Source organism: Schistocerca serialis, chromosome 11 (genome assembly GCF_023864345.2).
Source record: "Schistocerca serialis cubense isolate TAMUIC-IGC-003099 chromosome 11, iqSchSeri2.2, whole genome shotgun sequence".
NCBI classification, from domain to species: domain Eukaryota; kingdom Metazoa; phylum Arthropoda; class Insecta; order Orthoptera; family Acrididae; genus Schistocerca; species Schistocerca serialis.
In genome coordinates this window covers 168536200-168771555 of record NC_064648.1, presented here as the reverse complement: position 1 = coordinate 168771555, position 235356 = coordinate 168536200, and the positions used below count along the sequence as shown (strand labels likewise).

At 41.7% G+C, this 235356-nt stretch overlaps 1 protein-coding gene and 1 long non-coding RNA gene across 3 annotated transcripts; one reads left to right on the top strand and one right to left on the bottom strand.

Moving 5' to 3' along the window:
* Nucleotides 1-13698: 13698 nt before the first annotated feature.
* Nucleotides 13699-152923, top strand: LOC126427261 (uncharacterized). Its single transcript, XR_007576614.1, has 4 exons — nucleotides 13699-13844; nucleotides 13960-14092; nucleotides 148950-149099; nucleotides 150395-152923. It is a non-coding gene; the product is annotated as an uncharacterized LOC126427261 (long non-coding RNA).
* A 12563-nt stretch (nucleotides 152924-165486) lies between these two features.
* LOC126427259 (uncharacterized) lies at nucleotides 165487-181762 on the bottom strand. Of its 2 annotated transcripts, XR_007576612.1 has the most exons (6): nucleotides 181324-181762; nucleotides 181074-181184; nucleotides 180884-180965; nucleotides 167689-169858; nucleotides 167450-167613; nucleotides 165487-166183 (listed from the first exon to the last, which is right to left on the bottom strand). XR_007576612.1 is itself a non-coding variant. In XM_050089515.1 (3 exons), exons 1-3 carry the CDS (start codon nucleotides 167867-167869, stop codon nucleotides 166130-166132), a joined length of 399 nt encoding a protein of 132 aa, XP_049945472.1. In that variant the 5' UTR covers nucleotides 167870-168121; the 3' UTR covers nucleotides 165493-166129. The 2 variants fall into 2 exon arrangements, 1 of the variants encoding a protein (XP_049945472.1); XM_050089515.1 differs by lacking the exons at nucleotides 180884-180965; nucleotides 181074-181184; nucleotides 181324-181762 and having other exon boundaries at nucleotides 165493-166183; nucleotides 167689-168121.
* Between the last annotated feature and the right edge of the window lie 53594 nt (nucleotides 181763-235356).

Genomic DNA, 235356 nt, shown 5'->3' with positions numbered 1-235356 from the left:
CTGCAAATGTGGCGTGTTCACACGACACAAACCCCAATCTACTACTCGCCCGCCATCTGTCGGTGTAGAAAAGAAATATCAGTGGCGAGCGACTACGCTCCCCATAAACGTCAACAATTTAATTCAGTTATTTTGAAATACAGAAATGGAGGAAGTTCTTTTGTGGTCTGTGTTCGCAACTTGTGTAGCAAAAAACATTCAGACCAACCGCAGGAAACAGAGAAAGCGGTAAAAATGGTGTAGACAGTGGCTGCTAAAGCGAAAGCAGTTTTCTCACGTAAATTTACTGCGAGAGCTGCAGGGCGAACCTAACGACTGGCAAAATTATTTGCGGATGGATGTCGAAACTTATAATTATCTCTTAAAGCTTGTAATGCCTCATATTATGAGAAAAAATACTTGTATGAGAAGGGCAATTTCTCCTCATGAACGGCTGGCGGTAACATTAAGATTCCTAGCAACAGGAAGGAGCTACAAGGATTTGGAATTTTCAACTGCAATATCGAAACAAGCGTTGAGTGAAATAATACCCAACACATGTGAAGCTACTTACGCTGTCCTGAAGGATGAGTTCATGAAGGCAAGTCAAGTAAATTAAGTCTGCCAAGTTACAGATAATATTTTTGGTGTTGTAGACGTGTTTGAAACACAGTAGGCCTATATTATTAGAGATTATATACCTATATGGCCAATGAACTATGGTTTACTTTGTTTCTGAGTAGGCATTTTCAGTTCGCTACTGTGTAGAAGCAACCTGTTACAAACTTTTGTTACAGGATACAAAACTCCACTCTGAATTCTAAGCAGAGTTCGCAACGAATTTTTTTTTAATTATTATTGTTACTGTTTCTCTGTTTGCCGAGGCGTCAACTGCCCGCAATTTTTCAATTAGAGCATTGTATGCTGCTGTCTTTTTGTGTCGGTCACTATATTCTTTACTTTTAATCTCACACAAACATGGGTGGTTTCTATATATTTCAATGAATTCGCTTACAAACTCTCGAGAACACTGACGAGTATCAGCCATTTTAATGCCCTGTGCGTACAAATACTGAGCAAACAGCTGTTTCGCGCCAGATTTGCGGCGATCTCCTGTCCACACGTTCCAACTTGTCTGCGCAGATGTGGTTTGAACCCACAGATTTGAGAGGTTTCGCTCCAACCTCCAACTCCAACTTCCAGGTTTGCACACACCTAAGGTTGGTGCAAATCTTCTGTACACACGCAACGATCTGTCTGCGCAGATGTGATGTGCGCAGACATTTGCGCAGACAGATCGTTGCGTGTGGACGGGCCTTATTGGATGCATCATACAAATTTAAGGGCAGACACACTCAGACAGCTGTAATACATGTCTCCTGACAGTATTTTACATGTCTCCTGACAGTATTTACCCTGCAATATTAAATCAAGACTTTATAATATATATATATATCAGGGGAAATGTACAATCATAGAAAACAGAACAACACTTAACAGGCACATAACAGGTTATTAAATACTTACAATATAGCCTCGAAGATTTAGTTCCATTTTAGCTACTTCCACATGTTATAGACATTTCACATTTTTTTCATAACTGATTTCAGTTGCTTATTAAAGAGTATTTTGACTGCTTCACCAGGTACACTCATCGTTGGTTTCACATTCATCTGTCTAGTGCAATAATTTCTTTATTAGGAGCCATAGGACTGAGATATCCAATTTATAAATGGAAACGTATTTTTCTTGCTGCAATCTTTATTTGCCTATACTCCACTACAGTTTCGTCTTTTAAGGAATCTTCAGTGGATTTATTCTGGAACTACACAGTTTTGCTTTTATACACGATACTGGTTGACCAGAAAATAGTATGCAACACAATTTTTACATTTATGAATTACTGCTTACAGTTGTACGCATTTCCAGCCGAAATCTACGTCTCCTGTCATCTGATCACACTGGGTGAAGTGATTGTTCCCCTAACGTATAACGAGGGCAGAGAAAATGCAGATTTTGGCTGGAAAACAAATTTGTTGGTGTGTCTATAATCCACAACAAATATATACTTATTTGTCTTAGAAGTTAGAAAGTCTTTTTCTTGTGGTATCTACGTATATTTATGTATAGACGCGTTTTACATGAATACATATTTTTGTGTCATATTTGCCACTGTAGAGTCTTGTACCATGGGAAGCAAGGAGAGGATGTTGCTTGGTAGCTGGTGTCCTCTTTCTATAACACAACTGCACACATATTTTAACAAGGTTCTTTATTCATAAGAAGAAGGAGCTACTTATCTTTAACCAAGTTGTTGTGGTACAAGCTCTTCTGTAATAATGCACATTAGCCTCACTGCTGGTGAAGTAGAAGTCCCACTATAAATGGTAATGTAAAATGGCAGACGCGAACCAAGATAGTGACTGAGCTAGTAACTGAGCTGACTGTGACTGACTGACTTGGTTGACCGTCTGTGACTGACTGGGCGCGGCGGCGATCTAAATACTGACGGTCGAGAGGAGGCGTTGCTGGCGAGTCTGTTTTTCCCCTCTCTTCTGATAAGTGCACTTGATTCATCGCCTATTATCGATCTTCTTGCAAACTCTTTGCCGATCGGTGTGCTGGCGACAGCTTATGCCAGCAACACATAGTGTGTACGTTGTCAAAATACGGTGCTGGAACAAGACTGCGGCACCCTCAGTGACAAGGTCTTTTTAATGATAAGTGAGATGATAGATAATTCATCACTGTAGCACGATATGACAACTACTTCTGACCAAATAAAACACAAATATCACAGTAAAATGTGCCCAAACAGTCGCATCAATACATACACTATGTGATCAAAAGTATCCGGACACCTGGCGCCCTCCATCGGCAATGCTGGAATTCAGTATGGTGTTGGCCCACTCTTAGCCTTGATGAGAGCTTCTACTCTCGCAGTCATACGTTCAGTCAGGTGCTGGAAGGCTTCTTGGGGAATGGCAGCCCATTCTTCATGGACTGCTCCACTGAGGAGAGGTATCGATGTTGGTGGATGAGGTCTGGCACAAAGCCGGCTTTCCAACACATCCCAAAAGTGTCTATAGGATTCACGTCAGGAGTCTATGCAGGCCAGTCCATTACAGGGCTGTTATCATCATGTAAGCACTCTGTCACAGGTCGTGCTTACGAACAGTTACTTTATTGTGTTGAAAGATGCAATTGCCATCCCAGAATTGATCTTCAACAGTGGGAAGCAAGAAGGTGCTTAAAACATCAGTATAGGCCAGTGCTGTGATAGTGCCACGCAATATAACAAGGAGTGCAAGCCCCCTCATTGAAAAACATGACCACACCACTTCACCACCGCCTCCAAAATTTGCTGTTGGCGCTACACACGCTGGCAGATGATGTTCACTGGGCATTCGCCATACCCACACCATGCCATCAGATCGCCCCATTGTGTACCGTGATTTGTCACTCCACTCAACATTTTTTCACTGTTCAGTCGTCCAATGTTTATGCTCCTTACACCAAGCAAGGCGTCATTTGGCATTTGCCCGTTTAATGTGTGGCTTATGAGCAGCCGCTAGGCCGTGAAATCCAAGTTTTCTCACCTCCTACTTAACTGTCATAGTACTTGCAGTGGCTCCTGATGCAGTTTGGGATTCCTGTGTGATGGTATGTATAGGTGTCTGCCTATTACACATCACGACCCCCTTCAACTGTCGGCGGTCTCTGTCAGTCAACAGACGAGGTCTGCCTGTACGCTTTTGTTCTGTGCGTGTCCCTTCACGTTTCCATTTCACTATCACATTGGAAACAGAGGACCTAGGGATGCTTCGGAGTGTGGAAATCTCGCGTACAGACATATGACACTGGTGACACCCAATCGCCTGACCACGTTCGAAGTCCATGAGTTCTACAGAGAGCCCCATTCTGCTCTCTCATGATGTCTAATGACTACTGAGGTCGCTGATATGGAGTACCTGGCAGTAGTTGGCAGCACAATGCACATAATATAAAAATCGTATGTTTTTGGGGGTGCCCAGATACTTTTGATGAAATGGTGTACTGTCCCCCTACCTGGTGGATGCACAGACGTGTACTCTTGAGTCCAAACTATCATAAAGGTGCCAAGCGATGTCCTGTGATAAACTGTGCTGAGCATCTTTTGCCTTTTGTTGTAATCTGGCAATGGTTCTTCCAGGCTCTGGGGAATGAGTAAGTTATTGCAATTGACTAGAGATGAGGGCAGTTGATGCACATGATGAAGAGCACATTGCACCAAAGTACCCATACATTATCCTGCTAAAAAAGCACATCACCTTCCTGTCGAAGAAATCGTCTGTGCCTGTGCAATGTATTGGGCACTGGTTACTTTATCTTGCAGAAACACCAGATATGACCACTAACTTAAGTGATTGCCTCTCTCCCACCACTACCATCAACTCTGGAATGAGACGTATGTGTCATAGGTGAATGCACTCTAGAATAGGCAGTTCATCAGGTGTACAGCAGAAGTATGTCCATCGCTTGCATGTAGACAGTACCTACTCTCTAATCACTGAAGACAACAGCTCCATTCCACTCTACAGTCAACACTTTAACGACACCAGAGTGCTGGTAGCCATGATTAGTGGTGTCATGGAGGCTGTGGTATCCTGGCCAAAGATGCATGTGACCTTAATCCTGCTGCAAGCTGATGGTTCCCAATTATCCCTGACGACACAGCAAATGCAACATGAGCCCAGATTTCGATCCTTCATGATGTTCGGCTGGTCACCACTCTTCACTCAATGGGTCGACATTGACATTCATCTGTACTAAGTCAAAGTCCAGAACATGGTCTACAGACGTGGAAATGTTCCACAGCCCACTGATGAAAGCAGCGACGCATTACCAATACATTGTGTCCAACATGTGTAGCAATCTGTCCATCCATCTTCCTGCTGGCTGTAGCTTGAACAGCTACAGCCAGCAGGAAGATGGATGGACAAGAGTATGCCCTCTTTGGTGAGGTATGAATGTTTCAAACACTTGTCACCTCTAAACTCGACACAGTTATTGCATGCTTAATCAGAACCCAGGGTCCTCAAATAGCCCTACTGAGCATCAAGAATCTCTAACACTACAGCCCCTCAGCATGCACATCTTATACGCTGTGTGTCTGAACACACTCCTTGAGAGTGTCGGATTTTGTTTTCTGGCAGTGTATTATGCTGCACAAAGCCTTCTGTACATGACCATCTGTGCCATATTCTTTACAATTGCCTCACTGCTCTTTTATGAACTACAAATATTCTGTTTTAATTAGGCAACATGTAGACTGCACTGTATATTAACTGAAGAGAATAGTTTGGGAAACATGTCCACAGAACATTTTTCAGATAGCTTTGTCATCAACACACAGGCACGCTTGTCTAACAAGGTTTTCAAAATATTGATTTAGTTCAATTATCAAATCACTGACTAGTGTAGTGACATCGACGTAACACTGTTCCTAATTGAAAAAAAAGTAGATCATCCACTTTCAAACTGTTAGACGTATCAGTGGACGTATTAACACTGGCCATGGATGCTTCTGTTACAGGTATTATTCTTGTAGTTGATGCAATGATAGCATACTCGTTCTGAAGTACTTGTGCAGCGTTCTCTGCCTCTTGAAATCTCCTGAAACAAGTTTTGAAGCCTACGGTCTAATAACGTCACCAGCATATTAACAGTCAATGTGTTAAATGATTTCACTCTTTCACTGACTAATCAAGGAATCCAGAACACTTTTTCCTTCATTACTTGTCAAGTTGCTTTACAAGTCCGAAAATTTTGCAGCGACACCTCATATAAGAGGTAAAATTAAAGAAGCAGTGATGTATGACTCCCCCGAGATTGTTGTTGCTGCTATTTCAAAAGGTTCAAAAAGATCTATTATCTTTTGTATAGCTAGGTAATTTTCTGCTGTGAGGGCAGTGCTTTTGAACTTTCATTGCTCACAATGCCAAGCTCACTTCGTACTTCCAAAATTCTTTTGAGCATGTGGCATGAGCTGTTCCATCAAATCAGCACCTCTTGCATCAGTCTCGCTTCTTTTTTGTTTGCTCTTTTTTGAACGTTGCACAGTTTGTCACTGGCTAGTTTAGAGCTATGGAGGAAAGTCACAATAGCCTTTATTTTCAATAAAGTTTTGGAAAATGTTTCTGCTTAGAAAAAATCTTGACTGTTACATCTACATCTACATCTACCTCCATACTCCGCAAGCCACCTGACGGAGGGTACCTTGAGTACCTCTATCGGTTCTCCCTTCTATTCCAGTCTCCTATTGTTCGTGGAAAGAAGGAATGTCGGTAAGCCTCTGTGTGGGCTCTAATCTCTCTGATTTTATCCTCATCATCTCTTCGCGAGATACACATAGGAGGGAGCAATATACTGCTTGACTCCTCGGTGAAGGTATGTTCTCGAAACTTCAGAAAAAGTCCGTACCGAGCTACTGAGCGTCTCTCTTGCAGAGTCTTCCAATGGAGTTTATCTATCATCTCCGTAACGCTTTCGCGATTACTGAATGATCCTGTAAAGAAGTGTGCTGCTCTCTGTCGGATCTTCTCTCTCTCTTCTATCAAGCCTATCTGGTACGGATCCCACACTGCTGAGCAGTATTCGAGCAGTGGGTGAACAATCGTACTGTAACCTACTTCCTTTGTTTTCGGACTGCAATTCCTTAGGATTCTTCCAAGGAATCTCAGTCTGGCATCTGCTTTACCGACGATTAATTCTATATGGTCATTCTATTTTAAATCACTCCTAATGCCTACTTCCAGATAATTTATGGAATTAACTGCTTCCAGTTGCTGATCTGTTATATTGTAGCTAAATGATGAAGGATCTTTCTTCCTATGTACTCACAGCACATTACACTTGCCTACATTGAGGTTCAATTGCTATTCCCTGTACGATGCCTCAATTCGTTACAGATCCTCCTGCATTTCAGTACAATTTTCCATTGTTACAACCTCTCGATATACTACAGCATCATCCGCAAAAAGCCTCAGTGAACTCCCGATGTTATCCACAAGGCCACTTACATATACTGTGAACAGCAACGGTCCTAAGACACTCCCCTGCGGCACAATGGAAATCACTCTTACTTCGGAAGACTTCTCTTCATTGAGAATGATATGCTGCGTTCTGTCATCTAGGAACTCTTCAATCCAATCACACAATTGGTCTGATAGTCCATGTGCTCTTACTTTGTTCATTTAACGTCTGTGGGGAACTATATCAAACTCCTTGCGGAAATCAAGAAACGCAGCATTTACCTGGGAACCCGTGTCTATGGATCTCTGAGTCTCGTGGACGAATAGCGCGAGCTCGGTTTGACATGATAGTTTTTTTCGAAACCCATGCTACAGCGTAGATTTCTAGTCTCCATAAAAGTCATTATACTCGAACATAATACGTGTCCCAAAATTCTACAACTGATCGACGTTAGAGATACAGGTCTATAGTTCTGCACATCTGTTCGACGTCCCTTCTTGGAAACGGGGATGACCTGTGGCTTTTTCCAATCTTTTGGAACGCTACGCTCTTCTAGTGACCTACGGTACACCGCTGCAAGAAGGGGGGCATGTTCCTTGGTGTACTCTGTGTAAAATCGAACTGGTATCCCGTCAGGTCCAGCGGCCTTTCCTCTTTTGAGCGACTTTAATTGTTTCTCTATCCCTCTGTCATCTATTTCGATATCTACCATTTGTCATCTGTGGGACAATCTAGAGAAGGAACTATGATGCGGTCTTTCTCTGAGAAACAGCTTTGGAAAAAGACATTTAGTACTTTGGCCTTTAGTCTGTCATCCTCTGTTTCAGTACCATTTTGGTCACAGAGTGTCTGGACATTTTGTCTTGATCTTCTTACCTCTTTGAAGTAAGGATTTTCTGTCAAGTCAGTACATAGAACTCTACATTTAAGTTGATGCAGTGGGAAAAACAGGGTGAATGTCGAATCCTTAAAATTTAGAAAGATTTTTCGTAATTGCAGTGTTGTCTGTAACCACTACTACTGTCTTATCACGGGTATTGTGTTCTAGTAAGATTTGATCTGAAAATATGTAATGTTAATGTAACCTGCAAGTATGTCCGAAATTTTGCATAATATTGTCAAAAAATTTCTTTGTTTAGCGTCTTGTTATCTGAAAAATTACTTTCATACGTAAAAAATAATTCACATAAAAATTTGGCCAATATATTATTTGTCGATGTTACATCGAGCTTCAGAGTCTTAGAAGCATGGGGAAAACAGGAAGAGCAAGAGGAAGAAGAAGGTGGTCGTAAGGAATAGGGAAGTGACAGGGGAAACGTTCACCGTTCAGCTACGCAATGTTGCTACCTTAGGTGTGCATGCTTGCTGATGAACTGCAGCAGTTATGGTATAAACTGGACATTGGAATAACAAGGCTGAAACTGGGTTGAAGAGATCAAGGGTGGCTCCTTCACTCATGTTTTTTCTCGGTTGAGTTGACACTCAGTACGAAACAAAAGGGCCATCACTCTACTGCAGTGCTACAGCTGCTATATCGCAGAGATCGGCAGCACTTGTGATCTTAGTGCAGTTGACATAAAGCATGTAGCTTGTAGAAGTTTTGTTGAGTGCTTTGCCTTTCGTCAGGGGGAAACACACGGAGCGGTATAAAGAGCACGGTATTAATGAAGGATAAGGTAAAGTGCAGTCAGAGACTGATGTATTCCTATAATATACCCACGTTGCTCGAATTATGCCCTTGACAGAACCTGAGAGATAGCGTTTCGTCAGCTTCACTGTAGTGGCGATACGACAGCTTCCATTACTCAATAGCTGAGAGTTTTCCATTACCACTGGAAAGTTTCGATTCGTTAGTAAGGCATATATTTACAACTTGCTATAGTTAGTCTTTTTTGGCAAATATATGCGTTAATATTTGATGCCATTTTATAAGCACCGAAAGTTTTAATTCTTTCCAATTCACTGACATAAGGGAAACACTTCCACATAAATCGCCACAAAAGCAAGTTGTTTATATACTCAGAAGACAGCAACACAGTAATTGTAATGCCACTGCAGCTGATTTTTCTATGCTATATTAACTTTGATTCAGATAAAATATGTTGGTTATTTGTAGTAATGAATAAGAAAATATACTAAGCCTGTTGTAACACAATTATTCAGTGATCTGTTAGAGCTGGCAGTGCCTAAACAGAACACAAATACACGATGGCTTCAGATTTCTATCGACAAGATTGGTGAGTGTAGTGGTGGCGGGAAGGGGAGGGGTGAAACTGCCAAGAAATGCCTTACAAGTTACGCCGACTTGACTTATACCGACATATACCGATCACAAGAGTGAAACGAAACTCAGCATGGCATTCTCAAGTTAAAGGAGGAAATAATGTTAAAAAATGTTAGGTGTATGTGCATAGATTATGCATTGTGTGGCCTGCAGTTTTTGTCACTTTTAATATGGGTGAAACTAATTTTTCGTTTATTATAGAGTGGCAAGTCAATGGCAGTATGAGTTATTTGTGTTGCTTTTCCACATGTCTGTTATAACACTAAAAAATTACATTTGGTAAGGGCTTTCTCCGATTTATTTTTTATCGCTTCTTATAGTTTTGAGATCGGTAAACATTTAAGTGTGGTTTTATCTGGCAACTTCTATCTGCTGTCTAAGGCACAAACAAATTTTTTCAAACATTGATGGTCGGAAGTTGTGTATGGCAGCATGTAGATAGCAGTCATTTGTGCATAAAGAGAACCAAGTTCTTTTTGTACTTTTGAACTGACAGTGTACAACCGCCTTATGTTAAAATAACTGGGTGTAGAGGTTCTCGATTTGTTTTTGGTTGCACCTCTTGCAACTTGGTCCCTCCCCTTTCGCTCCTATTGCTAATTCATGGTTCCTAGTTTTCACCATGATTTGTTTTTAGTGGTCTCTTAAATTAGTCCTATTCGCTGATCATGTTTATTATCTCAAATGCAGTTGGTACACTTTACAAACTGACTATTATCCCCCGCTTTCTTGAAAAAATTCCACATGGATTATTGATTTTTTCGGTTCATTTTCAGAACAATAAGACGGAGCTCTTACATAAACAAAAGCGCGGAATTTACTCAGCCAACAGAGACTATTGGTGGCATGCAAAAAGTACTGATCGCTTCATGTCGGCACCGTTCAGAACACTTCTTCGCTACTGTGCTCTTTGTCTCACTGTTGCCAATGACAGAGGTTGAACAGTTGTGGCACTATAGTTGCATGATCAATAATAATCTTGTTGTTGCGTGGCGTTTAAATAACGAAGTGAGTGACGAAGAAGCGATTGTTGGCGTATTGTGGTCGCCTCCTATGGTACCTCGTAGAGCGAGAAGCTTTAGTGATAGAATTCTTTCTCGTGACGTTCGAAAAATTATTCACCAGGTTGCAGAAAGATGTAAACACGAAAAATGAAAAAAATGGTGAGCTTATTCACTTGCTGCACAAATTTCAAACAAGGGGTTTCAGCATTAACGAGCAAGAGCTTAAGAAATATATACAGGATTTAGAGCTTTGCAAAAACAGCCGTGGACATTCACAGTCAACTCTTGGCAAGAAGTGATTAGTTTTGTTTCACATCCACTAAAACATACACATTTCGCCCGAATTACTTATGAATATGCCCTGCAATGGTGAAAGCATATAGCATGTAAATACAGCTGTATATTTTAATGTTTATGTCCAGCCACCATACAAATTGAAAAACTTGACACTCGACCAGTTGTGCTTTACCTATATTAATTTTTTCGGGAGCTGGTGTATCCTTGAAGGAATAAGCTTTGCTAATCGATCACAACATGGGCAACCAACATATGAATGATATTTGTGCTTCAGCAAAAGCAGAAGTGACGCAGAGGCATTAGGATTGCGTCAGTGTTTTGTGTTTTCGAATCACTTTACGTATTAACATGTACAACTGAAAACACTTGTAAGTGCAATGAGGACTCAGAAACAGAAGAGGGAGTAGCAGGTGTGTTTACTTGATAACGACAATAATTGTATTTATTTTAAAATGCATTACACGGTACAATCAGAAACACTTAAAAAACCTTTAAAATTTCATATTTTCCTCTACTAGCTGCGTTGTATTACAACAACATTATTTACATTTGTATTCCATTTTACAAGTAAGTAAACCCACACATTTGAAGATAAAAATCAGTATAACGCACATTCACGAATACGTGTTATTTAGCTGTGTAGTTTCCACCTTAAGCATCTGATCGGTACGAGACACACGACCATGAGTTGTCATCACTGGAAGACAAACAAGAAAATTAAAATTCCCTTTTTCACAAACCCCTCTCCCACAGAGAACAATCCATTAACATTCGCAGGAGAGCTGCTGTAAAGTTTGGAAGGTAGGAGACGAGGTACTGGCAGAAGTAAAGCTGTGAGTACCGGGCGTGAGTCGTGCTTCGGTAGCTCAGATGGTAGAGCACTTGCTCCCGTGTTCGAGTCTCGGTTGGGCGCACAGTTTTAATCTGCCAGGAAGTTTCATATCAGCGCACACTCCGCTGCAGAGTGAAAATCTCATTCTGAATCCATTAACAACATAGCTTATAAACAACTTAGACTGGCTAAGGCGCCACCGTATTTGTTGTTGATTAAATACCACCATACAGTCTACTTATCCTCTGCACTCCAAACGCCATGGAGGTAATAGGAACCAACAATTTTTCAGGCGCCAATTAAAAAAGAATTACATTATAAAAGATAGGACTAACGATAGTTAAACCAGACTACCGATAGCGCATATACTGTAGATTAATCAATAGTCTGAAGATGTAAGTAACATTGTCGAATGTTTAGATCATTCCCACCAGGATATTATGAAGGTATTCATTACTCGTTAGCTTGCTGTCGAAACGAACGGATAGGATTGTCGCAGACATAGGTAATTCATCTTTGGTCGCAAGTCCCTGTGGGATGGAAAGAAACGAATTAAATGTTATCAAGGCAACAGAAGAGTGGAAATTTGATTATTCTTTTTCTTGTGCCGCGGTATCTTTGTACACGTATGTTTGCGACAGGACCAAATGTGCATTTAAATGCATGCTTGTAGAATGTATTTAATGCAGAACTCTTAAAACTTGCCCACAAAAGTCCAGTTCTAGTTTAGCAGGGGATACAACCCGTCTGCTTTGACAAATAGCGTCGGAATTGGCCAGAAATCATGTATTATAAAGATGAAAGAGTCGAGAAGAATGTTCAGAAACAAAGGAATGCAAGACAGAAAAATTGTACTTCACATATACAAGGGCCAGTAGTATTTTCACGTTAATGATATCGCGCGTTTGTATCTTAGTATTTCTCCGCAAAATACAATGGAAAGAAATGAATGAAAAATATTACTAGCAAAGAATACAACACGTTACATGTATGTCGGTTGTATCTCGAAACTCTTTCGAACTGTATTGCTTAAGTGCAGTACGGGATACAAGTTCAGCATATGTCGATTTCTTAGTTTCAACTAGCATTGCTGTCCTGTTGTTCACTTGAACTATGTATCCCCTGCTTCACTAACCATAAATGAAACACCCGATACAAATTAAAAGCTCATCCGAAGTGTGTTGCATAAGTACAGTACGGAATACGAGTTTGTCGTAAGTCGATTTCTTCGTTTTCACCAGCATTACTGTCCTGTTCTTCACTTGAACGATGTATCCTCCGCTTCAGTAAACCCCCAAGTGGAATACAGGATACAAATTGTAGATGTGTTGTTTATTTAGTCTCCGCTATTACTAACAGTCTTTTATTATGTGCATATCAGTATCACTGATGACAGAAGGACCTACGTATGTAATATTTGTACACCAGACTTCCGTTGACCTCTATATATGTACACTGGTAACGAAAAGGTGGAAATAGACGTACGCTACATTCGCAACTGTACCTCAGTTGTACTACACGGAGACAAGAAGACGACACAGGTACAATTTGTATCCCGTACTTCACTATGGGGTACAGTTTCCTTGTTGCCTTGGAAGCTAATGGTATCCCATTCGTTACTTGAGCTATATAGCTATACGCAACATTTGTATCTTGCTCGCCAATTGACATATATGGTGTCAGTTAAAGGCGAAGTGAAGGATGGGATACAAATTTTCGTTGTGTCGTCAGTGTAAAGGCGAATTGAAGGACGTGATAGAAATTTTAGTTGTGCCGGGTGTTTCGCCTGTAATATAGCAAGTACACACTCGAAAATGTCATACTGATACTAGTGCTGGAAAACGAAAGAAGATCGACAGCTGAGAAATTTCTTTTACGTACTTTACAACACGAAAATACATATATTGGTGGAATAAAACAGTGAAATATGTCAAAATAGTGAAATACAGGGAAAGAAGCAAATGAAAAAGTGAACTTACCACACGGAAATATCGAGGAATAACCGAAGCTCGCCTAGACGGACAGTAACGAAAGTCCCATACCCACAAACAAACAAATCCATTCCTATAAACGAAAATAAGACACTAAAAATTGTTCTACAATAACAAACTAATACTCCAAATTACCTCAATATCATTACGAATAATTATTTTAATGTACAATGATAGCGCTTATCTGGAACACAGAACTGTTTTATTATCTATGCCTCGAAGTGAAGACATTACTATCTCTGACTAATGTATGACGTTATTGGTCAAGATCAGAAGTCCTACTCTTTTATTGTATGTACCTTGGTGCTACTGTTGTGACCGGCTTGACGATAAATTTAGTCTTGCAAACGTGTGTGGTCGGTTGTGCTCGATAAAATTCAAAACAAAATTGTGATATTTACATGTCTACTGGCTATTTATAGTTACGGCAGTTACATGAATTGGTGAGAATCGTGAATGATTTGTCATAACACACTAATTTGTGTTAAAATGTTCAGTTTACTTGCTGTATGTGGCAATGAAGATTCTAGTCACTAGTGCCTCTTCTTATGTCAACAGGCCCTGTGAACACGACTCGATTCCAGGAAGTGAACATTGGTCAACGTTAATTATTTGCCCATTTGTCGCTTCCTCGTGTCCTCGTGTTGCCGGGAAGGAAGACCCACTGGTTGATTTCGCACCTGTTTATAAGGTGAGAACGCGGCCCTTTTCATTCATTATTTTTTTCATCGTGTTACCTAGGTCCCATCGAAAATGACTTCCATCAGGGATGCAGAATGGACGAGATATATGGAACAAAAGCATGAGAAACATAGAAATTGTCTGTATACAGTATTAACAGTAAGCTGACGTAATATTTGAATGCTATTCACACATATGACATCAAAACTTAGTAGAGTAAATTAGAAAGTGACTAGTGCCTATATACCGGTACTATGAGCAAATCTGAAAGTTCCTTAAAATTAGATGAGAAATTAACAAGGATGTTTCTTATTTATGCAAAGTTCATACACATTTTCCTGTTTCCAGTCACTTTCTGTTGCTAGAGAAAAGTGACAACTGTCATGAAAACCTCTCAGGTTTCTGGTCATTTGGAAATATTTCAATACCATGGCTAATTGTCGTTGCTAGAAGACATTCTTTGAAACGGTGTATTGTCTCAGCATTGACACTTGCCGGTAAGGTGGAGCTCTTTCTGTCACTAGTATACACAGGTGCGTGGCAGAGGGTACCTCCTACCTTATCAGTTATCAGGCCTTCTTCCTATTCCAGTTGTGATTGTGGGAAGAATGCCTATTTTAACACCTCTGTATGCACTGTAATTGATGGGCTTCTCTCTTTGCTGTCCCTAAAAAAGCTGATGCAGTTTGTGCTCTAGTACATTTCTCATTCTGATAACTGGTTGTTAACTAAGCTTGCGTGTGCCTAATTCTTTCTTATTTCCTCTACAAATCCACCTGCCTCGAGTGTAATGTGAAATGGTCCACTGTGGAAAAGGTAGCCAAAAATAATTAACATAACCCAACATTATGGTGAACATTCTTTGTTTTATTTATTGGTGTATTATTGTTGCAAGGGTGTTGTACAAGTACAGCAGCACAATTTAAGAACAACACCATATAGATTAGAGGGGCAGTTACATTCTTACTGGTCTAGTTTCACAAGGATGTGGCAGGTGACTGGCCTTAGCCTCATAGTAGGAAACATCCTGAAATTGACTTGGAGGTAATTTAGGGAAATGACACAAACCTAAATCTGGATGGTCAGATGGGGATGGGAACCTCCACCCACTCAAATACAGGGTCAGTCCACTTAAAACAGCAAGACCACATTTGGTTCACCACTAGCGTGCAGGGGTTTGTTTGCAAAGAAGTAAAAGGCTCGTGCTTCACTGTTGAGTCATATCTCACTACCAGTCCACGTTCACATTACACACAAGACTTCATAATGTAGTCATACTACACATTATCAACTGACATCTCAACTGTAGCGACACTTGGTTTCCATTTTGTGAACTGCAGCTTTCCATTTGCTATCCTGAAGAAGAAGAAGAAGAAGAAGAAGAAGAAGAAGAAGAAGAAGAAGGGGGGGGGGGGAAGGTGGCTCACCATCAGTCTTTAATGAGGGATATGTTGGGCTTAGAGATGGTAAAGTGTTAAGGTAGAAGAAACAGCCATTTACATTCCTCAGTTTTGGTTAGTAGTACAGAAAGTAGGACCATTCTCTGTGGCATGGATGTGAAAATCTAATGCCTTACTATGTGGCAAAATTGTAGGTTAGCAGGTCCTCAACACAGCTTTGTTCTAGTGGAAGAGTAAGCTATGAAGTGATTGTTTGTGTTCTGAGAACAGTTTTCAATATTTTTGCAAAGCCAAATGTTATGTCAACTGAAGAATGGTGCAAAACTTATTAGCTTTGACCAGTGATGTCATATTTAACTCATAGATGATATTTTATTTTTGAGTCATAGAGAAGAGCATACATATCTGCAAATGTCACAGCTCAATGGCTGTTGGAAAGTGAACTTCTTATAAATCTAAAGACTATGTATGCAGTGTTTAAAAACAAGCAGGCTGTAGACGTGGATTTAGAGGTTGATGGAACAAGGCTGGAAGAACTAGAATCTATTACATTCTTAGGTATTCTTGTGGATAATGAACTGAAATGGGAAAAAAAACATATTAATTATGTCTGTAAGAAACTGAGCTCTGTCATATTCTTAATGATGCAGCCATCACAGTATTAAGACAAGATTCTTCTGTACAGTGTATCATGGACTTTTCAAACCATACTTACTGTATGGAGTGACTGTGTGGGAAAACTAACAAGAGACAAAACAAGTGTTCACATTACAAAAACAAAAAAGCAATTAGGACCATTTTAAGAAGAAAGACCTCTGAAACGTGCAGGAACTGTTTCAAGAATTTAGGTATCTCAACTTTTTCATTGTTGTATATATACAAAACAATAATGCACATCACAAAAGGTAGTGAGGACTGGATTACAAAAACTAGTGTACACACCCACAATACAAGAATGAAGTACGGAGCATACCCCACCGACTGGCAATGCTAGAAAATGGACCCCAGTACTCTGGTATCAGACTACTAAGAAGTCTGCCTGAAAACGTGCAACGTAGTGTACTTGACAACTTTCCGAAGAAACGTAGACTCTCTCATTGCAAAACAGTTTGTTATTCATTATCAATTATGTAAAAAAAGCTAAAGGGGTAGAAAAATAAGTGATAATGAATGTTACTACTTTGACATGTCCTGTATTACATGTACATTTACTGTACACAATGTAATTTTACAGGATCAGATAAAATTCAGTTCAATTCAATAGTAAATAGGGTAGCTTGGGAAACGAAGTGTCAAGTTCTGAATTTGAATGAATGTACCCTTTAAAGAAAGGAAGAAAGAATGTGTGTGTTTCGTTTGTTGTTTTAAGGAATTTGTGTACCATTTACTTTACCACAGTGTCGTAATGAATAAGACACTTGTATCAGGTTTGTCATTCTTTTTGCTGGGGGTAACACTAATATCATATTTTTCAGTTGACCTGTATAGGATACCAGCGTTAGGTGTCATTTTCTGCCCATCAGTTAATATACATGTGACCTGAAATGAGATACTGTGTTTGTGGTTTCCTCCACAATAGGTAATGTCAGCTGACCTACAGGATACCAATGGAAGAGTTACAGTTTTCTACACCATACTTAATTTGTAGATGAACTGAAGTACACGATACCAGTGTTGGGTATGTTCTTCTTTTGGCTGTTGGTAATACCAGTGTTTGGTTGCTTGCTTGCTTTTTCCTTCATGGCTAACACTGGTATTTTCTTCCTCAGTTGAACAGCAGGATATCAGTGTTCAGCTTGGATTAGATTAGATTGGTACTTGTTCCATAGATCATGAATACGACACTTTGTAATGGTGTGGAACGTATCAGGTTAATAAAAGGTGTCTATACAAGATATTACATTTCACAAAATATTACATGACACTTAATCTTTTTATTTATTTATTTTTTGTGGCTGTTGGGGAAATAACCCACTTACTATATCCAAAATTCATCTAATTAGTAGGAGTTACCATTAAGAAATTCTTATTTCCTTTTACATGCTATATGGCTATCTGTCAGACTTCTGATGCTATTAGGTAAGTGACCAGACTTTTGTAGCAGCATAATTTACCCCCTTCTGAGCCAAAGTTAGATTTAACCTTGAGCAGTGACCGAGCGAGGTGGCGCAGTGGCTAGCACCCTGGACTCGCATTCGGGAGGACGACGGTTCAATCCCGCGTCCGGCCATCCTGATTTAGGTTTTCCGTGATTTCCCTAAATCACTCCAGGCAAATGCCGGGATGGTTCCTTTGAAAGGGCACGGCCGACTTCCTTCTCCGTCCTTCCCTAATCCGATGAGACCGATGACCTCGCTGTTTGGTCTCTTCCCCCAAACCAACCAACCAACCAACCTTGAGCAGTGAAGATCATGCTTTCTCCTAGTGTTGTAGCCATGTACACTGCTATTACTTTTGAATTCGTTCGGATTGTTAATAACAAATTTCATAAGTGAATATATATATTGTGAGGCTACAGTGAAGATCCCTAGCTTTTTAAATAAGTGTCTGCAGGATGATCTTGGATGAGCTCCAGCAATTATTCTGATTACACGCTTTTGTGCAATGAACATTCTTTTACTCAATGATGAGTTACCCCAGAATATGACGCCATACGAAAGCAGAGAATGAAAATAGGTGTGGTAAGCTAATTTACTAAGATGTATATCGCCAAAATTTTCAATGACCCTAATAGCATAAGTAGTTGAATTCAAACGTTTCAGCAGATCTCCCGTGTGTTTTTTCCAGTTCAACCCCTCATCAATGCATACACCTAGAAATTTTGTATATTCTGCCTTAGCTACCGATTTCTGATCGAAGTCTGTAGTTATTAATGGTGTCATTCCATTTACTGTGTGGAACTGTATGTATTGTGTTTTCTCAAAGTTTAACGAGAGCCCATTTGCAGAGAACCACTTAATGATTTTCTGAGAAACATCATTTACAATTTCACCAGTTAATTCTTGTCTGTAGGGTATGATAACTATAGTTTATCATCGGCAAAAAGTTCCAGCTTTGCATCTTCGTGAATATAGAGTGGCAAGTCATTAATGTATATTAAGAACAGAAGAGTACCCAAGACTGAACCTTGCAGCACCTCATTCTTGATTGTTCCCCAGTTTGAGAAATCACCAGTTTTTTTGCATATTATGTGAACTGCTTATTTCAACTTTCTGCACTCTTAGTTAGGTATGATTTAAACCATTTGAGTGCTGTCCCATTCATACCCACAGTACTTCAGCTTATCTAGAAGTATTCCACGATGTCATATTTTTCATGTGGCATAGTATGTTTCCTGATAATTTAGTTTCTATTTTCTTTTGTGGTTCTGCTTTTAGGTTGTGCCCACCCGGAACCCTCTAATTCTCATGTCCTGTTAATTTCATCTATTCTATAGATTTTGATGAGTCATGCTTTCTAATTTTGTTTCTTTACACAAGATTTTTTCACATTTATGGGTCCACATGATGTGCATGTATGATGTGTTCTGTGCTACATTACTTTTTTCTGAACATTCATTCATGCTTTCAAATGTTTGTCACCTATCATCTGGTGCTGACCTATGTCATTGGTCGAAGCTGACAAGGTGTATCCTGTACTTCAGTAATCCCCGAATGTTAAGCTAAGGCTGCCCTTGAATTGACAATGTGTAACATAAGCTAAATTTGTTACACAATAGTGCTATACTGGACTGATCCTGATATTTTTGGAAGTAAAGAAACTCTTTAAAAATATCATCATTCCCATCTGTTAATTTTAAGGTAAGGTATAGAAGACTGGTAATTGTCATGGTCCAGTCTTTCATACCACCTAACAGTGACTGGCTCCAGGGTCTTATTTATGGTTTGAGTTCAAAACATAGGTGACCAAAATTAATTACATTAAGAATTCCTATTGGAATTTTATGCTTGTGGATTTGGGTTCCAGTGTCTGGTGTGGTCAGTAACCGGAGCACCTTTTTCCGGGAATGAGAACCAATAGACATTACAGGCCCAAATAAAGGGCAAAAGCTATAGAACCTGTCCAGGCAGGCAACTTTATGGCTGCCACAGCCAAACAACTTTGTGTGCCAAGGGTTGGTTAACGGAAATGGCAGATTCCACCCATCTGCTTTCACCAATGACGTCACCAATATGGCAGAAACGACCATTCACGACAACTCCCATATCGCGACCATGACGTCATAACATAAACATGACAACAAACACAAAAATAGATCAAAAAACCATCAAATACATATTCCTCCAAAAATATAATGAAACTAACAGGACAAGTGAGGGAACTTCGGGGTTTTTGGGTGGGGGCAAACTAAAAATAAACACACGCCGCTAAACCGGACGACAAAAAACAATAAAATAAAACAACCACAACCTTCCAAAATCAACTAAAAACACTGGAATCAAACACTTCCCTTGACCAATATAGGTCAACAGCAACTACTGATACCACATAAGTCTCAAAACTTTCACCACCACCACACTTAATCCTAAAAGACTAGAAAATCAAAATTAGAATCGACCAATTCTCTTGTCCTGTTATCCTTAAGACGTCTCCACATACAGCTGTCCCTTATCCGAGACAACAGAACTTTAGTAAGCCTGATCTCTTCACGAGACACCGAACACTTCACGACTTCAGCCAACAGGCCGAATAGCTGAAGAAGTTTTATTAGAGACAACTCACTGTCCCCCATCATCGACGACAACCGAAAACTGTTCACCTTGTCAGTCATTTCCACACCTACCAAAGACATAAACAAAGTGTTTTACAAAAATTCACACATGACGAACAGAACAAAACTACAATAACGTCGACATAACAAAACCAAAATCGTTAACTCACTGAAAAATATTCTGCTGAAAGCACAGTCACAACCGATACCACACGTATGCAATGCTACCATGCAAATGAACCCCGTGGCAAAAGTAGCAAATCACGAAGCATCAGTCCTTATGTTCTACTGACTGGGGATCAAGAGAATATTGGTGTCAAGTGGCTTCTGTAAACAGCAATAGTGTGCTTCCTGGTAAGAAAATAATGTTCTTTGGGCAGTTTCAGCAAATAAGTAAAGGGAACACACACAATCTGTCATCACTGTTTGAGGTGGTTTATTTAAATCGGGACCAGTTTTGTACGTATGCTGATCTTCAAATGACTGTACATTCAGTTTCATGTTTTGACGTTCGATTAGAGTTGACTGTTCACTGTTAGATGGAATATCTGTATCACAATTGAGCATTTCTCACCAAAGTATTCACTTGCACCGCCATATTCGGATTTCCACACATTAATGCCACTTAAAATGTTGTTACCTGCAGACGAGACATGAACTCGCACATTCAAAATGTGTACTACATTTGAAAACAGAATTTATAACATATAAGGTATGATTACTTAAAGATAGGCGTAAGACTGAAAATGGCTGTGATCTAAATAACCCACCTTTGATTGTGGCTGGCAGCAGATTTGATTCAACATGAGCTGTGCCCAGCATGCGTTGCGATGGCTCTTTTTCTTTTGAAGTATGTACGCACATGTGAAGCACACACACATTTGCGTGTGCAAAATAATGAAAGACGAGGATTCTTTGTGCAGTAATTAAATTTGAAGTTTATTGGTATACTTTTGAACACTGAGCATTTTTGTCTTTGTCTTTCGCAATAACAATTTTTTTGACAGACACTTTTGAGCGTGCGACATGTAATTCACTGTTCGAAAAGCCTACACGTACCTAAAACGACTGACTTGGGATTCGATGGTCATTACGACTGCAAGATGAATAGGGAGCTCCAGTCTTTTGAAATCAAATGGCTTTGATGACGTTTGGGATTGGTATTTTAACAATAAGCCTGGTTCCACTACACAACTGTCATTTCTTCTTTCTCCAATACCCTCGGTGAAGGTTTGCTAGGGGTATTGTGTTACTGCCACAATTTTTCCAGGCAGCAAGCGATAAAATTACCAATCTTGATAGATGGTCCTTTAGGTGCTATAGATACATCAGTGGTAGGCAACAAGAACCTCATAATTCTGTTTCTTTAAATTTTACAGATGATGTGAATATTAAGTGAAATCAAACAATGGAGGAAACTCCAGGTAGGAATATAAACAGTCTCGGAAGAGATAGATTGCTCCTTACCATAAAGATAACACACTAAGTTGCAGACAGGCACATTTAAGGGGAGGTATAATGGAAAAAAAAAGATTGTTCCCCCATTTTCAGATTTTTATCTCTTTATAAAATTTGCAATTTTCTGAATAAAATGATTTATGTATCACTTATAAATTCACGTGGGAAGTATTTTATTTTCTAAATATAATGTACACTAGTTAAAATGTTTACGTGTATTACTTCAAGATGTAACAAAATCGGTAATTTTTTTTATATGGAAGGCTATGGATTGCTGTTATAAAGGTCATGTCCAGAAGAGGATGGGCACCAAGTTGAGAAAGTTGAAACAAAGTTTGCGAGACAAGAAATTTTCAGATGGTAAAACCATAACAGGCAGGCTGACAGACAAAATGATTGATGAACTACAGCAGTATTGTGGGATGACCATTACAATTAATACTGAGCATTTGTTGAAAATGAAGCCGGCAGTATGCCACTTTTGCCCTCCTGGACCCCATTCATGGTGCAATTTCCACAATGCCCAGTACACAAATTCATACAACCATAAATATTCCATCCCAGCAGCAGTCATGGATATCATAAAACCTTTTTACAGAGACCTGGTAAATCCTGAATTACTGGTCAGACTCAAAATCCCAACGAGTCGTTCAATAATCTTATATGGGCTTGCCAACCAAAAAATGTTTTTGTTGAAATGAAGAAAGTGGGGGGTCAGTGACGCTGTTGTTGCTTTTAATGATGGCAGCATTTGTGGGGTGAAAGTGCTACAGCATATGAGAATTAATCCTGGAGCAGACTGCATCAGAGAACTTGAATGGATGGACAAGGTTCACATTGATACAGCAGAGATGCAGCACAGTTGGCCACTAATGAGTCCAGAAGGAAGAAAAGAAGGAAAAAAACTTGGAAAAAGATCAAAAGGATGATTTTCAGTACGGTGCAGGGTGCTTCGGAGTGATTAAAAATAAAAAGTTTAGCATATATTGAGTTAAGCCTTTTGAAACTTTGTAGACCATTCCTGAAACTTTACGTTTTCTGTCGCATTTTTCCATAAATCTCAGAAAGCACGTCGAGTAGAGGATCCAAATTTTCAGGGAGTAGTAACATATGCATCCTGAATCTACTGAACTAAAAGGACATAATGTTACGTATAATTAAAATTATTTGGGATAACATACAAAAACAGTACACAAATTTTTAACTGCGTAATTAAAAAATTGTATTTCTGAAAGCACTGGCTGAAATGCAATTGTTGTAGTTCGGTAGAGCCAGAGCACACATTTTAATGTCCAGTAAAAGTTTCATGCCAATGGCTACAGTGGCTCCTGAAATACAGGGAAGCCAAGTCACTAAATTTAACACTGTCGGGATAGGGTGTTCAGACTCCCCTTAAGAAACTCGAACTCGAGCTTTCGGCCGTGGCCTCCATCGGAAGAGATAAACGGAGATACGCACAGTTAATTCTTAAAAGCAAGCACACCTTACCCACACGTGGCCACCGACTCTGGCAGCTCGGGCCACAGTGTGACTATAAAGTGGTATGGTAGCAGCAACCTGGAGGAGGTGGGAAAGGGGGAGGGGGATAGCAGTGTACAGGTGGGGGAGAGAGAGAGAGAAACGCTGTCTGGTGGAGTACGCAGGGACCACAGTGTCAGTGGGGACAGCGTCCGGAGGCCGTGAGGCGAGGTGGTGAGGAAAACAGAGCGGAAAAGGAGGAGAGAGGGGAAAGCTAGGTGGGTTCATTGGCAGTGGGCAGCAAACGAGAATGGGGAGGAGATGATAGGACAGAGGGGGTGGGGACAGTACGTTACCGTAGGTTGAGGCCGGGATACTTACAGGAGCAGAGAATGTGTTGTGAGGGTAACTCCTGCATGCTCAATATGAGAGAGGTGACCCAGAAATCATTGAAAATTATAGACCAATCTTGTTACTGTCGTCCTTTTCAAACGTCATAGACCATAATGAAAAACAGGCTGATGGGGTTCAATCTCCTGAGTAAAGAGCAATTTGGTTTCCGGGCTGGTGAAAGCACAAATTCAGCTGTAGCTCATTTCTCAAATGTTGTCCTCAAAGCACTAGACAAAGGAGTCCTCTAAACAGTGATCTTCCTTGATTTGACCAAAGCATTTGACACAGTAGACCACACAATTTTCCTAAACAAACTAAATGCACTGGGAGTAAGAGGAGTAACTAACTTGTGGTTTCGTTCATACCTGCGAAACAGGGTCCAACAAGTGGAGATCACTCAAACTCCAATCATACCTTTCAAACCCAAAATACAATAATGAGTCCCCCAGGGAAGTGTACTGGGCCCAATCCTCTTTCTAATATACAATAACGATTTTCTACAAAGTGTCAAATGTGGTAAATCGGTACTGCTTCCTGATGACAATAGCATCTTAATCGAAGCTGCGTTGCCAAGTGTACTCAGTGGAAAAGCTGAGGAAACACTTAACCATCTATTCCAGTGGATAGCGGCTAATAAATTAACCCTAAATGTGAAAACAACAGTATTAGTTTCCACCTAAACAGAAAACCAAACAGTACCGAGCTAAAAGTTAATGAGGAGCACTTAGAATGTGTACCGTCAACAAAATTTTTTGGCACGCATGTCAACTCTCGACTAAATTGGACCCAGCACACTGCGGAACTTGGAAAGTGAATAGCTTCAGCATGCTCTGCACTTAGGATAATAAACTCGGTTTGTAGTAACTCGTGTACTATAACTGCATATTTTGCATATGTCAACTCAGTAATTAGTTATGGCATATTCTTCTGGGGATCAACAGAGCAGAAAGACAAACAATATTTAAGTTGCAAGAAAGGTCTGTACGAATCATAACGAAAAGTAGCAGTAGATCCCATTGCCCAGAGTTATTCAGTCCGCAGCTCGTGGTCTTGCAGTAGCGTTCTCGCTTCCCGCTCACGGGGTCCCGGGTTCGATTCCCGGTGGGGCCAGGGATTTTCTCTGCCTCGTGATGACTGGATGTCGTGTGTCTTTCGTAATCATTTCATCCCCATCGACACGCAAGTCGCCGAAGTGGCATCAACTCGAAAGACTCACACCAGGCGAACGGTCTACCCGATGGGAGGCCCTAGCCACACGGCATTTCCACAGAGTTATTCAAATCTTTGGGTATATTGAAAATTCTGTGTGAATACATTTTGAAATCAGTAATATACATAAACACCTTGACCAGTTCCCAATAAACAGTTCCATACGTGCACATGAAACCAGACACAGACAACAGTTACACCTCTACAGGAAAAACAAATCAAAAACTCAAAATAGCATGTTATATAATGGAATTAAATTGTACAACAAACTTCCACAAGGGATCAAAGCACTCCGTCTGTAGGCCACAAGTGGCCCACCGGGACCGTCCGACCGCCGTGTCGTCCTCAGCTGAGGATGCAGGTAGGAGGGGCGTGTGGTCAGCACACCGCTCTCCCAGCTGTTATGATACTTTTCTTTGACCGGAGCCACTACTATTCGGTCGAGTAGCTCCTCGAGCGGCATCACGAGGCTGAGTGCACCCCGAAAAATGGCAACAGCGCATGGCGGCCCGGGTGGTCACCCGTCAGACTGCCGGCCACGCCCAACAGCGCTTAACTTCGGTGATCTGGCGGGTGTATCCGCTGTGGCAAGGCTGTTGCCTACAAGGGATCAAAGACATAAGCAAAATAGGGATTCGCTAAAAAATATTTCTTGTAAAAGTGTTTGTATACTTTCAAGGATTACTTGGAATGATGTAAATATATAGTTATTTGTCAAGATTATCAACTGTGTTAAGTGGTTTAACGATGTATCTTTATGTTACAATGTTCATGAATTCAGATTGTGATAATTATAAATTTGCCTAGCTATTGAATATACTTATGTTGACAACATCGATACGATCATAATTGTTTAGGGCTGGAGAAATGGATAAATAAGCAGTTCAGAAAAGCTCGTGATGGGGGGGGAGGGGCCAGATGGCTCGGGTAGTGAAGCAGCCAATGAAATAAAGTGTGTTAAGTTCAGCTGCATGGTGTGCCACAGGGAGGTCTACTCTGCTCTCGGCCACAGTTTGGCGGTGGCCGTTCGTCCCGGTGGACAGCTTGTCGGTAGTCATAGCAATATAAAACACTGTGCAGTGGTTGCAGCAGAGCTGGTAAATGGCACAGCTCCTTTCACAGGTGGCCCGGTCCCTGATGGGGCAGGATAAATGTGTGGCAGGACACGAATAGGGAGTCAGGGTCGGTCGATTGGGCAGCTCTCACACCTGGGTCTTGCAGGTGGATATTTATTTATTTGAGGAGCAAACCTCCAAGGTCTTGGAACATATCAGTACATGAAATTACAACATAAAAGTAATAACAGATAAAAATAAAATGTTTCTGAAACCGAAAAAAGTCAATCCATAAGGTTAAGTAAATGCTATCAGCAATACAATAGGAATCAGCTTAATTTTTCAAGAAACTCCTCGACAGGATAGGAGTGACGCATGAGGAAACTCTTCAGTTTCGATTTGAAAGTGCGTGGATTACTGCTAAGATTCTTTAATTCGAGTGTCAGCTTATTGAAAATGGATGCAGCAGTATACTGCACACCTTTTTGCACAAGAGTTAAGGAAGTCCGATCCAAATGGAGGTTTGATTTCTGCCGAGTATTAACCGAGTGGAAGCTGCTTTTTCTTGGGAATAAAGTAATATTGGTAACAAGAAGCAACAATAAGGAATATACATATTGAGAGGCCAGTGTCAAAATACCCATACTCGTGAACAGAGGTCAACAAGAGGTTCGTGATATCGGACCACTTATTGCCCGAATTGCCCGTTTCTGAGCCAAAAATATCCTTGTAGAATGGAAAGAGTTACCCCAAAATACAATACCATACGACATAGGTGAATGAAAATAAGCGAAGTAGACTAATTTACGTGTCGAAGTATCACTCACTTCTTATATCGTTCGAATAGTAAAAATGGCAGTATTAAGTCTTTGAACAAGATCCTGAATGTGGGCTTTCCACGACAGCTTAGAAATATGAACTGTTCAGTTTCACTAGTCATATGCCTTTCCGTGAATTTAAAATGTCAGGTTTTGTTGAATTGTGTGTGTTAGAAACTGTAAAAACTGAGTCTTACTGTGATTTAACGTTAATTTATTTTCTACAAGCCATGAACTGAGGTCATGTACTGCACTACTTGAAACAGTCAATGTTGCACACAACATCCTTTACGCCCAAGCTAGTGTCATCAGCAAACAGAAATATTTTAGAGTTACCCATAATACTAGAGGGCATATCATTTATATAAATAAGGAACAGGAGCAGCCCCTGCACAGAACCCTGGGGCACCTCCCCCCCCCCCCCCCCCCCCCCCCCATCACTCCACTTGTCAGTACCCCACTCAGATCCCACATCACAGCCGTTATCAACATTGTGAATAATGATGCTGATGATGATCAACATTGTGAATACGATACTTCTGGCAAGGGGTTGGGATTGGGAGTGGCATAGGGACGGAATAGGATGTTCGGATGGGCGACAGATCACCACTATACGAAGGCTAGGAAGGATCTCGGGTCAGATGTCACTCGTTTCAGGGCACGACTGTAGGTAATGAAAGTCCCGGCAGAGGATGCGGTCTGGTTGTTCCAGTCTGGGTTGTTATTGGGTGAGGAGGAGGACACTCCTTTGTGGCTGGTTCTCAGGGGTGGTGGGAGGATTAGGGGTGTGAGGGAGCATGGGCGATGTGTTTGCAGACTAGGTCTGGGAGATAGTGCCCATCTGTGAAGGCATCGGTGAGACCTCAGCGTACTGGGAAAAGGCAATTCGTGTCACTGCATATATGCCGTCCCCGGGTAGACGGACTGTACGGGAGGGATTTTGTGGCGTGAAAGGGAATACAGCTGTCGAAATGCAGGTGATGTTGGTGGTTGGTGGGTCTAATGTGCAGTGCAGGAGGAGCCATCAGAGGAGGTGGTCAATGTCAAAGATGGTGGCGTGCTGCATTGAGGAGGACCAGGTGAAGCATATGGGAGAGGAGTTGATGTGAAGAAATAAAGCTAGGGTGTCTCAGCCCTGAGTCCAGACGATGACATACTGTTACCTTCCCCTGTGATAGCTGCGTAGTGCCCAGAGCTACTGGAGTTGCTATTCATGTATGCATGAGGTATCCTTGTTTGTGAGAATGCCTCTGCATCTATGCTCAACAGTGCAAACCGTCATGAGGTGCATGGCAGAGGGTACGTACCATTGTATTAGTTATTAGGTTTTCTTCCTGTTCCGTTCCCATATCGAGTGTGGGAAGAATGATTGTTCGAATGCCTCTGTGCGTGCAGTGTTGTTCTAATCTTATCCTCAGTATCCCTGTGTGAGCAATTGTTGCACATTGTAGTACATCCTTAGATTAATCATTTAATCCTTACCTACATAAACAGTTTGGGAGGCAATCTGAGCAGCCGTCTTTGGTTGTTTGCAGATGACGCTGTCATTTATTGACTAATTAAATCCTCAGAATATCAAAACAAATTGCAAAAAGATTTAGAATAGAGATGTGAATGGTGCGAAAATTGGCAGTTAACAGTAAATAACGAAAAATGTGAGGTTATCCACAAGGAATTTAAGCTTTGGTTACACAATTAATCAGTGTAATCTAAAGGCCATAAATTCAACTAAATACCTAGGAATGACAATTGCGAACAACTTAATTTGGAAGGAACGTACAGGAAATTTTGTGGGGAAGGCTAACCAGAGACTGCGTTTTATTGGCAGGACGCCTACAGATCTACTAAGGAGACTGCCTACACGACGCTTCTCCATCCTCTTAGAATACTGCTGCGCGCCGTGGGATTCTTACCAGATAGGACTGACGGAGTACATCAAAAAAGTTCAAACAAGGGCGCCACATTTTGTATTATTGCGAAATATGGGAGTGTGTGTCACGGAAATGATACAGGATTTGGGCTGGACATCATTAAAAGAAAGGCGTTTTTCGTTGTGACGGAATCTTCTCATGAAATTCCAGTTACCAACTTTCTCCTCCGAATGTGCAAAATTCTGTTGACCCCGACTTACATAGGGAGAAAAGATCACCACGATAAAATAAGGGAAAACAGAGCTCATATGGAAATACATAGCTATTTGTTCTTTCTGCACACTATACGAGATTGGAATCGTAGAGAGTTGTGAAGGTGGTTCGATGAGCCCTCTGCCAGGCACTTAAATGTGATTCGCAGAGTACACAGGTAGATGCAGCTGTAATGCCGGTTCTTGAAACTTCTTTAAGAGGCTTTCTTGGGATAGTTTTTCTTCAATAGTCTGCCATTTCAGTTCCTTCAGTATCTCTGTGACTCACTCTCACAGATTAAATAAACCTGTGACCATTTGTGCTGTCCTTCCCCTTATCTGTTCAGTATCCCCTGTTAGCCAGAATGAGATTTTCACTCTGCAGCGGAGTGTGCGCTGATATGAAACTTACTGGCAGATTAAAACTGTGTGACAGACCGAGACTCGAACTCGGGACCTTTGCCTTTCGCGGGCAAGTGCTCTACCAACTGAGCTACCCAAGCACGTCTCACGCCCCGTCCTCACAGCTTTACTTCTGCCAGTACCTCGTCTCCTGCCTTCCAAACTTAACAGAAGCTCTCCTGCGAACCTTGCAGAACTAGCACTCCTGAAAGGAAGGATATTTTGGAGGCAGGGCTTTGACACAGCTTGTGGGATGTTTCCAGAATGAAAATTTTTGTAGAGCACTTGCCTGCGAAAGGCAAAGGTCCCGAGTTAGAGTGTTGGTCCGGTACACAGTTTTAATCTGCCATGAAATTTCATCCCCTGTTAGTCCTATCTGGTATGGGGTCCCACACACTTAAGCACTATTCTAGGATGGGCTGCAAGAGTGGTCTGTAAGCAATCTCTTTTTGTTGACTGATTGCATTTCCCCAGTATTCAACCAATAAACTGAAGTCTACCACCTGCTTTACCCACAACTGGACCTATGTGTTCTTCCATTTCATGTCCCTACAGAGTGGTACACCCAGGTATTTGTATGAGTTAGCCAATTCCAACAATGACTCATTGGTATTATAGTCAAATTTTTTTCTTGTTCTGAAGTGCAAAATTTTAAGTTTCTCAACATTTAGAGCAAGTTGCTAATCTCTGCACCAAGTTGAAATGACGCGTGTCTGTTTCTTTTTTTCCCACTAAGGTCATGCTCAAAAGCACATGTGTAAGTGTCTTTTAATTGTGCCTGTCTACAATTTAGTGTGATAACATTATAGTAGGTAGCAATATATCTTTTCCTACATTGATAGTATAAAGTGATACAGATAAAGTTGATACATGTTTAACTACGTAGCAGAAGCTTAGTTATTGAGCAGTTAGAGAAATCCGTGTAGTTTCAAATTTCTCTTTGATTATGGATTGCTGGTTACTGGAATCAAGGTTTCTGTAGACAGATGGAGTTAAAAGGTTTTCATTGCGTATTGCCATTGCCATATGCTGATACATCGCTGTCTTTGGATCCCTGCCTCCTCCCACTCCCATGAAGCCAACTCTGAGTGAAACATCTTGACTGACACCAATAAGTCCCATGACTATGAAAGTTATGTATTTGATATGGATGCAATCCCAAAGAAAGCAGGTGTTGACACATGTGAAAATTACTGAACAATCAGTTTAATAAGTCACAGTTGCAAAATACTAAAGCGAATTCTTTACAGATGAAGGAAAAAACGGGTAGAAGCCGACCTCGGGGAAGATCAGTTTGGATTCCGTAGAAATGTTGGAACACGTGAGGCAATACTGACCCTACGACTTATCTTAGAAGAAAGAAGGAAAGGCAAACCTACATTTCTAGCATTTGTAGACTTAGAGAAAGCTTTTGACAATGTTGACTGGAATACTCTCTTTCAAATTCTGAAGGTGGCAGGGGTAAAACACAGGGAGCGAAAGGCTATTTACAATTTGTACAGAAACCAGATGGCAGTTACTTGTCGAGGGACATGAAAGGGAAGCAGTGGTTGAGAAGGGAATGAGACAGGGTTGTAGGCTATCGCCGATGTTATTCAATCTGTATATTGAGCAAGCAGTAAAGGAAACAAAAGAAAAATTCGGGGTAGGTATTAAAATCCATGGAGAAGAAATAAAATCTTTGAGGGTCGCCGATGACATTGTAATTCTGTCAGAGACAACAAAGGACCTGGAAGAGCAGTTGAATTGAATAGGCAGGGTCTTGAAAGGAGGGTATAAGATGAACATCAACAAAAGCAAAACGAGGATAATGGAATGTAGTCGAACTAAGTCGGGTGATGCTGAGGGAATTAGATTAGGAAATGAGACACTTAAAGTAGTAAAGGAGTTTCGCTATTTGGGGAGCAAAATAACTGATGATGGTCGAAGTAGAGAGGATATAAAATGTAGACTGGCAATGGCAAGGAAAGTGTTTCTGAAGAAGAGAAATTTGTTAATATCGAGTATAGGTTTGTCAGGAAGTCGTTTCTGAAAGTATTTGTATGGAGAGTAGCCATGTATGGAAGTGAAACATGGACGATAACCAGTTTGGACAAGAAGAGAATAGAAGCTTTCGAAATGTGGTGCTACAGAAGAATGCTGAAGATTAGATGGGTAGATCATATAACTAATGATGAAGTATTGAATAGAATAGAAAAGGGTCGGCATAACACATTTGAGCTAGAGTATGATAGTGGAACCCACATCCTCCAAAAATTTGGTTAGTGGGACAGGTTTAACTGTAGCAGTCAGTCTACATTAGTTTAAAAAGTGATGATTTTGTTGTCAGTTGCCGAACTCGGTGAATACAAAATAGATTGCGGTAACACTGACGTGTAGCATAGCCTAATATTTACATTTGTGCCATAATTAAATGCACTTTGCCATATTCAATGCAGTTTTCTTGTTTTGATGCCTTTATACACATATGTATATTATCAAAAGAATAGTTGCTACTCACCATATTGAAGAGATGCTGATTTGCGGATAGGCACAGCAAAAAGACTGTCAAACAAGTAAGCTTTCTGCAAACTGACCCATAGAAGTACACACTCTCTCTCTCTCTCTCTCTCTCTCTCTCTCTCTCTCTCTCTCTCTCTCTCTCTCTCTCTCTCTCTCTCTCTGTGATCAAAAATATCCGGACACCCAAAAAGTGGAAGAACGTTTTGTGGAGCGACGAATCAGGGAAGGCAATCTGATGGCAGGGTGCGGGTACAGCAAATGCCCATTGAACATCATCTGGCAGCATGTGTAGTGCCAACAGTAAAATTTGGAGGTGGTGTGGTATGGTATGGTGTGGTTGTTTTTTTTTTTTCATGGAGGGGTCTTGCACTCCTTGTTGTTTGTCATGGCAATATCACAGCACAAACCTACATTGATGCTTTAAGGGGAGATGGAAGGCAGTTTTTATCCCTATTCTGCCAATGCTATTTTACCCTTTGAATAGGTAGAGTTTTCAAAAGAACGATAAGTGATAAAACAATGAAATTTTTACTGTGTGTGTGTTTATATATTTCAATTTACAAGTAAAATGAACATAATACCTCGTATGGTTTTGAAGGAAAAAAAATTATTCCTTTACTAGTAAAATTTAACTTTTTTGTACATTAATTATTATAAAATAGTTTCTGATTGTTTGGTGGTTCTCAATTTACTTGTAATAACTTATTACCATCTGCAGTGCAAATTGACCGAATTTCATGTTTCTAACCCCATTAGTTTATCAAATAATGGTACCTGAAAGTAAAAAATGTAGTTTTGGGAAAAATCCATTTAAAGTTTAATATTGCAATACTAGTATAGTTATTGATGAGAATTACTTACCACTAATAAATATTTTCTTGCACCAAACTGAGCATCATCTGTATCATACTGGTCTTCTTTTCTTCTCTTGATCCCTGTTCTTTTCAGTCTGGCTTCTTTTGTGCATTTTACGGTAGCCATATGTTTTGCGGATTCTCTTTATCTATTTGCACCATGGATTTTGCAGTATTTCCACTAGATTTTATGACCAATAATTCCAAAACATTCAGTTTCTAGTTAAACCATCATAAACACCAATTTTATTAATTTAATTTCATTTAATTAAATGCTGTGCATTATCTCTGCATGACACAAAAAGAAAGGTGTGGCATTTCAGTGCCGGATTGCACAGAGCGTCAGGAAAACAGTCACGTCTCACGAAAAATTGTTGTATTTATATGAAATAAAAACTGTGGGCGAACAAGCGTACTGTAACCTACTTCCTTTGTTTTCGGATTGCATTTCCTTAGGATTCTTCCAATAAATCTTAGTCTGGCATCTGCTTTACCGACGATTAATTTTATATGGTCATTCCATTTTAAATCACTCCTAACGCGTACTCCCAGATAATTTATGGAATTAACTGCTTGCAGTTGCTGACCTGCTATATTATAGGTAAATGATAAGGGATCTTTCTATGTATTCGCAGCACATTACACTTGTCTACATTGAGATTAAATTGCCATTCCCTGCACCATGGGTCAATTTGCTGCAGATCCTCCTGCATTTCAGTTCAATTTTCCAATGTTACAACCTCTCGATATACCACATCGTCATCTGCAAAAAGCCTCAGTGAACTTCTGATGTCATCCACAAGGTCATTTATGTATATTGTGAATAGCAGCGGTCCTGAGACACTCCCCTGCGGCACACCTGAAATCTCTCTTACTTCGGAAGACTTGTCTCCATCGAGAATGACGTGCTGCGTTGTGTTATCTAGAAACTCTTCAGTCCAATCATACAATTGGTCTGATAGTGCATATGCTCTTACTTTGTTCATTAAAACAACTGTGGGAACTGTATCGAACGCCTTGCGGAAGTCGAGAAACACGGCATCTACCTGTGAACTCGTGTCTGTGGCCCTCTGAGTCTCGTGGATGAATAGCGAGAGCTGGGTTTCACACAATCGTCTTTTTCGAAACCCGTTCTGATCCCTACACAGTAGATTTCTAGTCTCCACAAAAGTCATTATACTCGAACATAATACGTGTTCCAAAATTCCGCAACTGATCGAAGTTAGAGATAAAGGTCTATAGTTCTGCACATCTGTTCGGCGTCCCTTCTTGAAAACAGGGATGACCTGTGCCCTTTTCCAATCCTTTGGAACGCTACGCTCTTCTAGAGACCTACGGTACACCGCTGCAAGATGGGGGCAAGTTCCTTCGCGTACGCTGTGTAAAATCGAACTGGTATCCCATCAGGTCCAGCGGCCTTTCCTCTTTTGAACGATTCTAATTGTTTCTCTATCCCTCTGTCATCTATTTCGATATCTACCATTTTGTCATCTGTGCGAGAATCTAGAGAAGGAACATGACGATAACATCCCTGTAATAGACTGGCCTGCACAGAGTTCCGACCTGAATGCTGTAGGAAACCCTCGGGACGGTTTGGAACGCTAAATTCGTGCCAGACCTCACCGACCGACATAGGTACCTCTCCTCAGTGCAGCACTCTGAAGAACGGGCTGCCATTCCCCAAGAAACTTGCCCACACCTGATTGAATTTATACCTGTGACAGTGGAAAGTGTCGTCAAGGCTGAGAGTGGGTTAACACCGTATGGAATTCCAGCTTTACCGATTGAGGGCGCTACGAACTTGTAAGTCATTTTCAGCCGTGTGCCCAGACGCTTTTGCTCACACAGTGTACGTGACCACGGTCTCCGGCCGGCAGGGCCAGTACACGGTGGGAGAAGCCCCACAGGACGTTCTTCACTTCGGTGACAGCTTCACAGGCTGTGCTGTGTGGACCCTCCCCACTGACACAAGTTTTTCTGTATTGCAAAAGTGGGGAATCTCCCTGTAATATATCCTATGTTCCCGTAACCCTCCTCATCTTGACCTCGGTCATCATTCTTTTTCCCATCTGTCCCCTTCCTGGTGTCCATTCCGGCACTACACAGCACTCTATTGCATCAAAACACACAGTGCTTTCACTTCTCTCCTTTTGCTTTACCTCCCTCTCTTCCATCGTCTGTCTAACCTCCCGACGGCACCTAGCTGCCCCACTCTCCCCCCACCTCGTCCCTCCCACAATGTGGCTTTGGCAGCCATACAGTGGTGTGTGTGTGTGTGTGTGTGTGTGTGTGTGTGTTCCTATGATTGCCATTTTGGCCGAAAGCTTTCTTTGTTTGACAGCATTTTTGCTGGGCCTATCTGTGATTCAACTCCATTACGAGGTTTGGCCGGAAAATACGTATAATGTCTTTGTTACAAGTTGCATTCACCACCAGGTGGGACTACCGCTGTAATCAATCCCATCGACGCTCAGTCCGAGTCGGAGCACTCTGCGTGTGCGGCAGCTTGTTGACAGTCACCCTTTTTCACCTGCCGTCGGCATCGAGCTCTCCGAGAAACAGCGCGTCGACATCAAGTTTCTTGCAAAGAAGCTAGGCAAGAATGGCTGAGGTTTTTGAGTGTCTGAAAAAAGTTTACGGAGACAATTCTCTGAAGGAACCAACCGTGAACAAGTGGTTAAAAAGGTACCGAGATGGCCGAGAAGTAGTGATCGGTGGCCCTCGCCCGGGACGCCCGTCGACATAGAGTTCTGATGCAAATGTCGAACGAATTCGGGCTCGTGTTCTTAAAGACCGTAGATTGACAGTCAGAATGATTGCTGACGAGCTGTCAAGCCCCAAAACAATCGTTCACGAAATCCTGACACAAAAACTTGAAATGAAGAAATTGTGTGCGAAAATCGTACCGAAGCTCTCGATGCCAGAACAGAAAGCGAAGAGGGTCGAGTGCTGTGAGGATCAGTTGCAAGCAGAGGAACGAGGGGACTTTCTCGACCGAGTCATCACTGGAGACGAGTCCTGGTTTACGAAATCGATGTGGAGCTCAAATCTCAAAGCGAGGAATGGAAACTAGCTGGAGAACCGAGAACAAAAAAGTCGCAAAAATCGAGGTCCAATGTGAAAACAATGTTGATTGTTTCCTTTGAGTCTAGGGGCATTGTTCACAAGGAATGTGTTCCTCCCGGCCAGAGAGTGAACAGAAATTTTAACGTCGACGTTCTGACACGTCTCAGAGCTCGTGCGGCCCGAGTTTGACCGGAGTTGGCAAAAGGGGGCAGGTGGATCCTTCATCACGACAATGCACCCGCTCACACGTCGCTCGTTGTGCACAAGTTTATACGTATTTTTCAGACAAACCTCGTACATGGCGAGTAGCAACTATCCTTTCCATAATGCCAATTTTCCGTCCTGGATTCTCCATTGTTCATACATATCATACATAAACTGCAACAAAATTGCAAGGACCATACCACCATCTCATTTTTCTGCAGTGCTACGGTGCAGTGAACGAAAAGGCAAATTTGTAGTCAAGTGCTACAAATGTCAGAGTGTAGTTACATTAGTAAGCAGCACTTTAGATGTTGGAAAAATTGACACACATTGTAATGATAGCATAAATTGTGTTCTGTGCTGTAAATCACTCTGCCATTCTGTTAATAATTCAGAGCTGCTTCATTGGCTTCGATCAGTTACCCAACACTCTAGTCTGTGACTACGTTAAGGATTAACCTGTTTCCAGGGTTGAGATTGTTCATGTTCGAGCCTGATTTCTACATTAAATTCTCGTAACCGAAGCTCTCTCCTGCAATCTGTATTGTCTCGACAGCTGTGGGCAGGACTGTATTTGAAGGCCTTGGTCAACAGGTGAGTGACCTCATTTGTGTCCACAGATCTCTTTGTGGGCCGAGTCACCGGGCAGTTCTGTGACACTTTTGGCTACTCTGATGACATAATGAACCAGTTCTCTGACATCCCAGAGAGACAAGACTGTATCGGTGGCAGTCCATACCGACCTCTGCTGGCAGCTTTCACCACCTTGTGTTACTTTTCCGTGCCGCGTAGATCTGGTCAGATGCAGAATCCCGGCCGCCTCCTACAGTGTTCTGACCGCCCGGCCCCCCATTGTGAAATGTGAGGAAGATTCACAGCAAACTTACTTGGCAGTTTGTGACTGCTTCCCATCTTCTACCTGGCTCGCTTATAGAAGTTTCGTATATTCTCCCTGAAGGTTCTGGAGCAATAAGGGTACATGAATGCTACCTGCACTGTCCAATAATGTATCCTGTACGGCATCTGACACCACGGCCTGCAAGACGGGAAGCCACAGAGAACGCCAGTTAACATGAGACACGAAACAGAATGTCGAGGTTTGGAGTCTTCCTCAAACTATTGAGTAAAACCGATTGATTCTCTCTCGTCTAATAGCCTCGTTCGACAGGTTCGTAATGAAGTAACGTCTATCATTTTGTTAAAAACCAGATTTATTGTGATGTTTTCATATTAAGTAAACTATTGCAAAAAATTTAATAGTTGGGATGGAAAAACAAGGATTGCTATGAATTTGCATTTTGTTTGTGTTGCATCATACTTTCTGCATAGAAAATGCAGCTAATGTATTGAACTAGTCTTTAAACTTGGGAGGAGATCTCGACAAAATGGATTGTATGAAATGGACTTGGTTCAGATCGTGCCAGAACATCTCATCTGTATCTTACGAATGGTTTGGTATATAGAAACAAAATTTTGGCAAAGGATAGCATGTAAAGAGAAGAGTATTTTTCCATATAGTTAAAATGCAAAACTTCCTTATCTTCATAATATTTAAATAACTACAGATTATTCAATAAAATAATATAAATTTTTAAGGGACATTGGTATGTGGGGACAAGTGGATTGTTGTGGGGTTTTGCAACAACGTAAATAAAGAAATTAAGTGTTTCTTTTTCTACAGAAAATGGCCTTTTAATAAAATGTTGACTTTTCTTGCTCTCAGCACTATTTCAGTACTGTCACAATTGCAACTACATTTGAATGGTTCTATGATGGACTGTTGTAAGCTCTGCTGTGTTTTGGTAAAAGGAGTAAAAGAAGTTAGGTACTGTCAAAACCAGCTGTCATATTTTCCCTGCCATGACAGTACAAACAACAAGATGTGTTGACACCATCTTAGAAGACGAGTCATTGAGGATCGTGCCTTATCTGGTACATCACATCAGTGGCAGACAAGGGGAGGGGGCTGCAAGTGGAGGGGGCCGGGTAGTCTCTGTTTGTGGATGGAGGGGAGGGGGTGTCCAGATATTTTTAATAAAGTCCCAAACAAGTCCAAATATGTTGAGTATATGAGAGACAGCGTTGAGTTAGTCCGTGACAATTCTCAGCAGGTCTGTTAACATTTTTTAGAATATTTAGGAAACACGGCTCGGAACCTAAAAGCTGCAGCACGAGAAGTGATTATACTGCTGCCAACATATTTCTGCGTAAGAACGATGAAGATAAGGGAAATTAGGGCTTGTGTGGTGGCCTGTATAGTTGATTTTCCCTCCCTCTGTTTACGAGGAGGGGAGGGGTTCAATAAGTAATGCAACACTTTTTTCTGAAAGCAGGTTGATTTTATTCAGAATTCTAGTACACCATATTATTCCCCACTTGCTCGGCTGCAAAACACTATTATTCAACACGATCTCCATTCAGTGTGACAACCTCATGTCACCTTACTGGAAGGGCCTATAAGCCCGCACGGTACAACTCTACTTGTCGACGTCGGAGCCATTGCCTCGCTACATACGTGTACCGCTTCCCGTGAAGTGCGTCCCCAATCGGACCAAACAGACGGAAGTCGGAAGGTGCGAGATACGGACTGTAGGGCGGGTGAGGAAGAACAGTCGAACGAAGTTTCAAGGGTTTCTCTCAGGTGTGTGGGCTTGTGTGAGGCCTCGTGTTATCGTGGAGAAGGAAAAGTTGATTTGCATTATTGTGGCAGTGAACATGCTAAATTAATTTCTTTAAAGTGTGCAGCCAGGTCAGCACACAGTAGGTCGGACAGGTTTGTGCGACCTCATTGCTATGAGGACAGATACCTAGCTCAGTGGCTCACGTGGTTTTGTTCACTGCCAGGTCTCTGCAGACATTCTGCAATCACCGATGAGTGTGTGTGCAGTGCTCTTGTTTTGCACCAAAAGAAACTCGATGACAGCTCTCTGCTCGGAATGCACATCCGCTACAGATGCCATTTTGAAGGCTACATGTAGTGCTGCCAGCTATTGGAACTCCGTGAAAATATAGGGACTGAAATTCTGTAATGTCCTTCAACAAATTCTGAATTCTTTCCAACTGATATTGACTGAGCAAGTGTTGCATTACTTATTGAACACCCCTTGTATGAGTGGAACAGAAAAGGAAATGATTAGTAGTGGTACAAGGTAAGCTCTGTCATACGCCATACCGTGTCTTGTGGCGTATGTATGTCAATGTAGATAATGAGCTGGATGCAGCTATTCTGCAGGAAACATTTTGATGACTGTACCATCTACACAGGTTTACTGTAATTACAGTTAAGTCAGTATAGAAGACACGATTGTGGAAGTTGTGGAACCCATCTTAGCTTTTTATCTATGTTGGGAAAAACTGCAGAGGATATATGAAAATATATTCAACAGCACCTGGGAAAAGATGGGCTGGATATTGCAGTGAACGGATGAAGGTTAACATGATGCCATGTCTGTCTGATGTACATGGAGAAGTAAAACAAACAATTCAGAAAAGTCAATCCACAAGCTGTGTTCAGTCTCTGTGTCAATCGTTTCTTAAATATCTGTGGAGTTTCTGCACTCATGTCTATTCCTGTTTTGGAACTGTAGAGAATTTGTCATTCTTTTTGTCATCTAATTATAGATTGTAATTACTTGTAGGAAAAAAAAACGGACAGTTTGAAATAATTGCCTGGTATTTGCTGGAGTGCTCAATACTATTCCCAGTCATAATAGGGAAAGGGGAAAATAATTGTAAGCCGTTTGGAAGGTATGAAAGATCCATCTATGGCAAACCTTAATAGACGTGCAACAAGCTTGCTCTTTCCAGCTGCATGTGATTTTTATCTTTATGACCTACATCAACTTTAGCTGTACAGCACTGGAGGAAGTAAATTTAGTCCGACAATATGTGCAGTAGCCAAAAATGACTTTGGATTAAAGACTTGGCAAATTTAAAACCCCAGTTGAGTTTTTAGTGATGGAAGGAACTGTTACACACAATGCTGTTAACTTTCAAAAAATTACTTGAGAATGTGCTTATAATGTTAATGTAATGAAAGTTAGGTGATGTTATTTCTACTGAAGAAGACACCTGTAGTGACACTGAAACCCAGTCATTGCTTATTACAATAAACTTTATGTAACCAATTTGCTGTAAACATCATTTGTTGCAAGTTTATACACACTTGGTGCTGTCAGCCGTGTTTAAAATTGTGACAGTTCTGTCACTTTTTGCTTCAAAAAATACAATGATATGGGCATTAACATTGACAAACAAGGAAGGGGGAGGGTAAATAAAACAATACCATGTGAACTAGCATCATGATGCTACACGCAGGTCGACGATATAAAGTCAGTTCGTAGTGAAAATATGTCTGTTACTGATAAATCGGATATATGCACAGTATGTGACAACCATTTTCTGAGCACTGCTGGTGATTTAAATAAAAATATATTTTTTGCAGGGAGTCATATAATACTCTTGGCAAATGCCTTTCTGAGATTGTTGTCTGAAATACTCACTGATACAGACAAGGGGGAAATTGAGTCAATAATTAAATCACTGAAGACTAAGGACTCATGGTTATCATGGAGTGCCTAGCAGAATATTAAAGTACTGTGCTGCACATGTTAGCCCTGTACTTAGCCATATTTGTAATTTTTCCTTTAGGAATCATCAGTTTCCTGAACGATTAAGGTACTCATAGTAAAGCCGCTTTATGAAAAGGAGAAAGGAATAATGTAGAAAATTTTGGACCCATTTCTATGCCATCAGTGTTTGCTAAAGTTATTGAAAAGGCTGTGTATGTAAGGATAATAGATCATTTTTATCACACAGTTTGCCATCAAATGTATGGTTCGGCTTCAGAACTCCTTTAACAACTGAAAATGCTATATCCTCTTTTCTCTGAGGTGCTGGATGGGGTAAACAAAAGGTTTCAGACGCTAGGCATATTTTTGATTTAGCTAAGGCATTTGATTGTGTTGATCACAAAATATTACTCCAGAAGTTGGACCATTACGGAATACGGGGAGTAGCTCACAATTGGTTCACTTTTTACTTTAAGAACAGGCAGCAAAAGGTCATTATTGACAATGTTGGGAATGCCTGTGATGCGGGGTCTTTGGTGGGTATGGTCAAATGTGGGGTGCCCCAGGGGTCAGTGTTGGGGCCACTCCTGTTACTTATTTATATAAATCATGTGCCCTTTAGTATTAAGGGTAACTCTAAAATAGTTGTTTGCTGAGGACACTAGCTTGGTAGTAAGGGATGTTGTGTGCAACACTCTGTTTCAAATAGTGCAGTTCATGACATAAGTTCATGGCTTGTAGAAAATAAACTAATGCTAAATCACAGTAAGACTCAGTTTGTACAGTTTCTAACACAAAATTCAACAAATTCTGACGTTTTAATTTCACAGTATGGACATACGATTAGTGAAACTGAACAGTTCAAATTTCTGAGTGTTCAGATAGATAGTAAACTTTTGTGGAAAGCCCACGTTCAGGATCTTGTTCAAAGACTTAATGCTTCCATTTTTACTATTGAAATGGTATCCAAAGTAAGAGAGCATTCAACACTAAAATTAGTCTACTTTGCATATTTTCATTCGCTTATGTCGTATGGTATTATATTTTGGAGTAACTCTTCCCATTCTTCTTGTTAACAATATTACCTTATTCCCAACAATAAGCAGCTTTCACTGTGTTAATACTCGGCAAAAATAAAACCTGCATTTGGATTGGACTTCCTTAACTCTTGTGCAGAAATGTGTGCAGTATACTGCTGCACCCATTTTCAATAAGCTACCACAAGAATTAAAAAATCTTAGCAGTAATCCACGTGTGTTAAAGTCGAAACGTGAAGTTTCCTCATGCGTCACTCCTTCTATTCTGTTGAGGTTTTCCTTGAAATCTTAAGCTGATTCTTGTTGTATTGTTGATTGCATTTACATAAACTTATGGATTGACTTTTTTCGGTTTCAGAAACATTTTATTTTTATGTATTATTAGTTTTATGTTGTAATTTCATGTGCCGATATGTTCCATGACCTTGGAGATTTGCTCCTCAATTTGGTCCTATGGAACGTGACGTGTAAATAAAATAAATAAATGCTGGATTATCAATTCAGGAAGAAGTTCGTCAATCATCGATTAAATGCATTGACAGAACTATAAAGAAAATGTTGCAATGCTATTTAACCATGAAAAAAATGGCCAACCTGTTCCAAATGGTTGAAACTTAATTTATGCTTGAAGCTGCTGATGTTCTGGCTGTAGCACTGGAGTATTTGGTAGAAATGTAAGAGCTTGATAAGGAGCATGTGCTGAAAGAAATAGATATTTTAGGCCTCTCCGTACAAATCGATAAGTGTGTGGACATTGCTCTTAGATTGATGGCCTAGGAAACCTTCAAATTTATAATTAGATGGGACTTCCACGAATCATTACTCTGTGTGTCACTTACAGTGCAATACTTCTGGACCATTTATCTCTGTTGCATCATCCAAGAGCAGTTTCTCTGAAACTAATGATAAATCTAGAATGACTAGCCAGTCGAGCCATTTTATCAATTGAAAGGAGATCAGTTTAAATGACATAATTGAGAACGTTGTTAAAATGAAGGCAAAAACATACATACAATAGCAATATTTATAAAAACTAGTGTCCTGTACTGTGGTTACCAAACTGATATTGTAATTTTGCAGGCTTTGTTTTCAGGCATCAAAATAAAAGATAATTTTCTTATTTTGTTGCTCTCTAGCTGATAATTGCTGTGCTAAATGCTGATATACACTGCGAGTTTCGACCGATATCTTTGAGTGTGAATATTACTGTTCAGGCCAGTTCAGTTCAATTACGGTAACATAAATATGTGGATGCTGGATACCACATTTGTATGGAAATGACATTTGTTGGACTCAAATGGTTTTCAGCTTGCAGGGATAGCTTGTATATTAGAGAAGGAAGAGAGAAGTGTGAAACAGTGCAGTGGGTCCAAAAAATGTTATTACGTGGTACAGAGGGGGATTTCTCACTCTACAAAGAGCCCGAGGAAGAGGAATTTGCATTTTATAAATATTTTAGAAACCTGAAACACAATTTTTTGTTAAAACAGGCTGCACCCATAATTGCTAAAAGAAAGTGTTATGACCTGCCATCACACCCTGTGAGAGACAATTTGTTCAAGGTTAAGTGTAGTTACTGGTTCAGTGCAAATTTTTGTGCAATAGTCATATTGTCCTCAATACCTTTCCCTTCAAGATTTAAAAGTTTTCTTTGCATTGTGTCTTTCGCTTTTAATAGTTAAACTGCATTGCAGTGAACTAGTGAAACCACGTAAATGTTGACCACTGATGCTTCCAAAACTGTTTCACACACAGTCCAGAGAGCTATTTTACAGTGAATAAGCCTGCCACAAATATGTATGTAAACAAAAGACTCTGATACTTCACGTATGTTGTTGTTATTGTCTTCAGTCCTGAGACTGGTTTGATGCAGCTCTCCATGCTACTCTATCCTGTGCAAGCTTCTTCATCTCCCAGTACCTACTGCAACCTACATCCTTCTGAATCTGCTTAGTGTATTCATCTCTTGGTCTCCCTCTACGATTTTTACCCTCCACACTGCCCTCCGGTACTATATTGGTGATCCCTTGATGCCTCAGAACATGTCCTACCAACCGGTCCCTTCTTCTAGTCAAGTTGTGCCACAAACTCCTCCTCCCCAATTCTATTCAATACTTCATCATTAGTTACGTGATCTACCCATCTAATCCTCAGCATTCTTCTGTAGCACCACATTTCGAAAGCTTCTATTCTCTTCTTGTCCAAACTAGTTATCGTCCATGTTTCACTTCCATACATGGCTACAATCCATACAAATGCTCTCAGAAACAACTTCCTGACATTTAAATCTATACTCGATGTTAACAAATTTCTCTTCTTCAGAATCTCTTTCCTTGCCATTGCCAGTCTACATGTTATATCCTCTTTACTTCGACCATCATCAGTTATTTTGCTGCCCAAACAGCAAAACTCATTTATTACTTTAAGTGTCTCATTTCCTAATCTAATTGCCTCAGCATCACCTGACTTAATTTGACTACATTCCATTATCCTCGTTTTGCTTTTGTTGATGTTCATCTTGTATCCTCCTTTCAAGACACTGCCCATTCCGTTCAGCTGCTCTTCCAGGTCCTTTGCTGTCTCTGACAGAATTACAAAGTCATCGGCGAACCACAAAGTTTTTATTTCTTCTCCATGGATTTTAATACCTACTCCGAATTTTTCTTTTGTTTCCTTTACTGCTTGCTCAATATACAGATTGAATAACATCGGGGAGAGGCTACAACCCTGTCTCACTCCTTTCCCAACCACTGCTTACCTTTCATGTCCCTCGACTCTTGTAACTGCCATCTGGTTTCTGTACAAATTGTAAATAGCCTTTCGCTCCCTGTATTTTACCCTTGCCACCTCCAAAAGTTGAAAGAGAGTATTCCAGTCAACACTGTCAAAAGCTTTCTCTAAGTCTACAAATGATAGAGAGGTAGGTTTGCCTTTTCTTAATCTTTCTTCTAAGATAAGTTGTAAGGTCAGTATTGCCTCACGTGTTCCAACATTTCTACGGAATCCAAACTGATCTTCCCTGAGGTCGGCTTCTACCCGTTTTTTCCTTCATCTGTAAAGAATTCGCTTTAGTATTTTGCAGCTGTGACTTATTAAACTGATAGTTCGGTAATTTGCACATCTGTCGACACCTGCTGTCTTTGGGATTGGAATTATTATATTCTTCTTGAAGTCTGAGGTATATTACACACACAATACTTCGCCATTGTTGCAGCCAAAATGCTGCCTCACTGTGAATGTTGTTCTCCAACATGGAATTAATTGGCCGACATTCATACGCAGGTGGAAATGGTCCCAAGTATTGTCAAAAGATAGGCAGTTGCTGCGAATCGGTGTGTCGGGAGAGCTGCCAAGAGCTGTGTACTTCCTGTACTGGTACCGGAGGTACCTTGAGTACCGTCCTCTCCTCTGCAGAAAATACAGGAGCTGCCATTACTTGTCCACTCAAATGTGAGTGGTACGTCAGTGGTAGATCCAGGCCTGCTGTACAGCGTGGAAGGGGACCGGGGAGGACTCCGGGTGTCGTACCGATCCCTGTAACCAACGAGTTGGAGTTGAAGTTTTTCACTGAAACTGGAACTGACCCAGTGGGATTCACTTCACCTGTTTGAGGGGAAACCTGTTTTATCCGAGTCGGGAGGAGGCAAACGCAAAAGTGTAGGGGTCTACGAATTGTAGGCAGTTCAAACATACGGCGAATGATGGTACCACTTAGAGAAATGGCTGCAAGAATCGGGAAAGGACACCGGGAGCCCTCAGTGTGTCTGCCCGAGGGTGTTATTCAATATGCTGAAGAGCCTATTCCAGCAGCCATTGAAGGGACAGCATCCAACCGACTGCACGTTATCCCACACTTTAGAACAAATGCCTGTCTGGGCTCTGAGGTCATTCTTGGGTCATTCCAGTGACTGGAATAGACAGCTGAGAAGACCTTTACTTGTGCTTAGTTTGTAATGGAGCTCACCAATAGAGCCCATTTTTTTGTGAGACATTATACGATAATTAAAGTAGTTTTCGAAAACTGATCACTTAGTATGATCATAAGGTAGGTGTTGCGATCAATTCAAATTTGGAAGTATATTTAAATTAAAACTTTTATTATTTCTAAAAGTTTGACTTGCATTATTTATATGTACAATTTTCTCACTCGTATTATTATTGTCACTGAATTATACTTTATGCTATTTGATATTTCACGCAACTTAAAAATGTAGTATCAATAATCGATACAGAAATTGTAAGTTCTTTGTCGATATAACTCTGAGGTCATTGGTCAGCAACGTGATTTCGGCCACTCGCGTTTTGGCTGCGGTCGAGAGTTGTTGTTTTTGTGTGTTTCTCGATAAATATGTGGTATCCACAGCGTACGTGGTACTTTATTTTTGTGATCAGAGATTTTCTAAACAAAAATCGTGGACTCCTGCTTCGTGATTTTGGTCGGTCTGGTAATATGGTAATAGTCAAAACCCACACCTTTTTCATCCGGAGCAGCAAAGGAATCGATCGTCGCCTAGACGACGAAGCCACGTGCACGGTGGCTATTCGGCAGCATCGAGATAAGTGACATCGTGACCGTCTCTACAGATTACTTTACGTCTGTCAGCCACACCGTGACGGTGTCTTTACGGGAATAACTTTGCATCGTAGTAGTGAGGGTCCGTGATAAGTTTTAACGAAGCTCCCAATTTGCGGCACTGTTCGCAGAACTGATCGTGGCCGCTCGTTTCAGAGTCGAGTGGAGGACTGAACTAGAGACTGAAGATTGTGTGACAAGGCAGGCTGTGACTTCCTGGACCTGTGCTATAGGGCTGAGAACTGCAGGGTCCCCTTAAAGGAGTGAGGTGTGCCCTACACGGCAGAGGGCGGTAGTCAGGTAGCAGACCGTGTGTGGGGTGCGATTTTTAGATTAGACGGCTGTCCGTCCAGTCCAGACAGTGATACTTGTACGATACGGGGAAGTATCAGTGTAAGATAGAAAGAAATGTCCCACGCAGCTGAGAGTATTAAAATCTTAACGGTTAACTCTCGAAGCATTTGCAACAGAGTGCCACAGTTTGAAGTGCTCGTGAAAAGCGGTGAAGGTTGCATAACACTAGGTACAGAAAGCTGGTTGAAAACTGAAATTGATGGCGGTTAGATTTTCAGGAAAAATTTGAGTATATTGACAGGATAGGCAGTTGGGGAATGGAGGTGGTGTATATGTTGCAGTAGAAAAGAGTCGTATCCACTGAGATAGAAATTGAAACTTCACATTGTTGGAGCGAGGCGCAGTATCGATGGCGGGTGTAAAATACTTTTATCCGTCTGTCACGCACCAGACTTGTCTCCTGATGTAACCGAAACCTTCAGAGAAAGCTTCGGTTCACTTGCACGTACGAGTTCCCCGATCGTACTGTAATCGTCGGTGGAGACTTTAATCGTCCGACAGTTAATTGGGAAAATTAGTTCTGTTTCTGGTGGGCACGATAAGACGTGCTGTGAAAATTTACTAAATGCCTTAACTGAAAACTACTAGAACAAATAGTTAGAGGCACCGCTCGTGATGGAAATGTGTTGGATCTAATGGCAACAAACAGATCTGACTTCTTTGAGGATGTCCGCATTGAAACTCGTATCAGTGACAGTGATGCAGTTGTGGTGACAGTGATTACCAAAGAAAAAAGGACAACTAAAACAAGCAGAAACTAGTTAAAAAAATCGGTAGTGTCATCTCAATGAAGAACTTGAAACTTCCAGCACAGTGCAGGAGTGTGTACAGGAACTACGGGTAAAGTTTAAAAGAACAGATGACCATGTGCTGGATAGATACGTACCCAGTAGAACAGCTAATAATGAGAGAGAACCTCCACAGTAGACAGCTACTGTGAAGAAACTTCTAAAGAAACGGAGTTTACTATGTAATAGGCATAAAACAAAGCGTCGGGCTACAGATGGAGAGATGCCGAATGAAATGTCAGCTGTTAAGAGCAATGTGTGATGCCTTCAGTGACTACGACAGCAGAATGTTGTCAGGTGATATTTCACAAAACCCAAAGAAATTCTGGTCATATGTAAAGGCTGACACCAAAGTTGTCCAGCCCCTAGCAAATGAGCCAGGGACTGTAATTGAGGGTAGCAAAGCACAAACTGAAATGCTTAACTTCATTTTCAAATGTTCTTTTACAAAGGGAAATCCAGGAGAATTACCCCAATTTAATACTTATAACACAGAGAAGATGAATGAAGCAAGTATTAATGGTGTTGAGAAAAAGCTGAAGTCCTTAAAATTGAACAGAGCTCTAGCGCCCTATGGAATCCCTCTGATTGTATACTGAATTTGCCGCTGAGTTAGCCCTCTTCTTACTATAATCTATTGTAGATCCCTTGAACAAAAGAACTGTGCCCAGTTCTAGGAAAAAAGCACAGGCCACACCCATGTACAAGAAGGATAGAAGTGATCCACAAAACAACCGTCCAATACCCTTGACGTAGGTTCGTTGTGGAATCTTAGAATGTTTTATGAGTTCAAACATTATGAGGTATTGTGAACAGTGTGACCACCTCAATGCCAGGCAGCACGGACCCTGAAAATGTCAGTCACGAGTAACCCAACTCGCACTTCTCTTGCAGACGTACTGAAAACTTTTGATCGAGGTGATCGGGTAGTTGCAGTATTTCTCCATTTCTGAAAAGCATTTGACTCAGTACCACAGCTAAAGGGGTGTCAAGTGAAATTTGTGACCGAATTGGGGACCTTTTCGTGTGGAGGACACAGTGTGTTATCTTGGGTGGGGAGTTGTCTTCTGATGTAGATGTAACTTCAGGTGTGCACCAGGGAAATGTGTTGGGGCCACTGCTGTTCATGTTGTGTATTAATAACCGTACAGACAATGTTAATAGTAAAATCAGACTTTCTGCAGCTGATGCAGTTATCTACAATTAAGTATTATCCAAGAGAAGCTGCATATTTATTTATTTATTTGTTCAGTCAGATCCTGAGAAGATTTCAAAGTGGTGCAAAAATTGTAAACTTGCTATAAATGCTCAGAAATGTAAAATTTTGCAGTTTACATAACGAAAAAAATGTAGTACCCTATGACTATAATATCAGAGTCTCACTGCTGGAATCGGCCTACTCATACAAATACATAGGTTTAACACTTTGTATGGATATGAAATGGAAAGATCACATAGGATCAGTTCTAGGCAAAGCAGGTGGTGGACTTTAGTTCATTGGTAGAGTACTGGGGAAGTGCAGTCGGTCTACAGGTGAGACTGCTTACAAACCACTCGTCCGACTGGTTCTAAAATATTGCTCAGGAGTGTGGGACCCATACCAAATAGGACTAGCAGGGTATGTTGAACGTGTACAGGCCAGCACGAATGGTTTCAAGTTTGTCTGATTCGTGGTAGTGTGTCGCAGAGACTGAAGGAACCGAACTGGGAGACTATGGAAGACGGATGTGAAGTATGTCGAGAAAGTCTACGACCAAAGTTTCGAGAGCTCGCTTTAAATGTTAACTCTAGGAATATATGACAACCCCCCCACCCCCCACCCCTACGTATCGCTCAAATAGGGATCGTGAGGATAAGATTAAAATAATTACTGTAGGTACAGAGGCATTCAAAAAATCTCGCACTCTGTACACGAATGAAATGGGAAGAAACCCTAGTACTGGTACAGTGGGACGTACACTCTGTCGTGCACCTCAGAGTAGTTTGCAGATGCAATGCCTGAAGGTTTCAGTCCATTTCTTTATCGAACATTATAAATGCCTGACCACTTCCAGATACATTCCACTTAATACCGGTAATCTGGTTCTAACCGTAGTATCTCTTCCACTACAAGTTGCAGACATACTGGCATACATTTCATTGTGAAATATTAAATAACATAGCGGTATGTATAGAAGTCCACTTTGGAAATGTAGTATAGAGCAAGTAATTAAGTACACTCACGTTAGACAATTCATAAGGTGCTCACTGTTGCAATTAATCTCTTGTCATTCATTATAGAATTAAACATTTTAACAAAATAAATAACAAAATGGAACAAAATATAGCAAATAACAAAAATAACTAATAGCAATAACACAAAAAGTGTGACAAAACAAAGTTAGGATATCCACATGTCACTGTATATCGGAGGGAAATGCGTTTCGGGATCATGTGATCAATGGATGATGTCAGCCATCAAAGCTTTCTTCCTGAGAAACCTCGACGGTAATGTGATGGCCAGTGTGGACGCCGCCATTTGAAATGCATTGTGGAATGATTAGACACGACATGATGTGAGGTGAAGTGATGGGCAGTGAAAACTGACCTTCATCAGAGCATAGACTATACATGTTATCAATACTCCACTTTTTTCTGAAGCATCTGACTTATTTTGTACAGAGTGGACACAAGTCCGACTGGGGACCTCGTTTAGTTTTGCTGCCCTAGGCCTGCAGTAGTTCAACTTGCCACTGCATCTCAATATATAAAAACCTTGAACTAATGGCAGTTTTCATACCAAGTGGTGATGGAAAAGCACATCAGCCTCACATTGTCAAAATTAACAGATCCAGTGATCTTTCTAGCTATTATTGAACATTTCTTGTCACTTCAGATTTTGGTGATGCCTGCTTTGGTCCAGACTGCCCCAAGCAGATAATAGTGGAATGTAGTGTGGCACTGTAAATTATTGACTTTTGCTTATCCCTTGTGTAGCTGCCTCATTATCATATGTATGCAATTGGGGACTGTATTTCGATTTAAATACTACGTTACTAAAATGTATTCAGTGTTGTAGAACTGCCGTTAGTGCGACACAGTGGATGTAGATGCGTAGAAAATGCTGTGCGTGTACTTTGCTTGACAATATTTTATATCTTAGAAGCATGTCCGGTTGTTTGTGCTAAATAAAAACAGAAAACAAAAAATTGTGATAATTACATGTTTACTGACAATTCATAGTTAAGACAGCTATGTAAATTAGTGTGAATCTGTGTGTGAATCATAATTAATGTGAAATGAATCTGTGTTACAATGTTCAGTTTGCTGTTAAGGTGTTAATGATCCAAATATCTGTTTATGAACAGTTCGCTGCAGCACAAACCAAATCGGAGAAGTTGACGCCTATTTGTTGCCGCAATGGAAGAATTGCTGGACCCTTCGTTGCCGGTTGACACGATAAGAATGGATCCCCTTTTATTTCATTCTTTATTTCATTAATTTGTCCATTGTGATCCGTAGATTTCCTCGAGGCCAAATTCCAGGTCACTGTATACAGCAACAAATTGAATTGGTACCCTGATGCATTTTTCGTAATTTATGTGCAACATACATGAGTAATAAAAGGTGTAAAACTTTGCTTCTGCCATTTTTTCCCCAGCATTTGAGGCTTTAATGAAACAAATTGGTTACACACGTATCATTCAAAGTATTTTCCATCGCTGGCCACTACTTTCTCCCATCTTTCGGGCAGTGTACAAATCCCACGTCGGAGAAATGGTTCATCTTTTGAAGTGATCCACGAATTGATCCAATTTGTGACTTCTTCGTGAGATCGGAAGTGTTGGTCAGCCAGGCCGTGCGCCACTGATCTAAACAGGTGACAGAGGGAGCAATGTCAGGAGAATACGGCGGGTGGGGCAGGACTTCCCATTTGAACGTTTCAAAGTACGTTTTGACCCTTTAGCAATGTGGGGTCAAGTGTTGTCACTGCAAAATCACTTTATTGTACCCCTCACTGTATTGTGGCCGTTTGTCTTTGAACACTCTGCTCGAACGTATTGTGTTCGATAACGAGCACCTGTGATTGTTCAACTTGGTTTTAGAACCTCATAGTACGTGACACCGAGCTGGTCCCACCAAATGCAGAGCACGATCTTGGAGCTGTGAATATTCGGTTTGTCCCCAGTCCCAATGCGATGCAGAAATCCCTTTCGTTTTTTGCCTCTGAAGCAACTGTTCACAAACGCCATTCAGTGTCTTTCGGTTTCACCTCCCACGGGACCCCAAGTTCCTTCTTTCTGAATTGTGCCCATAGCCTTGAGATGTTTTGAAATGGCTCGCTTTGTCACTCTCACTAATTGTGCGAATTCTTCCCGAGTTTGATGGGAGTGTTCACTCGGCAATGTCTCCAATTCTGCATCTTCGAAACCATTCTCTCTTCCACCGCTATGCCAGTCTACGAAGTTAAAATCACTCACGACACATTCTTTCACTAATAGTGTACGTAACTGAGAGCATTCGATGAGACTAAGCTGCAGTTTTCTTCGTATTGAAACTAAACAGTAACACCTCCCGCAAATGACTAGAATTAGGCTTGTAAACTGACATTTTCAATCGAGAACAACTTGATGGTGCAGACACAAATGGGCTAATGTTTGAACGAGGTTATGTTGACAGAGGTCCGAGCCAACTGTCTGACACCTGCGATCTGTTTCTTTCGAACGCTACTTCCCATTGTCGCCACCTATCGGTAAACGGCAGAAGCAAAAGTTGTACACCTAGTACGTATTGGAAAACGTGTCGCAGACGTCTGTTACGGTAAAGCTTTCCTGAATTTACTTTGCAGTTTCAGTTTTTATGATGAAAAGTGCATTTAATGTGTGTGTGTGTGTGTGTGTGTGTGTGTGTGTGTGTGTGTGTGTGTGTGTAAAAGTTAGGTTATGCCACAGATCACACCTGTTACCACATACTATATCCCGCATTCACGTTCATTGGCTTCGTTGACTTCACAGTCAGATTATCACTCTACTACCTAACCTAGACCTCGTGCTATGCAACAGATCAGTCTGTGCACACCACCGAAAAACACCTAAAGGTTCAACTGTTAATGACTGATATTCGAGAGGTGTGAACACGAACTTCTGTTCGGAAAGCCCAAGAGATTTTTGAACAAAGTCAAAGGCAGTAGTTGAGGAAGTCTCACGTGTGGAAGGAAGACAGTATGAGGAGGAGAAAGGGTGGGTGTGGAAGGGGGGGAAGAGGAGTGGATACATATTTCAGTAATTTGGTGGCACTTGATGTGTAGCATACCAGTCTTCTATTTGTTTTACTTACAGCATCGTATCACAGGCCTGCTTTACATGGCACGAATCCCCCTCAGAGTGTCGATTACTACCTTCCTGTTGTAGGCTATGGCTAGCTCGAGAGGTCTTCAGCAGCAGCAGCAGCTGCTGGAGCAGTCACCGGCGGCCGCGGACTCGACCACACCCACTCGCAGCGTGACTCCCACCGCGGCCGCTTCACCACGCGCCGCAGTGGTCTGCAGAAATGCCTGCCTCTCGCTGTCCCTCACATCTCTGGGGACCGGCAGGAGCTTCGCGGCACCCTGTCTGCATTATCCTGCCGCTATGTGGAGGCCGCCCTGCTGCCACTTGTTCTGTATGTTGATGTCGGCCCCCGACTGCGGCAGAATTCCGCTGTACAGTGCGGTGGAGTGTAGCCGCGTTCGCGCCGGTTGTTCGAGTCTGTTCCCCTGGCAGAGACCTCGACGAGTTTGGCCGCGTCTCCGTTCTCTGTGCATTTTGAATCTGCTTCTCGACGCCTTGCTCCTTTGCGGTATTATTTTCCACGGAAATGTGTTGCCGCAGTGGAAAATCTGAAAGTCTTTATAACCGTGCCAATTACGTGCTAAAAAGCCAGTTGCGTGAGCAGCGTGTAAGACTTGACAACTTGGTCCAGTATGGGGAAGGAGATTTTGAGGCTATACAGAATTAATTGACAACATTTTTAGGACTGAAAGTGTAATGCCAGAGGGTGGTGTTCCACATTACATCTGACTTGGGAATCACCCTGCAAAATCCCCTGTTCAGGGTTACCTTTGCTAACCCAGAAAACTAATTTTTGGCAGGCCACGTATTTGAGGCATATCCTGTAATTTTAATGTGCGGAATTTAAAATTGAACTCTGGCCTCGGGCGTAGATCCTTAAGCGGGGATTTGAATACGATTTAATGTGATTGAAGATATCTGGGTAAAACAAATTTTCGTTTCAACACATAAATGTATTCACTAAAACCATCTATTAACTTCACATACAAAAATTGACTGTCAAAACTGTTAAAAAGTCTGTTGGTGTTGAAATTCTGTTTAATGACTGAGTGTATAGCAGTGTTACTGGTTCACCTGTGAATTTACACACTGATAAACCACAGTGAAAACTGAAACTTTGAGGTGGGATCAAAAAATACCTGGAATGCTGCAGTTGGATGTGCACGCTTTGTTGTTACGTGTTGTGGTACTAGGTGGTGTTGCTTAGGGGTATTCCACGTGGCTCCGGAAGCTGGCATCAGTTGGAGTTCAGTGGTTTGTTTGTTGTGCTCTGTTGTTAGTGTTTCTGTTCGCTTCCCTTGGCATTTAATGACACGGTTGACAACGAGCAGAGAGTCTGCATGAAATTTTGTTTCCTGTCGGGGAAAACTGCAGCAGAGACTATTGGGATGCTTCGGCAAGCCTTTAGTGACGATGCTTTGGAGAAATCGCAGGGCTAAGAGTGGTTCTCTTATTTCAGCTCTCGCAAAACATCAACTGAAAACGTGCCACACCGTGGTTGTACTTAGACATCAAGAAATGATGAAAACGATTGCCACAATCAATCAAACGAGCAATTCTCAGAGGGCCATTGACCAAATTTCTCAGGAAAGAAAAGTGTCACGGAGCACAGTCCAGTAAATCTTAACTGAAGATTTGCACACGAGACGGAGTCTGCAAAATTTGTTCCTCGCTCACTCGCAGGTGACCGAAGAGAAAACCACGTTAATGTTTGCCACGACTTGAAGAGTGAAATGCAAAACTGTCCAACTGCCGGATGAGAGTCGGTACTACGGGTACAATCTGGAGTCGAGGAGTAAAAGCGAGTGCGGAGCCAGTGAAAAACTCGAACACTGCCACGGCCCGAGAAAGCACGTCGAGTGCCGTCCGACATGAAAACAGTGTTTATCTGTGTTTTTGATATGAATGGAATTGTTTACAAGGAGTGTGTTGTTCCAGACAGTTTGTGAGCCGATATTTTTATGAGGATGTGTTGGGAAGATACGAAGGTGTGTGCAGTGAATATGGCCAGAACTGGGGAAAAATGGGAACTGGTTGCTCCAGCGAGACAATGCTCCAGCCGTCACAGCTCCGACAGGCCGACAGTCTGTGGCAAAACGTGACACGGTGCTTGTCCCTCGTCCACCCTCTCACCCAATCTCGCTCTGTCTGACTTTTTTTTTTATTTTCACGGACGAAGCGAAGTCCAAAAGGAAACTGAATTGGTGATGTAGACGACGTCAAAGAAAACGCACTGGCGGCTTCAAACAGTATCCAGCCACGAGAGTTCCAGAACTGTTTCCGGCAGTGGCGAAAGCATCGGGCTAAGTGTACCGTTGCACACGGATGATACTTTGAAGGGGACTAAAATACTGTAAATGTAGGGTTCAATAAAATGCAAAATAAAAATTCCAGTTACTGTGCCCCCTAGTAAACTCGCAATTACTGACAAAGTAGTGACCGAAAGCTCGGTGTGTAACATCAGAAATTTGCATTCGATCTCGAGACGGGCAGTAGCGTGTAATTCCACAGTGCCGCTTAAAATGCTCGCCACATTTGCAACTGTGGTGTTCCGTGCTGTCCTCTGCTGAGGTGCGGTCCCTCTGAGGACGGCACTCGGTCAAAACTCTGAGGTGCCGCAGTCTACGTCCCGACTCGAACTGACAGGTCCCACGTGGAATCGACCGTGACCCAATTCGGAGGCAGTGCGTGCTCTGCCACGACTCGGTGCAGAGTCCCCGACGTGGCCACCACCGGTACGGAATGGCTAGTCTTCGAAATTTTGGTAGTGTGTTATACCCTGCAAGAAGTACAGGATGCTCCCCTTCTCCTTAAAGGCGAGACGAGCGGACGATTTCCTGCCCGTTTCCCGGACGTAGGGATTGGAGGAAACGAACTCACCACTGCGGCTGCCGAGGAGGCTCGCTCCCTTCAGACTCTCGCTCCCTGTAGATCCCCTCCCCGTGTACGCTGTCCCCCCCATTTCTGACTGGGAAGGCCACATGTCGGTAGGACTTTCAGTTGTTGAAAGTGAGGAGTAATGAACTACGTTCTGTAAAACGTTCAGTGTGTCCGTGGGTTACTTCCTTCCACCTGGGAGGGTCTGAAGGAGCAACCGTTATACAGCTCGTAGTGGATCATTCTACATTGACACGTGGCTTCTTTTCAAGATGCAAGGCTGCCCCCAGCTTGTCACAGATGTGGGACACAGACATCAGCATGAGGTATTTTGAGTGTGTGTTACATGTCGATACGAGTATCTATCTGGCTCTCCCGTAGGACTTGCCCTCTATTGTAACTGATAATGAGGCGAGTAGTGTTCGTGTTTCAAGATTTTGTCTGATTTCCGGAAATTTTTCCCAAATATAGAATGTGAGATTATAACGTGTCACAGAGTGGCTCGGTCACTGATTATTTATAAGTAGTCACCTAGCCACACACATCTGACTCCTTGTTAATGATGTCTTTACTGGTATTTCATCGACTATTTCGTCTAGTTGTCATGCAGCATCTCGTCGGGATTTTACTACGGGCTTTCCTGCAGCTCACATTACTGTGGCTGCTTTACAGTTCTCGAAGGGGAATGCAACTCGGTTTTACATTTTATTGCCGTTTTTGAAATAAGATTGTTCTCCGTGCTCGTCGGTACATCATTAACACGAGAGCACTGACGGCCGGGCTGTTCGGTGCCTTTAGTCGTAAATAGTCATCTCATTCCCACCTGACAGTGCAGTTACCAAATTAAAGAACACTGCAGCCCAACAGCAACTGCCCCCCCCTCCCCCTCCGCCGCCCCCAACTGGAGAATCTCGTCAAAAATACCACATCTCGTCTGATGTCAGTCGCAAAATAACTCGCCCCTACTGCTAAAAACACTCTCTTCAGCTTTGTGTCTGACGTTCACACTCTGATACGCCAATCACGCGTTTTCTGGTCTATGTTGCTGGCCTAGCACCAGGGTTTTATCTGCAGCATCGTATGACAGATCTGTGTTACACGGGACACGTCACCACCACTGTACCGGGTTCCACTGTCTGGTTGCAGACCAGGGAATGCTGTTCATTGTACTGGCCACAATCGCAAAGGTGGATAACACTTTGGTGCACCCCCCCGGGAGGGGGGTGGAAATAACGTCATTTCCATGAATAAATTCATATAACTAGTAATTTATTAACGAAAGTGAATGTTTTCAGTATGCCATTATTCAGTATGTCTTTACAATCAAAATGTCCAAAAGTCTCTCTTTACTTTTTAAAGATGACATCGGAAAGATGTGCTCCCATTCGGTGTTCACACTCTAACAGCCTGTTACGAAAACTCTGGAATGCGCGGTGTAGCAAATCTCGGGGAGTGGCAGTGATTTAGTTTTCAATGTTCTCCTTCAGTTCGTGGACTGTTGCAGGACATGTACGGTACACCTCGCCTTTAAGATATCCCCACAGGAAGAAGGGATCTCGCAGGCCGTGCAATGTCACAGTTACGTGAAATAATGCGTCTTCCAAACAACTGACGAACTGCTGCCATCGATTGTCGAGCAGTGGGTGACGTGGCTCCGTCCTGCTGAAACCACATGTTTTCGACGTTAAGATTAAGCTCGTACGTTCAAAAACATAAGGGCCGATAACACCGTGACATGATACAGCACACCGTATTGTGACCTTGGCGCTACGTAGTGGTCGCTGGTGAAACTCACCAGGATTGTCCTGTGCCCAATAACGAAAATTCTGTTTGTTCACGAATCCGTTCAGGTGGAAATGGGCTTCGTCTGATATCCATAAGTTACCAAGGAAATTCGCATCCTCGTCGATTTTAGCCAATATCTGGCTACTAAACTCCGTATGTGACGCTGGGTCTCGTTCATGTAAGTGTTGCACAATCTGCAACTTATAGGGACGGAAGTCTGATTCGTGCAGTACTCTCCGTAAGCTTCATCACTTAATCCCTAGCGAAGATGCGTGCCGTCGAACGGAGCGGCGAGGACTTCTCTCGATTACAGCTCTAGCAGCTGCAATGTTCTCTGGGGTACGTACCGTCGGAATGCCACCTGGAGGTTTCTTTTCAAGGCAGATCCTGTTTCTTCAAAATTACACACCCACGTTGTAATCGCATGCGCAGATGGGACGTGTCCGTGACGTCCGAGCTGGTAATGCTGTCGGAATGTTCTCTGTGCGGCAGTCGCACTATCACCATTTTTGTAAAACGCCCTCACAGCTACTGCACGTTCCGCACCAGTCCAGTTCTCCACGATTACTAAATGGCAATGCGTTCACATCAATTGTGCAAAGTTTCGAACATCTGCCGGCGCTACAGTGCTGCCAACTGTAACGTTCAAAATTTCCCGTTCCCCTGCGCCACCCTGTACAAACATAAAAACAGTGCATGCGCGAGATATACCTAGTGGCGACGTTAGTCAGTTTAGAAATATGTGTCTCTAGAAGGAAGCACAATGCTTCACGTTCGGATTTTGTCGGTGTAACTGATAGTCTCTCTCTACATGTCTATCCATTTTCGGCATTAAGTCATCACCACAATGGATTGTAAATCACGAGACTGACTTCAAAAATACTGCACGAGGATATGAAAATTTCAAAATACCTTCAAAGAAGAAATCCTTTACGGAGTGTGTCTGTCGAGAAAATACACGTGTATTGACGGTGCCGATTGTGGACCGTGTGAGATTTATCATTACTGCGTTACGGATGGAAGGAAACTTGAGGGTCGTCTCAAACCGTTACTTCGAAAGTGTGAATTTTATGCAAACTCGATTCCTTTTCTTCGACCGACTGCGAAACTTGTGCCGTCGGCTGTGGGCAGCTGGCCGCCCCGTCTCGTCAGTCTTCCGTTCTCCAGACGTCCGGGGAGCCCCCGGGAGATCGGCTCGACGGCGGTGTGCGGCAGGCGAGAGTACGCGTGCCGTAAGGCCGGCACTGCACGGTCTGCCACGTCCTCCGGTGTCGAACCCCGGACCAATTAGTCTTGACGAGCCTCCTTGAGGGGAAGGAGCTCACAATTGTCTGCAGCTGGCAGTAGTTTCGCCCACTCCCCTTCCCCTTCCCCTTCCCCTGCGGCAGCTCGCCCGTGTACATTTCACGGAGGAGATGGTGCCTGACGACAACCTCAGTGTCCAGTATGTGGTCACAGTTTCTGGCAAATTGTGATGCACTGGTCTGCAGCCGCACGAGTGCGAAGACGGGGCTGTTAATGACAAGCGGTGCTCTTATCTTGCCGTATCTGGTAATCATTTTATGGAACGTAACATAAAACTGCTGAATATCAGGTGGAATTTTATTAAATTAAATCAGGTACAGAGTAAGGAAATAAACATTTGAATTTATTACATTCTTACACATTCGAATAAATGTTGGAGGTTGGCTTCGTGTGAAACCACTGTGGCAAATCTTAGAGATATACACAGTGAATAGAAAAACATACATCACAGCCTGGATAGAAACAAAATAACTAATTATGGAAAAGAATGAAACCGGTCTTGTCAGGTGACAAGCATAAATATACATCGCGTTTTAAGTGGTTTTTCATACCACAGTTTGCACGACATTTTAGAGGCCCCTGCTGCAGAGTGTGTGTGTGTGTGTGTGTGTGTCGCTTCTGACTTTTTCTTTTCTGTCGGCACCTGTCGTTTGAATCTGTCGGGGTGTGATGTATTACGTGGTAAACCTGTCACATTTCTAGTACGTATTTAACCAGTTAAAACATTAACTCTAAATTCCTAGTCGTAATCTCCTACCGGTATATATCGCAACTGATAAATGGTCAAAATACAGAAACAAATCTTAATCGCGGTTTTCACGATTTTCTGTCAGTTGTATAGAACGGTGTCAGCTTTCAGTGCATCCTGTATTTGCACGATATGTGTTAGCTGTGTCAGGATAAGAAATTTGCTTCATGCTGCTGTCAGTCTCGTTTCTGTTCACGACAGAAACGTCATCTGGAGAATTGATCGTAGTTAAAAAATTGTCCTTCCGTTGTTGTACAGGATATTCCATCATTCCTTGCTGGCCAATTAGATTCCGTTCTACTGAGTTCTTCATGCTTCATTTGTGCCAAACCTTTGTGGTCACACATGAAGGTACCACAACTGTGTATCCCATGTTGTTTTAGCTTTCTGCTAGTGGCAAACTTGTAAGGCAGTTGTCAGAAATCGTGTGGTAACCTTCTGTTTCCAGACCCTGGCACAAGTCAGGTGCAGGTCTTTGCCCTAAATTATCCTCAGCTGTATCTATTTTTGCAGTGTACACTTAAAAATCACTAAAACTATTCATCGGCCTGAAGCCTTACTGTAAATGCGCTTCTGGTGGGTTTTTTGGGCACGTATTATTTATAAATAATACTACCTTTGAATGTCGCCTTGCATTCGTCAACTGCTTGATGTAATCAAACGTAGCTCTTACTTTATAAACGTATACCATAATTTGGAGACTCTTTGTGGCGTCATGTTGTTGTTGTTGAAATGGATGTGTGTTAGTAGCCCTCCAAAACTTTTAGGGGCATGAGTGAACTTGTACAGTTGTCCCTCAACTCTTTACAGCAAGACCAAGTGTCACAGTAACTAAGGAGCCATTTTATTCCCACGACAATATTATTTGCTAGAAAAACACTTTGTTTTTGGTTACACGTGTGGCTTTTTAGGTGGCATGCAAGTTAGTTTGAAGTGTTAAATGTTCAATCAAATCATAACCGAAAAACAGAAATCAAATTATGCTGTGCCATGTTGCTACCTTCATCTTCCAATTTGCCCGTTACACCAACATAAACATTGAAGTTGGGACACTTTGTACTACCACAATAAATTTTACTCCATGTATTAGTGGCAAGAGAAGACAAACGGAAGCCATAATCACTGCTAACACTATGATGATGATCGTAATCACTTCACTCTCAGAAATGATGTCTCCCATTTTTTTATATTTTTTCTGATCAGTTTTACAATGATTTTAGTTGTGTTATGTTGCAAATTTATACAGAAAGAAACAAATTTCTTGCAAATTTGTCATTTGTTACATGAAATAATTATGTAGTAACGTTAACTGATAATATTTTTGTTTAGTGATATATGATAGCCTGTGTTCATTTACACAGCAGTCTAGCACACATAGGGAAAGTCCACAATCTAATTGTTGTTGTTTTCTGACATACTGATAATAATAATAATAATTATTACTCGTGTTGGCATTTAGTCCCGCCACGTTAGACTAGTAACCGCCGAGGACATTTAAATTTGGGTCCTCTAGCGGTAGAGGACCCAAATTTAAATGTCCTCGGCGGTTACTAGTCTAACGTGGCGGGACTAAATGCCAACACGAGTAATAATAATTATTATTATTATCAGTATGTCAGAAAACAACAACAATTAGATTGTGCCTGAGTCGCCCATTGCTCTGGAAAAAGGCGATAACCAGGGATGAGGTAGAAAACAGGCAGTTTTATGGGTAAATGCTGTGCGGTCTGCCAAGGGGCTCATCGTATCTCCCGCAGGAGAACTTGGATACTAGTTCACATGTTAACCGACACCTCTGACGACTACCCCAGCAGCTACCCCATGGCTCCCTTTAAAGGGGTACTCGTTTTAACAAGATTTCTCTTGCCACATTGACGAGTTTCTGTCCGAGGTCACTTGCGCAATCCTCTACCACACATCTGCTACAAACCAGAAAGCGCCCGTTGCCCGTGGGTTCTACCTTTGAGGCGCGGGATTGGGTAGCTTCCGGCAGTTTTGTGTATAAACGCCGTGTGGTCTGCCAAGGGACATCGCCGATACCACACAGGGTTCGGATACTAGTTCACGCCACCACGTAAACCGACACCTCAGACGGCTATCCCAGCGTTTACCGCTTGTTCGCATGGTCTTTTACCACCACGCTACTCGTGTTAGCAAGACTCCTCTTGCAGCGCGTGAAGAGTTTCCGCCGAGGTCGCCGACGTGATCCTGTACTGCATTGACGATCTGCCAGTCTCGCCCTTTACGACCTAACTCAAATGAGCTAGGGATCGGGTAGAAACGTGACAGTTCTAAGGGTAGTTGCCATGCAGTTAACAGGGTAACATCGTGGCCAAATGGCTCTCGGTTACTACATATTCGGTAGCAACCCTCCACTACAGAGGGCCCCATAACAGTCACTTATTAAACATATTCGTGACGGTCTCCCACTACAGGAGACCGGACCTGGTACCAACTCTTGTTTGCCCCCCGACGGCAGAAAGGGGGACTTACTACAATGTCGGCCTGTAGATCCTGTATGGCACTTGTAACAATCCGGTTTATTTTACTTACGCCCAAACAGATAATAACTAATGTGACCGTGTACCTAATGGGGCTGGCAATCGGATTGGACTGCTACGGAGATGTTACATTCCATTTTGTCCTTCCCGAATGCTGTAATAATGAATGTCTGGTGCCAAGAAGAACAACAACACAGCTTCATTAATCAACGAACTATATTCATCACAAAAACACCAAAAGGAAGGAGACAGCCACTGCCTTCGTCGTACAGAATTAATAACGGCTAATCTCAGCACAGGCCTCTTCGTTGTTCATTATCGTCACACGCAAATTTTAATCACTGTAAACCAACACTGCAATCCAACACTGCAATCCAAATAATGCCGGCGCGGTAGACGCGAAAATACAAATATCGGCACTGAAATATCACTGAATCGCTCTATTAATTATACTTTTCACTTTCCCGAATATTCCTAACACAAAGGGGTTAAACCACGGCGATGGCCACTCCCTTTGTCGGTACGGTCTTGCATTCCAGCAACAGAACTCCACCCGGCTCGGCCCGCAGCGCGTACCACACTCTACTCAACACTCGCTCTTGCAACCCGACACACACTATCGATTGTTTGTCCTGTAGACCTGTGCTGTCGCAAAACTTATAGTAAGGGCCTACGGACCCCTTACACACTGCCTGTTCAGTATATTCAGCAGCAACCCTCCACTACAGAGGGCCCCCAGAGAAGCCCACGGGGCCTTGGTCCGGAGCTACCCATTGACATATATTCGGCAGCTACCTCCTATTACGGGAGGCGTTCCCCTATCCGCCACCCGGGGACCCGACTTCGTAGCGTGGCCAGCGCTCGGACCTGGTTCCGACACATAGGTTGCCCTTTGATGGGTCTTACAGCCACAAGGTCAGTCCTCAGGGCCCTAATAATAATATGTGTAGAAGAACTGAAGACTGTTTTAGTTCATCTATGTTAAACACACTGCATAGAAAAATTAGGACATTTATACATTATTGCAATTCTGAGTCTTAGTCTGCATGTTTTCTTCTGTATTTTCAGCACTACGCTTAGTTTTGTTTTTCCTTCTTTCAGGAAAATTAGACATTCCAACTAGTCTTGTGCATAACAGTTTGTGACTTGGAATGTTCAGTTTAGTTCACGGTTCTGTTGCGAACTAGGTCGCTCTTTTAGTTCGTTAGCTCCCATCTCGATTTCTGGAAAGACAGTTCGCTCGCTTTGCTAGCGCTACTGCACACGCTCTTTTATTTGTTATGCTAGTCTTTTAAATAATGACCAGTGTTGCCAATGCCTGTATTATTACAGTTTTATGTCGAGTAATTAAGACTTCGAAAGGGCAAATAAACCAGTTACTTATACAAATGGGTAAAATGGGGTAGTAAACTACTTTACTTTATGTACAGTGCACTTGTAGTATTTTAATTTTAAAAAATATTTATTTATTTATTTATTAGTTCAGTGTAGGAATATTACGTACAGAATATGCTAAATGCTTTTTTTAATCTTCTTCTTCTTCTTCTTCTCGGATGGATCACTTAGGACCACGCGTAATCAACATTTGTTGGCCTTCCTTTTCGCCCAGTATTCCTTCATAAACAACGAATGGGCTAGCTTTCGTTGCGTAGACCATGTATGTCGGTTAGGTTTTTCTCTCTTCTTCCTCAAAGCCCCGTGTGTTTGTGATTTCATTTCTATCATGTAGATTTGAAGACCCTAAATATCTCAGGTCTTTTTCCGTCTGTTTGTACCAGTTCGGTCTTGTAGTTTTGTTCTTTAAAAATGTATGGATTTTGTCCATTAACCTGTTTGAGTCCATTCTTTCTAAGTGCCCCATGAATTGGATTCTTCTCATGTGCATTGTGTCTGTTATTTTGGAGATATTTTTATGTTTCTGCATTGGGTTTTGGATAATGTACCCCATCTTTAGTTCTTGGTCCTAGGATTTTCCTCATTATCTTACGTTCTTTCGCTTCTAATTCCTCTTTTAGTGTTCTGTGTTGAAAGTTTAGTGTCTCAAATGCGTAGAGAGCTTCGGGTCTAATTACTGTTGTATAGTGTCGTATTTTGCAGTTCCAAGAGAGACACTTTTTGTTGTAGATGTTTTTTGTTAACTGAAACGCCGTCTCCATTTTCTGGACTCTTGATCTGACAATTTCTTTTCATTACAATTTTCTGCAATCCATTCACCTAAATATTTATTTCTTTTACTCAAGAGATGTAGTTATTACCAATTTTGAGATCAGAAGGTGCATCTTTGATGTCAGTCAGAAATTTTGTTTTTTCAAATGAAATTTGTAATCCTATTTTAGCTGCCTGTTCTTGTAATAAGTCTAGCTGTTTCTGTGCATCGGTAATGTCTTGTGCGATCAGTGCCATGTCATCAGCAAATGCTAAACAGTCTAGTTCTTTGTCGTACTCCTGTGTCTATTTCAAATTCTGTGCTTTTTTAAATAAAAATACACTTTCATAAATAATCGACTTTTTTAAAGTTTTGGAAATACCAACAAAAAATATTTCTGCTTTAGGTACAGGTTAAGTACTATATGGCACAAGCAATAATACTTTTATCATTAACAGAAGAAACACTAACACTTATAATTTGTTACCGAACAATTAGACACAGAAAAAATAACTATGACCACTGAGTGAGATCGTATTCTAAAGCATACATTTTGTGCTTTGCATTATCATTCTTTAAATAATCAGTCTTCTAATTTTCAAGTGAAATATTACAAAAATTTACATATTATTATGTAAAAACATTAATTTGGAAACTTTGTTCATTGATAATGTTGTTTGTTCATTAAGGATTTGTCCCGTCGCCGAAAAATGCGTTCGTAGGGCACTGATGTTGCTATTATGCAAAATCTCTTCGACACACAAGCATATACATGAGGCTGTAAGTGAAGACGCTCGTGCCACCACTCGAGCAAATCTTTTTTTCGATCTAAATACTCTTCGTTGAGGTATTTATAGAGTTTGCGAATACCAGCAGCAAGTTGGTTATCTGGTCTAGTGATTTTTCTTATTTCTTGGTCATACTCGTCCCATATAGTCCTTTTGTTTTCATTACTGCTGCTACTAGAACAAGACGCCAAAGGGTCACTAGCAGTAGGATCAGCCACTAAAATATCTCGATTCTCCCTCTGAAGTAACTGCCCTCTGCCAACTTTATTCTTGATTTCTAAGCACGTGATTTTTTTAAAGCCAACTGCGGGCTCTCTCTCTGTCTCGCTGTTGTCCGTCGGTCTTCGGAAAAGAGCAAACGAACTAAGGAGCTAGGTTATCCGTGAACTATTTCGTGTAGTTTGCCTGTAGGAGTGCTCTCCCGAACTAGTTCATTTGCGAACTACACGAGACTAATTCCAAATAACATTTGTCCTGTTGATTTGTCAGCAAGTACTGTTTCACCTTATACCAGCATCCAGAGATGAGGTGTCCCTTGAGTTTTCTTTTGAACATGCTTAGTTGTTTGATGCTCTTGATACTAGGTGGTAGTCTCTCTGTTTAGAGGTGCTGTACACTTTACCATTAGGAGAAGTATTCTCTCATATATGTACAGACTTGGTACAGTTAATATTTTAAATTCCTCAAATTTGTTTTTGCAGGATTCTCGAGGCATTAGTTTAGCTGTGCATGTAATGGCTTTCTTTTGAAGCTTTAGGATTTTGTAATTCATGGACATCTGCTGCACCACCCCATGTTGGGTACAGTAAAATACATGTGGGAAGGAAAGCTCATAGTACATATTAAGCAAGGTTTCTGTGTCCACTGTATAGCACTTCTTTTTTTTCATTACAAATATATTTGCACTTACTTTGGAACAGATCCTGTCAGTGTGGTTTCCACATGAGACATTTGTCCACATCTATACCCAGAAAACTGTTACAGTCCACTGATTCTAAGTGTACACCCCAATATGCACTGTAAATTCCTCTGATCTGTTGCTTTTGTTTGTTTCAAAATTTGTAAACATAGTTGTCTTCCTGTTGACCAATAAGTCAGTATCTGTAAAATACCTTCCTGCCATTTGTAAGTTTTTACTGGCTCTTTTTTCCAACTCTGTCACTGAGTGACTGCGTACTAGTGACGTTGTCATTGGCGTGCATGATCACTTTATTTACAGCAGTGGGCATATCATTGATACAAAGATAAAGAGCAGAGATTGTAGTGCTGAATCCTGACTTACTGCACAATTTACCTGCAGAAAATCAGAGTAAACAATTCTATCTGTATTTCCAGATTTTTATTTTATTTCAGTACACTGTTGTCTGTTTTCAGCAGCTTTCTCTCTTGTTCCATAGCAGTTCAATTTCTGTAAAAGTTTTATGGCAGACACAATCAAAGGCTTTTGAAAGGTCTAAATAGACACTAGATAGTCTCTTTTGATGATCCATTGCCTCACTGATGTGTGTTACAAAGTTTATCTATGATCACTGCTTTTACCATTTAGACAAAACAGGTGTGACGGTTATGGGCCCATAGTTTCCGCGGTCTCTTATATCCCCTCCTTTGAACACTGGCACAACTTTACTTCAAACATTTTGGGAATACTCATTGCTTCATTACTAAATGTATCAGGAATGCTATAGGTTTAGCAAGATATCTAGCACAGTGTTTGTTTTTTTCTGAAATGCCATCTACAAGTCCTGTATTTTTATTTTTTATTGCTCCTATTTTTTCAAGGTTCATATGTAGGAAGGACATATCAACTCTGAGCCACGTTTTTAGGCCTTCCCAATCTTTTTGGTGCTGATATGTTTTGTTTTAGAAGTTTCTCCAGTATAGCTATATAGTGCTGGTTGAAAGTATTGCACACTATTTGTGAATCGGTCACTTCTTTCCCTTCTCTTGTCAACTATATTTGTATTTTTCAAGGCATGCGATTCATTTCTGTTTTCATTTATATACTTGCAGACTGTTTTAGAGATGTTAGATTGTGTTTTAGATTTTTTTGTGGCTTGCCTTTGCTTCTCTTATCATCCCAGTGTATGCTTCCTTCTTATACTTGTAAGCCTCAAGACTGACCTGACCTTTTTCTTTCTGATATGTTTCAAAGAGTTAAATCAGTTCATCTCTTGCTTTTTAATTTTTGTAGTGAACAATTTTTTGTGTGGTCTACCCATACTAGTTCTGTATATTTTAGGACAACCTGTCCCTATGTGGTGTCTTAATTCCAGATTCCTAGCTCTTTTTTACACTGTGTTCTATGTACATATCGTACCACGCTATTCTTCTAGCAAAAATTGTAGCCTGCTCAGATTTCTAAGGTTAGTTTGTCTAAATTCAGCCACTTCCTTTTTCCTCTGTTCTTACGTGATATCGCAGTTAAATTGTTTGTCCAAAATGGTCTGCAACAACAGTAGTAATAACCTGTCTGTAGGTATATTTGACAGATCATGGTCTATTAATGTGCCAGATGTGTCTGTAAGCCTTGATGGATTTGTCACATTAAACTGGAGGGTGTCTGTCCTTACGATGCCTTGAAAACTCCTTGTGTAGCCACTGACTTTAAGGATATCTACAGGGTGAGTCACTAACTGTAGCCACAAGAATAACTCAAAGCATGATAGGAGCTGAACAGTTTGTGGAACAAAAGTTGCCTGGGGCAATGGGGGCCATAATATGACGTTGGTTTTTTGTTGCTTGGTGGAGGTGTCATAGATATGAAGGTCAACTTTGCCATTTTAAATGGAATGCTATAGTTTGGTACTTATTTTCTGATAGTGGCTTTAGAGACAAATCCAATGGTGTGGAACAGTAAGGTCTTTGGAGATCAATGAAGGTCACAAAGTTTGTACGAACGTCCATTTACAGAAGGTGTTCACAGTGATGACCGTCCGTATCAACGCAGTGCTACAATCTTCATATCGTGGACTGAGCGGTATTCCATATCACACAGTCACAGGGGTTCGAGCACTCAGAACACGTGGAAAGTTCGTACTCGACGTAAAACATTCGAATTCAAAGTTTTGTGCGCGAAAAACGTTGTGTTGTTACGGAACACTGGCACACGACTGCCGAATCACATAAGATAACGGTAAGTTATTGTTCGTACCTGATGCCAGCATTTGTGGCTGTGGGAATGCAGGAGCACTCTTCTGTCGAGTACTGCTGGTAGGTGTGTTCAGGAACTGTGTCGAACTATTGCGAACACAATGTGGATAGTTGGAAAACTGTGCCGACGCATCTGTTGGTCAACTTAGTTGGCATGTGTGTGGTGTGATGGGTGGCAAGCGATCCACTGTGTACTGCTCGACGGTACAAAAGTTTGTTGTCGTAGCACTCGCGGACAAAATTCGGGGTCACCAGTATGGGTTTTAGCGTTGTAAGACTGCCGAATCCAATGGTGCACACTATACCACACGTAATAAACACTATTTTTATTACCCAGAAGCACACATATACAGTAGATACGTTCGTGATTCTCTGTCCACGTGTGTAAACTTTCACGTCTGGCAACAGACTGCCGCAAAGAGCTTGGCGAAACAAAGATATTACACGCGGCTCAGTAGATAGTCGCCACACGTCTCTCTCCGTAAGTCAGAGATAATGAACTAGCGACAGGGTAACCAACTTATGGGAACACAAATGTAACCACTGGCCATTACAGGACCCCATGTTCTTCAATATATTCAGCATAAGGTTAATGGCCACGTTTGTGCAAATATCCCTGAAGAGGTGAAAAAAAAAGTGTACCTTCATATCTCTGACGTGATCCCACCTAGCAACAAGAAACAGATATCATATAATTGCCCCCATTGACCAGTGCAACATTTGTCACACAAACTTTTCGGCTACTATCATCTTTCAGGAGTTATCCTAGGTGGCAGTACTTGGTGACTCACCCTGTGTATTTGTCACCAGCTAGTATTACATAGGTGTATTGATTCGTGACTTTAAGCAGTAGCATATCAATTTCCAGTAAAAATCTTTCAGTGCATGTAGTGGGTGGTGGATATATTCCTACTACAAGGCATCTTTCCCCGAGATCTTTACTCGAAGCAAAATTCTGTGCAGTTTATCCTCCAGGGAGTGCAATTCCTCTACTTTGCTGTCTACATATATTGCTACTCCCACACTTCTATGTGCAGTTCTGCAGTAATATGCTACATTTTTATATCTCGTTAGACTGAAGACCTTTAGTTCATTCTCCTTCAAACCGTGCGCAGTCATTATGAAAATGTTGGGCACTTCAGCAGGTAATAACACTTCCAATTTTCTGATTTGTTGGATGCACATTAAACATTTTGATGCAGTATTTTTAAATTGAATTTCTTTGAATCTATTGTTCTATTTGTTACACTGGTTTTTCCCTACCTTTGGGAATAAAAAGTTTTGGGCCTTTTGTGAGGGCTTCCTGTTCTCTGTGGTTCTTAACATGGATCCATGTGCTACTGCTGCTGTCAGAAGATTTGCAGCTGATGTTTGCACTGCTTTTGCTGTTGGTGTTGGAAATACTACTTCCCTGGACACTGGTGTGATGGCCGTGTAGTATATAATGTGTGTAAATGCAAAGAGGTTGGGCAGAGATGTCAGTCTGCTTGTGGCTGTGTATGTGCGGATGGATATATGTTTGTGTGTGTGTGTGTGTGTGTGTGTGTGTGTGTGCACGCGAGTGTATACCTGTTCTTTTTTCCCCCTAAGGTAAGTCTTTCCGCTCCCGGGATTGGAATGACTCCTTACCCTCTCCCTTAAAACCCACATCCTTTCGTCTTTCCCTCTCCTTCCCTCTTTCCTGATGAAGCAACCGTGGGTTGAGAAACCTTGAATTTTGTGTGTGTGTTTGTTATTGTTTCTATCAACGTACCAACGCTTTTGTTTGGTATACAGGGCCATCACCCCAGTATCCAGGGAAGTAGTATTTCCAACATCAGCAGCAAAAGTAGTGCAAACATCAGCTGCAGATCTTCTGACAAATCTTGCTTGTAATCTACGGCGACAGCATCCTTTTCTTTGCTACGTTTGTAGAACAGTTCACTTAACTGCGAAAGTAGCTTAACCTTCCTTTTCTGTTTAGGTGCAGGCCACAGCTTGTGTAATTACCACGGTTCATTTCCCTAAAGTCTACCGATTGTACGTAGTTAAATTTGTCGCACAATTTTTTAGCTCAGGATTGTACAATTTCACTTACTTTACACACGACCATATTGGCAGATCATGTCGCACTGAAACAGTTGTGATGACGACATTTGTATTAAACAATTTTGGCAATATGTCACGGAAACATTGCAGGGCAGTCATGCTTTCGTTTGTATATACATCGTTTCCGCCACCAATAATTAAGAAGTGATAACGTTTTTTGTTGGCTTGCATCTGTTCCAATAGTTTTGACCATTACATTTAACTTGGCACAAGGCTTTACTGTCACTGAATGTTTTGAATGTGTCACTCACGCATAAGCATGTGGAGAGGTCTTTTGTGCGACTATTAGTGTACATTAAGAGACCTTTTGCGCATTTTTGCATCGAGAAGCTCATTTTTTAATTTTTTTCGGAGCTTTTTGGCTTTTTTTCCTGATTTTCTACACTGGTTTTATCATCGTAGTCACCGTCAAGTGCTGAAAATTTGTTTTTCAGTGCTATCACTGGAACTGTACTTACGTGCTGAAATTCTTTTCACATTTTGCTGAGCGCATGCCACTTTTTCTGTGTAGAATAATCGGAAACAGTAACATTTTCTTGTGACAAGTTGTGTTTCTGAGAGTGTGCGTAATATTTCATGTCCCACTCGTGATACTTCGTCTGAAGTGTGATTGTGTCCAGATCTAGTGTTAACACACTTTCAATTTTTTCTTTTGAGAGTAGTGTGTCCATTACTTCATTTTTTACGGGACTTACTAGGCATTGGCAGAATGTGCACTCGTGTTCGTCTTGTATATATTTCAGGTCCAGGTACACATATGTCCTGATACGAGCCCTTGCAGTCAACACACAGTGTACCTCTTTTCACTTTCTCGACACAGGTTTTACACACATTACTATCGCATTTTGAAGTTACTGAGATATCACTACATGAATGACTTTCACTTGGCCATCTTGCTCATACACTCAGTGCTGCTTTACCAATGTCTTTCTTCAGCAGTAATATCCAGAACAGGATTAGGACTGGCATTGAGGCTACTTTCATCACTTCTTATTCGGGTTCAGATGTACTGTCATCCAAAAGACTAAAATTACTTCCACAGATAGTGATTTCCTAGTCATTTTGTTTTGGGGAGAAAAAGACCCAGCAACGCAACACTAAAACCAATGACACCAAGCTTTGTCAGCCATTTTTGCCTGGGACATTTTCAATAACCTTACATTCATTTCCTGTACGTTGAATCAGAAGGCACTCCTTAGCTCACCAAAAAGCATTAGTCAAAGTATGGATGCCTGTAACTTGTTCACTGGTGTAACCACTGAAATAAGTACTCATGGTGATCACTAATACAATACCAGAAGAAATTTTTACATGCAGCGTTGTCAAATGGGTTGAAATTCATTGTCAGCAACTGGTTCTGAACCTTAGATTGTTAAAATATGGTTTCCATTAGACCACCTGTAAATCAAACAGCTGTGCAGGTACATTTTTTGATCAGTTTGGAACTTGACAAAAGGAGATTCTAAGTTGAAATCTAGTTACAGTAATATAGGAGTGTTTAGTTTCACAGCAATATGTAGCAATGAGAGTTCCTCGGGCTTCCAACCGCATCAAGTGGTTTAAAATCCACGAGCTTTTGGCCGAGTACTCCCCGGCCGTTGTCGAGTGGTGACTGTCTTTCGGTTGTTTTATTTTTTTTTTTTTTTCTTTATTGTGATTTTAACACCTTATACAAAGGCGGGCTGGCAGTAGCACAATACGCCGCTCTTCAGCCTTGAGTGTTACAACAAGTAGTACATAAAGGTGGCACAGAGTAGACAGTAAAAACGGTGGGCAAAAAGTGTAGACACTAAAAATCGAAAAAACATGGAGCTGTTCACGCTGGACGAGAAACATCACTAACACTGGGCGACACGATGCACAGAACATGGATGATGGCGACGGCACGTGAACGGTGGGGGCGTGACGGCGAACAACACTACACACAAACGAAGGCACACACACGAAACACTGACGGCGATGATCCCCGGCGCGCGAATGTTCACTGAGCGTGTACGAGTCCGGGGACCTGCCAAGAGAGGAGGAGGAGGTGGAGGAGGAGGAATGGGAAGGGGAATGGGAGAGGGGGGAGCAGAGATGCCATGGGCAAAGGAGAGAGGGGGAGGGAGGAGGGGGGAGGGGAAGCCCGGTGAAGAGGGGAGGAGGGAGGGGGGAAAGGACAGAGGAGGGAAGGGAAGGAAGGGAGGGAGGGTGCCTAAAGGAGAGGACACAGGAGGTGGGGGGGAGGATCAAAGTTGATAAGAGGGGTAGATGGAGGGGACGAGGACATCATCAGGGAGAGGGAGCTGGCTGAAGCCACCTTGGGAGAGGGTAATGAGGGTGGAGAGATGGAGACCGGGTGGGACGTGGGAATACAGGCGCGGCAGCGGGCGGGGGTGGGAGAGGATCGGGGAGACGAGCGGGTGAGGAGGATCAAGTTTACAGGAGGTGTACAGGATCCGTATCCTTTCAAGGAAAAGGAGGAGGTGGGGGAAGGGGATGAGATCATACAGGATCCGCGTGGGGGAGGGGAGACGGATGTGATAGGCAAGGCGGAGAGCATGGCGTTCAAGGATTTGGAGGGATTTATAGAAGGTAGGGGGGGCGGAGATCCAGGCTGGATGGGCGTAACAAAGGATAGGGCGGATGAGGGATTTATAGGTGTGGAGGATTGTGGAGGGGTCCAGACCCCACGTGCGGCCGGAAAGGAGCTTGAGGAGACGGAGTCGGGAACGTGCCTTGGCTTGGATCGTCTGGAGATGGGGAGTCCAGGAGAGGCGACGGTCGAGGGTGACGCCAAGGTACTTAAGGGTGGGAGTGAGGGCGATAGGACGGCCATAGACGGTGAGATAGAAATCAAGGAGGCGGAAGGAAGGGGTGGTTTTGCCTACAATGATCGCCTGGGTTTTGGAGGGATTGACCTTGAGCAACCACTGGTTGCACCAAGCGGTGAACCGGTCGAGATGGGATTGGAGAAGGCGTTGGGAGCGTTGCAGGGTGGGGGCAAGGGCGAGGAATGCGGTGTCATCGGCAAACTGGAGAAGGTGGACGGGGACTGACGGCGGCGGCATGTCCGCCGTGTACAAAAGGTACAGAAGGGGGGAGAGGACGGAGCCTTGGGGCACACCGGCGGAGGGGAAAAAGGTGTAGGAATCGGTGTTATGGATGGTGACATAGGAAGGACGGCGGGAGAGAAAGGAACCGATCAGACGGACGTAGTTAATGGGAAGGGCAAAGGTTTGGAGCTTGAAGAGGAGACCGGAATGCCAGACGCGGTCATAAGCGCGTTCGAGGTCAAGGGAGAGGAAGATTGCGGAGCGATGGGAATTATGCTGTTCGGAAAGGAGATGAGTGAGGTGAAGGAGAAGATCGTCGGAAGAGAAGGATGGCCGAAAGCCACACTGGGTGACGGGAAGGAGGCGGTGCTGGCGGAGATGCTGGTGGATGCGGCGGGTGAGGATAGATTCCAGGACCTTGCTGAAGACCGAGGTAAGGCTGATGGGACGGTAGGAGGAGACGGCGGACGGCGGTTTGCCAGGTTTAAGGAACATGAGGATACGGGAGGTTTTCCACAGATCGGGGTAGTAACCGGTGGACAGGACTACATTGTAGAGCCTGGCCAGGGTGGAGAGGAAAGAGACAGGAGCGTCACGAAGGTGACGGTAGGTGGCACGATCGTGACCAGGAGCGGTGTTGCGTTTGGTGCGGAGTGTATCAATGAGATCCTGGGTAGTGATAGGGGCATTGGGTTCCGTGTGTGTAATGTTGTCCAAGTACTGGAAACCAGGAGCGAGGGGAGGGACAGAGGTGTCAGTTCGATCGCGGATACCCGGGAAGAGTTGATTGGTAGGGTTGCATTTAAACGGGTGCATGTCTGTCGCCAGTCCCGGCGTTTCTTAGCCGCGAGCAAATTACGAACGTGTCGCTGGAGTTGCCGGTGGCGTCGTAGTGTGTCCGGGTCACGTGTGCGGAGGAAGGCACGGTAGAGACGACGGGATTCATGGAGGAGGAGAACGGCCTGTGGGGGTAAGGTAGGACGGTGGGGGTGGATGGCGACAGTAGGAACGTGGGCCTCCACGGCCTCAGACAATGTCTGCTGGAGAAAGGAGGCGGCATGGGTGACATCGTCAGGATGGTGGTAGGTGAGAGGGTGGCTATCGACCTGGGTGGAAAGGGTATCCCGGTAGGCATTCCAGTCGGCTCGGGAATAGTCGTGGACATACTTAGGGGGAGGATCAGTATGAGGATCGGGGCGAGGGCGACGACCGTCTGAAATGGTGAGGAGGACAGGGAGATGGTCGCTACCAATAGGTTCCATGACATCCACCGTTATGCGGCCAAGGAGGTTGGGGGAGGAGAGGATAACATCAGGAGTGGAGTTGGATTCGGGACGGGTATGCTGGGGGATGGGGACGAGGTCGCCTTGAAGGGTGGAGAGGAACCGATGCCACCGCCGTAACTGGGCAGCGGAACGACTATGGATGTTGAGGTCGGCGGCGATCACGTAGGAGGAAAAGGTACGATCGACGTGGGAGAGGAAGTCGAAGGGAATAGGAGCGTTGGGGCGGACATAGATGGTGGCGCAAGTAACGGGAAGGCCGGGGAAGAAGAGACTAAGGATCAGGTGTTCGGTGGGGTCGGGAAGGAGAGGTTGGAGCCGAACGGGGATCTGACGGTGGTGACCAATGGCAACTCCGCCACGCGCAATTGGGAGATGATTATCGGAGCGGTGGAGGAGGTAGGGCTAAGTGTGAACGGTATGGTGGGGTTGGAGGAAGGTTTCATTAAGGAGGAAGGCATCCACGCGGTGGGTGGCAAGGGTGTGCAGGAAGAGGTTCCTGTTGGCAGGTAGGGAGCGGATGTTGCTGAAAAGGATACGTTGCTGGCGCGCCATGATAGGGATTTAGACGAGGGTGTCAAGGCGGGAGAAGGTGAAATGGGCCTGGTTGTTGGAGTAGGTGGCGTACATCTTGAGTTGGAATATGGAACGGGCAGCAAGGGAGATCTGCTGGAGGGTGTGAGGGCGCTGAAAGGGATGAACATTCTGGAGGACGATGGTAAGGAACCTGATGACGTCCTCAGCGGTGGGGGGGGGGGGGACGAAGGGAATTGCCAGGAGGGGTGGGAGCGTCCAGGGGACGGACAGGGACGGTGAGTTCAGGAGTGGTTGGAGGGGGTCGGGCTTTACACTTTTGGGAGTAGGTGGGATGGGGGAGATTGCAGGTATTGCAGGAAGGAGGGGATTGGAGGTTAGGGCACTGCCTGAGGAAGTGCGCTTGCCGACAATGCGGGCAGGTGGGGGCCTTGGGGCACTCAGCTGTGGGGTGCGCGTTATAGCGCAGACACCTCTGGCAGTGCAGGGATTGAGGAGGGGAACGGGAGGGGTCGACCTTGTACCGCTGGTTAAAAAGGAGGGCACCCTCCTTCAGGAGACGGTCAATGGAGGGGGCATGCTCAGAAAAAACCCGCATAAGGCGGGTGGGGCCGGCAGCGTTATGTATGCAGCGAACCGCACGCACCTCCAAATGGGGATGCGCCTTGAGCTCCGCCAACACCTCCTCCTCCGTGATCACTGGACTAAGCCGAGTGATCACGGCGGTGAGAGTTGGCGGGCGACGCGGAGGTTGGGGTTGGCGGGAGGGAGGTGGTGAAGGAGCAGGGGTGAGAGAGGCATGAGGGCCAAAGCGGGTGACAGGGATGCGGGAAGGGAGGTATGTGTGGAGGGTGGGGCTGGGGGAGGAGATGAGGACCGAATCACGGCGAGGAGTGAGGAGGGAGATGGGGGCACCAGGACAATGCTGGCGAAGGAAGAGGGTGAGGTTCCGGGCTTCAAGGAGAGAGGGATCAGGACGGGAGAGGAGGTAGCGGTAGGAGGAAGGGGGAGACGAGGAGGAGGAGGGGGCAGGGACAGGCGGGGAGACTTCCATGGCATCATGGGTGGGGGAAGGAGGACGAGGCGCAGCCTTTTTGGAAGCAGAGGAAACAGGGGTGCCACTGGGGCGCTTGACGGCGGTGGAGGAGGTGTGGGGGATGGGAACAACGGGAATGTGGCGGGGAGAGGCAGGTCCCGGGGCCGGAGTCGGCGCCGGAGATGGTGACGGTGACGGTGAAGGCGACGGCGACGATGACGATGACGGTGGCAGTGGCGGCAGTGATGGCGAAGGTGACGGGGAGAGCTGGGCGTGGGCAGTGGCCCGACGGGCCACCACCCGAGCCGGAGCTGCAGTGACAGGCTGCGGGAGTGGGGGGAAGGGATCAGAACGAGAGGAGCGGGAGGAAGAAGCGGGAGAGGGGGCGACAAAGATAGAGGGTGAAGGGAGAGTGAGGAGAGGTGGAATGGAAGGAGGGGCCTGGGACTGGGCACACCAAGTTATAGTGGTGGAGGCGGCGGAAGGGGAGGTATAGACAATGGCGGTGGTGGTAGTAGTGACAGTGGTGGTGGGGGCGGACATGACGACAGGAAGAAAAAACGCACAGCATGAAAAGGAAAGGACACAAACTGGGAAACGGCGAAGACGCAGACCAGGGTCGGACGACCAGGCGGACGGCGGCGGCGAGCACCGGCTGGCGGCGGCGGCGGCGGCGGTGGCGAACAGACGGACGGACGGACAGCAGGCGGCGGCGGCGATCAGACGGACGGACGGACAGCGGGCAGGCAGGCAGGCGGGCGGGCGGACGGACGGACGGACAGACGGACGGACGAACAGCTACAACAGTAAGCGGCGGGCAGACAGACAGACAGACAGACAGACACAATCTTCGAACGCGAAGATTCCAACCAGGGAGTAGCCCGGGCCTTGGAAACTGGCGCCTTCGAATGAGGGAATCCAACCCTCTGATCCGTCTTTCGGTTGCTGCTGCCGTCCTTAAATAGCCGCACTGCCTTCTGTGACGTCACTGCTACCCACTCCGGCACCGTATACGGTATGCGCTTAGCTGCAGGCCGCCGTCTTTATTCGGCGTGTTTCTAATTTGATCGCTTCTTTCACTGTGCTATCCCAAAAACTTCTAGTCCGTGTGATAATTGATGCCTTGTCGAATGCAATAAGATGACCGTTTTATAGTGCGCGCTCTGCTACCGCCGATTTGTCTGGGTACCGTCGACGTAAACAACTTTAGTGTTGTATGCAGTGCTGTTCAGTGGTACGCACAGTCTGTCCGTTACACAACTGTCCACACTCACGTGGTATTTTATATGCTCCTGGCATTCTTAGGCCTACGTCATCTTTCACGGGCCTCAAGATTTGTCGGATTTTTTCTGCAGCCCTGAAGACAGAATCGATTTTATGCCTCTTTAGGAGTTGGCTGGTCTTTCCTGTTATCGAGTCACAGAACGGCAAGAACGCGACCTTCTTAGAGTCCTCCTTGGAGTCTTTCTGCTTACATATTTTCAGAAATATAGCTTGCGAAATCTGGCAGTTGTTGCAGCTGTTTTCCTTCAATACTTCTCGCGAGTGGCTCGGTTCCTTCAGCAAGATTTTCAGAATCTGAGACATCCACCACTTGACAATGGCAGAGGAGTATTCTGCCGAAAGCTCGTGGCTTTGACGCAGCTGGAAGCCCGAGAAACTTTTATTACTATTTCCAGTAATCACCCTTCACATCATACACTATATGTGTGGCAACAGTTGTTTTTCTCTTCGTGAGAAATCTAAAATCAATAATTTTTCGAATTGTTTTGTTCCGTGGTGCACAATCTGAAAATTTATTTAAGATTGCTAACCTACTTAGAAAGCTCAAAAGGAAGCTCTCGCGTTCACCAAGAACATCTGTCACTGCTTTCTTTGCAAGACCCAGACTTGTTAGTACCTTCTCACAGATTTACCAAACAAGATTTCTTCTTACAAGAAATCAGTTAATGTTGCATAAGTTGCCTCCCACTCTGGTGTACGCTGATGGGCAACAGTAACAAGACACCTAAGATTAGGGATGTCTGTGCCGATATGAAAATGCACACACCAATTTCAAAGTGCTGGGCAGTCCTGGGAAGAGAATGTGGTGTAGGAGTCCTGAAAATGGCTTTAAAGTCTACCACACTGGAAGTTTATTGAAAATGATCGTGTCTATTGGGAACGTAGTTAAGTTTGAACGTTAACGATTGCTACTCCGGAGCAGTTTCGACAGAGCTCGGCACTCCTGTGCCACTCAAACATTTGATCTACTACCGGCAGACTAAGTGTAAGAAACTACCATTTTGACAGCTCGAGGCAGTTGACGGTAGTAGTTTAGAAAGTCTCACCTGTGGGAGGAAGATCAGTATGAGGAGAAGAAAGTAGGGGGGAGGGAGATTTGAATAATTCGACGACACGTATTTCAGTGTCTCGGAGTTTTACTTGCTTCGTCTCCAAACGGTAGGACAGGTCCGTGTTACACCGGACGAATCTCGCTCGGTATATCTAAGACTGCCCCCCCGTTGTACGCCGGGGCCAGCTCAAGAGGCTTCCTACCGTATCGGGTAAAGACCGCTCCGCCACCGACCGCAACGGCAGGTTCGCGACGGCCGTTTCGCCACGTGAGTCGACGCGGCAGAGTTGTCTGCCCGCTGCCGTCCCATGCGTCCTTGTCTGCACCGTAGAACAGTGGGACAGTCGAGGTGCCGCATCTGCTGTATCCTGCCGCTGTCAGGAGGGCCGTCTGTTACCGGTTGTTCCGCACACGGACTTCGTCACCAGACTCCGGCAGGCAGTTTACGACGACGTCGTCGCCGTCCTGTGAAATGCGGTGTAGCTGTTTTCACACTGGCTGTTAGCGTCCGTTCCCTGTGCCAGGATGTCGACCAGTTCGGCCACGTTTCCGTATTCTGCAACTTCGTGCATCCACTTCTCGGTGGTTTGCTCCTTTGCGGCACTGTGGCAAGAGTGGAGATTTATTACTTCCCACAGAAAGCTGTTTCCACAGTGAAAAGTGGCAAAAAATCATTAACTACACTAATTGAGTACTATAAACCCAGTTGATTAGTGAGCAGTGTGTAAGGCTTGACAATTTGTTCTAGTGTGAGCGAGGAGACTGAGGTTACACAGAATTACTTGACAGTGTCTTTAGAACTGAAAGTAATGTCAGAGAATGGTGTCACACATTAGATCTGAGTTGGGAAGCACACGCCCTTCAAAATCTCGTTCGGGGTTATTTCCCTCTTAGCCATAAAACTAATTTTTGGCAAGCAAAGTCTTTAGAACTCCTTCTTTAACTTTAATGTGCAGAATTTCAAGTTGAACTATGGCCTCTGGCATAGACCCTTAAGTGGGATTTGCATATGACTTAATGTGATTGAAGGTATGTGAGTAAAACAAAGTTTCGTTTAAATACTTAAATTTATTCACTAAAACCATCTATTAAATCGGAATATGAATATTGGTTGCCAAAACCATTAACAATCCTGTTGGTGGTGAAATTCTATTTAATGAGTAAATGTATATTCAGTATTAGAGGCTCACTTATAAATTGACACACTGTGAAAGCACCGTGACAACTGAAACTTTATTTACAAGAGGAGACCCAAAAATGACCAGAATCAAACCGTTGTGTGTGCACGCTTTGTAGTTACACATTGTGCCACCAGGTGGTGTCGGGTCGGGATCTCCCGCGTGGCTCAGTTATCTGTCGGCAGTTGTAGTTGAGAGGTTTGTTTCTGGTGCTCTGTTTGCGTTCCTGTTCCCACCCTTTTGTGTTTAATGATGTGGTTGACAAGGTACAGAGTGAAACTTCCTGGCAGATTAAAACTGTGTGCCCGACCGAGACTCGAACTCGGGACCCTTGCCTTTCGCGGGCAAGTGCTCTACCAACTGAGCTACCGAAACACGACTCACGCCCGGTACTCACAGCTTTACTTCTGCCAGTACCTCATCTCCTACCTTCCAAACTTTACAGAAGCTCTCCTGCGAACCTTGCAGAACTAGCACTCCTGAAAGAAAGGATATTGCGGAGACATGGCTTAGCCACAGCCTGGGGGATGTTTCCAGAATGAGATAAATTCTGGTGCAGAATGTGCAGAGTGTCTGTGTGAAATTCTGTTTCCTCTCAGGCAAAACCACAGCCAAAACTATTGCGATGCTTCGTCAAGCCTTTAATGGTGCCGCTTTGTGGAAGTAGCAGGTTTGAGGGTGTTTTGCTAGTTTCAAATCTGACAGCGACTGAAGATATTCCGTACCGTGGTCATTATTTTGACAGGAAGAAATGACAAAACCATTGGCACAATCAAATGTGCAATTGATGAAGACTGTGGAAGGACGAGACATGAGTGTCGTTCCCGAGACGGGCGATCGCACGTGATTCTAAAAGTTTGGAACGGTCGACCTAATTCGCCGGTGCTTCAGAGAATGCTCACTGTATTTAGAGCAGTGGTGCGCCGTGCTGTTGCAGTGTTACGTGGCTTTATGCTTAATTACAGACTTACTGTTTCATCCGTTGATATGGTTTCACCACGTAGCACCGCAGTTTACGTCCTGCTTCATTGCTGAGCCATGTATCACTTTTCGTTCTGATGCTGCAGCTCTTTCTTTCCTATATCTCTACTACTTTTTATCTATATAAATGATGAACTATTCGTTTTGCCATTTAACAACTTTTTAATAACTGTGGAAGTATTACAGGCATCAGATCCCACCTAATGTGTCACCTGCCTATATGTTTTAAACAAACCTTTCCGAGACCCGATCGATCTCTTTACAAAGAGAAAGCAGAATATCTCTTCCTCTGACGCCGTTAGACGACGACCTAGGAAGCTCGACACCCTCGCGACCCGAGCTCTTCCGCGGCTCGTGGTAGTTCGCGGCATTCGTTTTATTCCTCGCCCACGTGCCGCTACGTCGAACTTTCGTGGTGATCGGCGGGCAACGTCTTCCACATTATCTATCTGCAACGTAAAGAAACTTTATTCCCACAGTATTTCTGAAAACCCAACAACAAACTTAAAGAACATAATAATAATAACTGTTCTTACAATTATTCATATAAGTCCCGGTCGATTTAATGAGGGGTGGGATGGGCCTAAGCCTTGTGACACCACGCTGTCCTCTGCTCTCTCGGAGCTTACGCTGATGGCACTCCATCACAACTCGGAGGTGTCGCAGTCTACACTCGGACTCGAACCGGAGGCCCCGACGCGGACCCCACCGCGACGCAGTGCCGAGACGGTACGCGTTCTGCCGCGACTCGACGTAGAGTCCCCGGTGCGGTCTCCACTGAGATGGAATGGCTAATCTCCAAAAGTTTGGTTGTCACTTACATCCTGCGAGAAGTCCGGGACCCCCCCCCCCCCCCCCCCCCCCCCTCCTTCTCCTGTAAATGTGAGACGAGGTAGTCGTTTTCTGCCCGTTGTAGTGGTTAATAAAAAAGAAAAAAAGAGAAGAAAAGAACAGGTTGAATATGTGCCAAGAAATGGTGAATAAAAAGGGGTTTTAAAATCGTCAATGACCGTGAAAAAGGGAAAGAATGAAATGCAAATCGGACTTCGTATTACAGAAAAGCTATCGGACTTTGTGATTCGGAAAATGTCGATGTGGTCGTTGTGGCGTTTCTGAGCAAAAGTCAAACCAATTTTCACTACAAAAATTATTTGAAAGAGAACAGAGAATAACAAATGTGATTAACAGGGGGAAATGGCGTAGATAAGAGTTCATCCTTTACCGTGTTAACACGTCTTCTCTCGTGCGGCGTCCAGGTCTTGTTCTCCCAAAAATCTCCTGCTTCATTTCTGCGTGAAAAGTCGTAGCTGCTCCGAAATCTTGCAGTCGTGCAGGAATTACTAATGTATACAAATCAAATCCGTCTTGGGATTGAATGCAATGTATTTTATGTTGCTGCTTCCATCCTTCAAATTTTATACAAACTTCCACAATATGTCTGCACATCAATAAGTTTTTTCATCTCAATCCGACCGACACTAGCTAATTAGTGAGTTGAGCTTCTGCTCTCGAGAGACAAAAGTGGGTAGAAAATAGAGTTAAAATTTCAGTACCTTCATTTTCTTATATATTTTCTCTGCCGTCGAGCGCTCGTACAGCTGCGACGGTATAATTTCTATCTGAGGGAACGAGTGGAGTGCAGCGAAATTCAAAGTCCCACTACATCGCCCCCTCGACTGTCATGCTAAAATATTTAGTGTGGCAGGCTAACAAACAATGTAATAGATATACCTAAATGTCAATATATGCATATTTTCATAGGAAAGGCCACGTGCATTCATAGGGGATAAACTTTGTCAATACTTACTTTCTAAACCTATACACTAAATAAAATTGTCACAGTTTTGATCCTTCTTACAAAATTAATATACATATATTTACATAGTTCCTTTGAGCAAGCTGCCGCCTCCTGCTCGCTGTAGAGTCCCCCCTCCCCCCCACCTGCAGGCTGTCCCCTCATTTGTGACGAGTAAAGCCACGTGTCGGGGAATGACTCGGTTGCCGGAAGTGAGGAATAGTGAACTACATCCTGTGACATCTTCAGTGTCACCGTGGTTCACCTCCTTCCACCTGCGACGCGGCTGGTAGTGGGACATTGTCCACTGACACGTGGCTTCCTCTTACGATGTGAGGGAGCCCTCAGTATACCACAGATGGGGGTCACAGCTATCAGTAAGACACATTTTAGTTTTGTTTTACACGATGACCTGAGGGTTAATCAGGGTCCCCCACGGGACTTGCCCTCTATTAAAACTGGTGATGAGGTGAGAGTTGTTTGTGTCTTAAGGTTTTCGCCTGGTGTCCATAATTCATCCCCAGATATTGGACATTTTTATGTGTCACATAGGGGCTTGTCACTCACTATTTATAAGTAGTCACCCAGCCACAACCATCTGCCTCCTTTTTAACAGATGTCTTTACTGATATCTTATCCCCCGTGTCAACTAGTTGCCTGCTGTCACTTGTCGCGGTTTTATTAAAAGCTTTTCCGAATCTCACCGCATTGTCATTGCCTATCGATACTCGTAGTGGAATGCAACTTGCCATTTCTTACATAGATTTTCACCGTGCTCATCAGTGAATCATTACAACGAGGGTGCTGATGACCTTGCTGTTCGGCGTCGTCAGTCGTAATGTGACATCCCCTTCTTGCCAAACAGTGGTTGTCCCCAGCTGCCAAATTAGAAAACACAGCGTCCCAATAGTGAGGGTCCATGCACCGTTATTGTTTCTGTGACTCCGTAAATCTCTCTAGTTGGCATCTTCGTCCAAATTCCTTCACAAAACACTGGTCCGTATATTTTCCTCGGAATTTTTCTTTCCTGCTTTTCAATCTCTCCGTTCTTCGTAGGACCACGAATCACTGTAGTTTCTGCAGCGTAAAGTGCTTCTGGTAGGAATTCTCTGGTGTAATGCCTTAGTTTCGCATTGACAGGAATATAGTTCTTACTATAGTGATTCCGAGTGAGCTTACACGCTTTTTGAAGTCTGGAGGTTCTATATTTATTGGCTATTGAGTTCAGTCCTGACGGTTGGATTCTCTCTCCCAGATATCTGAAGTGGGCAACTTGTGCCACTTTCCCGTGTTGGGTAGTAACGGGGAGATTATCTACAGGTTTGTTTTCCATATACTGTGATTTCTCGTAGGAGATTTGTAGCCCAGTTTTCTGAGGGATTTCTTGTTGTTTTTCAATGCGAGTTTGGCTTCCTGTCTATTCATTACAATGGCAAGATGGTCTGCAAAAGCCAGACATTTCGCCCTGATTCTCTGCTCTTTTGTAATCCCGAGCTGACTTCCTTTTATTTCCTTTTTCCCGGGTCCTCAAAATTTTTTCCAGAACAGTATTCAATAGAAGAGGGGACATCCCATCTCCTTGGTGAACACCAGTATGGATATGAAATGCTTCTGATGTTTCTCCCATGAATTTAACTTCGGAGGTTGTATCTGTTAATGCCTGTTGAATTATTGACCTTCTTTTCCTGTCAATCCTGAACTCCTCTTAAGTGTAGAATGATGTTTGCCTGTCTATTGAATCGTAAGCCTTTTTAAAATCACTTCTCAGTACCTTCTCACAGATTTACCGAATAAGATTTCTCCTTACAAGAAATCAGTGAACATTGCACAAGTTGCCTCCCACTCTGGTGTATGCTGATCGGCAACAGTAACAAGACACCTAAGATTAGGGACGTCTGTGCCAATATGAAAATGCACACACCAATTTCAAAGTGCTGGGCAGTCCTGGGAAGAGAATGTGGTGTAGGAGTCTTGAAATTGGCTTTAAAGTCTACCACACTGGAAGTTTATTGAAAATGATCGTGTCTATTTGGAATGTAGTGAAGGTTGAATGTTAACGATTGCTACTCCGGAGCAGTTTCGACAGAGCTCGGCACTCCTGTGCCACTCAAACATTTGATCTACTACCGGCAGACCAAGTGTATGAAACTACCGTTTCGAAAGCTCGAGGCAGTTGACGGTAGTAGTTCAGAAAGTCTCACCTGTGGAAGGAAGATCAGTATGAGGAGAAGAAAGCAGGGTGGATAAAGATTTGAAAACATCGACGACACGTATTTCACAGTGTCTCGGAGTTTTACTTGCTTCGTCTCCAAACGGTAGGACAGGTCCGTGTTACACGGGACGAATCTCGCTCGGTATATCTACGACTGCCCCCCCGTTGTACGCATCACCTTCTTGCCAAACAGTGGTGGTCACCAGCTGCCAAATTAGAAAACACAGCGTCCCATTAGGGAGGGTCCACGCACCGATATTGTTTCTGTGACTCCGTAACTCTCTCTACTTGGCGCCTTCGTCCAAATTCCTTCACGAAACACTGGTCCGTATGTTTTCCTCGGAATTTTTCTTTCCTGCTTTTCAATCTCTCCGTTCTTCGTAGGACCACGAATCACTGTAGTTTCTGCAGCGTAAAGTGCTTCTGGTAGGAATTCTCTGGTGTAATGCCTTAGTTTCGCATTGACAGGAATATAGTTCTTATTATAGTGATTCCGAGTGAGCTTACACACTTTTTGAAGTCTGGAGGTTCTATATTTATTGGCTATTGAGTTCAGTCCTGACGGTTGGATTCTCTCTCCCAGATATCTGAAGTGGGCAACTTGTGCCACTTTCCCGTGTTGGGTAGTAACGGGGAGATTATCTACAGGTTTGTTTTCCATATACTGTGATTTCTCGTAGGAGATTTGTAGCACAGTTTTCTGAGAGATTTCTTGTAGTTTTTCAATGCGAGTTTGGCTTCCTGTCTATTCATTACAATGGCAAGATGGTCTGCAAAAGCCAGACATTTCGCCCTGATTCTCTGCTCTTTTGTAATCCCGAGCTGACTTCCTTTTATTTCCTTTTTCCCGCGTCCTTACAATTTTTTTCCAGAACTGTATTCAATAGAAGAGGGGACATCCCATCTCCTTGGTGAACACCAGTATGGATATGAAATGCTTCTGATGTTTCTCCCATGAATTTAACTTCGGAGGTTGTATCTGTTAATGCCTGTTGAATTATTGACCTTGTTTTCCTGTCAATCCTGAACTCCTCTTAAGTGTAGAAAATGTTTGCCCGTCTATTGAATCGTAAGCCTTTTTAAAATCGACAAAAGTAACCACAGTATCTCTACGTCTTCTCATTTGCAAAATTGTTTGTAAGTTCCATATCTGTTGGATGTGAGATTGACCTTTGCGAAACTCTGCCTGATACTCCCCTATTAACTGGTCCGCTTGTTCTTCCAGTCTGACAGGGCCTTTGAAAGAATTTTGTACATTACAGGGAGCAGTGAAATTCCCCTATAATTATTTGGATTGGTTTTTGCACTTTTTTTGTGGAGACGGTGAATTAATGCACATTTCCACTCTGCAGGTATGTGTTCAGTTTCCCAAATATTTGATGTAATTCTGTGGGTTGCTTGTGTGAGATTATCATTTAATTTCCATACTTCTGCTACGATTCCATCTTCCCCTGGAGATTTGTCGTTCTTAAAAGAATTGATTATTTCCTTTACCTCTTCAAGTGATTCTGTCGGATGCTCGCAATTGAGAAGTGAGTGAAAATATTTAGCTAAAATTTGACAGTTATTTTTAGGGATGGTTTCCAGTGATCCATTGGGCCGGCAAAAGCAGATTGGGTGGTTGATACCCTGTTAGGTTTCCTTTCAAAATTTTGTAAAAATTTCTGCTGGTCTTCACGATAAATTCGTGTTAAATTTCTTTAAGCTGGCTTATATCGTATCTACATTTTTCTCTTCGTATTGCCTCGGATGAACTCTTCTGCATTCTCAAATTCCTGTCATTATTCTGTAGTTTTGTTGCTACTGAAAGTTTTCCAAGCTTGTATTCTTTCTTCTATTGCTTGATCCCATGCACTGTTCCACCATGCATGTTTTCTATTTCTTGGGGGTGTGCCAAATTTCATAGTGTTTAGGGCAGTCTTGTGATTTACAATCCACTGTGGTGGTCATTTAATGCAGATTGTTTGCCCATATCAACAAGCGGTGTTCGGCGAATCGTAGCCGACTATGGGGCACATACGTTGGTACGTGCACAATAATCACAACGTTGATATTGACCGAGATAATGAGGCAAGTACATGTTTTTTAAATGGGAGACTATACATATTTTTTTTTCTTTTCAGTCATTCGAACGCTCTGGAAAAGACGCTTAGTGATGTAACACACGTTGCTATTGTGATTCAAACATCGCTTACAAGACGCTGGGAAATATTGTACGATCGAAGATCGAGGTGGTCAGAAACGGCTGCAGACTGTAAACACGCATCACGCGACCCGCGGGCTGGGTTGTCGTGCTCTATGCAGCATGCACGGCCTACGCTACGTAGGTAAAGCCTCATCCGCCCTCTTCACGATACACCGCAGGTACAAGGGTGGCAAGTCGCGTTTTGTATTTGACTGTGGCACGTGCTAGCTAATTGCATATCAAAAGGGGATTATGAGAACTATGCCAAATGCATGGACATTCCCAGGCTGAAATGAATAGTTACTGTGTGAACATAGCAACCGCTTTGTCACGGAGTTCCTCATCCAAGCTTTGCCCCCTTCCTGCTTACATGTCACACCTGACACAAAGTATGCCGCTGATCGTGTTATTGGTGGATGCGTCACGGGAAACTCTTCACCGGGTGACGCCACAGTGTGGGGTAACAAAGCGTCTGCTGTGAAACTACTGTTTCCACAGATAGTATTGGACATTATAATTAGAGAGAATGCACATTTGATAAGATAATCATTTTATTCACATTCATATGCGGACCACCTCCCACCAAACAATACGACAGAAGGACTACCTATGTGGTACACACATTGTCCACACGTTACATTTATACTTCAAGGATGTTACTAGTCATTGACGTGTATTGCTCAGTAATACATTGGTACGTACTGATAATCTTAACAATTCATAGTGTTCTTAACAAAACACGGCGTTGTACTTTACTTAAGGGGACACAGTCGTGAGGGAACTCCTGTAAGGAATCAATGCTAAAACGAGCAAACGTCAGGTACACTTTCTGAAGTAACTAATGGAGATAAATACCTGAAACTTTTACAGTGTACAGCTGAAACATCATTCTCAAATCACATAAAAAGTGGTTAATGTATTTTATATATTTCATGAGTAATCATCTTTTTGTTCTATAAGACAAAAAATTAAAACTTTTCTAAACACCTTGGAGCTTGTAACTCTGTTCTTTTTATCACTACTGGTCTATTTTGTATCTAATTAATCATCAGTGTATTAATAAGAGATACTGTAAGTCTGATGTCTGTAGCAGTCATAGTTTTTGAGACAAGTGTACCAGAAGGTCAAAAAATGTAGTTTTGAGAAAAATGGTATTAAAGTTTTACATGCAAGAAAGTAATGTACAATGTCATACAGACATACAGTGTAGTGTTTAAAACATTCCAGGTCTATACTGTGGCTCAGCGTCTTGATCTTTATCTTCTTTTCTTTGATCTTCCGGCTATCCTGGCCTCCTTGGTAGCATTTCCTGCAGAAATATCAGCATAACGGATACGGTCCATGTCAATCTTTTTTAGTCCCCTTTCAGTATTGGTACCGTCCTTTGTTCCCAAAAGTCTTAATACATCAGTCTTCTTTGACATAACAGCATTGAAGCACATCACTGCATCATGAACACCAAATTGTAGTGTTTCTTTTCTAGCGAAAACAGTTTTTGGTAGCCTTGTCCAAATGACAGAATTCAGACTTTCATTTGGCTTTTGAGTTTTTCCATGGAGACTCCTTTTCAAGAGCTCTTGTTGGCTAAGGTCTCTGAAAATGGGTTTCACAGCTAGCAGGATTTTTTCTGGAATTGAATGTTTGTGCTCATAGCTGGAAGATGTAGCTGGGTTGTCGAATTTGCACCAGCTGTCAGGTCCCCGTGGGCAAAGGTTATGTTGTGGTTCCTCAGCTGTTGAAATTTTATGAAAGAATATAGCCCAGATGGCTCTCCTCATTGCTTCTACATTGTTGCAGTTATTTCTAATGGCCATACCATAAGAAGTCTGGATCCTGCCTATTTCAGCCTTTGTCAGGCCCCCTTTACCATCTAACTTTATTCCTTACATATCTTTAGAAGTTGTGATCCCATTCTTTTCTGTACATGTCCTATACATTCCAGTTTATTAATTTTGACTCTAGCACCATAAGGTTCATCTTCTACCAGTTTCTGATAAGCCTTACTGTCCACGTCCCCAAGATAGTCTGTATAAAGGATACCTCTTGACTGCACAGACCTTTTGAAAATGTTAGCAACACCAGCCACTTCCACGCCTCCACTAGAACCATCATATACCTTTTTCCACACATGTTGTATAGTGGGATTTTTGCTTCAGATGTCACAGAACTTAGTAATAGTTTCAATTTCCAGAAACTTGCCAGTATCAAAAGAAGTTGCTGACACAATGCCATTTAGGGATGTATGCCCACGTTTCTGGCAACTGCCATCAAAACCAACAGAAATTTGCCTCGGGTCAGATTTCGTATCATTCAACTGAACTGCTTCTTTGGCTGCTTTCAACATTGTGGATTCACTTACCTCAGCTACAACTGCACCAACAGTCTTGTTGTAAACATCAAACTTTCTTGGAGGTGGAGCAATGTTCATCACTGCACAAAGGACAGCACCTGCACTTCGCCCTTTTCCAATAGATCTGAGTGCATACACTAATCTTATACTGTTTTCATACAATCTGCTTCTTGTTACGTGGGACGACACTGTACAGCTACATTCCAAACATGTCAAAACTAAATTACAAACAATTCCCTTGGTTTTCACCACATCTTCGTGCAAAGTAACGTTTCCACCACAGTTTTTACAATTTGTGTGTTTTTCGATAAGTTCATGTAATAACCACATGGAGATCAGAATGTTTGTGTCAGTAACAACAGAAACACTGTTCACACCACATATTGCATTGTCACGCATTTGAGAGGCACTTCGTGGCGGGGAGAGGGGGGGGGGGGGGGGAGATCGGTTCGATGGCGGCGACCGGCAGGTGCGAGGAGCAGTGCCGTGACCCCAGCACCGCAAACTCTGCCGTGTCCTCCGGGGTCAAACCCGAGACCGACTTTTCTTCACGAGCCTCCTTAAAGAGAGGGAGCTCGTACTTGTCTGCAGCTGCCAGTAGTTTTGCCCATTTCCTGTGCCCTCCGGGACCTCGGCCGTGTACATGTGATGGAGGAGGTGGTGCCTGACAGCAACCTCTGTGTCCAGTATGTGGTCGCAGTCACTGGCAGATTCTGCTGTGTTGTGCTGCAGCAGCAGGAGTCCGAAGACGGGGCTCCCGGCTGCCGGTATTACACAGAGTGCCCTCAACTTGCCATCTCCGGCAACTGTTTGAGGCTCAGAGCACAAAACCACTGAATTTCAGGTCAAAATTGCATAAATTAAATCAAACATGCAGTAAGGAAACGAAAATTACCATGTATTACTTTTTTCATACGTTTGCATACTACTTCGGGGATGGCTTCAAACAAAGAAAATACACAATGCATAAAAAAGACAATATATCCTGGATGGACTAGACATAATTAATTACGGAAAGGAATGAAAAAAGTCTTACCTGTAACAGAAAACTCCATCGGGATCTAAGAAGGGCTTTTCGATACCACAATGTTGTTGTTGTTGTTGTTGTTGTTGTTGCCTTCAGCCCAGAGACTGGTTTGCTGCAGCTCTCCATGCTACTCTATCCTGTGCAAGCTTCTTCATCTCCCAGTACCTACTGCAGCCTACATCCTTCTGAATCTCCTTAGTGTATTCGTCTCTTGGTCTCCCTTTACGATTTTTATCCTCCACGCTGCCTTCCAGCACTAAATTCGTGATCCGTTGATGCCTCAGAACACGTCCTACCAACCGATCCCTTCTTCTCGTCAAGTTGTGCCACAAATTCCTCTTCTCCTCAATTCTATTCAGTACCTCCTAATTAGTTATGTGATCTACCCATCTAATCTTCAGCATTCTTCTGTAGCACCACATTTAGAAAGCTTCTATTCTCTTCTTGTCTAAGCTATTTATCGTCCACGTTTCGCTTCCATACATGGCCACACTCCATACAAATACTTTCAGAAACGTCTTCCTTATACTTAAATCGGTACTCTGTTAATAAATTTCTCTTCTTCAGAAACGCTTTCCTTGTCATTTCCAGTCTGCATTTATATCATCTCTACTTCCACCATCATCAGTTATTTTGCTCCCCAAATAGCAAAACTCCTTTACTACTTCAAGTGTCTCATTTCCTAATCTAATTCCCTCAGCATGACCTGACTCAATTCTACTACATTCCATTATCCTCGTTTTGCTTTTGTTGATGTTCATCTTATTCACTCCTTTCAAGACACTGTCCATTCCGTTCAACTGCTCTTCAAAGTCCTTTGCTGTCTCTGACAGAATTACAATGCCATCGGCGAACCTCAAAGTTTTTATCTCTTCTCCATGGATTTTAATGCCTACTCCGAACTTCTCTTTTGTTTCCTTTACTGCTTGCTCAATCCACTGCTTCCCTTTCATGTCCCTCGACTCTTGTAACTGCCATCTGCTTTCTGTACAAATTGTAAATAGCCTTTTGCTCCCTTTATTTTACCCCTGCCACCGAACACTATTGCTTCAACATGGTGGCAAGCATTGGACCCGATAATAAACTGCCAAACGTAGATGTGTTGGGTGAATTTGCCTTTTGGCACAAGGCATACACTACCAACAGATAGTCTCAAAATTACATCCTGCAACGAGAGAGCAACCTGTTGGCTCTGGCGTTCCTTAACGCTTCAAATCTTTGTTTTGATTTACCCATAAAAAATAAGTGCCGCTTACTTTTCCAGATATTTAGTAAACACTGTTGTGTATATTGCGTCACACCTTAATGAGGTTAACACTAAGGATCAAATTAGCTAGTCTTTATTTCACTTTAAACAGAAGAAATAATAAAAATCATTGCAAATTACAGTTATTAAATAAGTAAGATAGCACCTTCAATTACAGGTTTATTATGAAACTGCAAAAAGCACTTCGTCATTTTGGTGAAAGAAACATGCTTCATATTTTCTGCATTGAATTATCGAATGAAGGGTAAATGGTCAGTGGAATAAAACTGTATTTCTTCAGCTAGGTATGGTTCTTCTGTTTTTCTACGTATGTCTCTAAAGTCTAAAGCAGATCCTTCATCAGAAGGGCAACCCCCCCCCCCCCTTGCCTCTTCCACAGCCCCATCCTTCCAGAAACGTTTTTCCTGGCACAGTGTCAGTCCATCTGCTACCCTGTTACGAAAGAGTAGTAGTCGATTCCTTTTTCTAAGGGATGAGCAAGTTTTCTGCATCTTGTACATTCCAAACAAATTTGTACAATGGTGAAAAGTTAACAGCATGAAAAATCATCTTCAAAGGCCATTTTCAGGATGTGATAAGGCTCTATAATAAATTATCTTTTGAAAAACCTGATCTACACCAGCCCCTACATGATTATATATTTCCACTCTTTCTGGTCTTGTGACCATCTCTTATTTATGGCCCGGCCTTTATCCCATTGCTCAACTTCAGTTACTCTGCCTGTGGGATCTCGCCCACTCGTTGCTAATAGGATGCCTACGGGCTGCGACATTCCTCGGAATGCTGTATGACGATTTCTAACAAGTAACATTAGTAGTTTTATTTCCAGAAAGCAAACTGACAATACTTAATTTTCTTTACAGCAAATGTCGCTAGCGAGAGGCGGCGTGAAAACAGTACAGTTCTAGGTATACAAAGAGTCCGAGGAAACACTCGATACTGACGGCGTAGCACTAATCACGTTGCAGATTTGGGCCGATCGTATGTGGCAGAGGCTAACGGGAGCTGCGTTTGTATGCATCTGCTTTAGGGGGTGCGCCTGACACGGCGTGGTCCGATTCTGTGTGCCGTCAGCTGCTGTTTCTTCGCTGCCTTCTCTGGTCTTTCATTTCGCGTCTTCGTTCCGGCGTTTGCGGTTATGCCAGACTGCCTTTACCAACAAAGTTTGAACACAATACAACTGGCATATTGTCTACCCACTTACATATAGTAATGGCATCGGCACTAGTGATTTCTTCATAGAAACCTCTGGTTTGTTTCGTTATTTCGTTTCATTATTTCTTTATCATCTGAAAATGCCAGTTTCTTTCGAGGCCTGTTGTGCTAGGTGCCTAGATACCTTGAGATTGATATCTTGAGATTCAGAACTTGAAACAGATGATTAGAAGAAAAGGAATTGTCAAAGTATAATTTATGGCCTTTACCTTTTAAAAGTGGAGCAGAAAGTCCTAAAACAGCATGAGCTAATCCAAATTCTCTATAGCATGTAGTATTTAATACAGTTCTATCACTTTGATACAAAAGAAAATTGTGCACTATTCCACTGTTTCTGTACAGCGTGAAGACTTTTGATTCCCTATGGGTTCAGTTGGCCCTTGACACTGCTTTGCAGAAAACTTCCCAGTGAAAGGAATAATTCCTTCATCCACAGAAAGTTTTTCTTCTGTATAAAGTTCATTGCAGTGTTTTGGATTGGCCGTACAGATTGGCCTGACTTTATAAAATTTGTCTGTATTTTCAGGTGGCTTCTCCAGTCTGTTCGAATGAGGATTTGCCTTTTTGTAATGCATAAGTATTGGTATACACTGTCATGCTACTGAACAGATCACCGGGTACACATCTTTTGAAGTACTGTATTGGTGAACACACATCAGATTCTTCAAAATTTGGAGCTTTGTAAGTTTCTGAAATAATACTTAGAGGCTTGTGTTTCCATTTTGTATAGTCTTTAGCCGTCACCATTACGTTGTCTCTCAGATTATCTAACTCTGGGTTGTTTCCATTGCATAAAATGTTCATGTCAGTACTCACCACATGTTTGTCATCTTAAGATGTGGCGTGTATATATATATATATATATATATATATATATATATATATATATATATATATATAATATAAAAATCTACTTTGTCTACTCCAAAACATTTTACTTTTACTTGTTTTATAAATAAAACTGCCTTTTCTTGCTGCAAATTATTTTTTCCAGACATGGTTCGCCATTTTCTTGCTCTAAGGCATCTTCAGGGAGATCTATAACCATAGTTTCATTATTTTTAGATTATCAAACTATTATATTGCCTTTTTTATGTAAACAAGTAATTACTTAATGATATGGTTATAATAGAGGGAAACATTCCACGTAGGAAATATATATCTAAAAACAAAGATGATGTGACTTACCAAATGAAAGTGCTGGCAGGTCGACAGACACACAAACAAACACAAACATACACACAAAATTCTAGCTTTCGCAACCAACGGTTGCCTCGTCAGGAAAGAGGGAAGGAGAGGGAAAGATGAAAGGATTTGGGTTTTAAGGGAGAGGGTAAGGAGTCATTCCAATCCCGGGAGCGGAAAGACTTACCTTAGGGGGAAAAAAGGACGGGTATACACTCGCGCACACACACACATATCCATCCACACATATACAGACACAAGCAGACATATTTAAATATGTCTGCTTGTGTCTGTATATGTGTGGATGGATATGTGTGTGTGTGCGAGTGTATACCCGTCCTTTTTTCCCCCTAAGGTAAGTCTTTCCGCTCCCGGGATTGGAATGACTCCTTACCCTCTCCCTTAAAACCCAAATCCTTTCATCTTTCCCTCTCCTTCCCTCTTTCCTGACGAGGCAACCGTTGGTTGCGAAAGCTAGAATTTTGTGTGTATGTTTGTGTTTGTTTGTGTGTCTGTCGACCTGCCAGCACTTTCATTTGGTAAGTCACATCATCTTTGTTTTTAGATAAGTAATTACTTAGTTTGCTGTGATTTGTTTTTCCTCTCATCTGGTCTGGAGGTCCCACTAACCCTTTATTTCTGAAACAAAAGCACAATTTTGTATTCTGAACTTTTTCACGCTGTTCACTATTTTGCTTTTTGTGGGACATTGCTTTTAATAACTGATACATCATCATCCCTCAAACTGTCAGAAACTTTGCCATTTTCAGTTATGTCTAGAAACTCTTAATATCTAACTAACTAATAGACTTCAGGTTAATTTGAACACTTTTCTGGAATCAGTAAAATTTAGGCTTTCTTTCGGATGCAGTCTTATAGCTCAATTTGATCTATTAGCTCACTCGAATTTTACTTAATGTCTATTGCACAGTATACGTCATTGTTCATAACTTTTAATAGGATGCATTTCCAATAAAACTAATTAGCTCATTACTTTCAGAATAGTCATTAGAATGTACTGAAATAAAATTTTACTAGGGGAATTTTATTTAAACTATTTCTGAATTCTGTGCCTAAAGGCTGAAGGCCACAGAATCTGTAGTCAGAATGAAAAAAATAAGTAAATAAATAAAAGTTGATTGCTTAACTAAGTTACTGAAAGAGTGTAAAACCAAAACAGGACAGCAGTGGGCAACCCTGCTTCGTTGCACGTGGAGGGCATCCCTGGGCCAGAAAGACAGAAGTCAGAAGATGAGAGATCCTGGCAGTAGGGTGAATGGAGGAAGCCCACTGAAGCTTCACGAGTTGCTCTCGGGTGTGCAGGATCCTCGCATCGTCACTCAGAAAGAGAGGTTCGTTCGCATTTTTTGTGGCGATAGACACGCTGAGGTTGTTGTTCCTTCAATTTCCTGAGGGTAGTGCAATGTATTACGTAGTTGTAGTGCCACGAGGGAGGATATCAAACAGAATATAACGCCTTCAGTTTCCTAGAAGGCCGTCACCATAACTTTACTGGCTGTGGGTGTTGCTCTGAACTTTTTCTCTGGAAGACAGGTCGTGTGGCACCACTGAATGAATTGCCGTTTTGTGTCCAGTCGAAAGTGGTGAACTCGTGTTTCATTGCCTGTGATGATGGTAGACAAAAAAAGTCACAGTCGGCCTTGTAACGTACGAGCAGTTCTGTACAGGAGGTCCTCTCAAGTTCCGTACAAAGGGTCCTTCTTTGCTCTTTACAGTCTTCTGTTAGACGGCTAGTAACCCACTGGGCACACTCCTCAGAGTACCCCGACTGGTGGATGAGTATGTCGGCACTACCAGTGAAGACGTGCAGTTGTGCACCGAGGTGTTTGATAGTGATCTGTCGATCTCCTCAAATGAACGTCCGCACGTTCAGACACTGCAGGAGTCACTGATGTGTGTGGCTGGCCGGCACACGGGAGCCGGGATGTTTCCGTGGCCTCGTCGCGATGACGACAGACGCCTCGCCCGACGACTCGCCGTGTGCCTCTGTTCGTTGCCGGGTCTGCGTAGATGTTCCCCGAGTGCCTGCGAATATCTGCGATCCTCTGGTTTTCACCGAAAGTGACTCGGTGACAGATCTCTGCTCGGAGCACGCCTCCATTACGGACGCCATTTTGAAGGCTGTGTTTGGTGCCACCACCTATCGGATTTTCGTGCAACTACGGGGACTGAAGTGGGAATATTCCACAGTTTCCCATAACAGAGTCGGCACTTTTTCAACTGAAATTGGCCGAGAAAAAAATGTGTTGCATTACTTACTAAATGCCCCTTGGATAAAATACAGGTGTGCCTAATGGATTAATAAAAGGTACTAAAGTAGTTAGGAAAATGCAATGCTTTTCCACAGTCTCAGTAATATATTAAAACATTTTCAGGCCGTAAAAATTAGTTATCGTAAAGATTCTACTTTACAAATATTTTTCCAAATATAATTTTTCATGAAATAATCAGAATAATATTGTTATGTTTCAAAAATGTGTTTAGCTTTTTCATAAAGATATATATATTTTGTAAAAACTAAGTACACACTGTCATTAAATGATGTATTTATTTTCTAACAACTAAGTACACACTGTCATTTACTCATGGCATATTTCGAAATTATTAAATTTTCCTAACTATGTAAGCATCTTTTGTTTATATTATGTTTCAAAAGTTTGTAATCATAAAAATGTAAGTTCATTTAGATTTATCTGTACTCCTAAAAGCAGAAACTGCTTTATTTATGTTTTATGACTAAAAGTTTGTTGACACTTCTGGACTGAACATGGTTTAACTTTTATTTGAGTTTTGTGTCAAAAAGAACACTTTAGTACACTCTACTTGTGAGCTTTTCTCATACTGCTAATAAACTCCGTAGTTAGTGTTAGTTTCCCCATAGAAAACACTCTTCAATTCTAGAAGATGAACAATTTAAATTTTTATTGTTGTAATAAATCAGCATGTGCAATACACCTTGTGCAATGGTAGTGTGAAGAAGGATTTTCACATTGTTATTTAAGAGCCAGAGCAAATGCGATAAGCCTGAATTGTGGACAGCACGTATACAATGTTTTGTTACATTGTTATTCGAACTTTTGGTTAACGTTGGCACTGTCCAAGCAGGACAAATATGTACTGAAATAGCCATGACAAATGCTAAGAGTACAATATTAAAATACCAAACTCCAAGAACGATTTTTACATAATACTGGAAAGACCGACATTACAAGTATGATCAAACAGTGCCAGTTCAGTGTCCAATGGACATGTCACAAAGTAATCTGGGATCTCTTTACTTCTTTTCTTGTTTTGCCATCTGCCTCCTTAAATTCATTTTTGACTAATTACTATTGATATGTATCAGAATAAGCTGCATTTTCAGAAAAGAGAAAGGTTGGCCCTCGGTCTTAAGAAATATAGCACCAGATCTAATTTTGTGCTTAGTTTTGCATATGTTGTCAATTCCCTAATTTATTTCGACCATTCCTAGTTAATATCTTTTGTTCTAGGGTGAAATCAGTAATTGTTTCTTGACGTAGACTATGTTGTTGACTTATAAACAAATATAAATTCTATGCTAATTATAAACATTTTGAAGACAAACCACTGGCATTCCTAAAGTATTTATTTGGCTCCATTTGAAACAGTGCTATCAAAGCCAGCCCTTATTTGTTTCCAAAATAATTATCAGGTTTGTCAAAAGTATTGTTTGTATAACTATATCTGTTAATTTCATCATTTAAACAAAAAAAGAATTTAGATATATTCAGTTAATTGAATGAGTTATGTTTTAATTGTAATTTCTGTAACCTAAACATCGAACAATGTGTAGTTTCAGCTCCTATTATTGTGAGGATATATTAAGGCCCAATTTTTGGTCCAGAGACAGTAGGTCCACAGCCTCTTAGAATATTGGACAAAATGACAGTATTTTTAGGTGCTAATGTTAGAAATGGCATTTTTGTTTGTCTACCTAGGGGTATTGTGCTGCTGCCTCCATTATACAGAATGTCACTCACGTGCAAATTATCATTTTCACTGTTTTAGTGAACAAAACAATCTACAGAGATACTATGGTTCCACAGAGGTGTTAGTGTTTTTTGATCACATTACATAGCCTATACAGAGTTGTCAGTTAAAAAACTTATTTTAGCTCTAATAACTACAGAATTATCCATTAAATTTTGTATGTATGTGGAAATACATATTTATAAAAAATAGTTATCCTATGAACAAGAAAGAGTGACCCTTCAGTTTGTCATTGAGAATTTTCCTCATTGCTTTCTGTGGTGTACAAAAATTTTAAGCTGCTCATTAAATCCATTGTGTTTTTTTGAAAGTTGTGTAATATCATCAGATCTATGTTTTCAAATGGGTGTCCTGTGTTTTGTTGCTGATTCGTTATGTCTGTTAACAGTTGTGTTCAACGTATCTAATTCAAAAATTCCTGCCAGTTGTAGGTTTTACATGTGCTTTTTTATATTCCTGAGTCCAGAATTTATCACTTTTATTGTTTAAGATGCAAACTAATGTCTGTTAGTGGAGAAAGCTACTTTAATTTTCTCTATAACGTTCATATTTGGCAGTGGAACCACTGGAACAAATCATAAAGGCAAACATTATTTTTAGAAAAATTAAAGGTGAATGGCAGAGCTGACAGAACAATACGTAGCAAGCACAAACAGCAGCTGAAGTACACCACTATTTGGATTTAAGACATACGACGAACCACCCCCTTTTTCCCGCCGTAACTGCTAATGAGATGTGCAGGCTAATCTGACAGGGTTGCTTATCTTTCGTTAATTCATATATCCTCATTGACGAGACCTGCAGGACGTAATGAACGAATAAGTTAGTCTTCTTGTGTTCTCTAAATCACACCAAAACTTTTAGGAAAACCGGATGTGTGGATAACAGCTTTCAGTGCTGCCCTACATGTCAGTGATGTGTGAACTTGCATTTCTGTGCAAAAAAAAATCACTTTTTTGGTTGGTTGTCTGATTAAAGGTTGCAGTGTATTCTTAACATATCTCATGTTGGATTTCATGGGAATAAGTGATTCCATGCACTGTAACACTTGTAAGAATTCTCGAATTTATGTGCCTATAAACAAAATGGTATTTTATTGTAATTTTTTTCTGAATTCACTGTATTTCTATCTAAATTTTTAACCCCATGTTTTATGATGGGTAATAAAATAGCTGTTGGCTGTCCAGTGTGACAGACAGGTTAGCTGTATGGGTGTACCAACAGCAGCAGTGGCAGTTGGACTGATGCTCGTACATTTGACAGTTATATTGGAATGTGTGATTTAACTACATTGACTCTACATGAATACCTGTAACAGTATGTAATCATGCAATTGGAATTAAGTAAATTGTGAGATGGCTTTAGTTCAGTGTACTGTTTGATTCTTGTATCATTAGTGTATATAAAGCATTGATATTGTACAACTATTTCGGCTAGTTCTAACAACTTTCGCTTTATTTCCATTCCCATTTTTCCAACATCACCAACCATTTTTTAGCAGCTTCCCACAGGTTTTAACGTTGTTAACGTTATTGTTTCTTCGTCAGACAATTGTTAGCCTCATTTTCATAATCTGCCACCACATAACTACTCCTTTTAATACATTTACATGCAGTTTTTTTTCGAAATTTTCCCGAATTTCTCCACCCTGTAACGTGTTTTGGAGGCAACACAACCACCTAACTTCCGTGCACATCATTGTTTACCAACCTAAGTTCACCACAGGGTCAGCTTTAACCAACACTTTTTAGACTTTTTTCACACCAGAACGCCCAGTTGCTTTCTAGTTCACCTTCATCTCTCCCCATATATTTTTATTTTCATTTTCATTTCAGCCTCATGTTACACTTTCCACCTTCTAAATACCATGTCACCTTCACAACATCCCCACAGCATAGGTAAGTCTTTCTGCTCCCGGGATTGGAATGGCTCCTTACCCTCTCCTTTAAAACCCACATCCTTTCGTCTTTCCCTCTCCTTCCCTCTTTCCTGATGAAGCAACCGTTGGTTGCGAAAGCTTGAATTTTGTGTGTATGTTTGTGTTTGTGTGTCTATCAACATGCCAGCGCTTTTGTTTGGTAAGTTACATCATCTTTGTTTTTAGTTATAATTTTCCCACTTGGAATGTTTCTCTCTCTCTCTCTCTCTCTCTCTCTCTCTCTCTCTCTCTCTCTAGGGAAATACATTAAAATCTAGAGCTGCAGTAAAAACTATTATGAATGATGCTGACCACCTTTCTGTCCTGTGTCATATATGTCAGAAGTAAGTTTGGTGGAGAATGTTTGGAACAATATTTCCTGTCACACTAATGGCATGTCACATTCGCGTTCCCACATCTCGTAGAGTCTCTCAGTGGAGCTGACTAGAATATTGAGAACTCCAGTCGACTGTTCCGAGTGTTCACATAAGCTAATAAATGCAGATGTGCCTCGATGTAGAAAAGGAACGAGCGTGTGTGGACCAAAGTTCCAGCATTAAAAAGCTGCAGTAGCCAGTCACATAACTGACAACTGAGCAACAGTATGTGAATGGCCGGTCGCTCTGTTATGCTCTATAAGGTTTGAGTGTGAGCTAGTACTGCCGACCCAAAGCCCGGAACAAATGACTGTGTGACTTCTCTTTGAAGTCACTCCCTACTCACCTAGTTTGTCGGTTAGAACTGGTACACATTCCACGGCATACAACCAGTAAGATTGTAATTGGTCTTCAAAAAATAAAATGTTGGAGCAAATTAATCATTTTAAACATAAGGCGCTACATCACATAGGAATACATCCGCAATGTTAATGAAATATTAAATTAATTTCCATATGTAGAACAACTGCAAAAAAATTTCAGAAGAAAGCTGGGAAACAGATGCAGCTGCAGATTTACAGAAAGAAACCACTGAATATAGTAAAGTATAGAAAAGGTCAGTAGATCGTCCTTCCTGTTCTAAACCTCAACTGTGGAGCCCCCTTCCCACGTACAAGTGATCTTTGTGTGAGATTTGAATGACATCCAAGGTGGACACCAGTTCACTTGTAAATAGTTCTCTCCCTAACTCCTGTTAAATAAACTTTCATTTCCATTCCTGTTGAACACGTTATTATGCTGGAGTAATTACCTGTATGATTCTGCTTGACTGGTTCCTGTAATCTTACACATTCACATCAGTGTAGGCATTTGTATCAGTACGTATAAATCCAAAATTCCCATCATAGTGATCTGTGTTCTGGCAGTGAGACACACAGCAATGCTGTTACATTTTGTCCGTCACTTCTTGTCCCACTTGAAAACCGTGTTGATCTCAATGATTTCTACTCGTAACTGACACTTCTGTTTTATCCCTGTTGTTGGTTAAACTCTGCTCATAGTATTCATTTAAACCTAATTGGTCAATGAAATTTATGAGTGTGTAATATCACCTAGCCTGTATTAGCAACAGTCCTATAAAGTAATTTTTATTTGCAGTATCAAAATTAAGTTACAAAACATAGTATAATGGTTACATAAAATGCTGTTAATACAGTTTACTATTGCAAAAATGGTTAGACTTGTTCACAACCAAAAAGAGATAAATGACAAAACCCTCAGCTGCCGACAGGTGTTGTTGATATACCTCGATGTGGACAGCTGAAAATGTGTGCCCCGACCGGGGACGCAATTCCGGGATCTCCTGCTTACGTGGCAGACGCTCTATCTATCTGGACCACCGAGGACACAGATGAATAGCGCGACTGCAGAAGAAAGCTGGGAGACAGGTGCAGCTGCAGATTTACAGAAAGAAAGCAGGAGATCCCGGGTTCGAGTCCTGGTCGGGGCACACATGTTCAGCTGTCCACATCGAGGTATATCAACAACACCTGTCGGCAGCTGAGGGTTTCAGTCAGTCATCATTCACTCCAGGGAAAAAGCTGCACGGTCATCTACAGTATCTGTTCTTTCGAGAACAGTTACTGTCTTTGTATATATATATAGTTTTGTGAACAGTCGGAATGACACAAAATTGGAAACTGCCAAAACACTGTAATTCATAACTAATTGAAACTTCACCAGTGTTGAGCAATATTTTTTCATTATTTAACAGAGGTGCTCATCAGATCCAACTACACCATTATCATTACGCTGACCACAGATCCTGCTGCCCCGAGAAAATCATTTGGGATAAAATTGTCCTGGTTTTTAACCGAGAAACAAAATAAGTGCAATAAATTATTTCTCACTTAAGCATTCGTGAAAACGAGTTTCCTAGTAGTAGAACACTATAGAAATGTATATTTTCACAATATATAGGCCTACCACATTCAACTAGTCTCATGCCTGAAGATAGAGCAAGAGATGCTCAAAACAAAAAAAGTGGGTTCTACCTACCCTGACCTCTAACTTACTGATTGTCCACTTTATGACCTTCAAAACAAGTAAAAGCAAAACCAAAGGAGATCACGTAAACCATTTCTTCTAATTGAACTGCAGCCATACGGAAGTTAATATTGAGTGATGCAGTGTGTGTTAGCAGTGCTTTTTGAATATCATTTAGCACGTCCGCACGCTCACCTCGACCGTCCGCAGTCAAACGATACGTTAAATTTTTGTAAGAAGTACATAAGGTAAACATAATCGTAGTGATGAAGTTACGTATAAACCTAAGTGTCCCGGATTTCTCTTAGAAAACTGATTATCCTAAATATTACTGGAGATGGAAAATGCACTAACAGCACTGCAGCGGTACCGAGCCTCGGCTACAGAAGCGAGGCACGAGTGGTGACGACACAGGCGAGACGTCCCGGGCAGTGCCGGTCCACCCGTATGGCTGTCTAGGAATAAATAGCCTAAATGAACAAATGAAGGAACATGTACACCGTGTGGGTAGACAGAGGCCCCAGCAAACGCTCAAAATTATAAATGCCCTGGGAGAAGTGTTGGGGAGTCATACCACCCTGAGTGCAGTAGAAGACAATTTGCCTAATACATGAAACAAACTAGAGCAATCACCACGACCGATACGTCACCTGCCACTGCCGCCTGAGCATCACGCAGCGGCCACAGCCGCCCTGCGGCATCGGTGGCTCCCCGCAATCCAAACGTCAGCACTTGTCGTACAGGAAAATACCCCGTACGTAAGTCTAGTACATATGGCTGCTCTGATCTCTACTTGATGTGAGACAATAGACTAATCTGCATTGTGGGGTAGGTGTGATATTTTTTATATTCCAATTTTAACTTACATGTTGGTTTTGGCACGTGTGCAGAGCAGCAAATAGTGACACCTTTCCATTAACTATAATTTACTTTTCAATTCCTAAAAATTTTGTCAGAGCGTTTAAAGAAATTGTGAGACAAGTCTCGTCCAGTATCCATCCTTCCACAATTTCGAATTTAAGCCAATAATAACTTGCAAGGAGTTTTATGATACCTTTAAAACCATTACAATTACACATGCAGTTCTTGACACAAAGAATAACTGTACATTATTGAAATATTCGTAAATATAATAAAATGTCTGATGCAGCTTTCCACAATCTTTGGATTTTAAAGCTTTTATTGCATTTCTGTCTCCAGTAATATTCATATACTTGAGCCCCAATAGAACCTATGTTAAATAATGAGAAATACAGAGAAAGTTCTATTCGACAATGGTCAGGTTGCAGTTTAAGGTATGAATTGCAGCACATTTCTGTAGTTATCAACTTTGTTACTTTGCTGTTCACACCTCAGTTGTTGGTAATTTCTCTCTTTTTGGCAATTGTGAACAAATCTAATCCTTTTTGCAGCAGTATATATTGTTTTAACAACATTTTATGTACCAGTTATACTATCTTTTGTAAGTTAAATTTTTCATAATAGAACTGTTGTGGAATAACTTCTATTTGTGACCAATGTTGGCCAAGTGCCGAAACGACATACTCGTTCATTTTGTTGATCGACTACCTTTAGATGAATATTATGAGCAAAGTATCATTAACAGGTAAGAAACTGAAAATGTCTATTAGCCATGAATGGAAATCACTGAGACAGGATTGTCATTTCATGTCTCACATGAAAACTGACACACAGTAATGGTGTTGCAGTTGTAAGTCACTGCCATCATACAAATGACTAGGATGGGAATTTAGTATTATTTTTTTTTGTACTGATGTAAGTGTGCAAACTTGTTACTCTGATTATTAATGACTTTAGATGTTAAATTTTCAGAAATAGTTTATGATTATTCCACAAGTCTATACAGAAGGTCCAGGTGAGAGATGAGGTAGGAGCTCTTGTGAACAAAGATTAGTCGACGAACGGAGAGACTCTGCAGTCTACAAGGTGGGCCTTAACACTGTAGATGGAAGCTCTTCCAGGAGAGCTGAGTAATGGTGCTGACTGTGTAGCGAGCCCATCTGCAGCATTCAGCATTCCTTCTAAGCCCATAATGTTTAACCTTTATTCATTAATTAAATAAGTAGTTGATACAATTTGTCTCTCACCAGCCACTTCAGGATTTACTAGACCCCCTCCTCTTAACAATTCATTTCCATTCAATTAACACAACAGAAACACTATTGCCCAGTTAATAACTCTTCGTGACCTATCTCTATTGAGATGATAGAAAACACGAAAACTCCCAGTTCCATACACGGATGTCTCCCAATACGTAATATCAAAGAATAACCAGCACACACTGTCTATTAGAGTTATGAGTCAATTGTTGGCAACCAGTTGCACACTGCCAATATATTTTATTAACCCAGTTAATAGTCCAGGTGAGAAAATGTGTACAATACACTGATGTAGATGTTTAAGATTTTTCTGCAATCTGATAGAATCCTGCAGGTAACTACTCAGGGCATAGTAATGGTGTGGGACAGGGAAATGGAAATAAAAGTTCAGTGGAGAGTGGTTACGGAGAGAACTATTTACAAGTTACAGTAGTATACCTTCTAATTCAAAGCATACCCTCTCATTTGTGGGAATGACATTCCATAGAAATAATCTGAAAGCAGCCAAGACTAAAAAGGACCATCCTCTGACTATTTCTATGCTGGAATGTAACTGGTTTCCTTTTCTGCATTGGGTACTAAAAGTACTGATACTGTTAATGGGGTACATTGAGACAGTTCACAGAAGAACAGCACGTTTTGTATTATCACAAAATGGGGGATTGTGTCACAGACATTACACAGGATTTGGGATGGACACTGTAAAAACGGCATTTTTTGTTGCAGCAGTATCTTCTCACAAAGTTTCAATCACTAGCTTTCTTCTTGCTCAAAAGCGAAAATATTTTGTCGCCAACCTACACAGGAAGAAACTGTCACAATAAAATAAGTGAACTCGGAACTCGCATAGAAAGATAGGCGTTAATTTTTTCTGAGCACTGTTGGAGAGTGGAGTAATAGAGAACTGCCAGGTAGTTAAGTGTCATTTTCAGAGCATCCACGTAGGTACAGATTTATAAGATAGAAGCACTGCATTATTTATGTAGTTTAAATACTCATATTTAACATCCAAATAAATGTTTCTTTTCCAAAACTGAAGATTTGAAAAAACTTCACTAATTGCTCCAATCGAACAATAGTAAAGAGATTTGGCGCAGTGCTTCTCGTGCTTAATCTGAAGGCCACTCCCATTTGTAAGACGAATTGTTATGCATGTGCGGCATATGTTCCACATTCACATCTTTCTGAATTCCTGCCAAATTACTAAATTTAGAAATTTATGGCTGTAGAGGTATCAAATGATTACATTCTTTTGCCATATCTAAATGAGTGGTGACTATTCTTAGCTTGACATTTTTTATTTCCACTGTTTCGTTTCATGTGTGTTACTGCTCTGTGATAAATCCACAAGGTTTAAACATCAACAGTTTGTTGTCGGTCTTGTGTTGATGTGGCTTATAGAAGTAGAATTGTCAATACTGTCCGGCTGTTTAAACCGTTCATTCCCATGAAGTCTTAAGTGACAACAGTCTCGAAGCAATAGACATAATGACCCGAGTCAGACAACTCACCGTTTCAATAATATTCATGTTGTGTGCAGTTAGCAAGCAAGTGGAGCTTCCACAAATGTATCTGTCCCAATAAATACTCAAGTCGTTGTTGTTGTTGTTGTTGTTGTTGTTGTTGTTGTTGTGGTCTTCAGTCCTCAGATACAGCTGTCCATGCTACTCTATCCTATGCAAGCTTCTTCATCTCCCAGTACTTACTGCAACCTACATCCTTCTGAATCTGCTTAGTATATTCATCTCTTGGTCTCCCTCTACAATTTTTACCCTCCACGCTGCCTCCAGTACTAAATTGGTGAGCCCTTGATGCCTCAAAACATGTCCTACCAACCGCTCCCTTCTCCTTGCCAAGTTGTGCCACAAACTCCTCTTCTCCCCAGTTCTATTCAATACCTCCTCATTAGTTATGTGATCTACCCATCTAATCTTCAGCATTCTTCTGTAGCACCAGATTTCAAAAGCTTCTATTCTCTTCTTGTCCAAATTATTTATCGTCCATGTTTCACTTCCATACATGTCCACACTTCATACAAATACTTTCAGAAACGACTTCCTGACACTTACATCAATACTCGATGTTAACAAATTTCTCTTCTTCGGAAACGTTTTCTTTATGATAGCCAGTCTACATTTTGTATCGTCTTTACTTTGACCATCATCAGTTATTTTGCTCCCCAAATACCAAAACTCAATTACTACCTTAAGTGACTAATTTCTTAATCTTAATTCCCTCAGCATCACCAGATTTAATTCCACTAAATTCCATTATCCTCGTTTTGCTTTTGATGATGATCATCTTATACCCTCCTTTCAAGACACTGTCCATTCCGTTCAACTGCTCTTCCGAGTCCTTTGCTGTCTCTGACAGAATTACAATGTCATCGGAGAACCTCAAAGTTTTCATTTCTTCTCCGTGGATTTCAATACATACTCCGAATTTTTCTTTTGTTTCCTTTACTGCTTGCTCAATATACAGATTGAACATCATCAGGGAGAGGCTACAACCCTGTCTCACTCCCTTCACCAACCACTGCTTCCCTTTCATACCCCTCGACTCTTATGACTGCTATCTGCTTTCTGTACAAATTGTAAATAGCTTTTCGCTCCCTGTATTTTACCCCTGCCACCTTTAGAATTTGAAAGAGAGAGTTCCAATCAACATTATCAAAAGCTTTCTCCAAGTTTACAAATGCTAGAAACGTAGGTTTGCCTTTCCTTAATCTTTCTTCTAAGATAAGTCGTAAGGTCAGTATTGCCTCACGTGTTACAACATTTCTACGGAATCCAAACTGATCTTCCCCGAGGTTGGCTTCCACCAGCTTCTGCATTCGTCTGTAAAGTCCTTGAGGGAAACAATTGTTTCCCCCCAAAAGACTCAATTGCACAGATTCTCCCATTAGGAAATGGACACACCTGCCCTGCCAGTCTGGCAAGTGAAGAAACTGCTACCCGGTGCCACTGTATTTCACATCTCGACGGCACGTCGTGCCCGCTGTATCTCTGCTTTGACAACTGCCAGCACTGGCTGCAAATATGACACTGCAGTTCCTTTTCTAACCTGTACACCGCGCTCCCAGGACCAGCCTCCTCCTCTTACACACGAAGCTGGCTTGACCCTCAAACCGATACATCGGTCTCTCGTACCCGTCACTCGTTGCGAACATCGACTGTCTTTGCACTGCGAGGAGCGAAAATCTTTCAGTGTCTTCATTTTAATGTGTGCTGTATGTAAAGTAACATTCAACAATTAGCTCGACTTTGTAATTTTAGTGATAAAGTATATTGCTCGGAAGGCAGTGTGAAATATTGTGCCTATTAACATTTCGCTTTCAGTTGTTTTCTTTTGGATTTTCTTATTTTATAGCATTGTGTTATGTGCAAGAAACTTATTTTTGGCTACAGCATGGAGTGGCTTTCTAAGACAAATAAGACTTCTTCAGTTCATCCAAATTTTGAAGCTCAGGTGCAAATCAGTTACGATATAGGTGAAATGGAACACTGGAAAGATGACATTTTTGACAATTCCGATTTTGTGGCGGCTGATGGTCACCATGAAACACAGGGATACTAGCAGAGAAAATGGTTTATTGGTAAAAGGGGCTGCTGTGACCTGAAACTTCCTGGCAGATTAACGCAGGGTGTAGGTCCAGTGCTAACTCGGGAGCACTGTCAATATCAGAAACAAAACCACCATCATCAGCTGATTCAGCTCAGCCGTCACCAGTGGCAGAAAAACCAGCATCGACTGAAGCAAGACAGTCCTCATCAACAGCAACACTAGGCATAGTCACAACATTAGCTGACAATCCACCATCAGTCATGGCAGAACCACTGCCACCACCACCACCACCACCACCACCAGCAGATGAATCAGCATCATCACTAATCCCAGTAACGAGACCAAATACTAACAGAGTGAGTAAACGGAAAACAGTGCTTCCCTCCCATCTAAATGATTTTTTAGTGGTAGGCCGAAGGGGGAGGAAGATCTCGAGGTAAACAGACTCTGGCACAGATCAGACAATTTTAATGTCCTTCACTGGAATGTACAGTGTTTATCTAACAAGTTGGAAGTAGTGGAAGATGTCATAGAGACTTATCACTTAGATGTAGTCTGCCTCGTAGAACACTGGTTAAAGCGGGATGAAATAGATCTATACTGCCCTGAGGGCTACACCCTAGCTGACAAATATTGTAGAGCTAATAAAAATCATGGTGGGTGTGTTATATTTCTAAAAAAAGGGGATTAAATATGAACCAATAGCAAAAGTTAAAGCATTCTCTCTAGAAATATTATGTGAAATTGCAGCTGTTAGGTTAACAGATTTAAATCTAATAGTTGTAGCTTTGAACTCAACTAAGACTGGAGGCAATTCAACAGATGATTTTGTTAACAAGTTAGTGTCTTTATTTGAGACAGTCTGTAAGTATAAGTGTGGGATACTAATCTGTGGAGATTTCAATTTGAATTTTCAGTTGTCCACTATCTATAACTCATATGTAAATAATTTATTAAATTCTTTTGGTCTTTATATTACAACCACTGAATTAACAAGGCCACATTCTAAAGGTACCAGTACCTGTATTGACAATATAGTTGTTTCAAATGAGTTAATGCATTTCAAGTCAGAGGTAATTAAGGTTGATTGATTGATTGATTGAAATCAATCAATCAATCAATCGACCTTTGCCTTCTGTGGTAAAGGGCTGTACTGACTGAGCTAACTGACAACTCATGACCTGTGCTCCTCACAGATTTACTTCCGCCAGCATCTCGTCTCCTACCTTCCCAACTTCCGGCAGAGCCAGTTTGTCAGTTGGCTGGATTCAGGAGTACTACTCTTGCATTTGTCTCGAGAGAGCTTCTGTGAAGTTTGGAAGGCAGGAGACGAGGTACTGGCAGACGTAAAGGCAAAGGTCTCTATTTCGAGTCTCGGTCTGGCACACACTTAATCTGACACGAAGTTTCTCCACTGCAGAGAGTGATAATTTCATTCTGATAGGACCAGTCTGCTTGTGTCTGTATGTGTGGATGGATATGTGCGTGTGTGCGAGTGTATACCTGTCCTTTTTTCCCCCTAAGGTAAGTCTTTCCGCTCCCGGGGTTGGAATGACTCCTTACCCTCTCCTTTAAAACCCACTTCCTTTCGTCTTCCCCTCTCCTTCCCTCTTTCCTGATGAGGCAACAGTTTGTTGCGAAAGCTTGAATTTTGTGTGTATGTTTGTGTTTGTTTGTGTGTCTATCGGCCTGCCAGCGCTTTTGTTCGGTAAGTCACCTCATCTTTGTTTTTATATATAATTTTTCCCACGTGGAATGTTTCCTTCCATTATAATTATTATCAGTAGTTGTATATTAAGCTACAAATTATCATTTTAAACCTGTGTGGTCTCCCGGTGTGCCTAGTCGACCACCAGTCCCTGTCATACAGTTCACTCCAACAGAGTACATACAGGGTTGAAGACGTGGAGAAAGATAGGTATCATCACAATTTGAATTTAGAGTAATATAACTTTGTTACCTTTATTGGTCGCTGTTGCACGCTTGTCGCCCAGTGACGAGTCTCGCCATCCGCTGTTTGTCAAATCAATTTGAGGTCCAGGGTGTGTATTCTGCTACGTAAGAACACACACAGTTAGACTTCCAACTTTTATTTTCTAAATGCTGATCACAACGATATTCAATAATTTTCAATGTTACAGCTTTCCCAATACATCATTTCGTTCACTCTGTCATTGACCATCTCAAAGCACGCGTATTACAACATGTCTCCGCACCAACTGCCCATTGTCTCTACACCCGCCAACCACCGGCTCCTGTTCACAGAGCTTACAAACTGTGCAGTACTGCCAACCTCGGTTGTATATCGATATTTTACTCGTAGCATGTATACATATATGAAAAACACAGTATGCGAAATGAAAAGTGTTTTAACAGTTTTGTAACAAAATAATAATATTTCACTTTATGTTTACGCAGTTAAAGTTCACTTGCTCCTTCAAGTCGATTGACGGCACCGCACAACTCGCCAGCCGGTGGTATTGGTAGTTTCAGTAGTCCGTTACATTACAACAGTAAACCAAGATTTTACTTGCTTCAGTCTCCAAATGGTAGGACAGGCCCGTGTTACTCGGGACTAATCCTACTCAGTATGTCTAAGACTGCCCTCCTATTATATGCCAGGGCAAGTTCGAGAGACGTCCTACCGTAGACAGCAGCACACCGTTCCACCCCCAGCCGCAACAGCAGGTTCACGACAGCCGCTTCACCACACGTGGCAGCAATCTGCAGGGCCGTCTGCCCGCTGCCGTACCACGCGTCCTTGTCCACACCGTAAAACAGCAGGACTCCTGTCTGCCGCTACGTTGCCAGTTGTTCCGCGCACTGACGTCGCCACACGACTCCAGGAGGAAGTTACGGTCCAGACGTCGCCACCCTTTGCCGTCCAGTGAAGTGCGGTGTTGCCGTTTTCACACTGGCTGTTGACGTCCATTCCCTGCACCAGGATCTCAACCAGTTCCGCCACATTTCCGTACTTGGCAGCTTCGTGCATCTGCTTCCTCGTGGCACGCTCCTTTGCAGCACTGGCAAACATGTTGTTGTTGTTGTTGTTGTTGTTGTTGTTGTTGTTGTTTTTGCAGTCTTCAGTGCTGACACTGGTTTGATGCAGCTCTCCATGCTACTCTATCCTGTAAAAGTTTCTTCATCTCCCAGTACTTACTGCAACCTACATCCTTCTGAATCTGCTTAGTGTATTCATCTCTTGGTCTCCCTCTATGATTTTTACCCTCCACGCTGCCCTCCAGTACTAAATTGGTGATCCCTTGATGCCTCAGAACATGTCCTACCAACCGATCCCTTCTTCTAGTCAGGTTGTGCCACAAACTCCTCTTCTCCCCAATTCTATCCAATACCTCCTCATTAGTTATGTGATCTACCCATCTAATCTTCAGCATCCTTCTGTAGCACCACATTTCGAAAGCTTCTATTCTCTTCTTGTCTAAGCTATTTATCGTCCACGTTTCACTTCCATACATGGCTACACTCCATACAAATACTTTCAGAAACAACTTCCTGACACTTAAACCTATACTCGATATTAACAAATTTCTCTTCTTCGGAAACGCTTTCCTTGCCATTGCCAGTCTACATTTTATATCTTCTCTACTTCGACCATCATCAGTTATTTTGCTCCCCATATACCAAAACTCCTTTACTACTTTAAGTGTCTCATTTCCTAATCTAATTCCCTCAGCATCACCCGACTTAATTCGACTACATGCCATTATCCTGGTTTTGCTTTTGTTAATGTTCATCTTATATCCTCCTTTCAAGACACTGTCCATTCCGTTCAACTGCTCTTCCAAGTCCTTTGCTGCCTCTGACAGAATTACAATGTCATCGGTGAACCTCAAAGTTTTTATTTCTTTTCCATGGATTTTAATACCTACTCCGAACTTTTCTTTTGTTTCCTTTACTGCTTGCTCAATATACAGATTGAATAGCACCAGAGATAGGCTACAACCCTGTCTCACTCCCTTCCCAACCGCTGCTTCCCTTTCGTGCCCCTCGACTCTTATAACTGCCATCTGGTTTCTGTACAAATTGTAAATAGCCTTTCGCTCCCTGTGTTTTACCCCTGCCACCTTCAGAATTTGAAAGAGAGTATTCCAGTCAACATTGTCAAAAGCTTTCTCTATGCTAGAAATGTCATAGAGATTAGTCATTTTCCACATAAATGTATCATCACAGTAGACAATTGCAAAATCGTCAGCTACACCAATTGAATGCTATAAACCCACACGATCAGTGAGAAATGTGTATTAAGGTTTGAGAGTTTGCTCCCGGGCGGGGAAGGAGATTGTGAGGTTACACAGAATTACTTGACACTTTTAGAACTCTAAGAAACGTCAGAGGGTGGTGTACCACATTAGACGTGCCACAGGAAGGATAAACCGCACATATATACAGATTTGGCAACCAGTCCTGTGGTACAAAGTGCTCTCTAAATTTTACCAGACTGTCGGGATAGCGTACAAGAAAGCACACCATCTAAAAGTCATAGTAACACTACCAATTACGGCAGTGTGTCATCGTACTCCTTATCAGTCTTGTCCTTCGTGCAACCCTCCCCCCGAAAACTCGTTGCTATGACAGATGATGATTAATCTTAAATAATAACGAAAATACACCTGTGGGGAGGTAGTGTCAAGTTCTACTGAGGAGATGTGACAAAGTTATCATTTTTCTCTCGAGACACCTGAGCAAATCATGCTCAAGTTATACCTCAATACATGATTTATAGATAAATATTCATTCCATTGTGATCTATTAGGTGAACTGTACATGTCTCCAAATATACCACAACTAGCTGACTCAGCGAACTCTGTTCCGCCTTAAAGCCAATAAATAATCAGATTTTGGATGTTAAGTTCAATTTTTTATTAGGAAATACATATAAAAAATTAAGTATTTTAATGATTCTTTGTTTTTTGGTGCATAGCTTCCACTCTTCAATTAAGTACCTTGTGACACACCACATTTTTTGTTTTATTATCTGGCGCAAGAACATACAACACAGATAGTCTTCCGACCCGTGAACATGCCACATATAACTGACTGTGTGAAAAACATGGATATTCCAGATTTAAACCACAACGTCCATCGGCCCAATGCAAATGCAAGGATACAAGCAGTAATCAGTGCTGCAATCGTACCTAAATGCTGCTCGATTCAAATGGTCACGTGATAGATTTCTTCTTGTGCATCGAAAATTATCTGCATGTTCATCTCTGTTGTTCGTTCGACAATTTTGCGCATTGCCAACCGAGCCGTTTCACGGGCTGCCTCACTTTGCTCTCGTGATTGAGAAGCACCAAGTCGAGCCGTACTAACGCGACACTCTTCACGGGCAATTTGTTGTTCTTCTCCAGTCCTTTCATTCGCAATGTTTAGTATCCTTCCTGCATTACGGCTTTGTCGAGAAATATTCGATCGTCTCTTTAAATTTTTAATTAATGATATATACTGATACTTAACCATAGACGTTTAGCTGTCACTTGCATTTTGTTATTCCATGGCAGGTCCGTTTTTGTTATACCACATTTTATAGCAGTCGAACGGGATAGAAAGTATCCTATGTCCGTCTTCTGGTTTGCCTCAACGATGCAGATAGCCGTACCGTAGGTGCAACCACAATGGAGGGGTATCTGTTGAGAGGCCAGACAAACGTGTGGTTCCTTTTCAGTAGTTACAGGGGCAACAGTCTGGATGATTGACTGATCTGGCCTTGTAACACTAACCATAACGGCCTTGGTGTTCTGGTACTGTGAAAGCAAGGGGAAACTACAGCCGTAATTTTTCCCGAGGGCATGCAGCTTTACTGTATGATCAAATGATGATGGCATCCTCTTGGGTAAAATATTCCCGAGGTAAATTAGTCCCCCGTTCGGATCTCCGGGCGGGGACTACTTGGGAGGACGTCGCTATCAGGAGAAAGAAAACTGGCATTCTACGGATTGGAGCATGGAATGTCAGATCCCTTAATCGGGCAGGTAGGTTAGAAAATTTAAAAAGGAAAATGGATAGGTTAAAGTTAGACAGTGGGAATTAGTGAAGTTCGGTGGCAGGAGGAACAAGACTTCTGGTCAGGTGAATACAGGGTTATAAATACAAAATCAAATAGGGGTTATGCAGGAGTAGATTTAATAATGAATAAAAAAAATAAGACTGTGGGTAAGCTACTCTGGACTCTGACCACAATCTATTGGTTATGAACTATAGATTAAAACTGAAGAAACTTCAAAAAGGTGGGAATTTAAGGACATGGGACCTGGATAAACTGAAAGAACCAGAGGTTGTACAGAGTTTCAGGGAGAGCATAAGAGAACAATTGATAAGAATGGGGGAAAGAAATACAGTAGAAGAAGAATGAGCAGCTTTGAGGGATGAAATAGTGAAGGCAGCAGAGGATCAAGTAGGTAAAAAGGCAAGGGCTAGTAGAAATCTTTGGGTAACAGAAGAAATATTGAATTTAATTGATGAAAGGAGAAAATATAAAAACGCACTAAATGAAGCAGGCAAAAAGGAATACAAACGTCTCAAATATGAGATCGACAGGAAGTGCAAAATGGCTAAGGAGGGATGGCTAGAGGACAAATATAAGTATGTAGAGGCTTATCTCACTAGGGATAAGATAGATACTGCCTACAGGAAAATTAGAGAGACCTTTGGAGAGAAGAGAACCACTTGTATGAATATCAAAAGCTCAGATGGAAACCCAGTTCTAAGCAAAGAAGGGAAAGCAGAACGGTGGAAGGAGTATATAGAGAGTCTATACAGGGGTGATGTTCTTGAGGACAGTATTATGGAAATGGAAGAGGATGTAGATGAAGATGAAATGGGAGATACGATATTGTGTGAAGAGTTTGACAGAGCACTGAAAGAACTGAGTCGAAACAAGGCCCCGGGATTAGACAATATTCCATTAGAACTACTGACAGCCTTGGGAGAGCCATTCCTGACAAAACTCTACCATCTGGTGACCAAGATGTATGAGACAGGAGAAATACCCTCAGACTTCAAGAAGTATATAATAATTCCAATCCCAAAGAAAGCAGGTGTTGACAGATGTGAAAATTACCGAACTATCAGTTTAATAAGTCACACCTGCAAAATACTAACGCGAATTCTTTACAGACGAATGGAAAAACTGGTAGAAGCGGACCTCGGGGAAGATCAGTTTGGATTCCGTAGAAATGTTGGAACACGGGAGGCAATACTGATCCTTCGACTTATCTTAGAAGAAAGATTAAGGAAAGGCAAACCTACGTTTCTAGCATTTTTAGACTTAGAGAAAGCTTTTGACAATGTTGACTGGAATACTCTTTCTCAAATTCTAATGGTGGCAGGGGTAAAATACAGGGAGCGAAAGGCAATTTACAATTTGTTCATAAACCAGATGGCAGTTATAAGAGTCGAGGGGCACGAGAGGGACGCAGCGGTTGGGAAGGGAGTGAGACAGGGTTGTAGCCTCTCCCCGATGCTATTCAATGTGTATATCGAGCAAGCACTAAAGGAAACAAAAGAAAAGTTCGGAGTAGGTATTAATATCCATGGAGAAGAAATAAAAACTTTGTGGTTCACCGATGACATTGTAATTCTGTCAGAGACAGCAAAGGACTTGGAAGAGCAGTTGAACGGAATGGACAGTGTCTTGAAAGGAGAATATAAGATGAACATTAACAAAGCAAAACGAGGATAATGGAATGTAGTCGAATTAAGTCAGGTGATGCTGAGGGAATTAGATTAGGAAATGTGACGCTTAAAGTAGTAAAGGAGTTTTGCTATTTGGGGAGCAAAATAACTGATGATGGTCGAAGTAAAGAGGATATAAAATGTAGACTGGCAATGGCAAGGAAAGCGTTTCTGAAGAAGAGAAGTTCGTTAACATCGAGTATTGGCTCTGAGCACTATGGGACTTAACTTCTAAGGTCATCAGTCCGCTAGAACTTAGAACTACTTAAACCTAACTAACCTAAGGACATCACACACATCCATGCCCGAGGCAGGACTCGAACCTGCGACCGTAGCGGCCGCGCGGTTCCAGACTGTAGCGCCTTTAACCGCTTGGCCACCACATCAAGTATTGATTTAAGTGCCAGGAAGTCGTTTCTGAAAGTATTTGTATGGAGTGTAGCCATGTATGGAAGTGAAACGTGGACGATAAATCATTTGGACAAGAAGAGAATAGAAGCTTTCGAAATGTGGTGCTACAGAAGAATGCTGAAGATTAGATGGGTAGATCACATAACTAATGACGAGGTATTGAATAGAATTGGGGAGAAGAGGAGTTTGTGGCACAGCTTGACAAGAAGAAGGGACTGGTTGGTAGGACATGTTCTGAGGCATCAAGCGATCACAAATTTAGCATTGGAGGGCAGCATTGGGGGTAAAAATTATAGAGGGAGACCACGAGATGAATACACTAAGCAGATTCAGAAGGACGTAGGTTGCGGTAGGTACTGGGAGAGGGAGAAGCTTGCTCAGGATAGGGTAGCATGGATAGCTGCATCAAACCAGTTTCAGAACTGAAGACCACAACAACAACTTTTCTGCCACGTCCATCTGCTGCACCAGCGTGTTGTTCAGAGGCGACGTATGGAGTCACTGTATTTAGGGCAGCTGTTTCATCACATGCAGTACGGTTCAGGAATACTAAATAAGGAAGCGGTTCTGGGTATAATATTCAATTCAAATCTAAACTCTACATCTACATTTATGTAGATACTCCGAAAGCCACTGTGCGGTGTGTAGCAGAGGGTACCCTGTACCACTGCTAGCCATGTCCTTTCCCGTTCCACTCGCAAATGGAACAAAGGAAAAGCGGCTGTCTATGTGCCTCTGTACGAGCCTCTCTAATCTTATCCTCGTGCTCCCTATGTGAAATGTATGTGGGCAGAACTAGAATCTTTCGTCAGCCACACTCTAGTGCAGGTACTTAAGTTTTCTTAACAGTGCTCTCAAAAAGAACATCGGCTTCCTTCCAATGGTTCCTATTTGGTTTCCTGAAGCATCTGCATAACGTTTGCGCGTCGTTGTAACCCACCGGTAACAAATCTAACAGCCCGCCTCTGAGTGCTTGGAAGTCTTCCTTTTTATTTTTTTTTTTTTTAAATAATTTCGCCAGGTTAGCGCGAACGCAATCCCAGCTTCCAAAAATTATGCGCCTGAAGGACACTTCATTTTGTTTACATTTATTTATTTATTAACTTTACATCATTACAACAATACATGAGAGAAATGTAATTGTGAGTAGCAGGTGAATATTATACAGAATCGAAATCCTTTAAAGAAAACAGAATGGAAACAAAAACAAATGAAATGTGTGACAACTTATTCACAGAGTTCTTTTGGCAACAATCCTAAAAGAAATGTGTATTAGTTGTGAATTTTAAACAATTTAAATAAGTGTATCATGTAATAAAGCAAAAGAAAATGGAAAAATCTAATGAAAAAGGGAAAGAAATGGGCATTTCTAACAAGGATATCACTGTAACTAGAACATCCTCTGATAAACATACAATAACGCGACAGATAAACTGTTTGGAAAACGTTCGCTGTACTTTGGTGAATGGTTCAGTCGTTGATGACCTTCCCACAGGTAGGCCATACAGGGTGAAAAGTATTCAAACCGACGAACTCTGGGAGGTTGTAGGAGACATCAAAACAATATTTTTCCCTAAAGTCATTTTTTCATAGAGGAGTATTTAAGCCAGTAGAGGAAGATTTCTCTGGCGGCAAATTAATTACACCAACAAACGCTTTTCCATTTTTTTATGACCAAGAGACAACAACTAGGTAGCAGATATGGCCCAATTAAACAGTCCTCAACAACACCGACCCGCACATTAACGAAGAACCGCACATGATGAGCGCTAGTAACTGTGGCATGCGTGTTATCCTCACTCCAAACATGTGAATTGTGAATGTTGAAGACTACATCACCCCCGAACGTTGCTTCATCGGTAAACAACACAGAGGATGGAAATGTAGGACGCATTTCACACTGTTCCGGGTACCACTGCGAAAACTGTGCTCCGGGTGGATAATCAACTGGTTCCAGGTTGTGGACATGCTGTAAGTGAAATGGACGTAACAATTGCTCTCGAAGGACTGTTATTACACTCGACTGATTCGTCCCCATGTTACGTGCAATTGCACGAGTGCTGATTGAAGGATCCCACTCCACATGCTGCAAGACAGCTTCCTCAACTTGCAGCGTTCTTACCGTGCGACGGCGTCCCTGTCCAGGTAATCTGCTAAATGGCCCGGTGTCATGCAGACGTTGGTACACAGCAGCAAAGGTCGTACGATGCGGGATACGGCGATTGGGATCTTGTTGTTGATAAACCCGCTGTGCAGCTCGTCCGTTGTGGTGCGCTACGTAGTACGCACCAACCATATCAGTGTACTCACTCCAGGTGTATTGCTCCATTAGTAAACAGAGACAATGCACTACTACACTGGTGGACAGCAGTTGCCTACAATTGAGGAGTGTAATACGCCCTCTAACAACTGAAGAGCATAATACGGCCTCCACAGGTTTAAATAATCCTCATAGGAAAAAATGACATTAGGGAAAAATATTTGTTTCGATGTCCCCTACAACCTCCCAGAGTTTGTCGGTTTAAATACTTTTCACCCTATTGTAACTCAAAAATAGCGTAGGCAGTGTGTCCCAGTAGCCAGGCCACTTCGCTCTTGGGTACAGTTTAAAATTTTAATCTTATGAACGCTCGAGCAGTACTCGAGAACTAGTCGCACCAGTGTCCTATATGCGGTCTCCTTTGTAGATGAACCACACTCTCCTAAAGTTCTCCCAATCGACCAAAGTCGGCCAGTCGCCTTGCCTACCACATCTAGCATGCTCGTTCCATTCCATATCGTTTCACGCCCAGATATTTAAACGACTCGACTGTGTCAAGCAGGACACTATTAATCCTGTATCCGATCATTGCCTGTTTCTTCTTCCTACTCATCGCCTACTCTACTGCTCAGGCTACGCTAGTATTTTGCTTTTTGCTGACTTTAACATAGACTTTTTCTTTAAATTCTTACTGTGCAGTTCTCTTATGTAGCAATTCCGGTCAGGTTCATATACATGCAACACTGCAAAAAGCTAGCAAGAAGGAATACGAAATTCTAGAAAAAAAAAACAGTGACTCATGTGTACCAGAACTAAGAACAATAAGCTATTACATGGCCATTTTAAACTGCATAAAAAATGAACAAGGTTATTTGAGAAGCTGGGAAACTGTAGAACTGGGGGTTTGTATTCTTTTCTAGGGATAACAGAGGCCATATGACAATTTGGTGGCAGAGCAGGGCTCTACACCTTGGCGTATGGAATATTTTTAATATCCTGGAAGATAGACGGTGACTTGCAAGAAGCCATAAAAAGTTCCAGTTACTGTTCTGTTAATAAACCTGCATAATACCGAGTTTTAAATCATTTTCTTGAAAGAAACGCACCTGACTGCGCTATATTTTTTATTCTTCCCCTGAGAGCTATTGGACGGGGGAGTATGGATCCCCTTCTGTAGGTACCAATAAAAAGCCATGTGAGGAGCTACAGTCATAAAAAAAAATAAACGGTGTGCTGCCAGTCCGTAATTTGCCAAAGAGTAGCTTTCTGTAAATTTCGCCTCAGCTCTGTGCATGCACGTGGCGGCGGTTAGAGACGGGGCTAAAAGCAAAGCCGTATCTTATGAGGCAGCGTCTTGAGCTGACATCTGTTGGCAACACCGAGCAACGCTGCAGTATTCAAGCGCTGTTTATTTTACTTCGCATTGACAAGTTTACCAGGAGAATATTGGAAGTAACAAACATCATCGCAGGTATATCATTTAGTTATTTCTAGTTTGCTAACAAAATAGCAATAAGTCCCCATGTCTTTTAATTATCTATAAAGGATGTACTTCACACCCATAAAGTTTCGTGGTAATGTGCTCTTTAGATATGACAACGTCGCAATTTTGGCTGCCGTTCGTCGCCGTGTCTACTTTTTCTTACAATTTTTGAAGGGCCCGGATGAAATAATCCGTGCCTTTGGAATGCATTAATATTAAAGGTTTCGTTGTTTGATATGAGTCGTGGTCGGTTGGGTACACAGCATGGAGTGATGTACTCATAATTTTCCATGTTTTCAAATGCAGCCAGGAACTTTCTCGGTCGATCCATCGCCGACGGCTTGCTACACTTATATATCCTTCTTGCAACACATCTTTATCACAGCCGCAATTTGCGTCTTTCGCATTGTTGCATCTTGTTTAATTTTTTGTATCGAATTTTAAAGCATACTTTCAAATTTGCTGTTTTAGATCCTTACCACGACTATCCTCCAGGTTTATGTGGACTAGATGTAAACAAAGTGAAAACGTATTACGAGTGCCACTAAAAAACAGTTTCAATGTTTTAGATACAGACAAAAGACCAGAAGATATTTATGCAAATGAAAACACAACAAAGAGTGCGTCTGTTATTACGACGAGAAAAAAAGGAAAGAAATTTCCTGATGTAAACATACACCCAGAAAATGACACTAGTGGACTCCCAAAAACTTTACGTTAAGAACATGGTGTAAATACATGTAATTATGTGCAGCGAAGAATTAAACATCGAAATCAAAAGTAGGTCACACAAGGAACCTAAAATGTTTGTTTTGGCAGATAGTCATGGCAGGGGTGTCGTAAATATACTAAGAAGCATACAACCAGACACAGAAATAACCGGTATCATTAAGCCTGGAACACCTCTCTGTGCAGTTGTAAGATCTTGCGAAAAAACAGTGACGCCTGGCAGTAACTGTGTTATAATTGGTGGCTCAAATGACTTGTATCATAATGAAAGCGAGCATGCAACGAGAGCTCTGAAGGAAGAAATACAAAAACTACCTCTTGTAACCTTTTATGTGGTTAGCCTCCCATTGAGACATGATTTAATACCAAAGTCATGTGTAAAGACGGAGTTAACAGCCACAAACAGAAAGTTTGGGAAGATCTGTAAAAGCTTCCCAAATGCTATCTTTATAGACATAAACAGTGATGTGATGGAGTGTTTCCCAAGACATGGTCTCCATAGAAACACTAGAGGAAAGAGGGAAATGTGTTCGGAGATACTGAGGAAGATAAAAGGTGAAACTGCTGTGAAGAAAGCCACAATCCCACTTCCTGCAAAAACCGAATCTGTACAAAACAGGACACTGTCAAACTCAGACTTAATATCGACAGAGATAGCTAAACCACTGCAGTCAGTGGGAGATGCTTTCACAATTAATAGTGAAGTGAACACAGACGAAAAGCAAATGGCAGTTTTACAGTCACAGATAAAATATTAAAAACAAAAACTTCAGCAGAAACATGATCACCACCTGAAAAAGCAGCAGCAACAGGCAGCCAAAAAATGTCTTTAAGGTCAAGAAGAGCAGCAATGCAGGAAAAGGACTTTCTATGGTGTTGTCGCAGAACAATGAGAGTGCCTTCCCAAAATCAAACTGCAAAATCACCACCTACTAGGAACACAAAGCAGCCAAATCACCAGAAGGATTTTTTATTAACAAGAGGAAGCAAGCAACATGTAAGCAGAAGGCCACAGCATCGGTGTCCCAGTTACCTGCACTCACATCAAATGACAAGGACTCAAATATCGCACAAAAAACAGTGAACAAACAAAATTGCAAGATAAACAGTCAATCGTGGGTAAATACATCTGCTAATAAGTATACTAACGTGTTAGAACTCTTACATCACAATCTTCAATCTCCAGAAAATAAGTTATTTCTGTTTGAATTAGTAAATCTTGAACTAAAAATTCATATTCTATGTGTAACTGAACACTGGTTAGACAAAGACCAGATTATGTCAACTATGATTCCGGGTTACAAGCTTGCTAGTTATTAGTGTAGAAGCAATAGTAAATGTGGTGGAGCAGCTATTTTTGTAAAAGATTATTTAAAATTTACTGCAGTAGAAAGTTATCAAAGCTTGGCAAGAGACAAAGCCTTTGAGCTGTGTGTTGTGGATTTGACAGATGTTAATATTTTGGTTGTAACACTATATAGGTCTGGGGACTGGGAAATTTTCATTAAATATTTTGAAAGGCTGCTAAATTTTATAAAGAGTGAGAGAATTAAAGTGGTTATTTGTGGAGATGTAAATGTAGACGTTTTACAAGATTCAAATCATAGAAATGAAATGTTAAATATAGTCAATAGTTTTGGTTTTAAATACACAGTCAATTCCCCAACTAGAATTACTGCCAATAGTAAAACTGCAGTTGACCAAGTTTTTATAAGACTATGTGACCTAAATTATAGCACTAATGTTATAAATATGGGTTACAGAGACGATGAAGCTCATCTCCTGTCTATTGAACTGAAATCAGACACTAAGTGTGGACTAAAAGCTAAAATAGTTGAACAAAGAGACTTCAGGAATGACAACATCAGAGTGTTTAATTTTATGCTGTCAAGGGAAACATGGGACGATGTCTTTAGTAAAACTGAAGTAAATAGCATCATGTTCGACAGTTTCCACAATGTATACCTTCACTACTTTCATATAGCGTTTCCAATGAAAAAAAAGGAGGATTAAGATAGTAAAAAATAAATGTTGGTTAACGAAAGGCATTATAACTTCTCGTAGAAAGAAAAAATTCTTCACTGTCTTATTAAGCACAAAAATACTACTCCAGAATTCAGAAATTATGTGAAAAAATACAACCAAATATCCAGCAAGGTAATAAAAGAAGCCAAAAAACGAAAAAAATGATGAGTACTTCTCAAATGCAAACAATAAAATGAAAGCTGTATGGAAGGTTATTAGAGCAGAAACTGGTACAGAACAGTCAACTTCACAAAATGTCTCTCTTCCAATTGAAAATAACAGACACTCAGATCCAAAAGAGGTAGCTGAAAAGTTTAACATGTACTTTACTAATATAGCAAAGCAGTTAATCGAAAATCAGTAATACGATGGACCTGCGTGCCTAGCAAATTATTTAAATGCTAGTGTTAAGTCTATGTTCCTTCAAACAGTCACGGAAACAGAGGTGAAACAAATAATGTCACTCAAAAACGAATATTCATATGGACTGGATGGTGTGCCAGACTATGTCTTTTAAAAGTAATCTGATAAGGTATTAAATCCTCTAATATATATATATATTAAACAACTCCTCATCAACTGGAATCTTTCCCAATAGCCTAAAAACAGCTAAAGTAACTCCACTGTTCAAAAAAGGGGACTCTGAAATGTAAATAATTATCGGCCAGTATCCCAACTCAGTGTTTTCTCCGAAATATTTAAGAAAATTTTCTACAATAGACTAATAAAGTGCGCATCTTTTACGATGGCGGCCGAATTTAGGCTCGTTCTGCGCATCTGACGTCACAAAACACAGTCAGAGAACGACGTTGCCAGAGCTCGACTGCAGTGCAGAGCACGGACGAGTGGCTTCAGTTTTAGAAACGTTCAATCATAAATAAAGTAACTGAACAAAAGCAGACTTTTTCTGTAGAAAGTTTGGAAAAAGCATTCTTTCTACCAATTGCTTCATATTCTATTAATTAATTAAACCAAACAAGCAATAAGCCTCCTAATTCAGGGGATAGCAAGGAAAACTGTTTGTATCATTCTCACTAACAGCTTTTTCGCAATAAAGAACAGCGGTAATTGTTTATTTCCTATTTTACTTCGACGAAACGTGAGTAATTCATAATCATATCAACAGTCAGTATTTGTCGATATTTTGCGTGATATTATAAAGTCTTTTGGGGCATGTATTGAACGACGAGCTGCATCAGCGTAATGGTTAAAGTATTCGACTGCCAAGCGAGAGGTTATGAGTTTTACGGCTTGTTGATCCATCAGTAGAATCGAGCATAGCTATAGAATTTGCTATGCTCGTCTTTTGTTTCTTTTTTATATCCGTAATTGTCAACTTCCCCACCTTGTACTCACTGGATAAAGTGGTTGCAGATTCACCTCCTTCTAACCTTTTAATAATCTCGTACTTGTCCCTCATAGAAAGGACAACACGTTTACGTTTAAGCATTTTGTATCGTCAAGTTCACTTCTCCACGCAGCAGCACACGAGTGGTGTTACACACGGAACTTTCTTATCTATGGCGATATATCACTACTTATACTTCTTTTTTTTATTTATTTGACTCCAGTGACTGTAATTTTTAAGGGTTATCGACAGCTAGCGATACAAGAGCTTTCTAGTATGAAAATAAACAAGAAATTTCTTCTCTTATGTTACTGCAAACCGATACTATGAGGTTTTTCGTAAGCTATTGAGCTCTGTAATTGCCAATTACTTGTGTAATGAGGCCCTACGTTTCGGAATTCTGTCTCAATAGCTGCTGTGAGATGAGTTTGGCAAATTACATTGTGACAAAGGAAGCACAATTAAACCAGTCACCAAGAGAAATGTGGCCGTTACTCATAAATGGTGATGCTTCTTCGAATGAGAGAAGGTTAACAGCTCACACAAAAACAGATTGGCAATCCTGTTGGAATTTAGGTGGAATCCCCGTAACCCATCGTATTTTTAACACTGAGCGACGGGAATGGAAACTTACCAAAGGATTTTATTCCTTCTCTTGATCTGAGCAGTATTAAAATAATGACGATCGTTCCTTCAGGCGGAATGATAGGCACATGCCAGATACTGTTTACTCACCTAGGGCTTGCCAAACTGACAATGCGTGATCGCGAATAAAATAGTTGTTATTGAGAAAAATAAGCAATTGATCTGTCGCACAACACAATGGTCAGTGTATCGTCAGCAGCGAAGGATAATGCGCGCGACAGGAATGCACGAGCTAGCCATGTGTGCCTTGTGAGTTGGAGTTCGAAAAACATTGTCATGAATGTAAATCTGCCTTTGTCAGCAGTGCATTTCAACAAATTAAATATATGTAATCATAACACTCTTTTAGGATATTCCTACTTTCGTAATAATACCGACCATTTTCTTCATTTGTGTAGCCTGTTGTATAATTAGTTTATTAATGCTGATAATGTCCATGCAACAATTGAAATGCTTTTTCTCATCACGGCGAACCAATTAAAACATTGTTATTTGTGACTGCTTTTCGACTGTTTCTAGCTTGCATCCACTACATTATTACATCCATATCCAAGTAACCACAGTCAGACTTGTATACTTCAGACCTTGGACGCTTTTTACCACAAGAACAAAGGGATCACACCTGTGGAGATTATCCCTTTCTAAATTTTTGTAACAGATCGTACAGATACACTAGCTTACTACGCAGCGAGAATATAACCTTGCTTTACTTTCCTGCCTTGATTCTTAATCACATGATTTTATAATATTCCTTGCTTCCTTATTCACTACCCTTTGTCCCTTCTTGCGATCTGAAAACATCACAGAGGCATATGGTGCAAATTCCAGCGGCCAATGGCTCATCAGTTACTGAAATATACATTTTTCTTGACAGAAGAAAAACAGAACAAAACAATGCAGATATAAATAACAGGAAAGTATAACGTGCTAACAAAGAAAGCTGGAGCGTTTAAATGGCGAAAAACGAAACACTACCCAAAGGCAATAAAATTCAGTACACAGTAAGGCAAAATCTATCGTATGGGCAATACTACCACTGCTGATATGCGCCGTTCCGATGTGAGCATATGGCCGGGCTACTTTTCCGCTCCCCTCGTCAAATTTCCCACGATGCTAGCGAGGCAAGCGCGACGCGCGGCGCGAGAAACTGTGCCGCAACCACTGCGACCTGGCGCAGGCGCGTCCCAGTCGCGTCGCGTCGCAGTTTACGCGGTCCCATTTGAACCTGTGTGATGTTACAAAAACGCGCGCTGCGCTGCGTCGCGCCACACCCGCTATACACGTCTCAATTTGCTCCTAGCCTAAGCTGGCGCAGCTGTTGCTTTGATACTGCCGCTACTTCTACTGCCAGTGCCGAGCCGACAGAAGTGTGCCGATTGGCCGGTCAGCAGCGCCTCGTGAAGGCCCCATTAGAAGCAGCGGTGGTGCAGTGCGGCGACTACTGTGGGAAACTTGGTTTGGCGGTGAGGGGGATGACGGAGAGTAACAGGTGCGAGCGAGTACACAGTCCGGTTAAGCGGTCGTTCGGTTCACCGACGTTCGCATAATCGACGCTCTACTGTACTTTCTTTCCAGGTGGGATTCTTTCTCCTGTTGTATGTACAAAGATAAATTACACACTTGTTCAAATCTTACACATCATTTCGTCGAATTGTTCACATGTCCCTGTCTTGTATATGTCTGTTCAAGGTTTTTTTATTTTGCTGGTGTCGTTCTATAATAATGTGGGTTCATCTACGACATGACGGTTGTCATATATTTATACTCTTTTTGACTTTTGGGAATGACTCGTGTAATGTTTTCAGATATTTCCCTCTGTTTCTTAAGAAATGTTTTCTTATATTTATGAATGATTTCAAGCATTTTCATTTCTTCTGTATGTAATGGAAATGTGTTGTAGCGTCTCCTGGCCAGTCGTCATAAAAGCATGTGACAGAATTGTTTCCGTGTGTGCAAGACCAGTTAACATGTATCGATATATTGCCGCGCACATGGCGAAAGAGAAATAATTAAAACACGACCAAGTGAAGCAACGAAGCAAGACTGTAAAACATTTCACGAATGCACTATGTGTGTATGTAGAACATTCATAATTATTTGACGTTTTATGCTTTTGTTAACTTTGAATCCATGACATATTATTATCTTTGAAAATGTTGTTAAATGAATTAGTGATTATGATCTGTGCCTCAGATAAAAAGGACAATTCAGTACATGTATAAATAGTAAAAAGCATTGTATTAATTTTTTTGTTTTCTTTGCGGTTCGTTACGAGTAACACTCGCGTGTTAAGCAAATGTATATGCTAGCCGTGAGTCTTTTGTTCATGAAGCTTGAGATCCGCCATTAGGCGAGTTGCTGTAAAAAGGTGTGTAAAATTAATGCATTTTTGTTTGAATATATAGAGTTTGAGCAAATATGTTTTTAAAATTATTTGTAAAGTTGCCAGCCATTCGTCCCGTAAATAATTTAGACATTTTCAGCATTTAATTTAGCGGAAGCCGCTGTACCAATCTGCGAGGGCAACGGCTGCAGACGCGGCACATTTAAAAAATATTTATTTCAGGCATCGCAGTCACCTCGCCGGTAAAGCGAGGTAACATAATAATATTTAACATCTTCTTACAGCTTGCAGCAGAGCCTGCAGACCGTATTATATTATTCAGTGCATTTATCAGTTTGATTTGGAAGGTGCTGTGCGACATGTTCTATGCGGCCGAAAAAAGTATAACGAATAACTGTGTTATGACTTTATCATTTCCACATTTTGTGGCAAGGTATGCTATGTGAAACTAAAGCAATATTTTACACTTTTTCCCTGAGATTAAGAGAGTGCGGGCTAGTCGTGCGCCTGTTCTAATTAACAGTGTTCAAAAATCCACTGCAAAACATAAACAACATTCAGTGCTGTAACGATCATTTGAATTTCATTACTGAGTTTTCTGAATACGATGAAAGGTAGTGAGTTCAGATACAGTTTTCTTTCTTTCTTGATTACGTTACAGTAGCAAGTGAATGTTCCCTACATGTTAATCCAGAGCAGATGTGGAAAAGCAATAATTTGATCCACGGCGTGCCACATTTATGATAAGTGTTTATTCCCTCTCCCACTCCATAACCACAAGCCGAATAAAATTAACTCCAGTAGCAAAAAAGTGAGAGGTGGAGTAAGGGAGACGGAATTGTGTCCTGTGGAGACTTGATAACAGCGAGTTGAGGTTCTCTCCGCTTTGCGGCGCTGCAGTTGTGTTTACCAAGGCAGCATGTCGGTGTGCCATCTATCGGCGACGATGAGCAACAGTGCGTTCGGAGCATCACTCATATTACTTCACCTCATTTCCAGTTTAGAACTTTGACAGAAAACTCTTAGAGGTAATAAGCAACTGCTTCGTGATACCAAATGTTTTCTTATAGCTTTTGTTACTAATAAAATTGCTGTACGTGCCCCTGTCTGTACAAAGTTTGTGGCGAGAATGTTTTACACCCAGGTGAGAGTTTGGTAATGTATTCTACATATTACGTCAACTCCTTGTAGTTACGATTAATAGATGAAGGTCTCTACAATGCAATTTTTGAAGGCGGGGTTGGTGAAACCACGTCATTTGTTGTAATTGAAAGTTTATTGCAATAGTGCGCAACGTTTTTTGTTTCACGTCATTTGTTGTAATTGAAAGTTTATTGCAATAGTGCGCAACGTTTTTTCTTCCGTTGGCTTTAATTTTGTATTAAAGAAACAACTGTGAAAATATTAATAAGTAAGTAGCCGTACAGTATCGTAATAGTTCGTATTTAGAAAATGAATTCTAACATATTGTTATGTTCATAGGTACCTGAACTACATTTCAGTCACTCAGTAAAGCGATAATTCAGAATATCATTGTCAACAGATCTGAAGAAATTGCCACTGCGTCTTTAGACCGTTTTCGTCAGAGGAGAGGTTAGTTTCTAAGCGTTTCGATGGACTTAATTACTTAAGTGAGATCGTTCTTGCAAATGTGATATTCATTATAGCAAATATTAGCAATCTACTCTGTCAGTTATATTGCTAGTAATTAATAACAGCAAAAATTGTTTAATAATCCTTGTGTTTTTGCAGACACACTTCTGACTCTGATTACTGGTTGCTGTACGTATCTATCCACATCAAGGCTGTGTTTGAGAGAGACTCGTGAAGATTCAAGACAGTTCTTAGAGGATTTGCAGTTTAAAAGTGAAATAATTGTGAAATAAGTGTGTGAATGATTAAACTGTGTTTTATTGAAGTTGTTGTGCGATTTTAAAGGAATAATAAATGTCAAATACAGTGAGTGAATAATAAAAATCTCATTTTCCACATGTTTAAGCCGTCCTATACCCATAACTTTCCGCCACTTACTTATTGCTAAACACTTGTCGGAGAGTGACATGCCCCCCCCCCCCCCTTTCTCCACAATCTTGGTGTGACACTGACCTGTAACATATGCCGAAGTCTACAATATGCATTTTGAGGCTGTTGATATGAAAGTGGGAAGTACAGATCTTCCAGTTAAATCAGGAGTAGCTTAAGTGCATTACTTGAAAGTAACACAGGAAAAGCTTGCTTATGTAGGTGGTAGTAGTGTCGGCAAAAAGTTCTTGTGTGTGAAGTTGTCATGTAGAACACCAGGTGTAAAACTTTTCTCCCGAGTCTTGAACTGTGTCGGAACAAAAGTGAGGCATTCATATGACTTTTTTCATTTCTCTACACTTATACAGATGTCTGAGTTCTGCTGTGTTAACATTGCAAAGTCCTGTAGGCATGTGGAGTATTAACAAAAACTGTCATATTGGAAGCAGAATCAAACACATTTGTTACGTTACTTGATATTTTCAGGAGAAAAAGGCAATGTTGCTTCTTATTAATATAATATATTCAGAGTCACAGCAGTATTTGACCAACCATAACTGATGCTGAATGTGCATGTCGTCATATAATATGAAGGGCTTATTTCAATAGTGGTACAAGTCCATTACCTCCACTTTTCTGTCTATAATGCTTCTGAAATTAGTGATCCAAACAAACATAAATAAAGGTTCATCTCTAGCAAGAAGCCATATGCTTGAATATTTCTGGTATCTCAAATGCAGATTTGTCAGCGCTCATTTAACTTTACGAATCTGTATCTCAAAATGAACAAAAATGGACTTGTACCACTATTGAAATAAGCCCCTCATATGCACACACAGCACATCGATCTCGTGAGGCAAAAGGCTCTCATAACGAAGTACGTACGTCGGTCAACAGATGACACTAGGAAAAGTATGTTAACTGCGCTTTTTAGTTGCTACTTGCGACTCTTAGTTGCGATTTGTCACAGAAATCCCAGTTTGACTCGGTAGCGAATAGCGTAGTATGAACTTTGCTCAACAGATGGCAGTGCTAACTGCGCTTTTTAGTTGCTACTTGCGACTCTTAGTTGCGACTTGTCAAGGAAATCGCAGTTGGACTCAGTAGTGTATCGCAGAGATGGGCGTAGTACGAACTTTGCCCCACAGATGGCACTGTTAAGCGCGCTTTCTAGTTGCTACTTGCGACTCTTAGTTGAGACTTGTCACGGAAATCGCAGTTGGACTCGATACCGTATCGCAGAGATGGACATAGTACGAACTTTGGCCAACAGATGGCACTGTTAACTGCGCTTTTTAGTTGCTACTTGCGACTCTTAGTTGCGATTTGTCACTGAAATCGCAGAAAGCAGTGCTAAATTCGACCAATAGATGGCTCACGTCTTTGAATATGAAATACTACTTGCGACTGCTAACTGTGACTGAAATCGCAATTAGATTCTGTGACGTTGCTACTGTGATATCTGTGACTTCTCAGTCACTGTGATTCCTAACAGATACGCGATTTCCTGCCCACCACTACTGTCTATGAATGCGCGGAAGATCATGAAAAGTCATAACTGCTAATCGTAGTGCTTCCTAACTTACTTTTTCGCACAAATCGGAGGCTCAGTATACCAGGTTAGTGTTGGAAATACTGCCGGGTAGGCCAGATTATTTTCACTCTCCTAATTATTTCATTCCCTGTCCATGCAGTCGATAATCATTATCTTCAGTTCCCACAAATGAAAAAACTCATCGTTAGGTTCAGTAAATTTTATCTGTTTGCTGCCTGTGTGTAACTCTAGAGTTGTTCTATTTGATCTGAAGCACATTTTGATGTGTAATTGATTTGGGAAACAGTTCTAAGAATCAACATCCTTTAATTGGTCTTATGATAAGTTAATCTTCCGAATTTGGTACGTTGCGGGACCAGGTCTGGAGAAGACGGCACGAGGTGTGATGGCGGAAAAGACACTTGGCCGACTGCACGTAGTGCACCAGAGAGGCCAGGAGTTGCCGGTTCGCAGTACCAACTGCCGCAGACAGATGGCAGGTCGAGTCGCTGCCTGCAAAAGTATCGCCGTCATCACATCCGCACACTGCGCAGGTTACAGCTGACTGCAGTTTGTGACATGTTCGTTTAAAGTAGGAGATACTGGGCTTTCTCGTCTTGAATAAACCAACAATGCTGTGCTTTTGGTTGTACCTTCGAAGGTAAGAAGAGAGGGACGCAGGAAGAAGAATAATACAGCTGATGAACATCTGCAGAGCCTACTGGCAGATTACAAAAGCAACTGCTTTGTGTAAAGTAAGTGCGATTTTCACGCATTATCGTGGATTAGAAAATTTAAGATTCTGCACCGAGTATATCACGTAGTAGAGACCTGCAGTATTTTAACTTGTTAAAGTTCTTGACGTAACTAGTAGTAGATTGTTGAGGTTAAATTCAGATGCCCCCCCCCATGAACCATGGACCTTGCCGTTGGTGGGGAGGCTTGCGTGCCTCAGCGATACAGATAGCTGTACCGTAGGTACAACCACAACGGAGGGGTATATGTTGAGAGGCCAGACAAACGTGTGGTTCCTGAAGAGGGGCAGCAGCCTTTTCAGTAGTTGCAAGGACAACAGTCTGGATGATTGACTGATCTGGCCTTGTAACAATAACCAAAACGGCCTTGCTGTGCTGGTACTGCGAACGGCTGAAAGCAAGGGGAAACTACAGCCGTAATTTTTCCCGAGGTCATGCAGCTTTTACTGTATGATTAAATGATTCCGGAGGTAAAATAGTCCCCCATTCGGATCTCCGGGTGGGGACTACTCAAGAGGATGTCGTTATCAGGAGAAAGAAAACTGGTGTTCTACGGATCGGAGCGTGGAATGTCAGATCCCTTAATCGGGCAAGTAGGTTAGAAAATTTGAAAAGGGAAATGGATAGGTTAAAGTTAGATATAGTGGGAATTAGTGAAGTTCGGTGGCAGGAGGAACAAGACTTCTGGTCAGGTGACTACAGGGTTATAAACACGAAGTCAAATAGGGGTAATGCAGGAGTAGGTTTAATAATGAATAGGAAAATAGGAATGCGGGTAAGCTACTACAAACAGCATAGTGAACGCATTATTGTGGCCAAGATAGACACGAAGCCCATGCCTACTACAGTAGTACAAGTTTATATGCCAACTAGCTCTGCAGATGACGAAGAAATTGAAGAAATGTATGATGAAATAAAAGAAATTATTCAGATAGTGAAGGGAGACGAAAATTTAATAGTCATGGGTGACTGGAATTCGAGTGTAGGAAAAGAGAGAGAAGAAAACGTAGTAGGTGAATATGGATTGGGGCTAAGAAATGAAAGAGGAAGCCACCTGGTAGAATTTTGCACAGAGCACAACTTAATCATAGCTAACACTTGGTTTAAGAATCATGATAGAAGGTTGTATACATCGAAGAACCCTGGAGATACTAAAAGGTATCAGATAGATTATATAATGGTAAAACAGAGATTTAGGAACCAGGTTTTAAATTGTAAGACATTTCCAGGGGCAGATGTGGACTCTGACCACAATCTATTGGTTATGACCTGTAGATTAAAACTGAAGAAACTGCAAAAAGGTGGGAATTTAAGGAGATGGGACCTGGATAAACTGACTAAACCAGAGGTTGTACAGAGTTTCAGGGAGAGCATAAGGGAAAAATTGACAGGAATGGGGGAAAGAAATACAGTAGAAGAAGAATGGGTAGCTTTGAGGGATGAAGTAGTGAAGGCAGCAGAGGGTCAAGTAGGTAAAAAGACGAGGGCTAGTAGAAATCCTTGGGTAACAGAAGTAATATTGAATTTAATTGATGAAAGGAGAAAATATAAAAATGCAGTAAATGAAGCAGGCAAAAAGGAGTACAAACGTCTCAAAAATGAGGTCGACAGGAAGTGCAAAATGGCTAAGCAGCGATGGCTAGAGGACAAATGTAAGGATGTAGAGGCCTATCTCACTAGGGGTAAGATAGATACTGCCTACAGGAAAATTAAAGAGACCTTTGGACATAAGAGAACCACTTGTATGAACATCAAGAGCTCAGATGGAAACCCAGTTCTAAGCAAAGAAGGGAAAGCAGAAAGGTGGAAGGAGTATATGGAGGGTCTATACAAGGGCGATGCACTTGAGGACATTATTATGGAAATGGAAGAGGATGTAGATGAAGATGAAATGGGAGATACAATACTGCGTGAAGAGTTTGACAGAGCACTGAAAGACCTGAGTCGAAACAAGGCCCCTGGAGTAGACAACATTCCATTGGAACTACTGACGGCCTTGGGAGAGCCAGGCCTGACAAAACTCTACCATCTGGTGAGCAAGATGTATGAAACAGGCGAAATACCCTCAGACTTCAAGAAGAAATTAATAATTCCAATCCCAAAGAAAGCAGGTGTTGACAGATGTGAAAATTACCGAACTATCAGTTTAATAAGTCACAGCTGCAAAATACTAACTCGAATTCTTTACAGACGAATGGAAAAACTAGTAGAAGCCCACCTTGGGGAAGATCAGTTTGGATTCCGTAGAAATACTGGAACACGTGAGGCAATACTGACCTTACGACTTATCTTAGAAGAAAGATTAAGGAAAGGCAAACCTACGTTTCTAGCATTTGTAGACTTAGAGAAAGCTTTTGACAATGTTGACTGGAATAATCTCTTTCAAATTCTAATGGTGGCAGGGGTGAAATACAGGGAGCGAAAGGCTATTTACAATTTGTACAGAAACCAGATGGCAGTTATAAGAGACGAGGGACAAGAATGGGAAGCAGTGGTTGGGAAGGGAGTAAGACAGGGTTGTAGCCTCTCCCCAATGTTATTCAATCTGTATATTGAGCAAGCACTAAAGGAAACAAAAGAAAAATTCGGAGTAGGTATTAAAATCCATGGAGAAGAAATAAAAACTTTGAGGTTCGCCGATGACATTGTAATTCTGTCAGAGACAGCAAAGGACTTGGAAAAGCAGTTGTACGGAATGGACAGTGTCTTGAAGGGAGGATATAAGATGAATATCAACAAAAGCAAAACGAGGATAATGGAATGTAGTCCAATTAAGTCGGGTGATGCTGAGGGTATTAGATTAGGAAATGAGACACTTAAAGTAGTAAAGCAGTTTTGCTATTTGGGGAGCAAAATAACTGATGATGGTCGAAGTAGAGAGGATATCAAATGTAGACTGGCAATGGCAAGGAAAGCGTTTCTGAAGAAGAGAAATTTGTTAACATCGAGTATAGATTTAAGTGTCAGGAAGTCATTTCTGAAAGTATTTGTATGGAGTGTAGCTACGTATGGAAGTGAAACATGGACGGTAAATAGTTTGGACAAGAAGAGAATAGAAGCTTTCGAAATGTGGTGCTACAGAAAAATACTGAAGATTAGATGGGTAGATCACATAACTAATGAGGAAGTATTGAACAGGATTGGGGAGAGGAGAAGTTTGTGGCACAACTTGACCAGAAGAAGGGATCGGTTGGTAGGACATGTTCTGAGGCATCAAGGGATCACCAATTTAGTATTGGAGGGCGGTGTGGAGGGTAAAAATCGTAGGGGGAGACCAAGAGATGAATACACTAAGCAGATTCAGAAGGATGTAGGTTGCAGTAGGTACTGGGAGATGAAGAAGCTTGCACAGGATAGAGTAGCATGGAGAGCTGCATCAAACCAGTCTCAGGACTGAAGACCACAACAACAACAACCAATTCAGATGTACAGCATCGGTGCTTTCACAGGTGTACACTTGGAAAAACAGAAAAAAATGTCATAACTGAGGCCCAAGACAGTGACGTTTCAGTTTGTGGTGTGCAAATCCTGAAGGACGTTTACTTATTTCTTTTTATATTTTTATTTATTTTTTTATTTTTATTTTTTATTTTTTTTTAAACTGTGTTCGGTGCATTATCACGGGAGTGACGAATTGAAACGAACAGGAAAAATGTAAAACGAAAGCAAACGGAATGAGAGCAGCATAATTAATTTCTTAATTTCTCATTATTTTACAAACGGAATGAGAGCAGCATAATTAATTTCTTAATTTCTCGTTATTTTACAACTGTTTGTGTTACAACTGTTTGTGTTACTCCAGTAAACGATCTCAAGTGCAAATAGAACTTCAACATGTGTGTGAAATATTGCTAAAAATTAAACATAACAGAAATAACATACCAAGGAATGAATCTAACTTAAGAGGAGCAGCTAAGTTTTTAAATTAAAAATTAAATTGCGTTCGAGCAATACTGTAAGTGGAATGCCACAGATGAGAAGATATTATAGTGTGTCAGCCGAACGTGTGCAGATTGTGTGTTACTATCAGTAATATTTGTAAAGTTTTATTTTTTTGCAGATGAACATCGTTTTCATTGCTAAATATAATTGTAATGGACAGTTACAAAATTTTTGCACCTTTAATACACGGCTGACGTAATGAGATTAGCCGATTATTGTTTCAGTGATTAATCAAATCGCTTTACTCCAGAGCCATTTTAAACCATAGGAACTAATGGATTTGTGACAGTTAAACCAGCGCTGCAGTAAACTCTTTTTGCCATAGTAAAACACTAATCGTACGCAAGGCCATTGCTGAGAGGAAGATGTTTTTGAAACATGCCCGTAGGAGACAGGTAGCATGGAAAAATTTGTTTAATATCTTCAGTATCTGCCACATTGTATTCAGTAACACTTTAAATAAAAATAAGTTTTTATTGTACTGTATTTTTTTAAAGGGGGCAAGAAGTATAAAATAATTTCATCCAGTCCCATACAGATAGCCATGAAAAATAGTAATTCTGAAACTTTGATAGCTATAGAAATGCTTGCAATACTTCAAAAAATAGAAACGTGGTGTACATCCAGTAGATAATTGATGCATGAATAGTTCCCCTCTTTGCTATTAACTTAAGCAAGCAATTATTCCATAATATACTAGTCTGCAGAAATACGCTAAAGATGTCTGCATTATTAATTTGTCAGAATATGTATATTTCTGCAAATATTTTAGACACTCATTAAAATCCAGTGGTTTTGCTGAATAAGAACTTATACTATCATAGGCTTCAAATAAATTTCCCATTTCCATTAACAATTTCTTGCACATCACTTGTTCAGCCTGAGCTGTGTCAATAAATATTTTGATTCGGGGTCCTCTTGTCTCCCTGCTCACAAGTTGCTAAATTCACTACCAGAATCAGATTCAAACACCCAAATAATGGTTCTAGCACTTTTTACCTGTCAGAATCTTCTAAGAAAAGTGCATTAAAATCCTCAAAAACTAATGACTGATTCAACTTGTTTGGCAGAAAGCTCAACAATTCGTCTAGATTTCTCCTAAATCACTGATAGTCTCCTAGACCCCTGAGGAGTGTTATAATTAGAAGTGTATGATTCTGTAGTAACAACTGACAAGCACATGCTTTTACATTGTGATCTACACAAAAACCTCTTGCTTCTATATTTTTGCTTTTGTGTTAACATCCCTCCCTTTTCCAAGTAAACTGTACACACACATGATGCTAGCCTGTAATCCCTTATATTTAATTTCTCCATCACTGAGAGTACATGGTGCTGAGAGAGGCAAAAAAGACACATCCGAAATTCATACACCTTCCTGACATAAGAGAAGCTCATCTACCTATTCATTCAGCATCCTAATGTTTTAACAAACTAATTTATATTTTCTGGTAACTATTCCATATTTCATGGTTCTACACAGTTCTTATTCCTATCAAAGCTGTCTGTCTGTAATCTGATTCTAGCCAAAAGATGTGTTGCCTCACGCATCTTGCCAGATGCTCATCTAGTATCTCTCCCTAGCCACCCTATTCAGATGCAGGCGACAGTCAGCATGTCCACATCTGCAAGTTGGAGCGACAGTAACAGCACACGTGTGAGACATTGTTCCAACAGACAGCAGTTCACTCGGCACCCCGATTACACGGCTGACAGCGGTGTTAACTCGCGGCCGGTCGTGGTGCTGCAATACTTCCACACTGTTACTGCTTGTATTTTCTCCAGACCAGCTTCCGTACTCTGCTCTAGCTTGACAGTACTATTTCAGTGAGACGAGTCCAAAACTCATTCTACACTTTGTGTTCCTTTCTCTGTGGCTTTGTGCATCTGTATAAGTTTTGTTATTTGATGGACTGTAACAGTTGTTGAAATTTTCATGCAGAATAGATGTACACAAATTTTGTGGACCAAAGGCTGCAGTTGGACTCTTTACTGATGATGAGAAACGGAAAATAAGAGACAAACGAGGGAAGAACAAACACCTGTTTGGAATTCTATGAGGGTCAGCCAGCATGTGGGTTTTCTTGCCTTTGATCAGCCTGACTGCTTTTCGTACCCGCATTACTGCTGCTTAAATATTGTGGTCATCACTCCTTAGACCGACTTCATCACATCTCCAATCTAGTCCGTCATGTGCAAGCTTCTTAATCTCCGAATAACTACTGCAACCTACGTCCATTTGAACTCACCTACAGTATTCGAGGCTTTGTCTCTCTCTAAAATTTTTACTGCCAACACATCCCAATTGACCGTTACTTTTTACCTCACAATGTTTCCTGTTAACGTTACTGCACTTATAGGCAGGGGGTGCCATAAATTTCTATCCTCTCAGATTATGTACTTGTTTATCTATCATGATCTTCTCCATTATTTTCATTTGAGAACTTCGTGGGTCAGCAAGTGATAAACTGTTTACGATAGCGTAGAAGTTCCACGGCCATAATACGTTGTTTTTATTTTATTACTTGATGTTCCAGTCTTTGTGATTAATTTTGGGATCCGCCACATTATCCATCTGGAATGAGGCATCGCCACTGGTCGCAGTTGTCAAAACTAGTCACAAACGTGAAATTGGTAAAATAAAACGATAGAGTGTACGTGTGGGACGTTGTTCAAAAACAGTTCCTCTTAATTGGTGGTTCGGTCTACCCACCTAATCTTTAGCATTCTTCTGCAGCACGACATTTAAACAGCTTCTATTCTCCTCTTGTCTATGCTGTTTATTGCTCACGATTCAGTTCCATATAAGGCTACAGTCCAGACAAATATTTCAGTCATCAGGTGGATTTATTTGTATTAATAGAGGTGTGCATTGTGTCAGGATTTTAGGGTAACCTGAGGAACTGTGTGTAAAGAAACAAACCACTGTTTAGAAAACGGCTGTGTGGAGGTCACTAAGACTTGAACATAAATCCAAATATGTAAATAAATAACTAAACTGTAGTACCTCCAGTGGTCAGAGTCTCCTTTCTGTGCCATATACATCACAATTAATTAGCAATGAGTTATCTAATTGTTCAGCACCCCACATAAAGGTATAAAGTTCACAGTTGAGGACAAAGTAGGCACCATTGTAAACTTACTAGACCTGACCATTACAATAACAAGTAGTAGACATAAAATTGAAATTTATTGGAAGCCAACAACAACATTCCGCCATCCACAACTCCTCTTGTCATCCCTCAGCCCCAAAATGGCAGCATTCTGGTATGTTGTCAAGAGGAAAACCAACCCAACTACAACACTCTGAACATAAATGTAAACAAGAGAGCAGAATCACTGAAAAACACAAATTGTTGCAAAAGAATCACAGCACACAAAACAAACATAAAATAAGACCACGTATACCGTACCATTTGTGGGTAGTATTTCATATCAGATTGCCAATGTCGTGATACGTAAAGGCATAAACATGTTTTTTGTCACATGTAACGTGATTGGGCAGAAAATTGTACATCCTTGAACAACTGCTGATGTACAGATGTCAAAGAAAACAGACTGAGTCCATCCTAATTGACAATATATACCAAAGCGTTTGTCATCTCTGGTCTTAAAAACAGCAGCGTGCACCATTAGATTTGCAATGCACATTTCCAATATCTCTCTATATATCTCTCCGTCTCTGTCAGTCTCTCTCTGTCTCTCTCCATCTCTGTCAGTCTCTGTCACAGTCTCTGTCTCTCTCTCCCCCCCCCCCCCCCCCCCCGTCTACCTGCCATCACCATTGGTCCACATGCATCCTTCCTCAAAAACAGTCCACTGTGACGCAGATGGCTCCGACGCCCCACCTCCTGCTGACTTTCATTTTTGCGATTGACGGTGGTGGACCCCGTGATCACAGTGGTGGCAGTTGTGTGAAAGCCAAGTCCAAATCCTGACACGCAGATCCAAAGAGCCCATTGAATTCGCCACAGTTCTGGCCCTATATTCCTCATTCGCATATTTTCTGAAGACCCCTCAACCGTAGATCGCCACCTTGAGAATGCGGTGCTCGTCTGTTACCAGAACACAAAGTACAGCCTTCCTGATACCTAGTCAGAGACTGTCATTACCACAGATTCATCATCTACAATGATCATTTAACTCCCAACCGCGTAAACCCTCCTACATGTACCCACTTGCCCTATTGGGTGGGGAATTTTAGGACGCCCCTAGATAGGTCGGGGGTGCTCTACACAAAGGAAGCGGCTACTCGGGTAGCAGAGTACTTGTCGCGTGCACATGGTTTTTTTTTAGGATAGGCAGTAGTGCGAGGTGTCCTGATGAACACCCACCAGTCGACGTGCGGGCAGGGAAATCGGGACGCTCTCGGTGTAAAGACACTCCAGCTATCAAGATATTAGCAGTAAAATTTCAGAGTGTTGAGAATAAAGTTCCCGAATTTACTGCCCTCCAGGAAGCGTGTGGCGCGCAAATTATTCTCGGGACTGAGACCTGGCTCAACCCTGAGACAGGAAGTTCTGAAACATTTAGTGAGGGTCGGAATGTGTATCAGAAAGACAGATTAGACACCGTAGGAGGTGGTGTTTTCATTGCAGTTGACAAAAATATTGTGTCTACTGAGGTCGAAGTAGAGTGTGATTGTGAAGTTATCTGGACACGTTTAACAGAGCAAGGAGAAATAAAGTTAATTGTTGGGTGTTATTACCGGCCACGAAGTTCCACCGTGACAGTTCTAGAATCATTCAAAGGGAGTCTACATTCTGTATCGCAGAAGTACCCGGATCATGCTATATTAGACGGAGACGACTTTAACTTACGTAGTATAGACTGGGATCTCTATGGATTCATTACAGGTGGTACAGACAAGCCGTCGTGTGAATTACTTTTCAACACATTATTCGAAAACTGTCTTGAGCAGCTGAATCGACAGCCAACGCATAATGGAAATATTTTACATCTGGTGGCCACGAACAGACCAGACCTCATCGACGGTGTCAGTGTTGAGACAAGGATTAGTGATCATGACGTTGTCATTACGACTATAGTTATGAAGGTTAAAAAGTCGGTCAAGAAGGCTAGCAGAGTGTTCTTACTAGAAAGTGCGGATAAGCAGTTGTTAGCATCCCACTTAGTAAATGAATCGACTTCATTTACTTCCGGTACGATGGAGGTGGAAGAATTATGGGCAAATTTTAAACACATTGTAAATCACACATTGGACAAATATGTGCCGAAAAAGTGGGTTACGGACGGAAAAGACCCACCGTGGTTTAACAGCGCAATTCGGAGGATGCTCAGGAAGCAGAGACAGTTGTATTTGCGGTAGAAGAAAGATCAGGAGAATGAGGACAGGCAAAAGTTAGTGGAGATTCGTGTTGCTGTAAAAAGAGCAATGCGCAAAGCATACAACCACTACCACCGTCATACCTTAGCAAAAGATCTTGCTGAAAACCCAAGGAAATTCTGGTCTTACGTAAAATCGGTAAGCGGGTCGAAGGCTTCCGTCCAGTCACTCACTGATCAGTCTGGCCTGGCAACGGAAGACAGCAAAACAAAAGCTGAAATTTTAAATTTAGCATTTGAGAAATCTTTCGTGCAGGAGGATCGTACAAACATACCGCCGTCTGAGTCTCGTACAGATTCCCGTATGGAGGACATAGTGATAGACGTCCCTGGGGTTGTGAAGCAGCTGAATGGGTTGAAAATAAACAAATCGCCAGGTCCTGATGGGATTCCGGTTCTACAGAAAGTACTCTACTGCATTGGCTCCTTACTTAGCTTGCTTTTATCGCAAATCTCTTGCCCAACGTAAAGTCCCGAGCGACTGGAAAAAAGCGCAGGTAATGCCTGTATATAACAAGGGCAGAAGGACGGATCCTCAAAATTACAACCCATATATCCTTAACAACGGTTTGTTGCAGGATTCTCGAACATATTCTCAGAGTATAATGAATTTCCTTGAGACAGAAGTTGCTGTCTGTGCATCATCACGGCTTTAGGGAGCATCACTCCTGTGAATCGCAACTCGCCCTTTTTTCACACGATATCTTGCGAACCATGGATGAAGGATATCAGACGGATGCCTTATTCCTTGACTATCGGAAACTGTTTGACTCGGTGCCCGACTGCAGACTCCTAACTAAGGTACGAGCATATCGGATTGGTTCCCAAATATGACAGTGGCTCAAAGACTTCTTAAGTAATAGAACCCAGTACGTTGTCGTCGATGGTGAGTGTTCATCGGAGGTGAGGGTATCATCTGGAGTGCCCCAGGGAAGTGTGGTAGGTCCGCTGTTGTTTTCTATCTACATAAATGATCTTTTGGATAGGGTGGATAGCAATGTGCGGCTGTTTGCTGATGATGCTGTGGTGTACGGGAAGATCTCGTCGCTGAGTGACTTTTGGAGGATACAAGAAGACTTGGACAGGATTTGTGATTGGTGAAAAGAATTTCAGCTAACTCTAAATATAGATAAGTGTAAATTAATGCAGATAAATAGGAAAAAGAATCCCGTAATGTTTGAATATTCCATTAGTAGTGTAGCGCTTGACACAGTCACGTAGATTAAATATTTGGGCGTAACATTGCAGAGCGATATGAAGTGGGACAAGCATGTAATGGCAGTTATGGGGAAGGCGGATAGTCGTCTTCGGTTCGTTGGTAGAATTTTGGGAAGTTGTGGTTCATCTGTAAAGGAGACCGCTTATAAAACACTAATACCACCTGTTCTCGAGTACTGCTCAAGTGTTTGGGATCCCTATCAGGTCGGATTGAGGGAGGACATAGAAGCAATTCAGAGGCGGGCTGCTAGATTTGTTACTGGTAGGTTTGATCATCACGCGAGTGTTACAGAAATGCTTCAGGAACTCGGGTAGGAGCCTCTGGAGGAAAGGAGGCGTTCTTTTCGTGAATTGCTACTGAAGAAATTTAGAGAACCAGCATTTGAGGCTGAATGAGATTTTCACTCTGCAGCGAAGTGTGCGCTGATATGAAAATTCCTGGCAGATTAAAATTGTGTGCCGGACCGAGACTCGAACTCGGGACCTTTGCCCTCTTGAAGTCTGAGGGTACTTCGTCTGTCTCATACATCTTGCTCACCAGATGGTAGAGTTTTGTCAGGGCTGGCTCTCCCAAGGGTATCAGTAGCTCTAACGGAATGTTGTCTACTCCCAGGGCCTTGTTTCTACTTAACTGTTTCAGTGCTCTCACCAATTCTTCACGCAGTGCCATATCTCCTACCTCATCTTCATCTACGTCCTCTTCCATTACCATAATAATGTCCCCGAGTACATCGCCCTTGTACAGACCCTCTATATATTCCATCCACCTTCCTGCTTCTCCTTCTTTGCTTAGGACTGGTTTTCCATCTGAACTCTTGATATTCATACAGGTGGTTCTCTTTTGTCCAAAGGTCTCTTTAATTTCTTGTAGGCAGTATCTGTCTTGTCCCTAGTGATATGTGCCTCCACATCCTTAAATTTGTCGTCTACCATCTCCACTTAGCCATTTTGCACTTCCTGTCAATCTCATTTTGAGACATTTGTATTCCATTTTGTCTGCTTCATTTTTATGTTTTCTCCTTTCATCAGTTAAATTCAGTATCTCTCTTTTTGCCCAAGGATTTCTACTATAACTCACCTTTCTACCTACTTGATCCTCTGCTGTCTAAACTATTTCATCTCTCAAGGTTACCCATTCTCCTTTTACTGTATTCCATTCCCCTGTTATTGTCAATTGTCCTCTAATGCTCTCTCTGAAACACTCTACAACCTCTGATTTTTTTCAGTTTATCCAGGTCCCATCTCCTGAAATTCCTACCTTTTTGCAATTTCTTCATTTTTAATATATAGTCCATAACCAGTAAATTGTGTACAGAGTCCACATCTGCCCCTGGAAATTTCATAGAACTAGAAACCTGGTTCCCAAATCTCTCGTACCATTATGTAATGAATCTGAAATATTTTGGTGTCTCCAGGTCTCTTCCACACATACCAGCTTCTTTCATGATTCTTAAACCTCCATATTGACCTACTACTTTTCCTTCTCCTCCTTTACCTACTACTGAATTCCAGTCCCCAATGAGTATTAAATTTTTTTTCTCCCTTAACTATGTGAATAATTTCTTTTATCTCATCATACATTTCTTCAAAGTATCATGTGCAGAGCTAGTTTGCATATTAACCTGTACTACTGTGCAAAAGCTTTCGCCATGCTGTTTGTAGTAGCTTATCCACATTCCTAATTTTTATTCATTATTAAACCTACCCCTGCATTACCTCTATCTGATTTTGTATTTATAACCCTGTATTCACCTGACCAGAAGTTCAGTTTCTCTTGCCAATGAACTAACTAATTTCCATTATATCTAACGTTAACCTATCCATTTCCATTTTTAAATTTTCCAACCTATCTGCCCAGTTAAGGGGTCTGACATTCAACGCTCCAATCCATAAAACCCCTGTTCTGTTTCTCCTGATAATGATGTTCTCCTGAGCAGTCCCTGATCGGAAATCCAATTGAGGAAGTATTATACCTCTGTAGTGTTTTACCCGAGAGGATGTCATCATTAGTTAACCATACAGCAAAGCTGTATGCCCCCAGGAAAATTTCTGTCTGTAGCTGTTTGCAGTACAAGCACAGAAAGACCATTTTGTGTGATGTTACAAGGCCAGTTCAGTCAATTTCCCAGACTGTTGCCCATTGCAACTACTGAAAAGGCTACTGCTCTTCTTCAGGAACCACACGTTCGTCTGACCTCTCAACAGATACCCCTCTGTTGTGGGTGCACCTACAGTATGGTTATCTGCATCTGTATCACGCAAGCCTTCCCATTAACGGCAAGGTCCAAGGTTCACGAGGGGGGGGGGGGGGGGTTAATAGTGCAGAGCTACATAATTACAATAGCTGACAGCAGTCATTTTGAACACAGCCGAGGGTCATGTGAAATCACTCACATTCAGTTCTCTCAGGAAGTAATAAGGGTTTAGTTTATTTCCAAGACAGCAATCAAATTTTGTTTAAATAGTGTGCATACACGTAACACACACATTTTAACAGTGGTCTTGCTCTATGCCTTTTAATTGCTTTCACAAACTGTTGCCAGATAGTTTATGAAACTGCCCACATTACCATTGTCATTTTGTTTCAAGGTATCTGCGCAAGTAGTTGCGCTGCACGAAAATAGCAATCTTCAGTCTCCTTAGATTTTGTTGGTGTGGAAGATGTGGGTGTAGCACATCCTCCTGATTCTATGTTGTTTGTGGTGGCCATAGCTGTTCCACTATTCAGTCTGATTCACCCAGAAGCCTCCATGTCATTTCCTTCTGCAGCACTATTGGTGGAAGCTGCTACAGCATCACTTTCTTGTCACGATGTTGCATCTCTCTCAAATGTACAAAATAATGATTGGATCAAAAGCTCAGATTAGCAAAGGATGTTAAAGGAAGTAAGGCGCTGCACTTTGAAAGGAACCACCCCGGCATTTCGCTGAACTGATTTAGAGAAATAACGGAACATCTAAAATGGGATGCCTGGACACATGTTTGAACCACTGTCTTTCCGAATACGATTCCATTGTGCTATCCACTGCTCCACCTCATTAAGCATAATTTAGATGTAGTAGCCTGCTTGGTGTTGTGGGTAGTGAAGAAAAAAAATTAGTTACGTAGTATCTGCACCTCACAATAAATGCACACGTAAAGTTCTGATATCTATGGTTCTATAACTTATAGCTGCGGCAGTAGATTTAGCAGTAGTACTAGCAGTTGCAAAAATTGCATTTCTGTAAATTATATGTAGCCTTAACAGCAATAAACTAAGATATTGAGATGTTTAATTGAATTGAGTAATCTGTACATTCCTGCTGCTGGTAATTATTAAAATCAGTGCTCAAACATACTGCCTTCAATTAAAGATTGTATTTACTTAGTAGGTCACAAAGAGACAAACACAAATATGAAAAATTACCTGAGAAATACAGATACTGTGGCAGCAGAAGCGAAGAGACATACAAAGTTTTCACTTTGACACACTAAGTGCTGATTCAGATAGCAAGGTTGGATGGGATTTCTGGATGAATTATACAGGGTTATTACAAATGATTGAAGAGATTTCACAGCTCTGCAATAACTTTATTATTTGAGATATTTTCACAATGCTTTGCAAACACATGCAAAAACTCAAAAAGTTTTTTTAGGCATTCACAAATGTTCGATATGTTCCCCTTTAGTGATTCGGCAGACATCAAACCGATAATCAAGTTCCTCCCACATTCGGCACAGCATGTCCCCATCAATGAGTTCGAAAGCATTGTTGATGCGAGCTCGCAGTTCTGGCACGTTTCTTGGTAGAGGAGGTTTAAACACTTCACCATTAAGAAAAAATGTAACTTCATCACTGAAAACGAGTTTCGCACTAAACGCATCCTCTTCCATGAGCTGTTGCAACCGCGCCGAAAATTCAAAGAGTTTGACTTTGTCATTGGGTGTCAGGGCTTGTAGCAATTGTAAACGGTAAGGCTTCTGCTTTAGCCTTTTCCGTAAGATTTTCCAAACCGTCGGCTGTGGTACGTTTAGCTCCCTGCTTGCTTTATTCGTCGACTTCCGCGGGCTACGCGTGAAACTTGCCCGCACGCGTTCAACCGTTTCTTCGCTCACTGCAGGCCGACCCATCGATTTCCCCTTACAGAGGCATCCAGAAGCTTTAAACTGCGCATACAATCGCCGAATGGAGTTGGCAGTTGGTGGATCTTTGTTGAACTTCGCCCTGAAGTGTCGTTGCACTGTTATGACTGACTGATGTGAGTGCATTTCCAGCATGACATACGCTTTCTCGGCTCCTGTCGCCATTTTGTCTCACTGCGCTCTCGAGCGCTCTGGCGGCAGAAACCTGATGTGCGGCTTCAGCCGAACAAAACTTTATGAGTTTTCTACGTATCTGTAATGTGTCGTGACCATATGTCAATGAATGGAGCTACAGTGAATTTATGAAATCGCTTCAATCATTTGTAATAGCCCTGTATTTTTACATAATGACGCTCCCATCTTGAATTAAGGTCATGAAGTATCTCATTTATGTGTTACATACAAGTCTTTATGTAAATAGACTTGCTAATGGCTGGGCACAAGAACGCATATAAGCATGTACTATATGCAAAACACTAATTTCAAAAGCTGCAAAGAATCCACAACCTGCATGGTACATAAATAACTGAAGAGTTCATGCATGCAATTAACTCGCAAAAAATGCAAGGGCAAAGCCGTTTCAGTAGGTTAAACATAGTAACTTATAAACTGGAATTATGTTAAATAGTTGTTAATGAAGTTGAATACCTATTTAGATGTAAGTAATGCTCTTTTTGAAATTAAAGTTCTGATTGTAGCGTACAGCCAGCGAAAACAGTCGAAAATAATTAGCACCTAATAGCACAAGGGCAAAAATTTATTTGGGGACTGCTGTAGGATATACTATCAAGTACTGTATGTGGATTGTTTATAATGCAAAAGGTGAACGTTGAATCCTTACAGAATCTGTTCCACATACAAGTGTTGTATTATCTTCTCACTTGTGAAACTTTGCTGATCTATCCGATTGCACGATTGAAGGTTTTAAACACACATCCCCGTTCTTCCACGAGGAAGCCGTTTTGCTAGCAAGTCCAAAGTTGGCAGCAGTGCAAGTCGAGATGCACTCCACTTTGCAGTGCTGGAGTCGTGGCGTGTTTACCAGGGCAGTACAGCCTCGTATCAAGGGAAGTACGGCCATCGTATTCTGCTGCGTTCGCCGCCATCCACAGTTGGCTGAAATCACATCTTGTAACATTAGCAGCCGTTGTGGGCCCAAGCATTATGTGTGAGGCATGGGCAGTGTTGTGTAGTTTCGTAGTTTTAAGTAGAATACTACGTCAGTGCTGTGCTTTTGGCTTTTTGGTCTGAGTCAGAAAGGGAGGTAAACTGTACAGAATTCCTTCTGAAGGTAGAGATGCAGCAAGAAGGAGAATATGACTGATGAAAACCAGCAGAGCCAACTGACAGCCCACATGAGACTCTCGCTTCTGTATGGAAAGTACAGTTTTCATTCATTAGTGCAAATAATCTTAAGGTTTAACATTCGCTGTGTAACAGACTTGCTGTATTCCAACTCGCTTAGTGATCAGATTTGGTGTGTCATTACATGTGGTTCGTCTCAAACCGGTCACATTTGTTTGTGAAAGGTACGTTGTGTGCAAACCCGTTTTTTTGGACAAACCATGGTGAAAGCTACACGTCTCTAGTTAATCTGTAATGTACTGACTGCTATAAAGACATATTTTTTGCAACACGAAAAGTGTAATAGGTAAAGACGGTTTTTCGTTTCGTATTCAGTGTGTAGGCCCAATTGTTGAAGATGGGAAGTACAGTATTTGGATGTTTTAATGTATGTTGTTGGCTATGGCTATGTGTACTTCAAAGATCAATTAACAGTGCCTCATTTTCAGTAAATTTTGTGAAAATAATTGGCGTGATAATGACGTGCCTCTGTAAAGAATCTGTTACTTGCATTTAATAGTGTAGGCCTACCGTTTCGACAAACATTGAAATAAATAAAAAGAATAGCAGAGTTGAGTTGTATCGTCAGTCGCAACAGTACAGTATATTTATAATTAACCCTTTTAATATGGCATCTTGTATATTCAACAGTCTCAGATACAAATACTACACTATGTGATCAAAAGTATCCGGACACATGCTGGAGAATGACTTAAAAGTTCCTGGCGCCCTCCGTCAGTAATGCTGGAATTCAGTGTGGTGTTGGCCCACTCTTAGCCTCGATGACAGCTTCCACTCTCGCTTGCATACGTTCAATGAGGTGCCGGAGGGTTTCTTGGGGAATGGCAGTCCATTCTTCACGGAGTGCTGCACTGAGGAGGGGTATCGACGTCGGTCTGTGACGCCTGGCACAAAGTCTGCATTCCGAAACGTGCCAAAGATGTTCCCTAGGATTCATGTCAGGACTCTGTGCAGGCCAGTACATTACACAGATGTTACTGTCAGGTAACCACTCTGCCACAGGCCGTGCAATATGAACAGGTGCCCGATCGTGTTGAAAGATGCAATCACCATCCCCGAATTGCTCTTCAACAGTGGAAAGCAAGAAGGTGCTTAAAACACCAATCTAGGCCTGTGATAGTGCCACGCAAAACAGCAAGGGGTGGAAGCCCACTCCATGGAAAACACGACCACAGCATATAACACCGCTGCCTCTGAATTTTGCTGTTGACACTACATATGCTGACAGATGATGTGCACCGGGCATTCGAAATACCCACACCCTGCCTTCGGATCGCCACATTGTGTACCGTGATTTGTCTCTCCACACAACGTTTCTCTGCTGTTCAATCGTCCAATGTTTACACTTGTTGCACCGAGCGCTCAACCTTGAAATCCAGTATTTACTATCAAAAACAGTCTTGATCACAATTTGTTTATTACGGTGAGTACTGATTTGTGGTAGTGATTTACCACCAGAAGGAGGTTCTTACTCATTGCTCTTAAGATGACCACAGTAGTGGTCGAAACCGGTCACCGCAATAAATAAATCGTGATCGAGACTGTTTTTGATAGTAAATATTTGTAACACATTGACCAATGTTCACTCCCGTAATGTACTCAAAAGTAACTTGAAATCAAAGTTTCCCAAGTGTCATAGTACTTGCATTGGATTCTGATTCTGATGCAGTTTGGAATTCCTGCGTGACGGTTTGGACAGACCCTCTTCAACTGTCGGCGGTCTCTGTCAGTTGACAGATGAGGTCGGCCTGTACGCTTTTGTGCTGTACGCGGCCCTTCACGTTTCCACTTCACCGTCGCATCGGAAACAGTGGCAGTAGGTGGCAGCACTATGCACCTAATATGAAAAACTGATATTTTTGGTGGTGTCCGGATACTTTCGATCACACAGTGTAGGCAGGCGTAGACAACGTGCATCGTACAATATTTGTTGTTACACAGGAAACCTAAACCTAATGAAAATTAAACTTGAATGAAGATACATTCCCTAAAAGATGTTAGTCGTATCATGTAAAATGAAATTTTTTCAGTTAGTTTGTAGATAGAATCTGAGTGTTACAATGTTTGTGTATAGCTACTGTACCTAACTCATAGGTCTCTGACTTCTTGCACTGTATGTAGTTATGAGTAGCATGTGCTGAGTTCTATTGATATTACACATTCATATATTTTATGTCACAAAATATAGTTATAACGTACAGTCTTGAAATTTTTATATCGCTTAAATAATGATGTTGGTAACTAAATTGACTGATAGTACTGTTTGTGTTTACCAGAATCACTTTGCTCCAGACCAGTTTGAACCGACAGACTTGGTGAAGTGGTAAAACGTAAGCCAAATGCTTTGCCAACCATTTTTGGTGATCGTAAAGCTCTTGCCGAGAGGAAACCTGTTGGCCTACTAGAGAAACGGACTGAGGATACAGGTAACTGGAACATAACATTCACAGCTTCAATTGCTATATGCATACGTCATGCTGTCACTTGCTCCTGAATTATGACACTCTGAAAATCTCGTGTGTCTACTAACAGCACACATCCGTTGTTTCGATCAGTAGGACACACAGAATTTCTCTTCACAACATTATGTTTGCAGAAAGTAGGCTTACTTGTATCGTAGTAATTGTCGTAGGAAACACTTTTGTCAGTTGAGTACAGTAAGCATATACCTTTTTAAAGTTGTTGTAAATGTGTTGCTTGGAGTTCCTTCTTTAGAAGTTATATTTTGTACACTCATTTTAACCCTGAGTTGTGTACAGAAGAAGACTAAAACATTTCATTTGCAAGAGCTGTATATTTTTGAAACTGACATGTCCAGGGTCTGTTGATGGAGGGAACAAAATACTTCACCACAAGGTAATTTAGTGAACAAGACGACATCTCTCAGATACACAGTCCACTTGTATTGGTATCTGATGAAATATAAAGTAATGTAATTTCTCGTACCTTTATGCTATATCGTTTCAACTGCTTGCCATTGGACACTGTATATACCGTATTTCTAATTTACAGTTAAATGTTGTACACAAATGGGAAAACTGATGCTTTGATTTGTTGCCACAGCTGGTTAAAGTTTACTTAAAAGCCTGTGCTGTTTCCCATACCATTTGTGTTTTTCAGACTCTGTATACTGAGCTTTGCGTTTGTTGGTAATATGTAGCACAATAGGTGCTAAGGTGTCCAATGTTGTGGTTAGGTCTGGTCCTGATTATTTATTATTTTATTGTAAATAATAATTACTTGAACTTAAAGGTAATCTTCACTAAAACCCACATCAGGAAGTAACACTTGCCTCACAGCTCTTGTAATTTAAGTATTCAGTTCTCACGTGCTGCGTTATTATTGAATTGTTGTACAGTGAAGCTCTTTTACATTCTATTGCTGTCAGATTCCTGTGGTGCCTGGCAAAGAGCCTACAGATTTCTGGAAACACTATAGTAGTGTTTGTTGACAATTAAATATAATTGGTCACCTACAATTGCACTTTACGATATGACATTACTTTACCATTTCATAGTATTAAGAGCATACTGGGAATATTACCACTCAGGTTGTCACAGACTTGCTTCAGTCCTTTGAAAGTAAGATTTTGGCATCTTACGAATCTTTAAATTACATACCACAGACTACTGACAAACAATTACTGGCTACCCAAAAACATATTACAGTATTAAATGCTTTTTATGTTTGCAGATTGTAATATTGCAAATATGTGTTCCAGAGGTTGAGAAGCCTTCGAATGTGACCAATGACATCAGTCCTGCAGCGAACTTGGACACAACAGAAGATGAAGTCACCACCCCGAAGAACCTAGCTTCAGGCTGGAATTGAAGCTTTAAAGAGAAAACTCATCGTCTCTCAGCAGTATGAACAAAGGGGACATTAAAGGTAGCAAATGGTCAGTGGAAACACTGCAGAAAGGGCTAAAAATTAGACCACCTTGTAGTAGTATGGGGTACAAAGTCCTGCTGGAAAATAAATTACCATTTCCTTCAGATAGAGCCCCAATATGTTCGCTACAGAGCATTCAATTTAGACCTAGTGTGCTGAGGGAGCTCGTGAGTTCCCTGAAAGTCAAGCTTGCCCTCATGTTACCAGTGGAGATGCATGCTCTTCTCCTGATGGATGAGGTTAGTATCACTCACCATTGGAATGTGATTGAGCATTGGCTGCACCATTGATAATGATACGACACCTCCACCAGATCTCGCCCTTGCAAAAACTACAGCTTCTAATGCATTAGTTCTTATGCTGGGTGGTATTACCTCAAGATGGAAACAAACAATTGGTTACCATTACACAGGGCCATCTTTTTCCAGTTCTCACGCCAGACATCATTATAAGCTGTATTAGGGAGTCTTAGGCACTCGTACAATGTTCGCTGCATCGCGTCAGTGACGGGAGGGCAAAATTGAGCTGTATGGCGAGAATTTGCAATTGTTGTCGAAAGGTTTTCAAAATTAGTTTCTGCCAGTGTGTTTGTGACGATAATTGGAAACTAATTTTCCTTACAGATACACCACACATTTTGAAAAACGAGGGTTCACTTAGTCAATGGGCAATCGGACTTCCTCTGACGAAATGTTGTCGAGGGACGTGATCTGCCTTGTAATGAGGTACATATAAATCGTGTATAACAGTGGCTTGAGGTAGACAGTGGTTTAAGTCTTAAACTGACACCAAAACTGTGTGAGGGATTTCTGAGGCCAAACCATTACAAGAAAATGAAAGTTGGATCGTCTACTGCCATAATGAACAGCCAGACTGCAGCAGCCAGTGAGTATGCTGTCAAGACAGAGAAACTGCAGAGAAATACTTTAACCACAGCACGGTTTCTAAAGCACATTCGTAAGTGGTCTTGCCTCATGACATCCAGAGCTCCAGTTATGCCTCTGAGTCGTTCTGATCAACAAACATACAGTGAGGCTCTCTGCCATCTTCAGGACACTCTGTGATTATTTGGAAACTTGAAAATTGGCCTGAACAGTGCCTGGAAACCAGTTCAGTGTGGTGTAGTTTTGACAGTTGGAGGTATTTTGGAATTGCAGAACACATTCCTGAATGAGGAGAAATTTAAATTTTTGCTAATAAGTAGATTTACACAAGATACCTTGGAAAATCTGTCAGCAATGCTCCACTTCCAAAATCCAGTAGCAACGCTACGAGAAGTAAAATCGTCACTGAGGGTTATTACTCTTTCTCAGTTCTTTAATACTGCCACTGATAATAATCAAATTAAGACAGTAGTTTGCAGGCAGAACTACTGGGTGAATCTGTAAGTGAAGACAATGATAAGTGTGCTGAGGAAGTTGGAGAGCCACTTTGTAACATGGTGTGTGACGAAGAGCAGCAGTCTCAATACTATTTGTGTGGTCACACTGTCAGGCAGGTTATGAAGTGTCATGCACTTTGCAAATTTTGCGAGGAGCACCTAATAGCGTGCAAAGAAAATCTCTGTACCTGTGTGAACGTGCTTTTACATCTGAAGTCCTTCACAGATACCTCACTTATTGAGCCATCAAGTGAGGTCTTAAGTGTGTTGCAAAAGGCAGAGATGTGTTTGAGAAGCAACAAGAAGAAATTACTCACAGGTGAATTGTTGCTCTCTGATGCAGCCACTGCAGTGCCTGCATCAGTGAAGGAGAAAGTAGTTTTCCCAGCCTGCCACAGTGTACAGGAGAAAATAATTCATCACAGTTTCCTGGCAACAAGAATTCATCTGGTTCCAAGGGAGGGAAATAAAAGATATCACGGTGTAGTGACACAAGGCAGTAGAAGCAGGCCATGACAAAGTTACTGCAGAAACTGTGAGTCCCAAAATCACTCTTTAGTAAATGATTTGAAAAATTGACATCCAAACTTCATTTGGTTGCCATTTTCTCTTCAAGTGGTCTCATTTTTGTTTAAATCACAGTGATTTTTATAAATTTTTGTTCTATGTTTCTTTCTGAGTATGGAGTACTTTTATTATATCATATATTATTTGCAAGTAAACTATGTCACTCTCCAGGTTTCAGATTGATGCATATATAAATAAAAACTTCACCCTTCTGACCTGTGTACATATTTGACTTCTGTGCTTTGCCACCAACTTTGTGTCTTCCTTGTGCTTCATTTATGTCGTTTATTTTTTTCTCTGGATTTTAATAGCTTTTTATACATACAGTGTACCCATATTTTATATAATATTGTAGAGAGGAAAAAAGTATACATTCACTCAGTAAGAACATTAGCTTGTACTCTATACTCTTTTCTAGTTCAGAATGAAATAGCACATATGCAAAATCTGCTGAAGAATACTTTTTGAAGAATACTTGTTTCCAAACACGGTAAAAAATAAATGTCATTACAAGTAAATGTCGTGCATATTTTGTATTGTAACTGCTATTTTTATTTATTATTAAAATTTAGCATTTTATGTTGAAGACCGGGAATACGTGAATGGAAATGCAGTCAACTGGGGGAACTTTACCCCACTTTAGACCATTTTTTGAAAATACTGCCCACAAAATATGTTACTTATTGCAACACATGTTGTAGTTACAGTTACTGAGCATTTTTTATAGTAAAAATATAGACAAATTGACTGTTTGCTGTAATATTTTAATATTTATAAAAGTGGCTCTGCTATTCCGGCTAAGTTTATGTCAGTCTTGAACAACACATTATTTTACCTACATAAAATACTCTGGGTAATTTTAAGCCATTCCAAAAGTAAATCGGTGGTTAATAAGAAGCCTAAAGAAATTGTTCTATTTCAGTAACACAGGTTTACTTTGAAATTTAAAGATATTTATATAGACCTGTTATTAACAGTTTTTAGGCTAAGGGGTTGTAAATGTAAAAACAACACATTCGTTAAGGATATTTTTGATAACACGTATTACAAATAATAGAGCACACATTGGCTTCAAAGTAGAACAACACTTTCAGTAATACCATATATTAAATGCATTCCGTCAAACATTTTCACTTATTTAGTGTAGATGTTCACTGCTGTTATGGACCACGCCCCTTTCTGTTAACAGGTATTGGGCGAGATTCAGCTTTTCTGTTAATACACTGTCTTTACAGTACAACACTCCACCTTAGCTTTGAAGCCAAAACCTATTTCTTTTCCCCTTTCTTGATCCTGCAATTGCAACTTATTTCAAATGAGATATACTTGCATTGCGTATCTGCTACAGTGACAATTCCAGCGTATGATTTACCTTCATACAGTGTAATGACATATTTATGTGAAAGCCATACTCAAAGATAAATGTAAATTTAGTGAAGAATTCTATCAGCAACCCTAGAACCATGTTCCCTTATTGGTAGTGACAGACCCTGTGAGACTGCTGTTTACACCTAATTCAGCTAATTTCATGCTACTATCAGCAGCATCTCCAGGCTCAGTATTTCAATTTCGATGTCTGAAGACTGCAGCATGAGTTCTTACACATTTTATTGTTTTTGCGTTTATCTTGGTCCCAATGGGAAAGGTTGCAGGAACTGATTTAACCATTCAGTTAATTTCATTCATTTCTGGTCTTTTGTCTTATTTTACATTTCTGTTACTTAGTTTCCAATCCATCTGAACAGCAAAGAAAAGTCAGAAGAGGTAATAGGACGTTTTAAAGGTAATCTAATTACAAAATAGAAATCTTAGAGACAAAACTGCCTCTGTTAGCAGATACAACGGAAAATAGTGAGTGGTAGTGTACAAAGTTATAATGACTGGTAAAAAAATTTGACCAGGTTGACTGTAGAGTATGGTTTAAATGTATATTTAGGATGCTCATGACAATAAATTGTTTTTGTTCAACACATTATAATATAAAAAAAAATCATGCACGGTGCACGTACCGAACCTACAACCTTATATTCAGTGAATATTGACGTTACTGGCAGACTATTATTTCTGATCCCCCCCATGAACCATGGACCTTGCCGTTGGTGGGGAGGCTTGCGTACCTCAGCGATACAGATGGCCGTACCGTAGGTGCAACCACAACGGAGGGGTATCTGTTGAGAGGCCAGACAAACGTGTGGTTCCTGAAGAGGGGCAACAGCCATTTCAGTAGTTGCAGGGGCAACAGTCTGGATGATTGACTGATCTGGCCTTGTAACATTAACCAAAACGGCCTTGCTGTGCTGGTACTGTGAACGGCTGAAAGCAAGGGGAAACTACAGCCGTAATTTTTCCCGAGGACATGCAGCTTTACTGTATGATTAAATGATGATGGCGTCCTCTTGGGTAAAATATTCCGGAGGATCTCTGGGCGGGGACTACTCAAGAGGACGTCGTTATCAGGAGAAAGAAAAATGGCGTTCTACGGATCGGAGCGTGGAATGTCAGATCCCTTAATCGGGCAGGTAGGTTAGAAAATTTAAAAAGGGAAATGGATAGGTTAAAGTTAGATATAGTGGGAATTAGTGAAGTTCGGTGGCAGGAGGAACAAGACTTTTGGTCAGGTGATTACAGGGTTATAAATACAAAATCAAATAGGGGTAATGCACGAGTAGGTTTCATAATGAATAAAAAAAATAGTGCGGGTTAGCTACTACAAACAGCATAGTGAACGCATTATTGTGGCCAAGATAGACACAAAGCCCATGCCTACTACAGTAGTACAAGTTTATATGCCAACTAGCTCTGCAGATGATGAAGAAATAGATGAAATGTATGACGAGATAAAAGAAATTATTCAAGTAGTGAAGGGAGACGAAAATTTAATAGTCATGGGTGACTGAAATTCGTCAGTAGGAAAAGGGAGAGAAGGAAACATAGTAGGTGAATATGGATTGGGAGGAAGGAATGAAAGAGGAAGCAGCCTTGTAGAATTTTACTAACACTTGGTTCAAGAATCATAAAAGAAGGTTGTATACCTGGAAGAATCCTGGAGATACTAAAAGGTATCAGATAGATTATATAATGGTAAGACAGAGATTTAGGAACCAGGTTTTAAATTGTAAGACATTTCCAGAGGCAGATGCGGATTCTGACCACAATCTGTTGGTTATGAACTGCAGATTGAAACTGAAGAAACTGCAAAAAGGTGGGAATTCAAGGAGATGGGACCTGGATAAACTGAAAGAACCAGAGGTTGTAGAGAGTTTCAGGGAGAGCATAAGGGAACAATTGACAGGAATGGGGGAAAGAAATACAGTAGAAGAAGAATGGGTAGCTCTGAGGGATGAAGTAGTGAAGGCAGCAAAGGATCAAGTAGGTAAAAAGATGAGGGCTAGTAGAAATCCATGGGTAACAGAAGAAATATTCAATTTAATTGACAAAAGGAGAAAATATAAAAATGCAGTAAATGAAGCAGTCAAAAAGGAATACAAACGTCTTAAAAATGAGATCGACAGGAAGTGCAAAATGGCTAAGCAGGGATGGCTAGAGGACAAATGTAAGGATGTAGAGGCTTGTCTCACTAGGGGTAAGATAGATACTGCCTACAGGAAAATTAAAGAGACCTTTGGAGATAAGAGAACGACTTGTATGAATATCAAGAGCTCAGATGGAAACCCAGTTCTAAGCAAAGAAGGGAAGGCAGAAAGGTGGAAGGAGTATATAGAGGGTTTATACAAGGGCGATGTACTTGAGGACAATATTATGGAAATGGAAGAGGATGTAGATGAAGATGAAATGGGAGATAAGATACTGCGTGAAGAGTTTGACAGAGCACTGAAAGACCTGAGTCGAAACAAGGCCCCCGGAGTAGACAACATTCCATTAGAACTACTGATGGCTTTGGGAGAGCCAGTCATGACAAAACTCTACCATCTGGTGAGCAAGATGTATGAGACAGGCGAAGTACCGTCAGACTTCAAGAAGAATATAATAATTCCAATCCCAAAGAAAGCAGGTGTTGACAGATGTGAAAATTTCCGAACTATCAGTTTAATAAGTCACAGCAGCAAAATACTAACGCAAATTCTTTACAGACGAATGGAAAAACTGGTAGAAGCGGACCTCGAGGAAGATCAGTTTGGATTCCGTAGAAATGTTGGGACACGTGAGGCAATACTGACCTTACGACTTATCTTAGAAGAAAGATTAAGAAAAGGCAAACCTACATTTCTAGCACTTGTAGACTTAGAGAAAGCTTTTGACAATGTTAACTGGACTACTCTCTTTCAAATTCTGAAGGTGGCAGGGGTAAAATACAGGGAGCGAAAGGCTATTTACAATTTGAACAGAAACCAGATGGGAGTTATAAGAGTCGCAGGGCATGAAAGGGAAGCAGTGGTTGGGAAAGGAGTGACACAGGGTTGTAACGTCTCCCTGATGTTATTCAATCTGTATATTGAGCAAGCAATAAAGGAAACAAAAGAAAAATTGGGAGTAGGTATTAAAATTCATGGAGAAGAAGTGAAAACTTTGAGGTTCGCCGATGACATTGTAATTCTGTCAGAGACAGTAAAGGACTTGGAAGAGCAGTTGAATGGAATGGATAGCGTCTTGAAAGGAGGATATAAGATGAACATCAACATAAGCAAAACGAGGATAATGGAATGTAGTCAAATTAAATCGGGTGATGCTGAGGGAATTAGATTAGGAAATGAGACACTTAAAGTAGTAAAGGAGTTTTGCTATTTGGGGACCAAAATAATTGATGATGGTCGAAGTAGAGAGGATATAAAATGTAGACTGGCAATGGCAAGGAAAGCGTTTCTGAAGAAGAGAAATTTGTTAACATCGAGTATAGTTTTAAGTGTCAGGAAGTCGTTTCTCAAAGTATTTGTATGGAGTGTAGCCATGTATGGAAGTGAAACATGGACAATAAATAGTTTGGACAAGAAGAGAATAGAAGCTTTCAAAATGTGGTGCTACAGAAGAATGCTGAAGATAAGGTGGGTAGATCACATAACTAATGAGGATGTATTGAATAGAATTGGGGAGAAGAGAAGTTTGTGGCACAACTTGACTAGAAGAAGGGATCGGTTGGTAGGACATGTTTTGAGACATCATGGGATCACAAATTTAGCCTCGGAGGGCAGTGTGGAGGGTAAAAATTGTAGAGGGAGACCAAGAGATGAATACACTAAGCAGATTCAGAAGGATGTTGGTTGCAGTAGGTACTGGGAGATGAAGAAGCTTGCACAGGATAGAGTAGCATGGAGAGCTGCATGAAACCAGTCTCGGGACTGAAGACAACAACAACAACAACAACAACAACAACATTATTTCTGATGGAACCTGGCCAAAAATTTGTAGTATACTAATAAGAGTACAGTTGTTACAGTTCCCTACAGCCGACTTTTGATCATACGACTAGTTTTACCTCAACACATTTGAAACAAATTGTATTCTCTTGTACTTTCGTAATCATTCTCCTAATGCTATGAAGAATTTGCAGAAAAAATTTTGTGGGATAGGGCTGACAAAGATATAAAGCATGCCTAATCATAAAGCCACGTTTGTCAATTCTATTTACTAGGGTACCGCGCAATGCTTCATTTCATATAACAAAAGAGACATTGGGTGAATTTTCGTACTACGAAGTAGCAGGAACAAGAGGTAAGCTGATATAGAGCTTTAAATTAGCGACTTCTTTTTCCCTGCACTTGCGACGTAGTATTGGACTTACTAACAGTTGGATAGGACCGATTTAATGCTAATTACGAAAACAGGTGTTGAAACTCGATACCGCATCAAGAACTGCGATATCTGCTTTCGCTACTAATAAAGAATAGCAGGCAAAAAACTGTTGTGCTCCCAGCAGCAAATGCTTTTCGACTCATTTAGCTTTAATTTGTTGAGATTTTTTGTTGCAAAATATCCGACATGTTCCGCTTGTAGCCACTGACTAGTCTTCGCAGTGCAATGGAGAGCTGAGTGTACTCCTTCAGTAAACACTGCTAAACACGCTGCAGCAGTTAATGTGTCGCAACTCCTGACTTGACCCGGGGTCTACCATTCCGTCTGAGCACCAAGCTAGCGACCAATGAGTGTTCAGAAGTGGGCGAAACCGAGTATCCAATCAGATAGCGCCTTATAAAAGCTGTATTGCCGGGCTGGGAACAGTCACCGCTTGGTGCAACCAGTGGTTCCTCCGTGTTAATCCCTCCAAGACCCAGGCGATCATCATAGGCCGCACCACCCGCTCCTTCCGCCTCCATGATTTCTACCTCACCATTTATGGCCGTCCTATCCACCTCACTCCTACCCTCAAATACCTTGGCCTCACACTCGACCGCCACCTCACCTGGACTCCCCATCTCATTACCATCCAAAACAAAGCTCACAACCACCTCCGCCTCCTGAAACTCCTGTCCGGCCGGACGTGGGGTCTGCATCCTTCCACCATCCTTCACACCTACAAATCCATGATCCACCCCATCCTTTGTTATGCCAGCATCGCTTGGATTTCCGCCCCTCCCCGGTTCTATAAAGCCCTCCAAATCCTCGAACGTCATGCACTCCGCCTCACCTTCCGCATCCGCCTTCCGTCCCCCACGCGCATCCTCTATGACCTCATCCCCTTCCCCCACCTTCTCCTTTTCCTTGAACATATCCGCACACTATATATTGTCCGCCGCCTTGATCCCCCTCACCCCCCGGTGTCTCCCTTCCTCTCCACTCCCAACCAGTTGCCGCGCCTTTACCGTTGAGTCCCTCCCTCTCTCCATCTCCACACCCTCCATCTCCTTTCCCAACACAACTTCCGCCGTCTACCACTCCCGGATGATGAGCTTCGCCCTGACATCTACCCTTCCTACCAACTCTAACCCCCTCTTCCTGCCTCCTCCTCAGGGCTCCCTCTCCTCCCCCTCCCTCCTTCTGAGCGGATTTCCCCTCCTACTCCCCGTCCATCTCTTGTGCCTTCTTTCGGTGTCTCTGCGCTTCCTCCTGCCCTGTCTTCCCTTTTCCTCTCCCGCCCCATGTGTCTCCTGCCTCTTCGTGAACCCACAGTTGCCCCTCCTCTCTTCCTCCCACCGCTTCCCCAGCTGCCCCATGCTCTCCCCTCCTTTTCCATCCTCTCTGCCCTTTCCCTCGGCAGGTCCCGCCTGGTAGTTTTACTCTTCGTCGTGTGTGCTCCAAGTGGGTTTTAAGTGTGTTGTCTTTGGAGTGTTTTTAATACTGTGGCCAACTTTTAAACTGTGCATGTGCATCCAGTGTCTTCTCCGTGTTTTAAGAATCGCCAACTGTGTTTTTTAACTTTCTGGTGACTATTTTAACTGTCCCCAATGAACTTCTACATGTCAGTGATTTTTACCTCCATTTTCTCCCCTTACTCTGTTTTATGTTCCCCTTTTTTTACCTCCTTATGTATGTATTATTTTATTCTTGTTTTAGTTGTCATGTCACTCGGCTGAAGAGCGGCCAATTGTGCTGCTGACAGCCCTCCCCTGCCCATATGGGGCAGGGGCATGAAATCACAATAAAGAAGAAAAAAAAAAGCTGGGAACAGCTGATGTTTGTTGTAGCCTAGTAGGAAAGTACATACAAAGGCGTGGATATTTATATTTAGTTGTGAAAACTTGTTTTTTTTCTGTGAAAGTTATATTTCTTCGCGGAAATTGTACGTGCTTCTTTATGAATAGTGTGCTAAGATTACAAGTACGAATATGTTGTGCCTTAGTGATGATTATCCGCCGTAAAATCGGAGAACTGTCGATTTATCGCGTAGAAAGTAAAGCTTTTGGTGTGGTTGTTACTATAAACCATGAATGTAATTTACTCTTGATTTTGTATTAACACAGTGAAATATAATAATCATTCTACTATAGAACAATAAAACTGTCAGCTTAAGAAAACGTGACAAATCACAAATTTTGTTGCGCTAAGAGTTTGTTTATAAATAACTAAGCTACCAGTCACAATTTTTTCTGTTCTTTATATTTTGCACGAAGCGTTGTGCTAAATAATAACCATTATCAATTGCATTCTTCACCATCCTGTGCCATTTTTTCGTGGTGTTTTCGCTTGTAACCATATATGTGCGTTTGTTATTTTTTTTTACGTATGCCTGAATTGTGCTCAGAAAATTGGACCACAGAAGAATTTAAGGACAACAGAAGAACCGGAACCCCACACAAACACCACGAAAAAATGGCATAGTATACAGAACAATGCACTTCAAAATGAGAATTATTTCTCGAAACGCGTCGTGAAAAATATAAATAAAAGTAAAAATCGTGTGGTAGCAGTTATTTATAAACAAAGCCATTGTTTCCACAGTCGTTGCTGGCTTTCACACGCCATGTCTAATGCATAAAATCAAATTATTGCGGTATTTTTAATAATTTTTAAAATTTATGTGTCCGCAGAGAAATATTAATTAAATGGTACGTGTTTATTTTTTAAATTACACATATATTACTAGTTTTGAGTCTATAAGAGTGCAAAGGATGCCACAGAACATTATTGGTGTAAATGATTCCCACACATTTGGTCAAAGGTATACAACAAATTTATTAACTAACATTTGGGCTACTGCACTGTAAATGAGTATTTGAAATACCTGTGGGCAACCACATATTCATCAGTACTATGTAACAACATGTGCCATAGTCAGGAATGCCAGCCTAATTACAGAAAACCGAAAACTGTAAGAAACTAGAGTCGATGGAAGCGTCCGATCCCACCTGTGCGCCTTCACTCGCAACATAAGGGTGTTGTGGTGTGACACGTCATTATGGCACAGAGTTATGAGCTGGTTTATTATGAGAAAACTAAGACATCCGGATCTATAAGAACATCATTCTATTGTCAGACATTTATGAAATATGGTCAAAGTTTTCTTAAATTTACTTTCTTTTTTTTAGGTGCCCATTTAAAAAAGTATTTTTCGAAGTTGCGTTTGTATTGCAGATGTTTTGATCTTATGACTCAACTTTTTACTGTGCAAAAGTAATCTCTTCAGAAAAGACTGACCAAGGCTGAATAAAACCATACATAGAGTTTCACAGCTGCTGACCAGTATTTTGGTGTATTACTCATACATTTTTTATTATTATTATTATGAATTTGGCCAGTTATGGGCCGCATACAACTTAAGACTTATGGTGTTTCTTTTTCTTCCGTTCTTCCCAGTACTTCTTCATTTTCTCGCCAACTGCTCGTCTCTGCTCATCTGTCCACACTCTCTTGGGTCGAGGTTTTGGCGCATCTTCTTCATAGTTTGCGTTTTCTATAAGTGGCCTAAAGTTATTCCTTTCATGTATTATTTCTTCTGTAACACTTATTTTGTTGGCGTCTTTCTTTACTGCTTCTATCCACCCTACACAAAAAAAATTTTTTTCCGAAGCACACACAACATATGTATGAGAGGTCAACATATGTAAGTATGCAACAGTACCTATGGGGATTTTTGGGGCATTATCCTGGATAAAAACGAGTAGAATATAATACAATACTTTTTATCCCAATTTTGCTAAAAATGATTCCATGGCAGCATCTAATTAGTGTATTGCTCTTTCATGACCTTTTTACAGTATTAAATGTTACTATTTAACTGTCTCTTTCCTCTTTAATTGTTTCTAGGACTGTACATCATTTTCATGCACGTGGGATGAAACGTGGACACATTAACAAATGTATTAATCTTCCAGTTTGTTAATATATCTGTTTGCCCCAATAGAAGTTGAATGTAGCACAGTCAGCCATGATACATTAGGTAAATTGCCAGTACCAGACCTCAAAGGCTTTTAAGGCACAGTAAAATATGCTTACTATAGGCGTGTTGTGATGGAATCATTATAAAGAAGCGTAGAATGTACTTACCTTCAATACATTTTTTTTAGTCGAATCAGAAAATGACATGTGCTCATGTAATAGTTCAGGCTAAGCTCATAAAACTACATTCATACGGGTCCAAAAGTCTTACTTGTGTTATTTTTATACAAATTAAAGAATTTTACTAAATTAGTTTAAGTGTAAAGAAACGTGTTACGATAACACCAGTTACCTTGGATCTTAGCAAAACAAAATAGGCTAAGAATTTTCAAATGGTAACAACTTTGATTTAAAAATAAATATGCCAGACTGAGTGTGCAGTACAGATTAAGGTGTTGGGTGTCAGCTTTTTGTATACCCCCATTGCTGTTAAATGATATGGAGGTTTTACATCTGTCCATCTTTTGTCTTCCACTTTCTATTTTTACCTCAACTTTGAATCTAAAATTGGGCCCTAATATTTGTTTTCACTGTATTATACTACATATAATTTTAAGAACAACAGAAAATGTGGAAATATACTTTCAGTTGCTTGTTCCACATATTGTCTCAGATTTAAAAATTACATCTATCTGGAAAAAATTGTCTAGTATTACTCCATACAGTTAAAGATTTTTCTGTGGGCAATAGTGCTTTTTTCTGTTTGTGTATGCCTTGAAGACAATCTATACATTCCAAGCTCTGGTATCCTAAAATATTATCACATAACTGCTGTTTGAATGTTTATTTACATAGTAGATCACTTTGAGAATTCTCAGAGTAGTGTAACATGTGCTCTGCTAAAATTTTCACATGTTCTCCTTGTTCCAGCTGGCAACACATTAATGCCCACAAATTTACTCTCACATGTTTTAATTGATCTTTGTTAACTATTAGTCAAACCTCACTATGGTTTTTATTTGAATGGAAGTTCGTACAGTTAGTTTTCTTTATGTTTAGGGCCACTTTGTCTTTATGTGATGAATTTTAACCATCTTTGAGACATTTATTTGATTTCTCTGTCAGCTGACTTGGATTTTTATTTGGAATTACTTAGTACCATTGTTAGTGAATGGAATTTATCCTCCATGCATGATAGTTTGTGGGAAACATTCATGAAGAAAAAGACTCTGTATAATATGGTCCCCTGAGTGACACACACCTATTTAGGTTATGATAAATGTTTTACTAAGTTTTTTTTGAAGTGAGATATCTCAACAACTTGAAGCACCCTGTTTGACAAGTGTGATGGAGGAGTTTCATTAGGAAGACAGTGACCGAGACTTAATGGTGTAAGGCATAAGTCTTAAAAGTGAAGCTGATATAATATTAGTTATGGTTAATGCATTTTCCTGGGCAAGCTGGTATACCTGCCCTGTTGTAACTCATTCCAGTTTCTTTCCTGATACATACTGTTGTTTCCTGTGCACCTTAATGTCACAAGATAATGACTGAAGATTGTATATGTATATACATAAAGGAAATACAGTGCGTCACTTACCTGAAAGCTGATATCTGGCAGTGGTGGAGAAGCATGATCTCCTCCTCAGATATGGATCACACAAACAGCATGCAATCCGTAAATGTGTGGTGTGCGTCTCTCTCTCTCTCTCTCTCTCTCTCTCTCTCTCTCTCTCTCTCTCTGTGTGTGTGTGTGTGTGTGTGTGTGTGTGTGTGTGTGTGTGAGTAATTGCAAAATTAGAAAATCAAAGTTACTTAGACATTACATGGTTCAGTTTTTAGTCCTTAATAGGCAATCTTTATGAAAAGAGCAATTAAAACAAAATTTGACTATGCTGAAGTCCTAAAGGACTATCTTGTGAACTAAATAGCCTGACAGTTCGTTAGTAATATGTTCCAGGGATTACTTTGCATTATAGATTGTAGTGATGTGCAACAAATCACAAATTAATTTGGACATATGATTGCATTCTCAACATTTTTAATTTTGCATTTTTGTTGATGGTAATACCACTAAAGTTGAACATAACTCCACTAGTCAAATGGCAGTGAGAGATGTACGTATACGCTTGCTGGCAATTTGAAGGCAGCACTGAGTGGGGTTTTAAGAGCACCAGACATCTAGGTCTAAGTGAGCTTGGTATGGGTTAGGACAGAAACACTACAGTACATTACATGAAATCCCAATTAGTTTAAATAACACAACAGTCTGTATAGCAATACAGTATCATTTTTTAAAAATGCTGTAATGTGAATAACCCCAAATTGTGTTTTACTGCCAGTGTTGTTTTGTGGCAGTTGTGTACAAATTGTAATCATTATAGTCAATACCTTTCTTAAATTGGTTTCTTGAATTTAGTAAATGTGTGCCAGTGCTATATCTATATTCTTAGTCTTTGTCATCGATGCATGCAGTTGGACATTAATACATATACAAAATTAAACAAATCATTGCTCTCTCCTGTCCAGTTAATAGCTCTCTGTAGACTAGGCAGTGATTTGAAACACACAGTTAAATTACAAGAATCTGGCTTTCATCCACCTACTCATGCCAACCCTCATCTGCAGGTTCTTTACCACACAAGCATAGGTCTCTTTGGACCCTGATTCTGTCTTATTACTTTCTCACATATTTCACAATTTTTCCACACTCCTTTGCTTTTCCCCTTTGTCTTCACTTACCAGAAGCAGAACATTGTGTCACCAAAAGCTGGACGTAAACATTCATGGCGAGTACACTTACCTAGTTCAGCTTTCTATCTGCTATTCAAATAAAAGTTTAAAGTGATTCATTGTCCTTTCATTTTCAGAATGAAGTCACAAACTGTGATATGAAGACATGCAGTCTGACTAGTTGGCTTGGCATTTAATGAAAAAATTAAGTTTTTTACAACATTAATGCATTTTTTGTTTAGTTTAGGATTGTTGCCTGAAAGTGTGTTCTCCCAGCAAAAAAATAATTTACTTCCCTTTTAGTTAATTTGAGATGGAAAATTTTTGTTTAGACTCTACATGCCAGAGGAAGCTATCATCATAAGCAATTCCTTTATGCCAACCTTGGTGTAAATGGGGGCAATCTGTTCATAATTCCTATTTAAATGTGATGCTTATATTAACATTGCAATATATCTTCACTTAATCTTCTAAAATAAAGTTTTAATACCAATTAATTTTATAACACTTCGTTCCTGCCAATATTACAGTTTATTATTGCCAATATATATTAAAATGCAGGAAACATTTTTCATTATCAGCTGACAGAACTACTTCAGAAAGCAGACATAATATGACAAATTAAATAAGCTACATGTAACCTGAAGGAACAGATGTAAATAAAAAAGAGTCATATGCAGAATATAAAATGTAGTTTACATTTTAAAAAAAGATAATTCACATTTCCCTGAAACTTGTGCAACATACACAATAAGTATCCACATTGTTGGGATATCCCAATTTAAAGAAGAACTTCTATATTTCAATAGTAAGTTTGGTCTGAGCTTCAAGAAAAAACTTATTTCAATAATCGGGTTAGAAAATGGCTCTGAGCACTACGGGACTTAACATCTATGGTCATCAGTCCCCTAGAACTCAGAACTACTTAAACCCAACTAACCTAAGGACATCACACAACACCCAGTCATCACGAGGCAGAGAAAATCCCTGACCCCACTGGGAATAATCGGGTCAGACCCTAGCTACAACAAAAAAACTTAATATATTTCAGCAGTCAGGCTAGGCCTGAGCTTTAAGAAAAAACTTACTAGAATCATTCCCTTAATAGTTCCATTACGTTGGATCTCAGATTAAGAAAATCCTACACACTATGCTGCAGTAAACAGTCGCGCACCTTCAAAAGTCTGAAGCTGACTGGGATGACTGCGTAGCTGGTGGTGGAAAGGTAGCCTGAAAAGAAATTAAAATCCACATTAACATTACTGTAAACCTTTATTTCTAAATTATGGATTACTAAGTTTGTTGCACTAATACTGGGTTAATGTTGGGGAAAAATGTTTATGTAACATGGCTTTTCTTATCCATTTCTGTACCGAAATATTCAATGACGGAATGAAACTCAAAGTGGCTCCACATTTGTGTGTATTTACATCTTTATATTGTAATTAGCTACTTAAAGTCATAATATGTATATGCCACACCTTAAAAAAACAATTAGATAACTAATAATAAAAAATATAGGCCTAGTTAATTGTTACAATTTAGATGTCATGTAATGAGAATTTTACTGTACATGCAAGACATACTGGACCAAAGAAACGAAATGCCATGATGTTAATAACCTAACATCTAAACAAGATTAGCAAACAGTTTGAACGTGAGTATATTAATATGGGTGATAATACCAGATGTAATTTTTCTGCCTAGATGGTGTTATAGTCAGGACTGAGATTTTAAGCTATTGGGGAACTTGAGGCAACTGTCAATCAGGAAGTTGTGTTAACACAAGATATGAGCACTTTTACCCATCAGCAATTATTCCATAATGTACTAATGCCACTGCTTTGGAACAAGACGTGTTGTGAACTATGTTGGAACATTCACATTTGCATGAGAAAGTCACAAGCCAATGGAAATATGCAATGCTGCTGTACATACATCAATTTTTTTTTTTTCGAATGAAACAGAATGTGTAAACACTTTATGACTGATTTGCAGTGTATCATTCAGCTGGCTTGCTGTGTAATGGAATTATCCACACCAAGTTCAAGGTGTGGAGTGACTTCAGTTTTTTCAATAGCAATGTCTACAAATTATTCCACGTGACAGTCACATCAAATCATAATTAAGTATTTTCTTTAATTATACTAACAGAGCTACCTTCAGATAGAATAAGAATTATTTTAAAAATGGTGCCAGAAACTTGCATGCCATAGCCTTTATCAATACTGGATGTGAGGTCAGTCTGGAGGCAGTTTTCAGTTGCAATTTCTTATTTCTTTTGTGGATTGTTTCGGTCTTTACGCCACCATTAGCACACAGTATTAAATTTATGCAAGTTAGCCAATAGCACTGTATGTCCAGCAGTGCTCCCTCAAACTTAAAAATGTTAAATAAATAATAATTACTTTATTCCTTAATATGCCCTTTGGGGAAAGGAAAGTTGCTAGATAAATTTCAAAATGCCATACATGACTTTAGAAATGTAATACTTACCATTTCAGAAATTTCTACTGTCTTTACAAATTCCTCGCTTTGCTTAGAGTGTGGTCTTTGTCTTCCCCCCGGATGACATCTGCGACCTGCCAACTTGTTTTTTCTTCTGCTTATTGCAGTAGACTGAACGGGAATATAGTTACCGCGATTTTTTCTAGATTTTCCTGTAACAAAAATTAGAATTCATACAATATTGAATTACTTGCCATAACATTTATATAAAAGTATGTTTTACTTACCTTCACCAAAATTTGCCAAATAAGATGCAAGCTTTCTCAATTTTTCGCACATGACTTCAAGGCCTTTCCTCATTTCCTCAGGGGATGTATTTGAAAAATCTATGAGACGAGCTTTTATCTCGTCGATTAAATCATTATTTGTATTGTCTGGAACTGTCTCCATGTGAAGTGTCTCTGGCATCTCTTCTTGGCTTTCACAGAGCAAACCTGTGTCCGTTTGCTCCAAACGTTCCGAAGAACTTGAAGCCCCTGCATTCTGAGAGCAATACAGAGGCTCTAGCCACCCTTCAGGAGGCTCCTCATCTGTAGCAATAAAATAATACAGTCTACGTACACTGTCACTATCCGTCACCTCCCTGTAGTTCCCCAGTCTATATGTTTGCAGATCTTCCCTGTATTGCCTTGGCAACAAGTGCAAACAAGAACAGCCATATTAACAATGTAATAATGATTCTCCCTTTCTTCACTGGGAATGAGCAGAACATCCTCATTGACTTGTCTGATTTTTGCTAGAATCTCCTGTGAAGGAGCCTTTGTAGGCCTACAGAAAGACTTAGGACTTGCTCCATTAGCAGCATCAAGAAGTCTCCTCTGAAAATACAAATTCACCTTTGTGAGAAAAAAGTCCACCATCTGAACCACATTGAAGGCACGCACCCTCTCAAAAATCCTGTCCTTTAAAATTCTCGTGAAGGCCTCAGTTATATTATTTGTGTTGTGCCCTTCTATAAGCATACCTCGCTGATGTGAAAGGGTCCACAGTCCTCTCCTATCCCAATACCCTTCCAAGTATTTCAATAAATTTTGATTATTTTCACCGATGTTCGCTCTTGTTACATTATAGTTTACCACTGCTTCATTTTTTGTTTGCGCAAACATTATTTTTTTGAAATTCTGGAAGAACTCGCACTATTTTTGCTGTGGTATAGCATTTTTTGCTTTGAGAAGCCAGCGCCACACTGCCTGCAGGAAATGGAATATACACAACAAAGCTTTTGTGTTTGGGAAGCATCTTCTAATTGCATTTTGTTCTGACTGGCTGCCGTCAGTCAGAAACACACTTGGGCCATTGATGTTTCCCCCAAAATATTTTCCCCCACTATCTCTTTCAGCAACTCTAGTCCCATTTCTATAACTCCGCAGCTTTCTGAAGACATAATCAGAACTCCCAGTGGTAAACCTCCACACTCACTGTGAGTAAGTAAAACGAACACTCTGCTGCTGTCATGATCCAGAGAACCAGTGGAATCCATAAATACAAGTTTGGAAGCAGCTTTTACACGAGTATGGACTTTTTGCATCAGTGGTGAGCAAATGCTGAAAAACAATTATACAAATATTAATAGTAGCTAAATGTATATGCATAAAGTTTTCATCAGACTACAAATTTGTAAATATACTCTTACCATACTATATAATCATCATCTTACTGAATCATCTTGGCACACACAGCTCCAACTTCGCTGTTGTATTCCTCTAACCTCTGTTGTAACAGCTGCTTTCCATCTTTGTTCAAGTATGTTGGCCCATACTTTTTCTTAAAAACTTTGTTGAACAAATAGTGGCAAAAGTTGTAATCAGGACACCTGCTTCTGTCTGCAAGGACTAAAGGGTAATCTGAACAATTCAGCTGAATTTCAACCTTTATTGACTCAAGAGCAGTGGCTGGTGAATGACCTCTTTCAAACAGGGATATTAATTTTTCTTTGACATCACTTGATGGTTGTCTAAATCTTAAAGCAGCAGCACTGTCAACACTGCGGTTATGACCCAACACCAAGTTAACCTCACACGGCATTTCCTTGTAGAGCATTGCTTTCTCTACAGACTTACCTCTGTATCTATCATGCACGGCATGAATTGTCACTGTCATTTTTGATGGACAGTTAGTGTTTTTTGTTGCCCTTTGCACTGAACCATGAACTTTTATACTGCGAGTATTGTGGTGACAGACCAGCCTTTGTTTGCAAACAACATACTTTCCTGATGCAGGTTCAGTGCACCTTATTGTATAAGTTGTTTTTGTTATGTTTTCAAACTGTGCCAACCACTGTCCAAACTCCTCCCTCGATTTAACATCAACAAGGATGTTTAAAGATTTAATTTCTTGCACATTACAATCATTTCTGTGCAGCTCCAACACACGTGTTTTCCACTGCGGGAGAATTTCCTGTTAAGAGAGAAGAGCATGTATTACTATCACTTCTGTACTTGGCTTCATTTAAATTATGTCAGAATTTTCCTCCCTACAGTAACATACATTTGATATAAGAAGTGCAGCAGGTATGTAGACACATGGTAGACCAGACCACAATTTCATAAAAACCACCAATAAGTACACATTTTACCTTGGGTAGGGAGTGGTAAAAACAAAATAATATTTAAACTTTCGAAATTTTGGGTGAAAAGCTTTTGTACTCGTCAGAATATGGTTAAAAATGTTTCATATTCACACAAACATTTCACTGAAAAAAGAAAAAATACTTGGGGGGCACAAAAAAGACCTAGTGACTAAACTGAAGAAAGTGCCTACACAGGTGACAGGACAATAAAAGTATGAGGCAAGATAAAAAGAATTCATATGATGGTCTATTAGACATATCTATGTCAAACAAATTAATGTAGTATAAGCTTTGAGGAAAAGGGTAGATTTTTATACATAGGAAATATTAACTATGTCCATTAATGTTACAAACAGTATTTAAACTAATAGTTTTGGCCTAAACAAATTTTTCTAGACACTTCAGTCTGATAGTTCCAATTCCAAATCTTAAGGGAAATGTTTTTAAGGGAAAGACAAATGGACATGTTGGTGTGCTCCTATAGATTATTTAAAATTTCTGAAGTTTCTGGGTGATTAGAGCTGGGTGTTTGGTAAAATCTGAAAACCAATCCTTACTGCAAAACTTCTTTTCACTGGTAAATATGCTTTCTGTAGTACCTGAACAAACTCAGCAACAAACTGTTTTACCTTGAATGAAGTTACAGGAAGGCCCATGTAGCCAAGCAAGTATATTCATCTTTACTGAGAACAGATCTTTGTGTATTCAGAACTTTTCAGTATTACTCTCAGATACCAGTGGTATGTTTAAATTACAGTTGAGTAACAGCATTTATTTACACCTGGCATTAATTTTAAACTACCACAGCATACTCTGTGTCTCTCTCTTAAAGGTTGCAGTTTAATGTAATTTCTAGGCATTCAACACTACTGACAGTCTAATGATTTCCAAATTGAAATACAGGGAGTAAACAAAAAAGTTACTAATTTAAAAAAAAGCAAACACTATTTGTAATTAATCTGAACTTAGGACGCAGTCAGCTGTTCAAGATATGATTGCCTTCTGTTTACTCCACTTTTCCTCCACCTTTCCAAACAATGGAAAAAACAACTCACAATTTAGTATACAAATGTGTTTTATAATTCCAGTACACAATGTTAATAAGTTTTAGCTGATTATGAAACTTCTTACACATACACATGTTTCACATATATGTGAAACGTAAAGAAAAAATGGCCTACGAAAAAAGCCTTCTTTTAAAGGATCATTAAAAGTCTATGTGGGTAACAAGAAACATAAAAACCAAATTCGTACAGAAACATGTATTAAATGGTAATTTTCCAGTACCGAGAAATGAAAATCTGTCAAAATAGGTATACCGCTGTTTTATATTACGATATGCGCGCGCTGTTTCATACAGTTATTAAATCTCCTGCTTACTATCACACCATTTAAATTACTGGAGTCCACAGCAAGATTTTTAAATGAGGATTTCTGATCAGGTAAACAAGTTGGCTGTACCTTCATCTTATTTCCTTCCATAATGTACTCTAGTAATAGCTATTTTTACCCGATCGTGCTTATTTTATTTTTACCCTACCAATACCCTTATCTTTCATGTTTTATTTGATCCCCGTAATTCTATAATCTTAAGTAGCCAACATTACCAAGTTGCCAATAACAACTGTCAAGTGAGCAGTCTGGATTAATAGCTTCAAAAAGCAAGCAGAGAATACACCCACTTGAGAAATAGTATTAACTATTTCACTCTGCCTTTCGTTCGCCGACAGCATTATCATTGAAAGCAATGAATTTCAACGCTTAAAAAAAACATTCAGTGCAGAAAATTCATACTAAATATGGTACTTACAAATACCTCAGCCTTTCGCTTGTACACAACACTATCTTCGAACGAAATCATTTCCAAAATACAGTACGGAGGACACGCTGACGCAGGAAACGCATACACATACAAACCGAGGCCAACGGGCTCGTTGGCCTCGATACAAACACAATAGTGAGTAGTGACTAACACAAAATTTCACGCATGCGCGCCTGATGCACAGCACTTTTTCATTGGTAGTCGTCTGGTGGCTCCTTATTGGTCGCTAGCTACAGTGCTCAGACAGTGTGGAGGGGAGATGGCTAGACCCCGGGTCAAGTCAGTACTCGCTTAATGTATCACTATCGGCGCAGTCGTTCGAAAATGTCGCTCACTGGCAAGTTGGCCATAATTTCCCTTTACATAGATTTATGCACTGCAGTTCGCACCTGTCATCTGTCGGTGGTAGTCCGTACTACGCGGGTCCGGCTACTCTGCTGCCCTCTCGCGTCACGACTCTACACTACGTGCAGCTGGCTGGGTTAGCATCGCCATTACATCTCTTGCCGTCTTCTGCTTGCCTGGACTTCCACTGGGTAATATGAAACGTGGGAAGAGTTTTTACGTGAAGCACATAAACCTGGAGACACTCGAAGTAAGACCCTATAACAGTAAGTTGGAAAGTATGCTTGAAATTCGATACAAAAACTCAGCTAATATGCAGCGAACAAATCGATAAAGTTGCGGGTTGGGCAGAGAAGAAATGTAAACGGGAAAATGGGCTGCTTTACTGTAAACTCGATATAGGTTTTCCATAACGGATTTTCCTGCTGCTTCGAAAGGCGAAGTTAAGAAATGTTAACCGTTTTGAGTTTCGTGTATGTATGTGTGTGTGTAGCCAAGCACATAGATGATAGATCATTTATCAACCGAGGAAGTTCCAGGCTGTAGTTGCAAGTACGGCTAACGAATGGAAAATTATGGGCACAGCAATTCCGGTGACGTATCAATTCCAACTGCGCGCTGTGCTGTTAAAACACGAACCCTTACGCCGCCGATACTATTGCATTTAGAGCATGTGCTCGGAGAATACTTCTCCGAGCCACTCAAAAATTGATTCCATCTCTTACCCAAATGATAATACACATCATTTTTTTTTCTTTATTGTAATTTTAATCACCTATACAGGCGGGCTGTCAGCAGCATAGTACGCTGCTCTTCAGCCTTAAGTGGAACAATAACATGACAGAGGTGATACAGACAATACAAAAAACGGCGGGCAAAAAATGGAGATACAAAAAACAACAAACAAGAAGCCGTTCACGTTGGACGATAAAAACGCTAACACTTGTAGAGACGGCGCACAAAACACGGAGAACGGTGACGGCACATGTGAACAGTTGAGTTGTAACTGCACGAAACACAAAACGAAGCGCACACACACTAGACACTGATGGCGATGATCTCCGGCGCGCGAATGTTCACTGAGTGTGTACGAGTCCGGGGACCTGCCAAGAGAGGAGGTGGAGGAGGAGGAAGGGGAAATGGGAGAGGGGAGAGCAGAGATGCCATGGGCAAAGGAGAGAGGGGGAGGGAGGAAGGGGGAGGGGAAGCCCGGGGGAGAGGATAGGAGGGAGGGGGGAAAGGAAAGAGAAGGGAAGGGAAAGGGGTGGAGGGAGGGTGCCTAAAGGAAAGGACGCAGGAGGTGGGGGGGGAGGATCAAAGTTGATAGGAGGGGTAGATGCAGGGGAGAAGGACATCATCAGGGAGGGGGAGCTGGCGGAAGCCACCTTGGGAGAGGGTAAGGAGGGTTGAGAGATGGAGACCGGGTGGGACGTGGGAATACAGGCGCGGCAGCGGGCGGGGGTGGGAGAGGATCGGGGAGACGAGCGGGTGAGGAGGGTCGAGTTTACGGGAGGTGTACAGGATCCGTATCCTTTCAAGGAAAAGGAGGAGGTGGGGGAAGGGGATGAGATCATACAGGATCCGCGTGGGGGAGGGGAGACTGATGCGATAGGCGAGGCGGAGAGCATGGCGTTCAAGGATTTGGAGGGATTTATGAAAGGGAGGGGGGGCGGAGATCCAAGCCGGATGGGCTTAACAAAGGATAGGGGGGATGAGGGATTTATAGGTGTGGAGGATGGTGGAGGGGTCAAGACCCCACGTACGGCCAGAGAGGAGCTTGAGGAGACTGAGTCGGGAGCATGCCTTGGCTTGGATTGTCCGGAGGTGGGGAGTCCAGGAGAGGCGACGGTCGAGGGTGACGCCAAGGTACTTAAGGGTGGGAGTGAGGGCGATAGGACGGCCATAGATGGTGATACACATCATTCCAAGTTATCATATCTAAAGAACGCCTTACCAAGAAACTTTGTGGGTATGAAATATATCCTTCACAAATAATGAAAAGACGTTGGCACTTATTCCTATTTTGTTAGCAAACTGTAAATAAGAAATTGATATACCTGCAAAGAGGTGTCTTACTTCCAACGTTTTCATGCTAAACTTGTCAATGCGAAGTAAAATACGCAGCGCTTGAGTAATGTAGTGTTGCTCGGTGTTGCCAACAGATGTCAGCTCAACACGCTGCCTCAGAACTGGGCTAGTTCGTTCAGGCGAAAACAAGGTCTCCCATCTTTTACCGCCATCTACAGTTCGTGATTGGCTGAAAACTTTTTGGATTGGCGGCGTACGGTCAGGTTCGTTCGAGCAGTCGCTGGCGGTCCCACGTGCTAGCGCAGAGCTGAGGTGAAATTTACAGAATGCTATTCTTTGTTAAATTACGGACTAGCAGCACACCGATTTTTTTTTGTCATTGTACCTCCTCACACGACTTTACGTTGATACCTACAAAAGGGGATCCATATTCAGGGAAATATAACGTAGTCGCGTGCATTTCTTTAATGAAAATCATTTAAAAGGCGTTATTGTGCAGGTTTATTTACAGGACAGTGAGTGGAAGCCTTTATGGCTACTTACAAGACGCCATTTATATTCGAAGATACTACAAGTATTCCATACACCAAGGTGTACCCCCCTCCCCCCAAACTGTCATAAATAACTTATTATACTTTGTTTTGGTATACATGAGCAACTGCTTTATTACATTGTTAATTATTGCTAGAATTTCGTATTCCTTCTTACTAGATTTTTGTAGCGTTGCGTAGACATCAACCTGACGGGTATTGCTACATAACAGTACTACACAGTAAGAATTTAAATAAAAGTCTATGTTAAAGTGAGCACAAAGCAAAATACTAGCGTACCCTGAGCAGTAGAGTAGGCGATGAATAGGAAGAAGAAACACGTAATGCTCGGAAACAGAATTAATAGTGTCCTGCTTGACACAGTCAAATCGTTTAAATATCTGGGCGAAAGCCGGTATGGAATGGAACGAGCATGTGGGAACTGTGGTAGGGAAGGCTGATGGTCGTCTTTGGTTAATTGGGAGAATTTTAGAGAAGTGTAAAGGAGACCTCATATAGAACACTGGTGCGACCAATTCCCTAGTACTGGTCGGGTGTTTGGGATCCGTATGAGGTCACGTTAAAGGAAGACTTCTAAGCAACTCAGAGGCGGGCTGTTAGATTTCTTACCGGTGGGTTAGAACGACATGCAAACGTTATGCAGATGCTTCAGGAATCCAAATAGGAACAACTGGAAGGAAGCCGATGTTCTTTTTGAGAGCACTGTTGAGAAAACTTAAGTACCTGCACTAGAGTCTGGCTGACGAAAGATTATAGTTCTGCCCACATACATTTCACATAGGGAGCACGAGGATAAGATTAGAGAGGCTCGTACAGAGGCACATAGACAGCCGCTTTTCCTTTGTTCCATTTGCGAGTGGAACGGGAAAGGACATGGCTAGTAGTGGTACAGGGTACCCTCTGCTACACACTGCACAGTGGCTTTCGGAGTATCCATGTACATGTAGTGTTTGTGACGAAACTTCAGCTACAATGAAACACGTTGTTCACAGGTGTTAACTACATCCAGTAGAAGCCGTTGTGAGTATTATTTTTGAAGGCGAAATTTGTGGCGGGCAGAATGATCCGTGAAACTTCCTGGCAGATTAAAACTGTGTGCCGGACCGAGACTCAAACTCGGGACCTTTGCCTTTCGCGGGCAAGTGCTCGGTCCGGCACACAGTTTTAATCTGCCAGGAAGTTTCATATCAGCGCACACTCTCCTGCAGAGTGAAAATCTCATTCTGGAAACATTCCCCAGGCTGTGGCTATGCCATGTCTCCGCAATATCCTTTCTTTCAGGAGTGCTAGTTCTGCAAGGTTCGCAGGAGAGCTTCTGTTAACTTTGGAAGGTAGGAGACGAGGTACTGGCAGAAGTAAAGCTTTGAGGATGGGGCGTGAGTTGTGCTTGGGTGGCTCAGTTGGTAGAGCACTTGCCCGCGAGAGGCAAAGGTCCCGAGTTCGAGTCTCGGTCCGGCACACAGTTTTAATCTGCCAGGAAGTTTCACATCAGCGCACACATCGCTGCAGAGTGAAAATCTCATTCTGGAAACATTCCCCAGGCTGTCGTTATGCCATGTCTCCGCAATATCCTTTCTTTCAGGAGTGCTAGTTCTGCAAGGTTCGCAGGAGAGCTTCTGTTAACTTTGGAAGGTAGGAGACGAGGTACTGGCAGAAATAAAGCTGTGAGCATGGGGCGTGAGTTGTGCTTGGGTGGCTCGGTTGGTAGAGCACTTGCCCGCGAGAGGCAAAGTTCCCGATTCAAGTCTCGGTCCGGCACACAGTTTTAATCTGCTAGGAAGTTTCATATCATCGCACACTCCACTGCAGAGTGAAAAACTCATTCTGGAGTATGATCCGTGTTTGTTGATGTTCTCATCAAGGTAAGTAGATGCTGCGTTGAACTGTAGTAGTAGCACAGCAACAGGCTTAGCGCTGTTCCGATTTCTAAGACACGAAAAGCGGAATGCAAAATAGTTGGAGAGAGAATAAAAAATGTAATATACATTCATGTTCGGGATCCAAATTAGTTGATCGGTTAAAGTGGCTGTGGTTAGAAAATCGTATTTTGCCGTAGAATATAAATGCATAGCATTTATGTAACACTGTGACGTATTTACTCAAGCTGCAAGTGTAGTGTTGTACTGATGGACGTCATAAACTGCAGATTTAGTTTCGTAATTGTGTGCATATATGAAAGCTGTGTTGTATGCAATGTAGTACTGCTTTAAAGAGTGTGCAAGGCTTCTTGAAAGTTGTCTCTCACTTAAACATTCTGACTTGTTAAGTAATGGAGTTATTGAACTTCATTCACCAAGTATTTAACGATGAAACTCGCCAACAGTAGAAGGAAAGATGCAGCAGAACTGGAGATACTGTGGGAAATTTGCATTTTCAAAACAAGATGCTGAAGAAATAGCAGGTAAGTCTTCATACGAATGTCTCGACTGACATTCTGAAAATTCGTAAATCAAATCAGTGTGTAGTAAACGCACTCATTATTAATAACAATTACGATTAGGGAGTGAATGGTTTAGGGTGTAAGTATAAAAATTTCAGTGTTATAATGTACAATTTTGCATCCTAACTGTGGCACATAAAGAGAAAATGCCATAGGACAGATTGAATAAAATTATGCTGTCAGTCATGTTTGTGGGCCGTCATATATAGTTAAAAAAATATGGCTTCCCGGCCATCGACCTTCTTGTGCAAACGCACACGCTATGCCCGAACTCGTACGGGACTTGGTAGATTAATCTGCCACAAGTAATGAGAATGATGGGCAAACATATATTATGCACACTACAAATGTAGTGGTGTGGACATGTTGGGAATGTGGATCTCACGGGGAGCGTGCAAGGGATAAGTCCCTGCAGTCGCACTATCCTCTGTGCCCACGGTGGCTCAGATGGATAGAGCATCTGCCATGTAAGCAGGAGATCCCGGGTTCGAGTCCCGGTCGGCGCACACAATTTCAACATGTCCCCAATGAAGTACATCAACGCCTGTTTGCAGCTAGGGTGTCCATTTAATTATCATTTTATTTGATTTAACCAAGGCATTTGACACTGCCTCACATAGCATTTTAATTAAGAAACTAGAAAAATATGGAATAACTGAAACAGAACTATTACTGCTGAAATCATATTTGACAAACACAAACCAAATGATCTATATAAATTCAAACAACAAATCTGACCTTCTCAAGGTAAAATATGGAGTCCCACAAGGGTCTGGACTGGGACCTTTCTTTTCACATAATGATGTGGATGTTGCCAAACAAATGAACAAATCTATGAAGGAAATGGCAGCTCACTTGTTCCATGAAAATAGGCTGTCGTTAAATAGAGATATTAATGATGTACCTAATGAAATCAGACATTCAGTAAAATTGCTAGGCATTTGTCTTGATACCAAATTGTGCTGGAATACTCACACAGAAAAGCTGTGCAGTAGGTTGGCAAGATTTCTATATCTCCTTAGGAAACTGAATCATTGTGTCAGTAAGGAGAGCATACTTATGGCATACCATGCCTATTTTCATACTCATCTGCATTACGGAATACTTCTTTGGGGAAACTCTGCTGGGGCAAAAGATGTTTTCCTCTGGCAGAAGAAAGCCATTAGATGTATTTTTGGTGTGAGCAATTTAACTTCTTGCGGACAGTGCTTCATTGAGCACAAAATTCTTTCAGTTCCCAGTCTATACATACTTAAAGCACTTATGCATGCCAAAGAGAATTCCCACATGTAGGAAAGCAGGTCAGATGTGCGCTCATATGAAACCAGACATAGGAACTTATTAGACATTCCTTGGACACGTGTGAGTTAAATCCAAAATAATTTTTTACATGCTGGCAAAACATTTTACAAAAATACATCACATGGAATGAGGGAATTGCATGAGAATAGATTTAAAATGGTAGTAGAGACATGGTTGAAAGGGAAAGCATTCTATAGCATAAGTGAATTCCTACATGATGAAAAAATATGATTCTCTATTATTATAAATGTGATTGTGATCAAAGGAACTGTAATTTATGTCATACAACCACACTGACCTTTTGTATAATCATATACCATATGTTAACTTTTGTGTAATCTTTAGTACCACAATCTGTATAACTATGTAACTACTGACCTTATGTATAATCATTTGTATAACCATCTGATGATGCCTACACAACACAACAGTTGTCTACAGGCAAATAAATAAAATAAATAAACACATTTAAGTTTCTTAATGACTGCATATGAGCAGTAACCACTTATGTAGTGGAGTACAGGCAACACATACTCATCCAATTCCTGTATATCAACATCTTCCACAACTACATTTAACTCTTCATTATATGTCACTCCTGGAAGGTCATGTATGTCTGTCTCAGTAGAAAAAATGTCATCCTTGGCAATTACAACACCACCCATTTTTGGGACTTTAATATTAATGATACATAGCTTCATACCTTCAGTTTCTTTCTGTCTCAAAAATCTGTCTAATTGACACATGGTAATTACCACCACTCATCTGATAAAATTTACCAAACCTGCTTTCCAGGTCATCAGTTGGAACCTTGCCTGTTAGAATGTATTGCTTCTTCTTCTCATTGAGTCAATGCCTAGCCAGATCCACCAATGTGAGAGTGGTATGCCTAAGAGCTAAATGTGTTATCCTACTAAGACCAATTAAACCCTTAGAAATTTCCTTTATTAACCAATTTGCAAACTGATGTAGGAACTCCAGTATGTGCTTAGAATTCCTGGTTATTGGCTGTTGAATCCTATTTAATAACCTTTGACCTTTTAATAATGTTTTTACATTAACTGCATCCACCACTTGCAAATGATCTCAATGAAAGTTGCAGTATTCAATATTGTGTTTAGAGCCTAATTCTCTGAGAGCAATAGCTGTTGTATGGTCAAAAATATGGAGAGCAAGTTTTACATTCTGCCTTTCTATGGTTCAGGGATACAGTGATTTAAGACATAGCTTGTTTGCAAATGTCAATAAATTTGCCTTTTCCAGCAAATGAAGAGATTTCAAGCTGTTGAAAGACGCATAACCATCACCCAGCTCATAATTAAAATCCGGAAGCTCTATAATCTCTTCTTTCTGATTCAGCCAGTTGTTTCTTATGCATTTTGATGGGCGCACACTATCGATTAGAAAATAAAATGGCCTCCTTCCAGCACCTGGAGAAGGGTGTCGGTACTTAATTTTAAATTCGGGTGGGTCACTGGAGTAAGATACAGCTTTCTTATTGATGGTATTATTATGAGATACAATACCAACAACTTCAAACTCCATGCTTTCTAACTTCGATACAATATCTGTAAGGAAGGTGAAAAGAGCAGGGGCGTGCAAGACCTTGACCGGCAGAATATGAGCTACATCGGTGTACTGTGTATCCAAACCACGCACCACGAATACGTAGGCTGCAGATGCAAATTCACTACTATTGTAGGCCTGGCCAACTATGTTTCCCCCTTTGTGACTTTAAATGGATTTCATGCACCGAGAGGAGACTGCCCGGTCTTCTTCAGTTAAAAATCTCACTGTCCTAGTTATGTATCCCAGAAAATGTGCAGTATTACTAGCAAATCCACCACATATTCTAGTCAGAGTAGCAGGGTTAGACATAGTTCTTATACCACTGCTTCTTAAAAACTTGTAACACTGAGGAGAAATAGAATGAACTAATGACCACAAAACTAAAATATCCCACGAATATCTTGCATTTTAGCAATGGAATCTGTTTTTCCATAAAGTTTATAATTTCATGTTTATCTGGCAAGTTTTCAGATAAATTATTCAAAATAGTGGTTATGAAATCAATACTCTCATTAGGTTCCTGATCTTCTCTGTTGCTAAATTTTAACTCGACAATATTAAGAATATTAGCTAACTGTGTTTTGGTACTTACGGTTACTAGAAACTTTATGTTCCCTATTTGACCAAGCTGTTAATCATTGACATGGATAGTGAAAGTTAGATTTGCGTTAATTGTAACATACCACAGAACTCTCAAAAATGGCATTTCACTAATTAAAAGAAAATACACACTACTCAACTTTTTGACACAAGTCCACTCATTCGAATGGCTACTATTAATTTTATCACATAATACCTTCAACGAAAAGAATGATATTTTCCTTCTTGTGGTGTAGATAAATAATCAGGACATTCTGGCAATAGTGCTGGTATTGCACCTATAAACAAATATTAATTCTCAGTACCTTACCATATAAACCAGGAGTGTAAGAGATTCATCCAATAATTATATAACCTAACTCAAAGTCCGTAAACGACCAACTTACCTTTCCTTAAACGTGGACGATCAAGAGGCGTGTAATTAATCTTCCAGTCTTAGGATCATATGACGATGTACTTCTTTTTATTTCGTGTGCATGGAAATGCAGCTCACAAATCTGTTAAAAATAATGGATTACGTTACGTTAATATGAGAAAAGTTTGGCCTATGTATACATGTTATGATTATAAATTACAATTAACACTCAGACTAAACAGAACCATTTCATAGGTTTATTTACTAAAGCTGCTACTTACCACACAGTGATCTGAAGGGATGAAATTATCACGGTGAACTGCTCTTATCCATTCTCTCCATGCATCTTCATCACGAGGGAAATGGAATGTACTGACTCTTTCCCGAGCAGTATAATTGCCTCTACAAGCAGGCATAAAGTCTTCTTTTTTCCTTTACTGCATTTCGATTCCCCCCCCCCCCCCTTCACCATCGTACGCTGCTCTGCAGCCTACAGACGTTAAAAACGTAAGAAGAAAAGAAACAAGAAAAACAGGTGATACAATGGTGACTTAAATTGTAAAACGGCGGAAAATTGTGGAAAGTAGGCATACAGCATCTACGTGGCACGTTTATATGTTGAAGTACTATGAACACTATTACACTAACATTTCAATTCACAATCATATAACGTCTACACAGGCGAATCAACCACGACAGCACATGTTGCCTTGTGTTTGTTATGACCCGAGTGCTTACATCACGAGCGACTCCAAAGACAGTGTAGCGGCCTTGTTGCTAGCAAAGCCGTATCTTCTGTAGCAGCGTCTTGGGCTGACATCTGTTGGCGACACCGAGCAACATTGCAGTATTCAAGCGCTGCTAATTTTACTTCGCATTGACAAGTTTAGCAGGAAAATATTGGAAGTAACATACATTATCGCAGGAATATCATTTATTTATTTTTAATTTTCTAGCAGAATTGCAATAAGTGGCCACATATTTTGATTATCTGTAAATGATGTACTTCATACCCATAAAGTTTAGTGGTAAGGTGCTCGTTAGATATGGTAACGTTACAGTTTTAGTTGCATGCGGCAGTAGCGATGATAATAGTTAAGAATTTTTGGAAGGCTCGGATACATTAATTCGTGCCTAAGAATTGGTCTATACGAATAGTTTCGTCATCAGAGTTATTGCAGGTGAAGTACACAGCGTGGAGAGATGTACTCATAGTTTTCCGTATTTTCAACTACAGCCAGGAACCTTCTAGGTCGATCTATCGACCACGGCTTGGCTACACACATATCCTTCTTCCAACGCATCTCCATCACAGCTGCAAATTGCGTCTTTCGCTTGTTGCATCTTGTTTATTTTTTTGTATCGAATTTCAAGCATACTTTCAAACTTGCTATTTTAGATCCTTACTTCGACTATTCTCCAGGTTTAGGTGGACTATATGTAAACAGCACGATGCTGTCAGCCCAAGCAGGGGGATTCACTCAAAAATTCTTCCCGCGTTTCGTCTCATCCAGTGGAACTATCGAATTATGACTCAAAATTCCGCGGAAATGCCAAGAATATCAGCTTTCGTACCAACTGGGTCCGTATTAGTCTTCCCTCGCTCCTGTACTGAAATGACAATTTTTTCTTTCGCCTACGGCGCCAGTCTGTTCGTTGAGCACAGCTTTGGAAATCCAGCCAGGCAGAAGACTGTGATTCTAACTCGGCCAGCTGCACGTAGTGTAGAGGAGTGACGCGAGAGAGCAGCTGCCACCTGCTATGGAGAAAAGCCGGACTCGAGTAGTACGGATTGTCGCCGACAGATGGCAGGCGAGAGCTGCAGAGAATAAATCTCTGTGTAGGTAGAGTAAAGCCAACTTTCGGCCCACTGCGAGCTGATAATGCATTGACTTCCGCTGTACATTTACCGTGTCTAATAAAGAAGTACGCTCAACCGTCTAATGCACTGCTAAAACTGATCAGTGGCTTCATACGGAACATGTAACATATTTTGCAACAAAGAATTCTTTTTTTCGTTATTGTTATTTTAAACACCTTGTACAAAGGTGGGTTGTCAGCAGCATAGTACGCTGCTCTTCAGCCGTGAGTGATACAAAATATGACATAAAGGAGGTACAGATAATACAATAAAAATGGCGGACAAAAACTGTAGACACGGAAAACAATATACTCGAAGCCATTCACACTAGAAAAGAAAAAACACTAAAACCTGTAGACACGGCGCACGAAACACAGACGACTGCGACGGCACAGGTGAACGGTGGTGGCGTGACAGCGAAAGAACACTGAACACAAACACAAAGGCACACAAACGAGATGATCTACGGCGCGCGAATGTCCACTGAGCGTGTACGAGTCCGGGTACCTGCCAAGAGAGGAGGAGGGGGCTGGGAGAGGGAGAGGGGAGAGCAGAGATGCCAAGGGCAGCGGAGATGGGGGGGGAGGAAGTAAGGGAGGAAGGGGGAGGGGAAGCCCGGGGGAAGAGGGGTGGAGGACCTGTATCCATTCGAGGAAAAGGAGGAGGTGGGGGAACGGAATTAGGTCGTACAGGATCCGTGTGGGGGAGGGGAGACGGATGCGATAGGCAAGGCGGAGAGCATGGTGTTCAAGGATCTGAAGGGATTTGTAAAAGGTAGGGAGGGTGGAGATTCAGGGTGGGTGGGCATAACAGAGGATAGGGCGAATGACGGACTTCTAGGTGTGGACGATGGTGGAGGGGTCCAGACCCCACGTATGGCCGGAAAGGAGCTTGAGGAGACGGAGTCGGGAGCGTGCCTTGACATGGATTGTCCGGAGATGGGGGGTCCAGGAGAGGCGACGGTCGAGGGTGACGCCAAGGTACTTAAGGGTGGGAGTGAGGGCCATACGACCGCCATAGATGGTTAGATATAAACCGAGGAGGCGGAAGGAAGGGGTGGTTTTGCCTACAATGATCGCCTGGGATTTGGACGGATCGGCCTTAAGCAACCACTGGGTTGACCAAGCGGTGAACCAGTCAAGATAGGATTGGAGAAGGTGTTGAAACACTGCAGTGTGGGGTCGAGGGCAAGGAAGGCGGTTTCATCGGCAAACTGGAGAAAGTGTAGGGGGGTGCTGGCAGCGGCATGTCCGCCATATACAAAAGGTACAGAAGGGGGGAGAGGACGGAGCACACCAGCAGAGGGAGAAAAGGTGTAGGAATATGTGTTATGGATGGTGACATAGGAAGGACGGTGGGAGAGAAAGGAGCCGATCAGACGGACGTAGTTAATGGGAAGGGTGAAGCGTTGGAGCTTGAAGAGGAGACCGGAATGCCATACGCGGTCAAAGGCACGTTCGAGGTCCAGGGAGAGGAAGATTGTGGAGCGACGGGAATTAAGCTGTTCGGAAAGGAGACGAGTGAGGTGAAGGAGAAGGTCATCGGAAGAAAAGGACGGCCGAAAGCCACACTGGGTAACGGGAAGGAGGCGGTACTGGCGGAGATGCTGGTGGATGTGTCGGGTGAGGATAGATTCCAGGACCTTGCTGAAGACCGAGGTAAGGCTGTTGGGACGGTAGGAGGAGATGGCGGACAGCGGTTTGCCAGGTTTAAGGAACATCAGGATACAGGAGGTTTTCCACAGGTCGGGGTAGTAACCGGTGGACAGGAGTAAGGAGTACATTGTAGAGCCTGGCCAGGGTGGAGAGAAAAGAGACTGGAGCTTCACGAAGGTGGAGGAAGGTGACACGACCGTGACCAGGAGTGGTGTTGCATTTTGTGTGGAGTGTAGCAATGAGATCCTGTGTAGTGATAGGGGCATTGAGTTCCGTGTGTGCAATGTTGTCCAAGTACTGGAAACCAGGTGCGAGGGGAGGGACACAGGTGTCACTTCGATCGCGGACATCTGGTAAGAGGGAGTAATCGAACTGGGAATCATTGGGGATGGAAAATACATCGGAGAGGTAGGAGGCAAAGTGATTGGCCTTACTAAGGGTGTCAGGGAAGGTGTGATCATCATGGAGAAGAGGATAGTAGGGCGAGGGTTTATTTCCGGTAAGGCGACGGAAGGCTGACCAGAACTTGGACGAGTTTACAGGATGGGTAGCATTTAAACAGGTGGATGTCTGTCGCCAGTCCCAGCATTTCTTAGCCGCGAGCAAGTTATGGATGTGTCGCTGGAGTTGCCGGTGGCTGCATAGTGTGTCCGGGTCACGTGTGTGGCCGAAGGCACAGTAGAGATGGCAGGATTCACGGAGGAGGAGGACGGCCTGTGGGGGTAAGGTAGGACGGTGGGGGTGGATGGGGACAGTAGGGACGTGGGCCTCCATGGCCTCAGACAAGGTCTGCTGGAGAAAGGAGGCAGCATCGGTAACGTCATCAGGGTGGTGGTAGGTGAAAGGGTGGCTATCAACCTGGGTGGAGAGGGTATCCCGGCAGACATTACAGTCGGCATGGGAATAATCATTGACTTACTTCGGGGGAGGGTCATTACGAGGGTCGGGGCGGGGGCGACGACCATCTGAAACGGTGAGGAGGACAGGGAGATGGTCACTACCAATGGGGTCCAGGACATCCACCGCTATGCAGCCAAGGAGGTTAGGGGAGGATTGGAGTTGGATTTGGGGCGGGTGTTTTGGGGAATGGAGATGACGTCGCCTTGGAGGGAGGAGAGGAACTGATGCCACCGCCGTAACTGGGCGGTGGAACGACTATGGATGTTGAGGTCAGCGGCGATCACATAGGAGGAGAAGGTACGGTCAATGTGGGAGAGGAAGTCGAAAGAAATAGGGGCGTTAGGGCGGACATAGATGGTCGCACAGGTGACGGTAAGGCCGGGGAAGAAGAGACTAAGGATCAGGTGTTCGGTGGGGTCGGGAAGGAGAGGTTGGAGCCGAACGGGGATCTGGCGGTGGTGACCAATGGCAACTCCGCCACGCGCAATCGGGAGGGGATTATCGGAGCATTGTAGGAGGTAGGGCGAAGTGTGGATGGTGTGGTGGGGTTGGAGGAAGGTTTCATTTAGGAGGAAGGCACCCACGTGGTGGGTGGCAAGGGTGTGCAGGAAGAGGTTCTTGTTGGGAGGAAGGGAGTGGATGTTGTCGAACAGGATACGGTGCTGTCACGCTATGACAAGGATTTAAACGAGGGTGTCGAGACGGGAAAAGGTGAAATGGGCCTGGTTGTGAGAGTAGGTGGCATACATCTTTAGGTGGAAGATGGAACAGGCGGCAAGGGATATCTGTTGGAGGGTGTGGGGGTGCTGGAAAGGGTGAACATTTTGGAGGACGATGGTAAGGAATCTGATGATGTCATCAGAGGAAGGGGGGGGTGAAGGGAATTGCCAGGAGGGGTGAGGGCGTCCATAGGGCAGACAGGGACTGTGAGTTCAGGAGTGGCAGGAGGGGGTCGGGCCTTACATTTTTGGGAGTACATAGGATGAGGGAGGTTACAGGTGTTACAGGAGGGAGGGGACTGAAGGTTAGGGCACTGCCGTAGGAAGTGTGCTTGCTTACAGTGCAGGCAGGTGGGGGCATGGCGGCACTCAGATGTTGGTTGTGCATTATACCACAAGCACCTCTGGCAGCAGAGGGATCGAGGAGGGGAACGGGAGGGGCCAACTTTGTAATGTTGGTTGAAGAGGAGGGCACCCTCCTTCAGGAGATGGTCTATGGAGGGGGCGTGTTTGGAAAAAACCCGCATAAGGCAGGTAGGGCCAGCGGATTTGTGAATGCGCCGAAGTGCACCCGCATCCAAATGGGGATGGGCCTCGAGCTCCGCAAACATCTCCTCCTCTGTGATCGTCGGACGGAGCCGAGTGATCACGGCGGTGAGGGTCGGCGGGAGGGAGGTGGGGAAGGGGCAGGGGTGAGGGAGGCATTAGGGCCAAAGCGGGTGACGGGGATGCGGGAAAGGATATCGGTGTGAAGGGTAGGGCTGGAGGAGGAGATAAGGACCGAGTCACGGTGAGGAGTGAGGAGGGAGATGGGGGCACCAGGAAAATGTTGGCGAATGAAGAGGGTGAGGTTCCGGGCCTCAAGAAGGGAGGGATCAGGACGGGAGAGGAGATAGTGGTAGGAGGAGGGGGTAGAGGAGGAGGAGGAGGAGGAGGGGGAAGGGACAGGTGGGGAGACACGCATGGTATCACGGGCTCGGCACGGGGACGGGGCGGAGCCTTTTTAGTTGCAGAGGAGACAGGGGTGGCACTGGGGCGTTTGACGGCGGCAGAGGCGGTGTGGGGGCCTGGAGCAACTGGAAGGTGGCGTGGAGTGGAGAAGTCGGCGCCGGATATGGTGAGGGCGAAGGCGATGGCGATGACGATGACGTAGATGACGAAGAGGGCGAAGGGGAGAGTGGAGCGCGGGCCGTAGCCCACCGGGCGACCACCCTGGCGGGGGCCGCAGAAACGGAAGGAGAAGAGGGAGGGAGTGGAGGGGAGGGATCAGAGGGCACGGGAAGGAGGAGCTGGGGATGGGGGGACAAAAAGTGAGGGAGATGGGAGAGTGAGGAGTGGGGGGATGGACTGAGGGGGGAGTGATGCGGCACACCACGTGATAGTGGCGGCGGCGGCGGAGGGGGTTGTGTAGATGATGGCAGTGGTGGTGGCTGTTGTAGTAGTGGTGGGTGTCGACATTGTGACGAGGAGAAAGACACAGGACAGGACAAAAGAACAGTGGCGAACAAGGGACGGGTAAGCGGACGAAAAACAGAAGGAAAAGGACGGAGAGGCGACGAAGAAGACTGGGGCCAAAGCCCCACTCTGCTGCTGCTTGCTGGCTGGCACCTGCAAAACCTATCGCTTCGATTAGTGAACCGAATGTCACAATCGAAGGGCGGTATTCTTTCGTATTACCGGAGGAGATGCAACAAAGAATCTGAACAAATTAGGGTAATTGAGTCGAAAAGCATTTGTTGTGGCGAGCATGAAACATAGTTTTTCACGTGCTCTCCTTTATTAATAGCGAAAGGAGATTTCAAAGTTCTTGATGCAGTATTGAGTTTGGGCACCTTTTTTCGTAATTAGCATTAAATTGGTCCTATCCAATAGTCAGCAGGACAAGAGGGAACCAATATTAGTTCGCAAGTGAAGAGAAAAATCAGTCACTAATTTAAAGCTTTATATCGGCTTACTTCTTGTTCCTGCTTGTCGATACTACGAAAATTCGCCCAATGCCTCCTTTGTTATAGAAAATAAAGTATTGCAGTTCAATTATATATATGCAGTCTCTTAGTGGCCTGCGGCTCTAGGTGCTGCAGTCTGGAACCGCGAGACCGCTAAGGTCGCAGGTTCGAATCATGCCTTGCACATGGATGTGTGTGATGTCCTTAGGTTAGTCAGGTTTGACAAAGTTCTAAGCTCTAGGGGACTAATGATCTCAGAAGTTGAGTCCCATAGTGCTCAGAGCCAGTATCTTAGTAAATAGAACTGGTAAACTTGCCTATACGATTACGCATGCTTTATATTTTTTGTCAAGTCTATCCCATAAACTTTTTCTGCAAATTCTTCCATGGCATTAGGAGAATGATTACGAAAGTACAAGACTACACAGTATGTTTAAAATGTGTTAAAATAAAATATTGTGTGGAACAAAGCAGATTTTATAATTGTGAGCATCCTAAGTATAAGTCTAAACTTCTCTGCACAGTCAATCAGGTCAAAGTTCTTAACAGTCATGATAATTTTGTACTGTACCACTCAGTATTTTTCGTTTTATGTGGTAACAGTGGCAGTTTTGTCTCTAAGATTTCTCATCCTATTAGCTCTTCTGACTTTTTGCCGTTTAAATGGATTGGAAACTAAGTAACAGAACTGTAAAAAAAATTAAAAAAACGACAAAGGGTCAGAAATGAATAAAATTAACTGAATGGTTAAGTCGAGTTCCTGCAACCTTTCCATTGCGATCAAGATAAATCCAAAAACAAGGAATTATAAACATCATTCCTGTCTCTGCCAATAAGGGAACATGGTTCTAGGTTTGCTAATGGATTTGTCACCAAATTTACATTAATTTTTGAATATGGCTTGCAAATAAATATGTCATTAAACTGTATGAAGGTAAATCATATGCTAAGAAGTCACTGCAGGAGGTACATAAGGCAAGTGCATCTCATTTAAAATAAGTTGCAATTGCAGGACCAGGAAAGGAAAAAAGAAATAGGTTTTGGCTTGCAAGCTAACACCGAGTTTTGTACTGTGAAGACAGTATAATAATACAAAAGATGAATCTTTCCCAATATTTGTTAACAGAAAGAGGCACGGACCATAACAGCAGTGTACATCTGCACTCAAGATTTGAAAATGTTCGAGGGAATGTATTTACTATATGGTACTACTGAAACTGTTGTTGTACTTGAAGACAATATGTGCACTATTATTTGTAATACGTTTTATTAAGAATATCCTGAAGGAATCTCTTATTGTTCATTTACACCCCCTTAGCTTAAAAACTGTTAATCTCAGGTCTATATAAATATCTTTCAATTTCAAAGTAAACCTGCGTTTCTGAACTAGATCAATTTTTTAGGCTTCTTAAGAACCACTGATTTACTTTTGGAATGGCTAAAAGTTACCAAGAGCATTCTATGTACGTAAAATCGTGTGTTGTCTACGACTGACCTAAACTTAGACAGAATGGCAGTGTAACTTTATCAGTTTAAATATTAAAAAATTATAGCAAAAGGTCAATTTGCATATATTTTTACTGTCAAGATTACTGAGTAACTCTAACTACAATATGTACCCCAGTTGACTGCATTTCCATTCACATATTCATGGTTTTCAATATAAATTCTTAGAGTATGAAGAGAATTACAAATAGCAGTTACAGTACAAAATGTGCATGACATTTCCATGAAATTACCCTCACATACCGATGACATTGTAATTCTGTCAGAGACAGCAAAGGACTTGGAAAAGCAACTGAACGGAATGAACAGTGTCTTGAAAGGAGGATAAGATGAACACCAACAGAAGCAAAACGAGGCTAATGGAATGTAGTCGAATTAAATTGGGTGATGCTGAGGGAATTAGATTAGGAAATAAGACACTTAAAGTAGTAAAGGAGTTTTGCTATTTGGGGAGCAAAATAAGTGATGATGGTCGAATTAGAGAAGATATAAAATGTAGACTGGCAATGGCAAGGAAAGCGTTTCTGAAGAAGTGAAATTTCTTAACATAGAGTATAGATTTAAGTGTCAGTAAGTCGTTTCTGAGAGTATTTGTATGGAGGGTAGCCATATATAGGAATCGAAGCTTCCAAAATGTGGTGCTACAGAAGAATGCTTAAATTAGATGGGTAAATCACGCAACTAATGAGGCGGTATTGAACAAAATTGGGCAGAAGAGAAGTTTGTGGCACAACTTGACTAGAAGAAGGACCGGTTGGTAGGACATGTTCTGAGGCATCAAGGGATCACAAATTTAGCACTGGAGGTCAGTGTGGGGGTAAAAATCGTAGAGGGAGACCAAGAGATGAATACACTAAGCAGATTCAGAAGGATGTAGGTTGCAGTAAGTGCTGGGAGATGAAGAAGCTTGCACAGCATAGAGTAGCATGGAAAGCTGCATCAAACCAGACTCAGGACTGAAGACCACCACAACAACAACAATAACAACAACAACCTTCACATTTAACCATGTCTGAACAGAAGTATTCCTCAAAAAGTGTTGGCCTACCTGTCAAGCACCACCAGATTTTGTAACTAGGAAAGAGTATAGAGTACAAGCTAGTGTTCTTCCTGGAAGAATAAATACTTTATCCCTATCTGCAATATTAAATGAAATGTAGATACACCATGCGTATAAAAAATATTATAATCCTGACAAAGAAATTAAAGAAAGCAAATGAAGCACAAGGAAGAAACAAGGTGATGGCAAATCACAAAAATCAAATATGGATACAGGCTGAAGGAGAACTTTTTATTTATATATTCATCATTCTGAACCCTTGACAGGGACATAATGTACTTGCAAAATGTAACAAATATTACATGAGATAATAAAAACACTCCACACTCGGAAAAAGAAACTTTGAACAAAAGTATTATAAAAATCATTGTAAGTATAACAAAAATGAGGCCATTTGAAGAGAAAATGTTAACACAGATTTTGTGTCTCAAGACGTTACTGATAACAAAGAAAGTTTGAATGTCAATTTTTCAAATCATTTACTGAGAAGTGATTTCGGAAGTCACAGTTTCTGCACTAATTTCCTCGTGGCCATGCTTCTACTGCCTTGTGTCCCTACACCTTGATATCTTTTATTTCCTCCCTTAGAAGCAGGTGAACTGTTGTTGCCAAGAAACCGAATTACTTTCTCCTTTACACTGTGGCAGGCTGGGAAAACGCCGCTGTGGCCGAGCGGTTCTAGGCGCTTTAGTCCGGAACCGCGCCGCTGCTACAGTCGCAGGTTCGAATCCTGCCTCGGGCATGGACGTGTGTGATGTCCTTAGGTTAGTTAGAGTTAAGTAGTTCTAAATCTAGGGGACTTATGACCTCACATGTTAAGTCCCATAGTGCTTAGAACCATTTGAACCATTTTTTTGAACAATTCACCTTTGAGTTATTTCTCCTTGTTGCTTCTCAAATACGAGGATGGTTTGAAAAGTTCTCGGAATGGAATAGAAAGTAAGTAGTTACATCACGGACACTTTTTTTCTATTTTTCAATGTAGTCTCCTTGTAGACTAATGCACTTGATTCAACAATGTTCCAGTGCTCTGATCCTATCTCGAAAATGTGTTTCCTCCAGGCTTGCAAAATAGTTGTCAACTCCAGCTATCACTTCTTCGTTTGAAGATTCGTCCACTGAGAAAAATTTTCGGTTTAGGGAAGAAATGGAAGTCTGATGGAGCCATATCAGGTGGATAAGGTAGGTGTGGCGACAATTCATGCCTCGGTTCGTGTAATTTTGCCATGGCGACGGCACACGTGTGGGGGCGTGCGTTGTCTTGATGAAAGATGACTTTCTTCCTTGCTAAACCTGGGCTTTTTCAGCGTATCTTTTGTTGCAGCTTGTCCAGGAGGCTAGTATAAAATTTTCCAGTAATTGTTTGCCCTGTGGGGTGATGATCTACAAACAGAATCCCCTTTGCATCCCAGAACACTGATGCTATAACCTTCTTCCGCCGAACGACCTGTCTTTGCTTTCTTTGGTGGTGGAGAATCGGCATGTTTCCACTGCTTTGACTGTTCTTTTGTCTCTGTGGTATAGTAGAGCACCCAAGTTTCATCTGTGGTCATAAGCCAGTGCAAAAAAAATCTTGTTCGTTTCTCCTAAAACGGGCCAAACATTGTCCCGATTTGTCCATTCTCGTGCATTTCAGATCGAGCGTCAAGAGTCGTGGCACTAGTCTTCCAGATATTTTTTTCATTTCTACTTCTTCAGTTAAAATGTGATATACCCTTTCAGATGACATCTGGCAAGCGTGAGCTATTTCACACACTTTCCGTTGGTGATCCCCCGTGACAATTTTCTGCACTTTTGCAATGATTTCTGGAGTAGTGACACATCTTGGCCGACCATCACTAAGCTCTGCCTACCAAATTTAAATTCATTTGTCCACTTGGCAAAAGTTGAATGTGAAAGGGCAGAGTCTGCCAGTGTATTCTAGAAATCGGCAAGAGTGTGTTTTGCATTCATAGCTTTCTTTTCGAAGTACTTAATCACTGCTCGAATCCCGATTTTTTTTTCCATCTTCTTAAATCACAACGCGGGAGCAACAGAGCCACATCACTGCCACAGTTCTCTTCCAAGAGCGATGACGTGGCACATGTTTACAGCCAACAGTCGAAGAATATCACCGAGCCAGGTGGCGCAGTGGTTAGCACACTGGACTCGCATTCGGGAGGACGATGGTTCAATCCCGTCTCCAGCCATCCTGATTTAGGTTTTCCGTGATTTCCCTAAATCGCTTCAGGCAAATGCCGGGATGGATCCTTTGAAAGGGCACAGCCGATTTCCTTCCCCATCCTTCCCTAACCTGAGCTTGTGCTTTGTCTCTAATGACCTCGTTGTCGACGGGACGATAAACACTGAATCTTCTCCTCCAACAAATATCACGTGACCAACTCTCTGCGCTAGCGCTGACCTCTCGTGGCGATTCCGACAACTTTCCAAACCACCCTCGTACACATCTGCCCTTTGCAACACACTGAAAACCTCACTTGATGGCTCAATAAGTGAGGCCTCTGTAAGAGACTTCAGATGTAAAAGCAAGCTCACAGACAAACAGAGATTTCCTCTGCATGCTATTGGGATCTCTAAGAAAAATTTGCAAAGTTCATGATGTTTCATAACTTGCCTAACAGTGTGGCCAGGTAAATAATACAGAGAGAGACTGGTGCTCACCATCTCAGCCCACTTATCCACACCTTCCCCACCAATGTTGCCAGGAAACTGCTGTCTTCATTTTCATTATTATCAGTGGCAGTAGTATAGAACTGAGAAAGAGCCGTAACCCAGAGTGCTGATTTCAATTCTCGTGGTGTTGGTACGGGATTTTTGAAGCTGACCATTGAAAACAGATCTTCTAAGGCATCTTACGCAAATCGACGTGTCAGCAAAAATTTAAATTGCTTCTAATTCAGGAATGTGTCCTAAAATTGCAAAATACCTACAACAGTCAAAACTACACCAGACTGGTTTCCAGGCACTGTTCAGGCCAGTTTTCATGTTTTGAAATAATCACAGAGTGTCGTAAAAATGAAAGAGAGCCGCACTGTATGTTTGTTCATCAGAACGACTCAGAGCTCTGGATGTCATGAGGCAAGACCACTCACGAACGTGCTTTAGAAACCGTGCTGTGGTTAAAGTATTTTTCTGCAGTCTATCTGTCTTGACAGCATACTCACTGGCTGCTGCAGTCTGGCTGTTAATTAGGGCAGTAGCCAAGCCAACTTTCATTTTCTTGTAATGGTTTCGCCGCAGACACCCCTCATCCCTCACACAGTTTTGGTGCCAGTTTAAGACTTAAACCATTGTCTATCTCAAGCCACTGTTCTACACGATTTATTTGTACCTCACTACAAGGCAGATCACGTTCCTCGACAACATTTTCTCAAAGGGAGACTCACTGCCCATTGAATAAACGATTCCTCATATTTTTCAAAATGTGTGGTGTATCTGCGAGGAAAATTAGTTTCCTATTATCACTGATTAATTGATTGATTGATTATGTTGTAGAGACCTCAGAGATCATCTGAGGCATTACAAAAGTCAATATTACGCAGTATAAATGTTACACAAATAATTACAAAAACAAGAAAAAAATTACACAATATAAATATTACACAAATAATTGTGGTAGCTTCACACAAATACAAAACAGAGAAACTTCTGGTACAAATTGATATTGCATAGTAAATTTAGCCAATTACAGACTTACTCATATACAGAAGCATATAAAAACTGATTACAAAGTGTAGTCATACCCTATTCTTTGCCTCCCTTAAAAATTCATCAGTTTCATAAATGCTGAGCTCAAGAAGAAATTCTTTTACTTTATTGTTTGAATTGTTGAATTGGAAGATCCCTGATATGTTGGGGTATGGCATTAAAAATTTTGATGGACTTGTATAAGAAGCACTTTTGTGTTTTCTTATAGTTACAAGTCCATAAAATTTTTTAATGCCATACCCCAACATATCACGGATCTTCCAACTCAACAATTAAAAAAAAAAGAATACTGGTAGAAACTAATTTTGGAAACCTCTCGACAACAATTCCAAATTCTCGCCACTCAGCTCGATTTTGCCCTGTCGTATCTGACACGGTGCAGTGAACATTGTTCGAGTGCCCGAGATTCTCTAATAATGTTTATAATGATGTCTTTGACATAAGAACTGGAAAAAAGATGGCCACGTGTAATGGTAAAATGGCTCTAAGCACTATGTGAACTAACATCTGAGGTAATGGTAACCTATGATTTGTTTCCATCTTGAGGTGATACCACCCAGCATAAAAACTAATACATGAGAAGCTATAGTAGTTGCAAGGGCAAGATTTGATGGAGGTGTGCCATATCATTACCAATGAAGCAGCCGTTGCTTCAATCGTATTCGAATGATGGAGTGATACTAACTTCATCCATTGTGGGAGCACGATGCTTCTCCACCAGTAACATGAGGGCACGCTTGACTTTCAGGGAACTCATTAGCTCCTTCAGCACACCAGGACTAAATTTTACATTCAGTAGTGAACTTCTCAGGGTTCTGTCTGAAGGAAATGGAAATTTATTTTCTAGCAGGACTTTGTACCCCATACTACCACAAGCTAGTCCAATATTTAGCCCTTTCTGCAGTGTTTCCACTGACCATTTGCTACCTTTACCTGTCCCCTTTGTTCATACTGCAAACTGATCTGCACCGAATAAACCATGCACACTGACGAGGAGGTTGTCTTTTTCTCAACACACTCCTCTTTCCCTTTTCTGAGAGAGGATGAGTTTTCTCTTTAAAGCTTCAATTCCAGCCTGAAGCTGTTGTACTAGGTTCTTCAGGATGCTGACTTCATCTTCTGTTGTGTCCAAGTTCTCTGTAGGACTGATGTCATTGGGCACATTTGAAGGCTGTCCAACATCTGGAACATAAATCTGCAATATTGCAATCTTCAAAAATAAAAAGTATTTAATACTATAATATGTTTTTAAGTAGCCAGTAAAATCTGGCCCACACCTCTTCCAAGGCTGCTACCTAGCAACAGAACTTTCCTCTTACTTTCTACTTTTTTTGAAACAGTTGGTTTCCTAGTGAGATTCTGTTGCATCCTAACTACATCTACTTCTACTGGAGCCTCTTCCTTACTTAACTGTGGCAGCAAGGCAAATCTATCGGTTGTGCCAATTGGGAAACTGTCAGACACTCTCCTCTTTCTGTCGCCCCTGTTCCCAGCTACCACTTCCCACTGCTGTTTACCCTCCTCCCCCCTTAACCTCTTCAGTTCCCCCCTCGCTCTGTCCAAATCAGCCTGAAGGGCTCTAATTTTCTCCTCCTGTTCAGCTATAATCCTATCTCTTGAGCAAACGCTGCAAAAGAATATAAGAGTCTCGTTTGCTTCCCCAATTCCCACGCCGCTACAATTTCCCCAATGAAACCACCAATACTCGGTGCGGAATCTTAAATTTTCTAATCCACGTTAATGCTTGAAAATTGCACTTACTTTACATAAAAGCAGTTGCTTTTCTATTCTGCCAGTTTGCTCTGCAGATGTTCATCAGCCGTATTATTCTTCATGCTGCATCCCTCTCTTCTTGCCTTCAAAAGTACAACTAAAAGCACAGCATTGTTGGTTCATTCAAGACGAAAATACCCAATATCTCCTACTTTAAACGAACATGTCACTAACTGCAGTCAGCTGTAACCTGTGTGGATGTGATGACGGCCATACTTTTGCTGGCAGGGACTCGACCTGCCATCTGTCTGCGGCAGTTGGTACTGCAGCCGGCAACTCCTGCCCTCTCGCGGCTCTCCGGTACACTACGTGCAGCCGGCCAAGTGTATTTTCCGCCATTACACCTCGTGCCGTCTTCTCCAGACCTGGTCCCGCAACGTACCAAATTCGGAAGATTAACTTATTATAAGACCAATTAAAGGCTGTTGATTGTTAGAACTGTTTCCCAAATCAATTACACATCAAAATGTGCTTCAGATTCAAATAGAGCAACTCTACAGTTATGCATAAGCAACAAACAAATAAAACTCATTGAACCTAAGGATGAGTTTTTTCATTTGTGGGATTGAAGATAATTACTATCGACTGGATGGGCAGGACCGCCTCCGACTCCTCAAACTTCTCTCTGGCCGGACATGGGGGCTGCCCGCCTCTACCATCCTCCACACCTACAAATCCTTAATCCGTCCCATCCTCTGTTATGCCAGACCTGCCTGGATATCTGCCCCCCCCCCCCAAATTCTATAAGTCCCTCCAGATCCTCGAGCGTCATGCACTCCGCCTCGCCTTCCGTATACGCCTCCGTCCCCCACGAGGATCCTGTATGACCTCATTCCTTTCCCCAATCTGTTCCTATTCCTCGAACATATCCACATCCTCTACACCTCCCGCCGCCTCGATCCCCCTCACCCCCTGGTTGCTCCTCTCCTCTCCCATCCCCGCCCCCTCCCACGCCTTCACTGCTGTGTCCCCCCTACCCTCCACCTCTACATTCTTCATCTCCTTTCCTGGGGTGCCTTCCATCAACTCCCCCTCCCGGATGATGTCCTCTCTCCCTCCATTTATCCCTCCTATCAACTCTGATGCTCACTCCCCCTCCTTTCCTCTGTCCTTTTCCGGGCTCCCTCTCCCCCCCTTCCATCTTCTTTTTTCCCACCTCCCTTCTCTCCCTCAAGTCCTTTTGCATTTCCCTCCTCTGCCTCCTCTCATTCCCTCTCGCATCTGCCCTGCCCCTCCCCCCCTTTATTAGTCCTCTCCCTCCTTGGTTCCCCCCCTTTTCGTTTTTCTTTCCTTCCTCCCTCCTTGTTCTTCCCCCTCCTCCAGGTCCCCCCCCCCCCCATCAGCCATTGGCTCGGGAGTGTCATCTTTGTGCCGCCCTTTTCGTGCAGTGTTTTACAGTGAGTGTTCCGTGTTGTGTTTTTTTTGGGAGGTGTTGCGAACGGCCATCATACTGTCGCCGGGTGTGCTTTTTATCTCTTGCGAACAGAAACCAGACTGTCGCCGTGTTTCTGTTTTCATTTTTTTTTTTTTTTTTTTTTTTTAATTGCGTATGTACTATGTTACTTGTCTGATTCCTGTGTCTTTTATTAACATTGCCAACCCCTTTTACTTTCTGTTTTAACTTTCCGCATTTTACACTTTATGTCACCGTTTTATCGCCTGTTTTTCTTGTTTCTTTTCTTCTAAGCTGCTGCCAGCCCATCCCCTTCGGGGGGGGGGGGGGGGAATTGAAAATCAATAAAGGAAAAAAAATATGGGCGGGGAACGAAATAAATAGGAGAGCGAAAATAACCTGGCCTACTCGGCAGTGTTTGCATCACTAAGCGAGTATACTGAGCCTCCGATTTGTGCGAAAAAGTAAGTTGGGAAGCACTACGATTAACGCTTATGACTTAGTATCGAGATATGCTGGTCAACATTAACTGCGAGAACTGGTCAGGAGCTGCTTGGTCTCACAGCAATGTGGAAATGCGCACTGTCAGCTGCCATATTAAGACAGGGAGCTGCAGCAATTACGCACGGCTGCACATTCAAATCCAATAAGCAAGATCATTCGCGCAATCACAAATAGCGGAAGCATCGGTATTGTGCTACGAAGTGCGGCACGCACCGATTTGTGTCGAGTTCCGGCTACAACGTTTGACGCGATTTCATAAACCACGCCATCCACAAATTGGAGAATATATTTACGCTTCACTGTAACTTTCCACTTGAGTTGACCGAATATGTAGAATACACTACCAAACTTGTACCTGGGTGTAAAAAATTCTCGCCACAAACATTGTACAGAGAGAGGCACGTACAGCAGTTTTATTAGTAAAAAAGCTACAACTAAACATTAGGACACACCAAGCAATTGTTTATTACCTCTAAGAGTTTCCTGTCAAAGTTCTAAATTGGAAATGAGGTGAAGAAATATGAGTGATGCTCCCGAGTGCACTGTTGCTCATCGTCGCCGATAGATGGCACACCGGCATGCTGCCCTGGTAAGCACACCGCAAATGCAGCGCCGCAGAGCGGAGAGCATCTCAACTCACTGTGCTGGCAACACGGCTGCTTCACGGAAAACGAATAACCGAATTTTTAACTCTAAACTTTTAGGCGTGAGCCATTACACACTGTGGTTAATATTCATTAGGCTTTGCATGCTGTGCTAATTCTTGGTCCAAGTATGCGGATGTGTTAACACCATTTTAATAGTTGATCGACATGGATACCTAAGAATTATGTGCCAGCTACACAGTCTATGGTTTCACCACAGTCTTTAAGTTTTGTTATATTATCTTTCGTATTTGTGTAGAAGTTTATTGTTATCTGACCAGTTACACAACGACTCGAGTCCTTTTCATTTTTTACTTCTAATATTTCTGGTGTCTTATCTGTAATTATTGTAATGCTATCAGCAGCAAGTAACACAGTTTATCCTAGTGGGACCAACAGTGGGAAGTCATAATGGAAATGAGAAACAGTGTTTGGCCTGACACACACTGTTGTTGACATATTGGTGATCTGAAATATGTTTCACCATATATTTAGGGCCACTTGAAATCTGGGATATCTCTGTACTCTGTCTGCTAGGTAAGACCAAATCATTCATTAATCACTAGTGTTTCAATTTTACCTTGAAGTATTTAATGATCAATCGTGTCAAATGCTTCACTGAGGTCTAGGAAAATATCTGTTACTTGTTCTCCTTTACCTAGAGCTACTAAAACTACTTTTGTAAATTTTGTTATAGCTTCTACTGTTCACTCTCCAGACCTAAAGCCAAATTGTTCTTTGCACCCAAGTTACCATTTATTGAAATAACCCGTAAGTCTGTTTTTCATAATAATTTCTATCGAATAGCCAACTTCAGAAAGTGAATCACATAAAATTTTTAGGATTATGGGTGGATGAGCATCTAAGATGGGAAAAACATGAAGAGATGCTTGACAAAATATTAAGCAAGTTCTGTTACATATTAAGAATGCTTAAAGATTGCTGCAATACCGAAACAGTGTTACGTGCTCATTACTCATAGATGCATATTCTACTGAAGTATGGTATACTGTTCTGGGGAAATACCTCTTTTGCAAAGCAGTCTTAGAGCTCCAAAAGAAAGCTGTAAGATTAATAAGTGATACAGCTTACAGAGCATCACGAAGAGGTATCTTCAAGGAATTAAAAATCATGACCTTACCATTCATATTTATATTTTGAAGTTTCTGCTACATTAAAAACCATCAAGTTTCAGCTTTGAATAGTGAGATCCACAATTACCAAACAAGAAACAGTGATGACTCTCATAGCGATGTGCACAGAAAATCAATATATCAGGACAGTGCTGTTTACAAACCTAAAATTCCTTTCAGTGCATCGCCAGATAGCATCAAAACATGCCAAACATTCAAAAAATAACCAAAAAATCTACCAATATACAACAGCTTCTACAGCATTAATGAATACCTGAAATTTTGCTCAAATCTGTAGGTCTGCTTCAAACCTCTCGAAACAGAAATTTATTATTATCAAGCATTTCCTAGATAAAACCAAATTTCTTTTATCTATGCATGTATCTAATTATGTACCTGACTTTTGTGCCATAAATTACTACGCCTAGTTAACTAAAGTACCGGTATTTAATAGTTTTAGTGAAATCATCCACATTGTTTAACTAGCTTTTATGTTATCTATATGCACATATAAAATCTTTTAATCGAATCAAGCAGAATAATGTTTATGTTATAAAGGTGTGTTGATACCAATGATATGCTTTTATACATGATGCAAATATGTAATATTTTATACTGTTCTCTACTTTGGCAAGTCCAATATCATGAATGTGATAATAAGGGCAGTAAATAAATAAAAATACTAGAATATTTGCAGTTATTAAAATATTTCGAGAATATACAAGAGGTTAGTAACCCGGATAACATCAAGCACCACCAAGACCATACCAACAGGTTCTTACGTAGCACTTCCATTTCCTCATAGCTAATGAGGCTACCATGGGGATGAGTATTTGGAAAGCAAATATTTACTTCTTCATAGCAGTAAACTTCAGGTGCAATATACATATATCTCATAATTCAGGAGTACACAGACAAAAACTTTCACACCAGTTTAATATTTTGTGTGTGTGTGTGTGTGTGTGTGTGTGTGTGTGTGTGTGTGTGTGTGTATTTTTGGTCAAGGCTATTATATATGAACATACTTTGTTTCCAAGACCCCTAAAAGCGATTCCTTTCCAACATTGTAAAAATTAAGACTAAGAAAGCAAGCAAAATAAAATTTACGGGAATATTGTAACACAATGAAAAAAATAGTAACAGAATAAGCAATTTTCATGTACGTTCACCAAGCTAATTTTGCTTTTTGATTCAATGAATTCTTTTGCCACAACTGACTACTAAAAGTGCATACTGGAGGACTTTGGTGAATACTCATACTTTACCTGTGCAGTGCAGCGTAGTCGTCGTAAATTACACACCCAGTCCAATTGATGTTTAAAGAATCAGCCGGACATTTGAGTTGAATTTTGTTAATTATATCTAGCAGGATAATGGAATCAACAGGAACGGGTACACACTGAATTATTTTCGTTATTAATAATACTTGTACATCACCACAGATGTGCTAAGCGTGTACATTACTCATTTTTTTAACTTGGTGTGTTCCCCAGTAGGCCTGTATACCATGATGCACACATAAAGCAGAGGCAGATCCATCTAATAACAATATGCCCAATGCCGAGACCATCCCCCCGTCCTCATCTGTGAAGTATATTCTCTAATGTCATCATCCTCTTTTTGTTCTCTCTTAAACCACTGTAGCAGCTCACCAGACTTTTATATGTCTGCTTCTTCTAGCAGTTATGTTAAGTTGTACCATGATGCAAATTATTTTCTGACATGCCTATTACACATGTCATTGCACATAAGAAAGTGTTAGTGTTATCAGACAAATTCAAATGCTTTAATTACTCCTACTTTCTTCGTGACTGAAGTTAAAAACTGTGTCTTTATATCAGTGCTTTCTTCGTTTGAAATGCAACATAATGCCTGGATACCACCTTCAAACTCACCTACAACCAACAATGTGGTCACTAATAATCTGCAAATGTTTACCATGTGTCTAGTCCACACAAATAAAACTGGGAAAAAAATTTCTGAGCAATTCACATTGCAGATCTGTTAACACTGTCATTGTGTCTTCACCGAGAGATTGTCCATGTCATCATCATCTTGTTCATATGTTACAAAACAGTCCAATTCTTTCTAAAAAAGAAAAATGATGACACCAATTTCATCACTGGCATGGTACTGTTTAACACCACTTCCAAATTCTTTTTTGATACCGTGGAGGTCCTTCCGAGTAAGAATGTGCAGTCTCTCTACTTCCTTGAAATGGATGGAATCTCTCACAACATCCAAAATAATTTGGAATATCACATGCTCCGCTATTTTAACTGTAACTAATAAAACTACAGACATATCACTTAAACACTACTGCCTATACTTAGTGTTTCACTGTTTACGTAATTCTGTCAGGACAAAGCCTGGGTGACAGCAAATGGCCTGAAGAGTTAACAAAATGCGTTACTTCTGCGAGGTATGAAGCTTACTGGAGTTCATCGAAGATGGCAGAGGCAGTCACTTTAAATCAAGTATACAGATAATGTATCTTTCGTGGAACTAAACTGTATTTCTATTTTTACTTTAAATCTGTAAGAGATCCAGACAGCACCAATGTGTTTGTGTGTGTCTGTACAATGAGCCAGGTGAAATCTGCGTATTAAAACTGGCTAAACAACAGTATGTAATGAGACACACACACATCAGACAGGAGTAGCACATTTAATGTTGTCTGTTGTCAGTGTGGCTGCCACGACTGTTACTTTCATAAGAAGAAGACAAAACACGTTAACTCATAAATCGTCAGTTTCATTCCAATGCATAATTTGTTGTACTCACATACTTAGTTTGCTATTTAGTACATAGTCTACAGTATACAGTATATATATTTAGTATGTATATTTAGTACAACAGGTGAGCAAAGCTGAGGTAGTAACAACACCTAATTAGTACAGGGTGGCCAAGCCAAATATGTCCTGAGACCGGGATTTGGTGACAAATTTGATTACATTTGCACAACATGAACAGTAGCAATTTCCGTCATGTACTCTGCAGGGCAGTTCCATTCATTAACAAGAGCAATGTATTTTGTGTCATCCCCAAACATTTTCCAGTCGTAATTTTATTCTGGTGACCCTGTATCTTCTCAGAATTTTAGGCAACAATACTTCACCAACATTTTACTACGCACTTTTTAGGCACAGAATGAAGTAAAATAATATTGGAAGATTAAGGAAATAGGGAAGAAAAGGATCAAAAAATAGACATTTATCAGTGAATTTATTGTTCTATTCGACATGATTTTCCACAGATATTTTAATTATTGGAATACATTCACCAACAAATAATAGAAAAGGGCAGGAGAAAGATGTTTTATGGACAACTCTCCAAGAACACACAGAAAAAGTCCCAAGGAGGAGTTCCTCGATATGGGAGACACGACTGCAAGAGGACGAACTAGGTAATCACATACTGTGGTGCAGAGGGGAAAAACAGGGAAGCAGTTTAAAATGATAATGGAGAGTGACTGATTGAAATTTGCGGCATATTTGATCTAAAAATTATCAACATATTTTATGAACACAAAGACATTCACAGATATACTTTGCAGCACAATACCAAAGAACTTCAGTCTGTAATAGATTCTTGTGCTATTAGACAAGTACTCTCAATATAGTCAATTAAAGTGCTTACAGCTTATTTTTACTAAAAATGAAATTTGCCGGCAGTGGAAAACACCAAGGAAAAATAATAATTGTACTATAAAAATGAACTAAAGTGAGGATCGATATTATTACCGAAGAAATATTAGATGAAAGTATAAGAATATTATTAGCAATAGGCTGGAGAAGATACTGGGTGAATTGTTTGAACAAAATAGAGAAGAAGTGTACGTATACATAAAGACCAATTTTAAAAACGGCAGCTGAGGTTCTGCGCATACAGGTAAACTCCAAATATACAGCAGAACATTGGTTGGGAGAAACTGAGATAGCAACGAAAGAAAAAAGAAATGCAATCATTTAGTGGATGGATGATGAATGAGCATAGATAATGCCACTCTACAAAGAAGAAAAGAATGAAGTGGGGAAAACAACAAGCACAGGAAAATCCCACCCATTACTCTGGCACCTTTGTGTTCCTTATTAAAATACACACGACTCGTCGTAAAGGATTTGCCGCTACTAAAGTCAACACCTTATCTTTGAACCACAAATAAGACTTGGTATTTCAAAAGAGGTAGACCGTCACAACAAAGGCGAACAGTTCCGAGAGACTTGTTCGGTAAACTCTCAGCATAGGCACAATCGTACCTTAATTCAAAAGTCGGCTTCATTATGTTCTTGCGTTTCCACAAATGCAGTTATCACACATTGTGATCAAGCACTGATACGTACACAACAACACGGCTCGAGCAGGGCACCGAGCAAACCATTTGTCCATTTCCAGTTCTCTCAGCTCACCAGCCAAATCTCGCCCGCCGCACTTCCAGCTCCACACCACTCCAGCCGACTACCACTTCACGTGTGGCCGAACACCACAAAAGAGATGACCTGGCACATCCCATCCTGAAATTAGATCGCAGCCCCTCAATGTGACTACCGATAAGTGCACACGTGATACGTATTCCTCTTTTTGATTTTGGCCATCGTTGAAGGGCCTGTACTTGCCCGCAGGACCCGGGTTTATCCGGGGAGAGTTGAGCTCTAATCTGTCTGCAGTCCCGAGGTGCCGCAAGTTCACCGTAACAGGTGTAAGAAGTCCGACGGCCACCGGGAGCCTCTCAAAATGCCACAGCAACCGCGATGTGCTACCGGGGTCTTATAAAGCAGTGGAGCAGATTTGCCGTGTATACAATACAGTGCCAAACTGATTGATCAAATTACGCAGTAGTGACATTGGGCGTAAATAGCATAACTAGCATCCTGACAGCAAGTAAATATACGAACAACTAACAGGACAAAACTACAAAAAGTTGAACTGTTGCATCAAAATCTTATCAAAAACAGTTGCCAACCTTTAACTTTCATAACATAATTTCTGATTACCAAACTTAACAGACTGTTACCAAGTCTTCAAAACAACAGGTACAAAATTCAAAATTATTATTATAAAACTAGAATACATTCATTTTGATTGATCCCCTTAATCAAACAACCATAATCCTGGAACCTACTGGTCTTTCAATTCAGGTTAGAACATAGTAGATGAACACTTTTTTTGCAGCATTATTTACAGAAATACAGGAAACTACAATTAATACAACACATGTGATAGATTATGCACCAGCACTAAGAGCAAATTAGGATTGCGAGAGCAAAAGAAGGATGGTCAGTATTCAAAAGATCCTGACGAGAAACGAAAGCTAAAGCCAATCTCCAGTTGATAACACAAAGGGGATTGGCAGAATATTTGAAGTACGTTATTAAATGAAGGTAGAAAATATCTGGAGGAAGGAATAATAACTGAAAGAAAAACAAAGATGAGGATCCAAATTTCAGACAGGGAAATACTTGGCACATTAAGAACAGAACTGACAACTTGAGACAGGTGTTATCAACCTGGAGTTTTTGAAATATGGGAATAAGGTTGTGAAACTATTAACACAGTTAATCAACACAATTTTACATGGAGATGTAATACCTAAAGAAATGGAGTTTGGTTAAATTACTGCCATGTTTAAGAAAGGAGTTACAATATGTGTTTGAAATAGAAAGAAATTTTTATTACAAGCACATTAATAATAATTTTGAAGATAGTAATAAAAAGGGTGAAAACTGCTTTTAGGACTCAAGAACAATGTGGTTTAACAAGTGTCAGATCATGTACAGACCACATTTTAACAGATTTTAGAAAAAATCAAATCCAATTGGATTAGTTTCCATAGATTCTGCAAAAGCATATGAGTCCAGCCCAAGGACACTGCTAAGGAATGCACTGCACATGATAGGCATAGAGGATTCTTCAATCAACGATAACATATGCCAAATAAAAACTGGCAATACCCTTTCACAGAAAAGTTTAGAACAAGCAAAGGGCTATTACAAGGCTGCCCCACGCCACCAGTGCAATCCAAAATATTCGTGGGTATTAGTCTCAAAAAATAGTCTCAGAAATGCAAGAGTATGAGGTTACACATTGCAGATCGAATACACATACACCATCTACTATCCACTGATGGCCAAGTCGTCATAGCACAGGACAGGGAGGATGCAAATTACATATGTAATCAGCTAGTTATAGAGGTATAAATCTGAGTTTGTAGATTAATTATTAAAAAAACAATATTTTACTAGTGAACTATATATGAGGGGGAAAATCAGATGGTTCGTTTTTGCTACCTGAAGCGACATTCATCATTAAGATGCTCAACTCATCTCTTTGGAGAAGGAATGTGATGAACAGAGCAAACAGACTCAAACTAAATAGAAGGTATAAAGAAAAATATTCGATCCCACTAGCTGGCTTTGAGTAGTGACGTAGGAACCAAGTGACAAATGCCATAATTAATTTGGCGACAGTAATGCATTTCAAACGAGCTAAGCTACAGATTAGTCTGTCACCTCAACCAGATTTTCTGCTTCCAAATTCATTGGCTTCGCCAGCTCACAACTAAACTGTCAAATTATGAACCAGAGTGTATAGTCTTCTGTGGAGCAGAGACTAGATGTTGAAGGCATTGCGAGTATTAACTTTGAAGACGAAATTTTTGGCGGGCAGAAAGATCTGTGTTTGTTATTGTTTTCGTCAAAGTGGTAGATGCCGCGTGGAACTTTCGTAGTAACTCTGTAATAGGCTTTGTGGTATTGTGATTTCTAAGTGATGAAAAGCGGAACACAAAATTGTTGGAGAGAAAACAGGCAACATGATATACATTCGCATTCTGGCAGGCAAACAAGCTGACTGGTTAAAATGATTGTGGTTAGAATATCGTATTTTCCCATAGAATATAGGTGTATAGCATTTATTTAATACTGTGACGTATGTACTCAAACTGCACGTGTAGTGTCGTACTCATGAACGTTACAAATGGCAGATTAGTTTAATAGCTGTGTTGGGGTCAAGGGAAGTGTTCGATTCCAATTTATGGGATCGAGAGTTGCTGTTTAGGTACACAGGTCAAGGGAAGGGGTAGATTCTAACTTGTGATATCGGGAGCTGCTATTGAGCTATATAGGTCAAGGGAAGTGTTCGATTCCAATTTATGGGATTGGGAGATGCTGTTGAGCTACGTAGGTCTAGGGAAGTGTCAGATCCCAGATGATATTGTGTTTAGTGGAATTTAGGGAGTTTTGTGTTGTCGGTTTTTTTCGTCATTTTGTGTGGTTTTGTATGGGGGTGCGTGTCTAAATTTTTTAATATTTAGTTTGCCCCCACCCAGAAACCCCAAATTTCCGGTGCTTGTCCCATTAGTGTCATTAGGCTTTTTGTGGAATGTGTGTCCGTTTGTTTTTCGATGTATTTTCGTCTTTATAATGTGTACATAATGACGTCATAGGCGCCATATTGGATTCGTGGTTTACCGTAGTTTCCGCCATATTTGTGAAGTCATGGGTCAAAGCAGACGGGTGGAATCGGTTGCTTCCGTATTTCGGTAAGTGGAACTACTCAGTATTATGTATGTAAAAAAAAAAATTGACCGGTATATGAAAAATTCTTTAGTAGACAGCTATGAAACTAGAAACCAATACAATCTGCATGTAGAGAGGAAAAATAAAGTTAAAACTCCGCAGAGCTTGTTGTACAATGCTGTTAAATTATATGATAAATTACCCCAAAAAATAAAAGATATTGACACAATTGGACAGTTCAAAACAAAACTAAAAATTTTTTTTATTAAATAAAAGTTATTACGCAATAACGGACTATCTGAATTAAGACATGTAGTGTAATTAATGTAGCCTGCATTGTAATACATGAGGAAATAATTATAATATGAAATCCAGAATTGTATAGTACTATAAGAAAATTACAAATTACATAAGGATATAAAACTAATTTAAGATACCTCAAAAACATGTGTAAATACTGATTTTATGTGTATAATTGTAGGTATATTGTATTGTAGATGATTTTGCTGACGAAATCCACACAATGTAAATTGTTACATGGTTTAACAAAGAAATCAATCAATCGATCAAACCTCTCTGCACACCTGAAGGAAGTTTTTTTTTCGAGAGCGAGGGGGTTCGTAAAATAAATTCAGCCACAGTGCAGGGTGGCACAGTGGTTAATGTGTCTTCCCGGTGAGCGGGACTGGAGAACCAGGTTCGAATCCCAGCCTCGGTACTAATTTTCAGTCATCGCTTCAGTCTGCACAAAATCGTAGATGTTCGATGCTCGGAAAGGTGTCTGGAGCCGTATACTTCCGTTAGAGTAAGTTAATAATTTCTTTGACATTCTGGAAGGTTCGTTTAGAAAACACAAATACCCAGCTAATCTCACCTACAACGTGGACAAAACTAGATTTTCAGTCTTACAAAGTAAAATTCCTCATTACTGGTCTCGTAGGCAAGAGGCAGGTAGCATCTTTAACATCGGCAGCAAGTGGGTCAGCTTTGACTGCCACTGCCCGTACGAGCACCAGAGGTCATCTCGTTCCTCCTCTCGCAATGTTTTCCTCGCGAAAAACATGAAAGAGTAACTCCCCGAGGTGTTCCTCCGAGTGTTACCACTCGGTGCCACTCGTCCGGACGGCTTCAGAGTCACGCTTTTACTGGACGGTTCGGACACCACCGATCCACCAAAGGTAGCTGCTCGCACTCGACGGCCCTACTAGGCACAGACGGTATACGCGGTGACTCTACTCTCGAGCCACAGAGTACCGCACCACTATTGACGAGCCACGCTCGAAACAGTCGTCGTGCAGCAGTGTACGGGTCGGCATTACGAGCTGTACAGAGGTCTGCCAGGGGCCACAGCTGCCGATCTCTGGGTGTGACGTGTCGAGAGCGATCGCTCGATGCCCCGTTAAATATCGGAGCACCGAGCGACGGCCGACAGTTCCCTTCGGTGCGCCGATTCGTGCGCGGCCTCCAGTTACCGCTAACTCTACGAGCCGCAGTGTTCGTCGGTAGTCTCCGAGACTTACGGACACTGTAGGCGTGGCCACTTCTGGACTTCACGTAGGTGTCACTCGGAGGTACAGTAACGGGACTTTAATATTTTAGAGGACTCGTAATACTTTCCAACATCTAATTGTGCCGGACATTTACAAGAAGCAGCATCATTCGAGTATTTCTTCGTATATAATAAACATCATTTTATTACTAATTGTCGGGAATCTTTCCGATTAGAGACAGCCTACGCCACTGTCGTTCATTCCTGACACTATACCGTTAGCCGGAGAGAAACATGTCACCACTGCTCGCTTACTACCTCACTGCTCGTACGAAGTGCAGCCTTCGGATCGGATGTCGACATCCCCTCTCGTCGCAGCGAGAAAGTGAGACCTCTTTCGAGACACAGTTCGCATTCTCCGACCGTATTGGACACGACGGAACCCGTCGGTCGAGCCCGGGGAAACATTCGGCGTGGCGACATTGCTGTAAATGGCTTCAGAGTGACTACGATTTTTCCTGTTAACAGGCACGTTTTCGGCACTGACGATTTCATTGCCTCCTCGTTCGCTCTCGATCCTGAGTATTCACAACCGACACGCGAAAAAGGTCTCTCTGAGGATCCCAAAAATTCCCACGGAACTGCACCAACTGTTACAGAGACAGCAAAGAGCACCAATTTCAAACCTGTCCACAGGAGTTCGACAGAGGTAGATATTAAACCCCTTCTTCAGACGTCGACAGATGCAGTACCGAAGCAGTTATTGCCTCTTCGTTGGACGTAAGCTATATTCTTTCTATTTTTCACGACCACCGTCTAAAGCAGAATCCACTGGGGGACGAAATCTGGGAACATCTGCCATAGTTATTGGATCACCTTACAAAAGCGCAGCCGGAAGCTGACAGTAAAGGAAAGCCGGGCTTCAAATACGATAAGCGACAGCTCGTTTACAGAAAAGTAAAGACGACGTGCACCGACACCGGTTCTGGTAGCACGAGCAAACGAAAAAGGAAACGAGTGTTACAAATTGATGAAAAATCTAAATTAAATGAGAAATTAAAGTTTATTCTGAAGGACGATTCCAATGAAAGTCATAAATCTTTTCACTCATACGTGTCAACGGAATTGGACTTTGTGTCACGTTCTGTGCCAAATGATGATGATGCAAAGTGTTTCTTTTGTGAAAGAAAGTTTTCACACTACGGGAAAGGAGATGTTCAGATTAGATGTGCGGCTTGTGACGCGGGGCCACCTCGACTGTGCAGAGCTGAAAGGGAATACACATTTGTGACTTTTGCAAACAGACAAACATAAATAGATTTGGCTTAACTATCTAACAAGTGTTTGTTTTAGAACTTTAAACAGAGTAAGAAGCTTTCTCATAAATTGTTGCTGACTCAATATTTTTTCATCTTTTACTAATATGTAATTCATTTAAGGATTTAAGTTAAGAACAACCTTAGAATTGCTTTTTGTACACTATATATATATTTTTTTAATTTACGTGATTATCTACTTTTTAAACACACTATTCCATTTTCCTATCCCATATTATCCTCCAAGTGAATGTCTTTAAAAAAAAAAAAAACTTTCTTTCCAGTGGAAAATTTTACGCGTTTTACTAACTCTAGTATAAGTAATTCCTGGTAAATAGTTGAAGTTTTTGATAAACTGTGTATGAGAGCCAAGAGCAAGCTCCATACGGAGATACAACAACCAAAGTAAATGGTATTCTATAGTACCCAAAGTTCCCAGATATATCTTCCACAAAGACCACAAAGATAAAATACGATAGATTTGAGCAGACACAGAGGTTTACCAACAGCGGTTCTTCCCACACTCTATCTGCGTTTCGAGCAGAACAAGGGTGGGGACAGAGATAGCAAACTACCCTCCACCACACACCGTTAGGAGACTCGCCGAGTGTGAACGTAGAAACGGTTTCCGATCAGCGACACAAGAAAGCACTTTCCTGCTGCCGGAGAGTTCACCAGATTTTTAGTGACCTGAGATTTTATTACTCTTTGTGCGTCAATGGGCACATCTTTAGTTTGCATGCCATAACAGGACTTCATCTCTCCTTCGCCCCCAATTCCCTTTGTCTTCCAGAAATTAAAGTGGTAAACTAGCATTTGGGAGGGTACTTTATTTTTATCAACTATAATGCTGCTAACACTATGGCATAATCATTTAATAATGTCCAAGAAGGAAGACAAATGCTCAGTAGCACATCTCAGTGCTCCACTTGCTGCAAGTAATCGACATACTGCTAAGTTTACAAGTGGGGAATACGTGTGTTATGCAGCCGACACTGTACTCGCAGTCATTAAGCATTGTACCGGAGCATTTAAAGTGACTCAATTTCTATCGCTCGCTACATTGTGGGAAATTCGTCGGAGAATCGCGTGTAGCTCAAAATATTCAATAAACTGAATTTTCAGTGCCTTCAGTTAACTCACACACTGTAAACACATTTTACGATGCGGAGCAAATTGTCTGTCGTCGTCGTTGTCGTCAGTCTGAAGAATGGTCCAGTGCTGCTCTCCGCGCCGACCTACCCTCTGCGATCCCCCGATGCGCCCTAAGTCTACTGGAAACTGCTCAGTACCTCCTCATTAGTTATTCGATTTACACATCTAATCTTCAGCATTTTTCTGCACCACCACATTTCTAAAGCTTCCACACGCTTCTCGTCTGCAGGATGTGACAAACATACGTGGAGTGATACAGATCAGGTCATTGCAGTCCGACTGCAGTTTCCAAACCTTATTCTCTTCTTCCAGAGAGGAGGAAAAATTATTTTTACTCAATATAATAGTGATGCCAAGCTATTATCTTAAAAGGTATAGCTTTGGACGTAGTTAATTCAAAGTGTCAGATAATTTTGTCACCAGAATCTCTGTTTACTTTTTTTTATCAGAGACCAAAAAGAACACTGAAACACATTATAATGCTAAAACTTCAATCTAATACGTTTTAACGATCGAGGAATTTCACGAATTGTGAGTCCGACGTTCGGCAGCGAGAACGGTACGGTCATTCGCCGCAAACGAGTTTCCCGTGCCTCGAGGCTCTTTTAAATTGCTGCAAACTGACGAGTGTTCAGAGCCTCGCCCCGTCCTACACTCGCAGAGCTCGTCGACGCCGTTACCCCACTCGTTCGGAGCGGTCCCGCGGCTCGTGCGCCCTCGACCTGCCGAGTATCTCCCGAATCCGGAGACGGGAGCCCGACGGTAGCTTCTCTTTCGGTGTCCGTGATACTCTGCACCTGTTTGGCGGACTTATGTTGTTGTTGTTGTGGTCTTCAGTCCTGAGACTGGTTTGATGCAGCTCTCCATGCTACTCTATCCTGTGCAAGCTTTTTCATCTCCCAGTACCTACTGCAACCTACATCCTTCTGAATCTGCTTAGTGTATTCATCTCTTGGTCTCCCTCTACAATTTTTACCCTCCACCCTGCCCTCCAGTGCTAAATTTGTGATCCCTTGATGCCTCAGAACATGTCCTACCAACCGATCCCTTCTTCTGGTCAAGTTGCGCCACAAACTTCTCTTCTCCCCAATCCTATTCAATACTTCCTCATTAGTTATGTGATCTACCCATCTAATCTTCAGCATTCTTCTGTAGCACCACATTTCGAAAGCTTCTATTCTCTTCTTGTCCAGACTATTTATCGTCCATGTTTCACTTCCATACATGGCTACACTCCATACAAATACTTTCAGAAATGACTTCCTGACACTTAAATCAATACTGGATGTTAACAAATTTCTCTTCTTCAGAAACGCTTTCCTTGCCATTGCCAGCCTACATTTTATATCCTCTCTACTTCGACCATCATCAGTTATTTTGCTCCCCAAATAGCAAAACTCCTTTACTACTTTAACTGCCTCATTTCCTAATCTAATTCCCTCAGCATCACCCGACTTAATCAGACTACATTCCATTATCCTTGTTTTGCTTTTGTTGATGTTCATCTTATATCCTCCTTTCAAGACACTGTCCACTCCATTCAACTGCTCTTCCAAGTCCTTTGCTGTCTCTGACAGAATTACAATGTCATCGGCGAACCTCAAAGTTTTTATTTCTTCTCCATGAATTTTAATACCTACTCCGAATTTTTCTTTTGTTTCCTTTACTGCTTGCTCAATATACAGATTGAACAACATCGGGGAGAGGCTACAACCCTGTCTTACTCCCTTCCCAACCACTGCTTCCCTTTCATGTCCCTCGACTCTTATAACTGCCATCTGGTTTCTGTACAAATTGTAAATAGCCTTTCGCTCCCTGTATTTTACCCTTGCCACCTTTAGAATTTGAAAGAGAGTATTCCAGTCAACATTGTCAAAAGCTTTCTCTAAGTCTACAAATGCTAGAAACGTAGGTTTGCCTTTCCTTAATCTTTCTTCTAAGATAAGTCGTAAGGTCAGTATTGCCTCACGTGTTCCAGTGTTTCTACGGAATCCAAACTGATCTTCCCCGAGGTTGGCTTCTACTAGTTTTTCCATTCGTCTGTAAAGAATTCGTGTTAGTATTTTGCAGCTGTGACTTATTAAGTTGATAGTTCGGTAATTTTCACATCTGTCAACACCTGCTTTCTTTGGGATTGGAATTATTATATTCTTCTTGAAGTCTGAGGGTATTTCGCCTGTCTCATATATCTTCCTCACCAGATGGTACGAGTTTTGTCAGGACTGGCTCTCCCACGGCCGTCAGTAGTTCCAATGGAATATTGTCTACTCCGAGGGCTTTGTTTCGACTCAGGTCTTTCAGTGCTCTGTCAAACTCTTCACGCAGTATCATATCTCCCATTTCATCTTCATCTACATCCTCTTCCATTTCCATAATATTGTCCTCAAGTACATCGCCCTTGTATAGACCCTCTATATACTCCTTCCACCTTTCTGCTTTCCCTTCTTTGCTTAGAACTGGGTTTCCATCTGAGCTCTTGATATTCATACAAGTCGTTCTCTTATCTCCAAAAGTCTCTTTAATTTTCCTGTAGGCGGTATCTATCTTACCCCTAGTGAGATAGGCCTCTACATCCTTACATTTGTCCTCTAGCCATCCCTGCTTAGCCATTTTGCACTTCCTGTCGATCTCATTTTTGAGACATTTGTATTCCTTTTTGCCTGTTTCACTTACTGCATTTTTATATTTTCTCCTTTCATCAATTAAATTCAATATTTCTTCTGTTACCCAAGGATTTCTACTAGCCCTCCTCTTTTTACCTATTTGATCCTCTGCTGCCTTCACTACTTCATCCCACAAAGCTACCCATTCTTCTTCTACTGTATTTATTTCCCCCATTCCTGTCAATTGCTCCCTTATGCTCTCCCTGAATCTCTGTACAACCTCTGGTTCTTTTAGTTTATCCAGGTCCCATCTCCTTAAATTCCCACCTTTTTGCAGTTTCTTCAGTTTTAATCTACAGGTCATAACCAATAGATTGTGGTCAGAGTCCACATCTGCCCCTGGAAATGTCTTACAATTTAAAACCTGGTTCCTAAATCTCTGTCTTACCATTATATAATCTATCTGATACCTTTTAGTATCTCCAGGGTTCTTCCATGTATACAACCTTCTTTCATGATTCTTAAACCAAGTGTTAGTTATGATTATGTTGTGCTCTGTGCAAAATTCTACCAGGCGGCTTCCTCTTTCATTTCTGTCCCCCAATCCATATTCACCTACTATGTTTCCTTCTCTCAATTTTCCTACACTCGAATTCCAGTCACCCACGACTATTAAATTTTCGTCTCCCTTCACTACCTGAATAATTTCTTTTATCTCATCATACATTTCATTGGTTTCTTCATCATCTGCAGAGCTAGTTGGCATATAAACTTGTACTACTGTAGTAGGTGTGGGCTTCGTGTGTATCTTGGCCACAATAATGCGTTCACTATGCTGTTTGTAGTAGCTTACCCGCATTCCTATTTTCCTATTCATTATTAAACCTACTCCTGCATTACCCCTATTTGATTTTGTGTTTATAACCCTGTAGTCACCTGACCAAAAGTCTTGTTCCTCCTGCCACCGAACTTCACTAATTCCCACTATATCTAACTTCAACCTATCCATTTCCCTTTTTAAATTTTCTAACCTACCTGCCCGATTAAGGGATCTGACATTCCACGCTCCGATCCGTAGAACGCCAGTTTTCTTTCTCCTGATAACGACATCCTCTTGAGTAGTCCCCGCCCAGAGATCCGAATGGGGGACTATTTTACCTCCGGAATATTTTACCTAAGAGGACGCCATCATCATGTAATCATACAGTAAAGCTGCATTCCCTCGGGAAAAATTACGGCTGTAGTTTCCCCTTGCTTTCAGCCGTTTGCAGTACCGGCACGGCAATGCCGTTTTGGTTATTGTTACAAGGCCAGCTCAGTCAATCATCCAGACTGTTGCCCTTGCAACTACTGAAAAGGCTGCTGCCCCTCTTCAGGAACCACACGTTTGTCTGGCCTCTCAACAGATACCCCTCCGTTGTGGTTGCACCTACGGTACGGCTATCTGTATCGCTGAGGCACGCAAGCCTCCCCACCAACTGCAAGGTCCATGGTTCATGGGAGGCGGACTTATGTAAGAGTCGGAATCGGCGCTTCTGTAACGGAGAAGCTTTTTGCGGATTTCAGTCGCGGTGGGCGAGTTCCGAACAGGGGATGCCTCGGATCTGTTTCTCGCCGCTCCTTTTCGGTCTTTCTGTCTTAAGCACTACACCTGCGAGCGGACAGATTGTGTCGGCTGCCAGTGACTACGCAGTGAGTCTCACGGAGACCCCCGTTGACTGTTAGCGCGTCCGGAGTCCCCGCGGACCGGAGCAGCGTAGCTCTCGGCAGAGGAGCCCACGGCGAGGGTAGGTCTGTGGAGAACACCGAGACGCGTCGGCCCGCGTGGTGTTTGTCAGTTCGGAGTCGGGATTGTTCCCGGTGCTCACCTTTTGTCTGGCGTGTATGCAGTGTCGTCTGTCACTCGAGGTACTATCAAATTTCACCTCTCAGTATTCGGAGTGGAGACAGTGATTCTAATCGCATACTTTCCAGGTGACGTTCCGTTTACAGAGTTCGGAGCATAGCACTGAACCGGAAATTGGAACTAGCGAGTTGACATTAAAAAAATACATTACGGTAACCTTGCATTTTAGTCAGGTCACCTACAGAATGAGAGTCAAAAAAATTAATTAATAAAATTTCTGTTGTGCACTTACCACCTTCAACAAGATAACAGTCTTTTATGCACATCACGCCAGTGTTACTTATACATTTTTACTACGATGTCAGTCAAACGAAACTATTTTTTCGTGTGTCCACAGTGCAACCCTCCGACCACTGAAGTCGTGCACTGATAACGTTCATTTACTCGTACTGACCGGACTATTTTTGTGGGAGTGTAGCTTTTTCACCAACTGCACAAGATAAAAGCACGACAGGACCCTCTCAAATATTTTACTTCTTAAATGCCTCAGATAACTTTCGTGACTAAATATGTGAGAGACTTCTATATCTGGTAGAATTTCCGTTAAGAACTCACCGAGTTTACAGTTTCACTTTCCGCATCGTATAGCTTGTGGCTAGGGTTCCCAAAATCTATTACAACAAACTGAGGTAATTTTGAAAATACTACAGAAAGAAACTCCAGTCAAGTGAGTAAAATCGGGACACGATCAAATTTTCATTTACAACAATGAACTACGTTACAAGGACGTTCCTGAGCACACGACTTAGGTAACGACATAAGAATCACAAGTTTTGTACCACAGCTGGCGGAGTGGACTCTTACAATGAACTACAATACCTTCATCTGGACAATCAAAAAGTACAGCAACGAACTGGAAATCTACACGGCTGGAAGAATCAGTAATTACTGAAATAAACCGTACCGCTTTGTGATCACCGATCGACGGTTCCATAGCAAACGGGGCAGCTGCATCCGTGACAGTCTATTTTGTTTTAGTCCGAGAGCAAGAAAGCTGCTGGCCGAATAGCATTTCCACTGTATCGGCGGTGCAAACACTGGCCGAGTGCCGCAGTGTGGTTTGCCAGTTAAACAGCTAATCTTCCGTGTCTGAAACTGTTTTGTCTGCTTAAGTAGTTATGCATTTTTAAGTCTGGGCACGTTATTTTGTAAACCAACCTCACGTTTGAATTTGCAGACTGGCAGTTTTTTTTTTTTTTTTTCCTTGTTCCAGACTCCATTCAGATGGAAGCGTGCTTCACCTATGAGCCAAATGCAGCCACCACCCAGTCCTCCATCACTAACTGTGAGAATCCGGTTCACAAAGTCAGCTCTTTCTCACGGATCCTAAATGGAAACCTGTAGGCTCTGTCCCAGTATTTTCTGTGTGACTGAACGCATCAAACCAGATCTCCTCAGATTTTGCCGAATAATTCCAGAAATCGTACAGGCATCTTTGGAAGTAATTACAATTTAACGGTGGCCGGACATTCCGCACTAGATCCTGCGCTGTGCTGCCTGCCTGTTAAGAGTCCGGCAAAGAACTTACGAATGATTTTTCCACTCGAGTCCTCTTGGAACATTAAATTGTGTTTGAAAATTATACACTGTTTCCGTAGGACTGTGTTCTGGCCTTTGGTATTCAGTACCGGAAAAACACACTGCTCAACCAAGCGTAAGATTTCAATCTCCTCCAGCGGAACATTAAGCTTTCTCACATTTCAACAATGGAACTGATCACTCTGAACAGCAGTGCACTATTTATAGGCACTACGTACTGCAATGACAGTTCCATCTGTTAGCAGCTTTTCAAATCATTTAAAAATTTCTGTATAAAATTCTTACAGCTTTCACAATTAACATACTATTTGTTACACCCCTCAATTCATCTTATTTTTTGAGATATTTAATTTTGAAACTGGGAACTCCTTCGATGTACACCCCGTTATTACCTCTAACGTTAAAGGTTTCCGTATCCAAAATGTCTCTTTCAATTACCTGTCCTCTATACTCGAATTTGATGTTACTCCTATTTTTCCGTACTTAGTTTTCATTACCTCGAGGGTGGCCTCAATGTTTTGTCATAAATTTAGTTTTCGCAAAGGAGAATTGTAAGGCAGCTTTTCCAGATTGTTCTTTCGGCACTTCTATCTGTATAGTAGCTGTTTCTACTGAGCCTGAATGAAACAGCTAGGTTGTCTGAAAACACCAGACAGACTGTCTCCGTGCTGTCCCTTTGACAACAGTAAGACTTTTGCTTATTTATTTTTCCACTTTTCATTCTCTAGTCTGAGGGGCAGAGCGGGCTGTACGAGATCAGACCCACTAAAGAGCACTCGTGTGCATGACTGTGTTAATGGGAAAGGGTTGTGCCTAATAAGACAGGATTTCGTCACCTATATAAAAGGATGTAGCACTTACGCACAATGAGAACACTGTGTCAAACGACATATATAAGCACTGATTCACTCTACATATTACAAACACATTACTTTGTGCAACAATACCTACTAAATTCCTGTCCTACTGCAGCCTTAATTTCCACACAGCACATGTGACATTTGAGAGCTCCACGGTGAGGCACGAACTGGCATAAAAATTAAATATAAATAAATAAAATGACATTTACAAATGTTTGAAAGCAGGGCGAATTATTTACTTATGACACGAGAATGGCAGAACAGCTGAGATCACGATTGTGAATAAATACATTTAACAACAAGACAGATGTAACTTATTTCTAAAATACTGCAGGATTGTGGCAGCAAGTGAACAGAAAATTTATAATGTCTGGGTGTCCTCCCTGTCCGTGGGTCAATTTTGTACCACAGTCAATATTCTCTCCTCGTCCTTAACAAGTAAAAAAAAGTCTGAAAATAATTTACTATTTATTTTACACTGACATTTCCTCATTACAAATATAGAAAATATTACAACACCAAGTCACTAGTACTGAAACCAAATATGTATCTAACCGACGTGTGAAAATATACATAAACAAGCATACCAATACATCAGGTCACTGTCAAAATCTGTACATGACAAATTACGTTCAGGACGGCAACTCTTACGAACTTCTGGCGAAATAGATATTACAGTCCGTCAGACTGTAGGACTGACACAGCTTTTCTCAGAGAAGGGAGTGCAATGCCATAATTCTTCAGATCCGCACAACGAACGAAATAACGCAAGGGAAGTCGTGACCTCACTGTCTGAAAGAAAGCATCCTATAACGTAATACGATTAGCTGAAAAATCAAAAACAAAAGGCACTTTACTAAAGACGAAGATATGAGAATTTGCTCTTCCTAAAATACTTTCGGAGGCACTAGAACAATCTCTAAAATAATAGTTGTGGAGAAACTGAGGCAGCAGGAACGCTACTGGTGACCGGCCCTCGCAACAGGAGTCTGGCTGCAAAAGGGAGACACGGAAATAAAGAAACCGTACTAGCACACTCTTCTCTCACACACAACCTTTTATTGCAGCTCTTAACAAAAATATTGACACACAACGGACAGGAAACCTCATTTTCTACAATATACAGACAATCCACTCGTGTCGTACCTGTTTAGAATGCACCAGCCAATAAACACACTGCACACTACGAACCACCCTAACGACGTGTCCGTTCGGGAATATTACAGATAAATTCCGACACTGACATTCGAGAATTGACGTCCCCGGCAGTTCCGGATCGAGACACACAAATATACTTCACCACGCCAACAGCCACTTACACCCTCCTCCGAGACAGCTGCACGTAGTGTTTGCCGGTGGACTCTGCCCGTTCGCCAACCTGAAGATAAGGAGATAACGAAAACAAAATTGAATTAACACAGTATGGCACAGTGGTGAAAGCTCAATGCTTATATGCAAGAGAATTGTCAATTGTACAAACTGGAAGTATAAGAGGGAAAAATATATGACCAATAAAAGACAAAGAAGCCTCCAAATTAAAAAGCGGCGATTAAATACAGTGACAAGCCCCGGCATTACGACCGCCGCCCGCCACAACTCCGAGTGTCGACCGGCGGTGTCGCGAGCTCGAGTCGTGGTAAGGAGAGCGTGTAGGCAGAGCCGAGAATAGTGGGGTAGTGTTACAGCAACGACACGGACCGTAAATGTGGAAATCCGCGACACGAGCGACTTCAACAAACGGCAGGCTGTGTCGGAACGAGTGTGTCGGAAACGGTGAAGCCGGTCAATCACGTCCTACTCGTGCGACACGCACATCTCGTCACAAGACGTCCGGATCGGAAACTCGCACGACCTGTAAAGCGGGACCGGAGGTGATCTGTGGCAAATGTGATGACGAGAGTGCAATACTGACACGGGCACAAACGTTTCAGACCGCAAAGTCGGCACACCTTACCGATCGCGGGTACCTGCGGCACGTAGCACCACGCGTTCCCACTCGACGTCACGCTTTAACACGCGTAGAGCTACGAGTGGATGTCGAGGGGTTCCCAACAAAATTTTCTCGAGGACACCCCCCCCCCACCCCCTCATCGAGCACGATCGGTACCTCGTCGTATCACAGTATGGAGCACCTAAAAAAGCCAAGTTAAGAGTCTTTTTATACGTTTTCTATTCTCGGTACTTAAAAAAAACATTGACATATTCATTATTTAAAAAATATTGAGCTTAAAATTTTTCAATTTAGCCATCATTGTTATTGTTAAATTTCGATTATTGCTCAAAATCTTTGTCTTCATATGTGGGTGTTTAGTATAACAAACTCCTTAAAAAATAAAAATTGAGTATGAACTGAAAATGACAGAAAAAAACTAAAACTGAGTGTATCGGTCTTTCAAGTGTATTACACTTGAGATTGCATTCAGTAGACGTGTGAAAAATACGAAAACACTAATTTCATAGAAGGTATTATTTATTTGAAAAAATACAGTTAATAACAGAGAACTCCATCAGTTTATAATTAGTTTTAATTTTTAGTTCTTAATGAGATGAGTTCAATCTGACCTTTGAGTACGTTATTTCTGATATATTAGGTTCCAAACTTTAAACTTTCACTCTGTTATCCGACCACATGTCGAGCCGCTTCCTATATTAGTTTTTCACGAAATGCAAGGAAGAAAATTCTTGCTCACGGAAGGGAACGGTCAGTAAATATCTGCTTCTCTAGCCAAACGGTCAGCCAGTTCATTCCCCGGGACGCCCGCACGACTCGGGACCCGGAGAAAGACGACCGAGCAGGCGGCACGACCGAGACAAGAGGGGTGGTCACGGACAGCGGAGACCGAAGAGTGACGAGAGTAGCACCGGTCGACAGCCCGCCGGCCGCTCGCCGGGGAGGGAAGCCCGAGTAATAAAATGGAGGGCCCCGTTAACGGCTGCCACCTCTGCCGTGGAGACACTACACGATCCCGGCAATAAGTGGCGTTCCGTGCCGGTAGGAGACGTAGAAGCGTGTCCCACTTTATTGACCATTTTAGAAGAATCGGTGTAGAAGGTGGTAAGCACCCCGGAGCTCTTCGAGGGGGGAACGTACAGAATGGCACAGTACTGTAGTGGTGACCTCGTAAGCACAGAACAGGTCGGTCCTAATCTGTGGAGAAAGTGGGTACACTTTCCCGGGAACGGAGACAGAGATCCCGACGGGGAAATGAGGACGCATTCCGACCGGCAATCCCACCCGAGGACAGGTGTCGGGAGGGAGATAACCCTCGTCTGCAAAGACACGGGTCGGTCAGGGAATCGTCGAACGGAAATCGTGTGAGAAACCCCGAGTCGGCTCTAATGTATCTGTAGAGGTGTAGAGGGCGAATCCCCACTCCCGCGAGGAGACTGTCGACGGGACTAGTACGGCAGGCACCGACAGCCAGACGTCTGCGGACGGGGTCGGGAAGTTTAGGAGCGAGCAGAGCCACCGAGCCGTAAACCTGACAACCGTAGTCCAGTCCGAGCAAAACCGGAGTGCAGTAAAAACGGAGATCATTAGCGCAGTCCGCATCCCGAGACGTGTGTGCCAGCAGGCGGAGAGCAGTAAGCTTCCGCACGCACGTAGCCTTCGGGTGGCAAAGAAGGGGGAGCCGTGTCGTCCTTTTATCAAAAAGAAGGCCCGAGAAACGGGATCGCGCTACAACGTATAGGCGACGCTCGCCGAAATCGAATTCCGGATCGGGGCGTACTGCGGATCGACGGCAAAAATGCGGCACCAGTGCTTCGGACGAAATAAACTGGAAGCTATGGGAAAGGGACCGCGCACGGGCCCGTCACGTGACGGTCTCCTTACCTCGGCCCGTCAGTGCGGACTCAGGCGCCCACCGACGGCGCGGCGTCGGTCAGCGTCTCGGCGCCCTCGCCGAGCAGCTCCTGCTGCGCTTCCAGCTGCCTCTCCTTGATGGCAGGCCGCACGACGGTGAAGTAGCGGAAGGTGTTCATGCCGAGGAGCCCGCAGCCGCCGATGGTGAGCGCGACGCAGCTCAGCACGAACCCCCTGTGCAGGTTGTTCAGCAGCTCATCCGCAGCCTTCTTCCGCAACATGTCCGCTCTGCGACCTTGAACGAAAGTGCGAGATAATAAGTCACACTACCCACTGTTGGGTTTGTGTGTTTTTTACTGTCTCTATCAACATACCAACGCTTTCGTTTGGTAAGTTACAGCATCTTTGTTTATATATACACAATACAGAGTTAAAGATTAATATTTCTATTATTTACCCCATTCCCTTAAATGGCACAAAACGCATATACTATATTTATAGATTTATTTATTCCTATTCAAGAATTCATCTATGGTATAGAAGGAGTTGTCAAAGAGATATGATTTCAGTTTATTTTTGAAGCTATTGCTGCTGTCTGTCTGACACCTTATTTCATCCGATAATTTGTCGAAAAATTTTATAGCAGCATATTTTACCCCTTTCTGTGCCAAAGATAGGTCAAGTAATGGATAGTGTAGGTCTTTCTTTTTTCTGGTATTGTAATCACGAATGTCGCTGTTGATTTTAAACTGGTCCATGTTGTTGGGAAAAAATTTCATTACTGAGTAAATATACTGTGAAGCAGTTGTAAGAATTCCTAACCTTTTAAACAGATGCCTACAAGATGTGTGACTATGAACCCCACACACTATTCTAACTACTTTCTTTTGAGCAGTGAATACCTTTGGCCTAAGTGTTGAGTTGCCCCAGAATATTATTCCGTACGACATCAGAGAGTGAAAGTTCGTAAAGTATGTTAGCTTATTAATTTCTACAGCCTCAGAATTGGCAATTATTCTGATTGCAAAAGTTGCTTTAGGAGATCCACAATATAAATTTGCCAATTAAGATTCTCATCTATATGTACACCCAAAAACTTAGTATGCTCTACCCTGGCTACTGACTTCTTTTGGAGTGTTATGGTTATTGAAGGAATTTTACTTTTTGCAGCAGAAAATTGGATGTACTGTATTTTTCAAAGTTCAGAGCAAGCCCATTCGCAGAAAACCAATTAATAACTTTTCCAAAAACCTTATTTGTATCATTTTCTGTCAGACGTTCTTTTACTGGATTAATAATTATGCTTTTATCATCAGCAAACAGTGTCAGTTTAGGTTCTTGTTTGAGATAAGAAGGGAGGTCATTCACATAAATCAAGAACAGAAGGGGACCCATGAATGAACCTTGTAGAATACCCCAATTAGATGAAGTGGCAAACTTCTCTGAATCGCTTGAAGCACATAAAGAGACTTTTTGCTTCCTGTTCTGTAGATATCACTTAAACCACTCATATGCTGTTTCATTTATACCATAGAATCGTAATTTCTCTAACATAATGTCATGGTTCACACAATCAAATACTGTGGATAAGAAACAGAATATTCCTACTGGCGACATTTTACTATTTAAAGACTATTATGTGGACAGTGAAATTGTATATTGCTGTCTCAGTGGAACAGCATTTCGGAAATCCGAACTGTGATTTAATAAGTATCCCATTACTGATGAGATGGCTAACCACTCTTGAGTACATTACTTTCTCAAAGATTTTTTAAAATGCTGTAAGCAAGGATACTGGCCGGTAATTATTGACATCTGCGGTTTCCCCTTTTTGTAGAGACGCCTGACAATGGCATATTTTAACCTGTCTGCAAAAATACCCTGAGTCAATGATGCATTACATATGTGACACGAAACATCAGCTTTAATTGCTCCACATTGTTTTAATAACTTGTTAGAGATGTCATCTACTCCAACAGAACATTTACTTTTCAAAGATTTAATAATTTTTCTTATTTCACAAGAAGTTGTTAGATGAAACTTAATCTGACAAATTTTTTTTTTCAAAACTGACTTTTCCGTGTACTGCCTGGCTTTTTCTTTTGAACTTTTCTCACCAATTTTTTCTCCTATACTTAAGAAGTGATTGTTAAACACACTGACCACCTGTGTACTGTTGGTTAAGATGGTCTCATTCTCTTTAACAGTAATACTACCTACCCCAGTGGTTACTTTTCCTGTCTCTCTTCTAACAACATTCCATATTGGTTTGATTTTATTGCTGGAGTTGTTAATTTCTTCTCTAACATACATATTTCTTGATTTCCTTACAACTTTTCTCAGTATGTTACAATAATTTTTATAGTGTAAAACAACTTCTGGATCTTTACTAATTCTTGCTGTCTCATACAGTTTTCTTTTTCTTTAATACCTGTAGTAATCCAAGGTTTCTTTGGAAAGTGTGTGGTCTTACACTAGGTAATTTTCTTTGAGAAACAATGTTCAAAGAGGGATATAAATTTATCTATTAGTGTGCTACTGTCCTGAGCTATACGTGCAGGGAAATTGATCACTGATTCTAAGTTATATGTTGTTAATAACACTTCTAGTTCATTTTTCCTATCAGAATTACTTAGAAAGTTTACATTGAAATCAGCACAGACTAACGACTTCTTCTTGTCTGACAGACAGCATAATAGGGAGTCAAACTTTTTTTATGAACAGCTCCCAGTCTCCTAATGGGGACCTGTACACTGTTGCTAATATCAATACTACATTATCTAGCTGAAGTTCACATGCACAAAACCTCAAAGCGCTGATCAACACAAAATTTGCTTACTTCTACAGTTTTGCATTTATACCCTTGTTTTATGAAAATGGCAACTCCTCCTTCAGCCATCTTAGATCTACAAGTGTAAGGTGCTAAATTATACCCACTTATACCGACACTATCCATGACCACAGTCACATGGTGTTCAGACAGACAGAGCATATCAATCTCATTCTTATTTTTGAGATCATCTAAACACACTAATAGCTCATCTACTTAATTTTTTATTCCCCTGACATTTTGATGAAGTATGTTGATACTGCCCTTGGCTTTACGCCTCTTAACTCCATGTGAAGTTTCTTTTATTCTATTTACCTTGACTGTTATATGTCTGGAGTTTGCCTTCAACCTAAAAAACCTGCCTGCCTGGACCTGTTAACCACAGGGATCACCCCTTGTGTGACTGTGGTCCCCCCTTACAGTATCTGCTAATAGAGCAGCTAACTTATCTTCCCCCTTCCTACCAAGGTGCAGGCCGTGTGCAGTGTGACACCGCCTACCAAAAGCATCAACTGGGACAACACTCGTGTGAGACTTTGCCGGTGTCTGGAGCATCCCGTTCAGCTCAGTGTTAACGCGCCTTACAGCAGTGTTTACCCAGGGCCGAACGTGGCGCTGAAAGACCTTCACAGACACCACATTCGTGTGCTCAGTTTCTGCTCCTATTTTATCCAGGTCACTCCCAATACTATATCTTGGATTCGTAGCCAGGCTGTTTCCTGCTCCCGCAATTATAATTACCTGATCTTCCTTCTCAAACTCCCTGCATAGCTGACCTAAGTTTTCTGTCAGACTAGCACTCAGTTTCACAGAACTTGTGGCCTGGTACCCTGCACCTAATTTCTTCTGAAGCTGCTGGCCCACACCCCTCCCTGCCTATAAGCAGAATTCTTTTCCTATTCCGGTTTGATCCCGACCTGTCTTTTTTCTTCAAGCTAATATTCTGCTTCGACCTACTTTCGAGTACATCTGGATGAGGCCCTTTGTCCACTTCAGATAGCAAGCCAAACTGATTTACTAATTGAATTTCTGGAGTTTTTTCAAATGTTTCCCTTTTTCACCCTCTGCTTGCTGCTGTTTCCCAGTTCCCAGTCTCTTTTTCCTCCATTCACCTACACAATTCGAAGTTCCCGTTTTCTAATTCAGCCGTAAGGGCATAAATTTTTGCCTCCCGTTCTGCAATTTTTCTGTCCTTTCTACATAGCCTACACTGCCACGGAAGAGCCTCATTTTCTACCCTCGTTTCCTCGCTGCTGTAATCTTAAATTCATTAATCCGGTTTTTTTTTATATTAATGTTTTTATGTATTATCAGTGAAGTGTAGAACTGTTAATACTTCAGTTTTGTAATCTGATTACCACAAAGTGTTTAATGGCAAATTATTTGGTTTTGATCAAGAATGTCATCTTTGAAGTTCTTTGACTCGTATTGCTATACATCACACGTCGTCCTTTGGTCAGTGGCCCATCGTATTTTAATATTGCTACATTTTATTGGCAATTATTGTTTACGGTGGTAATGTACGTCAGAACGTGTACGATGTGTGGCATACCTGCGATATGCCGCTGACGGCAGTTTGAGACCGAAACCGGTAGCTAAATGAATAACATTATCACAGACAGCACAGTGTTACTCATTTTGTAAAATTCTAGAATATTGCTCAAGTGCACGGGACGCATACCAAATAGGAATAACAGGGGATGTCGAACACATACAGAGAAGGGCAGCGCGAACGATCACAAGTTTGTTTCATCTGTGGGAGAGTGTCAGAGAGATACTAAAGGAACTGAACTGGCGGACTCTCCAAGATAGACATAAACTACCCAGAGAAAATCTATTAAGGAAGTTTCGAAAACCAGCTTTGACGATTCTAGGAGTATACTACAACCCGCTACACACTGTTTACGTAAGGCTCATCAGAACAGGATTAGAGTAATTACTGAACACACACACAGAGGCATTCAAACAGTCGTTATTCCTGCGCTCCACAGAAGTCGGAACTCACGAGGTGGAAACACCATTTCACTGCAGCTGGAAGCCTTTAAAAATCCACGCTGCTTCCATTCAAAATTTATATTGTAGCAGCCGATCAGCACGGGTCACACGTGCTCGCGAGTTATCAGTGCCGGAAGGAGAAGAACGAAACATTCCCCCCTCTCACATCCCCGTCCGTGCTGCCGACTCGTCGTTCCCGAGCTGAGTGGCCAGCTTTATTTAGCTCACAGCCAAATTTGACGACATCAGTTAAATTTGAGCACATCTTAAAATGTTACTGTCTCCGTACGTACCTTTCTCGAAGAGCAGAAAAACTACGCTATACGCCTACGTGTTCGGTTGCCGGTTGCCAGACACATATTATTATACGGTAAGTTCGGTGAATCGACACTGAAAATAAAACACACGAGTTACAAACAAAATACCTTTACCGGCCTTCGAGCCGATCACCGTTAGCTAGAGGGCACTTCCGCCACCAGTCGTAAGGTTGCCGGAAGCTACGAGTAAACGTTTCTCCTGGAACCGCTCGGAACCCGACAGTTATCTGCGACGCGAGCTGACGTCTCTCCGACACCCGCTCCATTCTCCAGGTTTGGCAGCCGCATACTTCTTTCGCTCCCTCGCTCAGATTACCTCCGGAAGGCTCACATTTCACAGACACTGCGTCACCATCGTGCTCCGAGCGATTCCGCGAGAAGCGTTTGCCGACAGTTTCCCACCGGTATCGGAAGTGCCTTCTAGCTAACAGGATTACTTCGAAGGCCGGTAAAAGTATTTTGTCCGTAACTCTCGTTCCTATATTTTCCGAGAGCGTTCGCCAAGCTTTCCGGACGCACCTCGCAAAATATTGCCGAAAACCGCGGGCTGCACAAATTGGCCGCAATCTGGTGACCGGTACTGCAGACAGATACCTTCGGTGACGATTTCCGAACACTTTAAATTTACGCTCTACGTTTACAATTCTCTCTCTTTCGGCGTGTCTCTTCTCGCTACTGCCAGTCTACATCTTATATCCTCTCTGCTTCGGCCACCGTCTGTTACTTTTCTGACGAAATAGCAAAACTAATCTACTACTTCCGGTGTCTCATTTTGTCCTCTAACTCTTTCGGCATTGCTCGATTTAATTTGACTACATTCGATTACCCCCACCTCGCTTTTGTCGATTATCTTATAACCTCTTTTTGAGACAGTAAGTATCTGTTTTACTCCACTGATTTTCCAAGTGTTTTGTTATATCTAACAGAACAACAATGTCACTGGCAAAACCTCAAAGTTATTATTTCTTCTCCCTGAACAAGAAATACTAAAAATTCGAACACAAAATATTGATGTTCCAGAATAATACTTATGTTATATTCTATTACGTATTGGCTTTAAGCTTTCTAGGCTTGACTGAGCACACCACCACCACAGCTGTACAAAGGCCTTTTTCCCACAGACATGTGACACTTTGAAGATCATGCATTGATACAAAATTGCAGTGCTTCAATTTGACACATGTATAAAAGAAGAAATATTGAATAATTATGTACTGAATGTTTTAGAATCTGAAGACAAAAAGAGTACAAATCCATGAACCACAGCGTCTAGCTCACCTAAACATACTGTGCTACTCAAGTTATGCAGATACCGGTTGAAGTCTACGACATTTATAAACTGTCGTAAGCATACAGGAATACACACTGAAAAGGTACCCACAAATAAACCTAACAAGACGTGTGACAAAAAAATGAGACTGCCAATACTACGAGCGATCCGGCAATGCCGTGTCTTTCTCTTTGCGTACGCCGACGTGTTCTTCCCTTCAGCTCTGTATCGTCACGTGATTTTTGAGAGTGCTGTCAGCGTAGTTGTGTTTTCGCTGTGTGTTACGAAAATGGAACAGCAGAATTTAGAGAAATGTTACGATTTGTTAAATTTGGGTAATCGGTGAGTGTGATTTCGAAAAGTAAGATGTACTCAAAAGGTTCATAAAAAGGAGACTGGACAATGTAGACAAGTGGATGCTGCATTACGACAACACCCTGTGTCATACAGTCACTTCTGCCAGGGAACTTTTAACATCAAAAGGCATTCCTGTCGATCCACAGCTTCCCTCTACGTCCGTCTGAGTCCTTGTGACACTCTTCTTTTCGCAAAATTGAAAGATGGCTCGAAAGAACGTGACCGTCATGTAGAAGGCCGTACCGGGCAACGATGAGGCCGTCGGTATATAGCTGCCGAAAGGAACAACTTTGAAGTGGACAATACTGTTGTCTGTAAAAAATAAAAATTTGACAGATCAAAAAATTACTCTCATTACTTTTCTCATACACCTCGTGTATCACACTGTACTCAAAGATTAATTGGTCGGTCGGGTGTAGAAGGGACCAAACCATGTGGCCATCAGTGCCTCCGAACTCTGATTATCTGAAACCGATAAAATCCCATATTAGAAGAGAGAACTACAGTGTCCGTAAAATGATAAACTATTGACAGGGAAGGAGGGAAAAGGGTGGAAGAAGAGATGAGGGAAAGAAAGTGACTAATGACAGGGGCACGAAGGAAGAAGTGCAGGAGACGAGACGTAACCGACCCCATAAGGAAAGGAGTGGGAAGGCACTCAAAGGTTAAAAGTTTATCACTGTGGAGACCAAAATAGGGGACTAAGTTAGTTGTGGCACAGATTACTGTGGTATACAGACAGAAATACTGTGGTCAGTGAACGAGTGTCGATTGCGATTGTGACGAACTGTTACAGAGGGACAGTGGAGCAGGGCAGCAGAGAGGACCTTGGAAACAATGCGAGACGGACAGTGAGAAGAGTTAATTTACAAGTGTATCACCTTAAGGCGAGAATAATGTTACTTTGCTGTTGCCGCTTTAGCGAGGGAGGGTTACGTAACTCTACTTTATCGTCAGTGATTGAGTCAGGACTTTGTTACTGGTGTTTATTGACAGCCAGAACTTCCAGTAACGAGTTTTCTGCCTGTATTTCACCTACAGAGAACACTGCATTTGCTATTGCAAGAACAACATTTCTTCAAAGTACAGCAAGGTGGGATCTCTATTTTTCTTTTTTTTTCTCCAACTCCTTTCAAGTACAGTCAGTCTGTTAATTATAGCACTATCTAACTGATCTACGCACATTTTTCCACACAACTTGGAGGAAGTCCTACATACTTCACTGTGTTCTTAAACACAGAATCTTGTTTTTGCTGGTGAACAGAATGTGGTCAACAGGACTCCTAGTGCAGAAAGCAGGTGTTCATTTTCTAGAATTTTAGTTTGCTCACCAGTACCTGAGAAGTCCTGCCTGTCTTTCTCCTATGTATAATTTCTTTAATCATTTTAATGCATTCTGAAAGACTTATTTACATCTACATCTACACGCATACTTCACAACCACCGTAGTGTGTGTGCCCTAGGGTACCCTCTGCCACTACCAGTCACTTCTTTTCCTTTGCCACTCACAAATAGAGTGAGGAAAAAACGACTACCTATATGCCTCCACACGAGCCCTAATTTCTCGTAGGTTACCTTCGTGGTCCTCGTGCACAACGTATGTCGGTGGGAAGTAGTAGACTCCTCCTGCAGTCAGCTTCAAATGCCGGTTCTCTGAATTTTCTCAACAGTGTTCCTCAAAAAGAAAGTCACACTCCCTCCAGGGATTTTCATTTGAGTTCCCAAAGCATTTCTGTAATACTTGTGTGTCACCTGAACCCACCGATAACAAATATAGCAGCAGTCTGCCTCTGAACTGCGTCAATGTCTTCTTTTGATTTGACCTGGTGTGCGTCCCGAACGCTGGAGAAGTACTCGAGAAGGGGTCAAAATAGTTTTTTTTTTTTTTTTTTAGGGCACACGACTACAGTGGTCATTACCGCCCAGGCTAAATTAGGAATGCACTGCGAGGCACAATGTTAAAACAGCAACTAGAAAGGACAACACTATAAAAGGCACATTAACAGGCAAGGGATTAAAAGAAAACAGCATAATCAAATGTCCTTAGACAGGTTTGTCAAGTGGATAAAACGAGGAACGCGAGCAGCTGCTCCTGGGTCATCCGCTAAAATGTCATCCAGAGTATGTGGCACGCCAAGATCAATGCACAGTGTATTAAAATTCGGACAGGATGTTAAAACGTGGCGTACCGTCAGCAATTGCCCACATAGGCAGAACAGCGCCGGAGCAGCCGTCAGCAGATGGCAGTGGCCAATCCGTAACTGGGCCAAAACGACCTCCTACCGCCAAGAAGGGCGTGAAGAGGTCGTCCGAGCCGTGGGGAGAGGTTTCGAGGCCTGAAGCTCGTTTTCAGTAAATGTAGACCAATCGGCACGCACAGCGATAAAATGCGCTGACAAATAACCCTGCTACAATCTGATGAAGGGACACGACGAGAAGCTGTCCGAAGCTGGAGGACCGCAGCTTCGGACGCGGCATCTGCAGCTTCGTTCCCAGGGATACCGACACGGCCAGGAACCCACACAAAGGTAACCGGAGAACCGCCGTCCGCCAGCTGCCGAAGAGAGCGTCGGATCCGGTGCACGAAAGGGTGAACCGGATACATATCACCGAGGCTCTGGAGTGCGCTCAGGGAATCGGAGCAGATGACATAAGCAGAATGTTGGTGGCGGCAGATGTAAAGAACAGCCCGGTAGAGGGCAAATAGCTCAGCTGTGAAGACCGAGCAATGGCCACGGAGCCGGTATTTGAAACTGCGTTCCCCGACAATAAAAGAACACCCTACACCGTCATCGATCTTAGAGCCATCTGTATAAATGAAGATCGTATGAATGAACTTCGAACGAAGTTCGACAAACCGCAAGTGGTATACCGAAGATGGGGGAACCACCTTAGGGAGCGAGCTGAGGTCGAGGTTAACACGAACCTGAGCCTGAAGCCAAGGCGGCGTTTGGCTCTCGCCCACAGGGAGTAGTTGCAGGGAGTGAAAAATCAAGCTGCTGAAGGAGACGACGAAAGTGAACGCCAGGGGGTAGCAGGGCAGAGACATAAAACCCGTATTGACAGTCGAGAGAGTCGTCAAAAAAAGGAACGATAAGACGGGTGGTCGGGCATTGACAGTAGCCGGCAGGCATACCGACAAAGCAGTATATCGCGCCGGTAGGTGAGTGGCAATTCACCGGCTTCAGCATGAAGACTCTCGACAGGACTAGTATAGAACGCTCCGATCGCAAGACGTAACCCTCGATGTCGTATAGAGTTGAGGCGACGTAAGATGGACGGCCGTGCAGAGGAGTATACAAAGCTCCCATAATCCAGCTTTGAGCGGACAATCGACCGATATAGGCGAAGTAGGACGGTTCGATCCACTCCCCACGATGTACCGCTGAGAACACAGAGGACATTTAGGGAATGGGTACAACGGACAGCCAAATATGACACATGTGGAGATCAGCTAAGTTTTCTGTCAAATGTAAGACCTAAAACTTTTGTTGTCTCCACGAATGGGAGAGCAACGGGACCGAGATGTAAGGACGGTGGGAGAAACTCTCTGTAGTGCCAGAAGTTAATACAGACCGTCTTCTCGGCAGAAAAACTGAAACCACTGGCGACACTCCAGGAGTAAAGACAGTCGAGACAATGCGGAAGACAGCGCTCCAGGAAACGTGTACGCTGCACGCTGCAGTAGATGGTAAAATTGTCCACAAAAAGGGAGCCTGATACATCAGCTGGGCAGCAATCCATTATCGGATCGATCGCTACGGCGAAGAGAGCGACGCTGAAAACTGAGCCCTGTGGCACCCCATTCTCCTGGTGAAAGGCGTCGGACAGGACAGAACCCACCCCCGAACTTTCGATCCATTAAAAATGCACAAATAGAAAGAGGGAGGCGACCGCGAAGGTCCCACGTATGCACGGTGCGGAGAATGCCCGCCTTCCAACAGGTGTCGTAAGCCTTCTCCAAATCAAAGAACACAGCCACTGTCTGGCACTTCCGCGAGAAGTTATTCATTATGAAGGTCGACAAGGTAACCAGATGGTCGACAGCAGAGCGGCGCCTACGAAATCCACACTGTACATTGGTAAGTAGGCGTCGAGATTCGAGCAGCCAAACCAAACGACAGTTAACCATTCGTTCCGTCACCTAACAGACACAGCTGGTAAGGGAAATGGGTCGATAACTGGAAGGCAAGTGCTTGTCCTTCCCAGGGGATCACAATAGTGTCCTATATGCAGTCTCCTTTACGGATGAATCATCATCATCGTCATCGTCGTCGTCGTCGTCGTCATCGTCCAACTCCAGCATCCCAGGTGTGGTGTACAACCTCTTACCATTTCCTCCTGTCTTCATACAGCTTCTGTTCCAGGACAGTTTCCCATCTGTGTCCTTTCCCCTCCAGATCTGATCTTACGGCCTCTATCTAGTATTTTCTTCATCTTCTTCCTACGACGTTCAGGTTGAAATACCTTTTGGACGACCTTTGGCTGCTCATTCTCATTATGTGCCCCTACTACTGAAGCCTGCGTTTCTTTACGGCACTGGTAACAGCAACCTCAATACCACCCATTTTACACGTTTCTAAACCAATGCAGGGACTGGTACGAAACAGGTTACGTACACAATCACATTTGCTTTTCGTGGCATTTTATCGTCCCGGAGAAGATTTCCGATTTTACTGTGAAAATTGGATGCTTTCTGTGTCCTGCCGAGTATTTCCCGGTTAATGGTGTCGTCTTTCAAGACCACACTCCCTGCGAACTTGAAATTTGAAATAGATTCTACTCTGCCTCCTCTTAGAAATATATTTCAGGTTGTTCCTTGCCTGGTGACGGTCATTTCTACTGTTTTTGTTTTACTTATTTTTAGTCTGGAATTTTTGGGTGCGTTGTTCCAGTCATTAAGTTCCTTCAGTGCTTCACCTTCTGTCTCTCCCCACACTATCAAATTACGAATCTTACTTTACTAAAATTCTCCCAACGAACCGAAGTCGACCGCTCGCCTTCCCTACACGCTCGTTCCATTCTGTATTACTTTGCGACGTTACACCTAAATATTTAATCCGCACAGCAGGACTGTGAAGGGAAGATTGGAACAGCTGATTTGTGACAGTATACAGAGTGGATCTCGGGCCACACGTGGTCAAATACTTGTTGTCATAGGAAAGAAAGTAGGTCTTTTTTAGGATAAATCCAGACAACAGTTTCCCCTGCCTAAAGCGGATCTCCAGCAGTTTAATAAATACTGAAACAATCACGCACAAGACAGATTTTAACACAAAAAAAAACAAATCATTGCAAAGAGTAACATGGGGCATTTCACAGACTTAACGATCCTCCATCAAAACATGCAATCAATAAAAAATAAAATACAACTATTAGAGGTTGAGCTCCAATCTTTGAACCACTCAGTAGTTTGTATTACTGAGCACTGGCGTAGAGGCACTGAAATCCAACATGTAGTATTATCTTTGTAAGAAAGCGCAAACTCTTACTGCAGAACTACGTCAAGGGGTGGAGGATCATGCATTTATATCAGAAAAAGAACACATTTCAAGTCAAGACAGCCTCAGTACAGTAAGTGAAGACAAAAACTTTGAAATATCAGCTATTGAATTAACAGGGCTTGATATCATCAAGAAATTAATGATTTTGTGTGTGTGTATAGATCTTTCAGTGGTAGTGTGGACACTTTTTTCAATAAATTAACAGAAGTTCTAGATAAAGTCTCAAGTACAAAGGTCAACATAATTCTGTGTGGGGACATTAACATCAACACAAATATCATAAATGAATCCAACAGCACCTTCATAAACATCCTTCAAAGTTTTGGCATGTCCCTATTTGTCAATAATGCAACAAGGGTTACTACAATGACTGCATCATTAATTGACCATGTGGCCACAAATACGGATAGGCAAAAACGTGACGTAGCTGTACAAGATCTCAGACTATCAGACCATCTCTGTCAAATAACAACAGTAAAGTCAGGCATCGAATCATTCCCTAAACTACAAGTCCCCGAATGACATCTATCAGAAATCAAAAGAAAAGATTTTTCAAAAGAACTAGAAAAACAAAGCTGGGATGAAGTGTATAAGGAAGACAATGTGAATATGAAATTCTCTAAATTCTCCATATTGTTTAAATTGAACTTTGAAAATACATTTCCAAAAATACGCATGTCTGTATCGACATCTCACAAAAACAGATGAATAACAGCAGCTATTAAGATGTCCTCCCAAACACCTCAGTTCCATGAAAAAAGATTCGCAATGATCCAGAATTCTTAAATTTCTATCACAGATACAAAAAGATCTATAGGAAGGTGCCGATTGCTGCAAAAAAGTCATTTAATGACAAAATAATATATACTGAAGAGAATAAAAGCAAAGCAGTCTGCGATGTTATAAAAAAGGAAATGGGGAGAGGTAAACAATTGCAGAATAACATATTGCTAAGGGAGGGGGACAAGGTAATAAATGGTCAACAACATTTAGCAAACTATGTAAACGAGCATCTTTCAAGTACTGCAGAGAAGTTACAGCAAACACTC

Bases quoted from the DNA above. Each gene is read 5' to 3' on its own strand.
- LOC126427259 (XM_050089515.1), bottom strand. From the start codon at position 167,869: ATGCCAGAGACACTTCACATGGAGACAGTTCCAGACAATACAAATAAT. The intron at 167,614-167,688 runs GTAAGTAAAACA...TTTTTGTTACAG, and splicing joins TTTGGCAAATTTTGGTGAAG to GAAAATCTAGAAAAAATCGC. The intron at 166,184-167,449 runs GTAAGTATTACA...ATTTCTTTTCAG, and splicing joins CAGTAGAAATTTCTGAAATG to GCTACCTTTCCACCACCAGC.